General features: G+C 40.6%; 6 protein-coding genes and 1 long non-coding RNA gene across 11 annotated transcripts; 2 read left to right on the top strand and 5 right to left on the bottom strand.

Annotated features, from left to right (window-relative positions):
* Nucleotides 1-27,426: 27,426 nt before the first annotated feature.
* KATNBL1 (katanin regulatory subunit B1 like 1) lies at nucleotides 27,427-72,675 on the bottom strand. Its single transcript, XM_045815741.2, has 10 exons — nucleotides 72,528-72,675; nucleotides 46,508-46,638; nucleotides 45,538-45,578; nucleotides 43,873-44,152; nucleotides 39,504-39,622; nucleotides 38,549-38,599; nucleotides 38,370-38,459; nucleotides 37,930-38,019; nucleotides 37,032-37,125; nucleotides 27,427-35,505 (listed from the first exon to the last, which is right to left on the bottom strand). Exons 2-10 carry the CDS (start codon nucleotides 46,622-46,624, stop codon nucleotides 35,473-35,475), a joined length of 915 nt encoding a protein of 304 aa, XP_045671697.2. The 5' UTR covers nucleotides 46,625-46,638; nucleotides 72,528-72,675; the 3' UTR covers nucleotides 27,427-35,472.
* A 6,799-nt stretch (nucleotides 72,676-79,474) lies between these two features.
* Nucleotides 79,475-87,013, bottom strand: LOC123803897 (uncharacterized). The gene is made up of 4 exons (XR_015723153.1): nucleotides 86,895-87,013; nucleotides 83,963-84,114; nucleotides 82,306-82,461; nucleotides 79,475-79,787 (listed from the first exon to the last, which is right to left on the bottom strand). It is a non-coding gene; the product is annotated as an uncharacterized LOC123803897 (long non-coding RNA).
* Nucleotides 87,014-87,021: 8 nt separating this feature from the next.
* On the top strand, nucleotides 87,022-92,350 carry EMC4 (ER membrane protein complex subunit 4). The gene is made up of 5 exons (XM_045815708.2): nucleotides 87,022-87,228; nucleotides 87,565-87,679; nucleotides 90,912-91,065; nucleotides 91,359-91,519; nucleotides 91,763-92,350. The coding sequence occupies exons 1-5, from the start codon at nucleotides 87,143-87,145 to the stop codon at nucleotides 91,796-91,798; spliced, it is 552 nt and encodes a 183-aa protein (XP_045671664.1). The 5' UTR covers nucleotides 87,022-87,142; the 3' UTR covers nucleotides 91,799-92,350.
* Nucleotides 92,007-183,328, bottom strand: SLC12A6 (solute carrier family 12 member 6). Of its 5 annotated transcripts, none has more exons than XM_045815672.2 (25): nucleotides 181,691-183,320; nucleotides 136,387-136,431; nucleotides 120,925-121,019; nucleotides 119,540-119,671; nucleotides 118,128-118,274; nucleotides 116,726-116,780; nucleotides 115,307-115,437; nucleotides 114,384-114,625; nucleotides 112,193-112,407; nucleotides 111,069-111,227; nucleotides 110,812-110,910; nucleotides 110,481-110,538; nucleotides 106,381-106,555; nucleotides 105,968-106,086; nucleotides 104,657-104,755; nucleotides 102,338-102,457; nucleotides 101,461-101,565; nucleotides 100,887-101,055; nucleotides 99,382-99,577; nucleotides 98,628-98,797; nucleotides 97,594-97,725; nucleotides 96,893-97,000; nucleotides 96,514-96,698; nucleotides 95,994-96,127; nucleotides 92,007-95,089 (listed from the first exon to the last, which is right to left on the bottom strand). In XM_045815672.2, the coding sequence occupies exons 1-25, from the start codon at nucleotides 181,959-181,961 to the stop codon at nucleotides 94,998-95,000; spliced, it is 3,453 nt and encodes a 1,150-aa protein (XP_045671628.1). In that variant the 5' UTR covers nucleotides 181,962-183,320; the 3' UTR covers nucleotides 92,007-94,997. The 5 variants fall into 5 exon arrangements, 4 of the variants coding, with proteins under 4 accessions (XP_045671628.1, XP_045671647.1, XP_045671636.1 ...); XM_045815691.2 differs by lacking the exon at nucleotides 181,691-183,320 and adding an exon at nucleotides 165,399-166,239; XM_045815680.2 differs by lacking the exon at nucleotides 136,387-136,431 and having other exon boundaries at nucleotides 181,691-183,321.
* Nucleotides 183,329-187,558: 4,230 nt separating this feature from the next.
* On the bottom strand, nucleotides 187,559-188,391 carry NOP10 (NOP10 ribonucleoprotein). Its single transcript, XM_045772389.2, has 2 exons — nucleotides 188,251-188,391; nucleotides 187,559-187,938 (listed from the first exon to the last, which is right to left on the bottom strand). The coding sequence occupies exons 1-2, from the start codon at nucleotides 188,302-188,304 to the stop codon at nucleotides 187,798-187,800; spliced, it is 195 nt and encodes a 64-aa protein (XP_045628345.1). The 5' UTR covers nucleotides 188,305-188,391; the 3' UTR covers nucleotides 187,559-187,797.
* Nucleotides 188,392-190,428: 2,037 nt separating this feature from the next.
* Nucleotides 190,429-199,926, top strand: NUTM1 (NUT midline carcinoma family member 1). The gene is made up of 7 exons (XM_045772379.2): nucleotides 190,429-190,459; nucleotides 192,119-192,818; nucleotides 194,786-194,914; nucleotides 196,010-196,149; nucleotides 196,651-196,940; nucleotides 197,205-197,321; nucleotides 197,680-199,926. The coding sequence occupies exons 1-7, from the start codon at nucleotides 190,444-190,446 to the stop codon at nucleotides 199,702-199,704; spliced, it is 3,417 nt and encodes a 1,138-aa protein (XP_045628335.2). The 5' UTR covers nucleotides 190,429-190,443; the 3' UTR covers nucleotides 199,705-199,926.
* A 611-nt stretch (nucleotides 199,927-200,537) lies between these two features.
* Nucleotides 200,538-208,277, bottom strand: LPCAT4 (lysophosphatidylcholine acyltransferase 4). The gene is made up of 14 exons (XM_045815659.2): nucleotides 208,032-208,277; nucleotides 206,651-206,793; nucleotides 206,116-206,336; nucleotides 205,619-205,731; nucleotides 205,441-205,501; nucleotides 205,097-205,155; nucleotides 204,877-204,911; nucleotides 204,286-204,340; nucleotides 204,059-204,141; nucleotides 203,682-203,807; nucleotides 203,209-203,341; nucleotides 201,980-202,078; nucleotides 201,493-201,649; nucleotides 200,538-201,223 (listed from the first exon to the last, which is right to left on the bottom strand). Exons 1-14 carry the CDS (start codon nucleotides 208,143-208,145, stop codon nucleotides 201,069-201,071), a joined length of 1,554 nt encoding a protein of 517 aa, XP_045671615.2. The 5' UTR covers nucleotides 208,146-208,277; the 3' UTR covers nucleotides 200,538-201,068.
* Between the last annotated feature and the right edge of the window lie 9,254 nt (nucleotides 208,278-217,531).

Raw genomic sequence — 217,531 nt, 5'->3', positions numbered from 1 at the left:
AAACGGGTCCAGCAGAGAGCGTGTAAAAAAGTTCTAGAGGGGCGCCTGGGTAGCGCAGTCGTTAAGCGGCTGCCTGCGGCTCAGGGCGTGATCCCGGCGTTCTGGGATCGAGCCCCACATCAGGCTCCTCTGCTGGGAGCCTGCTTCTTCCTCTCCCACTCCCCCTGCTTGTGTTCCCTCTCTCGCTGGCTGTCTCTCTGTCACATAAATAAATAAAATCTTAAAAAAAAAAAAAAAAAGTTCTAGAGATTCCCCAAGACGTGCGGGATGAAGAGGCTCCAGTTTGTGTATTTAAAGGAGATCGTGTCTCTGCACAGAAAATAGCTGGGAAATCACCTGCACTGTTTACGAAGGGTTGCCTCTGGTGAAAAGGGAAAGAGTGGAGGGGCACTGATCTGGTAGGACACCGTTCGTTCCGTTTGAATGCGTCACCGTAAACACAGCGTGGGGGCTGGGGACACCTGCCAGCGTCCAGCGTGGGGACTAGGCCAAGATGTCAGACATCATCTTCGGTCTTCTCATTTTTTTTAATGATAGAAAGGGAAGTGACTTGCCTTTGTGGGCTATAATCGTTGTCCTCTCGAATACAAATCTCTAATTATCGAAGGAAATGTATGGTTTTGCTCTGTGAACGCTTAGACTTAGCCTCCCAAAGAAAAATGATAAAAATTGGGAAAAGGGATACAAGAGCCAAGTCCTCTGAGCCACTGGCAAGGGGTGGAGTCGGAGCACTTGGGGCCACCCCATACTCGATATTCTCCTGAGCATCAGCAGCTGTCAGTGAGAGGTACTTTCCCTCTGAAGGTAGCCATGTCTTCACAGTTGATCTCTGGAAGAAGCAGAGCTCCTGTAAAAAGATTAGGAAGTGCTACAACCCTACCCACTACCACCATCCATCAAAACTACACTAAACTATGAAATAAAATTTCACTTCTCTAAAACGATAGAAATTTACAACTATGCTAAAATAAAATAGTTTCATCCCTAAATTTTCTGATATTCTTTTATATATTTTTGGTGACCCTGCTTTGTTGGTGTCTTAGACGCGTGTTCCATTTGATTAGTAGGTAATCAGTGTCGGTCTGAATACCATATGTAGGAGCTAGGGAGTTCACTTTTTATAGGGAGCAGAGTGGAAGAGGACCAGCAGCAAACAGCAACTGAGCTCTGCATCCCCATTTCTGCCTTTCTCTTTGTTCCCCTACCTTATTGTCACCCTAATACCAAAGAATCTGATGATCTGAACCCTTCAAATGCCAGCTTACACCTCCACAGGCATAGATGGAGTAGATAATTCTAATTAATGTTTTCTGGTAGTGCGAAATACTATGTCTCTGGTGTTTTCCAGGAACTGCATAGGTATTCAGCTCTAAATTATGCAAGTCATTCCATAATGTATCCCTTGGACTCCTGCCTTTTAAAAGAAACTATAATTATAATGAAATATTTTAGAAAGATTGTGTACTGGACTTGCTCTATTTGCCCAGCCAGATCCACTCTCTACCCTTCACTCTGCTTTGTGCCCTAGAAGGCTGGATCTTGAAGGATTGCAAAAACTTGGTTCCTTTGACCTCTGGGTGCTTGTAATTGGGTTTGGCCAAGAGGAGGTATATGGAGGACACCTCATTCAGTTTCCCTTACTTCTGCCCATACTTGCAAGAAACTTTAATGAAGGGATAATTTACAATAACCCCTACAAGTCTTCCATCTACTTCCTGCCAAGATCTTGACCCATATAGATTTCAAGCAGACCTACTTACCTTAATTATTGAAAATACCGTTAAAGTGAGAGGTGATCAGATTATTACCCAAGCCCTTTGATTTTCTCTCTTCCTTTTTTGCTGCGTGGCTCTTGGCTTCTTCATATCATGGCCACAAGGGGGTGAACAAGGATAGGAACAGAGACAACGCTCAAAAACCACACAAGGCATTTTTTCTAAATGTTGGATTATACCAACAGAGGTTGAGTCAGGGTTTTACAGGTAGTATTTATTTTCTTTTTTTAAAAGGTATGTTTCTGATTTTTTGCAATATTTTATAATATTTTTTCAATGTAAATATATATAAATACATAAATTGCAAAAATATAAAGCTATTTTTAAAATAAAGAGAGAAGCTGACATTGCTAAAAATATATAATAGAATTTACTTTGAATTCTTATAACTTGAATAAGCCAAAAAACGGTTGTCATCCTTATCTGGATTTTTCATGATCACTTAAAGTGGCATCTTTGATGATGATTTTGGTCTTTCCTCCCTGTCAATAATTTGCTTGTCAGCATATTTCATTGTTAAGGTGCTTTTCAAACAATTCTTCTACATTGGCTGTTACGGAAGAAGTAGTAGGTTATAAGGTGTGACTACAAAGTAATGAGGTTTATACCCTTCTCTACTTCTCTTATATTTAAGTCAGTGGGTTTGTTTTTTAAAAATAGAATAATATTAACAGAATGCTTAGGAAACTTCAGCTGTGCCAATCCCCCCCAAACACCCTACTATTTACTTTAAGTGATTTTTGCCCTCTGAGTTCTCAAACCTCATTTACTTCAAGTAGGTTAGCTAATCTCTTTAACTCAAGTAAACCGGATCCAATTTCCTTAATATTTAAAAATGCCCATCATGCACTGGGACTCCAAGTTCGGGTTTCTGAAGTTCCCTGTGGAGTCCTCTGAAATGGGATATGTAACCCACAGTTCTCAGAGGAGCTGAATAAGCATCTGACTTGCCTTAATGTCCTGCAAAAATAAATTCCAATGAAAAGATTTCACTTTCCATTTTACTCTTAAGTTCTCATCCCTTCCACCAAATTCTTTGAAAATTGTAGGTAAAATGAATTGGGGTAGTGTGAAGATATGCTAAACAACTTATACACAGAAGAAGGAAACAATTCTTTTTAATATTAAGAAAAAAGGCAAAATTCTCAACAGCCAGAGAAATTTTAGAGAAAGCACTTTGTAAAACCTAAGATACAAATATTGTTAGTTATTGTGGTTGAACACTAGTGAATAAGAAACTGAAGAGTTAAAACTAAGAGTTATGTAACACTACCCTCTGTGCATTTGGGCTCTTTTGGCCAGAGGGACCCAGCTTCTCACTGGCCTGTGGCTGCAGGATAGCAACATTCAATGCACCACAGGGACCCAGGCCAAAGGATTGGCTCCAAAACCAGTCAGAGGACTTAAGAAGTACAATAGTTGAACTCCAGTTTCACACGAGACATCTCTAAGCCCTCTTTGCAACATCCCTGTTTTGTCTGTCTTATACACCATCCTTCACAAACCATTAGCCCTCTGTTTACATCTGTGCATAATAAGTGTAAAAAAAAAAAAAAACCTGGATCTTTTTCTTGATTTGTGTCTTATCATCTTTTTTAAAAATTGTGGCAAAATATACATAACCCAGAATGTACCATTAAGTGCCCAGTTAAGTAGTGTTAAGTTTATTCACATTATTGTACAACCAATCTCCAGAGCTTTTTCATCCTGCAAAGCAGAAGTCTATATTCATTAAACAAATCCCTATTTCCCTCTGCCCCACCCCTGGGAACCACCATTCTACCTTCAGTTTCTATGCATTTGACTAGATACCTCATGTATGTGCAATCTTACAGTATATGCCTTGTTGTAGCTGGCTTATTTTACTTAGTATAATGTCCTCAAGGTTCACCCCTATTGTACCATGTGTCACAATGTCGCAATTTTCTTCCTTTTTAAGACGGAATAATACCCCGTTGTATGTTTATACTACTTTTTAAATCCATTCATCCATTGATGGACATTTGGGTTGGTTATTGTAAGTACTGGTTGGTTATTGTAAGTACTGCAGCTAATAGTGCATGGGTGTACAAATATCTATTCGAATCCCTACTTTCCCTTCTTTTGAGTAGGTATCCAGAAGTGGGATTGCTGGATCATATGGTATTTCTATGTTTAATTTTTTGAGCAGTCTCCATACTGTTTTCCACAGCTGCTGCACCATTTTCCATTCCCACTAGCAATGCACAAGGGTCCTAGTTTCTCTACATCTTTACAACTTGCTCACACACAGAAGTTTACAACTTCTCCACATCCTTACAACTTTACTTGTTAATTTGTTGTTGTTGTTGTTTTATAATAGTCATCCTAATAGATGAGAAGCAGTATCTCATTGTAATTTTGATTTGCATTTCCCTAATAACTAGTGTTATGGTCAAATATTTGTGTCCCCTCAAAATTCATAGGTTGAAATTCTAACTCTTAAAGGTTGTGGTATTAAGAGGTGGGACATTTGGGAGGTGGTTAGGTCATGAGGGGAGAGCCATCATGAATGGGATTAGTGTATTTAAAAGAGACCCCACAGAGATCTCCAGCGCCTTCCCCTGTGCAAGGACACGACAAAGAGATGGCCATCTGTGAACCAGGAAGCAAGCCCACATCAGAATGAGACCGTGCCGGTGTCTTGATCTTGAACTTCCTAGTCTCCAGAATTGTAAGAGATTTCTGCTGAGTATAGGCTATCCCGTCTGTGGGATTTTGTTAATAGCAGCCCAAATGGATTAAGACAACTATTGATGTTGAGCATCTTTTCATGTGCTTATTAGCCATTTGCATTTCTTCTTTGGAGAAATGTCTATTCAGGTCTTTTGCCCATTTTTAAAGATAGTTGTTTTGTTGTTGTTGAGTTATAGGACTTTTCATATGTTCTGAATATTAACTCCTTTTTGGATATATGATTTACAAATATTTTCTCCCTCTGTGTGGGTTGTCTTTTTCACTCTGTTGATGGTGTCCTTTGATGTACAAAAGGGTTCTTTTTATTTTAATGTAGTACAGACATTTTTACATCAATGGAATAGAATTGAGAGTATGGAAGTAAACCCTCACATTTACATTCAAATTATTTTTGACAAGGGTACCAAGATAATTCAATGGGAGAAAGAATAGCCCTTTAAACAAATGGTGCTTGGACAACTGGATATCCACATGCAAAAGAATGAATTTGGACCCCTACCATATGCCATGTAGAAAAACTACCTTAAAATGGATCAAAGACTTAAAAATAAGAACTAAAGCCATTAAAAATCTTAGAAGAAAACATAGACATAAGTCTTCAAGACCTTGGGTTAGGCAATGGCTTCTTAGGTAAGACACCAAAAGCACAAATGGCCAAAGAAAAAATAGATTACTTAAATATCATAAAAATTTAAAACTTTTGTGTTTCAAAGGACACCGACAAGAAAGTAGAAAGACAATCTAAATAGCGGAAGAAATATTTTGAAATTATATATTTGATAAAGGACTTGTATCTAGAATATAAAAAGGAGTCTTACAATTAACAATAAAAAGACAAATAGTCCAACTTAAAAATGGGCAAAGGATCTAAACAGATATTTAGTCAAAGAAGAAATACATATAGTCAATAAGCGCATGAAAAGATGCTCAGTGTCAGTAGCCATCAGGGAAATGAAAATCAAAAATCACAATGTGATGTATGCAAACACTAAGACAACTGCAATCAAAAAGTCAGATAATAACAAGCATTGGTAAGAATGTCGAGAAGTTGAAACCTTTATATACTGCTGATAGGAATATAGAGTGGCCGCTTTGAAAATAGTTTGTCAGTTCCTTGAAATGTTAAACAGTTGCCATATGATCCAGCAATTCTACTCCTAAGTATGTACCCAAAAGGTTCGAGAACATATGTCTACACAAACAGCAGTACACGAGTATTCATAGAACCATAATTTATAATAGTCAAAAAGTGGAAATAACCCAAAATCCATCTATTGATGAGTGGCTAAAAAAATGTGGTATACCATACAATGAAATATTATTTAGCTATAAAACAGAATGAAGTACCGACACATGCTCCAATATGAATGAACTTTGAAAACATTATGCCAAGAGAAAGAAACCAGCCAAAAAGGACCACAGATTATATGATTTCCCTTATATAAAATGTCCACAGTAGGTAAATCCATAAAGAGAAAGCTGACTAATGCCAGGATCTGGGAGGAAGTGAGGAAATTGATTGCTAATGCATATGAGGTTTCATTTTGAGGTGGCAAAAATGTTTTGAAATTAATTGTAGTGATGGTTGCACAGCTCTGTGAATACACTAAAAGCTTTAAATGGATGAATTGTATGGAATGTGGCATATCTCAATAAAGCTGTTCAAAATTTTTGATGTAGTACAATTTGTCTATTTGTATTTTTTTTTGCCTCTGCTTTTGTTGTCATATCTAAGCAACTGTTGCCTAATCCAATGTTATGAAGCTTTTCCCCTGCGTTTTCTTCTAAGTTTTATAGTTTTCTTACTGTCTTTTTATGACCACCTCTTCCACATTGTTGGAAGATTCCTTTGCTTCTTGTGGGATCTGAACTACTCATTTTTGATGGGTAGAGGTGGTATTGACCAAGGATTTCTCTCTCTCTCTCTCTTTTTTTTTCCCCTCAATCATGTCACTTTTGGAGAATTCCTCTCTATTAGAATGCAGAATAGTTTCTAGGTATAGATTCTTCTAAAACTGACAGTGCCTCTCAATTTTCTCATGCATGCATATCACCTGAGGATTTTGTAAAAAAAAAAGTACATTCTGATTAGGAAGCTCTGGGTAGGGCCTGAAGTTCTGCCTTTCTACTTTATGCTGCTAGACCATGGACTACATTTTGAGTAGGGATGTTGTGGGGAAGAGCTGTAATCATTAAAAATGGTCCCCTATTCATGGGTAGGCTATGAATATCCTCCAGTCCAGATGCTAAAATTCAAGTGCTTTCTTCTGATCACATGACAAACAGTTCCATAGAGTTTCATATAACAGTAAATGCCATATTTTATAAGTTATTAAGAGCCATTAAAATTTGGCATCCATGGGCTATATTACCAGAGTATTAGAGTTTACTACAGGGCCTTATGATATGGTGAGTCCCTAGGCACTTTTGCCTTTGTTGACCCCTTCTTCCATAAAAAAAAAATTAAAATTTTATTTTATAACTGCACTGTATAAAGACAAATATATTTCAGGCAGATTCCTTATTATTTTGTTTATTCTCTTCTTATTTTAAAATAAACTAAGATATTTTCCTGGGCTCCCTAAAAGTCTCCTGGGCCCTAGGCATTGTGCCTACTGTGCTTAATACATAAGTTGGCGTTGCTTTGCCAAAGCTAAATCAGAATTCCATGAGGAATGCTGGCAGTCATACAATACTTGGCAGGCTGCTGAGCTCCCACAATTAATGAGCAGTCAGATAGTTAAATTCCTACAATTTTCAGACAGGATGCTGTCTGAAACACTGCATCAGCAGTGTTGTGAGTTGGTCGTAATTTTCAATTGCTGCTCTTCTTGCTTTGTAATTATAAATCGTGGCCAGTGACTTTATCTGTTAGTTTGTGTGGGAGTTAACCCTAGAAAGTTTAGTAATACAAATCAATGTATTTTTCCAAAGACCAGACTTTAAGACATACACGTATTATTGTAGTTCTAAATGTCAATCATTCAGTCCCTTTTGCTAAAGCAGATATATCATTTCCCACGGTGTAATTTCCAGCTGTCAGAGCATGTCTATACGTTCATATTACTCTCTTATAAAATAAATACAAGTGACTCATAAATAAGTTTCTGTTACTATGTTCTTTGTTTCACATCTGAAGAATCAACTTGCAGGGTGCCTGGGTGGCTCAGTCAGTTGAGTGTCCAACTCTTGATTTCAGCACAGGTCATGATGTCAGGGTCATGAGTTCGAGTCCTGTGTTGGGCTCTGCGCTGGGTGTGGAGCCTGCTTAAGATTCTCTCTCTCTCTCTCTCCCTCTGCCTCTCCTTCTCTAAAAAAAAATAATAATAATAAATAATTTTTAAAAATGAAGAATCAGCATGACTGTTGAAGAGGTCATCAATGATGGTAGGAGTCCAGATGCTAAAGAGGAGGTGGCAAAATATCTTGAATAGGTTGAGTCAGAGCAACAGAGAGATCAGAGTAATTTCAGGAAAGAATATCCATGATACAAGGACAACAGGCTGCAAGTATCAGGGGAGACAGAGGAAAATGGTGGCCTCTCATTCTGGACCCAGGTAAAGGATATTGGAAAAGGGACTGTCTCAAGTTCTGTAGAAAGGATGGTGAAAAGGAAATGTATCCTTGAAAGAATGACTGTTAGAGTCAGAAGTTCTTGGGCAGTGAAGACATAAATGGGCTTTTTATTTTGAACTTCAAAGCAGCAAATCAGTCACAGGAAGCTGCTGTGCACCATATTTCTCATTTAGAAGAGACCTACTTTTTAAAAAGATTTTATTTATTTATTCATGAGAGACAGACAGAGAGAGAGGCAGAGGGAAAAGCAGGCTCTTCGCAGAGCAGGGAGCCCGATGAGGGGCTCTATCCCAGGACCCTGGGATCACGACCTGAGCGGAAGGCAGATGCTTAACCGACTGAGCCACCCAGGTACCCTAGAAGACACCTATTACCAACCACAAGGTTTATAGAAGGTTCTGAACATCTCACAGAAAAGTAAACAACATCTTTAACCTTCAGTCTGGTGGTGACATCTAGCATAGCATGCTAATTACATTAATATAAAATGGACCACTTTGAATGCTTGGAGAAAATGTAAGATCACATTCCTTTTTCTGTCATTTGGACCTCTATATTTAAAAACCCCAAATAAATCTCTCTCTAGAGAATTGCTAAAATTAAAAAAAAAAAAAACAATATGAATCACGAATTTAGTGGAAGTGCTATAATTCTAAGTGCTTCTGTCAGAAAACAGCCTGACAGACACCCTGGCCATAGGACAAACAGCTCACATCAAACAGCATGGCACCCTGCAAACTCCCCAGAAAACAGCAGCCAGGGAATTACTTTCTTGGGCCAAGGTTTCGGCTGACTTGGGTAAGACGTTCTGATAGAGGAGTTAGAACCAAGACCAGTGTATGAAAGCTCTAGAGAAATAGGTTTCACCTTGTTAAAGGGAAGAATTTCGAAGTTGGACAGAATAGACTGTTCCCAGGCAGTGCCAGCCATCCAGCAGGGCCGGGCCACTCAGACCCCCGGTAGAGATGCCGTGAAGGAGAACCAAGGAACACATGGCTGCACGTGACGACTCTAATCTCGGGATTATGCGATTCTTTATTTGGAGTCTGAACAGTTGTTGTTTGAAACTGCTTGAGATTTTATTAATAGTGGTTACAGGGAATATAACTACCATTGCTTATACGCCTCGTAAGAAAGACTTGAACGCACACAAAACAGAGTGCTGGCTATTATCATTAACAGTCTTTCAACAGGGAAAAAGAAAAATGAGGTGACAATCAGTTCCATTAGGAGCGATCATACCACAGATGCTGCCAATTGACAGTTATTCTATAAATTTAGACAGGGTGATGGTTTGAAATTTATGCGTTGCAATTTAGCCATCCCCAGGCTTCCTGTGAGGCCCTCAGTATATCTACAAACCTGAGGATTATCATTCTCAACCTTGTATGTGTCAGAATCACCTGCGAAGCTTATTAAACACCAAATGCCCCGTCTCCACCCACAGAGATACTGACTCAGTGGGTCTGGGATGGGGCCCTGGGTATTTCCAGGTTTATAAGCTCCCCAGGTGATTCTGATGCACCCCAAATGTGAAAACTGCTGACCTACCTTAGCAGAAAGTATTTGCATTGGGGCGCCTGGGTGGCACAGCGGTTAAGCGTCTGCCTTCGGCTCAGGGCGTGATCCCGGCGTTATGGGATCGAGCCCCACATCAGGCTCCTCCGCTATGAGCCTGCTTTTTCCTCTCCCACTCCCCCTGCTTGTGTTCCCTCTCTCGCTGGCTGTCTCTGTCTCTGTCAAATAAATAAATAAAATCTTTAAAAAAAAAAAAAAGAAAGCATTTGCATTAAACAAGCTGTCTAGTAAAGCTCCTAGAAAACAAAGTATAATATAAATGCTGGCCTTTATTTTCCAGCAGAATGCTTCCTGTGTGGCTATTAATTGTGAGCAAACTCCCAGAAGCAGAAATTATTATGTCCATATATTAGTTTACTAACGAATTTCTCTTTAGCTCCAACTCAACTCTTTAAAGTGTAGGGGTTAAGTATACACACACAGGCTCTGGGGTTGAACCAGCATCCGAACCTTGGCCGTGTCAGTTACTAACAGGGAGACCTTGGCCAAGGGGCTTCACCTTGCCATGCCTCAATTTCTTCAGGTGGAAAAAAACAGGAATTAGAGTACTTATTTCACAGGGCTGTTATGAGAATGGAATGAACTAATATAAGTGGGCCATCTAGCACAGCTACAGGTATGTGGAAAGCACTCAATAAATGGAAGTACTATTATTATGATGACTAATCACTAGATAATTTCAGTGTGACCTTGCTGTGATTAATGCAGGATTAGAAACAGGATCGATTTAATGAGCTTTCTGTGACCATATATTTGTTCCAGGGGAGGGTGAAACATACATGTGTTTCCATTGTACACACTAAAATCAATGTTTTATCTATTTTAAAGTAAGTCATTTTATCTAGTCCTTTCCATTCTTCATTTGTTTATATCACTTAGAAATAAACTTTCCTATTATCACAGGGATATGATGTAACAGAAAAAAAATTATTGCCCTGAATGGGCTGCCGGTGTCATATTCCAGACCACACAGCAGAGACAAGCTATGGCAATCCGAGATTTGAAGACTGATTTTATACCCCAGACCAAAGTTCTCCCTCCAAACTGGAACGCTTTCCTAAAACACAAAAGAAATTAAGTCTTTCAGTGGTAACATTCATATGTCCTAACACCAGACAGAAAATTGATAAGAGTAATCAGCAAACATTAACCATTGCTCTTTTTGCCGAGTGCTCTGACCCATTAAATTAAAATGAATATGAACAGGGGAGCCCGGGTGGCTCAGTCGGTTAAGCACCTGCCTTCCACTCGGGTCATGATCCCAGGGTCCTGGGATCAAGCCCCAAACTGTATAGGCTCCCTGCTCAGTGGGGAGCCTGCTTCTCCATCTCCTGCTCCCACTGTTTGTGCTCTCTCGCTTTGTCAAATAAATAAAATCTTTAAAAAAATAAAATGAATATGAACAGTTTTCAGATAAATAATCTTCAACAACTGTATTTTCAGTAGAACGTTTCGATCCCCCATCCCAGATTTACCCAACTCTGGTTGTCCAAGATCAACAATCTTTTTCTATAAGAATAACTTTTCATTTCCCAGATATTATGATTTCGCACGGGGAGGGGTGAGGGGGAAGTAAGGGCAGAAAAAGGCTCAGAAGTTAACAGTGAAGTCCCTGAACAGAGACGGACAGTGCTGACCACAGAGTGGCGGAGCCCCCTGCTTACATTCCTCTCTGAACCGGTCAGAGGAGCGACCAATGTGGTGCGGGCAACGACCTTACCCACAGATCCTGACGAGCTGCTCTCAGCCGCCTGGGTTTTACCGTAATGATGATCTGCACACATCCATCGAACAATGAAACTTGAAAGGTACTGTGCTGGGTACCTTATTGAGCAAGCTCCTGACACTAAATCTGCAACAGAACTGGCAGTGTCCAATCAATGATCCATGTGTAAGGCCCCAATCCCAATGATACTCACGGAGGGTTTGCAGATGTGCGCACTGACAGCACGGTGGGGTCCTGTTACAGGAACTCCATTACTGAGTGAATCGTCCCTTGACAGAAAAACAGGTGTTAGCTGGTGGCTACAGCCAAGAATGGATGACTGATAAGTACAGGCACCTGGGTCTCCCCTGAATATTCTGGTTTAGTAAAAACACCCAGCAGCCCTTTGCTCCTCTGTTTACTCATTTATTCAACCATTTGTATCAAACATTTCCTATTTAGGACTTACCTGGCTGGGAGGGGGGACAACATGGTGAGTTAGACAGACGGATCCTGCCTGAGAAGCTGCTGACAGGTAAGCAGGTAAAAATGCAGTGACTCAATTATACTACGTCCCACGAGCGCGGAGTGCAGCGCACGCCCGGGGCACAAAGATGGAGCTTCGGACGGAAACCAAAATTAAGAGTGAAGAAGAAACCAAGACTCCCGGGTTCAAGGGAAAGTCGTTGTAAGAGAAGGTGGGGAGGTGGACAGAGGGAAGAGGCAGAGAGGGAGAGGAAGAGGTTCTTGGCAGAGGGAAGAGAAAGTCTGAAAGCTTGGAACTGAAACTGCGGGGCGTGTCAGACGTACTGGCTGAAGCACGCACTAGCTCCGGGGCGGGGGCAGGTGTGCGTGCGTGCGTGCGTGCGTGCGTACGCACGTGCGTGTGATGTCAAGATGAGATGGGGCTGGGGAGGAAAGGAAAACCAGGAACACAAAGGGTTGAGTAAGACAAGGCACTTTATCCTGAGATGATAGACAACCACTGAGGAATTTCAATCAGGAAATGAATGATGGCAAGTCGGCAAGATCCCTGTTTGTTACAAAAGAGAAGAGAGAAGTTTTAGTTATTCAACTGCTGCCTCAAAGACAACCGGCCAAATAGATTCACAAAGTTTTACCATCCAAAATAGGAGCCTGTGGTGTTCTCTAAATTTACGAAAACCATACTAAGGTTGCCAGGAAACTCCAGTTGGGTCACCAGCAGCTGTGAGGTAAAGTGATAAACTCCAAGCAGATTCTGAGCCAAATTAAAGAGAGCTCGAGTGAGGCCAAACTGTGGAAGGAGCGGAGATGCCCTTCAACAGATGAATGGATGAAGAAGATGTGGTCCATACATACAATGGAATATTACTCAGCCATCAGAAAGGATGAATACCCACCATTTGCATCGACATGGATGGAACTGGAGGGGATTCTGCTAAATGAAATAAGTCAAGCAGAGGAAGACAATTATCATATGGTTTCACTCATGTGGAACATAAGGAATAGCACGGAGGACCATAGGGGAAGGGAGGGAAAGCTGAATGGGAAGAAATCAGAGAGGGAGACAAACCATGAGAGACTCTGGACTCCAGAAAACAAACTGAGGGTTTCAGAAGGGAAGGGGTGTGGGGGATGGGTAACCAGGTGATGGGTATTAAGGAGCGCACGTGTGGTGATGAGCACCGGGTGTAATATGCAACTAATGAATCGTTGAACTCTACGTCAGAAACTAATGATGTACTACATGCTGGCTAACTGAACTTAAAGTGAAGGTGATAGACAGCAGAATTGGATCTGCCATTTAACACTGAGTCAGAGACTGGCTTATTGTAACATTAACTCATGTGATAGACATTATGCATGAATAAGTAATCATAGCTAGACATACTAAAAAATAAAAGAGGGCTCGGCTTTTTTTGTTTCTACCGTAGGTGTTGGTGCTTTCACTCCTTATCGTTCTAAAACCTATATAATTCCACCTAACCGTAAAAGTGAAGAACACATTACTTTGGTTTCTATCAGTAATAAAACCATTCCGATTAGGAGACTAAGGTGAAGAAGTTCTATCCACCATAAGCTTATAAGGTATTTGAACAAATTAGGTATTTGATATATACTGCCTGAAAGTGCTAATTTGAGCGCAGAGACCAGGTGTTCCAGATTCCCTCAGGCTAAAGTAATTGATCTCTATCCAACCACATCCACCAAAAAGGAAAATATAAGCAAAAACAATATACACAACCACACCCCTCCCTCTACATGCTTTATGCCACTTACTTCAATTTTCCTCTTGTGTATTTCCTTATAGAGCCCACAAAACCTCGTACATAGCAGGTACATGTAACAGGGTCTTTTTGCAACGATGATGCATTTTTAAAAACTTTTATTTATTCATTTGGCAAACAGAGAGACAGCTACAGAGGGAACACAAGCAGGGGAAGTGGGGGAGGGAGAGAGAAGCAGGCTCCCCGCTGAGCCCAGGACAATGGGATCATGACCTAAGCCAAAGGCAGATGCCTAAGGACTGAGCCACCCAGGTGTCCCCACAACAATGATTTGTTTTTAAATCTGTGCGTTTATGTGTGTCACAATCTGTTGGTTACAACATACCTGAAAACTTAATTCAGAGCTCATGCTCGCCCAGACTTTGATGTTGAATTGGACGGGAAAAGTAAAGTAATAGGGACTTCTAAACAGATCAACCGAAAAGATTTCTTTCCCAGCACGGGCCAGAGGGTTGCCAAAGGGACCTTAACTGTGCCGATTTCATATGTCCCTCCCATTGCAAAAACTTTACATTTAAAAATTATAATTGTTGTCCTTCAAGGGTAAATGTCAGATTTCTGGGATTCTCAGGGCGCTCTGTGGTATTCCCAACCTTTACTTTTCTGAAATAGAGGGTTGATTTGGGCTGGCTGCACCCAAGGACCCAGAGGGGTCCTGTAGGACCAGCCGAGAGGGTCCTGTAGGACCAGCCGAGAGGGTCCTGGGCTTCACACAGGATAGAAATCAAATGCAAGTGGTGAGGCAGTGACAGCAGAGTTTATTGAAGACATGGAGGGAGCGCAGATACAGATAGAGCATCTGGGAGACTTGGAAAGGAAAGGAGAGTGAGTCACACCTTTCTTGGGACCTGGGGTTTTTATTAAGGATTGTGGTCTGGTGTACATGTCTTCTCAGGCATCCAGGAACTGGTTAGTACCAAGACAAGTGTTTAGATGTCCTCCGTAAGCTCCTTATGCCCTGAAACCAGGGGGTCTTGGTGGGTCAGTGGTCTGGAAAACCTGCCTGATGATCTTCCCAGGTCACTCCTTAGATGGTATCTATTGCGTTGGGAGACTCCAAAGAAATCATTAACTTCTTGACCTTTACATGGAGGACATGCATTATCTGAACTACAGGCGTGTGGAAGGGGAAGGTGCGGGTCCCCACCAGAAGAGAGGCAGCAAGAAAAGCAGTCTTTCCTGGGCTCCCTTCCGTTTCCCTGTCTCAGAGTCACATGGTGATGGTCACACGGAAAACCCGGGACACAGGCTGCCTTACTGCAGAATGAGAATGTTCCAGTCTTCATTTTCATTCTGCCATTTTAGGGAGAGACACATGTTAACAGCTTATCCTTTATGTTAAAATTTCAGGTAAAAACAAACAACAAAGCACAAAATGATTGCCAGCTTCTTTTAGAAAGGCTTCTGTTGTCCTTCTGTTTAATTTTCTTGTGTATCTTGCCCTAGTACCAAAATCAAGAAATCTTGATTTTTAGCATTTTCCAATATCCGCAGTGTAATTATTTCCGCCGTAACCCATGACAACTATCATGTCACGCCACTGAAGGCAGAGTTGGGACGTGCGCGACTGGCTGTCCAGGAAGCTGGTGCGAACTGGCTTCAGGACATCAGCGCTTACGACCTGACTGTAGGTGAGCCACACCAGACGCCGCGAGCCAGTCAGTTCGCTCCAGCTTAGGATCCAGTCCTAGAGGAACAGATACACAAGCGGTTCCTGCTGCGCCTTGCCCAAACGCCTGACTCCCAAAATTATGAGCATAGTTTTTTTAATGCCACCAAGTATTTTTTTATTTTTTAAATTTTTTAAAATTTTATTAAAAAAAATTTTTTTTGATGTAAAGTTCGATGATGCATTAGTTGCGTATAACACCCAGTGCACCACGCAATACGTGCCCTCCTTACTACCCATCACCAGTCTATCCCATTCCCCCACCCCCCTCCCCTCTGTAGCCCTCAGTTTGTTTCTCATAGTCCATAGTCTCTCGTGGTTCATTCCCCCTTCTGATTACCCCCCTTTCTTTATCCCTTTCTTCCCCTACCGATCTTCCTAGTTCTTATGTTCCATAGATGAGAGAAACCATACGATAAATGCCACCAAGTATTTTTTAAAACAACTTTACTGAAATATAATTCGCGTGCCATATAATCCACCCATTTAAAGTGTACAATTTAATGGCTTTTCATATATTCCTACAGTTGTGTGTCCATCACCATAATCAACTTTGGAACATTTTCATTCCTGCTACCCCTCAAATCTTATCTCCCTTAGCTGTCACTTCCCAATCCTCCCACCCCTCCTCCCATCCCTAGGCAACCAATCATCTGTTTTCTGTATCTGTACATTTGCCTGTTCTGGGCATTTCCACATAGACGGGATCATACAGCACGGTCTTCTGTGACTGGCTTCCTTCACTTGGCATACTGTTTCCAAGGTTCATCCGTGTTGTAGCATACATCAAACTTCATTCGTTTTTCTTATATTTTGTTATATATATTTATATATATATGGAATATATTTAATATGTATAATGGAATATTAGAGATAATATTAGAGGAATATTAGAGATAATATTCCATTATATGGCTTTACCACATTTTATTTATCCATTTACCATTTGATGGGATTTGGATTGTTTAGTCTTTGTCTTGGTCAATTCAGGCTGCTATAACAAAAATACCATAGACTGGGTTGTTTAAACAACAAACATTTATTTCTCACAGTTTTGGAGGCTGGGAAGTCCAAGGCAATGCCCTAGCAGATTTGGTGTCTGGTGAGAGCCTGCTTCGTGATTCACAGATGGCTGTCTTTTTGCTGTGTCCTCACGTGGTGGAAGGGGCAAGAGAGCTCTCCAGGTTCTCTTTTATAAGGCCACCAATCCCATTCATGATGGCTCCCTCCTCACGCTCCAATCACCTCCTAAAGGCCTCACTCCTAATACCATTGCCTTTGGGGCTTAGGATTTCAACATATGAATTTGTGGGAGGACACAAATATTCTGTCCATAACACACTTTTTGGTTATTATGAATAATACTGCTATGAACTTTCATGTACAAGTTTTTTTATAGACATAGGTTTTCATTTCTCTCGCATATATAACTAGGAGAACAGCTATATTCTATGGTATCTCTGTTTAACTGTTTGAACAACTACCACACTGTGTCCCAAAGTGGCTGCACCACTTTACATTCCCACCAGCAGCATACAAAGGCTTCAATTTCCCTACATCCTCACCAACTCTTGCTATTATCTGTGTTTTTTATCGTAGCTGTCCTGTGGGTATGAAGTAATATTTCATTGTGAATTCAATTTGCATTCTCCTGGTGGCTAATGATTTGGGCAGCTTTTCTTGTGCTTGTTTGCCATGTATGTGTTCTTCGGAGAACTGTCTATTCAGATCCTTTGCCCATATTTTAATTGGGTAGTCTTTTTTATTATTGAGTTGTAATAGTTCTTTACATATTCTAGATATGAGTCCCTTAGCAGATATCTGATTTACAAAAAATTTCTCCCACTCGGTGGGTTGTCTTCTCACTTTTTTTGCTAGTGTTCCTTGAAGCACAAGTTCTAGTTTTGATAATTTATCTAATTTTTAAATTTTGTTGCTTGTGCTAATAGCTAAGAAACTATTTACTAATCCAAGGCCAGTGATTTATACCTATGTTTTCTTCCAAGAGGTTTATAGGGTTTGCTCTGATATTTAGGTCTTGGATCAATTTTAAGTTAATTTTTGTGGGTGATGTGAAGGGCCCGAATTCATTCCTTTGCATGTAGTACCCGATTGTCCCAGCAACATTTACTGAAAGGATTATTTTTTGCCCATTTACTTTGGCACTCTTGTGGAAAAATCAGCTGACCATAAATGTGAGGGTTTTCCTTCTCTCCATTCCATTCCATTGATCCATGTCTATTCTTCTGCCAGCACCCTGTCCTGGTTACTGTAGCGTTGTGCTAAGTTTTGAAACCACACAGTGTGAGTCCTCTAATTTTATTCTTCTCTCTCAAGATTGTTTTGGCTCTTCTAGTGTCCTTGCAATTCTATAAATTTTAGGATCAGCTTATCAATTTCTGCAAAGTCAGCTGGGATTCTGATAGTGACTGGCTTGCATCTGTAGATCCAGTTCAGGAGTATGGCTATCTTAACAATACGCACTCCAAACCTGGAACATGGGACACCTTTCCATTTCTCTGGCTCTTCTTTAATTTCTTTCCACAATGTTTCATAGTTTCCAGAGTATAAAATTTCTTAGGTTACATTTATTTCTAAGTATTTTGTTCTTCTTGTGCTATTGTAAATGGAAGAGTTTTCTTACTTTTTTTTTCAAAAAGATTTTATTTATTTATTTGACAGAGCGAGACAGCTAGCGAGAGAGGGAACACAAGCAGGGGGAGTGGGAGAGGAAGAAGCAGGCTCCCAGCAGAGGAGCCTGATGTGGGGCTCGATCCCATAACGCCGGGATCATGCCCTGAGCCGAAGGCAGACGCTTAACCGCTGTGCCACCCAGGCGCCCCAAGCTTTCTTACTTTCATTTTCTTTTTCTTAAAGCTTTTATATCTTTGAGAGAGAGAGAGAGAGTGTGTGTGTGTGAGTGGGGGGAGGGGCAGAGGAGAGAGAGAATCTCAAGCAGACTCGCCGCCGAGCATAGACCCCCGATGTGGGGCTCAATCTCGTGATCCTGAGATCATGACCTGAGCTGAAATCAAGTCACGTAACTGACTGAGCCACCCAGGCGCCCCCAGTAGGCTGCCTTTTAAAACAAACTCCTTTAGATATAATAGCTGCGTAATTGTCTCTTTTCTCTGCCATAACGTAAGGCACAGGCTTATTAGTTATTTTAGCATCAACTTTTTCTTTCTTTTCTTCTTGCTCATAAACACCATAATTTTATTTGTGGTAAAAAAAACAAAATTTACCACCTTAACCACTTTTTTTAAGTAGGTGCCACACCCAGCATGAAGCCCAACATGGGGCTTGAACTCATAACCGTGAGATCAAGACCTGAACTAAGATCAAGAGTCGAATGCTTAACCAACTGAGCCACCCAGGCGCCCCCCACCTCAACCACTTTAAAGTGTACAGTTCAGTAGTGTTAAGTATATTCACATCATTGTGCAACAAGTCTCCAGAAGGTTTTCATCTTGCAAAACTAAAAACTGAAGCTCTATACCTATTAAACAACTCCCTATTTCTCCCTCCCTACCCAGCCTCAGGAAACTGCCATTTTACTTTGTTTCTATGAATTTGACTCATCCAGAGTAGCATCTAGATAAGTAGTAGACTAACCTAGGATAGTCCGCTCATATAAGTGGGGTCATACGTCTTTTTGTGACTGGCTTACTTCACTTAGCATAATGTCCTCAAGGTCCATCCATGCTGTGGCATGTGTCAGAATTTTCTCCCTTTTTAAGACTGAATAATGCTCCATTACATGCATACCACATTTTGCTTTGTTTCCATCTCTTGGCTATGACGAATAAAGGACCTGGCCTCAGACCCGGGCAGGTGTGCCTGCCACAGGCCACATCCCTGCTGCAAGGGAAGCTGGAAGAGTGAGCATCAACCAACCTCAGCTTCAGGTACGTAAGATGAAAACTTCTCTACACAGGTGGTGAGGGGTCATTGCTGTGCAGGGAGCCAGAAGACTAATTTAGCTTTTCTTAAATAGTTTTGCTTATCTTTATTAGGGCATCAATGGATTATAATTTAGCCACAGATTAAACCTGATCTTGCCAACTTTGATGCAAAGAAGGTTTTGATATCTACTAAAATATCCACATTTAAGGAAAAATAAAAGCAGAAACACCTTGATTTCTTACTATATTTAGCAAAATAAAAATTTTTAAGTTTTTATTTAGCATATAGTATAATATTAGTTTCAGGTGTACAATATAGTGATTCAACACTTCCATACATCACCCTGTGCTCATCACAAGTGCCCTCCTTAATCCCCATCACCTGTTTATCCCATCCCCCCCACCTTCCGTCTGGTAACCATCAATTTGTTCTGTATAGTTAAGAGTCTCTCTCTTGGTTATATTTAGTAAAATAAATTTTAGACAGAACTTTTTATTTTCTTGCTCCACCTATAACTGGAAGGCACAGCACCATGGGAATATTTTGTGAGGTGCTGTGGTAGCAAAGACACATGGTTAAAAGTATGTATCTACCAGGTACAAACACACAAGATATATTCTAGACCTTATTATAGAGGAATGATTATCGAGACGATTGAGACTTAGTAGAAACGAATCAAAATATCCATTAAGATTTAGTATGTTCTCTATAATCGAGACTGTTTCTTGGTTTGCCTCTTTTTCCCCCCTTTGCTCATTTGTTTTCTTAAATTCCACATGAGTGAAATCGTATGGTATTTGTCTTTCTCTTACTTATTTCAGTTAGCATAATACTCTCTAGATCCATCCATGTCATTGCAAATGGCAAGACTTCATTCTTTTTATGGCTAAGTAATATTCCATTTCATATATATAATGTGCATATATTATATATGTATATACATACATATATAATAATATATATAGTATATATATGTGGTATATCTATATACCATATCTTCCTTATCCATTCATCAGTCGATGGACCTTGGGCTGTTTCCATAATTTAGCTATTATAGGTAGTGCTGCTATAAGCATCAGGATGCATGTATCCCTTTGAATTAGTATATTTGTGTTCTTGGGGTAAATACTCGGTAGTGCAATTGCTGGATCTTAGGGCAGTTCTACTTTTAAGTTTTTGAGGAACTCCCATACTGTTTTCCAGAGTGGCTGTACCAGTTTGCATTCCCACCAACAGTGCAAGAGGGTTTCCCTTTCTCCACATCCTCACCAACACTTGTTGTTTCTTGTGTTGTTGATTTTAGCCATTCTGACAGGTGTGAGGTGATATCTCATTGTAGTTTTGATTTACATTTTCCTGTTGGTCAACAGTGTTGAGCATCTTTTCATGTGTTAGCCATCTGCATGTCTTCTTTGGAAAAATGTGTATTCATATCTCCTGCCCATTTTTAAATTGAATTATTCATTTTTGGGATGTTGAGTTTTATATGTTCTTTATATATTATGGATAACCCTTTATCAGATATGTCATTTGCAAATATCTTCTCCCATTCCACAGGTTCCCTTTTAGTTATACTGATTATTTCTTTTCCTGTGCAGATGCTAACAAGAAAGTCTTTTTTAAAAAAATATCTTATTTATTTATTTGAGAGAGACAGCAAGAGAGAGCATGAGCAAGGGGAGGGACAGACAGAGGGGCAGAGGGAGGGAGAGAGGGGGTGGGAGAAGCAGACTCCCCGCTGAGCAGGGAGCCCAACCTGAGGCTCAATCCCAGGACCCTGGGATTATGACCTGAGCTAAAGGCAGATGCTTAACCGACTGAGCCACCCAGGCGCCCCAAGAAACAGACTCTTAAGTATAGGAAACAAACCGATGATTACCAGAGGGGAGTGGGTGAGGGGATGGGAGAAATAGGTGATGGCCATTAAGGAGGGCACTTACTGTGATGAGCACTGGATGTTGTATGAAAGTGCTGAATCACTATATTGTACACCCGGAACTAATAGTACACCGTACGTTAACTGGAATTTGAATAAAAACTTTAAATAGAAAAAAAATCTGTTGTCCTTTTTCATTTTTTGAAAAAACTCTGGCTTGCCAGAGGTGAACTTTGCATTTTTTTCTCATTTCTCATTCACTTACCTTATTCACCAACAATGCCTACTAAATGCCTTGGTAATTATCTTTGGAGTTTCTGCATTTAATATACAGTATAGGGGCGCCTGGGTAGCGCAGTCGTTAAAGCGTCTGCCTTCGGCTCAGGGCGTGATCCCGGCGTGCCGGGATCGAGTCCCACGTCGGGCTCCTCCGCTATGAGCCTGCTTCTTCCTCTCCCACTCCCCTGCTGTGTTCCCTCTCTCACTGGCTGTCTATCTCTGTCAAATAAATAAATAAAATCTTTAAAAAAAAAATATACAGTATAGAAAAAGTATTCTCTATTACTCAGCTTATGTTTAGTACTAATTTTAAATGCTTTTTAAATACATAGTTGTGACATTTTTTAGTCTTCAATACTCACTGGTAAGATGATGTTTAAATGTCATGTCAATTAACCCCCACTTAGTTTTTTCATTTACTAACACTTAGGAAAATAATTAGTATCTCACAAAAAAGGATTTAATATGTATCACACAAAAGAAAAAATATCAGACGCATATCCTGAGAGAGTAAAATATTCTTTGAAGAATCACAGAATTCACGTACTTTCATGGAGGACAGTAGTACCTATTTAACTTCATGCCGTACTCAAAGGTCGAAGTTTACTTAAACCCCCCTCCCTTCACCCTCCCTTCCCAGCTCCTTGCTGTTACTATCCTGGGAGACGACTATAGCTTAAAGGTTCAGAGCACGGACTCCAGAGTCAGGCTGCTTGCTTTGCCACTTAATGAACTGTGTATCCTTGGGCAAGTCAGTCAAATTCTTTGTACTTCCATTTCCTCATAAGAACAATTCTAGCACCTTCCATGCCACTGAGGACAAAATGAGTTAGTACATGTAAAGTGCTCAGATCACTGCTTAGTGCACAATTAGCCACCATCACGATCTTTAGAAACTTTTTCTTCTGAGGGCCTTCAAATACAGCAAGGGCTTCTAAAGAGTGAAATATTTGTGTTCTCATTATCGTTGATTTTCAGTAACACACAGATATGTTCAATGTCAACAAGAAGTCAAATGATTAGAAAAATATTTATTAGCAAAGTCAAACACTAACAACTCCTGGGAGAAAAATATAGGGAGCAGGGAGGAGAAAAAAGAATCACCTGATTTTCATAAATCTCTCACTTGGGCAAATAGTCTTGGGTAAATAGGGATAACATGTTGGAAGAACTCATGCCTGGGTATCAAGATTTGAACGTAGGAATCAAACGTGTGCTCATGGGATATGATTACAGCTTTGCTGGTGCTTCACAGGAATGTTTAGTTCCCTAAAAATACTGCAGGAATCACAAACCAAATCAAGTGACTCAGCAAATCCTGTTAGAAGGTCACGAATTCACTGAATGCTCTTCAAATAAAGTGTAATGTTTCTCTAATTACAGAAACACAAAGCTTATAACCAGCTAGCTGTTGTATGTTTATTGAGATCTTTAATATCCTCCGTATACCAAAAAAGGGGGGGGGCAGTTCAGACTATGGTGAAGGAGGTAAGCTTATTACGGATTAAGGATTTAGCTCAGCTTCTGGCCTGGCCTTTGTAAATATGAAAAGGTCTCAGATGATATACTCTATTGCCTAAATCTTTCTTTCCAAGCCAAATTTGACATAGCTTTATCATGATGCTCCTTCCCTGCGGTGTCCAAGCAGAAGCTGTATGTATGCTGAGGACTTATTATCATGGACCGGAGTTAATTATTATTTTGGGGCACTGAGCTGAAGTCAAACTCATTTCTCCTAATCCACATAAATAAAACCTGCTTCACCCAATAATCTCTCTGGTTCTAGTCCAGTGCTCTTTCCCCTGTCACTCTGCTTGTGACTCAGCGTGGGCTCTGGGAAGAACTTCCTTATGAATTCTTTTTTTTTTTTTTAAGATTTTATTTATTTATTTGACAGACAGAGAGGCAGCCAGTGAGAGAGGGAACACAAGCAGGGTGAGTGGGAGGAAGAAGCAGGCTCCCAGCAGAGGAGCCTGATGTGGGGCTTGATCCCAGAACGCCGGGATCATGCCCTGAGCCGAAGGCAGACGCTTAACGACTAAGCCACCCAGGCACCCCTTTCCTTCTGCTTTTTTTTTTTTTTTAAAGATTTTATTTATTTATTTGACAGAGATAGAGACAGTCAGCGAGAGAGGGAACACAAGCAGGGGGAGTGGGAGAGGAAGAAGCAGGCTCATAGCGGAAGAGCCTGATGTGGGGCTCGATCCCAGAATGCCGGGATCATGCCCTGAGCCGAAGGTAGACGCTTAACCGCTGTGCCACCCAGGCGCCCCTCCTTCTGAATTCTTAAAAGGAAAAACTCAGATGACCAGAACATAAGCAACTTTGGAATTAGAAGTTCAGCAATTTCATTTGAGAAAGGCTAGGGGATGTTTTTAGGTGAACCACACCCCTACGAAGGGCATGCTTTTGACGTGTGGGTTTCTCTCTGCATTAGGAATGTAATCTGCAGTCATTGCATAACCACTGTATAATGCCAGTTCCACAGGCTGTGGTATTTTAGCTAAAATGGTATCTCGGGGAGGAGGTATATTTAAAGGCTATGATTTTACATAATTTATAACTTTTTTCTATAAAAGATAATGGCATCACAAACCCAAAGGAGATCTACCATTTTGCTTTTGCACAGAATTTATAATTAAACTGAGGCTTTTCCCTGAAAAGCAAAAATAGCAATTTAGAATGTTGCTATAACAATTCAGGAAAGAAAAAGTGAAAAATGGATACTTACAATTTACCAAACAGCCATTTACTCAGTATGGTGCAGGACACAAGCACTGAGGGCACGTGTAGTCTGGCAGACTTATAATCTAAATTAAATAAAACAACTGTATACATGGCATGTAGAAGAAAATAAAGAGACATCAATTTCCCTATCAGTAAAAATTTAAATTGCTTTCTTTAGTGGAGCATTCACCTCTGCTTCCAAAGGAATTAATGGCTAAACAAGATCGTCATTAACTCTAAGCACTATGTCCTACGGCAGGTCTATAGAACTCACTCCTCTTGCACAAATGTAATTTGATATCCATTGAACCACCCCCGTTTTCCCCTCCTCAAATCCCCTGGCGACCACCATTCTATCATCTGCTTCTATAAATTTATTTGGGATACCTCATGTAAGTGGAATCATGTCGTATCTGTCCTGTGATTTATTTCACTTAACATGTCTCCCAAGTCCATCCATGTTGGCACAAATGTTATTAAGATTTCTTCCCCCTCCTCAGGCCTAATAATATTCCATTTTATAACACATTAAAAAAAAATCCATTTGTCTGTCAGTGGACATTTGGTTTGTTTTCTTGTCTTGGTTACTGTGAATAATGCTGTATTAAACTATAAATCTGATGAGTGTAGATCTCATGGTAAGTGTTCTTATCACATATACATAAAAAAGGACACAAGGAAACTTTGGAGGTGATGGTTCTGTTTATTGCTTTGATTGTGGTCATAGTATCACAGGTAAACATCTGTGTATATGTCCAAACCCATCGAACTGTATGCATTAAAGATGTGCAGTTTTTGTATATCATTTATACCTCAATAAAGCTGTAAAAGAACATTAAAGCAATCTTAAGATGATCTAGAAATGATGTAATCAGAATTCTTCTGGGTCAAGTTCTTGTAAGGAAAACTTCCCAGCAGCCACCCCTTACACAAATCATAATATGCACGGAAAGGGTGGAAAGCCAAAATGTCCTTGAAACCTTAATCCACTGATGTCACTATTCTCAAAAGACACAATAAGCTAATATATAAATAAGAATCTCATGTATCTAATTTAAAAATAAACAGGGTATACAAAACTCCCTCTTAAACTTATTACTTGAGTTTTGATTATAAAGGTTGGAGAGACTTACCAACACCGGGGCAAATAGCTTCCCTCTTCTGCAGTCAGTCATCTAGTAAATAGTAACATGCACTACATAAAGAAAAAACTTTAAAATGTTTAGTATAGTACTTTATGCATTTGAGTGTGAAATTGCTTAAATCCCAATCTTCCTAAAAGCATAAATTAAGAACTAAAGCTTTCAAAGTCTTTTGCAATAGTCTAGTTTTAGAATTGTAGTACATTTAGTATTTTAGAACAACTCTCTAAGGACAGGGACTGTACCCAACCTTTGTGCTTAAGATCAATAAGGATATAGGCAAGTAACCTATTGATTATGGACAGCTTCACTACCTCAGCCAGTTGACATCTTTTACCCACTGGGTATCTGGTAGCTTAATCCCTCTGTTTTGCAGGAAATAATGACCTGCAGTAAAAAGAGAACTTCAGACATAGCCTGAATCATACCTGTTAGCATTCATTGGGACTTAAACCACCTCCTTAATTTTCTAATAAAAGTTTTGGGAAACTTAACTGGAAATATGACTTTTAGAGAGCTGCATAATCACACTAACAGGAGAAATTTCTATTAGTCTAACTTGAAAAAGGGGAAAAAATCCATGGATTCAACTTTAATTTTGAGGCTCTGTTTTTAAATAAAACACTTGTTAATGACTTAATTGTTAAATGTTGAACCTAATGTTTCTTTGGTATCTGTAAACATTTGGCTGTACACATATATTTCTACGCTACCAGTGTTAGAATTCACTCAGATCAGTGCTCATAAATTCTACTAGGATTTTCTTGAGGAAGACTTTCCTTGTATAGAGTCAGCTGTCACTTTTTCTGAAAAGACTGAACAAGAGATCAAAGTAGCAGCCATGAAACTCGCACCACAGGGTTGTGACAAACGGGGTGGAAACTCGCACCACAGGGGTTGTGACAAACGGGAGTGGACCAGCTGCTACAAGCAGCTCACCGAGGCACTGTGTATTTTATAAATATCTTTTAATTGCAGTATTTGATTTCAAGAATATAATGCAGTTCCTCAAATATCACACTAGTCAACAGCTGATTAACATTTAAAAGCACTAAGTTTTATGTCATTTAAACACAAAACTTGTAACTGAGTCCTCCCATATCAACTTATATTTTCAAAGAATTATTAGGTCCCACTACCTAATAAAGATAACACAAAAAGAGAGTCATGCTATTTTCATTTAGTTCAAACTACAAAAGTACATCAAAAAATCTTTGTCCAAGAAAACTTTAGGAAGATAAACAATGTCATATGATTCTAAAACATCAGCTACTCTTTTGAAGACTACACCAGACTTACATCAATTATCATAACCATTATAGCTTTCATTAATTCCAAACTTACGTCAATATTTAAATAATTATAGAAAATTACTTCAGGTATTTTACCAAAGTACAGTTTCTAATTATCATCAAAAACTTTTAAAGCAAACTTTTGCTATTTCATATTTTGAAGATTTGTGGAACGAAGCCATTACATACATTAGCTACATAAATTCTGATGAAGCAGAAATGATTAAATTATTAGACTACGGTAACAAAAACATGGCCCTGGATCAATACTATCAGACATTATTAAAAGCCTCAAACATTAGGTTTATTTTGTTTCAATTGCTATATAGTTACCTTTAATTAATCTTTAAAGTTTATGAATAATAAAACAAAACAATCACAAAATACTTGAATATTTTAAAATGCTTAATTAGAAGGGTACTAGCAATTTTCTGTTGATCTGTTTTGCTGTTGTCTTAATAAGTTCAAACAAAACAAAACTATACCTGGCTAAATCACCAATGACTTTACAAATATTGCAGAGGATAAAGTTGTATTGTTCTTTAAAACAAACATTTAAACGGATGTGAAAGCAAGCCAACGTAAAGTGTGATCTTAAGTTGACAAAGACTAGGGAATTTTACCTAGTTAGTAGTACAAAAACACTAATATGCTATAGAATTCAGTAAGAGTAATCAGCGCATCCATTTGTAAGAAAATCCTCCTCCCTGGGGCACCTGGGTGGCTCAGTTGGTTGAGCTGTCCGACTCTTGGTTTCAGTTCAGGTCACGATCTCATGGAGACTGAGCCCTGGTGTTGGCCCCAAAGTCAGCCGGGAGTCCACTTGAGACTCTCCCCCCCCCTGCCCCCCCCATACGCTTGGACGCTTGCATGTTCTCTCACTTTCACAAATAAATAAATCTTTAAAAGAAAAAAGGAAAAAGAAAATCCTCCTCCCTTTATTCCATATGAAGATATAACAATCTGTATGGTTGTTTATAGCACAGGGTAATAGGTTGATTCTAGGTATAGGAGAATATTCACATTTTTAATACATATACATGAATGTGTGTGTGTATATTTATTTGCTTTACCTATCTCTGCTGCTATTATTCACCATTAATTATTTTTTCTCCATTTCTAGCATTACAAGACTTTCCTCCAGGACAGAATGCAATGATTATTTTTAAATTAAGAATACAGAATCTGGGTTGCCTGGGTGGCTCAGTTGGTTAAGCACCTGCCTTTGGCTCAGGTCATGATCTCAGGGTCCTGGAATCGAGTCCCAGGTCAGGCTCTCTGCTCAGTGGGGAGTCTGCTTGTCCAGCTCCCTCTGCCTCTCCCCACCACTTGTGCTCTCTCTCTTTCTCTCTCTCAAATAAATAACATCTTAAAAAAAAAAAAAAGACATAATCTAAGAAAAATTATTTAGGTGTTAGAGAAAATTATTCAGTTAGAAGCACTTCATTAGGTGGACTTTCTGTAGAGAATATATTGAGAGTCAGGTTACTAGGAATTGATTTATTCAGATAGGGCTGAATCTTAAAAAACAAATCTTGGTTTTATACTGACTCGCTATTCATAGTATTGCTTAATGTTATCAGTGTCAGAAATAAAGGATGACCTGATTTAGAAAATTATGTTTGATGGCTAGAATACACCAGAACATGAGTTGAAATTTTCTTCCTAATTACTTAAGATTATTTAAACACACCTTCATGTTTCCTTTTCGAAACAGAGAAATTGCTTTTCCTTATAAGCCCTCTTGCTAGCATTTTAAAAAAATTAGGTAATAATTAGCAAGGGTCAAAGAAAACAATGCTATACTAAGAATGCTTCAGAAGTAATTCTCAAATTTTTTTTTGGCTACTTCCAATTTCTCCACAGAAATTAATAACTGCTCAGAACATATAGCTTTAATAGGCAAAAAAGTTTTTCAGTTACCTTCAAGCTTGTCCAGTGTATGGAAAGTAGGAAACAATACACCCAGTATCAGTACATAGAGTTTGAATCCATTTACATTAAAGATATACATACACCCAGAAGAAAACCTGGAAAGAGATACATTGGTTCCTCTAGGTGGATGCGATTACAGATAATTTTCTTTTTATTATTCTATTTTCAAAAATAAGTATGAACTACTTTTGTAATTAAGAAACTTCCAGGGAAAAAAACCACTGTACCTTACATGATTCTCAATTATTTTAAGATAAAAGAAGAGAAACACAAAACACCTAAGAGATGTCCTAAATTACAAGCAAATGTATGTGTTTTACACATTACATGAAAATACCTTCTATTTGCATTCTATAGATGGTCCTCTCTTACATGGATCTTGTGTGAAATGTAGAAACTACACAACAGAAAAACAAATGTAACAAACTTTAAGAATCAAACACATTTTAGCTAAGGTTTTATCCTGTTGTAGCATGAACATTTATAAACCAATTTCCTAAAACAAAAAAGTGAGAGAAGAAAACTGGGTATTTTTATTCTAAAATTACACATTTTTAGTTATAACAAACAGCTTTGTATTATTCAATTACTTCCTTGATGTATGTCCAAAGATGCCACATCCCTGCATTAATTTGTAAGAATCAATGCCTACTGCCTGCCAGGCTTTGTGCTTGGTACTGGAGATGTGACAGAGAACACAGTCTCTGGCCTCGTGAAGTTACCAATCTAGCGGGGAAGACAGATAACAATTAGAAAACACTGATGTATCAGTAGTGTTAGGAGAACGGGGTTAAAATGAGGGTGTGCAGCAGATACCTCTAACAGTTTTAAGAGGTGTTTAAACTATATTTAAGCTGAGACCTGAATGGTAAGAAAATGATAAACGAGAACATGGGGAAGAACGTTCAGGCAAATAAAACATTTGCAAAGAATGTTTGCAGCATTTGCACTTTTCCCAGAAACTAAAACAAGTTCATTCTAGCTGAAGGACTGGAAGAGAGGAGGAGGTGTGGTCAACAGACTGTAAATCATACTGTTTACTCTAAGAGGCCTTAAGGAGTAAAATTTGTGCTTTATAGACTATTTGGGGGCAGCCTGTGTGGAGGATAGCATATAGAGATGCAGGACCAATGTCAGCAAGAGCAGCCGGGGGGCTGCTGGAATACTGCAGACTAAGTTAATGGCAGGAGGTGGAGAGATACAGAAAGAGGAGAGAAATTGAGGGGGTTGCACCAACAGGATTTGATGAGTGATTTGGACATGATTCAAAGTTCTGCAGCTTGATAATTGCTGATATTAGGGCTATTCAGTGAGAATGGAAACCCAGGACCTAGCCAGAATACCTTGTGTCCCTGGGGGGTGGGAGTGAGGAGTGAGTAGGGTTAGTGGAGGGGAGTGGAAGTGGAGAATGAGGTCAATTCTGGATATACTGAATTTAGTATGTCTACAAGACATCCCAATGGAAGTTCCCAGTAGGCAATTGCATATATAACTTATGAGCTAAGAGATTTAGGGCAAAATATATATTTCAGAATGATAAACATACAGTTCAATGTTTTCACGACCTTTAAACAAGTCCATGTTTGATCCACCAAAAAATGGCCTCCCGTCCACCCCCAAATGGGAACAATTAATGTTGATAGTAAAGGAAGCCATGAGAATAAACGATATTTTTCAGGGAACTGGTAGAGTGGGAAGAGACCTTAAAACAAAACCTTGAACAACGACATCTACGGGACAGGCAGAGAAGCCTTCAAAAGGAGACTGAAAAGCGAGTTGATTGTCCCCTTTACTGATTTCTAATCTATTCTAAGTAGAGGAACAGGAACCTGGGTGGCTAAGGGGAAAGACAGGCCTCTTCTAAACCTTTTCCAAGTTTTAGAATCTGCCTAAAAGTATCAACCTTCATTTTTCCTATTGTTGAGGCTAAACTACGTTGTACCGAAAGGAGCTGGGAGTGGACTGCAAGGCAAGTGAGGGGTGAATTAGGTGCTCGTTCACCTATTTAATTTTATACAAAGGGCTAATGAAGTTTTTTTTCTTTCTCTTACTTTCTTTTTAAATCAAAGTAGAAAAGTAAATGAATGCTAAAACTCTGCTCCTGACTTCTGGAAGGTGAGGTCTAATTCTAATCCAGGCTCCATGTTGCAGGTGTGGCTGATAAATGCAACACAGTTAATTCTAGAAGCAAGTAATTCTGGCAATTCAGTGTATATTAGGACTCCTATGACAACTCTTTCTTACCCTAGAAAATACTTGGATCAACTCTTCTCGGCTTTGGTGTAAATTCATAATGCACAACAGTCTTGGCCAGGTCCAGGACATTAAAAAAAAAAAAAAAATCCTGGTTTAAATCCAAATGGAAACACAGAATACTGTAAAGGATAAGAATCAATACTAGTTCAAATACTTGGATGTCCATCACCAGCAAAATGGACAAATACATGAGGGTATATTTCCACAACAGAGTATCACTCTGGAAGCAAATGAACTAGAGCCATATGTATAGACAGATATGAATCTTAAAAATATATTATTAAGCAAAATCCAGCAAGTTAGAGAAGGATGTGTAGTGTGACCCGATTTACATAAAAATTGTAAAACCCATAGGGGCATGACAAAGGCTGTATTTAGAACTGGAGGAGGGAAATAATGGGACAGGGGAAGGTACACACGGGATTTCAGTTGCATCTGTGATGCTTTATTTAAGGTGGGTCATATTTGTTATATTATAAACGATACTTTTACATTTTTTCTTTTGACCTTTATTACTTTTTTGAGGTATACCTTGTATAATAAATGGCGTATATGTGAAAAAAAATTCAATACTAGTTCAAATGTATTTGGGGGCTGAATCCTCATCTAGACTCCTGACATCTCTTACTTGAAAACTGTAGCTCAGATAATAGTAATTGTTTATCAAAGCAATAATATATAAAAGCTTTGCTATAAAAATTACTGGTAGCTCTGGGGCTGCCCTTTCATAGAACTGGTACACAGTCACTGTCTTTTTTGTGTTTTATGATTACAGTCTGTAAGAGAAAATATTGTGGTGTATAATACTATGTTTTATTTGTACTTAATTTTTACTGATGCTTGATCTTAGCAGATGCTATTAAGTCAATGATCTGACCCAGAGAATACTATACTGACTACAATATTTTAAATATTATTTTAAGTACAGCACTGGAAAATACACTTGTTATACTGGGTATATAATATGCAGTATTTGTTTTTATTGTTATACTTGATGCTGTTGCTGAATCAAGCAAGCTATCTTACAAATTAGGAGCACAGAGTGTTTACAGATGATATTTTTATTCTATATTCTTGTTACAGAATAAACAAGGAGCGGGAATAGTTGGTCACAAAGTTTTATGACAATTTTCATAGTCAGAATTAGAAATTAAGGGAGAATGACTAGGAGTAAATAAATACCTACCAACAAATGTCCAGAGATATTATTTCCATTTTAAGTAATCCAGAAAATAAAAGTTTGTATTGAAAGATGAGTAGTGCGTCCAACTGGATCACTCCAGTTAAGTCAGTTGCTTATGATTTTTTTTCTTCTTTAAATCAACGAAGGCCAACTGATATTACCATCTTGCTCTTAAATAGGAAGAAAGATAACTGGGAATGACTGCTAAAATATTAACTTAAAATTTGCTTTTTCAAGCTCCTTGATTAATTTAAGTGACTATTTAAATATGATTCCTATTATCAGCATTTAATAGCTAATAATCATTTCACAAATCTTCCATTAATGTTGTTAATTACATCAACAACTTGCCAAATACAGAAATGTTCGAAGTTGGCCTACTTCAAAGGCCAGAAATGTCTCTCTGAATCTACACGACTATTTTTTAAGATTACGGCATAACACGTATCAAGAATGTTCAAGGGCATTGAGATTTAATTTCTCAGTAGGCCTTAGAGTTTAGTGCTGATATTAATGATTCCCCAAAGTGGATACAGGATTTATATCCAAATCCTCACATCTCAGGATTCAAGTAAATTATCTGTGTCAATTACTTCTGAAATTACTGCCAAAAGATTAATTTTAAAACCCATCTGGTAATGCTTGTTTCCTTTTAATCCTTATTCTGATCATGACCACTGGTTACAAAATCCATTCACTTTATCTCCAGTAGAAGCAAATTACTTGATTATAACCCTCCATCACCTCAATAAATTTCCTGTCCCTAGACCTGCAAAGTCAGCACAGTCCAGTGCAGAGTCCCTAAGAAGGTAGAAGAGGTAAAAAGGCATAGAGACATCGGGTAGCCCCTCTGTTCTGTGCACTGCTTAGCAGCACAATAACAAATGAGCATGACAGGCAGCAAGTGTCCTAATCTGGGTCAATACAACAGCCAAATACTTGTAAACACTTTCTTTGGCTCCTTCTGGAGATCAAATCAACACTGTTCTGATTAAATAGCATGAGAGGGGCTTAATAGCAACCAAAATGTTCAACAACATTTACTTATCTAACATCTTTTATCCAAAAATCATACTAAAAATAATACTAATCGTAACTCAGTAACTGAGAAAGGTAGGTACTCATGTAAACTGCAAAGGCCAAGAACGGAAATTAGGAGTTGTGTGATACTGAACAGTACATGGGAGCTAAAGACTCTGCCGCCTTACACAGCACCGAGTACACTCTCCTTCAACAAACCCAAACTTAGACACAAGAACTCGGTGTTAACAGGATTTTTACCTTTTCTTGCTATGTTTTATTTGTATTTGTATCTAATTTTTACTGAAATTTATTGAAATTTGATTCTTAAAAGATACTATCTAGAAATGGTCTTACCCAGAGAAAATTATAGTGACACACTATTTTAGATATTACATTATGTTTAATTTAAATATTAGATTAAAAGTCCATAGTATCACATATATCAATTATTTAAGTTGTCTTTCCATTTGAAATGAAAGGTTTATGCTAAGCTATACGCATCATCTTCCTTGTGACTAAGAGCTGAATTGCGAGATACATACCCACGAGAAGTTGCAATCTGTAGCCACGAATAATTCTGTGTATGTGTACAAAGTTAATGAACTTATAAAAGCACTGAACTCCTATCCTTAGCCTCATTAGCACCATGCTCCAACTGAGTTAACTGGTTCAAAGTGTTAGATAAGACAGTGATAACTAAAGGAATAGGAACAAAGAAAGGTTCTATTTCATCATCTTAAGGTTTCACAGAGATGACGCAGGTTTACGATTCAATTTCCCACCTCCTGAAAAACAACTTCTTAAATAACTCAACTCTCAAATCACAGAGATGCAGTAATCTTAAATTATTTTAAAGACTTAAGAAACCAATTATTAAAACTGATGTTCACTGTGAGGAATACATAGCTATATGAAAATACAGCTACACAAAAAATAGAGCTCAGTGAAAGATAACATTTTTAAAGCAAGAAAGTTGCTTGGAACTGAGGGCTTCAGAGGGGAGGGGGGTGGGGGACTGGGACAGACCGGTGATGGGTAGTAAGGAGGGCACGTATTGCATGGTGCACTGGGTGTTATACGCAACTAATGAATCATCGAACTTTACATCAGAAACCAGGGATGTACTGTATGGTGACTAACATAATAAAAAAAATTAAAATAAAAAATTTAAAAAAAGTTGCTTGGGATTCACATCAGTAGTGGCTAACTGGATAAATGCTAAAGATTTACATTCAAGTGCTTGTAGGATTACTGCAGAGAAATTCAATTACTAAAAATCTTTACTCAGAGTGATGCCTCTCAGACTTATAAAGATGAGATGATACATAAACCACCAATAGTGGTAATTAAATCCCAATCACCTTCAAGATAAGATATGCAGCTGTTCAGAAGTGGGTTCACTGACACTAAAAATGGTATAAAAAAAAAAAAGACCTCATACAGTCTGCTGGCATTTCATACCAACCATTGGAGGAGGTAGTGAAGTGTTGGAATTTAGAATACCAGGTCAGCACTAACTGTAAACATTTCTAAAGCACTGTATGTAATTCTTTAAAACATTAATAGTGAAAAAGGATTAGAACTGATATAAAAGCAGAATTTAAAAAAGCAAAAAATAGAAATATTTAGTGAATTTACTCAAATGAAGAAAGCTTAAATGATACAGAACTGAAAATATTAGGAATCTATACACAATAAAAAGTGAATATAAATTAGCTAATTCCATGGACATCTCTAGTTAAGCATTCATACAAATACATATTCACCTTTTTCTTTTATATAGGAATAACACATACATACATGACACAATGATTCTGGCAAAAAAAAATCAGAGATACTAAAAATATTCTCAAGTTTTAAAAATGGTATGGAGTAAGTTTTAACAACATTCTACATGAGTGGAAACCCCTGATTTAATTCCATGATTTTATCATGCCAGAAGCATGGTTGGTTTTAATTTTTTTAAACAGGTATTGGTATCATACACATTGGCTTATCAATAATTAAGGCATTTGTATACACAGTATCTCAGTGTGGACAAACTTTTAGTATTGATTATTTGCTATGACATTTTAAACTTGCAAAGTCTTTTCAAAATAAGAAAATAGCTGCACACATTTAAGTGTTTTCTTATAAAATACAATCTTCAAAAAAGTCACGATGATTGGTCTTTGTGATTCCTACTAATAAGTCCTGTCTTCTTTTTGACATAGTATAAATTATATTCTTATGCAGGATTGCTTTAAGACCCAGTAGTTCTTAAACAATGTTACCAAATAACCATATAAATCCCAAGTGCAGCAAAGACGAAGAATCTTCAGAGTGCACTTTCACCTCATTGAAGCTGAAGCTGCTCCTTTTGGATATTTTTCCACTTCAATGTGAAGTAGATTGTCAGGGTTTCGTTAGTGGTTTCATATGTGGCTTTTTAAAGAAAAAAAAAAAAAAGGGTTTTGATTTCTTCCACAGTTCACAGTTCTCAGATGAGAGACTTTTTTTTTTTTATGGAAATCTTAGTCTGGGGACGTTCTGAATAATCAAATGCTCTTTAGCAGATGAAGTCTGTCAATGCAACTGTAATAAATAAGCATCTACATCCTTAGAAAACAAAACAAAAACACTTCATTAGCTGGTACAGGAAATACACATATGCATACCCCACTTTCTTCTCCCTTCTTGTCACTTGGTGTGCTTTAGCTTCCTTCTGTGACCTTCCGAGGGTAAAACATGTGTCCTACTGAACGGTTCTAGCTGCACGTTGTTGAGCATAGCGTCCAGCATACAGTACACGCGCGACAAATGTCTGTTAGGTGCTGAGTGAATGTCCTGGCTCTGTAATCAAACAACTCTGCTTTTATAGCTAAGCAAGGTCATTAAAACCATTCCCAGCAATCCCTTCAGTGCATATACACTCTAGGCCGGCCTGATGGCAGCCTTTCTGATTTCTACCCTTGAAAAATTACAACTGAAGGCTTAATACTGTAAAGGAGGTTTTATCACAATTTAAGGAACTTCACAGAACTTTTTAAATCACTCAATATTGTCTTCAATAATAAATACAGTATCTAAGGTCATAATCACAATAAAGCCTCTCTCTTTGTAAGAAATTGTAATTGAAAGCAAATTTCTAAGGAGACAGTATTTTTTCAGTACTACTAACAAGAATGCAAGGTGCCTCCAGAACAAGGTGACATATAATACACGCTCTCGATCAATTTTTTATCAACTTTTACTTCATTTCCCCCCGTTACTGAAAGAACAAACTAAAACAACAAAAAACTGGAAATTGGTATTTGTTTATGAGATTTTCATCATTAAGAATTCTACAGAGTAAAATTATACCCAGTGGTCACACACTTGTTTGATCCATCATTTTGCTTCTTTTCTTGAAGGTATCCAAGGAGAATTTCACAACTAAGTCCATAACATAATACCTCTTACTTAGGATACTGTATTTTTTAAACTAAAGAATGCTTGTATATTTCTGAGTAATGCCCATTTATGATAGCAGTATGCCCAGTAAAAGGGTGCAAATATTTCTTAATAGTGATTTTTTTCCTCCTGCAATTATATTTTAACTACCAATGATTTCTGGAGTTTAAATATTAAAATCCAAATTAGCAATGCACCTTTTCCCTTAAGAGATAAGAAAATAAAGAACAATGTCAAATTCACACTGTGATTTGAAAATTTACTTTCGCAAAAGCATGACATTAGAAAAAGCCAAGTAAAAAATAATACCCTGAAACCATTTGATTACATTCTTCACCCCTTGCTTCCTGAGTGTCACTGTTTTTCGGATGCCTTCCTAACCTGGGTTCTTAACCCTTTCTCTAATTGGAGTTAGTTCATTAAATTCCCTCTAGCACATCATTTCCACAGCTGCATCTGAAACACATTCAATGGCTAATTCCTGTGTTTCTTGCCAAAGTCATATTCATATTGAGAGGACCTTAAGCATATATAAATACGAAACTGACTTTAGGCCTTATTAGAATAGTACTGTATTGGATATTTGAAAGACTTCATTTATAAATGCATAATACTAATATATTATTTCTAATATTTAATTAAGTTTAAATAGAGATTTTAAGCTTAAGTTTTTAAGCTTCAGTGTAGATTACCTTGGCTATATTACCAGTATATCCTGGAACCAAAGTAAGATGGTTTTCCTGTTCCCATAAGCCACTTAATTGTTGTTTTAAAATCTGAATATTTCTATGAGAAAAGAAGAAAGAACGCAAATATAAGAATATGGACTTAGTAAATACACTTAACACAGTTTTTAAATTTTTTAAGTATTTATCAGGAGAAATTGTACCACTGGAAATCAAGCAACTCTTTAAAATAATACTTGCCAACTATGGAAGTTAAAGATTACTTATTTGTTAAAGCAGGAAAGAAAACTAGGCATTTGGAGCATTTGGACAACCTGGTCTTAGCTATGAAGTAGGAAATTTTTGAGAGCCTAGAGAGAAAATCTTTAGGAAGACTTGGGAGATATTTTTTTGCAGCTTCATGATAATCTGGTTCATCTGGTAGAATACTCACACATTTTTACATCAAGGTAATATTCAAATTATGATGATTATAGTACAGTTTTTAGAGTTATAACCATCCACATTGGATTCTCAGGTTAATGTCTAGGTAATCAAAAGACCTATAGGATGCAGGATGCTTCCATCCCTATGCCTCAATATTTAACCCACCAAAAGCCATCTCTTTTCTTTCTCCCTTATTCATTATAAGAGGTCTGAGGGTTAAATCACTATTGTGCTTTTTCCTTCTAAAATGAAGTGTAAGGTTCTGCCAGGGAGGGGGCAGTTACTGGGCTCTGGAATTCAACTTCCATGTGTAATTTCACATGTGAACACTATTCCAATTTAATATTTCTCTGAAAATGAAGAAAATACATTATTATTTAATGATGATCATGGAATAGAATTATCACCTAGTTTAATCAAACTGCTTTTCTGAAAAAAATTTTTATTAGACTGAGTTTATTTTTAAAGATATACTCACCCATCATTTATAATTTCTGTTGTGGATGATAGTTCTGACCACCACCTTTTTATGACTGCTTGAAGCCAGTTTAAACCAACTATTATATATCTGAAATGACATTTTGTTACAGAATTCAAGTGTTTTCACTCAACAAGCCTTTACAAAAAAAGATACATACTCTGCCCCCACCTCAAAAAGCACATACACACACTGATCTTTCCCCTTTAAAAATTTTATTTCACTACTTTCAAAAGCTATATTTTATGTAAGTTGTTTATAGATGCTTTTGTAATTATTCTTTAATCATTTCGTATTCTTTTCTTAATTGGGCTACAAGCTCCTTGAAAACAGAAACCATGCATGTCTCATGGAACTCAGTCTACCACTACGCACTCACAAGAAACAAAACCAAGGATGTTGAAAGAGAAAAATGAATTGAGAGTCACATTAGCACTTACTCTTCAAATTTGCTTTTAAGTAGGGACTTTACTAGAGGCAACAAATCTACACAGCAGCCAAGTGAGATGTACTGTTTTTCTTCCTGTAAACTAAAATAAATACAAAGTTGTAAAAATATGAACAGTCATTTGTCCTCCTTCAAACTTACTTTTTTTCTGAAACATATTCTTTTTTTTACCTATTGGTGAGCACAGGAAGGCAATCCACAACAACTCCAAGGTCTTCTATCCTGTGGGTACAAAACGGTTTGGAGAGCTGATTTTCTTATTTATAACCTTCACACTGCTTTTGAGAAATTTACTCATTCAGCAAATAATCTGAGTCTCTAGGATGAGCCAGGTGCTGGGGATGCAACACTAAACAGGAGATAGCACTTGTATTTCAGAGTGTGTGTGGGGGGATGGGGTGTGGAAGGAGGCAGACAGATAACAAGCAAAATATATACAGCAAGTTGATGGTAGCAAGTGGTACGGAAAAAATAAAATAGGAGAGACAGGGAGTGAAGAAATATGTATTTTTAAATAAGGTGGAAAGGGAAGGCCTCATTAAGATAATATTGGAGAAGTGGGGTGTCTGGTTGGCTCAGATGGTTAAGCACCCAACTTTTGATTTTGGCTCAGGTCATGATTTCAGGAATGTGAGATCTAGCCCCATGTGGGGCTCTGAGCACAAAGCCTGCTCAAAAAATCTCTCTCTACCTCTCTGCCCACCTGTTACCACCCCCACCTTTCCCCCCCATCCCACGCTCCCCGCCTGCCCCCACTCTGGGGTGGGGGGGGGCGGAGATAATGTTTGAGAAGAGTCTTGAATATACTGAGGAAAGCCATGCTTAAAATTTTGACTCAAAGGGGATTTTTAAAAGGTTACTTTCCCCATACTGGTATCTCCTAGTTTTATACATAAGAATCTTAAAGAAGGTAATAGCTTTGTTCAATATGATGAAACAGATGATTTTCTGTATTTTGGTTACTCTTAGACTGGTGATAAATGTAATTTAAACTATATTGTTGCTACTGAAGCTAAAGTCAAGAAGTTTACAATTTTAGCCAGTATAACATAAAAAAGAAGAGGCAAATCAAGATAAAACATGGAAATTACTTTAATTGAATAAAAGCATAAAAGGCCACACTTACCTCACCAAATAAGCTACAAGTTCACTTATACTTCTCTTTCTCCAGAATGTTAAAGCTACATTCAATCTTAAATTCCTGCTGAACAAAACCTGTGCCATTGTTTCATGGTCCTGAGAAACCTGAAAGGCAGTAATCTAATTTGTTAAAAAGCACACTGAAGAAGCGCCTGGGTGGCTCAGTCAGCCATTAAGCGTCTGCCTTCGGCTCAGGGCGTGATCCCGGAGTCCTGGGATCGAGCCCCGCATCGGGCTCCCTGTTCTGCTGGGAACCTGCTTCTCCCTCTCCCACTCCCCCTGCTTGTGTTCCCTCTCTCGCTGGCTGCCTCTCTGTCAAATAAATAAATAAAATCTTAAAAAAAAAAAAAGCACACTGAAACATGACATGAAACCATTTTTTTCCAATTAAATTATTCTGGTAGACATATTTTAAAATTATGCAGAGGTGACTCCTTTCACTGACCCCACAAAAGGAATGTTGCAGTTGAACATAGTAAACAAATGATCTGAATAAATTTAGACTTGTTTCTTTTTTATCAATACTTTTTATTTGCTACCATTTTCTTTTTAAATCTCAATAATTTGTAAAATAAATTATTTTTAACTCACCTACAAATTTAGGATTTAATTTATTATGTGGATTAAAGGAAAAGGTAAATATATGCAGGCTTGTCATTATCAACTGAATAACACGAGAAAGGAATCAAAAAATTCAGTTCCATAACCAGTATTTAAATTCATTCACTCATTTTTTTTAATAAAGGGAATATGTTCCTATTGAAACACTTCCCAGAAGTAATTACAGTTAATAGACTGGCATATATCTTTCCAAACCATTTTCTAGACATACAAATTAGATAGATATAAAATTAAAATATTAATATCTGTATTTTTGAAAACCTTGTTTTTCACTTATATATTATAAGGATTTTAATGTCAAAACATAGATCAACCTCATTTTCAAAAAACAATTATATTGTCTCCAGTTGTTATATACCATAATTTATTTAGATTGATTCTGATTTTTCCCTATTAAAACTACGCATCAGTGGAGATCCTTATGTATGCAAATATGTACACTTGTACAAATATTTCGGTAAGATTAATTTTAGAACCACTAGAACAACTAGATCCATTTTTTTAAACAACAGATTAAGATATAATTCACATACCATAAAACTTAACCACTTAAAATGTACAATTTGGTAGTTTTTAGTATATCTGTGGATTGTACAACCATCACCACAATCAATTTTAAAATCAGTATTTTCATCATCCCTAAGAGAAACCCTAAACTCCATTCTCCTTTCTTTCCAGCCCCTGGCAACCATTAATCTATTTTTTGCCTCTGTGACTTTACCTAGTCTAGGCAGTTCATATAAATTGAATTATACAATATGTGGCCTTTTTTATGTGGCTTCTTTCACACAGCATAATGTTTTCAAGGTTTATACATAGTGTAGCATATACTGGTACTTAACTCCTTTATAATGGTCAAATGATATTCCACCGTATGAATATATGACATTTTATTTATCCATACATCGGGTGAAGGACATTTGGAATGTTTCCACTTTGGGCTATTATGAACGTTATGAACATCTGTTTGTAAGTGTTTGTGTGGACATATATTTACAATTCTCTTGGGTATACACCTAGGCATAAAACTGTTGGGTCAAAAGGTTATTTGTATTTGAACTTGGACAAAATAATGTTACCACGTTTAGATTAAGGTTTTAGAGCAGGCACTAGTGAGTCAGTAAAAAAGGTTTGAAATAAGGAAAGATCAGAGGTTCCTGGGTGGCACAGTTGGTTAAACAACCAACTCTTGGTTTTGGCTCAGGTTTGATCTCAGGGTTGTGAGATCAAACCCTGCATTGGGCTCTGTGCTCAACTCAGTTTGCTTAACTCTCTCTCCCTCTGCCCCTCCCCACTGCATGCACGAATGCGCACGAATGTGCACGCACGCGCGCGCGCTCTCTCTCAAAATAAATAAATCTTAAAAAAAATAACAAAAGATCAATAAACTTATTAAGTGTCATGTTAAGGAAGGTTTGTGCAAAGTACTCAAAATGAGAGCAAATTAAAAGGGGGACCTTGAAAAAAGGACTCACCACGGCACTAATTCAAATGCACAACGGAAGCTTTCTTTTCTTTTTTTTTTTTAAAGGTATTTGCACTCAGAATGTTCATTCCCTCAATTCAACTGATGAACCAACCTAGGTCCAAATCTAGGCCAGATTTCTGGGTTATATAGTCATATATTCTTTTCCTTCAGAGTATGTAGTTTCTTTGACTATGTGACTGGTGTTGGCCCCATCACTTCTATAACTGCATGAAAGCAGGAGCACTGTCTGTTTCTCCTCTGTTGATGTAACTCCTCAGAGTCTGCAGAATGCATGCACAGCTGGGAGCCTTCAAAGGTTATTTGTGAATGAATTAGCATGACAGCGATTCTCTTTAATACTAAGTTTGGTTACCATCCTATTCTCCAGGGTCCATGATAATTCACTATTAAGTCAAATTCTCCCTTTTTTTTTTTTTAAAGATTTTATTTATTTACTTGAGAGAGTATGAGCACAGGCATAAACACATGGAGAGACAGAAGGGGAGGGAGGGGGAAAAGGGAAAGAATCCCAAGCAGACTCCACCCTGAGCACAGAGCCCTACACAGAACTCATCTTAGGACCCTGAGATCATGACCTGAGTGGAAACAAAGAGTCAGAGGCTTAAGCGACTGAGCCACCCAGTGCCCCCCTGCTTCCTTTCTTCTCACAGATACTACGTGCACTTTCTTCACTTCTCCTGGAATTACTTTCTATTACTCCAGGATCTTATTTTTACAAATAGGAAGATATTCACTGGCAAATACAATCTTTTTTTGCATCATTTCATTATGGTTTTTACTTTTTAAACATTTAAATTTCCACCTTTCTTTCATCTTATTTACTTGTAATTATTACCCTAAACGTGATGCACATTTTCATTCACCTACACACTTACGACCATTTTAATTAAAAAAAACTTTTTTCTGGGGTGCCCGGGTGGCTCAGTTGATTGAGTGTTGGACTCTTGCTTTCCGCTCAGGTCATGATCTCAGTTTGTGCCATGGAGCCCTGTGTGGGGCTCCACACTCAGCCGGGAGTCCACTTAAGATTCTCTCTCCCTCTCTCTTTGCCCTTCCCCCAACTCGTGCATGTGCACTCTCTCTCAATAAATAAATCCTTAAAAAAATATTTTAGTTTGCATGCCACAGAAAATATTTTTCAAGCTGTCATGCCAGATAGAAATAATACTAAGTGTACTAAATCATAGTAAAAGAAATTGTTATGTATCCATCAAAAAATTGTAGAATTATTTAATTACGTGGAAAAATCCAAATTTATTAAACATAAAAATCAAGTAATCAAGCAACACGTACAATATGAAGAAAAAAGATATATCAAAAATTTAATACTGTTATTTCCAAATGTTGAGATTATGAATAATTTTTTCCTTTGGGTTCATTTTTTACAACATACACAAAAAACATGTTATTAATAATTATTAAACTTTACCTAACTATTCCTTCAAATGACCTTTTTTTTTTTTTTTTAAAGATTTTATTTATTTATCTGACAGAGACAGCCAGCGAGAGAGGGAACACAGGCAGGGGGAGTGGGAGAGGAAGAAGCAGGCTCCTAGCGGAGGAGCCTGATGTGGGGCTCGGTCCCATAACGCCGGGATCACACCCTGAGCCGAAGGCAGACGCTTAACAACTGTGCCACCCAGGCACCCCTCAAATGACCATTTTTAAAAAAAAACTTTTTTTGAGGTGTTATATCATAAAACTCTCCCATTGAAAGTATATAATATGATTTTTAATAAATTTACAGAATTATACAACCATCATTACAATCCAGTTTTAGAATATTTCTATTACCGCCCTCCCCCACCTCCCCACCCCCAAATTCCCTTGAGCCTGTTCAAACAACCAATTTTACCTGAGCTAGAATAGTAGCAAACCTCTGCAGGTTTGCCTGAACAAAGCCTTCAATGGCAATTCTGATAGCCAAGCAAAACGTTTGTTCCTGGATAACTGGCTTTGGTTGTCTATTTTTTAGGCAAGATGTCTTCTTCTCCTTTCCTTTAAATCTCTGCTGGCCAACTTGCCATTTTGAATATTTATAGCAGCTTGTCAACCATTGCATTCCATCTCAGATATCACTAACTTAGTGAAATGGAGTAACTACTGATTCAAATTTGGTTAATCTAGAAAACTGTCTCAGGGAGTTAGAATCACTCAAAGAGTCTGAATTCAACAGGCAGAATATGACAAAGAAAAAAGCGAATAGTATAATAGGAATAAAGTTAAGCTCATTTAAATGACTTACCTCAGAAAAAAACCCACTATATTTTGATGATGGGCTTTCTGTCTGTGAAGAACCAGAATCACTGGAGTTAACCAAATATGTTCCACTATCATGGCGTAATTTTTCAGGCAGGTGACCTGCACAAGCCAGTTCATTTTCTTTATTTGCCATGTCACAGCCCCCACTTCTAGGGGACTGTTTTTTTCTGTAAGAAGGATTTGGAAAAGGATGATACACTTTCTTTCTGCGATAGATCACCTTATGTAGTTTATCTGGGCTTTTCACAGCTTGTCCAACTGTTCTGTAAGAAGAATTGATTTGCTTAATAAGTGAAAAAGAACTACATGAAAACCTTCACAACTTTTTAAGAAGAAAGATTTAATAGGTCACATTTTGTAATCACAAATCACAAAATTAGAAGTAAACAGAATTTTAAAAACCTTAACTCTTAAATCAAAAAGGAAAATAAAAGGGAAAAAATTCCAAACCATCTGAAAAGCAATGAAAAGGATGATACTTCATACCAAATGAAACTGAAGAAGCATAACTAGATATTTATATTTGAGTTGGGCGAATTTGAATATGCATATATATTTTAAAGATTTTTTTAATTTATTCATTTGAGAGAGACAGAGGAAGCGAAAGCAAGAGCAGGGGGAGAGTTTGAGGAAGAAGGAGAAGCAGGCTCCCCACTGAGCAGGGTGCCCAGTCCAGAGCTTGATCCCAGGATCCTGGGATCATGCCTGAGCCGAAGACAGATGCTTAAAAGACTGAGTCACCAGGCGCCCTAAGAATACTTACTTTGATTAAACTTAAGTATATTTAATTTGTTTAAGTAAGATAAAACACAATAGAGCAAATCTCACAGTTTTATATGGTGAGTCTCAAACATTTTGGCCTCAGGATACCTTGCAACTCTTAAAAATTATTGAGGTTTGAAAAGAATTTTTTTATGTGGGCAGTATCTACTGATATTTACTGTATCAGACACTGAAACTGAGAAAACTTACTGATTCGTTTAAGAAATAATAAGCTTATTACATATTAACAGAATATTTTACCAAAAAAATCCCCAAACTAACCCATTTTCCAAAACGAAATATAGTGGTAAGAATGGCACTGTTCTTTACATTTGTGCAAAATCTCTAATATTTAGTTAAAACAGCTAGATTCTCATATCTGTTTCTGCATTCAATCTACCATGGTATCAAATATCATGTAGCCCCTGGAAAATTCTATTTGTAAGAGTGAAAATGAAGAAGGTGAATTAATGTTATTGTTACGAATATAGTCTTGACCTCATAAACTAACTAATTGGGGTTCCAGGGACCCCCATTGTCCTCAGAAGCATTTTGAGAACCAGTAGTTTAGTAGAAAGTGCTTTCAGGGTTCAAAAGATCTGGGAATGAATTCCACTTTTACCACTTTCTGGCTGTATGACCCTGAACAAATCACAAATCGTTAGTTTTTCTCATCAACTGGTAGGGGCAATGATACCTTTCTAGTAGGACTGTTGTAAGGATTAGAGATAATACTGATGTGTCTTCCACAGTGACTGGCACAAAAGAGCTACCTGACAATAAGTTACTTATTATAATAAAAGAGAAGACTTTTTTTTCCCTTCTTTTTCATTCTTACCTAGCTTTCAATATTTCTGTTTCCCACAAACTTTAAAGAAGCTCTTACCTATTTATGTAAGCAGCCAACTGTTTTGGAGATTTCTTAACCTGAAAAAGAAAAGTAGATAGTTAACAGCATATTTAAGTTCTTCTGTGAAGCTGTGTAAATTCTGCAATTGATATCAACAAATCTGAAATTCCACAGTTAAGGTTTTCAGATTAAATCTGCAGTTTCAGTCTGTAGTTACAACAACACTGTGTGTAGGTATATTTGACAGAGCAACATATCTATTTCCCTATTTTCCATGCCACTAGTCATATATTTTACTTACATGGTACTTAATAAGTGCGTTGACTTTTAATATTGTTTAAAGGAAATTATATCAGCATGAATGAGCCCTGCAATGGTGGAAAAAAAAGCACCTCCGAGACTCCTCTTTAGAATCAAACTGTAATATTCACATGATATCATATCAAAACAGCATACTGTCCATAAAGTTTTTAGAGCTTTTGGAATATAAACAGTTTTCAATATTTCATTAATTCCACTTAATTCTGGGAGATTAAGCAAATTATCATCTTCCTATTGTTTAAATGATTTAACCAAAACTATCCACAGACTTATCAGTTTAAACAATCTGTGATGTACTGAATGACCATGTCTCCTCAAAATTCATGTTGAAATCCTAATGCCCAAAATGAATGATATTAGAAGGTGGGGACTCTGGGAGGTGATTAGGTCATGAGGGTGGTACCCTCATGAATGGGATTACTGCCCTTATAAAAGAGACCCCAGGGAGCTCTTTTGCCCCTTCTACCATGTGAGGACACAGCAGAGAAGATAGCCAACTATGAGCCAGGAAAGAGGCTCTAACCAGACACCAAACTGGCCAGTGCCTTTATCTCGCTCAGGCTTCTGCCCAGCCTCCAGAACTGTGGGAAATAAATTTCCGTTGTTTAGAAGTCACCCAGTCTACGATAGTAGCAAGAAAAGATTAAGATACTGTCTTACCCACTACCTAGAACCATGCACTTACCTCCTTCATGTTCTTATTAGTAAAATTAGAGATCCTTTTTCTAGGAAGATCAGTGGAATGATCCTCAATGTTATTACAAAAGGCTCGTTTTTTAACATTGTGGGCTTCAGATGCCATAATCTCTTAAATACCTAAACAATAAAACAAAAATAATGGAAAATAAAAAAAGCAAAAGAGCCTGATCATTAACAGACATATAAAAATACAACACTATGTAAAAGAGGTTTATGAGTAAAGCAGAGGACACAGTTCTAATTTATACACTTTTTAAAACCTTAAACAGAGGAAACACAAGGCAGGGCATTCCAGGAAATTAAATTAGACTCCTATTTGAAGCCAGTTAACAATAATATGGCATATATTTTTTGCCAATGCAACATGTCAATGTCCCCATTTTCTATATCACTAGCCATATATTAAATTTAAATTTACAGGTTATGAAATCAGGTCTATACAGTAAGTATCAATGACATCCAAATGTATAGAAGCCTAGTTTTTGAATCAAATCACTGGGTCAAATACAACTACAAGCAGCAGAGGAACAAAACTCAAACTATATATTATCTGACTTGTTTTATGCCTAACCCTTAAATTTTTCTTTTTTTTTTTTTTAAAGATTTTATTTATTTATTTGACAGAGAGACAGTCAGTGAGAGAGAGAACACAAGCAGGGGGAGTGGGAGAGGAAGAAGCAGGCTCCTAGCGGAGAAGCCTAATGTGGGACTTGATCCCAGAACGCTGGGATCACGCCCTGAGCAGAAGGCAGACGCTTAACGACTGCGCCACCCAGGCGCCCCAGCAATTATATTTTTAAGAAGCTCCACAGCATTTCTGATGCACACTCTTAGAAGAAAATCCGCTTTAGAGAATTTTCCAAAAATATGCACAAACACATGAAAATTTGCAAATAATTTCAGGGTATTCTAAGATTTCCTGCCATTAATCCATGGACATCCCTTCCCGCTGCACCCCCAGATTAAAAAATCTTTAGGAAGAGACTTTTTTAAAAAATAAATAATTACAGTAATACAATAAACACTGCAACAGAGGGGCAGTCATGTGAGTCAGCAAAGCTTCACTGAGCAGAGACTTAAAGGACAAATAGCACATTGAAAAAATAGCATGTGCAGAACTGAAAGGCATGAAGCAACATGGTTTGTTTGGCAATCTCTTAAGAAGATGCATGTGACTGGAGCTTAGGCTGGAGGTGCGTTGTAGCAGAGAAAAAATGAGGCTGGAAAGATAGAAGCTGGATCATAAAGGATTGTTTGCACAAGGTAAGCTTTTCTTTTTTAAAGAAAGGGGGACTTTTATTATTAAAGATAATGGACTAAACATAAGCAATTACTCCTACTCTTCCCTGAAGCCCCATTACAATGATAGTAAAAGGTTTTTAAAGGCATAAAATCCATAAGGACAAAGAAGAAAAGATGAGCTGATGGCAGTAACATTTTGGAAACTGAAGAGCGTGATAAATGACAGCAGATCTGAGAAAGCCAAATCTTAAATCGGCAATGAGGAAAGGTAAAAAGCAGAATCCCCAAAAGGTTCAGGACTTTGCGACCTTGAGGACCTCAAGAAGTGGGGATAAATGCAGGCTTAAGAATAAGTAAGGAGAATGAGGGCACCTGGGGGCTCAGTCGGTTAAGTGGCTGGGATCAAGCCCACATCACGCTCTCTATCCAGCAGGGAGTCTACTTCTCCCTCTGCCTCTCCCTCTCCCCCCACCCTTGTTCATGCGTGTGCACTCTCTCTCTCAAATAAATAAATCTTTAAAAAAAAAAAAAAGAATGAGAAAGACTGAACGTCCATTTAAGACACAATTAGTCCCTAGATCCCTTTCCCCATTCCAATAAAAGTTTTATTGTATGGAAAATTTTAAAAAGAGTCCTTGGGATAGGAAACACCAGGCACAAATGAAGGAGAGGAGTATATTCTAACAGGGGATCAAGTGAAAGTTGAGATCTAAACTTCTTTCTACCATTTGCCTCATGGAAGCTTGCGGCCAGCCTTGTACACTCCAGGAAGAGTATAGAAGATCCTCCTTTGGGAACTCTGATCAGTCCCAGAGGAAAACACACATACATTCACTCTCTCTCTCTCTCTCTCTCTCTCTCACACACACACACACACACACACACACCTAAAAATATTGACATCAGTGATGGTCAAAGCCTCCAAAGAACTGCTTTCCATCTTGATTATGGTGGTAGTTACCTGTCAAACTAATGTAACTATGCACAAAAACGGGTGAATTTTTATCATATGTAAATTATATCTCAATAAACTTGACTTTCAGAAATCCTTGAGAGATAAGAACAAATTGTATATATGAAACACAAATGAGACAAACACACACACACACACACACAAAGCAACAAAGATTTGGAAATTAAAAATAGGATATAATAAGAGAGCAAAAAAAAAAAAAATCAGTAGAAAGCTGGAAGAGAAACTTGAGGGTATCTCCTGAAATACAGAAGAAAAAAAAATAGGTAAGATTGGCTTAGAGGAACCAATATCCAAATAAATGGAATTTCAAATGAGTACAGAGAAAACAAAGAAGAAATCAAAGAAATAACTGCAAACTGTACAGGACTGAAGGACATGAATTTCCACACTGAAAAAAGGACAATGAGGGTGGACACCTGGATAGCTCAGGTCATGATCCCAGGGTTCTGAGATCCAGCCTCACATCAGGCTCCTTGCTCACGGGGAGCCTGCTTCTCCCTCTCCTCCCTGCTCTTTCTCTCTCTCTTGTTAGCTCTCTTTCTCTCAAATAAATAAACAAAATCTTAAAAAAAAAAATTTGAAAGGGCACAATGAGGGTCAGCATTGTGGATGAAAATAGACCGACAAGGCACATAATTGTCAGATTTCAGAACCAGAGAATCTGAAAACATATGAAACAAACAAACAATATCTCCTCCCAATGACTGATGGAACAAATAGACAAATTCAACAAGGCTATAAGACAATACCATCAACCAACAGGATAAAATCAACAGTGATAGAAAACTGCAACCAACAACAGAACACGGACGTGCCATGATAGTGATGCAAGTTAAAACCACAATGACGTACTATTTCACAACCACTAGAATGACTATAATAAAAATGACATATAGTAACAAATGCTGAGAAGGATGTGGAGAAACTGGAACCCTCATACATTACCGTACAGATGTAAAATGGCATAGTGACTCTGGAAAACAGTTTGGCAGTTTCTTGAAATGTTAAATATGGATTTACCATATGACCCAGAAATTCCACCCCCACATATTTACTCATGAGAAATGAAAGTTCATGTAGACACAAAGACTTGTATGCAAATGGTGATAAAAACATTTTCCAGAAGAGCCAAAAAGTAGAAACAACCCCAATGTCTATCAGTTGGTGAATGGAAAAACAAAATGTGATATATCTGCTGGGAATACTACTCAACAACAAAAATGAACAAAATATTAATACATGCAACCATACGTATGGACATCACACTAGGTGAAAGAAGCCAAACACAAAAGACAAGATATTATGTTATTTCAGTTATACGAAATGTCCATGAAAGTAAAGAGCATAGAGGGGCTCCTGGGTGGCTTAGTTGGTTAAGCCTCTGACTTCAGCTCAGGTCATGATCTTGGGGTCCTGGGATTGACCCCAAGTCAGGCTCTCCATTCAGGGAATCTGCTTGTCTCTCTCCCTCTGCCCCTTCCCCTGCTCTCTCTCTCAAATAAATAAATAAAATCTTAAAAAGAAAAAAAAGTTGGGGCGCCTGGGTGGCATAGCGGTTAAGCGTCTGCCTTCAGCTCAGGGCGTGATCCCGGCGTTGTGGGATCGAGCCCCACATCAGGCTCCTCTGCTATGAGTCTGCTTCTTTCTCTCCCACTCCCCCTGCTTGTGTTCCCTCTCTCGCTGGCTGTCTCTATCTCTGTCAAATAAATAAATAAAATCTTTAAAAAAAAAAAAAAAGTAAAGAGCATAGAGACCTAGGGCTGAGGTGGGAGTGAGAATAATTCCAAATGGACACAAGGCTTCTCTGGGGGTGATGGTGGTGATGGAATGTTCTAAAATTAGATTGTGGTTGATGATTGTACAATTCTGTATATTTTTAAAATCAGTAAACTGTACATTTAAAAAAAGTGAATTTTATGGTATGTAAATTATACTTCAATAAAGCTTTAAAAAAGTAAATTATCAAAATTGTAATTGGTAAAGTCTCATTACAAAGGATTTTTACACTACAAACTCCAATTTGCTTTATTTCTTATACATCTGGTAGCACCCTTCTTAGGCAGTAAGATAATCCTTTCCCCTCCAGAGCATCTGACAGTGGTACTAAAATAGTTTAAAGCAACTGTTGAAGCCTGTAGGTGCTTCCACAGTGCTGTTTGATAATATACAAAAAGAATAAACTGAAATGGGATAAAGAGCGGTTGAAGACAATGATTATAGAAACTAGAAAGGATAATCTTTTAATGCAAAAAGAATAAAAGGAAACAATGCCTAAAGAGAATAAAAGCAAGGGCTGGGAGATACTGAGAAAAGATCAAAATACTAACTTTACCTATAATTGTTCTGAACGTTGACTATAACACGTATTTTCTCTTAAAGATAAGACAAAAAAAAAAGATAACAGTGATTGCTTATGGATATTTTCTTGAGAAGGTAGGAAAACACTGGCACATAGAAGGAGCTGGAGGGTTGAATTCCCTTTATACAGAAGCTTTCTCTTATCGGAAAGATGAAAAGGGTTCTATTCATATAATCTACTACAATGGCTGCCAAATGAAGAGATTAAACAGCTCTAAGTGTTCACATACTCCCTATCTACTCAAAACAATGAGAAAAACTAATCATACAGGAATGAAACACATCTGGACTTTTGTCTCTAGTAACTTGTTAAGCGTAAGATCAAATTAATTTAAACTTTCTTTTCATATTAATATACTATAGTACATCAATTATTTACATTGTATTTAACTCTGCAATTTCACTAGGCAATTTCATTCCTCTTTTTAAAAGGCAAAGCATGGTTGTGCACTAAGAATTATAATAATTAATATTCCTGGTATCAAGTACTCTCCAATTACCACCACAGACTCTCTCAAAGGGCTTGAATGGTATTCCCCAAGAGTCTTGAGGTTGAAAACTGTACATAACCATTATTATATAATAATAAAATACATAAATAAGAAAGAGGTTTTAGAATTTAAGGCTTTAGCTTAACATTTTTTTAGCCCAGGAGATCAAGTAACTTGCCCAAAGATACTAGGCTAGTTAGCGGCAGAGTGTAGGGCATAGAATCCATGGATTCTACCACAACTTTGTTTTCATTAATTGAATGCAACTCATTCATAACCACAGTAGAGTCAACTTTCAATCCAGAATAGCTGAATAAGATGAGAGTACTAATTCTTCTGAGGAGACGACAGGAGAGACAAATGGACATAAACTATAAGGGAGTCCTACCTCCTATCCTTCCCTTACCCTATAAGGGTAACCTTTTCTTCTCTCTTCTAAGTCCCACTAGTGGATTTTTAAGTTTTAAAGACAGACAAATCACAGGTTTCCCACATAAGGAAGCTGCCACACAAAAAAAATGAATGGGAAAGATGAACATGGGCTTTTTCCTTCAAGTTGAGGTTTTTCTGGTATAATCTTCAGAGCCTGTGGATATGGATTCCCTTCACCTAAATTCAGGTACTAGACACTTAATAACTGCTTTGGTATCTGCAGCACTTATTTAAACGTTTAACAGTGAAATCTGGATCAGGTTAAAAAACAAGGTGATAAAAAAGGGAATTGAGAATGCTAAGGTTGATCCAAATGGGATCAGTGCTTACAATGAAATATTAAAAACACTATTTTCAAAGAATGTTTTGTGAGTGGAAGTTTCAAAAAATAATAGCATTATAAAGAGGTTAAAAAATAAATGGTTATTTAAAAGCTATCTGAACTATATGTGTGTGTATGCGTGTGTGTGCATATAAATTATCAATGCATATTCAGAACAGCTGTATCAAAATATTAACATAAATTATTTAATGCTAGTGGAATTACAGGTGATTTTTTCCTTTCATTTATAGGTTTCTCTATTTTCATAATCTGAATAAATACTTTAAAACTTAATGAGGTCACTGTCTTATAAAAAGCGGTTTAATTATACAACTCCCTTATAGTAAAAAAGTGAAAAAGGTGTAACATTTCATAGGAAGGCTCTATTTAACCTTTTCTAAAATCAGGACAGCTAATTTTCTCAGTTGTTGCTTTCTCACCTCATTTGGGACTTAGTTTCCCTCCACACACACTTCTATATCTTCGATTTCTTTTTTTCTTTTTCTTTCTTTCTTTCTTTTTTTTTTTTGGTTATCTCTTCAATTTCTCCCTTTGAACTGATTCCTCTCCTTCTGCTTTCAAACATGCTCAGGTTTCCTCTATCAACTCCTATACTCTTTCTCTACTTCTCTTTCCTGCCAAACTTCTACAATGAGTGTTTTTTAGTTTCCATTTTCTCTTTAACCCTTTATGACCTTGATTTTATTTTGTCCTCTCTTCTGAAAAAAATTCCATCTTCCAGGTCACTTGAAGCTTATATAACATTGACGATGCTCACATCAAGGTCAGCCAAGCCACCTGTAAAAACTCTGCTCATTCTTCATCACCATTTAGCTTTTTCATCATTTCACTGCACCCCAGCGTGCTCGCCTGCACGCGTGCACGTATCTATTCACAGAACATAGAACTACAGTATTTTGAGTCTCCTTGTTCCCTTACTCCCTTTCGGTACCTTTTCCTTCAACAACTCTTATCTCTACACTAAAATTGGAAAAACATGCTTTCAAGGCTTCAGCTATTTCAGTCGCTCTAACTTCTATGTATTTGGCCTGCCGATCCGGCATTGGTCGTCCAAGTCAACACATCTAAAACAAACTTCTTTCAATGTCTTCCAATGTCAAACCAACTAATGGCTCTTCCTAGCTACCACATTTTAAATTGCTGGTATCAAACTTCTCTCAACTGAAAACCTACGAGTTATTTTGACTTCTCTCACCTTCCTTCCAATTGATCACTAAATCGTCTTGAATCTTTCTTCAAAATATTTCAAAGATCCGTTCTGACCTTTTTTCCCCTCTTCACGGAATTATGCTGGGTCAGTAGGCATAACCCAGGTTGGTCCCAAGCAAATTGGGATATACGGCCACCCCACCTCGATTAAAAGATTTACCTTCCTAGACAGATTTTTTGTATTTTTTTCTATAAAAATTACCAAATACTCAGCAATAAAAAGGAAGGAGTTACCAATACACATGACAACATGAATATGTCTCAATCTCATTATATGCTAAATGAGAAATGAGACTCCCAATGCTATGTACTATACAACTTCATTTTTATGACACTCTAGAAAAGGCAAAATTATAGGGAAAGAAAAACAGCAATGGTTGCCAGAGTCTCGAGGAAGGAGAAGCTGATCATAAAGGGCCCAGAGGGAACTTTTCATAGTGAGGGACATGTTCTATTTCTTGATTGCGGTAGTGAGTATACACACACAACTCTGTGTATGTCAAAACTCATGTCAGTGATGCCTCAATAACCTAACTTTAAAAAATTGGGGTGCAGAGCACACATCATTCATGGCTTTTCATTAGGCTCCTTGGACACTCAACACTCACTTGACAGAAGTGAGAAATATGGTTCCACTGGGCCCACATCCATTCTTTTTCTTCAGGAATTGGTCCAGATTTTAGTGCCAGAGGTTCCAGAAACATTCCTCAAAGCATCTGAAATATATGTATCTGTTCTGAGCTGTGATCACTAAGGCCCACCCTTTTGGTTCTATGTTCTACTCATCTATGTGGGCTGTCTGGCCCCGAGGACGGGAAATGCCCTCAGTGCCCTCTGTGTGTAATGATGAGGGGTGAGTGCTCTCACTTGCAGGCTAGTGGGAGTTAAAATCTTAACTTGCAAAGCCTTCTCCTGCCTCTCCCAGGCGCTCTGGAAAGCTTTTTGCTCACTATGCAGTAGGTATCAAAATTCATTACCTGGGTGAAAAATTAAAGACTCATCCAACCTTAACGTCTAGTGTAGCTAAAAGATTAGGTCAAATAGTCCCATGTTCAAATCCCCAGCTTTCCTTCTTAACTAGCTATGTGACCTTGGAAACAGCTGAGCCTCATTTTCCTCACCTACAAAAGTGAAAATGTTTGTGTATTTACCCTGCCTCCAAAAGTAAAAGAAAACCTGCAGACAGTAAAATAGGGGTTGTTGTTGTTGTTGTTGTTGTTGTTGTTGTTGTTGTTTTTAATAAAGGAAGAACTAGGACAAAGAGAATGGGGGGTAAATAAGTTAATAACCTATCAAAACTGAAGAAGAGAATATTTTAACTGATTAAAGAGATTTCATAGCACTAGGCAAATTTTGGGGAGAGAAAGAGAACTAACACTGGAAGTTCACAGAAGGATCAAGAGTGTCAGTGTATGAGAAGATGGCAAAGAAATTTTTTTTTTTACAATTTTATTTATTTGTCAGAGAAAGAGAGAGAGCATGAGCACAAGCAGGAAGAGCGGCAGGCAGAGGGAGAAGCAGGCTCTCCGTTGAGCAAGGAGCCTGACGCGGGACTCAATCCCAGGACCCTGGGATCATGACCTGAGCCGAAGGCAGGCCCTTAACCACCTGAGCCTCCAGACGTCCCAGAAGATGGCAAAGATTTAAGAAATGAACCACATTAACACTTTCACAAAAAGAAACAGGGAAAAGGGTAAAAACTCACTGTAAGCATCCTTAATCAGAGAAAGCATACTTTATGATAATAAGTCTCATTTCTTTTGCTATTAATACTTCCTGCCTTTCCTGATGTTTCTTTTTTTTTTTTTTTTTTTGGAAACTAAATGTTTCTTCTTTTATGGAAACAGAACCGTACCTTTCCATTCTATCACAGCCTCTCTGACCATGACTGAGTTCAAATCTTCCTCTCTGAATCATTTGATTCCTGTCTTCATTGATCTCTTCCTTCACATTTTTTATGGTACTTAGTAAATTAACATCACATAGATTAGGACTTCAACAACAAATAACTGAGGGCCTAAATGACAACATGACTGAGCACTGACTGATCCCCGTATGTCTCCTTCTGCCAATTAGACTGCAAAACTTTTCATGAGCAGACCTTTAGATACACCTTTAGATACACACCTTTAGATACACAATCTAAAAGGTAATTCAACAACTCTTAATTTAAATATATATAAAGACACAAAAATATAAACATATATAGTGTATATCCTCCAGTGAGCAACTGCGTATCATCACAAAGTACTATGATTTTCAAGTTCATTTTTTAAATGATTAAAGGAAAGGAAGCACATGTATTCAACATGCATTTACTGAGCAACTACTGTGTATCAAGAGACTAATCAGAAGTACATGTCTTATTTCTCAAGAAGCTCGTGGCCTGGGGGGAAGAATGACAAGAAGTAAGAAAGTCAATAACTATAAAACAGCAAGTGCTATAGAAGAGGAACAGATAGCACAGGTTGCTAAAAAAGCAGCAGCAGTGAATCTAATTTGAGAGGCAGTCAAGTATCTAGAAATACATCTTCTGTCGTACCAGATCTGAATCCTGAAGACAAACAGAAATTGTAAAAATGAAATAAAGGAAAGCTCTCTAAAGCAACCACAGTAAAAACTCTTAGGTACTCAAAAATCAAAATCTACTAGAGCTTTCTTTTTTCCATATTTTCGGTTTTTCTCCAGAAATGGTTTTTCAATTTGAGCATGAATACAAAGCCAGAACAGATACAGAAGCTGACGGGAAACTGTATAATGGATATATCGGGCTGATAACATCCAAACCACTTATCAACTTGAGCATCACAAACAAGGAGACAATCAGACATTACATGTCTCCTGATGTGATACAACAGGAAATACACTTCACAACACTATTACATATTCTTGCCAAAAAATCTAGCCTGAACATAATCAAGCTTCAACTGCCTGTTACCAATTACCAGATTAAAAGAAATAGAAGTCAGAAAGGAACCTGTTAAGCACTACCATGGAGATATAATTAGAAAAATCCAGAAAACAGAAAATCTTTGGGACACAAAACTCAGTTTCCTCAACAAATATTTTGCAAGAAAGAAAAATAAAGAAGAGGAAGCTATATATTTAAACACACTGCATCAACTGAATACAATATGTGGACATTGCTTAAGATCGTATTTTTTAAAAGCTTTTAAAATGTATAATAATTAGGGAAGTTTGAATATTGATTGGATATGTGATATTAAGGAATTATTTATAACCCTGAAGTATAACAAATAAACTGTACATATTTAAAGTGTACTTATATATACATACACCCATTAAACCATTACCACAATCAATATAAGGAACCTATCCATCATCTTTTTTTAAAGATTTTATTTATTTATTTATTTGATAGAGAGAGGAGAAGCAGGGGGAGCAGCAGGCAAAGGTAGAGGGAGAAGCAGGCTCCTTGTTGAGCAGGGAGCCCAACGTGGGGCTCGATCCCAGGACCCCACAATCATGACCTGAGCCAAAGATAGACACTTAATCAACAGAGCCACCTAGGTGCCCCCCATCCACCATCTTTAAAAATTTCCTGTGTCCCTTTATAATTCCTCCCCAACCACTTGATCTGCTTTCTGTCACTACAGATTAGTTTGCATTTTCTACTACTTTATATTAAAAGAATCATATAGTATATACTCTTTTTTTGGAGGGGGGGTTATGGTTTCTTTCACTCAACATAATTATATTGGGAATCATCCATGCTGTTATATATTCAATTGTCCGTTCCTTTTTACTGCAGAGCAGTATTCTATTGTGTGAGTATATCAAAATTATGTTTATGCATTCATCTGCTGATAGACATTTGGGTTGTTTCCAGTTTTGGCTATTACTAATAAAGCTGCTATGAATAGTCCTGTACGAGTCTTAGCATGAACAGATACTTTCATTTCTCTTGGGTAAATACCTAGGAGTGAGATGGTGCTAGGTATACATTTAACTTTTTAAGAAAACTGCCAAACTTTGAAAAGTTGTACCATTTAACATTTGCATCAGCAGTGTATGACAGTAAGGAATCACCATTAATTATTTCTAGTTGAATGGTATTATTATTACATCTTTTGTTTTTTTTAAAGAGTCTTTTAGAGATACATATACATAATCATACAGATGAAAAGAGATGATGTTTAGGATTTGCAAAGTAGGGGAAAATCAATGAAACAAGAAACACTGGTAATGGCTGAAACTGGGTAACTGGGATATTCATTATGCCATCCTCTCTCTCCATATGATTAAAAATGTTCATAAAAGAGGGGCGCCTGGGTGGCACAGCGGTTAAGCGTCTGCCTTCGGCTCAGGGTGTGATCCCAGGGTTATGGGATCGAGCCCCACATCAGGCTCCTCTGCTATGAGCCTGCTTCTTCCTCTCCCACTCCCCCTGCTTGTGTTCCCTCTCTCGCTGGCTGTCTGTCGAATAAATAAATAAAATCTTAAAAAAAAAAAGATTCTCTCTTAAAAAAAATGTTCATAAAAGAAACAGATCAGATACTAAACTACTTCAATGAGCAAAGCTTCTTTGTGGGCTATATAAATATATATATATATATATATATATATATATATATATATATATATATATATATATATATATAGCAATGTTCTGCAATGACAGTTTAAATGGCAGGTCCTTGCTCTTTGGGTTAGAGGTAGTATTCCCCTTAATGACTGCAGATGCAGTCAACTTTTTCTCAACAAGAGTAATGTGAAAGTGGGCTAGGGGGGAGAAACAAAAACAGATGGTGGGCAGGAAGTCTATGGTCCTGTCCCTCCCTAACTTCATATTCTTGGATTTGGAGGCAGAAATCCTGTTGCATAAAAGGGGGAAAAATCAGAAATAAACATGGATAGGACGCCTGGGAGCTCAATCAGTTAAGGGCCTGCCTTCAGCTCAGGTCATGATCTCAAGGTCCTGAAATCGAGTCCTGCATCGGGTGCCTTGTCAGCAGGGAGCCTGCTTCTTCCTCTGCCAGCAGCTCCCCCTGTTTGTGCTCGCTCTCTCTAGCAAATAAATTAAATCTTTAAAAAATAAATAAATAAAAGAAATAAACATGGATAAAAATGATCTCTCTCATATTAGAATATCCTAACAAACACTGAATGCTTCCAGAGAGGTGAACCACACAGCTGGGAAACAGTAGAGAAACTTTCTTACTTTATGCTCCCTTTGTACAAAATTTTGCCTTTCATACAAGTATTACTTACTTTAAAAATAAGTCAAATTAAAATAAAAAATCACTAGTAATTCAACCACCAATCTATTCTGGTGCTTCTCCTCTCATGCAGTTCAGTTTGTTTTTGTTTTTTTTAAAGATTTTATATATGCATTTGACAGAAAGAGATAGAAAGCACAAGGGGGGAGCTGCAGAGGGAGAGGGAGAAGCAGGCTCCCCGCTGAGTAAGGAGGCTGATGTGGGGTTTGATCCCAGGACACTGGGATGATGACTTGAGCTGAAGGATAGATGCTTAACCAACTGAGCCACCCAGGCGCCCTATTATGCAGTTTAGTTTCTACAGGCTGCATTTTGTCATTAACATTGTGTTCTCCTACATATTAAAAAGTCTTTTTGAAAATGATTTAAATGACTATATACTATTTTATCATATGAATATTATTTTTATTTTTGCTATTTCAGAAAATACTTTGATGGACATATATATTTGTACGAAATTGATTATTTCCTCTGGATAAGCTCATGCCTGGGTCAAAAAATATGATTATAGATCTCTTCAAATATATGATAGAAGCCCTTCCATATACTGTGACTGGGAGCAGTGGTTTTTAGTCAAAAAATCATTTAAAATGAGGATTCATTTAAAACAGAGAAATGTACACATGTACCTTAAAATAATGCATATGCATCATCTATGATTTCTACTTTGGGTTTCTCTCAAGTGGCCCAAGATCTAATGCCACTCACAAAGCAGTATCAGTACAAAATTCTAAATGGTTATGGTTTTACTTCACTTATCTTTAGCTTCATAAGCTACACTCAAGTTGATATGAAGTTTTTGAGTCACTTGCCTTCATCTAGTCTATCTAAAGCATTCCAACTAGTTTTCATAGAAACAATGCTTTTATTTTTTAAGATTTTATTTATCTGACAGAGAGCAAGAGCATAAGCATGGGGAATGGCAGAGGGAGATGCAGGCTTCCTGCTGAGCAGGGAGCCCGATACACGTGGGGCTCGACCCCAGGGCCAAGTCGAAGGCAGACACTTAACTGACTGAGCCACCCAGGGGCCCTGAAACAATGCTTTTAAACTTCTATTTTAAACTGCTGCATTTACGAAACTGGGCAACTATGTAAGTCTGGCAAATGGGCAGATGGATGGACAGCTGCCCTTCAATCCACACTCCTGCCGACAGAGGTGGGCAATGACCACCATCTGCACCCTTGATGATAGAAGATTCTGTATTATGAATTTTTACCTTTGAAAATTTGACGGACGATAAATAAGATTATGTTTTAGTCTGTATCTGAAAGAAGTAATATGAAGTTGTACTTTTCTTAGGTGATTAAACTGAAAGGACGAGGCTGTATGTTGTGACAGGGTGACAGAAGTCCTAGAGTCAGATTCCCTGGGTTTCAGTCCTGCTTTAACCATTTAATAGTTATGTGATCTTACGCAAATTACTTAACCTCCTATTTGAAGAGTAGTGTTGTAAGGATTAAACAAAATAATCCACGTGCCACAATGTCTGGCACATGGTTAATCGTCATGTAAATGTTAGCTATCATTAAGTCATACATGAACATCACTGATGAAGCAAGTTGCCCTTGGTGTTAAGAAACATTCTTTGTGGTGTCAGCAAATTTCAATGCCAGTTTCCTGTTACATGTGTTATATGTTTCTGTGCATGTGTACATGTAGCACAGGAAAAAAATAAAAAAGAGACTGAAAGGACAAAAGTTCTTTCTAAAGACTGGTATCACAGTTGAATCCTTTTTTCCTGTTTATTTTTCTACAGTTTTAAGGTTGAATCATTTTCTTCGGCTTATTTTTCTGTATCAATTTCCTACATTAAAAAAAAGTTACATTTTAAATGAAAGAATTAAGTTTCTTTTTTAGCATAAGACAATACATTAATAAGAAATGATAAATTAAATGTTCTTGGGCCTTGAAACACATACATTCTCAAGTTATGTAAAGGAACACAAAAGAACTGTAAAATTATAAAACCCAGCAACCTGAATCACTTCAATGTAGAATTTTGGTGTTATATACAGCTACATCATGGCAACTGGTAGTTTCCTGCCTCGTTCCTGCTCACACCTTCAGCCTCCCAACTTTTCCTATTGCAAAATTCTCATTATACCACATTTATAGCAGGAGAAACACAGAGAAGCCATTGTAATACACTATGTTAAGTATGGTAATATTCCTGATGATTTATCAAATAGTTTAGGGGGAAAAATTGCTCTTTGAGTTAAATGATGAAATAGAAGAGAGTAGCTTAAAGCAAAGATACTTGAAGAGTCATTTTAGGGGCACCTGGGTGGCTCAGACAGTTAAGCATCTGCATTCAGCTCAGGTCATGATCCCAGGGTCCTGAGATGGAGCCCCGTATCGGGCTCCCTGCTCTGTGGGGAGTCTGCTTCTCCGTCTCCCTCTGCTGCCTGCCTCTCCCTCTGCCTGCCACACTCCCCCTGCTCGTATGCACGAGGGCTCTCTCTTCGTCGAAAAAATAAATCAGTCTTAAAAATAAAAAACCCAAAACCTCATTTTACAGAGTAACAACAGCTTCTAGACCAGTAGAACTCACCCAGTGTTCTCAACGAGGGTTTCAGTAATTTTAATCAATGTGTTCAATTTATTTTCATAACTATTACAAGGGTGATCGAAGCAAGTGTTGGGCTGAACAGATCATGTGACCTAGTGTAGAGCGGTTACGACTTATCGTAAGGACTAAAAAGCATACTTCAATATCAAGCCAGATTTTAAAAAAATGATTCTGTGATTTCCTAAAGGTGACATTCCTCTCTCAGGTATATTTGGACACAGGGGAGGCAGCTTACAAAGACTGTAAACACGGCACTCAAAACGTGACCAAGTGAATGGCATGCTAATGTGCTGTTTATAAACTACATGAAACAGTAATATTTTGGTAGAAAAATGACATATTCTGTTGACATGTTTGGAGTCTTTTAACCCCTTCTAGATTCAAATGTGATTGGGGGTTAACATTTTGAAAGAATGTCTCAGTTACATGGGGCATGGCTTGGTGGACAGATGAGTAACAATGGAGAAGGAGAAGAAAAAGAAGCCCAGAAACCAGTATAAGCAGTGCTCATCCATGCACCCTCCAGGGAAATGGCACCCCATCAAGTTCCCTGGATGTCTAATGCACTTGCTAGGTTTATTCCTCTTTGAGGAAATGGATTTACCAAGTTATCAGAGCCTGATATTATTACTCAAATCATAAAACTAAGTACCCTTACTCTGATTCCATGTTCAGAACAACTCAAAGCCCCTAGTACCTGGAATAAACCACAAGGGTTTTTTATTTGCTGATTCATCACACCATCTTCTATTAATTCAGTCCACCATCCATGGAAGACTGGTTTAAGAAATAATGTCAAGGGGCACCTGGGTGGCACAGCGGTTAAGCGTCTGCCTTTGGCTCAGGGCGTGATCCCGGCGTTCTGGGATCGAGCCCCACATCAGGCTCCTCCGCTATGAGCCTGCTTCTTCCTCTCCCACTCCCCCTGCTTGTGTTCCCTCTCTCGCTGGCTGTCTCTATCTCTGTCAAATAAATAAATAAAATCTTTAAAAAAAAAAAAAAGAAATAATGTCAAATTCAGGAAGACAGATCAAGCATGAAAATACAGATTTTTGGAGATTCAGTGGGTATAAGATGGTAATACATCATTTCAATCAATTAGACCAAACTCAATTCCAACTCTCTTATGACTAAGTTACCCTGAAATGAATATTAAAAAATTGATGCTATGTGGGAATCACCATTCCCGCCACCTCTTCCTTATTTTTAATAGTTAAGTCCACTGAGTATACTACATTAAGGAACTGGTATTAATAATGGGAAAAAGAAGTTAGCTAAATTCTGAGAACTAGGTGGCTGCCTATAAACGCCTTTACCAGTAATAGTTGACCTACAGACTTAATTTTTTCAATGCCTTACACTGAAAAGTGCACAGGGCAGGGGTAGGTGCAGAAAAGTATGTTATAACTTATGTAAAAACAAAATGTGTATGTGAGTGATTTTATATTCACTGACTATCTTTGAAAGGTTAAACAAGAAACGGGACAACAGTCACTTCTAGAGAGAGGATAAGTGTGGCTGGGGGATGAGATGAGAGGGAGACTTTTCCCTTTTGCGCTTTCTGAATTTTGTATCAAACCAAGTATTATTTTTTTAACGAAATTAAAATGTACTGATAGTGGGGTGCCTTGCTGGCTCAGTAGGTAGAGTGTGTGATTCTTGATCCTGGGGTTGTGAGTTTGAGCCCCAAGTTGAGTACAGACATTACTTTAAAATAAAATCTTTATTTTCCCCCATAACAGACTCTTAACTATAGAGAACAAGCTGAGGGTTACTGGAGGGAGGTGGGCAGGGTATGGGTTAAATGGGTGATGGGTATTAAGGAGGACACTTGTGATGAACACTGGGTGTTGTATGTAAGTGATGAATCACTAAATTCTACACCTGAAACTAATATTAAATTGTATGTTAACTGGAATTTAAATAAAAACATGAAAAAAGGAAAATATTTTTTAAAAACTAATAAAATGTATTGATAGTATAAGATCTTCTTAAATGGCTAAATACCTGAATCTTTAGGAAGACTTAGGGTTTCTAAAGCCAAGTAGGTGATTATCTTAGCATGTTTTGGTGAATATCTCTTATTCTCCCTGTTAGAATATTCCAGTATTTTTCTGGAAATAGTCATAGGGAGGAAAAATACTCTAATCCTTTCTTATTGTCTTTTTTTTTTTAAGATTTTATTTATTTATTCGACAGAGATAGAGACAGCCAGCGAGAGAGGGAACACAAGCAGGGGGAGTGGGAGAGGAAGAAGCAGGCTCATAGCGGAGGAGCCTGATGTGGGGCTCGATCCCAGAATGCCGGGATCACGCCCTGAGCCGAAGGCAGACGCTTAACCGCTGTGCCACCCAGGCGCCCCTTTCTTATTGTCTTCTTAAACTCAGAAATGTACATAAATAAACACATATATAAGACAACATCACTGCCCTTTGAGAATTAAATCAACAAATGATGATGCTAGGGTCCTTTTATAACAATACTTCTTAATCCTTCTTACACTCCAACACTTGCAAGGATTACTGCATGTCCCTATCCATTAGGATGGTTTGTTACCACTGTCCCCTGGGCTGAAATCAGAATGTAGGCTGAAATTTGAAAATGTCCCCTTCCCTAGGGAACACCGTTTTCCAGCATAGGAATCTTACACTGCCTTAATGAGGTATAATGAAATCCAGGTCTAAAACTTAACTGTAGGGGCGCCTGGGTGGCTCAGTCATTAAGCGGCTGCCTTCGGCTCAGGGTGTGATCCCAGAATCCTGGGATCGAGCCCCACACCAGGCTCCTCCGCTGGGAGCCTGCTTCTTCCTCTCCCACTCCCCCTGCCTGTGTTCCCTCTCTCGCTGGCTGTCTCTCTGTCAAATAAATAAATAAAATCTTTAAAAAATAAAATAAAATAAAACTTAACTGTAACCAAATTTAACATATTAACCTCATTTAAAAAAAAAAATCACCCCTCTCGGGGCGCCTGGGTGGCACAGCGGTTAAGCGTCTGCCTTCGGCTCAGGGCGTGATCCCGGCCTTATGGGATCGAGCCCCACATCAGGCTCCTCTGCTATGAGCCTGCTTCTTCCTCTCCCACTCCCCCTGCTTGTGTTCCCTCTCTCGCTGGCTGTCTCTATCTCTGTCAAATAAATAAATAAAATCTTTAAAAAAAAAAAATCACCCCTCTCAATTATTTCCCCTCAACCCTGAACTCATATGCCAACTGCCTGTGAGTAGCTCCATGTGGATGTCAGTTCCACAGTCAACAATTCTTGAACTCAACATATTGAAAACAGAACGCTTAGTATCCACCCTCTCAAATCTGATCTCTCAACTGTTCCTAATTCAGTAAACAGAACCATCATCCTCCCATTTGTGGAAAGCCCCAAAGGATTCATTCTTATCTTCTGTTTTCATAAATTCCCTATGTCCAATCCACTGATTCTGCCTTTTTAACATATTCCCAAACTATTCATTTCTCTCCATTTCAGTTACCAACATCCTAGCCCAAACTATCATCACTTCTCTCTTGGACTAATACCAATTCCTCTAGCCACACTGGACTTCTGTCCTTAAACACGTCAAGTTCATTTCCATTCTGTAGCCAAACCATTCCTTCTGCTTAAAACATTCCTCCCATATATTCTCAGGGCTACTACTTCTCAGCTAAAATGTTACCCACCCAAGAGCATTTCCCTGACCACCCAATCAAGAATAGCCCCAACCTCACCTCCATTCCCTATACTAGTACCTTGTATTTTTCCCCCACCATAGCAATTATCACTACCTGAAATTAGCTTGCTTATTTGCTAATTGTTCATGTCCTCCCACTACTGTGAGCTCCATGACAGCAGGAATCCTATTCATTTTATCTAGAATAGTGCTTGGCACATAGTGGGTGCTTAATAAACAGCTGAGGAAGGAAGTAACCTATCTAAAGAAGGATGATGTCAACCATGAAAGATAATGATAATGATCAGCTGGGAGGAGGAGTCACAAAATATTAAAGAACGTCAATGGAGGGGCCCCTGGGTGGCTCAGTTGGTTAAGCATCTGCCTTTGGCTCGGGTCCTGGTCCGAGCATCCTGGGATTGAGCCCTGCATCAGGCTTCTTGCTCAGTGGGGGGTCTTCTCCTTCTCCCTCTGTGCTCTCTCTCAAGTAAAAAAAAAAAAAAAAAAAAAAACTTAAAAAAAAAAAAAAAGAACATCAATGGGAGGGGCGCCTGGGTAGCTCAGTGGTTAAGCATCTGCCTGCACCTCAGGTCATGATCCCGGGGTCCTGGGATTGAGCCCTCCATCGGGCTCCCTGCTCAGCGGGGAGTCTGCTTCTCCCTCTCCCTCTGCCTGCCACCCCACCTGCTTGTGCTCTTTCTCTCTGTCAAATAAATAAATAAAATCTTAAAAAAAAAAAAAGTCAATGGAAGAATGCCTAACTGTGCCATGATATTCCAATTCTCCTTTCGGATACATGGTAAGCTTATACTTGCCCATCATCTTGAAGTTAGGTATGGTCATATGACTTGCTCTTGCCAATGAAATATAAACAGAAGCCTTTGAGAGCCACTTTGTGTGATTCGCTCCTATCACCATCCCTCTATTGTGGCAACTAGCAACAGGGCAGAGATTAAGGTTCCATCTGTCCACATTCCTTAGCAAGGATAACATAGAGCAGAGTCCCCAGATAACTCACACGTAAGATGAATCAAGGAGAAATAAGCCTTTGTTATTTGAAGCCACTGAGATTTGGGGGTTGTTACTGTAAAATAACACAGGCCATCCAGACTGATAAACCACCCAAACAATGCAGTGGGCACATAATAACGTAGTCAGTATCACTAAGTAGTCAAGTGATGCCATTAAGTATACATAAGTAATTTCCTTCTGATTATTACTCAGTTTCCAAATAGGTCTGCCAAAAAGAGGAGAAACTGTTTAGGTGGAGTTTATGAATTCTTGTCCCTGATGCTATTTTTCAGTAAATACGCCCCAAATAATGAATGCCACCCTATACAGGCATACCTACTAGCCTTTCCTTACCTGGAAACAGGTGAGAATAACTGTGCTTTTTGCTTATTATCTACACCAACTATTTAATAATTAAACAGTTACTGAGTTCAGGTCATTGTGGAGGAAATAAAAAAGTAGATTAGGGGGTGCCTGGGTAGCTCAGTCGTTAAGCGTCTGCCTTCGGCTCGGGGCGTGATCCCAGGGTCTCAGGATTGAGCCCCACATCGGGCTCCCTGCTCCGCTGAGAGCCTGCTTCTTCCTCTCCCACTTCCCCTGCTTGTGTTCCCTCTCTTGCTATCTCTCTGTCAAATAAATAAATAAAATCTTAAAAAAAAAAGTAGATTAGATAAAATGTAGAAGTCCTTGGATACCAGGTCAGGAACCTGGACTTTAATTTTATAGACAAAATACACTTACTGAGAAGCTTTGTATAGAAATCATATGATTAAAAACTATTCTTGGGGTACCTGGCTGGCTCAGTCGGTAAAGCATGAGGCTCTTGATCTCAGGGTCATGAGTTTGAGCCCCACACTGGGTGTAGAGATTACTTAAGTAAACTTTTTTTTTTTTATTTTTAAAAAAACTATTCTTGAAGATTATTTTATATGGCAGTTGTAGAAATAGGATGACTGGAACAGGAATGCCAAGGGTACTAGTTTCCAACAGCTGTGCCATGAATCCTCCATAATCAATCTATATGATTTATTTTGGCTACAACACTAAATATACTGTTAATGATGGTATTAAGTGGTATGGGAAATAAGCTAGGCCAAAACTGCTGCTGCTGTTGTTATTGTTTTTTAAAATTTTAGTTACTTACTTGAGAGAGAGAGAGAGAGAGAGAGAGACAGCATGAGCAGGAGGAGTGGCAGTGGGAGAGGGAAGGAAGCATTAGACTCCCCACTGAGCAGGGAGCCAGATGTGGGGCTGGATCCTGGGACTCTGGGATCACGACCTGAGCTGAAGGCAGATGCTTAATCAACTGAGCCAGCCAGGTGCCCCAGCAAGGCCTAAGTTTTTGCAAATTAAGAGTAAAAGGCACACTCAAAAGTCAAGGTGGCCCTAAAGACCTGGAAATGGACAAAACTGTACTCTGAGTATGAGAGGCAATCAGCGCAGTAATTACTACAGAGTTCTGAAAGGCAACCAAGTGAACAACGGATGCTTTACTATCACCTGGAGGTATTTTTATATTATAGGAATGGCTAGATTGTAATCAAGTTGGTTTGCATTCTGGGTTCCTTCAAGATACTCGGCTTCTGTGCAGTATTCCAACGAGTTTGTCTTTCCTCAGCAACAATCCATTCCTTTCATTCAACAAATATTAAGTACGTGTTACAGGCTAATTACCATTCTTGACACTGAGAAAACATGAGTGAACAAAACAATAATCCTTGCCCTCCTGGAGCTTATATGCTAGTGGCACTTAAATTTCATTCTAAAATTTCTCTCCCAATCCTATTACATGGGAGTAGCTTTTACAAATGCCTTTGGCAGATATCATCTGATTAATGCACACTACGAGAAAAACTAATAGTCTCACCAGAGATAATTACCCTTGAAAAGTAAATACTTCACAGATTCACAGGATCTTAGAGCTGGAAAGGACCTTGGAGATAATTTCAATTTACAAATGAGATTAAGGGATCTGCCCAAGAACACTCAGTCACCAGTAGGAGAGCAAAGCCTAGAACTGTGATTTCCAGTGTTAGTGCCTTTTCCATTAACACCAAGCTGCTTGTTTTAAGATCGTACTAGTGAGAAGAAGAGATGCTAGAACGAGCATTCATGATTCATACATAGGTGATATGTTACTGGATGACTGTTCAAGGCAAAAAGAATTTCAGGCAGTGTTTAAACTTAAAAGAAAGGTGGTTATAGGGGAAGCAAACTGGGGGTACCTTTCAGAAGACTCTTTCTCCCATCTCTACCCTCATCATGTCCCCAAAACAAAGACAGGAAATACAAAACTTCTCCAAAGTTAATGCATATTAGAGAAGATACTTGGACATGAGGACGAAGTAGTAAACGTAGCATTTGAATCTAGCAAAGTCAAACCGTACCTTATCTAAGCTGAAAGTGTATGTTCCCAGTAAAGGTACCATTTGTTTTAAGTTTAAAGTTTTTTGTTGTTTTTTTTTAATTACTTTCCTAAATACATTTTCCAGAAAACACCAAATTAACTGATATGGGTCATGAGTATAATGACTGATAAAATAGTAAGGTAATATTGACGAGGGTGATGTTATGAGGCACTAAGTAAGCATTTTTTTAAGGATAATTCCTCTTCCTCCAGAAAAGAGTTATACTCACCTCTTGCATATAAACTGTAACAATCTATACATTCAAAAAACCCAAACACATCCTTTAATCTCTCAAAGATTCCTGAACAACCAACCTGAGCCTTATTTAGTATTCTAAGAGAAACTGTATTTTATTTTTTTATTTTTTTATTTTTTAATATTTTTTTTAAAGATTTATTTATTTATTTATTCGACAGAGATAGAGACAGCCAGCGAGAGAGGGAACACAGGCAGGGGGAGTGGGAGAGGAAGAAGCAGGCTCATAGCGGAAGAGCCTGATGTGGGGCTCGATCCCATAACGCCGGGATCACGCCCTGAGCCGAAGGCAGACGCCCAACCGCTGTGCCACCCAGGTGCCCCAGAAACTGTATTTTAAATAACTTTTTAAGAAGAGGAAAAAGGAAGACTTGCTAAGAACTGAAAAAGAGGCTTTGTACAAAAAAAAAAAAAAAAGATAACGGAAAAAGAAAACCAAAGAAAGATTATTAATTTTAAGAGTTTTACAAAGAAAAAAAAAAAAAAAAGAGGGAATTCCTCCTGCCTGACCAAAAAAAAAAAAGTTTTAAAGGAAGAATGTAAGCTGATAGGGGCGCCTGGGTGGCTCAGTCGTTAAGCGTCTGTCTGCCTTCAGCTCAGGGCATGATCCCAGAGTCCTGGGATCGAGCCCCACATCAGGCTCCTCCGCTGGGAGCCTGCTTCTTCCTCTCCCACTCCCTCTGCTTGTGTTCCCTCTCTCACTGGCTGTCTCTCTCCCTGTCAAATAAATAAATAAAAAATCTTTAAAAAAAAAAAAAGAATGTAAGCTGACAGGCAGCAAGGGGCCTCATTAAAATCTCATTATGGGTCTCTGTGATGGCAGTTTCCATATCTAAAATGAAATATTATGAGATAACCCCCCAAAAATTATTGAGACTTCCGATTTATTTCAGTAGCTCTGCCATTCTTTTAGCTTCCGAGGTTTAAAACCTTGAAGATACCACAGACTTTTGCTCCTATTGTTTTCTATAGTTAATCAGTCACCATATTCTATTTCTTCCTTCAAAATGTCTCTTTTGAATATAAGCAAAATTCCCAATTTCAAAAGAACACACATACAACAAAGACTGTGAGCATTAAAAAGAACATTTTTCAAGCAATGGGAAATACTCATGACCTGCTGAGTCAAAAAAAAAAAAGGCAAAACAATAAAAACCCACAGGGAGAAAAATGTATAATCCCAGTTTTATAGAAAGGAAAATAATTATCAGCATAAAAAAAGAATTTGAAAAAAAACACCAGAAGAAAATAACAGTTAACAGTTGTTCTTTCTGCTTGGGGTGGGGGTGGGGGGGCTTGAGCGCTTTTAACTTTTTTTTTCACACTCTCTACATTTCCAAACTTTCCTACAATGAACATGCATTATTTTCAGGGAAGATACATTATTTTCCAACTCAGAAAACAAATGTTATCTAAATAATTGTCTCATTTGACCACTACAAGCCATTCTCACTGCCCTTATCCTGTTTCCTTACAGCCTCCCCTCCTCCCAGGACTCCAACAACAGCCTCCTCCTTGAGGTCTCTGAGCCAGCTTCCCCCAGCTTTAATATTACTTGTACTCATGCTCCTAACATTCATCATTCATATTTACATAAAGCACATGGAAGCAGAGGCTGGCCATATAAACAATTAACTCACAACAGGGTTTCTCAACCTCACTACCACTGACATTTGGGGTAATTATTTCTTATGGAGGGGCTGTCCTATTGCAAGATGTTTAACATCAGCGTCCCTGGCCTCTAATCCACTAGAGGCCGGTAGCACCTCCTCCAATTCTAATCATGACACCACCAAAGGTCTCCTGAGGGACAAAAATTGCCCCCAGTGGAGAGCCACTGATAAAAGTCTTTAAACTTCTAAAATCACCCGAGTATCTACATATATGTCAAATCTAAACTTCTTTGCCATATATGTTTTAAACAATTATACTTAGTCTTGCCCACATAATCTCATTTTTCTCAAAAGGAATTTTCCAAATAGATCAGGTTCACTGCTCCCCAGAAAAATCATTTCATTCTCACTTCCAAGTCTTTGAACACAGTATCCTCACTAAAATTCCTCATCCATGCTTCTATTCAGTGCCCTACATCCATCCTCTAGTTGTTGGTTCTTTGCAGAACCATTACCATTCAGCCCAATTCAGTTCACCATACAGCCTCTGCACACAACAGTATTTTATACTGTTGTTGTTAATCGCATATCCCAAACTAAGGTCTGTTGCCCTGGCACATTTCTTTTGTGTAAACAATTGTACCTAACACTGCTGGGCATAGAGACAATCAAAAGCTTGATAACTGATGAATGAAATTTAAATGCTCTGCTGTAAATCACTGTTAACTGCTGATTTCTTATGAAATGATTTTGCTTTGAACCTTTATTCTTGTCATGGAGCTAGAAGTATAATCATTCCAAGCACAGAGTAATCATTCAACAGGATTTCAGAACAAAAACAATATATAACGGTATATTGTAAGGAATATATAGGTTTCAAACTGTTCTCTACACTTTCAAGAAATGATACAAAGGAATTAAAATGATATACAGCACAAACATGAACTTTATGAACTCCATTTATCGTAAAATATTCAACAGAATTTTTGCTCAGTGCACAAAATTTAAGTATGGTCACAACAATTTAATAGTGTGAATGTATATATTCAAACACACTTGACATATATCATATCCCCAGTTGAGAGAAGTAAATGAAAGAGCTTTGTAAACTAAAAAGAGTCACATATAAAGGATGCAGGTAAAGCAGCACAGTTAAAAGCATGAAGCCGGCCTGCTTGGGTTCTGAATATATTCGCTGTGTACCCTTGTACAAGTTACTCAGCTTCTCTAGGTCTCAGTGTCCTCCTTGTCAAAAAGGGGATCATAACAGTATCCGTCCCAAAGTAAAGCACTCAAACAGCGCTTAGCATATAGAAGGCCCAAAATAAATATTTACCAGTTTTTCTTACATGCTAGTTATCAGCCAAGTAAAAGCCTCAATGTATAAAGTTCTGATTCAAGTCTGAAGCAGGTTCAAACACATAAAACAGAATAAACTATTTACACAAGTTTAAGCTATTAGGTGGTCTAGGTTCTCAGAATTTTTGCCAGTGCTAAACTGATTATTACACAACTCATTTTTGTTAGTATTTTTTTTCTTTTTATCTGTAAAGAAGCTGACATAGACACCTCTGTTTTCAAGGAACTTTACAAGCTACAAGAAAACAACTGAACTCTTTGTTATCTCCATATTTAAGCCAATTTAAAAGCGTGGTAAAAGCCGAGGTACTGTTACAGAACAACTTTTCAGAAAATACAATGAGGTTCTTAAAGTAGCAATCAGCAATTCTTATGCAGCTATGTCAAGTGTTTCTCCTGCTAAACAAAAGCTTATCTGTCAGGGAACCACCGACCCGTCAGAATATAAGGAAACACCGAGGCCCGGCCCCGGCGGCTCGGGAAAGCAGGTCCTCCAACAGATCGCCGCAGACGCGTCCGTCCTCCCCCCGCCCCCCCCCCCCCCCCGGCGAGCACAGCCGGCCCCACCCGCACATAAATTAAGTGACAGCTGGTCGCGTCCACGCCTCTCCCGACCCGGACCCCTGGCGCCCCGCCGCCCGGATGCCCCTCTTCGCGGCCGGGCAGGGGCTCCAGCCGGAGACCGCGGCCTCGCCGCCCCGCCCCCGCCGCCCGGCTCGGCCGAGCGGAGGCCGCCGCGGGGCCTCAGGTGGGCCCAGGGCGCGTCCGGGCGCGGGAGACGCGCCGCCTCTGCAGAGCAGCTGCGGGCGCCGGGCTCACACAGGCCCGGCCGTCACTTACCGGCGCCTCATGGTACCGCGGCGCCTCAGCCCAGCCCCGGCACTAACCAACTGCGCCCGGCAGCCCGGAACGTCCCTCGGCTCCCGAGCAGAGCCCCACTCTGAGCCATTCAAACGCGGCCGCGCGCGCAGCCCGCCGGGATAGCTTCCCCGGGGGTCTGGCCGGCTCCGCCCAACGCTGGCCCCGCCCTCCTTGGGCTGCGCAGGACCGGAGGGAGGGGGAAGAGGACGTGTGGCCATCGTGCCCCCTGGTGGCCACGGGCACGCACGGCAGTCTTGCGACGGATTGGCAAATAATGCGGCTTAGGAACTGAGGGTGGGCAAGAGCCAAAAAATGACCCTGAGCTAGTGACAGTCTGGTGATGGAGACCATGCCCTAAGTGTTGTCCCAGGAGATGAAACAATCTGCTATAAAACTATGGTGCAGGGAGAGATTTATTCATTCACCCCCATTTAAATGCACTAAGGCTAAGTAAAAGCATGGCCCCTAGAGCTATGTGACCTTGGGCAAGTCACAGAAATTCCTGTGTACTTTGGTTTGCCCGTCTGTATAATGGGGATTATAATAGTATCTGCCTCATAGTTGTGAGGATTAAACGAATTCATACATATAAAATGCTTAGAGGAATGTGTCTGGCACATAGTAAGCACTATACCATTGTTAGCTATGTTTCCGTTCCCAATATGTGTCAGACTCTGTGCTAGACTCTTAAGAACACAAGAACAATGTATGATGAAAACCCTATCCGCAGGAAGCAAGCTCAGGCTCTTTGGTATGGGAAACACTAGAATATGAGGCTAGGGTTGGGTCTGTCCCTCACCTACTTTTAATCACTAAGGAAAATTCTCTTCATCGTAGAAGAGACAGAGTGTACCCATCTTCAAAGGTAAGCCACTGGTCAGGGTTAACCAAATTGTGACAGGACCAAGACTGTCTCTGCTGGGCCTCTCACCCCTTGCAGAAGCCAATCAAGTGATGTATTTTTTTTACATTGGTATTAGTGATGTGTATATATATTTTATGGTCAGTTAGCCAACACATAGTACATCATTAGTTTTTGATGTAGTGTTCAACAATTCATTAGTTGCATATAACACCCAGTGCTCATCACAACACATGCCCTCCTTAATAACCGTCACCCGGTTAACCCATCACCCCACCCCCTCCCTTCTGTAACCCTCAGTCTGTTTACCAGAGTCCAGAGTCTCTCATGGTTTGTCTCCCTCTCTGATTTCTTCCCTTTCAGTTTTCCTTCCCGTCCCCTATGGTCCTCCATGCTATTCCTTACGTTTCACATATGAGTGAAACCATATAATTGTCTTTCTTTGCTTGATTTATTTCACTTAGCATAATCCCTTTCAGTTCCATTCATGTTGATGAAAATGGTAGGTATTCATCCTTTATGATGGCTGAGTAATATTCCATTGTATATATGAACCACATCTTCTTTATCATTCATCTGCTGAAGGACATCTCGGCTCCTTCCACAGTTTGTCTATTGTGGACATTGCTGCTATGAATGTTGGGGTACATGTGCCCCTTCTTTTCACTACATCTGTATCCTTGGGGTAAATACCTAGTAGTGCAATTGCTGGGTGGTAGGGTAGCTCTATTTTTAACGTCTTGAGGAACCTCCATACTGTTTTCCAGAGTGACTGTACCAGCTTGCACTCTCACCAACAGTGTAAGAGGGCTCCCTTGTCTCCACATCCTCGGCAACATTTATTGTTTCCTGTCTTGTTCATTTTGGCCATTCTAACTGGTATAAGGTGGTATCTCATTGTGGTGTTGATTTGTATTTCCCTGATGGCTAGTGATGTTGAATATTTTTTCATGTGTCTGTTGCCCATTTGTATGTCTTCTTTGGAGGAATGCCTGTTCATATCTTCTGCCCATTTTTTGACTGGATTATTTGTTTTTTGGGTGTTCAGTTTGAGAAGTTCTTTATAGATCTTGGATACCAGCCCTTTATCTGTAATGTCATTTATAAATATCTTCTCCCATTCCATGGGTTGCCTCTTAGTTTTGTTAACTGTTTCCTTTGCTGCACATAAGCTTTTTATCTTGATGAAATCCCAATAGTTCATTTTTGCTTTTGTTTCCCTTGCCTTTAGAGACTGTCTTGAAAGAAATTGCTGTGGCCAGTGTTGAAGAGGTTACTGTCTATCTTCTCCTCTAAGATTTTGATGGATTCCTGTCTCACATTTAGGTCTTTCACCCATTTTGAGTTTATCTGTGTGTATGGTGTAAGAGAATGGTCCAGTTTCATTCTTCTGCATGAGGCTGTCCAATTTTCCCAGCACCATTTATTGAAGAGACTGTCTTTTTTCCATTGGATATTCTTTCCTGATTTGTCGAAGGTTAGTTGACCATAGAGTTGAGGGTCCATTTCTGGGATCTCTATTCTGTTCCATTGGTCTATGTGTCTGTTTTTGTGCCAGTACAATGCCGTCTTGATGATCATAGCTTTGTAATATAGCTTCAAGTCAGGCATTGTGCCCCAGCTTTGGTTTTCTTTTCCAACATTCCCCTGGCTATTTGGGGTCTTTTCTGGTTCCATGCAAATTTTAGGATTGTTTGTTCCAGCTCTGTGAAAAATGTCAGTGGTATTTAGATAGGGGTTGCATTGAAAGTGTAGATTGCTCTGGGTAGCATAGACATTTTAACAATATTTGTTCTTCCAATCCACGAGCATGGAATATTTTTCTATCTCTTGTGTCTTCCACAAATTCTTTCGTCAGTGTTCTGTAGTTTCGAGAGTATACATCCTTTACCTCTTTGGTTGGGTTTATTCCTAGGTATCTTATGGTTTTTGGTGCAGTTGTAAATGGAATCAATTCCTTAATTCTCTTTCTTCAGTTACATTGTTAGTGTATAGAAATGCAACTGGTTTCTGTGCACTGATTTTGTATCCTGCCACATTCAAGTGGTGCATCTTTGATGAAACATTTCCTCACTGCAATTACTACACTCCTTGACTCACTTTTTTAGGCTCTTTTTTCTGAACTTTCCAGGGCTTGCCTAAGGAATGGGTTGCTTACGTTTGGTTCAGCAATATTTTTGAAGGCCTACCATGTGCCAGGCTGACATTGTACCAGCTGCCACAGATAGCCTGGAGGAGCTCATAGTGGCTTGGACAAACAGGAAGAAATCATTCCAGTACACTGTAGTGAGTGCAATCATAAAATACATATCCTAAATACTGTGGGAGTTCAGAGCAATGGGAGGCCTGGTAGACAAACTAATCAGAAATAAGACATCATTAGATGATACAAAACAATGTATTTTTCTTTCCTAGTAACTTAATGCAAAGAATTAAGTAATGATGAAAATTTGGACCACTACTTTAGGTTGGTGGGAGAAATCTTTTAAGATATATTTTGCCTAAGTAATGCCTTTGAGAGCCAAGCACAAGCAGGCACATGCCTATGCGTGGGGCCACACCTGTAACAGGCAGGACTATTGAGAGACTCCAGCAGCGTGAGTGAGGGAAGGGAGCAGGGGCCCTGGGTTCTAGGGGTGTGCAATATAGAACATTCCTTGAGTATGACTTCCACTAAGCAGGTGTGCTATATTGAAGAAAATAAAAATTCAACACACGTAGGTGAAGTCACTTTCTCTCAAGCTATTTCTTCATTACTGTCATCATAAACAGGAATTTCCTGATGACCCAAAAAAGGCATTGTGTGGGGTCCTCATCAGAAGAGGACGAAAAGAGTGTAAGACACAGTACTTTGCCTCAAGGGAGGCTGGTTGATGAGAGAAGACAAATAACGGAGTCCTAGGACTCAAGTGAATTTGCTGTATTAACATAGAAAGATCTCAGCTAAGATAAAGCCTCGGGTTGTCCGAGGCCGGAGGATAACCCTGATATTCCCATTTCTATAGGTTCTTAGGGCACAGTCTCTCAGGCAGCTTGTCTCCAGACTCAGGTTCTGAGGTTACACTGGTGATGAGCAGCCCTGACCCATAGATCTCATGTGGCTGCCATGTGTCAACATAATTTAAGGTGAAAATAAAGAAATTTGCCTTCTTATTGCTATGTTTTAAATATATACCATTTTAGTGATGAGAATGCAGATCAGTTTTCTTCATTGACACTTTTTAGTCAACCAAAGCTGAATTTTTTTCCCTTGGAGCCCAATCAAGTTTTTTTTCTTTTACAGATAAAAAAAGATTAAAAAAAAAAAAAAAGAGGGGCACCTGGCTGGTTCAGTTGGTAGAGTATGCAACTCTTGATCTCAAGTTTGTGAGTTCAAGTCCCACATTGAGTATAGAGATTACTTAAAAAAATAAATTTAAAAAAGTGCAGCCCATACATATTTTTATTATCCCTCCACTAGTCCTTGTACAGAGAAAGGTATTCACTGCTCACCCTCACCTTGAGCGGTCTCCAAGGGAATTTACTCCTCTGGCCATTCCCTCATTCCCTCCTTCTGAATACCATATATTCCTTGTATCTGAATGAACAGGCAGCTAAGTCAGCCTTTCTGTCCCCACCCCCTCTGCCTTTCTTACGGACGTCGTACAGGGGTGTATAGAGTAACCCTGACCATAAACCCCCATATGAGAAAAGAACTCTCATGCAACATCTCCTGCCTCCTTCTAACTGGACCGTTGGGGATCACTATGGGGGAAGATTTGAAACAAGCCTGAGAAGCTGGACAGGATTTTGACAAGCAGGGTGCTCTGAACATTCTGGGGGAGGGAGTGCAAAGTAAGTTCTAGCAGCACTGTCTAGGTTTGAGTGGGTGGAGGCAGCTCTGCAGAGTAGCGAGAGCAAAGACTGAGAAGGCCTGTAGTCCCTTGACAGGTTGTGAATATCTGGAGTGATCAAGCAAAGGGTTTTGGGAAAGAAAAAAAAAATCACTAAAAACCCTTAAAAGTCTATTACTCGGGGCACCTGGGTGGCTCAGTGGGTTGAGCATCTGCCTTCAGCTCAGGTCATGATCCCAGGGTCCTGGGTTTGAGCCCCTCGTTGGGCTCCCTGTTCAGCGGAAAGTCTGCTTCTCCCTCTCCCTCTGCCTGCTGCTCCCCCTGCTTGTGCGCACTCTCTCTGACAAATGAATAGATAAAATCTTAAAAAAAAAAAGTCTATTATTCATGGATAAGCACAATTTCCATTTGAATGTTTTTTTCAGATATTTTACCATGCAAATGTAAATATATGTAAGAACAGAAATGAGATTATATCCTACCTACAACTTTGTAAACTGCCTTTTTTATGAGAAATATCATATTACATAAATTAATTATTAATATATTACATAATAAAAACGGCGGTTAAATAAAAAGGCATAGGCATTGAGGGAGGAAATGATGAAGTTACAACGTTACTTTAGAAGGATTAATCTGTCACCGGGTTGCAAGATGGCTAGTGGGAGGGTGGGAGGATTGATGGCAAGAACATTAGGTATGAAGGAGCTGTAGTTCAGACCGGAGGTTCCGGGAGCCATAGCTTTTACTGTGTGTGTCATTCTCATCAATGCAGACTGATGCCAGGCCTGATAAAGGACTACGCTTGAGAAGACGTAAATAAAAGACAGCAACAGCTCATTCATTTCGTAAGTAATGCATCCACTGCTCAGCCTCAGAGCTTTTGGAAAATTCCAGGCACTTGACTTTGGCAGTCAAAGTGGGAAGTCAATCCTTTTTTTCCTGCTCCTCCCTTCCCCCCCTTCCTGTGTAGACTGTAGAAGGAAGGAATGGCATTAGGGAACGTTTCTGATAAGGCCGTAGCCATGGAAATTAGCAAATCTCACTGGTAGTTTACCAGATTCATGATTATTTCAAGCACCACCACAGACTGATGCCCTCGATGGTGCAGAAGCAGCAGGCTTTTGTGTGGGTGGGTGGGTGGGTGGGAGTGGGGGTGGGGTGTTGGGGGCGGGAGTGGTGGAGATTGTTGATTTAGGGAATCCTCCTATTAAGATAGTTTCTGATGCAGCTCTCTGTTACGCGTCTACAGATGGAAAGCAGGTGATAATATTCGCTATAGAGATTTTCAAATCTGAATCTCAAGAGACCATTTCCCTCCTTTTCCCAGTAGATTTCCTACAATTAGGGTACACTGTCGTCAGGTAGATGGTAGGGAGCAGCATGCTAGAGAGGAAAAAACAAAGCTCATCTCCATCAGAAGCCTGGATCACTGCTTTTGGGCCCTCTCGACTCCGTTTTTCCCCGAACTGCACAATGGGGATAATACTATTCTTCTCCTAGGGGTTGTTGGGAAGTAGGGGAACCTACGTCAAACACTTCAATAGTGCCTAGTGCAGTGACTGTGTCTCTCTCTGCAAAACATCCCCTACTTCCTAACTTTACCTGTTCAGTGATTTTTCCAAGAGAACACAGTATGTATGGTTGCATGCTGCCCTGGAAAGCAGAGCCCTGGACCAGCTTTACACCAGCTTTAGAAGGGGGGCAGTGGTGGGAAGACAGACTCGCTGTGGTGCTGATGACCTGGTACTCAGTACATGGCGTCTGAACCCTATGGCCATGCACAACACAAACCCAACCATGCAGGTGCTTGGGGGATTCACGGCTACTGGGGCCTCATAACAAACAGGCCTCGTGGGGAGGAGTTCAAGGGCTGGGCGGCAGGCAGGAAGGCAACGAAATGGGCAGGACAGCAATTATAAGAAGCAGGATAATGTCTATAGAAAGGAGACTTGGAAGAGCAAAGCAGACCCCCAGCCTCATGAGATGGGGCCCGTGGGAAGATTATAAGACCGAAGTCTACTTCTCAGAGCTGGACACAAAGGTGAAACCACTCTTGCAGTGACAAAACTGAATCTGAACCTGAACTGGCTCAAGTTCCTACCCCAAGTTAGCTATGTTCGTCACAATTCCAGTTCTATAAGCTGTTGATACATTGAAAAAAAAGAGGAAAAAAAAAAAAAAGAAAGGCTTCCTTGGCCACAAAGTTTGGTAACTTTAGACTAAACAAATATTAAGCAAATATTTATTTACTGTAGTACTTCTCAGTCTTTAAAACACTAACATCAATTGCAAATCTCTAAAAGAAAGATGTATACAGTGCTGCTCAAACTTACCCGAACTCTGAATCCTTTAAAGGGGAGAAAACAAATATTCTAAAGAATTACTCTAATCTAAAAAGAGTAGCAGGACTAGCGTGGGTGCTGGGGGATGCGGTGTGGCTCCAGCTGTGGGCTGGGTGGCGAGGAGTGTGGAAGTCGGGTGGGTGCCTTGTGATCAGTCAGGGCTGGAGGAGAGCCACAGAGCCTGAACATCTGGCAAGACCTATAAAAGACAAATTTTAAAAAACTGAAGTAAAGATTAAGCCATACCTTTTTCTTTGTCTTTTTAAAATATGAAAACATGGCAGGGCACCTGGGTAGCTCCGTCAGTTAAACGTCTGACTTCAGCTCAGGTCACGATCTTGGGGTCTTGGGGTGGAACCCTGCGAGGGGCTCTGTGCTCAGCAGGGAATCTGCCTGAGATTCTCTCCCTCTGCCCCTCCACCCTACTCATGCTCACGCTCTCTCTCAAATAAATAAATAAAAATCTTAAAAACAACAACAACATGGCTTTTCATGAAACAGCATGTTATAAAACAGTATGCTAAGTAAGTCTAAATATAAATCAAAAAGTCTGGAAGAGTCTAAATCAAAATGTCCATGGGGAAAAATTTTATTTTGCATGGTACTATTTGTTATCTTTTTTTACTGAACTGTATGTTCCATTTTATTTAATAAATGTCCATCTTTTGTAATTAATTTGTAAAAAATCACTTTATTAAAGGAACCAATCAAAAGCAATTGGGAAATTAAATGAGACTTTTTGTGCAAATCTTTGAAAGTTTAGAATTTAATTTGCAGCTTTGGTGATATTATTTTATTACTTGTTATTTTTTTCCACTTAAGCTAACCCTGGTTAGCTTGATTCATCTGAATGGACCTCTTTTAGAAGGAAACTTGTACCCTTTTCCTAGGGTTGCTGTAATGAAGTATTAGAATCCAGGTGGCTTAAAACAACGGAAATATAGTCATCCTCAGTTCTGGAGGCTGAAGACCAAAATCAAGGCATTGCAGGGACGCGCTCTCTCTGCTGGCTCTGGGGGGACCCCTTCCCGGCCTCTTCCCAGCCTCGGGCGGCTCTGGCAGTCATTACCTTACAGCTGCATCACTCCCACCTCTGTCTCCTTTATCACATGGACTTCTTCTTCCCTGTGCATCTGTGTGTCTTCCTCTCTTCTTATGAGGACACCAGTCATTGGATATAGGGTCCACAATCATCCAAAATGACCTCATCTCTCTAACTACATCTGCGAAGACCCTATTTCCAAATAAGGTCACATTCTGAGTTTCCATCTAGATGAATGTCAATTTTGGGGACACTATTCAATTTACTATAGAAATAATTTAGTCCACAAACCATTCAAAGTATAAATTAGCCCTTTTGGAGGGCCTCTTTGAGCCTATCAATGTTTTAACTATAACCACTGTGGTACGCAATCCTAATTACATGACTGTCCTATAGAACTGTGTTAACGAGGTCTCTAAGGGATGTTCACAGCAACATTTTTTGTAATAGTGACAAATGGGAACAACCTAAATATCCATCAACTGGGGAACCAGTTAACTAAATTATCATACACCCATGCCATGTATAGTGTATAGTCTTTAAAGGGAGGGAAAACTGAATGGGAAGAAATCAGAGAGGGAGACAAACCATGAGAGACTCTGGACTCTGGGAAACAAATTGAGGGTTGCAGTAGGGAGGGGGTGGGGGGCTGGGTTAACCGGGTGACGGGTACTAAGGAGCGCACGTGTGGTGATGAGCACCGGGTGTTATATGCAACTAATGAATCAATGAACACTACATCAGAAACTAACGATGTACTATATTGAACATAATAATAAAAAAATAAAGAAAAGGGGCGCCTGGGTAGCGCAGTCGTTAAAGCGTCTGCCTTCGGCTCAGGGCGTGATCCTGGCGATCTGGGATCGAGTCCCACATCAGGCTCCTCCGCTGGGAGCCTGCTTCTTCCTCTCCCACTCCCCCTGCTGTGTTCCCTCTCTCGCTGGCTGTCTCTCTGTCACATAAATAAATAAAATCTTTAAAAAAAATAAAAATAAAAAAAAATAAAGAAAAAAACCGAGTGACAGATATGGAAGACATCCAAGATAAAGTTAAAAAAAATTAAGTGCACATGTTCAGTGTGTTTTAATTTATACAATAGCTCCTACAAATTAAACAACTTTACATTTATTTTTATGTTTTAAGGGACGACTTTGTCTTTCAAGTACCAAAAGGTACTTATTGTTCTCCTTCAATTTTTCTGAATCCCACTTCACCCTCATATTAGTCGCTCAGGCTGCCATCACAAAATACCACAGACTCTGTTGGCTTAGACAACAGAGGTTTATTTCCTCACAGTTTTGGATGCTGCGAAGTCTGAGACCAAGGTGATTACTGATTCAATTACTGATGAGCGCTCTCTTCCGGGCTTGTGGACGGCCACGTGGTCACTGTGTCCTCACGTGGGGGTGAGAGAGTGAGCTCTACTTGTGTCTCTTCTTCTAAGGACAGTAATCCTATTATGCAAGCCCCACCTTCATGACCTCATCTAACCCTAATTACTTCCCAAGTCCAGAACTCCAAATACTATCACACTGGGGGTTAGGGCTTTAATATATAAATTTCGGGGGAAGACAATCAGTCCACAACAATCTTCCTTCCAAAAAATTCAGGCCATAAAGCAATGCTTATACCTGAACCAATTGAGGCTTTTAAAAATTAGCACATAGGGGGTCACCTGGGTGACTCAGGGTTGGGTGTCTGACTCCTGGTTTTGGCTCAGGTCATGACGTCAGTATCCTGAGGTTGAGCCCGGTGCTCCGTGTAGAGTTTGCTTGTCCCTCTTCCTCTCCCTCTGCTCCTCCGCTGCCCCACTTGCTTGCTCTTTCTCTCCCTGGAATAAATAAATAAAATATATTTTTTAAAAATTAGCACATAGGAAAAAGTACCATAAAGGACCTGGATTGGTCATTCAGATACTTGTAGAGACAGTTTAGCTCACTTCCAAGATAGCTGAAATTAATCATCAGAATGAATCCAAAGTAACCAAGCTTGAAGAAACATGCTAGGCCATCAGCAATGTATCATTATGACTCATGCTATGGTTGTCATTCTTATCCTTTAATAAGATCTGTGGGAATGGCAATCCTCCCAGTTTCCTAAGCAAGTGCTGGAGGGACCGGCTATAATGGGAACTTGTTAAAATGTGAATTGCACAACAGCTCTCCTGAAATGAAAAAAGGTAATTGCTAGGGAAGAATGGTATTACTAACCAACATTTTCCCCCAGCACTGTCTAGTTCATGTCACTGCTGACAGGGGCATTTCATGACACTGCAGAGTCATACACCAGAAATTAAAAAAAAAAAAAAAGTAATGCACATGGAAATGATGTAGAAACCCAACAATAATTAGGAAGGTAGTATCTTACCAAAAAAACAAAAAAAACAAAAACCGCGAAAAACAAAAAACAAACAAACAAAACCCCAAAGTTGTTTTTTCACTGAAGGGGTTTGAAATTTCAAACAAACAAAATGAGGGGAAAAGTTTCCTCTTGTTAAGACCCTTACTGACACAGAATAAACTGCATCTTGAATAAAGTAGTGTAAGGTGGTCCTTTTCAGAAGGCAGTGATGATATTAGAGTCAAATAACACAAATAACTGGGGATTTGCAAGGGAAACCCATTTTATGGAAGCTACCAAAAGTCTCAGAACCTTCTTTTAGAGCATACTGGAGGAACTGGTTGGACCATGGAATAGAGCTGAACGGAACTATTATAGAGACATTGTTAAACGGCATAGACCAAAATATAGGACACTATCTATAAAAGCGTTTATTTTTTTTGTTTTTTTCTTTCCTTTGGAGAGATCCATTCTTGCAAATCTGGTTGAATAGAAAGTTTCCTTTTTCGGGGCACCTGGTTGGCCTAGTCAGAACATGTGACTCTTGATCTCCAACTGGTGAATTCAAGTCCCACATTGGGTGTGGAGCCTACTTAATTTTTTTTTTAAAGTAAACAAATAAAAAGAAAATTTCCTTTTGCAAGTTTCCATCCAAATGTAACTGCTCAGAAAACAGCATGAAGTATTAGAAATAGTCAGCTTCTTTAGAATGGGAGGGGGTGAGATTCCAAAACAAATACAAAAACTGTGCAGATGGCCCACATACAAAAGTCAAACGAGGCAACTCACATGACCTATGGAATCACGGTGTGCCTTCTCAGTTTCTTTAATTAAAATCATATTCGCTCAAAGGCACAAAGGGAAGTTTAACATTTATTTTTGCAAGTTGAGTGTTTCCATTACTAATTCAAGTTTAGTCCAGTGGGAGGCACGCAAGGAGGCGGGCCCAAACTGCTGATTGTTAGCTTAGATTACGTTGTGTAAGTTCAAACCTTTTAGAGCAGCAAAATGCTCTGGGTGAGTGGTTCTTAGTTCTTGCTGCACAGGAGATGTCCACGCTCTACCTTGAGCAAATGAATTAGAATCTCTGGAGTGTGGCCCACGTATCAATCAGTGTCTTTTAAAAGCTTCCAAGGTGACTCTCCTGTGAATCCAGGATAGAGAACCATTATGCTCTGAGGTTTGGAAATACATCATCTTATACTAACATTAATATTTGTTCTAAATCCAAAAATGGTAACTGCACAATGCAGAGAACTAGGAAAAGTACAGGAAAGCACAATTTTAAAAAATCATCTGAAATCCCGTGACTCCTTTATGTGTTCATCATTTTTTTCTATGAATAGATATGAAAGAATAATATGCAAAATGTTTTTTAAAATATATTTTAGAATTAGAAGGCAACTTTAGAAGTCATTTAGTACAAGTCCCTTATTTTTATAGATGAAGAAATTAAGGCCAAGAGTTCTTAACTCAAAGTCACACAGGTAGCTCATTTGGAGTCAGGATTAGAATCTAGGTTTCCCTTGATTTTTTTTGCAAAATATACTTCATATATATATATATATTTGAATCCTCAAGTTTAATTTCAACTTGAAACTCCATTATTGTAAAGGATCCATTATTTCTCATGATATTCTAATAATCTTTAAAAAACACAACAACAACAAGCAGAGCTTTTCAAGGAGTACCTTCATCTTTCTCCTGAAAAATTCTAGCATGCTTAAAGAACATTGCCCTCATTGTATCCTATGGAACACTGACTCCATGGGAAGTTAATAGGTGTGATAAGGGGAAGAAAGGGGGAGCTTCTCATTTAGATGAATTGGAAACAGAATTAAAGAAGATTCTTTACTGAACCATTTCTCATGGTTTTAATGTTATTCTAATCCCACTGAGCATTACTAAAGTGTGTGCAGAATAGTATCTGCAGTTCTTCTCAAATGTGTTTGACCTTGGAATCCTTCTTCAGTTCAGTTCCGATTTTCACCTCAGTCTTCATGTTTTAGCAAATAATGCTATGAGGATTCCTAGGATAAAGGAATAAATAGCCTGCACTAACCTGAGGCCAAAGCAAGTTTGATTTGGGTTACAGTTGAAACATTTTTATATTAAGTGGGGGAGTACTTTAAAAGGGAAGGAATATGTGATTTGAATGACTGATGTTTTCGAAAGTGCTCCTTTACAACTTATTTAAGAAGCAGAACAATAGTTTGAGCATCAAAAAAATTGCATGAAAACCATTAATTGGATATAACATTCTAAAATGTATTCCCTTCTAGTTTTTACATTTTTTCACATAAATGTAATTATAGTACATTCAGTTCTGTATTATATTTACTTTCAATTAAATTACTCACGTTCACTAAACATAAATGTTCTAGGCAGTGGAATCAAATATAATTAACATATAGTTACTAACATCAAGGAATTTAGGGCAGAGTGCAGTGAGAGGGGGTAGATGCGTGCTCAGGGGATGTCAACAAACACAAATGCAATGCAGTGAGTGCTGACGCAGGTTTCACTGGGGCAAAGATCGCCCAATAAGGGCCAAGACCCTTGTGAAGTCTGAGATCAATCTCAAAGTTTCATCAGGGACAACAGATAAAGGCAGAAAAGTAGAAAGAAGCAGGAAAGCAATCCACAATTTCTGTCTTCCTATGATCAGGTAAATAAACATTTTAGAATGAATCGGAAGGGGAAAAGCCTTTTCCATTACTGCCTTATTCAAACAGTCTGCTATGAACACAAAATATCTTTAAAATCAGAAAACAAACCGGGGTGGAAATCTTCAGTGTCTCCAGATCACCATCATCTTCAAGGGTCCAAACTCTTTAATTGGCCCTTTCCCAACCACACTCTCACAGCACTCCTCTTCCCTCGCCCCCACCACCATATCAAATAACCTGGAGTCAAAGGAATAGGGGTACCATTTTCAAACCACCAATTTAAAACTATTATAAAGTTGGTGAAATGCAAATAGGCGCGACTTTGCTAGGGGATTTTAAAATGAAAATTCCCTTAAAATGTGCATAGTCTTTGATCCATCAACTGCGCTTTTAGGAATTTAACTTAAGGAAATAAGAAAAGACATACTGTTTATAAACACTGTTTATGAAAGGGGGAAAAACGGGAAACGAATATCCAGTAACAGGTTATATTATTATATAGGTATACAACTCAATACAAAATCTGATCACTAGTGTGCCTTTTTAAAAAAGATTTTATTTATTTACTTATTTATTTATTTGAGAGAGAGTGAGAGAGTGCGCGTTATAGACAGCACGAGCAGGGGGAGAGGCGGAGGGAGAGGAAGAAGCTGACGCCCCACTGACAGGGAGCCCCACAGGGGGTCCATCCCAGGACCCTCAGATCAAGACCTTAGGGGAAGGCAGACCCTTAACCAACTGAGCCAGGCAGGCGCCCCACTAATGTGTTTTTAATTTAAAAAAAAAAAAAAAGGCATGCATAGGTGGCGGGCACTCCAGTTAACCTCACAACGCTTGAAAATAGATAATCTAACTTCTACACATGAAGAGGTTGAAGCACTAAATATTTAACGTGTCCAAAGTCACACAATTAAGTTAAGAAGCCAGGGTTCAAAAGGAGCCATCTGAATCTCAAACCCATGAGCCTTCCCACGTCCACACTGCTTCCTAGCTTTGGGGCAGAACGGGCAAAGAACTGTTTTTACCTCGCAGGGTTAATGTGACTTAAATAATAAACACAAAGCTCCTGGGCCATGGCAGATATTCAATACTCGGAAGCTACTAAGTAACTTGCTCAAACCCGTGGTGAAACCAGGTTTAAATGGAGATTTGAATCTTGTGTTCAGGGAAACGCGCAGGAGCTTAAGAAGGTGTCCTTGGCTTCAATTCCTAACGCAGAGTCAGTATGGACTTCCCCTCGGTCCCACAAGCGCACCTCTGGGGTCAGGAACACAAGCCTCTTGCGAACGGAGGAAGCTAAGTACCGGCGACTTTCCTGTGCAGCTCCAAGCACTCTCTAGCCCATCCTCCGCCCGCCAATTTCCGGGGTGGAAGTGACGTCTATGCTACGCGCCGGAAGCGGGCTTGCGGAGTAAGACCAAGAAGTAGCGGGTGTCGGTGGCCCTGGACCTGGGCCCCGCTTTAGAGTAAGGAGCTCCGCAACTTTCGTAGGCGGCCGTTGCCATGACGGCCCAGGGGAGCCTGGTGGCCAGCCGAGGCCGGCGCTTCAAGTGGGCCATTGAGCTGAGCGGGCCTGGAGGAGGCAGCAGGTGAGGAGCCCGGGCGAAGCTCGGTAACAGAGCCTTCACCCCAGAACTGCAGCAGAGGAATAGGACCTGATTGCTCAGGTACAACTCTCTAAAAAGGATGGGTAGTACAAAGACGGCGCCCGGGGAGCCAGCGGCTTCTCTGCCGTGGAAGTTTCTAATGTTCAAAAGATGCTTATTTCATTCTTCCCTATACACAAAGGTCTGACGAACCCACGAGAGGGCTTGGTCTAATCTGGGTAGGTGTATCTGAGGATCTTTATTCTTATGATTAGAACAGGAATGTGGGATAGGAAGCGTGAGAGACTGCAGCCTTAGTTTCTTGGTTTGGTTCTCTAGGAGCCGAAGTGACCGCGGCGGTGGCCAAGGAGACTCGCTGTACCCTGTCGGTTACTTGGACAAGCAAGTGCCTGACACCAGCGTGCAAGAGACGGACAGGATCCTGGTGGAGAAGGTACAGAGGTATACATGTCACAGTAGTTCTTAGGCCAGTCCTGACCTACATATCCACCCTCCTCTCCAGGCAGCATATGAATATCCTGCTGTAGGAGTCGTATCCCTAATACTGGTAAACTGCTTGAGATTAATTTACAGTAGTAAAAGTGCTTAATAGTTGGAAAAATAAAAGATGTTTGAATATATAAGAAAGTAGGTTGAAAATTATCTATTGGTGCCAGTGCCTAAAGGTTGAAGTCATCCTTTTACCCTAGTTCCCATACAACCACACAACCAATGTGTCAGGATATTCTTTTGGCTTTATCTTCAAAACAGATTAAAATTTTTGCTACTTATCACTACTTTTTCTTATCTTACCTATCATTCTAGTCTGAGTGATTTCATCTCCTGCCACTTTCCCCTTTGTTCTTCATTCCGCTGTAGTCAGAATGGCCTCCTTCCTGCTCCTTGAAAATAGCAGGCAAGGGTTCCATCTCAGACTTTTTTGTACAAGTTCTTTCCGTCTTCCTGGAATACTCTTCCCCCAGATCCCGGTATGACTTGCTCTCTCATCTCCCTTAGGTCTCTCAGATGTTACCTTCTTAGAGAAACCTACTCATGGCACTCCCTATCCTGTTTTCCTACTTCCTGTATTTCTCTGTATCATTCATATATATGATATAGTTATTACCTGTCCTTTTACTCTTGTAAGGTCCAGGAAAGCAGATTTTTGTCTCCCAAGTCCCTAGAACAGGACCTGGCACTTTCTTTCCTCTTAGCCTTAATATTGTTCAATACCAAATGATCTTCATTTCATGAAATGCAGTGATTTTTACATGAAAATGGCAGCTGGTATCAGGGCTTTTCTTGATAAGTATATCATTTTTCATCTTGGTACATCAAATTGTAATATGAACAATAACATGAAAGTATTATTAAAATGGCCTGATTTTGAAGGTCGATTATACTTACTTTAGAACAGTTCTGTTGTATGGATGGTTTGATCTTTAAATTCCCAGATAAATGATCTTTTATGTAAGTGACACACCAGGGAACTGCTTACAAATATGACCATTTATTTTAACATGAATAAGCTCAAATGGATAGTGATATATTCTTCTAATATTGCTAGATTTACTTGGTTAATATTTTGTTTAGTAGGATTTTTGCATTTAGGTTCAGGAGTGATATCAATCTACAAACTTTACTCATAATGTCCTTGTCAGGTTTTGGTATTTATGGGGCCCCATGTAATGCGTTGTAGAATGTTTTTTTTTTTTTTTTTAAGACTTTATTTATTCGACAGAGAGACAGACAGCCAGTGAGAGAGGGAACACAAGCAGGGGGAGTGGGAGAGGAAGAAGCAGACTCCCAGCGGAGAAGCCTGATGTGGGGCTCGATCCCAGGACCCTGGGATCACACCCTGGGCTAAAGGCAGACACTTAACGACTGAGCCACCCAGGCGCCCCTAGAATGTTCATTTTTAATTTTCTGAAATAATTTGTGTAAGATTGGCTTTATTTTTTCCTTTAATGTTTAGAATTTGCCGAGAGAAACCATCTGAGCTTAATTACAGATTGTTTCTCCAGTTTCTCAGTTTTATGACCATTTAAATTTTCAATTTATTATGCCATTAGGTATTTCTTCTAGGAATTTATCCATTTCCCCAAGTTTGTAATATGATCACTTCAAGATTTTATTTATTTGAGAGTGAGTGAGCACACAAGCAAGGGGAGGGCAGAGGGAGCACAAGGCTCCCCGCTGAGCAGGGAGCCCGAGGCAGGACCCGATCCCAGGACTCTGGGATCCTGACCTGAGCCCAAGGCAGACGCTTAGCCGACTGAGCCCCCAGGCGCGCCCCTATGATCACTTTCATATGCTGCGAGAACTACAGAGTTGTCCCTCTTATTCCCAGTGCTGAATATTTCTCTTCTTTTTCCTTCAGCAGGCTCACCAGTATTGATGTTATTAATCTTTAAAAGAAAACACCTTTAACCTTGTTGATTTAAAGAAAAATTCATTAATTTCTTTTCTCGTTTTTCCTTTTCACTTCCTTGGGTTTAATGTATTTCTTTTTCTAACTTGAAATAGATGCTGAGAATGACATGGATGGAGCTAGAGGGTGTAATGCTAAGTGAAATAAGTCAGTCAGAGAAAGACAAATACCAGATGATTTCACTCATATATGAAATTTCAAGAAACAAATGAGCAAAGGGGAGAAAGAGAGAGGGGCGAACCAAGAAACAGACTCTTAACTATAGAGAACAAAACCAATGGTTACCAGACGGCAGGTGGGTAGGGGGTTGGGTGAAAAAGGCAATGGGGATTAAGGAGGGCACTTGTGATGAGCACTGAGTGTTGTATGGAAGTGTTGAGTCATTATATTGTACACCTGAAACTAATATTACACTGTGTTAACTGGCATTTAAACTTAAAAAATATTGCAAAAAAAGAAATAGATGCTTACTTTTAGTCTTCTAAATATGTATTCATTATAAATTTTCCAGTGCTCTGTGCCCCACCAGGGTTAATATGTGGCATTTTTGTTATCAGTTAACAATATTTCTGTTTTCCATTGTAATTTCTTCTCTCATTTATGGATTATTTAGAATGTATTTGTTAATTCCAATGTGTAGGGAGTCTTCAGCTTTGTTACTGATTTCTAGCTTAATTGCATCATAAGCAAAGAACATGCTTTGCATGATTTGGGTTGAGAGTTGACACTTTCTTTAAGGCTCAGCAAGTGGTCAGCTTTTGTAAATGCCCCATGTGTGTTTGAAAAGACCGTGAATCCTCCACATGTCGGGCGCAGTGTTGCGTATGTGTCAGTTGAGAGTGTCATTTAGATCGTAACATCTTGATTTGTCAGCTTGTTCTTCTAGCTACTGAGGTGTGCTGATCTCCCACCCTGCGGATTTACCGGTCTCAGCTGTAGATGGGGCAATGAGATGCAGAAGTGTAAGAACAAAAGCAGGGAAGGGTTGTGTTTTTTTAGCCAGATCATGGAGAAAAATGGCATCTGGAAGACCAGTAGGAAAAACATAACGAATGGTGAGGATGCCTTATTTTTAGTCGATGAGCAAGCTTCCTGTGGCAACACAGAGAAGGGCAGACGGAGGTGGTGGAATTGAGGAGTCAGCTCAGTCAGGAGCACAGAATTGGGAATTGTGTTCATCTGACTTTAAGATCAGGAATCCGATAAATGTGGGACTGAGTATAGAGATCACAGGTTAAAATTGTGTTTGTTTTAGCGTTGCTGGGACATCGCCTTGGGTCCCCTCAAGCAGATTCCCATGAACCTCTTCATCATGTACATGGCAGGCAATACTATCTCCATCTTCCCTACCATGATGGTGTGCATGATGGCTTGGCGGCCCATTCAGGCACTTATGGCCATTTCAGCCAGTAAGTATACTTGATACAACCACCTTTCCTTAAGCTGTAAGTTTTAAAGACAAATTTTCGTGAGACCCCTGAAAATCTTTAGTACTGCCCTTGGTTAGTTGCCAGGGGAGGGTGTGCAGGGTGGTGATAGTAGCGGTGGTGGCATGGAGGAGGGAAGTGGAGCTTATCATGGTTTTTTGTTCACTTGTAATGGTCCTATTTGCTATCTTACTTTGGGTCTCTATTATTTTAAAATATACCCTCATTTTTTTTTTTAATTGTTTTGGTTTTGACACTTTTTGTTACCCCAACAGCTTTCAAGATGCTAGAAAGCTCAAGCCAGAAGTTTCTTCAGGGTTTGGTGTATCTCATTGGAAACCTCATGGGTTTGGCATTGGCTGTTTATAAGTGCCAGTCAATGGGACTGTTGCCTACACACGCTTCAGACTGGTTAGCCTTCATTGAGCCCCCTGAGGTAAGGCAAAGGAAAAGTTAAGTTTTGGGCAGTTGTAATGTAAATAACAGACCCATTTGATGGTGGGGGATTTGAGTTTGTACCAGACCTTATTTCTTAAGAAATAAGATCCCTTGGGAGTTTGGAAGTTGTTACTTTTTTAAGGATAAAGCAAACAGAGCCTGTGATTAAATGAAGTACTTGATTCCGTAAGTTAGTTCAACACCGACTGACCGTTCACCTTTTTACCTCTTCTTGTTTCAGAGGATGGAGTTCAGTGGTGGAGGACTGCTTCTGTGAACAGGAGAAAGCAGCACCTGGTGCCTATGTATCGGGGTCTCATTTACAACCTTCTTTTTGTGCCCAGGGACTCCTTCTCAGCATATTAACTCTTAACGTCATCACTCATGCTGAAAAGAACACAAAGCTCTCTACTCCGTGGTGAGGAGACGAATCCCAGAAAGACAGTGTATGTATCACTCCAAACAAAGAGACTATACGACAACCCTTGACTGAAAATAATGTAGAAAACTTTATTTATGTTTCCGGTACAGAGCAAAACAACAAATAAAACTGTAACTCTATGTAAACAAAAGAATGGTTGCTGCTAAATCAAGAACCACAGCAGCATCTCCTTTCAATAAATTAAATGCTTGAGAACAATGCTTAAAAAAAAAAAGTTGCACAAGTTTCCCTTAAATCTATTTTCCTTAATATTTCACTTCTATTTAACACCAGCTGGGACATAAAAATTCTGTTGGAGACACTTGTGGAAGATGTGAGAAACTAATGCTGGATTCAGATTATACATGATGAAAAAAATAAACCAGACAAAAAGAGCACATAAATATGCTTACAGTGTAATTTCTACTTTAATATCCACAATGGATTTTTAACACATTTAGGGGGAGTGAGGATTGGAGGGCTAGTTGGGGCCACAGGAATCGGAGGCAAAGGAAGATACACAGTAATGATCTTTCCCCTGCCAGGAGGAACCGGGCACCTGTCAAGCAGATGCTGCAATTCAAACTTCAGCTTTTAAGATAGCTTTAGAAGGCAGGGGGCCAGCAACTGGAGAGTGTATATTGTCACAACCTGCCCCGATAAATCTTAGCTAAGACTCAAAAGCTGGATCTTATTCAAAAGTCAGGAAGAGGTCTTTCCTTTCTCTTCCTTCTTGAAACACAAAAGCCCCTTCCCCTAAGGTGCATTCTCTCTTATCAAGTTTTCAGTATTGCTTTATTTGCAGTGATTACAAGAGACAAGACACTTTGCAGACAAACAACATAAGCAACACGTGGACATGAAATGCTCTAGACAGAGATGAGTTTAACTCTGGCCTAATAATCATCTTCCCATGTAATGGTGCCTTTACGTTTTAGGGGCTGAAGCAGTGGCTGTATCCATAGCCACTAACTCCCTTATCCCTTTAAAAGATTCTTACAGAGCTCCAACGGCAAAAAGCTCTTCTAAACTAACCTTGTTTCCTGCCCATATTTTTTCTATATGGAAAAATATATATGTATCAACCACTTTGGCCAGAGGATGTGTGTAAATGTAGAGGAACTCCTGGGCAGGCTGACCTTTAGAGCATGGGGGCTTCAATATCTTGGGTCCGAGAGAACCTGGTCCACTAGTGTGGACTCAACAACAGTGTTACAGTGGAAATTGTAAACAACGCTTCTACCCTCTGCAGGAAGGAGCAGGAAAACAGACTTAAAGATTGTGTCTGTTTTGCTACCCTGACTGGGTCTTGAGGTTGAAAAAAGAGCAAAAGGAACAAAATACTCAATTTCTTAAGCCATACTGAAGGGTTTTCTCTGTCCATAAGGGTCAAATGAATCTGCTCGTACCTAGGTTTGCTTGCTCCATATCCTATTGGGTGATCAAAAAAGAGTGGCACTATTTATCATTAACAAAGTGATTCAAAAGCAGTCATGAATACAGGCAAATCAGTTTCTCTAAATACTTACCCTATAAAAGGAGCATTTCACATATTTGCAATTACCACTCAAGGTAGTTTCCCTATGCTTGAAAGCTAGGTGTTTTATGACCAGTAAACTAAAAGGACCAGTAAATGTTTTATGACCAGCAAATAAATAGCTAAGCTTGTACAAGTTACTTCCTTGACACACTGAGAGCTTTCTGAAAACAACTGGAATAGCAGAGGACTGCTGGCTTGGGATAATCTTAGTTCAGAGCCAAGCTCCTGCAGTCACAATGAAGAATAAAACTGAGAAAAGAAAAACACTCATACTCTGGGCATTTAGGTGAGTTGAGTGCCTCAAGTTTTTGCTATGGCTTTGGAAATGAGTCCACAGGTTTCTTAGTGAAAAACGTTTCTTGAATCAGGTCAATGCCAATCGTATGCCACTTTAGTGAAGCAGGTAGGGAGAGTAGCAGCAGCTCAATCTTTGGCACTATGGAAGGAGTATGGCTCTAGAACTTTGAATTCCATTGCTGGATTCCCTCTTTAAAAGACACTCCAAAGCTTTTAGGGAAGGATTTTAGCCAGTCTTCCTAGTTTATTCCTGTGATTTTGGACCTGTGCCTACTAACCGAGGGCATAAAAGAAAGGAGAGGAGAAACTACTGGTCAATGTGCACCATCGTCTACATTTCTTAGATAACAGCTTGTATGTTTTGACCATGTCACACAGGTAACCACAGACTGTTTCAGTAGATCTTAATTTAATGGGGTTACCTTAATTTGGCCATTTGAGAAGAATCTGAAATTCTTTTTATCCACCTTAAAAAAAAAAAAACAACAATTTCCAGGATAACAATGCCTGTATTATAATCTTCACCACACAATGGGTTTTGAGAACCAGCTGACATACAAACCAACACAGGGTGCGTACTTGAACCTGGAACTTTGGGGGAATCTTGTTTTGGAGGAAGAAGTAGAGGCTGTAGCCGTGTTTCGGTTTTTGTATAGAACCCTAATATAAAATAGAGCCCTGGAGGGCAAAAAAGGGTTTCATCCTGGTTTGCCACAGGTTATCTCCACAAGGATGTGAGGTCCCCACATACTTGGCCATGAATTCTTGAGTATGATGAAGCTGTGTCTCTGGCTGTTACCCCGGGTGTCATCATTGAACCATGACTTCTGAGGCTCCCCTTTAATGTTGGACATGTACTTGCTTTTTGTCTTCTTGAATTTCTAGCATCCCTTATGCCAATTCACTTTAATGGTTTAGCTTGTTAATTCTAATTTGCCTTCAACTTGTACAGACATGGCTTTTAGGACGTGGCCAGTGTTCTGATGCTGAGGAAATATCTGCTGCTTCTGTAAGGACAGCAGATTGTAGGACGGCAAAGAGCAGAACTACGTGTACTTTTTGCACAAGTACTTGAGGCTCAGCTTGTCAGGAGTTCAGTGTGACGTGTACAGAACCCAGGCCTGTACTTGAAGGGAACAGTAGTAAAGAGCTGGCACTTCCATGGAGAAGGGGAGCCTTTTAGGAAAGGTGAGGCCAAGCGTGGTCTTCAGGAGCAGATTACGAATAAATGGTGATCACTTCACTGCCACCCCCTCGGACAAGGAGGACTCGCTCTAGTCCCTCGGTGAGCACTTCTAGGAACTCCATGTCTTCCGAATTTGTCAAGGAGACAAACAGGTGGGAGAACAGCACACTTTATAACCTGACATGATAATCGGGGTTTATCTGACTACAAAGCTGCAAAATTAACATGCTTGTTTTAATTATTATATACTTAGAGTTGGAGATGTCTGAGCTCTGGATTCAATTTAATCCTGTGAAATAATCCAGGCATCTAATTCCTTTGCATATATAATACAAGACCTTCATCTGTTAGATTTTTTTCTAGATGTTATTTTACAAATGGGGGAAACTCACAAGTGATGTGTCTGTACCACAGCAAAATAAGCCAAAATAAGCTTATAAGCTACAGGGTAGCTTATAAGACAGCTAGAGAGAACCCAAGTAATTTTTAAGTGAAGCAGCTCAAGTCAGATTTTTCTGCCGGTTCTTTTCTTCTTTTCCTAAATGGTACTGACGGGAATGGGCCAGTCTATACCACTGCATTTCTGAACGGGTCCCTTTAAAAAAATCCTGCCATCCGGGTAGGAAGAAAAATCCGTATCTCTTTTTTCCCCCAGAGGAAATTTCACTTTAACTACATCCACAAGAAAGAGGCTTTGCAAAGTGGGTGGATCTGAAAAGGAGAAAGGATGTGGGTATTGCGTCTCTAGGATTGTTTCAGAGAGGGTTCTATACTCTGAATATTAGAAGTCATGCTGCAAATTTACCACCTAAAAAGTCTCTTTAGGGTTCAGAGAACATATACACCCAACTTCCCCAAAGGAGATCAATCTCACTGCCATGAAAGAATCCTTGCCTAAGACTTTGAACAGCCTACCCTCCTTGAGAGGGAAATATGGGCACACACGATGACTTTTAAGGTTACCTAGTGCTGTCCTCTAAGAAACAGGCTGAGACTTTCCCTACTGGTAGTTCTCTTGGAAAGGATACAGTTTTCATCACCTTCAGGGTTTCGGGGTGGCCCTGGCATATTCAACAAAACCAGCTTTGCTTCATGGGACTTGTTAACTATAACCTCATTGAGTTTCACTGCCGTATGCATCCGCCTCACATTGGAATGGTCCCTGGGCGGGTGGAAGGGAGAAACAGAGGTGGTTAAGGCAAAGAGAAAAACAGGCATATACTGAACTTTAAAAACCTTGACATACAGAGCTTTTTTGCTTTGACTATGAATAATGAACAAACGATTTCCTTATACTAATATCCTGGGTTTTCTCATTCTACGTTTGCTTGTTTTATGCCAGGAACACAGTATGGTGAGAAAGAAGGGTGGCTAGCTTGTGCACAATGTTCACCGGTAGCTGATATGCACAGGCAAGTAACAGAGGGATGGCTCGGTATGGGGTGAGATGAAGAAGAGACTTCATCCTGTGTATCCAGGCAAAGTCCCACGTGTGCCACTGACTAGGAGACCATGTTACGCGATAAGCTTGTGAGCTGGAAAACTTACGGACGCATGTTAAGCAGGTCCTGGAATCCTTCCATTGACTTAGCCTTTTGTCCCCGGGATGCCATGTACTTGTCTTTTGTCCAAGTCATGTGCACCTTCTCCTGATAGGTTTCTGTCTCTTCATCCTCATCAGAGCCAATGCTGGTCAAGCGCAGCATTGAGTTCCGGTCTTTCACCAACTGTGCCTGAGGAGGGCCCAACACAGCTATGACCTCTATACCCAATTTCCCCTCATGCTTCAGCTTCGATTATTTTCAAACAGTAATGTGGTTAGAGTGGAAGGACTGATCAAGGGAGAAGGGAAGAATGCGCCATTCTACAATGTAGCATCCTCCCCCTCGGTGACAGAGTGGGACTCAGAGCACACAGGAGGCCTCACCTCTCTGTCCCGCTCTGTCTTGGACAGTCGCATGTGCCGGAGCATCTGGGACCTCTGCTCCATCATCAGGGTGCGCTCGTAAGTGTAAGCAGATATGTCACTGTCATGCTGCCACGGAGCACACAGAGTGGGCAGTAAGCACAGAGCAGAATAAGGGATGAACCACACACTTTCATTTCCACTCACTAAACTAAGCCAGAGAAAGCACAGCATCAACCTAAGTTTCAGCCCTATTTTGTTTAGTTACTGAGCTATATAACATGATGGACGGTAGATCAAATCTAGAAGCCCTGAGAGTCTTTTCCATGATCTAACCATTACATATATGTTTCCTTGAAACGAAACACAAACTCTAGTCTTTTTTTTTTTTTAAGTGCTGCTAGGATATTAAAAAAAAAAGCTATGTGTGATTTTAACATGCATATATGAATTAAAACTTAATAAAACCATACTAAGCACATAAGAATCTGGGAGAAATACAAAGGCTGAGTAGCAAACAAGAGTAAAAATAAAAAAGAAACACCAAATACACACACATACATACCCTACTGACCTAGATCAATACATTGGGGCTTTGTTGGAACTAAAGGGTTAACCCACATTTGCAGCTGAACAATTTCCCAAACCAGATGAAGTTCTAGGAAGACAGGGTAGGAAATGGGGGAAGGTGGTCCGTTTGATCTTAAACTCAGCTTTCTCACCATCTCCACCACTTCCACCTCTGCCTCAATGCGCAGGTGGTAGAGAAAGGTGGCCAGGTCCTTCTTCATCTGAATACTGTTGTCTTCTAGTTGGGCCACGGTGAAGATCCGTATGCTACATTTTCGCCACACCTGAGAAAGCACCATACACACACGGGAAGTTAGAGGCAAGAAGGCGAAGAGTTATTCCTAAAACACAAGGCTTTTTTTTTTTTGCCTTGGACAACCTTGCTATAGTATCAGGGCATTTGTTCTTAGCTTCTAACTTGATATTACTGCTGTACGAGGGCAAAAACTTGACTAAGAAACACATTAAAAACAGCTTTAAGACGTTCTTAATTTCCTAAAAAGAAAACTGGCAAAAAGGATATATGACACATTAAGAAGGTGCTGTATTCAGATAGTATATTGATGGCCTCATGCAGATTCTAAAATTTATTATTTTAAAGTTCAGTTTAACTAGTCTTACCAAAGGATCAGTATACATATGTATAAAATACACACACACCCGAACATAGGTTTCCAGTATTTGAGAGACTGGTCTTTCCTTTTCTTTCTTTCTTTTTTTTTTTTTTAAGATTTTATTTATTTATTTGACAGAGATAGAGACAGCCAGCGAGAGAGGGAACACAAGCAGGGGGAGTGGGAGAGGAAGAAGCAGGCTCCCAGAGGAGGAACCTGATGTGGGGCTCGATCCCAGAACGCCGGGATCACGCCCTGAGCCGAAGGCAGACGCTTAACGACTGAGCCACCCAGGCGCCCCTTAAATGGATGTGTTCCCTCATTAATGTTTTTCCAAGAGTTCGTATGGAACTTTATTAACCTGCTGAATTACACTTGGAGATAGGTAAGTATCAACTAGAAAGAAAACTACTTCTCATACGGTTGAAACTAGGATCATGGGAAAGCTAAGAAAAATCCCCAACTCTTCTGATCCTAAGCCCCAACACTGTCATCAAAAAGGAAGGACGTGTCTAGGGAACCAGGACAGATATTAAGGGAGAAAGACTTTTTTCAAAAGGTATCTAGATTACCTTGTGCTGTTTAAGCAGGAACGGTAATAACATGAGCATCCCCCCATCGTGCACAATCCACCACACGTCGATGTTGCCCTCAGAAAACTGTTCCACGTTGCTGGGAAAGAAGGAGATGTTTTTAGCCACCAGCAGGGCCAGATGGGCAGCAGTTGTCACTCGAACTGTGCCTAGGGAGAAAACAGAATCAGGATAAACAGAGAGGACTCCTGAGGCCTGCCCTGCTTCCCACAATGTCAGGAAAGCAAGGATAATGCTTTTTCCCACATTTCTTAAAGCAACATGTTCTGTTTACATAGTGGGTTATACCCCATCAAGTGACAACAATCATTTAAGAAAAATCCGAATAACTAACAGAATTAGATTCAGAACCATTATTTACACTACTAGATATATTCTGATCACTACATTTCTAAGGGGAGATTATGTGAATTCTGGAGATTTTGATGAAAGACAATCCTTCCAATTCCCGCGAGAACGTCAATGTGGCAGATCACAAATGAAAATACGGCAATTTCAGAGATGATTCCTACCCTAATACCCGACAGAGATAAACACTTCATGAACACAATATAAAGCTGGAAGGGTGGGGAAAATAGATTATTCCGTTAGCAGTTACTTAGGTGCCCGTACAGGACTATGCTTCAGCAATGGCACAGTCTCTACTTGAGGCGGCTGCGGGGGGAGGTCAAGGCAACAGTTTAACGGTGTCCCCTACTTGGGCCCTCCGGACAAAATGAGAAGTGGTCTGTACCGATAAATGTCTTCCACGCTCGAGCATCTTCACTCTGGCGCCAACCATTGGGCCATCCCATCACCACCGTGTTGTGCTTCATGCCCCCAAGGCCACAGGACTGGATGAGGTGGGAAATGCCCTCCCTCAGCTTGGCCGCCACCACCAGCTGGCAGAACCCTTTCACCTTCTCTGCCTCCATCAGGTGCTTTATGGTCTGAAAAAGAGAACCTCAATGCTGAATTGCTTCACCCTGAATCTTCCAATCTATTACTCCTTCTCTTTGTTATATCCCCATCTCTTTTCCAAACTCTGCATAAGCCCGTATCTCCTACAGAAAAGTCCAGAAAGTAAAATTAACCCAGTGGGACTTCATTATCCTTTGCCTTCTTCACTAAGTGCTTACTACATATACTGCTGGTCGACTGCAAGAAGTTCCTCCGCCTTTTCCTCTATTCTGCTTTTCCTGCTTTGTAACACACCAAACAAATCAAAAATCTTCAAAAAACAAATATTCAATATTCTTTCTTAACTGGCCAGACCGAGTGTGCACGTGATCTGCTTCCGTCCTCAATCATCCTGATGCCCCGACTCATGTTATTATAAACTCAATCTATGCTTCAGTTTAAGAATTTTCTCAGGAATGTTTTTTTCGTTTCTCCTACTTCCATCTGTTTTGATATTTTAATGGTGATTACTGATGACCCTTATCTTTGCTTTGCTATTATTTATTCAAGCCAATTTGGAGATAATATTTCGTTTGCTCTTCCTCCACTCTCTTAGTGGAAAGACAAAGGGAATAATGGGGCAGAAAGAGGACAGGACTTTCCTAAAGGCACAGATTACTCAGTGGTGTAATAAATAAGGGTAATAAGCAAGGTTTACTGATTTACAATCCTGTGCTTTTGTTTATTTTTACCATCACTGCAGACTCATGCTTCTTCACCATTTCTAGTTTTCAGGGTTTCAGAGTACTCCAAAATGAAACCAGTAACATTTTTGAAATGTAATTGTACATTTCTATGAACAACAGGGCTGGTTTTATCATTTACAATAAGTATCAGAGTGAAAACTGCTTTCTTCTTTAGGGAGAACTTATACTTGGCAAGTTAATCAGAAGTAAAGCAAAGAACCTTGCTCATGATACCAGTGCAGACTGGTAAGGAGAAAGGAAGTTGTTCATTGCTCCTTGTCACCAGACTGAGCAGAACCATCTCCACAGTTCAAGGGACAGATTTATTTACATGACTTCTCTGAGGCCCGAGTCAATGTTTACAGTCTATCTGGAAACAGTGCCTAGCCTTGACAACAAAACTTTAGTAATGTTCTTTAAATGGAAAAAATACATTGTTACCTTCTGGTTCATCTTATTATTTGGGAGAATATGACTGTTCAAAAGTCAGCACTAAGAAGGAAACCTCCAGGATCACTCAGGAAAGGGATTAACTTAGAAATGTGACGTCTTACAGCTCAACATCACAAACCATCAGCTGAATTCCACTAAGTCAACAAGCCCTGATTCTTACCTGCTCAGCAGCTAAAGCTTCCCCGTAGTTCTCCAGGAAGTTCCCCACGATGACAGAGCCCACAATAGTGAGACCCTTTCCTGCCTTAAGTTGTGAGGCAAAGGTGAGGAGGCGAGGATGCTTGACATGTAAGTCTTCATCTAATTTCAGCAACACAAGTAACTGAGGCCTGTAAAGAGGTTGGTGGGAGGGTGGAAGGGAGAAAACACTTTGGGTTTGGGGAACAGAATGACAACTCTACCCTTTAATTCAGGAGATCTATATAAAACATGTAATTGGGCAGAAGGAAGAGATTAGAGGAAACGATAGGATGAGGGTGTAGTTTATTTGAACCTCCCAGTATTACCACAAATTGATCATTCTGCAAGAACAATAAAAATGGCAGAAGTCTAGATCAGATACCCCATGAAGAAAAGAGAATAAAGTATGAAGGATTTTGAATCATTCAAAACAGGTCCATGACACCAATTTCTTGAGCCACCTAACTCCTCATCCTGTAATCACAGAAGCACACACTTCTGTGTGCTAACCACGTGCCAAACCCCACACCACTAAGCTCTAGTGATTTCTTTACCTCCAGTTTTTAGTGTGTGGAGGTCCTTCTTCCAGCCGAAGCAAAGCAAACCGGGCTGCACTGAGGGACAGCCCACGGATTCCATCACCCCACTCTTTCTCCGCTCTGGGAGAAAAAAACAGAAAACAGCAGAGACAGATTTCAACTACAGCAAAGTACAATTTCAAAACATAAAGTTTATCTTTTCTTTATCTAAAACTAACATATGCACAAGGTAGAAAGTTAAAACTCATATTATTTATATAACACTCTTTATTAACATAATGAACCCACAAAAAGCAGATCCACGCTGCCCTTCATCAATGGACCACACTGTACAATAAACAATTCAAAGTAAAGGCTGGAAGGGTCACTCACTTGTCCTTCCATGTAATTATTCAAAAGCAACAGCAATTTGGAGAAGGAATTACGACAGACCCAAAGTTTAATTTTATTTTGAAAATAACGGGGACAAAGCAAAACCCAATGTAATCTTCAGTGTTATTTATTCCTAATTTTTGCAAGTTGTTTCTGAAGTCTTAGTTGTTTACAAAGTTACTCAGGATTAATTTCTTTTTCATTTCAGAGATAATACCTTAACTGAAGAGATAAACAAAAATACTTATATTTGTGTTATACTTTAATACTCATCATTATTATTTTGACATGTCCTTTTAGCTACTTTTTTCACCGATCTGTTCATAATTTCTCAATGGGTCCCCCTTGTTGATTCTGTATGTTTGTGTCTGTAAGATGGCTAGAAGAACTGGAGACACAAAATTTAGTTAATGAATGACGTCGTCTGGATCCGTAATGCCATTTTCATTGAGCTGGCTCTACACGAACTAGCCCGTGTTGACACCTGAAGCAGTAATCCAGGTCAAATCCACAGACTCACCCTTGGTACTCGATGTACTTGTAGATCATACCAGCTATCACCATAGCTACGATGGCATAATACCAGGACGAAATGAACATCAGAGCCAGACAGATACTCATCCCCATGAAAGAGAGGGCCCTAGAAAATTAAAAACAAAAACACAAACGAGAGTGTTTTCCTAAGCAGCTAAAAAAAGAAGCCCGTGCTAGAGGTGCTTCTCAAACTGGTGAGGGATTGCTATTATTTTTTTAATTCCAACACGGTGCACACTGAACTTTTGTAAAATACAATAAAAATGAATTGTCAGAAAAATTACTGTATGCCTGGATGCTGTGAGAATGTCAAATTGCTATAAAAGTTTCAAAATGATTTTTCTCAGTTTTTATAGTTGTCTTCTCATGGACTGCAGTGGTCGGCAGACCTGCACCAAGGCCCAAACTACCCTTTGTGCTGATGTTTCCCATTGCTGGGAAAACATATAAATGATCAGAATGTTATGAAAGTTAACTGCGGTTGTGAGGAAAATTAACACCTACTGGACAAAGCAAGGATGGGGCATGTAGTCAGAATTATTAACATTATCTTTGTAAAAAAAGTATTTCATGTATATATTGCTTAAAACCTTATGAACATTCATCAGCATACATGCAGAACCTACTGAAGGAATCTGCCAGTACTGTCCTTACTTCCCATAAGAGAAACCTGGCAGAGGGCACCTGAGTGGCTCAGGGGTTAAGTGTCTGCCTGCAGCTCAGGTCATGGTCCCAGGACCCTGGGATGGAGCCCTGCATGGGGCTCCCTGCTCAGCGGGAAGCCTGCTTCTCCCTCTTCCTCTCCCTCTCGTGTTCCCCTTACTTGCACTCTCTTGCTCTGTCAAATACATAAATAAAATCTTAAAAAAAAAAAGTTTTCCTCTCTCCCTCCTGCCCACCCCCACTTGTGTTCACTCTCTCTCTCACTCCCTCTCCGTCTCTAAAACAAAGAGAGACAGAGAGAGAGAGAGACTTGGCAGAGAATGATGAAATGCCTGTTTTGATCAAACAGATTAGGGAGACAACCATGCTTACTGAAGTTCTTCTGTGTACAGAACGAACGTCTTAGCCCTACGATGAATTTCAGAGAGTGAACAGGACAATTGTTAATATGGAGACAACTGGATCTAATAAAAACGTAGCAGAAGGATAAAGGGAAAAGGTAACAAAAGCAAAACAGTAACACAACAAAGTTCACAGTGAACATTTAATTAAGGTTAAAGCTAGAAAGAGAATTAGAGGTGATAAAATCAGTGAGGATCTAAATTTTTTTTAAGATTTTATTTATTTGTCAGAGAGAGAGGGAGAGCACAAGCAGGGGGAGCAGCAGGTAGAGGGAGAAGCAGAATCCCCACCGAGCAAGGAGCCTGATGCGGGACTCGATCCCAGGACCCTGGGATCATGACCTGAGCCGAAGGAAGATGCTTAACCAGCTGAGCCACCCAAGCTTCCCAGGATCTAAATTTTTGCCACATAAAGGTCACACTACTGCCCATCACTGGTAAGGGAAGTCAGGAAAGGGTCAAGGAGGAAGTTAGCACAGAGGAATGTAGCAAGAGGTGCAAACAGGGCATATTACAGAATCTTTAGCTAAGACAGGGAAGAAATGAGGAGGAGCCGGGCTGGTAGCTAAAAGCGTGATGACTCCCTTAGGACTGAGGAGACGTGAATGCAGCAGCAGCTGCAGCAACATTTCACTGAGAGCTCTACTACGTAGCACGCACTGTGCTACGCACCGCAGATCATCTCAAGGCAGCCCTATGACGTAGGGAATACTACCAGTCCCATTTTACAAATGAATAAAATTACACTTTATGTAGTTATGTGCTATGTTATAAAGCCACAAAGCTATGAAATAGTAAAGCTGACACTGAGCTAAGGACATCTGACTCCACAGCTCATACTCTTACCTGCTAAATGAACCTCATAAGGAAGAGAGTTTGAGACTGAACTAATGAGAACATGAGAATAAAGATAGAAAGGGGTGAAGTCCAGTGCTTAGCTAGGGGGAAAATGGGAAAACAGATGTGCAAAGGGTAGACTGGTTTAACCTGAAGAATGCTGCAGGCTGGAAATATTTACTTCAGTTTTGATCTTTATTCTCAAGTGCGTGTCATAAATGATAGAGTGACCTATGAAAAAACACGGTAAGATGGTGGAAATTCAGGTCATCGCGGAAGTTGAAACAGGCAGTGTGGGACGGCTGGCCAAGAAACATTTTAACCACCCAGAATCTCCTAGTTTTCTAGCTCAATAACAGGTTCTCTCCAAATGCGGGGAAGAAGAAGAAAAAGAGCAGACTCACCAGTGGTAGTAGCGGAACCGGGGTCTCCAGTTGGGTGTTCGAAGTAATGTTTGCAACGCACACGCCAAGTTCACAAAGAGATAACACATGAGGAAAAACCTGGCAGAATAAAACCAGGAAGAGGCCTGCTTATTACTGTGAAATGACCCTCCAGGGTCAGGGGAGACAGAGACCTCTGTTGTATTTAATCCTCTGTTCTGGCCTGCTAGCCTTCGACTGAGACTAGGGTGAAGAGAACTTCAACGTCTCCCCCCATGAACTGGCTCATTTTCCCGTGTTCTCTGTCAGGGAGACACAACCACTCTTACCCAGTTGTTCTTGGGATAATCCCAGTTTCCTCTTTGTCACTTGTTCCAAATCAATTTATCAAATCCTCTGGATTTTACCTATTTACACACTTTTAACCCTTTCCCTTCCTTTCCGTCTCTACTACTATCACCTTAGTTCAGGATCTCATTTCTTCCTTGCTGGATTAAATAAGCTCCTGGCTGGCATTCCCAGCTCAATTTTTGCCTCCTTCTCACTTGTCTTTTATACCAAATTCGTCTTTTAAAACATAAATATGATCATTCTATCCTCAAAGGATCACGCACGACCTCCGGGGTTAAAGTTCCAGGTCTCCTGTGACCTGGCTCTCCCTACTTCTCTGCTCAGCTACCCCGAACAGGCATGCTCCACTCTATCAAAGCCAAACTACTGTGGATTCGCAGATGTGCTGCACTGTTTCATTCCTCAATTCCTTTACACACATTCCGTGTCCGGGACATCTCACTCTTTTGTTGCTTAGTAAATAACCAGTCCTCCTTCAAGATGCAAGTGTCCCTTTCTCCAGAAAATCTTTCTTAAGTCTCAGTCCATTTAGGTGCCTCCCTTCAGAGTCTTAGAGCAGTGTTCACCTTTACTACAGTTCTCATCACACTACACAAGGGTCACTGGTTTTTCGCTCTCTCACTGGTTCCTTAGGGTTGTGTAATTCATCTTTGTATTCCTAGCATGCTGTCCAGTGCCAGGTAGGTATTAAGTCATCACTAAGTCGCAGGTGAAGGATCAAAGTTAACAGCAGCAGTAAAAGCTACAACCAGCTGATAATGAATAAGAAATGAAGGCAAAGAACCTTTGAAGTTATACAGGTAGGAAGAAACCATGACAATTTATAAAGTTAGCCTTACTTGAAACTTCTTAGGTATTTTAGTGAAGTTACACCTGTACTTGGCTCACTCTCCTATCACTACTCATGTATGCCCAATGGAAGTCAACATGTAATACACATCATATAAGCAAGAAAAAGTGAACAGAAGAACTGGCTCTTACATAGAAAGAATTGGGGCCACAAGATCCAGGGAGGCAATAAGAATCCCCAGCTCTGCAATGGCAGCAGTTAGAAGTAAAGCCCAGGTTGGTTCCCCGTTGGCTTTGCTGTGACCAAAAACCTGTACAGAGAAGGAAAATATCAGACACAGATGTGTGGGGAGAGTCTCCCTGATTCCTCTCTGCTACAGTTTCAGATATATGACGGATAATAGTGTTAACAACTGTGATATCTTTAAATACCTTTATCCCACTCACATATAAACTCATCCCTCACAGGGATTTAGAAGGTCTTGTACTAAAAACCCACATCTTCACATTATATGATCTAGTAATTACTAAGCCTATGCAGACCAAACACTGTTTCTCATAAAATCTGAGAAAAAGGAAATAGGGTATGGGAAAGGGTCACTCACCCTCAGAAAGGGTATGATGTTATCCTTGGCTATAGCCTGTAGCAGCCTTGGTGCACCTGTGAGACTCTGAAGTCCAGCCCCACATGTGGAGAAGAAGGAGCCAATAACAATCACCCATGGGGATGGCCAAGATAAGGTACCCACCACCAGATTACCTTTCACAGCATCCCCAAACCTGGGAAAGAAATGAGAGTGGGGAAATTTAACGACAGAATGAAAGACAAAAGAGACATTCACCTGATTTTTTTAATTTATAATTTTTAGAGAATTAAAATTGAGACTGACATAAATACTAAGAAACATAAAGGTAGGCAGATTTGATTTATATTAAGAAAGAATAACCCGTAGAGCCAGAAAATTGTAGCTTCAATTATAGCTTTTCTCCCTCAAAATATCAAAATATCTGTGCTTTTTGCAGAAAAATTGGAAAAATACAAAAAGTATAAAAAGCAGGGAGGAAATTCATAATCATAACATAACTGGTAATATTTAGCATACTTTGCACATTTTAGTCTGTTTGCTGTTTTTAAAAACAAACTGAGGGCTACAGAGGGGAGGGGGGTGGGGGAATGGGATAGACTGGTGATGGGTAGTAAGGAGGGCACGTATTGCATGGTGCACTGGGTGTTATACGCAAATAATGAATCATGGAACTTTACATCAAAAACTAGGGATGTACTGTATCGTGAATAACATAATAAAAAATTATAAAAAAATAAAATAAAAACATAGATGAAATCACATTACACCTATAATTCCATATTCTTTTTAACTTGTAAGTATTTTCCTATGTCATGAAAAACTTCATGAATAAAAATTTCAGTGGTTTTAATAATATTGCATCATAATGTACATATTCCATCCCTCTAGTGCTGGAAAATACTGTGATTAACATCTTTATGCACATATCTACATTCACACTTCAGATTTTTTTTCCCTTATGGCATATTCCTAAGAGCGAATGACTGCAATAAGAGATCAATATCTTAAAATTTCAAAATCACTACGAAGCTGCTTTCCAGAAAGGTTATAATACATTTTATTTCCACTGGAAATATATGAAGGTTTAAGGCTGATAGCACATACCTATTTCACATCAGCCTTGAGTATTAAAATTTTAAAAGTCAGTGCTAATTTGGTGGGTGTAACATGGCATTTCACTGTTTATTTTTTTTAATAATTTTTATTTTGTTATATTAGTCACCCTACAGTACATCCCCAGTTTTTGATATAAAGTTCCATGATTCATTAGTTGCGTATAACACCCAGTGCACCATGCAATACGTGCCCTCCTTACTACCCATCACCAGCCTATCCCATTCCCCCACCCCCCTCCCCTCTGAAGCCCTCAGTTTGTTTGTCTTTACCCACTTTTTATTAAGTATCACACACAAAAAGTAACATGCAAAAAATAGATGTACATTTCAATAAATTTTCACAAAACATCCATACAGCTATTATCTAGTCAAGAAACAGAACGCTGCCAGCACCCAAAAGTCTCTTTTATGTCCACTATCACTAGCCCTTTTGCCCCCCACTGTCCTTTTAATACTGTTACTTAACCTGTTTTTAAACTTTCAATAAATGAAATATGGTGTATGTGTTTTGTGTTTAGTTTCTTTCACTCAACGTTGTGAAATTCATCATGTATATGTATTTTTTTGTATGTAGCTGTGGTTCATTTATTTTCATTGCTCTACTGTTTTCCACTCCATTTCCATTATAAGTACATAATTTATCCATTCTACTACTGATGAACACTTGAACTATATCCAGATTTTGACTATTAATGATAATACTGCTGTGAGAATTCTTGTGCATGATTCTTAATGCATGTGTGCAGGCATTTCTGCTGGGTCTACCTAGCAGAGGAACTGCCGGTTATAAGGTATGTGTACGCCCAACTCTAGAAGATAATGACCGACAGTTTTCCAAAGGGATATGCCAGCTTACACTTCTTTTTTATTTTTTATTTTTTTTTTTTAAAGTCTAATTTTATTTTATTTTTTATTTTATTTTATTTTTTTTAAAGATTTTATTCATTTATTTGACAGAGAGAGACAGCCAGCGAGAGAGGGAACACAAGCAGGGGGAGTGGGAGAGGAAGAAGCAGGCTCATAGCGGAAGAGCCTGATGTGGGGCTCGATCCCATAACGCCGGGATCACGCCCTGAGCCGAAGGCAGACGCTTAACCGCTGTGCCACCCAGGCGCCCCGCCAGCTTACACTTCTAATATTTTTTATATTTTGGTTTAATTTACCAAAGCTCATAACCCATACATTTCCATGGCAACAGTGTAGTAATAGTAAACTGTGCTACTTATTCTTTTTTGTCAACAGTATGTGTCTACAGCATCCACTAGGGCTTCTGTCCTGAAAGAACCTGGTGTCAGGGAGAGTGATAGGAAGAGCTACAACGTGTATGGTACATGCAATACTGTAGTGGCTAAACAAGAAGGGGTGTGGGAAAGCTTCGCAGGACAGAAGATACGAAGTCTGGTCTTAGACGATCAATGTGTCTGCTGGTGGGAGTTATTACCCGTTCGAAGCAAAGGAAACTGTACAAACAAATGTGTGGCTGCGTATTTAACTTCAGGTTATGGCTGGGGCACAGGGAGTTTATGAGAGAATGATGGGAGAGGACATCAGAAAAAGGTACACAGGGCCAGATCGAAGTAATGGGTTTCAAGGGGCTTTGGCGGGCTGTGAAGCAGGAAGGTGTGTATGATCTAATTTTGTGTTGTAGAAAAACCGTTCTGGTGGCAGTGTGAAAGAAGGATTGGAAGGTGCTAAGACTGAAAGGGAGATAATTACAATAATCTAGGCAAAGGATCCTGAAGGCCTGGGCAAAGGGATGAGAATAAAGAATAGTGGAAAGGAGGAGACCTATTAAGATGAAAGGTGCAATTCACAGGAATTACAAACTAACTGGATGAAGGAACTGGTGGAAAAAATCTAGATGGCGCCTGTTTTGAGAAAGGTTGAATGGTGAGGCTAGTGATTCCCCCAGTTGGGGGAAAATGGGAAGAGATCTAGCAGGTTTAGGGGAAAGATTCTTGTAGGAATCTCTTACAAAAAGCATTGTCCACAATAGCTAAATCATGGAAGGAGCCAAGATGCCCTTCAACAGATGACTGGATTAAGAAGATGTGGTCCATATATACAATGGAATATTACTCAGCTATCAGAAAGAACGATTTCACAACATTTACAGCAACATGGACAGGACTGGAGGAGATAATGCTAAGTGAAATAAGTCAAGCAGAGAAAGACAATTATCATATGGTTTCACTCATTTATGGAACATAAGAAGTAGGAAGATTGGTAGGAGAAGAAAGGGAAGAAGAAAGGGGGGGTAAACAGGAGGAGGAATGAACCATGAGAGACTACGGACTCCGGGAAACAAACTAAGGGTTTCAGAGGGGTTGGGGGTGGGGGGATGGGCTAGGCCGGTGATGGGTATTAAGGAGGGTACGTATTGCACGGAGCCCTGGGTGTTATACGCAAGTAATGAATCATGGAACTTTACATCAAAAACTAAGGATGTACTGTATGGTGACTAACATAATATAATAGAAACTTATTACAAAAAACAAACAAACAAACAAACAAACATATTTTTTGTTCATAGGAGAGAAAAGGAAAAATAGCCAGTGGCCTTCATGAATGAAATGAAGAAAGTTTCAAGACTGTATCTAGAATGCTAAAAAGATACATACTTACACATCTCATAGAGGAGATGCTAGAGACATTTGAAAGTTTTTGTTTTGTTTGGTTTTTTAACTTGCTCTCCTTCACTTTTGGTTTTAATTTTCCAACAGCTCTTCACGTGCAGGGAAGCCCTTGTTATGCAGACAAATTCACTACTTTATTGAAGCGCTATATTCATTGCATCTCACATATTTGGAACAATGTAACTGGTACCTATTATTCACAAACCTTTTTGGGAACTATATACATACATTTTCTAATTGTTAGTCTTGAGTCATGATCTATACCTCAGGTTGGGTTTTGAGTTCACGACTGTTGTGGGGCAATGTGGAATGATCAGATATAATGGAAGACAGACACGTAAATGTTACAAAGAGATCAACTACTTACTTGTCTCGAAGAACAACACCTTCAATACAAGCACCAAAAAGGACAACATTGCTTAAATCTACCACACTGAGAGTCAAGGAAGCTGACCTCCAACCCTCTGAGATAGAAAGTAAACACTCGGGATATTTCTTCTATCGGTAAAATAAGGTGCTAAATTCACTAATGTTGTCAATTCTTTCTTGAATTTTAGAGATGAGGTGGGTAGATTATCTGGTGAGAAGTGAGCTGGTAGAAAGCAGGTATCTTTATTACCAGGATAAAAATAATGATCAGCCTCATTCCACAGATGTGCCTATGACTAAAACTCAGGCAGGACCCACAAAAAGGATACAGACGAAGGAGGTGGTCAGGATGGCGAGGATAGTGCCAATGGGAATAGACTTCTGAGCATCCTTTAGGTCTCCGGATCTGTTTGATCCAGCCATGATACCTTCAGATGAGGAAAAAAGAACAAGTCAACTTCTTAGTTCCTGGACACTTTGATATTCATGCCGATACCAAAGACTGGAAGCAAATCTGAGAAGCCTGAGAATGTAATTCTGTCTCCTAAGAAAAATCACTCCCTTGGGTCTCCTAACTTCTGCTTACCTGTGACAGAGGGAAAGAAGATCCCCACCAGAAGAGTAAAAGAGGTGGTGATGTCAACAAGGACATATTCGTGGTTTAAACTGCCTAAGACATCAGAAGATTTGGCTGAGGGCTTTTCAATGATCTCTCCCTTTGGTAGGTAATTACTCCAAAGATTCTCTGCAAGTGGGAAGAAAAGGGTATATAAGCAACAGAAGCACAGAAAGAAGATAACCGGGTAATTTTCTACCTAAACGCTATTCTAAATCAGATTCCTTATTTATATAGTTTTTAAAGGTATGTTTGCTTCTACACGACCACATATGTATCACACAATAAAGAACACGTAAGTAAAAACCTAATGCTCTTTCTCATCTGATTCAAATCTAATTCCACAAAATGCTCTGGTACATACAAATGCAGTTAAATTTACAAATGCAAATTAGTAAAAGTTAAGTGGACTAATGAATGCTCAGCCAACCTTATTTTTTTGAAATTAGTAATCAAAGCTATTTCTAACACCTTAGTGTAAACTTGCTTACACACGAAGACATATGAGGACCAAACATTTAAGATAGAAGTCACTTAAGGCAAGATTTGTGCTGAGTGAGGAAAACAACACATGTGGGTGTGGTGACACTAAAAGAAAGCTCTATTCTGTCACTGTGGGAAGAACACTAGCAATTGTATAGTAACACACAGGGTACTGTATTATTTTATCCTACTTCAAAAAGTGATTTGCTTAGCTCTGCTCTCAAAGGAGGGAAATTTTATATTATTTCAAAAAAGATTTTATTTACTTATTTGAGAGCGAGTGAGAGGCAGGCAGAGGGAGAGTGATAAGCAGGGAGCCTGACATGGGGCTCGATTCCAGGACCTTGAGATCATGACCTGAGCTGAAGGCAGATGCCTGACCGACTGAGCCACCCAGGCGCCCCAAAAGCAGGGGTATTTTAGCAGAAAGTGCCACAAGGAAGTCTGAAAAAGGATAAGTTCACTAACAGAAAAGCAGAAGGATGTTGAATTGAGAGCGGTGTGCTGAGCTTAAGGTGGGAAGTGATACTGTGGCAGTGAGACGTCATGGGCAACACAAGAGTCTACGATTGAAACACCTGCTTTCCTTGTTCAAAACCCTCCCGACTTACCTGTAATGACACCACTAGCCAATCCAGGAATCCCCTGAATTGAAGTGACATTATTGTGAATAAAATATTCGTCACAGGTGGCATTGAAAAACTGACTTGAGTTACAGAAGAAGCCCCATAACTTTGACGGTACTGTCATGTTGTTAATCTCCTTGGTCTTAGAGCAAACATCAATGTGTCTTGATGAAAGGGTGCGGTTACCCAGCATGCAGACCCTAAGTGAAAACAAACAAAGAGAAAGATGAAGTAAGGGTAAAAAAAAAAAAAAGAGAGAGAGAGAGAAATTTTAAAAAAAGAAGGTAAGTTAGAAATAGGTTAGTAAATAGGTAAGTAATGGGAAAAAAAAAACCCTCATTTCTAAGAAAATGTGAAAGGACCTAGTATTTATTGATTCATCCTGTAGATGGAGATTTATTTACATTTTATTTACATTTATTTACATAAATTACATTAATTTAATCCTGACAGCCATCTCACAAAATATGCACTAGTATTTCTATGTTGTGGATGGAGGAACTGAAGTTTAGGGAGATAAAGTAATCTCCCTGACTCATACTGGCAGCAGGCAGTAGTGACAGAATTCAAACAGAACTGTCTGAAGACACTGTGCGTACTCATCTTCCAAATGTTCTAGGTTATTAACCAATTGTTAGGTCTAAAAGAATCCTAGAGTCCTTTTGTTCTTTCTAAAAAAAATCCCCCCCCTTTTTGGCCTAGAAAAGCCTATATTCATAACAACCCCTTTGAAAATGTTACACTAAAGGTCAAAAAATCTGGCTACTGTTTCGAGAAAGACAGCTTGGCTGGAATAAAAAGCACATCCCACTATGGCCTAAGAGAAACTATTTTTGAACGTAAGCCTAGACCCAGTGGGAGTGAGGGTATTTAAGGACATTACAAATAATAACTGCTGATTTTAATTTTTTCTTTAACCCAGAGCTATAAATATGAACAAAAGAATAATATGCCCACAGTTAAAGTAACTCTCAAGAAGAACAAAGCAACTTTTTAAGTCTGCAAAAATGACAGCAAACGTACATAACAAACCATGTACCCACTACTCAGCTTCAACAACACAACATTGTCCAGTCTGGATTCATGCAGTCCTCTGGGGAATTTGGTCTTGTTCTACTGGGATATTTTAAAGAAAATACCACACATCATGACCTTTTACCCACCAAAAAAGAAAAGCATCAAAGGAGAACTTGAGGCAAAATGGAATTTCTCAAGTTAAGATATCCAGAACATAGCCTTCAGTACTTTTGGCTAGTCTGCAATCCCTAAACGAGCAGACTAAAAATTGATGATGGAATCAATCACTGACATCATTTAGCATAGCAGAAATACTGGACCAGGAGTTAGGAAACCAAAGGGTTCACATTCTTGCTCTGCCATTTAATGAACTTTGGGGCAAGTCATTTAATCTCTATAGATCTGTTTTTTCATCTCGGAAAAAACTATTTTTCTGTAATCAGGTTAAATCAACATAGGAGTGAGGAGTTTGATACCTGGATAATCCAGATGACTTTTTAAAGACGATCTCTGTAGCAAGATTACAAACACCACTTAGTGCTAGCTAATCCCTATGCCATTGGTCAAACAGAGAACAGGAGACCGGAGAGTCACCTATCTGTACAAATCCATCACTGCTTCAAAAACTACACTTTAATGTACCTGCACGACTTATGGTATATCATACAGTCTCTAGATATAGATATATATGCAAACAATGTGACACTTATTTCTCCTTACTTTACGACTAGAAAGTCTGCCACGGTATTAACAGCAGCTTAAAAAGTTTAATTAATTACAAATCCTCAGGTAGGAGTTTCGGTTTCTTTGATTCTCTTGATATTTTATTAATGACAGGAACCCAAAATTTAAGTACTTTACAAAGCTTGCTGGTAATAACTATACTATCTGAAATCCCTTCATGAATAGTTGTTCGAATATGCACAATCATTATAAGGAGGTTTTGAGAAAAACCTAGAATCTATATCCAAATGATGCTGGGAGCTGCCAGTTCTATGCCTGTGACACAGGTGGAGGACCAACATGAGAGGTCGGCGGGGAGGCCTCCTGCCTAGATGCTAACGGAGCGTATCCACGAGCGAAAGCTCAGGATCACATCACCAGACACTGTCAATGGCTACCCAGTAAACGATGGCTGGTCAGAGATACAGACACGTACGGGAAGTGTGGCGGGGCGAAAGAAGACTTGATGGCTCCTGCATAGATGGCCAAGATAGATACAATGACACAGGCCAGGAAAAGGGAGGCAAACTTGTTCACGTAGCGTACACCGATGAACACCACCAATACCATGAGGACCAAGAAGGCTGTGCCATAGACACGCATGTTATTTAGCATGGCTGCTGATTCCTTGAGTGCATCATCGCTACGAAAGATGGCAGCTCGGGGGACAATATACACCTGTTAAGCAAAAGAAGTAGAAAATGAGGTTATTTCAAAGTCATCAAGTAAAAGGGCTGCTGTGGTTTGCATTTGCTTTCACAAAGGAAAGCAAAGCTAAGACCGAAAATGACTGGAGACTTAACCTAATTCCTACAGAGATCGGACATCATTTATCTTTTTTTTTTTTTTAAGTCTACATGCTATTCTGAATACCTACATTTCCAAAAGGAAACAGCAAAAAAAGCATTAATAATTTATACAAAGGGCTATATAAAATAATTACAATGACTATCTTGAGTCCTACCTCATTATTCCTACTTACCTATGATATTTTAAGTAGTAAAAAAATATTCCAGTGAATAAAGAAATGAAAAGCATTTTATTTCATCGGGATGAAGATATCAAAAAAGACAAAAACTTTTACTCTTTCCCTATTAGTGCAAGTCTTGCCTCAAGACTTTAACTTCTTGGATGAACTGGTAGGGTGCTGGTGAATGGGCAGAAGGGAAGCAGTGTGCAGGCGAAGGATACTCTCAACCTTTCTGACTTATTTCCCCAGGGGAAGTCAATAACAGGTTAACAGTCAATCACTTGATTGATTCCTCAGTGGATCTCTCAGAAGTTTGGCTATCAAACAACAAAATAAATCCAAATCTCTATCTTTTCTACACTGTAGACCACAATTAAGCCATTACTCACCAGAAAAATTTCAATGGCACCAAGGATATACATGGCAGCTGCGAACGTGGTACCAAGATAAAAGCAGAGTCCAACAGCCCCACCAAACTCTGGGCCCAGTGCCCGGGAAATCATAAAGTATGAGCCCCCAGCTAAAAGACAAAACAATGTAAGCAGGATAAAGAAAGTACATCAGTAAGAAGAATGTAAACGAGTCATTAATAAGAAGAGTAAATGTTTCAAGTTTCTTAAAACTCTGTGATAAACGTAGGTTTGCTAGTGGGAAGTAAAAGATAAACCCTTCACGGTAGGATATACCGCACATCTAACACTCCAGGTAAAGGAGCGCGACTTGTCAGTACGGCCTAGACAAGCATCGAAGGGTATTTACCACAGCATGACACAGCCAGGAAAATATATTCTAACTAGAAGAAGGCGATACAAATCAAAAATTCCAGCTTAGAACATGAGGAGGTTTTTTCCTTTTTAATGAAGTATAGTTGACATAAATGGTGATATTAGTTTCAAGTGTACAACATAGCGATCTGACGATTCTGCCCATTACGCACACCGTTGACAGTGCAGCTACCATCTGTCACCACACAATGTTACCACAATATTACTGATGTATTCCCTATGCTATACTTTTCATCCCGTGACTTATTTTATAACTGCAAGTTTGTACCTCTTATTCCCTCTCACCTATTTTGCCCAACCCCCAATCCTCTCCTCTCTGACAACCACCAGTTTGTTATTTATGAGTCTTTTTGTCTGTTTATTTTTTTGGATTCCACATATAAGTAAAACCATATGGTATTTGTCTTTGTCTGACTTATTTCACTTGCATAAAGTGGATCTCTAGATCCACCTCTGTTATCACAGGTGGCAAGATTTTGTTCTTTTTTTATGGTTGAATAATATTCTGGTCAGAGGGAGAGAGAGAGAGAGAGAGAGAGAGAGAGTGTGTGTGTGTGTGTGTGTGTGTGTGTGTGTGTGTGTCTCCACATCTCCTGTATTCAGCCATCTACTGATGGGCACCTTGGTTGCTTCCATATCTTGGTTATTGTAAATAATGCAGCAAAACCAGAGGGGTGCATCTATCTTTTTGAATTACTGTTTTTGGGGTTTTTTTGGATAAATACCAAGCAGTGAAATTACTGGACTGTATGGATTTCTATCTTTAATTTTTTGAGGAACCTCCATGCTGTTTTCCAAAGTGGCTGCACAAGTTTGCATTCCCACCAACAGTGAGCAAGGGTTCCCTTGGTTTATAACATAAAGAGATTTTTAAAGAATGTATCCTAAAGCCAAATAATGTGAATGTTTATGACCAAGAGACTAAATAGTATTCTAGTCCTCAGAAGCTTGCACCTCTGACTTTATAGCATAAACATACAGTAGTCGTTGACAATCCCTGAAATCCAATCTTAGCCTACTGACCTGGCACCACTCCATTAGTGGCAATGGCACTCATGGAGATAGCAGTCAACATTGTCTGTAAAGGAAGTGAAAGGAGAAGATTGTTACTGATTTCTGTACTATTTTCCCGTCTGTGGGCCCCAGAGCACTTTCTGAAAAATTAACTCTTCCTACTTTTATGGAGGGAGTTGGCTCCCTTACCTAATAGTATTGAAATGAGATGATATGGTTCAACTCATTGCACTAGTCACATTACTGTTATTCTGAGTATTGTTAAAATGCCTCTACATCATAAGCAGGAGGTTAGGTGCTAGTGGGAGCCACTGATCTCACCCTGGTCTCCTAGTTAACTTGGAGAACAGACTGGAAACTGACTAAGCACTAGCTACAATTACAAGAACAATATTCAGTAAGGAGCAGAAACACTGCAGACTTCTGAACTAATAAAAACTGTATTTTGGAAACACTACATGGTGGCAGCACAGTATAGAATGGATGGCAGACAGGGTGCAGATGAAGGCACAGCGACTTGTCAGTAGCCTATTACAGTTCAGTGAAAAGTAAGGACTGTAGTGCTAGTAACAGGAATATAAAGGAAGGGTTGTATGTAAGAGATTTCAGAGGGAGACTGGATTGATCTTCGTAGCTGATTAGATGTGAGGGGCAATCAAGGAGCCAAACATGGCCCTGAAGTTTTAAGACTAAGAAAGAGAAAAAAAAAAAGGTGGTACTATTAATTTTACATTATTAATGATACAAACTAGGTGTTCTTACCCCGCTTTACATAGCACTCAGGCGAGCATAACGCACAAGGGGGGTATAAGAATGACAGTAATTAAAGAGGTCAGCAGTTGAATAAAAAATAATTTTTCTATAATAACCAACTTATAATAAAATTGATAGATGTGGCTGGGATATGTGGATAAGAGGAGTTTAAATTCAAGCAAGATCAGAATGTTCTCAGAATAGTGGGGAGAAGACCTGAAAAACACACCTGAATTTCTGGGGAAGGGGTAACAGATGAGACTTCAAAACAAAACAAATACCCCTCACCCCAAACAATAATCCGTTTTGGTCCTCAATACAATACTGCAGTAATACCATCATCATTTTCTAACTTTGGTGCTATCAAACTCAAATGGTTTGTATTCTGAATTCTTTGAATCAAGGACTGTATCTTCTACCTCCTCTAGAAGTCTTCCTTTGTAATTTTGAGCACATATTATGCATATAAGCAGCAAAGACTGTATGTACACTAATTAACTGAAAATCCTTCAGATTTTAATATCAAAATAATGTCTCCTGTTGAGATCATGAGTCTTTCCCTACTCGTCTTTGTGTTCGCCTCTAACAGGTCAAGTGCGTACGATCTTGAGCTCCTGCAATGTTCCAGATGATCTCTAGGGGCCAGCTGGGGACTTACACAGCAGCAGCAGATAAGGACAATTGCAAAGGCCTGAAGAACTCCAGCCGTGCCCACGACCCATGTAAGGCGTAGAAACAAGATCACTCCAAAAATATTTTGTAGGCATGGGAGGTAGACACCCATGAAAGTACCCATCTGAGGGGTCTGGAAAGAAAGATGTTGACAAAAGAAAAATTATATAGGCATCTAGAAGAGATGCTTTTATCCCTTTATTTGTATATAAAAACTTGCTCCCTAACTACCGTATTACTTATAAAAGAGATAATTAGTATAATCAATATTTTAAAAGAGGCACTTATAAAATCTCCATCTTATAAATGATCACCATACTTTTTAATATTCCTAGAATTATACATTTTTACTTTACACAGGTCCCCATATGTTTTCACATGGGAATCTGACCATAAACTTTTAAGTGTACCCCCAACAATTTAAAATGTTCTGTTCTTTGACGCTATTAGTTTTTTTTTTTTAAGATTTTATTTTTAAGTAATCTCTACAACCAACATAGGGCTTGAACTCACAACCCTGAGATCAAGAGTTGCACACTCCACCGACTGAGTCAGCCAGGTGCCCCTAGCTCTTCCTTTTCATTTAAAAATTGAATAATGATTTGACGGACTTCCTTCAGAATTTGGCGTAAACCCTTCATGGGAGCTGGTAAATGAGGTGGTAAAATGAGGATGTGAGGGTCATTTTACTCCTGCACAACCAGAGATCTAACTTCTAATATTGTTCCACATTTTCATTTTGAGAAAAACTGAAATTTAGTCTTTGAAAAACCTAATCACTTCACAACAGAGAAACGGCATCCGCAGATGGGTGTGAATCTTCTTCTGAAGGCCACTTCCTCTCCCTGGAATGCTCTTCTCCCAACCAGGGGGCTCACTTTCTCACACTGCTTAGGCCTCTGCTCAAACCTCACCCTGTCAGAAAGGGCTCTCCCTGACCAACCTCTCTGCAACAGCAACCCCCTCTCTGCCCTGGCTCTCCTGCTGGCCAATTTCAGTGTCTTTACCCTGCCTTTTTTAAAAAAAAATTACTTAATTATTGAAGTTAACAGACGATGTTACATTCGTTCCAGGTGTACAACAAAGTAATCTGACAAGTCTCTGCATATGTTATGCTACGCTCATCACAAGTGCAGCTGCCATCCGTCCCTGCTTGTATTTTTGTTAGACCATCGTCAACATGTAATACATACTTTAACAACTATCTCCTCATACTAGAATTTAGACTGCATGACAGCAGGACATTATATGTTCTGTTTTTGCTATGATCCCACTGCCCAAAACACTGCCTGGCATAGATCAAGCATTCAACAGTTACTGAGCACAGAGTGATGCCCTGGATATCTCCTTTCTTATATATGGGACTTTTTATTTATCCTTGTTATTTTAAGGCCTCACCTTGGTGGGCTTCTTTTTCCCCTCAGTGATGTTCTCTGCCTCTTCATGTTCCTTTGCTCCTTGTGTCAGATTAGTGTAATTGGCCATACGGTTGAGGAGAGAAGATACCTTTGGTCTGGTGTCCATTTCTTCCTATAAAGCCAGAAACATGGAAGAAATGAGTAAAAAAGAACACTGGAAATAAGGACCGAAGTGGCCTTCTACCAGAAAATTGCAAATTAAATGAGAAAATATTTCACAGGTAAATATTTTAAGAAAATTTATAAATGAGACTTTATTCTCCTCCCACATTAAAATATCACTTAGGAGTATACAAATCCTTATAAAATTCTTAAGTGAAAAGCTTTATCATTCTTTCTAATGGTTTAACTTTACAGTAAAAACAAACTCATGTTGGCCCCTATAGACAGCTGTAACCTTGAAAAAAACATTGATAATATTACCTTTAACTACAGTGCCCCTTTCTTTAGGCTACTAACATTCTTTTTTTTTTTTTTAAAGATTTTATTTATTTATTTATTTGACAGAGAGAGACAGCCAGCGAGAGAGGGAACACAAGCAGGGGGAGTGGGAGAGGAAGAAGCAGGCTCCTAGCGGAGGAGCCTGACGTGGGGCTCGACCCCAGGACTCTGGGATCACGCCCTGAGCTGAAGGCAGACGCTTAACAACTGTGCCACCCAGGCGCCCTAGGCTACTAACATTCTAATAACATTTATGGCTATTATTTATTGCACCAAGCACAGACAGCTCAATAAAAAAACTTCCGTGACTGAACTAAATATTCACTTCAGATCTTTTCTTGAAGGAAGCTGAAAAAAGGTATCATTTAAAAAACAGATACACAGAGAGAACTGGCACTCACATCATTGTCCAAACCTAAACACAGAGGCAGTGCTGGACTAAAGCAGGCTCCTTTCAACAACCCAACTACAGAGCCCATCAGAATCCATACGGTCTTAAGTAAGACATACGGGCCCTCTTAATCTAGCAGCCTACTTTCTACACTGATTTTTGATTGGTAGTTCTAAGGCAAATGATGTCTTCCCAAACACAGAGTTGAAAAAAGCTCTATCTTATACTTCACAGATAATTCCAATGCAAATATTTAAATCCTAGCTGAATTAGACAGCAAGTTCTTCATATGCCTGTGATGTCAACATTCTTCCTCAATTCATAGAAATCTGATTTAATGGCTACTTATTAGTTCGTGATAATTAGATTACATAGGTAAATCAACTACAATGACAAGTTATAGTATTATATTTTAACAATTAGTTCTTAAAATTATCGAGCCTGTACTGTTTTAAAACTAAATGGGATAGAAAACAGCTATCTTGAAATCTATGTTCCTGAAATTTGTGCCCTAGTTTTCTCCCAAATATTACCTCAAAGAGCGCCAAGTTTTTATCAAAATATTCGTCTCCTTCTTCATAATTGGAATTATTGAGATACGCATTTCGAGCTTTCTTATGCCCATCATCTGGGGAAAAAAAAGGAAATCAAGTTAGTTTCTCATTGGTATTAAAAAAGTATCTGCACCAAATAACTTCATGTTGCCTCTGTATTAACAGAATCCTTTTTCATATTCAAATTTTAATCTGAGAGTGGGAGAACTCAATTAGCCATCCTTAGAGAATGTGGCTCCCTTTAGAACAGGAGAAAAATAAATCTCAAAGAGGTAAACAATAGGAAGGCTTCACAGTATGAAGACCTCTGGAAACACTATTCTTTCAGGATTCTAGCCAATAGGACCCTACTCTTAAAGTCACTAAAATCTAGAATAAAATTTTTAAGAAGTACTTATTGAGTTCTTACTCAGTTTATTACTGTATACTTTATACACTATTGCTATTGATAATAGTAGTAAAAGTCCTCTACCTCCAGAGCTGTCCAACCTTTTATAAGAGACATTAGGTTAAAAAAAAAAAAAAAAGACATTCGGTCATGCAACCAAGCATTAGTTTTGTACAAACCCTTACCACGTTTTGTTTTTTATGTTAAAAGAGGCAACCCACAAGAATTTGGTGAACCAGCTATGAAAAAAATAAAAGAAAAAGAGACTGGGTTCCCTCAGACAGTACAGTTTGTGTGAGTGTTTCCTTAGCTTTGGTTCTTTCTTGTGTAAGAGTTATATATAATTATAACTGCCTTATTAGGAGAGAAAGAAAATAATATTATATAAATGTCATTAAGAACTAACATTTTAAATATTCAGGAAATTGATACCAATATAAAAGTTAAAGAAATTAATTTAAAGTCCAATAACCTTAAACACAAGTTTGAGAAACAGCCAATAAGCTATCAAAATAACTGGATCATGTCAAAGGACAAAAGAGCCAACCTGACAGAGTCCCCGCTAGCTAAAAATGGGATAATATGAACACTAAAATTAATAATGCATTGAGTTGAAATGTAAATATGTGAAATATCCAATATATTAAAAAAAATTAGTCACCTTTGCAGAGTTACTAAAGAAACAACATTCTGAAACAATAAATGGAAAGAATCAAGCAATTATCCTACCTTTCTTGTACCCACTATAATTCAGGGTAACTAAAAAGTTAAAGAAAATTTCTTCATCATAGAAACATTCCAGCTAATAAATGTGGAATTTAAGGAACAAAACAAATGAGCATAGGGAAAAAGAGACGAACCAACCAACATATTCTTTCTTGTTTCAAGTTTTTATTTAAATTCTAATGAGTTAACATATAGTGTAGTATTAGTTGCATGAGAAGTTAGTGATTCGTCACTTACATATAACACCCAGTGCTCATCACAAGTGCCCCCCCTTAATGCCCATCACCCACTTAGCCCATCCCTTCCCATCTCCCTCCAGCAACCCTCAGTTTGTTTCGTAGAGTTCACAGTCTATTTTACAGTTTGCTTCTCTTTTTTTTCTTTACCCTATGTTCATCTGTTTTGTTTCCTAAATTCTGCATGAGTGAAATCATATGGTATTTGTCTTCTCTGACTTATTTCACCCAGCATAATACATTCTAGCTCTGTCTACATTGTAGCAAATGGCAAGGTTTCTTTTTTTATGGTTGAGTAATATTCCGTTTGGTGTGTCATCAGTGGGTGGACATCCGGACTCTTTCCATAGTTTGGTTATTGTGGACAGTATTGCTATAAACATTGGGGTGCATGTGCACCTCTGAATCAGTATTTTTGTACCCTTTGGGTAAATACCTAGTAATGCAATTGCTGGGTTGTACAGTAGTTCTATTTTTAGCTTCTTGAGGCATCCCCATACTGTTTTCCAGAGTGGCTGCACCAGTTTGCATTCCCACCAACAGTGCAAGGGGGTTCCTCTTTCTCCACATCCTTGCCAACACCGGTTGTTTCCTGTGTTGTTACATTTAGCTATTCTGACAGGTGTGATATCTCACTGTAGTTTTTTTAATTTGTTTTTCATTTGCTTATTGATTCACTTAAAAAATATTTACTGAGTACCAGAGAAAACGCTGTCAAACTGCTTAAGGCAGTTTTCAAGGACTAGACCAGTTCCCTTTAACTTGACTTCTACAGAAATTTCTGGCTTAACTTTATAGATTGGTTTTTTAACAGCTTTATTAAAATATAATTTTTTTGATGTAAAGTTCGATGATTCATTAGTTGCGTATAACACCCAGTGCACCATGCAATACATGCCCTCCGTACTACCCATCACCAGCCTATCCCATTCCCCCACCCCCTCCCCTCTGAAGCCCTCAGTTTGTTTCTCAGAGTCCATAATCTCTCATGCTTCCCTCCCCCTCTGATTACCCCCCCTTTCTTTATCCCTTTCTTCCCCTACCGATCTTCCTAGTTCTTATGTTCCATAGATGAGAGAAACCATATGATAGTTGTCTTTCTCTGCTTGACTTATTTCACTTAGCATTATCTCCTCCAGTGCCGTTCATGTTGTAGCAAATGTTGAGAACTCGTTCTTTTTGATAGCTGAATAATATTCCATTGTATATATTTAGACATCGTAATTCATTGACTTTAAGCATACAATATTAGAGTTTTGGGTATATTACATTTTTAATTTTTTAAACTGTGGTAAATTTTAAAACAAAACTAGCAATTTTAACCATTTTTAAATGTGCAAAGCAGAGGCATTACATTCATAATGTTGTGCAACCATCACCACTACCTATTCCCCAAACTTTCTAACCATCCTACATAAACTGATTTTTTTTTAAGTAGGCTCCACATCCAGCATGGAGACCAGCTTGGGGCCCAAGCTCCCAACCATGAGATCAAGACCTGAGCCAAGTCCAAGAGACACTGAACCAACCGAGCCACCCAGGCATCCCTGTCCCCTACATAAACTGATTTTTAAAATATTTCTTTTAAATTGATGGAAAAGTCTTACTTTTCTAACACTGGACACAATGCCCCTATGTGTTTTAAGCATCCCAAGGTGTTCTTCCTCCTAACTTTTATTGGAACTCACATCAGTCCTAACACTTGCTATCCCTAAATAAATTCCTCAATTTCTTCAACACTCATTAACTACAACTTTTAGAAAGAGATGCACCCCCAGAGAGCTATGCTTTATCTTCTAAGCTTAACTTTGCTGACTCATTACAGTTTTGGTTTGCGTTTCCCTGATGATGAGTGATGTTGAGTATCTGTTCATGTGTCTGTTGGCATCGGGATGTCTCTTAACTATAGAGAACTGATGTTGTCAGGGGAAGGGGGCTGAAGGGATGGGTGCAACAGGTGATGGGGATGAGAGTGCACTATCAGGAGCACTGAGTCATGTACAGAATTGCTGAATCACTATACAGTACACCTGAAGCTAATATAACACTGTCTGTTAACTGGAATTTAAACAAAAAAAATTTAATGCATATGGAATAATGTAATTAGGAAAAATCACCAATTTTCAACCTCTAATGAAATAATGGATCTAGGCAATCATCATCAATAGCTGCTAAAACCATTAGACGAAAGGCTGAGACATAAGTTTACCATGGGTGGATCAGGGTGACCTGGAACTCAATGATCGAGCTCAACATCGCCAAAAACGGACAAAACGTAATACAGTGAAAAGTACACTGTGCAACCTGTGATGTATTTCTACCAAAAGAATGGAAACTGAATCTAATCAAGCCTCTAAATCTAACTATCAGTTCACAAAAAACAGGGGAGGAACATGTCAATCACCACAAAGATGGCGCAATCATCAAATTCGAAATGTGAAAAACTCTATGTGACAAATAACCTGACCTATTCAAAAAATTAATGGCATAAACTAAAACAGGTGATTTCATAAACTAAGACTTAAAACGCATCAATCAAGTGCAAGGTGTGAAACTTGTTAGAATCCTGACTCAAATCAAATTTAAAAAGACAATTCTAAAACAGATATTTAAATAAAACCTTATACACAACTAATGAATCACTGAACACTACATAAAAAACCAATCATGTACTATACGCTGGCTAACTGAACATAATAATAAAAAAAAAAAAGCGTAAATAAAATCGTGTGATGTTTGGAATTTTCTTTAAGATATTCCAGGGAAAAATTAGGTAGGGCTTGAAAACAGATTCTCGACATTGTTAAAACTGAGTGATGGCTTCATGGAGGTTCACTATGCTATTCTATCTGCTTTTCTGTGCCTTCGGAAAGGTCCCGGGGATACAGGAGTAGACAAAGCGGTTAAAGATGCTGCTTTCACTGTGTGTACACTGGAGTCACAGAAGACAGTTCAAAGCACATACACACATACAAAACTGACCTATAGTATTAGCCAATTTCCACGTTGTAAATATTCACACATGCCAGTTTTAAACTACTAACAACAAAATCCAGGCATACACTGTTTACAAGAGACATATAACGACATGCAAAGGCTGAAAGTAAAGAGGTCAGGCAAATACTGACCGAAAAAAAGCTGGTATGGTTTTATCATCACCAGACAAATTTTTCTTTAAGGGGAAAATTTTATTTTGGATGAGAGGGTAACCACATAACAAAAGGTTGAATTCACCAAGAAAACAGTGTATAATATTTTTTTTTTGAGAGAGAGAGAGAGAGAAAGAGAGAGAAGAGCGAGCGCGTGAGACAGGGAGAGGGGCAGAGGGAGAGGAAGAGGGAGAATCTTAAGCAGGACTCCATCTCGCGACGCTGAAATCATGACCTGAGCCGAAACTTCATGACCTGAGCCGAAACTAAGAGTCAGACACTTAACCAAGCCACCAGGCCCCGCAAGAAAGTATTTAAACATATATCTATGGTTTATAGTTATCTTCTGTAAAATAAATTACTCCCAAATTTAGTCACTTAAACGCACACTTTTTATCTCACAGTTTGTATGGGCTAGCAATATGGGCACGGCTTAGATGGCTTCCTCTGCTTCAGCCTCCCATGAAGCTCCAATCAAACCTCTGCCAGGACTGTGGTCTCATTTGAAGATCCACCTCCAAGCTCACCGACATAGTTGTTGGCAGGATTCACTTTCTTCCAGGTTGTTGGCCAAGGGCCTCTCTTGGTTCCCTGCCACGTGGGCCTTTCCATAGGACAGTTTACAGCATGGCAGCTGGATTCCCTCAAAGCAAGTCATCAAAGAGAGCGAGAGAGAGAGTACAAGACAGATGTCACAGCTTTTTTGTAATCTCATTTTGAAAGTGACACTGCTTTTGCCATTTTCTATTAATTAAAAGGTGTCATTAAGTCCAGCCCTCACTCAAAGGGCAGAGGCTGTGATCTTGGTCTATAACAAAAGTTGTTAGAATTGTGAAAAGATAAATTTTTAAATCCTTCCAAATTTAGAAATTAGAGAAAATCCACTGCAAAACAACACAAGGATCAAAGATTAAAATACTTCAAAAAATTAAATGACAATAAGGACATTACCTATTGAAACTTGTAGGATCCACCAAAAGTAGCACTTCAATGAAAAGTTATTGTCTTAAAGTTTTACATTAGCAAAGCAAAAAGAATAAAAATTATTTGAACTAAGTACCTATTTTAGCAAGCTAGAGGGAGAGCAGAATAAACTCTAAGACGGTAGAAAATATGACAATAACTATACAGCTGTCCTTTGGTTCAATATCCTTTTCTGTCTTTCAACTGTCCATTTTTCCTGGGTCCTTACGTTTTGGGGAGATCTCTTGTAAACAGAAGATAGCTTTATTTTTAAAAATCTGACGATCTGTCTTTTTTTTTTTTTTTTTTTTTTTAAAGATTTTATTTATTTATTTGACAGAGAGAGAGACAGCCAGCGAGAGAGGGAACACAAGCAGGGGGAGTGGGAGAGGAAGAAGCAGGCTCCCAGCAGAGGAGCCTGATGTGGGGCTCGATCCCACAACGCCGGGATCACGCCCTGAGCCGAAGGCAGACGCTTAACCGCTGTGCCACCCAGGCGCCCCGACGACGATCTGTCTTTTTAATGCCAAATTTAGTCCATCAACCATAGTAATTCATATGATTAAGACTGGATTCTACCATTTTAAAATTTCTATTTGGTCTTTTTTCTTTAGGATTCATTCTCATTTTTTCTCTCTGGATTTTTGGTTTGTTTTTCCCTTATTCCATTTGTTCTCTCTCCTCTTGGAGTTTCCACATTCTGTATCTATTCTTTCAGTAATTACTTTTGAAATTTTACCACATATTTTACTTAAAACAAACTGTAAAGGGGCACCTGCGTGGCTCAGTTAAGCATGGGCCTTCAGGTCAGGTCACGATCCCTGGGTCCTGGGGTCGAGCCCTGCATCAGGCTCCCCGCTCAGTGGGGAGGCTGCTTCTCCCTCCATCCCTCCCCCCGCTCATGATCTCTCTCCCCCCTCAAATAAATAAAATCTTAAAAAAAAACCCCAAATCTCCCAAACTGTTAAGTGAGTTTAAACAACAGTCTGTCATCCTCCTGAACAACAACAAAGACTTTCAAACACTTTAGTCTCTCTCCTTAGATTCGCATATTACTGTTCTGTCCAATATTTCTAATAGCTTATTTTATTATACAAATAAGACACTAAAAAATTTCATAGAGACAGCACTGACTTGGGTGAAGGTCCACGTTTACCATTTTATTTGTTCAATATTTTTGTTGCATTTCAGAGTACTAGTCTTCTGGGATCATTTCACTTTTACTTGCAGAACCTTCTTGAGAATTCCTTTAGAGGAGAGTTTCTCAAACTCAGCACATAATTATTTGTTGTGGGGGATGTCCAGCGCATTGTAGGCTGCTTAAGAGCATCCCCAGCTGCGAGTCACTAGATGCCAGGAGCATCTCCAGTAGTGACAATCAAAAAAAGACTCCAAACATTTCCAAATATCCCCTGGGGGACAAAGCTGTCCTCAGTTGTAAGCTGCTAGCTTAGAGCAAATCTTATGGTGAAAAATGTTCTTGGCTTTTATTTAGCAACGACTGTGTATTTTGACCTTATTACTGAGTGTCTGCCTAATAAGCACAATTCCAGGATGTATAAAAGCTTTGCAAACACTTTGAGACAAGATTTGTCATCTGTTTTGCCACTGAGAATTCTCCTGTCATTCTGCTGTCCCTTTGATGATCTGTATTTTCTCTCTGACTGATTTCAACATCTTTTCTTAGGTTTCTGCAGCTTTATGAAGATATGTCTAGGTGCAGTTTTGCTTCTGTTCTGTTCACAAACCCCTTTTTCCCTGCTTCTAATCGGTTACCTTTATATTTTATATCAATAGCTATTTTTTTCTTTTCTACAAGTTCCATTTGTCCTCTGTAAACAGTCTTTCATTCCTGAGTGGTATGTTCATCTTCCTAACTGCACCTTTATTGATTTAGACATTTAATATAGTTTTGTATCACAGACTCAGGACCACTTCATCCCTCTTGAGGGTTATATGAGTAGGAGTCCCAGATCCAACACACTACTTCCCTGATGGTTCAATAACCTTACAATATTGTTGCTATAAAAACCTGGCTTCCAGAACAATCCTGCCCCATTCTGCTGCCTGCTGATCCAGGCCATGTCCTGACAGCTCGGGCTCCCCTTGCTACAGCCCTGGCACCTTTATATTTGGGGCCCCTGGAGTCTCAAGTTTCAAATGCAACCACCTTAACTTTCTGGCACTTTGGTCCTAGATATTTCTGGCCCGACTCTGCTTGCTTGCTTAATTTTTTGGGGTGGAAGAATATCCCTGGAGACTTTGCCTACATTTATGAGACCAATGATGCCTCCAAGATAGTCTTATCAGGGTCTACATGCGGAGGTGTTGGGAATGTGAGGGTTCCACAGAGCTCCTGGTCAATCATGGAAGATCAATCCTTTCCAGGAAAAAAACAAAGTTCTCATCAGGAGTGGTTAATGGAAAGGCAAGGATCAATTCTCAATCTCAGCTTCCTGATGGGAAATCATACTGCTTCAAAAGTATAGCCTTAAAAAAAAAAAGTACAACCTTCACTTTCTCTCTTAAAAAAAGGGGGGGGGTGGCACGTGGGTGGCTCAGTTGGTTAAGTGTTTGACTCTTGATTTCGGCTCAGGTCATGATCTCAGAGTTGTGAGATTGAGCCCTGTGTTGGGCTCTGTGCTGAGCCTGGAGACTGCTTAAGATTCTCCCTCTCCCTCTGCCCCTCCGCTCACATGCTCTTTCTCTCTAAAAAAAAAATTAAAATAAATAAATAAATAGATAGATAAACAGTAGAGCCTTTCAGAAGTCTGGATCACTACTGTGACCTCAGGAAATCTCAAAAGGATGGAAGTTCTAGAGTGTCTGAATAGTAAATAAGTTTTACTTTGCAGGAACCAAGAACCAAATCCATATCCTAGGGCTGTCTTAGGATTATCCAGAATCCTAAAAGAATTCCTTTGGAGGATACCTACTGAGACTAATCCCAATACTGCTATGAATTAAACAGTCCATCAGATCATTATGCTGGTTTTTTCCCCCTCATTTTACTATCCAGATAATGCTAACATTACTGGTGTTTCACTGCACAATTCAAACAAAACCTGATAAAGTGCGATTAATTCTACTACAGATTTCAGACTTCCATCTTTTATGGCATACTTTTTTTTTGTAAACAGAAAAATGGTATATCAATTGTCTTGCTCTTTATAAAAATTTTATTGTTGTGGTGCCATTATCTCTACATTGCTCTACATTACATTTTGTAATTTGCCACTTATACTACAATTTTGGGCTAAGATAAATAAATCTCAGATCCCTCCCTTAGTCTCCTGATTTTGTCAAATGGTCTTTGCTGATCTGAGGTAGGCAGAACAAGAGCAGCAAATGTACTTAATTTCCCTTGGCACAGGTTTGGGTCTGAACTATGTGACTGTGTGAACATGAAAGGTTGTCTCAAATGTTATAAATTATGTTTCTGATTTTACAGTGTTTGAATAAGCAGTCAAGTGAGAGGCAAACATTGTAACTGACTGCTGTATCTAAGTCAATAGCTTACTCTCTTTTTTCTTTACCATTTATTTGAAGAAACCACGTCATATGTTCAGTAGAGTTTCTGATATTTTTTTAAAGATTTTATTTGAGAGAGAGAGAGAGAGAGAGAGCAAGAGTGGGGGAAAGGAGGTAGAGGGAGGGAGAAGCAGGGTGCCCGACACAGGGCTTGATCCCAGGATCCTGAAATCGTGACCTGAGCCGAAGGCAGACACTTAACTGACTGAGCCACCCAGGCGCCCCTAGAGTTTCTGATTTTGATGATGACATCCATGTGATACCGTGTAAATGCTGTTCTGTTTTTTTGTATTTCCTATATATTGCTAATTAGGTCTAGAGGCTTATCCACATTCAGTATTTTTAGGGGAGAGGCAGGAAAACTTCACAGTGGTATTTTGATCTTCTGTCAGGAGGTACATGTCATTGGATTTTCTTTCTTTTTGAGATACTAACAACTGTTGGTAATTAATGACTAAATCCATTAATTTATGAGGGATTACAAGGTGGTGATACTCTCTTCTATCATTCTTCCTTTATTTACTAGCTGAAATACTGTTTATAAAGAGGCACTCCTTCTAATATACTATTTGGTTACCCATTAGTATTGTTAAAGGACTTCATTCTTTCCTTTTATTAACCAATTCTCAGAATAATGAATTGGTTACCAATTAGTTTTTTAAAGTATCAATATGAATTGATGAATTTATATATTGGATATATTTCAAATGAAATTCTTCTCCTGTATCAGTTAAGATGATTCATTCTTTAATCTTTTTTTTTTTTAAGGGGTGGGGGGGAAAGGGCAGAGGGAGAGGGAGAGAGAATCTTAAGCGGGCTCCATGTCCAGTGCAAGCCTGATGCGGGGCTTGATCTCACAACCCTGAGATCATGACCTGAGCCAAAATCAAGAGTCAGATGCTTAACTCACTGAGTCACTCAGGTGCTCCTAATCTCCTTTGGTTAACACACTGAATTATATACATTCATTTCTTTTTTATTATGTTCATTTAGCCACTGTATAGTATCTCATTAGTTTTTGATGTAGTGTTCAATGATTCATTAGTTATGTATTAACACCCAGCGCTCATCACAACACGTGCCCTCCTTAATACCCATCACCCTGTTAGCCCTCCTCCCACCTTATACGTTGATTTTTAACAGTAAAAACAATTAAAACCATGTATTTCTAGCAGAAACCCGAAGTGCTCACAGGGGTAATTTTAAAAATATATATTGCTTGATTTAGATTGCAAACATTTCATTTAAGACATCTGTATCTGTATTCAAAAGTAAGACTGGCCTATACTTGTCTCATATTGTCATTGCTAAGTTTTGGTATCAAAGTTATGCAATCCTCAAACTGAGTTGGGGAGTGTTTGTTTTCCTATTCCCTGAGGGAAACTGTGGAAGAGGAACTATTTTTCATTCAATGTTTGGTAAAAATTGTTGTAAAAATGCTAGGGCCCACTGCTCATTTGCTTGTTTACTAAAATGTTTTAAGTTAAAAATTACACACACACACACACACACACACACACACACACACACACACACACACAGAGTTCATAAATCGTAAGTATACAGCTTAAATCTTTACCACAATAGCAGTTTCACTCTTCCATACAGCACCTCAGCCTGACCCTGAGTTTTACAAGAAATCTGATGAGTCAGTGGGAACAATAGATACATTAAAATAACTGCACCCTATTGACAGGAACAACATTTAGAAGGTCTGAAAGATGCTATTATAAATTCCATTCAGCAGGCAAGACAACTGAAGCAGTTTCTAACCTACCAAGCCAAATTATGCTAAACAAGATTTTTTTTTTTAAGATTTTATTTTTAAGCAATCTCTACATCTAAGGTGGGGGTCAAACTTGCAACCCTAGATCAAGAGTCACATGATCCACTGACTGAGCCAGCCAGGTGCTCCTAAGCAAGACTTTTATCGAGAGCTGGCAAGATTTTTTTCAAAAGATTTATTTGACAGAGAGAGAAAGAGAATGCACAAGCAGGGGGATCAGCAGAGGGAGAAGGAGAAGCAATCTCCCCACTGAGCAGGGTGCCCGTCACAGGGCTTGATCCCAGGACCCTGGGATCATGACTTGAGCCGAAGGCAGACACTTAACCGACTAAGCCACCCAAGTGCCCCAAGAGCTGGCAAAATTTTAATTCAAGCTACCAATGCCCTTTCTGTAAGATGGTTAGAAAATATAATTTAAAAATCACCTTTCCATCTTTTGCAAACTTTTTTTTTTTTTAATAACCCAGCCTTTTAAGGATTTTGAGGCTGTAGCTTAAACAAAGATACTCAGAGGGGTGCTTCTCAGTAAAGCATGCAACTCTCTGGTCGTGAGTTCAAGCCCCATGTTGGGTGTAGAGCTTACAAGGAAGGAAGGGGAAGGGAGGGAGGGAGGGAGGGAGGGAGGGAGGGAGGGAGGGAGAAAGAAAGAAAGAAAGAAAGAAAGAAAGAAAGAAAGAAAGAAAGAAAGAAAGAAAGAAAGAAAGAAAGAAAAGAAAAGAAAAAAGAAAGGGAGGGAAGGAAGGAAAGAAAGGAAAGAAAGAAAGGAAAGAAGGAAGGAGGGAGGGAAGGAAACAAGGGAGGGAGGGAGGGAGAGAGGAAAGGAAAGGAAAGAAGGAAAGGAAAGATACTCAGGATGGGACACAGATGGTAGTCATAAAGAGCATGAGAAAAAAGGAGAATATAATCTTATCTAATGAACCTCAGAGGAAGCACCCAAGGTAGCAGGATGAACTTACCTGAGAATCTAGCCAGAAGACTCTGGATAAATTCCCAGGTTAGTTTAAAATTGAATGCAAATATAGGTTGCCAAATGAGACTGATGTCTGGAGCAGTCTCTTTGCAAAATATTAGGGTTTCTAGCTAATGTCTTCTTCACAATCATATGCCATTTCTTTTTGCCCACAATTTTTTTACTATCTCTTACTACAAGTGCTTCATTGGAAACAAAATCCAGCTTACACTGGAATGGCCCCAACTCCCTTGACTGTCCATTTCATTAGCTAAGTCCTTCCCTACCTCCATTACACACATGTTCCAGGCCAGATGACAAACCACTCTCAAATTCCTCTGCTTGTTAGCATTTATCAGAGACACAGCAATTTAATAGTTTGGGGGGGGGATCTGTACTTTTCCTGGTCTGCCCTTCAATGAAATCTTAATCATTCCTCGTCCAAATATGAAATTTTTATATAGAGAAGAATTTTGAACAGTCTAAATAAGCTATCCAATATAAAAGTCTAAAAAAAGAGAACAATGACAATCACAATATCACAAGGCTAAGACCCTTATGATCAGATTTTAGCCAAATGTTTATGTCAAACCATTTACCTAACAAATATTTATTGAGTGTTTAGGATGTCAGTTACTATTCCAGCACATAAACTATCTCAAAGAAATGAGAATTAAGATCGGAAACTTATGGGGCACCTGGGTGGCTCAGTCTACACGGCTGGTTTTGGCTCAAGTCATGATCCCAGGGTCCTGGGATCAACCCCTGCCTCGGGCTCCCTGCTCAGCCGGGAATCTGCTTCTCCCTCTGCCTCTGCCTCTCCCCCCAGCTTGTACTCTCTCTTACTCTCTCAAATAAATAAAATCTTAAAAAAAAATTAGAAACTTATGTCCTTGACAGAGAGCAGAAAAGGAGTATCCCAGTTTCTTCAACTAATACTCTGAACCTGTAATAAGCAAAGAAGTCAAGTACTTTCCTTACTTTGGACTTTTTGAGAGCTTATATCTTCCACAACTGCTTTGCCCATACTCAAACAGCAAAAAGTTCACCAATGTAAAAAATCAAAAAAAGTCTCAAATCAACCCACATGCACCACTGGTGAAAATGTAAATTGGACTGACCACTGTGGAAAACAGTACGGAGGTTCCTCAAAAAATTAAAAATAGAATTACCATATGATCGAATGATTCTACTACCGGGTATTTACCCAAAGAAAGTTAATTTGAAAAGACATATGCACCTCTGTGTTTGCTGCAACATTATTTACAACAGCCGGACTGCAGGAGTAACCCAAGTGTCCGCCGACAAATGAACGAATAAAGATGCAGTATTATATGCAGAAAGGAATATTCAGCCATGTGCAACAACACGGGTGGATCTAGAAGACGTTGGACTAAGTGAAGTCAGGGCAAAGAAAGACAAATACCACATGATTTCACTTGCATGTTGTATATAAAAAGAAAACAGGGGCACCTGCACTTAATTGGTTAAGCGACCAATTATTGATTTTGGCTCAGGTCATGATCTCATGGCCGTGAGATTGAGCCCCTCGTCCCACCGTGGAGCCTGCTTAGGATTCTCTCTCTCTCAAAAAAAAAAAAAAAAAAAAAAAAACCAAACAAAACAAACACAAAAAAAGGATTCTCTCTCTGTCCCTCTGCCCCTCCCCCCCAAAAGAAAAAAAATAGAAACAAACAAAACAACCCTCAAATACAAAGAACAAACTGGTAAGTTTGCAGAGAGCAGGTGGGTGGGTGGGGTGGGCGAGATAAGGGGGGTTAACAGCATAACCTAGAGAGAAGGTGAATGACTATGTTGTATACTTGAAACTAATGTAACATTGCATATGAACTATATTTTCTTAATTTTTAATAGAAATAAAAGACACAAATACAAACTTCCAGTTATAATAAGTAAGTCATGGAGATGAAAAGCACAACACAGGAGAGATAGGCAATAATCCTGTAGTAACACTATATGGTGACAGACGGTGATTACAGTTATTATGGTGAGAGCCTGAGCAATGCACAGAATTCTCCAATCAATGTATGTACATCTGAAACTAATATAACACTGCTGTATGTTAATTCTGCTTCAATAAAAACAGAAACAAAAAACCCAACAACAAAAAATTAGCCTCAAATTAAAAGACACACACACACACACACACACACACACACACACACACACACACACACAATGGCTGTTAATATATTTAAAATCACTTAACCTCACTCATGATTAAAGAAGTACAAATAAAAACTAGAGATGCCGTCTTCATCTGTTAGGGAAAGACTGATATCTGCTCTTTATGAAACGGATGTATTTTTTTAATAGTTTTTATTTTGTTATATTAGTCACCATACAGTACATCCCTAGTTTTTGATGTAAAGTTCCATGATTCATTATTTGCGTATAACACCCAGCGCACCATGCAATACGTGCCCTCCGTACTACCCTTCACCGGCCTATCCCAATCCCCCACCCCCTTCCCCTCTGAAGCCCTCAGTTTGTTTCCCAGAGTCCATAGTCTCTCATGGTTCATTCCCCCTTCTGTTTACCCCCCCCTTCATTCTTCCCTTCCTTCTCCTACCGATCTTCCTACTTCTTATGTTCCATAAACGAGTGAAACCATATATGTATATCCTTTGACCAAGGAATTCTAATGTCAGGAATTTTTCCTTCAAATACACTGGCAATGAGAATGCAAGACTATATGTACAAGATGTTCACTGTAACACAATTTTTAACAGAAAAACACCTTGAAATAAGTAGTCGAGAATAGGGAACTGGCTGTGTAAAGTCAGAACACAGGAATACAAGGGACTACTATTCCACAACAAATAAAGGAAAAAGTAAATCTTTGTGTACTGAAACGATGTGTCTAAGATAAAATGTCAGGTGAAAGAAAGGAAGTCGCAGTCTGTAGAGTGTAACCCCGATAGAAAAACAAGATAGTCATACATAATAAGAAAATGTGTAACTAAAAATTTCTAAAAGAATTTCCAAGGAAGTGTCAATAGTAAGTCCCTCGGGGGATTGAGGTGAGGTGGTGGGGAGAAGAGATACTTCAGAGGACTTACTTTCTTTACATATACTCTTTGTAGTGTCTGAATTCCTCACCAGAGTATGTTTTATTTCTGTATTTTACATTTTATAAGTTCTGAGATGTTGTGAAATTCCTGTTAAATAACAAGCTTACTGAAATTTAAATATGTGATCCCTAGAAGAAACAAATTTATTTCCATCACTTATTAAACAGATAAAGAACTGGAACATCAACTTCTACATCTTGGTTAAGCTCATACTGTTTATGAAATACTTCCAGTAATTAAAAAATGAGGGTAATTAAAAGACCAAGAAAAATAATAAAAATGGCAAAACAGCTGCAAAGCCCAAGATATTATAGAGTATTATACTATCTTCTTGACAAAATTATCCTGGAAAAAGGAAGCTCTAATTCTTACAGACTTTATTTTTAAACATAGACTATGTAAATTACTTTTAAATGTAACTACATTGGGCCTTAATAATCAATTGTAGAAGTAGTTTCCTAAAACTTACCAAGTTGGGAATAGAAACAGGAGGAAAAAAAGTTGAGCAGTGAAAAGCAGAAAAGGAGGGGATAGAAAAAGAAGTGGGAGTAATGTCTGTTAGTATAGGCAGGAAAAGGGTGACTTTAGAGATAGTCAATCCCCACAGTAATACTATACCTAACAGCTGGCTGTGTTCCCCTGTGATGGAGTTCTGACTCGGGTCTGAAAAACAAACAATTGAAAAGAAAAGAAAAAATGAATGACCAAAACAAATAATTTCTTGAAACTCAGCAACAAAAGTCAACCAAGAAAATAAGCAAAAAAAAGTTTTCTAATGCTCAAAAGACATTAATAAAAGGATAATAAAGATAGAATAAACTATTATAAAAAATAATCACACAGCTTTTTTGAAAAGTTAAGCAACAGAATTACCATGTGGCCCAGCAATTCCACTCTTAGGCATATACTCAAAAGAACTGAAAACAGGGACTCAAAACAGACTGTATGACAATGTACACAGCAGCATTATTTACAATAGCCAAAAGGTAGAAACAACCGAAGTGTCCTTCAACAGATAAATGGATAAACAACAATGTGGTATATACATACAATGGGATATTATTCAGCCATAAAAAGGAAATGAAGTTCAGATACATGCTACAACATATATGAACCTTGAAAATATGCTAACGGAAAAAAGCCAGAAAGAGAAGGACAAATTTTGAATAATTCTGCTTAAATGAAATTTTGAGACAAAGGTAAATTAAAATTATAATCACACAAATTTAACCAAGCGATAGTAGTTCCATAAAGTAGTCTGATTTGGGGCTTACCACATGGGTTACATTTTCTCTTTAATGGCAAAGGAACAAATGGCGCAGCAGCTCAAAGTCGGGACATAAGTAAAGCACTGTTACTACTAGCAGGTATATCCTGATTCGTCGACTTCATGATAAAATGACTAAACTGGCTTTTATAAATATCTAGTTCTTCTAATCTATAATAAAATTAGTGGCACAAGTTCCTAATGCAAGAGATATTGACAATCATGATTTCACAACTAACCACCTGCTTATTTTAAAGGCTTGAAAAACATTAAGGGCTAAATATGGAAAAGACTTTGAGCTCCACTTTCCTCAAAGATTAAGTCTCTTGAGATACTGAGGTTTACATATGACTTCCCTGAATGTGTCTGGGGAATAAAAATAACTTTACACAAGGGGGTCGGTGAACAATAGGAAAAAAGTTACATCTTTTTCACTAACCTCTAATTGAAGTTTAGCGTTTTCTCCAAGTGCGATGTCAGCAACAAACTACATAAAAGTACCCATGCTTTGTCAACAATAAATATGATTTTTTATATCCCATTGTAATTGTTATATATATCTGATAATACCACTTAGGTACGATAGTACTTTGAAATCATGGTAGTAATGAAAAGGCTACTAGGTCTTGTTCAATGCAGTGATAAAAAAGCACTTATAGTATTAGATCACAAACTTAATATTTTGATAACTGTATTTTAATATAAGAGGGTTCTTTTTAATCCTATATGTATATGTATTTATATGCATGTTAATACTTTACACATTTAAAAACATTACTCTGAAAAGGAATTTGCAGACTTCAGACTGCCAAAGAGGTCCCAGACACAAAAAAGATTTAGAATACTGTTTTAAACAAAATTCAAATAATATTTTTGATGGTGTTTGTAATAAATGTTTTTTATATATAATTTAATTAAATCTAACACTTTAAGTATCCCATATAGAAAGAATCAGTAAGAGTACTAAACAAATTCTATACCTGATGTATGGTACATATCATAGTTTATGTACTCTAATCAAGGAGGAAATGAGGTAGAAACCTGGTTGATACAACTAAAGTTTTAAATGTTATGTGAATATTTTAAGATCTATTTTTAGATTTTCTTCCTTAATTTGGTTTTTAAAAAGATATTCTAAAATTTTATATTCTCAGTATTTTCCACCAAATGGATTTCTAGTTTTTAAATTTAAACTCATCTTATTTTCTATATAAACAATATGGGTTTGTGCATAAGACAAAGTAGGAATAACAGTTCTACAGTACATTAGTGTATTGGATTCACCTGTCTCTCTCTCTCTCTCTCTCTCTCTCTCTCTCTCTCTCTCTCTCTCACACACACACACACACACACACACACACACGATAATTTGGGCCCTATCATTACAGAGAAGCAGGTGTAAAGGTAGCATGGAAGGAAGAGTACACAAAGAACCACAGAATTTTAGAACCAGAACTATGGTCATCATCTATTTCTACTCTAATGATTCCAAAGGAAAAACTGGAGAAATTACCAGCATCATTTTTCCCCCTAAAATCATACCAACAACCTTTTCAGGATTCTGATTCTCAGATACTGTCATTAATAGGAATGCCTTTTATGTATGTTGGGATGGGGCAAACTTGAGGACCTCTTAATATTTATAGTTGAGGGGTCGTTGACTAAGCACCTGCCTTCAGCTAAGGTCATGATCTCGGGGGCCTGGGATTGAGCCCTGCATCAAACTCCCTGCTCAGTGGGGAGTTTGCTTCTCTCTCTCCCTCTGCTTCTCCCCCTTGCTTGTGCTCTCACTTGCTCTCTCTCTCTCTCTCTCAAATGAATAAAAAAATCACTAAAAAATATTTAATGCTGTTAATAAGTGGCCAAAGACACAGCACACTACTGTCAAAAGAGAAAGCTTAGAGAGATTGTCTTAATCTTTTGAGGGCCTATGTTCATGTTTCTTGGTACTCTGTAATTCTAACTTTTTTGTCCTAAAATGAAGAATAGCCCAAAACAAGTTATTTGGGGGTGCCTGGGTAGCGCAGTCGTTAAGCGTCTGCCTTCAGCTCAGGGCATGATCTCGGAATCCCGGGATCGAGTCCCACATCAGGCTCCTCCGCTGGGAGCCTGCTTCTTCCTCTCCCACTCCCCCTGCTTGTGTTCCCTCTCTCGCTGGCTGTCAAATAAATAAATAAAAAATCTTAAAAAAATAAAAAATAAAACAAGTTATTTGGAATTGCCAGGGAACCTATGAGTAAAAATAGAAAAACATCTCAGATAACTCAGGCAGAATACGTATGATTTTAGATGGGGAAACAACACATGATTTTTTTCTTACAACCCCCTTCTATACTATATACTCCCTTGCCTTCTAAGCTGTGCCCACATGCCATACATGCATTTTCTAGTCAAGCCAGGACGCTTTCTTCCTTTGAACACCCTCCTGTGTTTGAGATGAGTAGAAATAAGTCTTTTGTGTAGTTCCCTACAAGTTCAACTTAGATTTCTGTTTTTCATTTTTTATTAATTGAAGGAATGCAGGGCAACCTTTACTTAATTCTTATTTAGTAATTTGAAGATAAGCTCCAAGTACCTGCAAATACTTTACTGATACACATAAAACCAAAACAAGGGCAAATCTAGGAGTAGAGAGGTTCCGAACCCATGAGAATGAAATTAGGCACACCTATAAAAACCACAGTTGGTAAATGGGTTTAAGTTGAGGTTTCTGGGTATGCAATCCAAATTGTGTGATCGACATGGTAACACAGCTCTGAGACATGTCTGAAATCTCCCATTTGACGGTTTTCCCGCTTATGTCACTGGTGAGGGCACACCCAAGTTTGCCGAAGACTGGTAGTTGTCCTAAACATTACTCAAAATGACATTTATTTTAACCAAATTACTTCCTGTAATAGAAACAACTTGCCAATAATGTAACTATTTTTACCTCTGATGGCCTTCATAAACTAAGCTACTCACGGGTTATAACTCAAAAGGTTATACCAGGTTATACTCAAAAGCCTGTGATACTCTATCAGTCAAAATGGTAGTTCAAATAGAAACATGTACCTTTTCACAAGTAAATACACTCAGAAAAATGACCTGTAAGTATTTCCTTGTTACAGTAATGATATAGTTTTACAAATGGGCACTTTCTCAATATATTTCATTTATCCTGGGTAAATGGTAAAGAATGGAGATTTTATTTAGTTTCTTGCCATGTGCCTTGGAGAATAGAGAGAAAAATGATTGTGGGTGGTACCCGCTTGCAAAACTGCCTCTGTAAATAATTTTTCTGAAGGGCCTTATTATCTCCCTGAGTTTGTCCATAGCAATAGCCTTTTTCTGAATTTCCTCTAATTACTTCATCTACCATTCTTGGTAGAGAATTTGAAGCAAATAAAGGCTAGCTTGTACCTTGCATCTAAAACTCAGTGTAGCAGGCTTTAGTCTTCATTAAAGATAGTATCAGTAATTTCATTAAGTAATACAGTCAATAGTGGAAACTGTTAGGCCTAATTATCTAGAAAAAGAAGTAAGCATGACCAAGTGCATTTACATGAGGGCAATCAGCTCTTTATAGTCTATATTATCGAGACATACCTCAAAAACCTATTTCAGGATACAAAAATACCTGAAATCACCAGTCTTAACACATTCCTAATTTTCTGGACTCCAACTTTTAAAAAACCAAAGTAGCATTATCATAAGAAACCATTTTGACTCAGAATTAGGCAAAGCGGATTAAAAATGGAACCAAAGACAATTACTCTAACATTCACACTTACTAGATTTAGCATCTCTATAATGAGTACTTATTTCCAAGAAGGAAAACAAGCTGAAATAAGGTAAAATCTGAAAAAGCCTATCTTCTTTATATACATTTTGAACTTATTGCAATGAGACCAGAAAGGTCTAAAAAAATTTACATGTGATTAATTGGGTTTAAATAAATAAGTGGGTGAAAAACATAAGGCAATTGTAGGCAAAATAATTTAGCTGTAAGATGGAAATGTAAAGGAATGCATACAGAAGTTAATAAATCATTAGTTTTTTGTTTCTAGTCTACCCAACAAAGGAGAGTCAAAAGATCCTTATCTGAATTTTTATTATAATAAGAACATAATTTTAAAAAGATACTTAGAATATACTTCTGCCAAAAAACATAATTTCTGCTAGGACGTAGTCTAGTCCAAACCATCAGTCATGCAACTGGTCTGTATAGACAGATAACCACGGAGAGAATAAGCTGCCGCTGTAGTGAACCAAGGGCTGTACTTCCTGCACCATGCATATTCTTTAGTATGTTCATAGAGATTCGGTGAAAAATAATTTGGGGTAGGGGTGGTAAATACACTTGGCAAATATATTTAACACTCAAGTAGATTCCTATAATGTTTAATCTCTCAGACCCTTCAATATGCTAATGGCTGCCTTACTAATCTCCAAAAGAATATAATTTTGGCATTCTTAAATATATCAGAAGAGATAACTCATTTATCACTAAACATCTTATGTAATTAGTGTTCTATTGTATACACTCTGGGAAATGTTCAACTCATTCATTTCAAAGTATCAAGGTTAAATGATAACTCCCTGGGGCGGAGGAGTAGGGGACCCCTTTTTCAGCCGGTCCCCTGAGTCGAGCTGGATAGGTACCAGACCAGCCTAAACAACCACGGAATCAGCCTGAGACGCAGGAAGATACATCTGGATCTCTACAAATGAACATCTCCAGCACTGAGTATTGAGATAAATAAATAAATAAAATCTTAAAGAAGAAGCCCACATCCCTAAGATCCCTATAAAACAAGGGGCACGGCCTGGGAACCAGTCAATAATTTGGGCTCTGGAAAACCCCGCAACCTCTCCTCATCAGAATGACAAGAAGGAGAAGCCCCCCCCCCCAGCAAACAAAAGACAGTGAGTCTGTGGCCTCTGCCACAGAAATAATGGATATGGATGTAACCAAAGTATCAGAAATGGAATTCAGAGTAATGATGGTCAAAATGATGAGTAGAATTGAAAAAAGTATTAACGAAAATGTTACTGAGAATATAGAATCCCTAAGGACAGAAATGAGAGCGAATCTGACAGAAATTAAAAATTCTATGAGCCAAATGCAGGCAAAACTAGAGGCTCTGACAGCCAGGGTCACCGAAGCAGAGGAAAGGGTTAGTGAATTGGAGGATGGGTTAATAGAGGAAAAAACGAAGATAGAAGCTGCTCTTAAAAAAATCCACGCCCATGAATGTAGGTTACGGGAGATTACTGACTCAATGAAACGATCCAATGTTAGAATCATCAGCATCCCCGAGGGGGTGGAGAAAAACAGAGGTCTAGAAGAGATATTTGAACAAATTGTAGCTGAAAACTTCCCTAATCTAGTGAGGGAAACAAACATTCGTGTCCAAGAGGCAGAGAGGACCCCTCCCAAGCTCAACCACGACAAACCTACACCACATCACGTCATTGTGCAATTCGCAAATATTAGATACAAGGATACAGTATTGAAAGCGGCCAGGGCAAAGAAATTTCTCACGTACCAAGGCAAAGCTATCAGAATTACGTCAGACCTGTCTACACAGACCTGGAATGAGAGAAAGGGTTGGGGGAGCATTTTTAAAGCTCTTTCAGAGAAAAACATGCAGCCAAGGATCCTTTGTCCAGCAAGGCTGTCATTCAGAATTGATGGAGAAATAAAGACATTCCAGAATTGCCAGTCATTAACCAATTTCGTAACCACGAAACCAGCCCTATAGGAGATATTAAGGGGGGTTCTATAAAGGTAAAAAGGCCCCAAGAGTGATACAGAACAGAAAGTCACAACCAATACAAACAAAGACTTTACTGGCAACATGGCATCATTAAAATTCTATCTCTCAGTTCTTAGTGCTAACGTGAATGGTTTGAACCTTCCCATAAACGCCACAGGGTTGCAGATTGGATAAAAAGAAATGACCCATCCATTTGCTGTCTACAAGAGACTCATTTCGAACCCAAAGATGCATTCAGACTGAGAGTAAGGGGATGGAGTACCATCTTTCACACAAATGGACCACAAAAGAAAGCTGGGTAGCAATTCTCATATCAGATAAATTGGATTTTAAACCAGAGACTATAGTTAGAGACACAGAAGGGCACGATATTATTCTTAAAGGAAGTATTCAACAAGTGGATATGACAATTATAAATATATATGCCCCCAACAGGGGAGCAGCAAGATACACAAGCCAACTCTTAACCAGAATAAAGAGACATATGATAAAAATACATTAATAGTAGGGGATCTCAACACTCCACTATCAGAAATATACAGAACACCTGGCAAAAACTAAGCAAAGAATCAAAGGCTTTGAATGCCATACTCGACGAGTTGGACCTCATAGATATATATAGAACACTACACCCCAGAACCAAAGAATACTCATTCTATTCTAATGCCCATGGAACATTCTCAAGAATAGATCATGTTCTGGGACACAAAACAGGTCTCAACCGATACCAAAAGATTGAAATTATCCCCTGTATATTCTCAGACCACAACGCTCTGAAATTGGAACTCAACCACAAGGAAAAATTTGGAAGAAACTCAAACACTTGGAGACGAAGAACCATCCTGCTCAGGAATGACTCAATAAACCAGGAAATCAAAAATCAAATTAAACAATTTAGGGAGACCAATGAGAATGAAAATACAACGGTCCAAAACCTATGGGATACTGCAAAGGCAGTACTAAGGGGGAAATACATAGCCATCCAAGCCTCACTCAAAAGAATAGAACAATCTAATTTGCAGTTTTTATATTCTCACCTCAAGAAGCTGGAACAGCAACAGAGGGACAGGCCTAATCCACGCACGAGGAAGCAGTTGACCAAAATTAGAGCTGAAATCAATCAAGCAGAAACCAGAAGTACAGTAGAGCAGATCAACAGGACTAGAAGCTGGTTCTTTGAGAGAATCAATAAAATTGACAGACCACTGGCAACACTTATCCAAAAGAAAAGAGAAAGGATCCAGATTATTAAAATTATGAATGAAAAAGGAGAGGTCACGACGAACACCATTGAAATTGGAAGGATTATTAGAAATTTTTATCAACAGCTATATGCCAATAAACTAGGCAATCTGGAAGAGATGGAATCCTTCCTGGAAACCTATAAACTACCAAGATTGAAACAGGAAGAAACTGATTTCTTAAACAGGCCAATTAATTATGAAGAAATTGAGTCAGTGATAAACAACCTTCCAAATAACAAAACTCCAGGCCCGGATGGTTTTCCTGGGGAATTCTACCAAACATTCAAAGAAGAAATAATACCTATTCTCCTAAAGCTATTTCAAAAAATAGAAACAGAAGGAAAGCTACCAAACTCATTCTATGAGGCCAATATTACCTTGATCCCCAAACCAGGCAAAGACCCCCTCAAAAAGGAGAATTACAGACCGATCTCCCTAATGAATATGGACGCCAAAATCCTCAACAAGATACTTGCTAATAGAATCCAACAGTACATTAAAAGGATTATCCATCACGATCAAGTGGGATTCATACCTGGGATGCAAGCGTGGTTCAATATTCGCAAATCAATCAGCGTGATACATCATATCAACAAGAAAAGACTCAGGAACCATATGATCCTCTCAATTGATGCTGAAAAAGCATTTGACAAAATACAGCATCCTTTCCTGATTAAAACCCTTCAGAGTGTAGGAATAGAGGGTACCTTTCTCAATCTCATAAAAGCCATCTATGAAAAGCCTACTGCAAGTATTATTCTCAATGGGGAAAAGCTGGAAGCCTTTCCCTTAAGATCAGGAACTCGACAAGGATGCCCACTTTCACCACTATTGTTCAACATAGTACTAGAAGTCCTTGCAACAGCAATCAGGCGACAAAAAGGGATAAAAGGTATTCAAATCGGCAAAGAAGAAGTCAAAATGTTTCTCTTCGCAGATGACATGACACTCTATATGGAAAACCCAAAAGAATCCACTCCCAAACTATTAGAAGTTATAGAGCAATTCAGTAACGTGGCGGGATACAAAATCAATGCTCAGAAATCAGTTGCATTTCTATACACGAATAACGAGACTGAAGAAAGAGAGATTAGGGAATCCATCCCATTTACAATAGCACCAAAAACCATACGTTACCTTGGAATTAACTTAACCAGAGATGTAAAGGACCTATATTCTAGAAACTATAAATCACTCTTGAAAGACATTGAGGAAGACATAAAAAGATGGAAAGATATTCCATGCTCATGGATCGGAAGAATTAACATAGTTAAAATGTCCAACGTACCCAGAGCAATCTACACTTTCAATGCTATCCCGATCAAAACACCGAGGACATTTTTCAAAGAACTGGAACAAATAGTCCTTAAATTTGTATGGAAACAGAAAAGGCCCCGAATCTCCAAGGAACTGTTGAAAAGGAAAAACAAAGCTGGGGGCATCACAATGCCGGATTTCGAGCTGTACTACAAAGCTGTGATCACAAAGACAGCATGGTACTGGCACAAAAACAGACACATAGACCAGTGGAACAGAATACAGAACCCAGAAATGGATCCTTGGCTCTTTGGGCAACTAATATTTGATAAAGCAGGAAAAAACATCCGGTGGGAAAAAGACAGTCTCTTCAATAAATGGTACTAGGAAAATTGGACAGCTACATGCAAAAGAATGAAACTTGACCACTCTCTCACACCATACACAAAAATAAACTCCAAATGGATGAAAGACCTCGATGTGAGACAGGAATCCATCAAAATTCTAGAGGAGAACATAGGCAGCAACCTCTACGACATTGGCCAAAGCAACCTTTTTCAGGATACGTCCCCAAAGGCAAGAGAAACAAAAGATAAAATGAATTTATGGGACTTCAACAAGATTAAAAGTTTCTGCACAGCCAAGGAAACAGTCAGAAAAACTAAGAGGCAGCCCACGGAATGGGAGAATATATTTGCAAATGACACTGCTGGTATCCAAGATCTACAAAGAACTTCTCAAACTCAATACACGAGAAACAAATAAACAAATCAAAAAATGGGCAGAAGATATGAACAGACACTTTTCCAATGAAGACATACAAATGGCTAACAGACACATGAAAAAATGTTCAAAATCATTAGCCATCAAGGAAATTCAAATCAAAACCAAACTGAGATACCACCTTATGCCAGTTAGAATGGCAAAAATAGACAAGGCAAGAAACAACAATTGTTGGAGAGGATGTGGAGAAAGGGGATCCCTCCTACATTGTTGGTGGGAATGCAAGTTGGTACAGCCACTCTGGAAAACAGTGTGGAGGTCCCTTAAAAAGTTAAAAATTGAGCTACCCTATGATCCAGCCATTGCACTACTGGGTGTTTACCCCAAAGATACAGACGTAGTAAAGAGAAGGGCCATATGCACCCCAATGTTCATAGCAGCAATGTCCACAGTAGCTAAATCGTGGAAGGAGCCGAGATGCCCTTCAACAGATGACTGGATTAAGAAGTTGTGGTCCATATATACAATGGAATATTACTCAGCTATCAGAAAGAACGAACTCTCAACATTTGCTGCAACATGGACGGCACTGGAGGAGATAATGCTAAGTGAAATAAGTCAAGCAGAGAAAGAACTATCATATGATTTCTCTCATCTATGGAACATATGAACTAGGATGATCAGTAGGGGAAGAAAGGGATAAAGAAAGGGGGGGTAATCAGAAGGGGGAATGAAACATGAGAGACTATGGACTATGAGAAACAAACTGAGGGCCTCAGAGGGGAGGGGGGAGGGGGAATGGGATAGACCGGTGATGGGTAGTAAGGAGGGCACGTATTGCATGGTGCACTGGGTGTTAGACGCAACTTATTAATCATCGAGCCTTACATCGGAAACCGGGGATGTACTGTATGGTGACTAACATAATAAAAAATCATTAAATAAAAATAAATAAATAAATAAAATAAATGATAACTCCCTGAATCATCATTCCCATTTATTCATTCCTTTCACTTAGCAATATTACCATTAAACTAGTATTCTCCAAATTTGCCCAGTCAAAAGAATCATCCGGAGTTATTTTAAACTACAAATTCCTATATCATATAACTAGCCCTAATTGACTTGATCTCGTGGGAAAAGCCTGAGATTCTGCCGTTTATAAATTGCCCAGATAACTATTATATATCTTCATTCATTGATTCAACTAGTTGAGTGATTAAGAAGCCCCAGGCATTGTTCTACGGGCTAGGGATAGAGCAATAAATAAATAAGAAAGCCAAATTTCCTGTTCTCATGCAGATATGTGGAGATAAAGAATAAAAGAAAATTAATAATCAAGATTATTTTCTTCATAACATTTATCATAAGCCAAAGTTAAGAAAAGTGAATAGAGAGGCTATTTTGGGGGTGCCTGCGTGGCTCAGTAGTTAAGCGTCTGCCTTCGGCTCAGGGCATGATCCTGGAAACCTAGGATTGAGCCCCGCGTTGGGCTCCTCCGCTGGGACCCTGCTTCTTCCTCTCCCACTCCCCCTGCTTGTGTTCCCTCTCTCGCTGCTGGCTGTCTCTCTCTCTGTCAAATAAATAAATAAAATCTTAAAAAAAAAAGAGAGAGAGGCTATTTTGGTTTGGGTGGACAGTAAAGGCCTTTCTGAGGAGGTAACCTTTATGATGAGACTTGCATGTAAAGGAGGCAGACACGTGAGGATCTCGAAGAGGACTGATCAGGGAAGAGAAGTAGCCATGCAAAGGCCTTAAGATGGGAATAAGCTTGGCATGTTTAGGAAACATTAACGTGGCTAAAGCACAATGTGTAAGAAAGTGGCTTAAAAAAAAAAAAGTCCTCAAACTAGGTAGCAGATACATGTTGTGGTATTGCAGACCATGGTAACAAGTGTAAATTTTACTATAAAAGTGAGGTGACACAATTGGAAAGTTTTAAAAGCAGCAAGAGAGGTCTGATTAACTTTTTAGTTAATTGTTGAAGAATGCACTGTGGAGGGAGCAAGAGCAGAAACGGGGGAAGCAATTAGGAGTCTACTGCAGGAATCTTAGGAAGACATGGTAATGGCTGAAGCGAAGATGGTGAAATCCATGGTGGACAGAGTGATGATATCTTCCAGAGGAGAATTCTTGAGCTTGTCTTCAGAGGTCATGCCCATGTTACTCTAAATTTGTAGTTCTTTTCATTCACTTGTTCAATAAAATTTTTGAGTACCTTCTACATGTGAAATACTATTCTAATTACTAGAAATGAGGCAGCAAAATCCCTGCCATCAAAGAGCTTACAGGATCAAAGAGCAACATGTTAGTCAAGAGTGATGAGTTCTAAAACAACCCAAAAAGCAGAGTAAGAGAATGGAGAGGATTAGTGGGGGGGGGGGGGTTGTGTGCTCGTTATACTGAGTCTAAAAAAGGTCTCTCAGATAATGCGGTATTTGACCAGAAACTTGAAGTGAAGCATCTAGCCATACAAATACCTGCAGGAAGAACATTCCAGGCAGAGGGAATGCTGAGTGCAGAGACCCTGAAGCAGATGCATGTTGGCATGTTCAATGAACAGCAAGGAGGCCAGGTTACCAAAGGGAATAGGGTAAAAGTGATAGGACACAGGAGAAGAGATGATGTGTGGGGCCTTGTAGTACACAGTGGGGCCCTGTGAGACAGTGAAGACTCTGAGTTTTACTTTGAGCGAGCTAGGAAGTCATTGAAAGGTTTTGATTTATGCTTTAACACGATCACTCTAGCTGTTGTCTGGAGAACAGACTGCAGGAGGCAAGTGAAGAAGTAGGACACAGAAGACTTTTGCAATGGTCCAAGAAAAGGTAATGGTAGTTTGGATCAGGTCAGAAGTACCAGAGCTGCTGTGTAGTGCTCAGAGACTGTGTATGTTTTAAAGGAAGGGTTCACAAGGTTAGCACACAGACTGACTGGAGATGGTGGGGGTGGGGTGGGGAAACGAGTCAAAGTTTTTTCCAAGAGCAATTAGACGTACAGGGTTGCCGTTTCCTGAGTTGTGGGAGTCTGGGAGAAGAGTGATGATGATGAATGGAGTGGGGAGAGGAGGCACACGTGACAACTGGGCAGCTGTCCTGGTGCAAATGCGAAGCACAGTGAAAAGGGAACACAGGATCTGGAAGCAGACAAAGCTCAGGTGAGTTCTTAGGAGAATACAAAAGTAATGTGGGTGAATCCTTGGACTGATATACACATTGACTTAAAATCATATAGTCATGTGATACTAATAGTTTAAGTAACTTCTCTTATTTTGAAATTTGATACCTTGATAGTTTGGATTAAATATGCATTAGCATATGATTTGGGACTTTTTGATAAAATAATTACAATAGTAATTGTCCAGGAGTGTCTGTATTACATTCCAGTACAAGTCTGTTAATGATTCCTATTCAAATAAACAATAACTTAATTCAATAAGTTTTAAATACACCTAAAGCTGTGTTGGATACTGTAAGAAATAAAAAAAAATGAGAATAAGATACTTCCTGACATTAAGCAGCTAGTTGAAGAGTCAAATTCAACTTAAGAAACTAAAAAAGAATGGCAGTAATAATGGTATTTTACGTTTAATAACATTTTACAGTTTTAAAAGTATTTTCACATATTCATTTGATTCCCATGATAACTCTGTGATACAGGTAGGACACATATAAAGAAGTTAAAGCTAAGTTAGGTTCAATGGTTTGGCCAGGGAATACTGAGAGAAAATTTCAAAGATTGGCTTGATCCTGGATTCTGATTTTCTATTATATTACGCAAGTCATAAAATGTAGGTATGAGAATGAATATTAGTAATGTAGTCAACTCTTCATTGTCCAGGAAAATATATTAGGAAATTACAACAAGGTACTTATAAAATAAATTATAAATTAGCAAAATAATGTGTGGAACTAACTAACAGTGATCATTAAAAATGCCACTTATGGGGCGCCTGGATGGCTCAGTCGGTTAAGCATCAGCCTTTGGCTCAGGTCATGATCCCAGGGTATGGGGATCGAATCCTGCATTGGGTTCCTTGCTCAGCGGGGAGCCTGCTTCTCTCTCTGCCTGCTGCTCCCCCTGCTTGTGCTCTCTCTCTCTCAACAAATAAATAAATAAAATCTTAAAAAAAAAAATAACCACCACTTATCCCAGGAAGATGCACTGCCTCCCCTTCATCTCTTTTTTTAACAGGCTAAGAGCCTCTGCTTGGCAACAGTATCTAGCAAGATTAATAGTGTTTATATTATATCTATTTTTAGTTTATTCTCTATTTATAGAGTGGCAAGCAAGCTGGTATTTCGTTTAGTGATAAAGTTCCTTTCAGTGATTCGATTCAAGTAAAAAAATATTAAACACAAAGATGATACATTAAAAATGAAAAGATTATAAAGGCAGTCTCTAAATGACTCAATTTAGGGAACACGTCCTGCTATCATCATACCAATTCTGCACAGCAACCCTGTGACGAAGAATTACTCCCATGTTCCAGAGGAAACTAGCTCAGAGAAAGCTGAAATGATTTGTCCAAGGTAGTAGAGCCAATAACCTGTGGTACGGCCTTTAGTGCTGTTAAGGGTCCAAAGAAAGAGAGCAACATGGATCGAGGCAGTATGAGCTTTAAGTAGAACTTTTAAAAACCTGAAAAATCATAGCAAACTCAAAATCACAGGAGCAGAACAAACACGGCACATGTCTAGGATGGCTGGCTTAGAAGGGTTGGGTCATATTAGCAAAAGTCCTGAGAGTCTAAAGCCGATGGAAAACAACTGAAATTCTATACATAGAAGTCTAAAAACGAAAGCAGTGTTTAGGCAAGGAAACAAGTGCAATATGCAAAATGAAGTGAATGCCAGAATTATTAGAGACAGGCAAGCACAATCATTATTAGACCACGCTAATGCATCCATGTGCTAACAATCACCTCTAACATGGTCTCTAGGATTATTATCATTAATCCAACCAATACTCTGAATGCCTACCATATGTCAGGTACTCGCTAGGCACTACAGATGCCAAAAGAGTTACCCTTTCTACACAAGAAGTTTGGAGAGGCGGTGCCTGGGTGGCTCAGTTGGTTAAGTGTCTGCCTTCAATTCCGGTCATGATCCCAGAGTCCTGGGATTGAATCCTGCATTGGGCTCCCTGCTCAGTGGGGAGTCTGCTTCTCCCTCTACTCCTCCTCCCTGCTCATGATCTCTCACTCTCTAATAAATAAATAAAATCTAAAAAAAAAAAAAAAGAAGTTTGGAGAGGAATTATACAATTATGAAACAATAATAATTGTTACAATATAGATACAAATATTGTGGGAATCAAAAAGGAAAGGAAACAAAATAAAGCAGTCAGGAATGGTGTCAAGGAAATAACAGAGCTAAATCTTGAAGGACGGACAGTTTATCAAAAAGCATAAGGGTGAGAGAAATGGAGAATGGGAGACCTTCTAAATAGAGGAATTAACAGTCAGGACATAGCTAGTGGAGAAGTTCTAGAGATATAATAGGAATTATTATACCTAAAAATATACCTTTATAGAATATCAGGTATATATTACAACCCATATAATATGTAATGTAATATTATGTATTAGTCTATACTAGCATACAAACAAATACACTGTACCTAATATATAACATACACTTAAATTGACAGGATCAAAGAATTTGTCATTGACAAAAAACTGTGGGTAAGACCAGTCAGCATAGTGTTTTCAACTTTAGATTCTTCCCCTTCCCTCATCCACGAAACCCAGTCAATTATGGCTTCTACACCCATCTCTTCTTTCCACTGCACTGCCATCGTTTGGGTTCATGTTCTTCCCAGCGTGGGCCATTGAAATAGCTCAGTTATTCCCCCCTTCACCAATTCTCCCATCTTCAAACAATCCTGTATTTTCCTTCATATTAATAATCCTAAAATTCTGCCTTTATTAGGTTGCTTCACTGCTTAACAAACATTTTCAAAGGTCTCCTAATGACAGTGCCAGGAGTCCCCAAACATTTTGTGAAGATATGACCATTCTCACTTACTTATATCCGGACATCACATGTGGGTACTGGTTCAAGTCCCTCTAAGGAAGAGAAAGGACTGTCTCTGTAGTTCTGCCTCCATTCCTACTGTGAATTCTCAGGCTGGGCATGGAGGTACTGGTGATAGCAGAGGCTAAGGGATTAAACACCTATAGTAGACACTGGTTTACTTGTTTGGATCCAAAAACCTCATCCTGTCTTTATAATCTAGCACTAGCTTACTTCTGTCTAACCTTATCATTTGCTGGGGCTTGAACTCATGACCCTGAGATCAAGACCTGAGATCAAGGGTTGGACGCTTAACCAACTGAGCCACCCAGGCATGCCATAGACCCATGTATCTTTGATTACACCAATTTCTCATTGAAAATTTCCTTTTTTTTCTTTTCTACTTATCTGAGTTCTACGTCCTTCAAAAGGGCCAACACAAGTGCTTCTTTGCTTAGGTCCACCCTGAGGTTTAATTTTCTATCAGCTTTAACCTTCCTCTGAATCGTTGGGCATATACTGCCTTGTATTATCTTTTCATTAATCAACCTATTAATTCAAAGAATATTTACTAAGCACCTGTATGTGTCAATACGATATGCTAGGCACTTGGGATACACTAAGATCAGAGCACAGTACCTACCCTTGGGGATTTATAGCACACATGGGTAAAACAATTACATCACGGTGACTGAAGCACTATATAGTAGAGGTAGAGACAAAGAGATATAGGATTGTATAAAATACATTACATTCCCTGAAGAATGTAATGGAGAAGCCATCAAGGAAGAGGTGAAGTCTGAACTCAGTCTTTAGGAGACTGTTAAACTGGAATGTTCTAGATCATGAAGGCACATGCTAAGCAGAACAGACTTTATTCTGCAGGCAATGGAGAGACAATACAGTGTTTTAAATGGGAGAGTAAACGGATGAGATTTATATTTGAGAAAACTTCCTCTGGTAGCTACTATAAGGATAGCTTTAGGAGGCTAGACAAGAAGGAACAATGAACTACACTGAACTAACGTAGTAGCAGTGAGGATGGGGAGAAGGGGACAGATTTGAGAAATATTCAGGAGACTAAAGGGTCAACAACTGGTGAAAGAGAGGGAAAAGGGAGGAAAGAAAGGGATGGGGGGAAGTGGAGAGAGACTGAATGTTTTAATACATGGAGGGCAAAGAGCCAATATAAAAAACACAGGAGAGGGAGGGCAAGAAAAGCTCTAGAGCACAGGTGTACAGATGAGTATTACATAAGAAGGAAGACGGTAAAGGATACGTGTCAATATGGATGTTGGGAAAAGGCGTTTTGAAATTACAGTTCACTGAGAGAAGCAGAAGTTCAGTCATGTGCTGAGTATAAGAGAATGGAGGATTGGGAGCTTAACAAACATTTTAAATTTTGTGAAGAACTTAAGAGAAAGGAGGCTAACTAGGATTACTTAGAAGAATTTCTGAATAGTGTTAACAGTACAGTTGAAGTTGGAAATGAATTTTGGTGGCACAAATTTTCATAGCTGTGAGATAACCACCCATGTGTCCCTACCCCAGCAACACAGCTGCCAAGATTAAGAATGAGAGGAAAAAGTAAAGGCAAAAAAAATTTTTTTAAAAGAAAAGAGAATGAGAGGAGGCCCAGTAAAAGTCAATCCAGGGGTAGGGGAGTGGGTGGGCAGGGTCAAGGTCTTATGTGCCATTTTAAGTGCTTTGAGGGCAAACTTCGTTTTTTGTGTTGCTGTGACAATTATAGCTTTTTGTAACACAGCAGTTATCTTGTACAGGCTATAAAACACTCAATATATGCTTGTTAATTGACTGGTGATAAACTGATTTCAAAGAAAAATATCCAGAGATAGAAATTCAGGACTAGTTTCAACAAAAAGTTAATAATGGAAAGTGTAAACACAGAAGGAAACAAAGAAAAAATCATTGAAAGAACTGACTGTAATGCTGTCATGCCAATTTCCCCCAACAAAACTAGACACTAAAAGGGTAAGAAAGGTAATAAAGGTGGGAAGTAGTAAAAATGCAGAGTCAATGGAAGCAGAGAACACTACACACAAATCCTGAAAAAATTTATGAGAATTCATTTAGCAATCTTCCTTCTGATCCATCAGACTTGGTTTGCAGAAGCGGTGGCAAGACAACAGCAGCCAGCAGGGAAGTAGCTGAAGCTTGAGTAGACCAAGAACCAGCACCAGTCATGTCTTATCTAGGCCACTCAATCCTGACCCTGCAGCAGGGGCCCACTGTAGTGCAGGGAGGGGGACAGCCTGATGCTGGCAGAGGTGAAAGGATGGCACTGGGGGACAATGCGCTCTAGACAGAAGAAGTGGAAGAAGGGGCGCCTGGGTAGTGCAGTCGTTAAGCGTCTGCCTTCGGCTCAGGGCGTGATCCCGGCATTCCGGGATCGAGCCCCACATCGGACTCCTCGGCTGGGAGCCTGCTCTTCCTCTCCCTCTCCCCTGCTGTGTTCCCTCTCTCTCTGGCTGTCTCTCTGTCACATAAATAAATAAAATCTTTAAAAAAAAAAAAAAAAAGAAGAAGTGGAAGAAGACACTAGGTCATACAGGCAGATCTGCCACCAATGCTGGCTGCTCATCAAAAATACCCTTCACATTCTGCACATGCCAAGCATAAGCATTAGATTAAGAGAGACCCTCGAGGAAACCAGCGCTGTCTAGTAGAGTGTGCCAAGCAAGAGAAATGTTCTTAGAAGGCCACTTTTTTTGGGGGGGGGCTTCAGATTTGCATAAAGAAAATGACATAAATTATTCTTCTTAACTCATTTGAATAACTCAGTTGTGTTGAAACTCTTCATATAGGAGTAAATCCACCAGAAGTCGAAGAATTCATCTATGAAGAGAGTTGTGATTTTAACACACAATCAGTAAGATTTGGGAAACAGCAAGCATAATAGCAGAAAGCAGATTTGGAAAAAGCCCACAGTATGATATAAAGATGGTTTCTTGGGCCAAATCCAAGTAGAAGAGGGCAGAACTTACACAGTTAATAAAACAGAAAACTCTCACCAAGAAGTCATCCTTACTTAGATTTGGGGATTATTGCAAACATTCAGGATGACTGTTGACACCTTATGTCCTTCTTTGGCATTGTGGATGACCCAAACTATTTTTCATGAACTGTAGAAAAATATATTTCATGCTTCCTTCACTTTATATATTTTTATATTTCCCTCTCTCCCTTCCTTCCAAGAGTTGGACGCTCAACTGACTGAGCCACCCAGGTGCTCCTCAAGTTTCCTTCACTTTAAAAGATGATTCTGGAAGAAGAGACATCAACATCATATAGACTACCTCCTTAAGAAGGAGGGTAGGAAATTGACCTGAATACCCGAATTCTAAGGAGCTAAGAACTAAGGAGCTAAAGCTTTGTATTATGTGGACTAAGAGCATACAATAAACATTTCTGGTATTTTAAGAGCCTATGTTGATTTCATGTCATGGTCAAAACTGCTTAAATTAAATATTTTCTAAAGTTTCAAACATAAAGAGAAGTTAAAATGGAAACAATTGCTATAAAGGTTGTACACTGAAATTAAAAAAAAACATTGTTAGTATGTGACTGTACACATGCACACAAACAGGTTTTTATTAATAAATGTGTCACAATCTTCCATGATTTAAAAAATACAGTTATTTATTTATTTATTGGACAGAGAGAGACACAGTGAGAGAGGGAACACCAGCAGGGGGAGTGGGAGAGGGAGAAGCAGGCTCCCTGCTGACCAGGGAGCCCGATGCAGGGCTCAATCCCAGGACCCTGGGATCACGCCCCGAGCTAAAGGCAGACGCTTAACGACTAAGCCACCCAGGTGCCCCAGTATATAACCTTTTGAGACTGGCTTCTTTCACTGAGCATAAGGCCTTGGAGATTTATACAAGTTTGGCATGTATTGGTACTTAGTCCTTTTATTTAAAAACTTTTATTGAGATATGATTTACATATCATATAATTCACCCATTAAGCGTTCAATTCAATGTTTAATGTACCTGCATTGTTGTGCAACTGTCACCACAATCTAATCTCACATTTTGGTCCCCATACCCATGAGCAGTCAATCTTCATCTCACTCCCCCACCTTACCCAGTCCAAAGCAACAACTAATCTACTTTCCGTTTCCTAAATTTGCCTATTCTGGACATCTCATATAAATGGAATTATATAATATGTGGTCTTTTGTGACTGGCTCTTTCACTTCACATAATGTTTTCAAGGTTCATCCGTACTGTAGGACGTTATCAGTATTTCATCTGATTTAATTTATTTTTTTATTATGTTCAGTTAGCCACTGTATAGTAGTACATCATTCGTTTTTGATGTAGTGTTCAATGATTCATTAGAGCACTGAGTGTTATACATAACTTCATCTGATTTTTATTGCCAAATAATATTCCATTATGTGGATACACCACATTTCATTTATGTATTCATCAATTAGTGGACATTTGGGTTCTTTCTATTCCTCTTTTTGGCTATTGTGAATAATGCTGCTATGAACATTCCAAGTTTTTGTGTGCACATATATTCTCATTTCTTTTGAGTACAGATCTAGGAATAGAATCACTGGGCCATATGGTAACTCTATTTCTAACTTTTTGAAGAACTGCCCATCTATTTTCCCAAGTGGTTACACCATTTTATGTTCCCACCATGAGGATATGAGAGCTTCAATCTTCCCACACCCTTGTCAACACTTGTTATTGCCCGTGCTTTTACCAGAGCCACCCTCACGGATGTGAAGTGGTCTCCTTGTGGTTGCGATGACTAATGATGCTGAACAGCTTTGTCGGCGCTTACTGGCACTTTTTTCTCTCCTCATCTCCATTCGGAAAGCTTTTGCCTCTTTTTCCTCCCATAATTCTGAGGTTTTGCTTTGACTCATTGAGTACTTCTGCATCATCATTACCATTGAATTGTTCCCTGAAGTACGTCCCGTTGGTTAGCACTCACACAATATATTCCCAGGAGAGTCTGTCATTGTCTACTATTTCTACTTCTTTTCCCCTGTGATCTCTCTTCCACCCCATTTATTTGGTGAAAAACATTTCTCAAATATTCTCAGAATACTTAAGGGGTTAAGTGGTAACACATTCTCTAATTTTTTGCATTTATGTAACATGCATCCCCCTTGTACTGGAAATATCTTCACTAGAAATAAAGATTTGGGATAACAGTTTTTTTCCTCTTGGTAATCTGTGGATACTCTTCCACTGTCTCCTAATTTCCAGTGCTATGGATTAGAAGTATGATGCCAGTCTGACACTTGATAGATACAGCATGTTTTATCTGGAAGCCTCCAAGATGAATCTTTACAGTTCAAAAAATTTACCAGAATAACCCTAGGTTTGAGTTTTTCATCACCAATCCTCCCTGGAACTTCTTTCTGCATGTTGAAGGCTTTTAGCTCAGGACATTTTTTCTATTTGTTTAATTATTGCTTCTCCATTTGTTTCTTTTTCTGGAACTTAATTAGCCAGGTTGGGTGCCCTGAATCTACCCTCCCAGTCTCTTATCTTTTTTTCAATCTCTTTGTAATTTTGGCTCTGTGCTTTGAAATATTTCTTCCACTAGATCTGCCAGGCCAATAAATGACCACATTCACTCATTCCTTTATTCAATAACTATGCACTGCATGCTTACTATATGCCAAGACAGTGTTCCAGGCATTGGGTGTTCACAACAGATCAGCAGTGTGTACCGGAGAAAAAGGTCCTGCCCTTACAGTGCTCACATTTTAGTGGAGATGGTATATTTAAAAAAAAAGTGTTTACACATGGATTAAGAGCAGATAGTAGTATTTAGCTGGGAAAGCTTATTTTTGCTCTATAAAGTCTTTTTTTGTACTTCACTTGAAATTCCTTAAATACTCCTATTATTTATTATTTTCATATTCAAGTTACGGTCTCCTTCAGCACTGCTATTTAGCTAGTCTACCACATTGTTTATTCTAAGTGATTTTTCTCTTTCTGGTTGCCTGGCTTCCCTACATGGGTTCTTTTCCTTTATTATCTCAGAGGGGGCTTAGGTTTTGTTGTCAAAAGGACCACAAAAGTGAGAGGTAGCAGTCTCCAGAGAATGGACAGACGAAGCAGGCGCAACGCCCGTAGGCGGGCGGTCCAGCGGGCAAGCTGACCGCCTTGTGGAGGCCCACGAGGAAGCCTCCCGGCACTGGAGTCCCCTTACATCTCCCAGCCTCAGAGACAGAGAGGTATCAGCCCCCTGGCTCTTTCCCTGTCTTCTCTCCTCCAAGAGTCCACGGATCTCTACCAAGCCAAGCTCTTTCCGGGATCTGCCACTGTTATCCTCCTGCCGAGGCTCCTGTCCAGCCCCTGAGGAACAAGTCCTGTGCCATCTCTCCCTGACAGATCTCCCACAGAGCCCAGGCCTCACTTGCACCTAACTGTTCACTGGATCCAGGGGCCATTTGGCTCAAATAAGGCAGATACAGGCTGGAATCAGGAACAGAGGGATAGTGATATTTCACCGTCCCAGAACCTGCTCTGAAAAGTAAGTTCTGTTTACAGACTAATACTAAAAACATCCAAATCCTGGCAAACAGGTCAAAAATTTAAAAAGCCTCTGTGAAGTCCAAATATCTGTGGCTTTTGTGAGTTTGAAATTTTCCATAATAAAATAGAAATAATTTTCAAAAAATATTAAAACACTATCCCTAGCCCTCATGTAATTAACAATATGGTTGAAGAGATACGAATACAATTACAAAGCCATTGCAAGTTCAGGCCGTACTGCAAAGTATATGTGCTGATGGATATGGACTGATGCAATAATCAAAGTGGGGGAAGAGCATCAGGCAAGTCACCTTGGTCTTGAGATGACGTGAGTGTGTACAATTTTTTGTGGTACACAGGAAGTAGGCAGAAGAGAAAAGAGTTCAGACGAAAAATATATGAACAAAGGCAATGTGATGGGCGGGGGGAGATACAGACAGTTTTTGAAAAGGACTCTTACTATAGGCTCACCATTCTTAATACAACCATTGAAATCTCCTGTCACCAAAAGGCTAGATGTTGCAGTGGAAGGAACCCAAAGGAAAGGAAAGGAAACCTAATTCACTATGTGAAGGTATGGAATGGATCAAAATCATTTATACTATTTACGCAACCATATTCAATCTTTACCATGTCATTGTTCTACCTACATTAGTATTTCTCTAATCAGACTTGTGTTTTTACCTACCTTCACTCTAAGAATAAGATCCATAAAAAGAAACACAATTTTTTCTAATACTTTAAAATAAACACCTCTTACGTTCAGTAGTATATATATATTCTTAAAAGTTATATTAAGATTCTTTCACTTGCTCCAGATGCCCATCACTAACACTTAGTCTTTAACGAAGCCTCTATTCCTATCTCACTGTAGGTATACATCTCCCTAGAAATTTCAGGAGCAGAGGGCTAGTGGAGGATTGCCAGAGTAAACCAGGTTCATTGCTTGTTCAGACTTCTCAATTTTCAGCATCATCTGAAAGAGTATTCTACATGTGGAAATATTCAACACCAAATTTTAAAAAATCCAACACATGAAAAAGTAGAAGCAACTAACTTTCAACTAATTTTGAGAAATACACAGAGACAAATAGAATCTAAGGAGAATTAGTAACTACTGAGACAACAGAGCAATAAATAATTATGTGACTGTTTAAAGTAGAGGGACAGTGTGGTGTGGTGAAAAGAAAAAAAGCTTTCGAATCATAGAGACCCTCGTCTGAGTTCCATGTCTATCACTTAAACAGCCTGTCTAATTTCTGGGCACCTAACTTTCATCATCTCTACAATGGGGCTAATGGTTGCCTGTCCTGGTTGTTGTGAGAATTAAATAAGCCAATATTTGTAACACGCCTGGCACACTCTAGGTACTCAACAATTACGACTATAACGCTGATGATATTTTGTAATGCAAAGTCATTTCCTCTTTCAACCTGGCAAAACCAAGACACACTAAACTCTTTAAAGTTTATCAGCTTACAATCTATTTTGTAACCTATGCCAAATGTCTAAATTCAGTCTGAAATATGAAACCATTTTACCATATGCTACAACTACACTTAATATTTTTATAATCCTAAACTAAACATTGCTTTGAGTATAGAATATAAGAATATTAAACAGGATGCATGTATATATATTTTGGAGAAATTTTATCTTTATAGCATTAAATGAGTTCCAATCTGGTATTTTTTCCCCTATGGGGCAAAAATAGTAGATGGTACACAGAGGGCTGGACACCAAGCAAGGAAAACTGGGGAAAGATTTAAAAAAAAAAAAAGATTCTAAAGAGTACTGAAATTCAGGGAGGTGTTCTTCCTGACAATGATGGACTATCAGGGGCTGGGAAGGGAGGCAGAAAAACATGTCTCACTGAGTCATATTTCAGGAAAACCGTTGACCCTCGTATTTTAAAACAGCAGACCTGAAGTTTTGTTAGCTGGGTTGGTGAAAACCCCACTGAATAGTTAAAAGGGCACACATACAAAAAGCTTTAACATCTTTACTACAGAAAATATATTTTTTTAATTTTTATATTTTTAATTTTTAATTTTAAGTAGACTCCACACCCACCATGTGGCTGGAACTCACAACCCTGAGATCACGAGTCGCGTGGTCTACCGGCTGAGCCAGCCAAGCACTCTCTGAAAAGTTTTTTTTTTTAATCAATACAAAGAAACTCTGATTATCTACTTCAACCTATTTCAATGTTAGTCAGTAAGAGAAAGTAGTCATATCACCTTCTTTAGAATATAAGCTTTCATGGGTAACAAGCAGAACTAATAGCAGTCTAACAGCTTGTGGGTTCTTAACAAAATTTAAACTCTAACACAAAATCTCTCTCCTAGTATGCTCTCATGCCATTTGGATTACTTGACAGTTAATGTCTAGAGATGCCATTCAATACCAATACAGGTTCCTTTCTTTTCTATTACAGGTCTGTTTCTGAAAATTTCCTTAGACTCCCATTTCCAAGAAAGGGGAACCTTCCAATCTGCTATCTGTACCAAGTGAAGGTAAACCCAGCAGCTGAAATCTGCCTAATCCATAGACACTGTAAGAACATCTGAGGAATTAGGGAGAAGATTGGGAATAATTATTTTAGAGAAATACTTTAACAAACTCAGTAAATATTTAAATAAATGAAAGAATGAAACATTTATACCTGATTGAGTAAATGCAATAAACAGTAACATTCAGTTGCACTGTTCCTACAAAAACCATCACAGATTTGGTAACACTCACACCAAATCCTGTGGACACATGAACATCAAGATATAAAGTTAACTTACTCTTAAAAAAACTATGATTTGGCATCATGGTGTGATGGGAAGCACATAAAATTTAGAAGTCTGAACACTGGCTCCACTACTACTCACCATGTAGCCCAAGGCAAGTACTTACCACAGCCTTGGTTTATCTCTAGAAAGGCATTAACACCCACTATTCCGCAGAGTGAGGAGAAGATGAAATTGATAACCCTTCATTAAGTAGTCTCATTTCTTTTTTTTTTTTTTTTAAGATTTTATTTATTTATTCAACAGAGATAGAGACAGCCAGCGAGAGAGGGAACACAAGCAGGGGGAGTGGGAGAGGAAGAAGCAGGCTCATAGCAGAGGAGCCTGATGTGGGGCTCGAACCCAGAAAGCCGGGATCACGCCCTGAGCCGAAGGCAGACGCTTAACCGCTGTGCCACCCAGGTGCCCCAAGTAGTCTCATTTCTTAGCACTCTTCACCACATGTCCAATGTGCTAACTACCTTAAACTTTTATTTCCCACATATGCTGTACCTTCTTCTCATACCTTCTATTGTTTTACTATTACTTGTAATCTTTCCCAGACACTCCTTCAAGAATCAGTTGTATCCCAATCTCTGAGATACCTGTCTAGGGTCCCCTCTAGGCAATATTATTATTCTCTCCATCACCTGTTACCCAAAGCTGTTTCTTTTTGTTCTTATTAAACCACTAATCACAGTAAGTAAAAGGTAGCTCTTATTTTTTAATGCTGTTGTGCTTTATATTCATTTTCCAATGTAATTCACAACCACCATGTAAAGTAGGTACTGTTACTCCTTTTATCAAAGAGTAAAATAAGGTTAGAGAAGTTAAATAACTTGCCCAAAGTCACTCAAGTAATAATTAATACAAATTATCACTACTCTTAATTAGTAATAATTAGTAGGACTGGGATTCAAAGCCAGGTCCCTGGCTCCAAAGCCATTCTGCTGCCTTTGGTGGGGAACTTACACTTTCTGTGCCTTTGTAGCCTTAAGAAAAAAGTACAACACCTGGCATGGTATTTGCAAAAAGGCAGAGAAAAGGTCTATTCACTGAATAGCCTCTTATGTGCAATTCAGCTGGATTTGGGTACACACAAATGATCTGACAAGGTCTCTATCCTCAAGGACCTATAGTTAGTCGGCTGGGGGAAGAGAGACAACTGTAACAGATGATTACAATACAGATGTGTTTCATAGGATTTCTATGGACAGGCTGCTGGAAAAACATAGGATGGGGCACCTAAACTGGAGAGGAAAACAGGAAAACAGCCAAGAAAGATGTTAGGAGGGGCACCTGGGTGGCTCAGTTGCTTTAGCATCTGCCTTTGGCTCAGGTTATGATCTCAGGGTCCTGGGATGGAGCCTGGCATCAATCTTCCTGCTCAGTGGGGAGTCTGCTTCTCCCTTTGCCCCCTCCCCCTGCTTGTGTGAGCGCTCGCTCTCTCTCTCTCAAATAAAGTAAAAAAAAAAAAAAAAGATGTTAGGAAGTCTGAGTTTCTGCTTTTCCCTTCAAAACTAATTAAGCAGGGTTCTACTAGATTGTCATTCTAGTAGCTAGCATGGCAGGGATCAACGTACTTCTTAAAATTAGTTTAGATTATAGGGGCGCCTGGGTGGCACAGTGGTTAAGCGTCTGCCTTCGGCTCAGGGCGTGATCCCGGCGTTCTAGGATCGAGCCCCACATCAGGCTCCTCCGCTATGAGCCTGCTTCTTCCTCTCCCACTCCCCCTGCTTGTGTTCCCTCTCTCGCTGGCTGTCTCTATCTCTGTCAAATAAATAAATAAAATCTTTAAAAAACAAACAAACAAAAAAAAAATTAGTTTAGATTATGTCTATATTCAATTTCTATTTTATCTCAAATTACCTGTCTAGTTCAAATCTCACCTTTAAAAAAACACATTTTAAAGAAGGATTTGCTTTCTAAATATGTTCCATTTATATGACAGTATGTATTTTTCTCTCCTCACAGATACAGACAGAAAAACATGGAAAAAGGCGACTGTTTACAAAACTGGCTAGTGTTAGAAGTGCTTGCCACAAAACCACAATCAATTTAGATTTTTAACTCAGAAGAATAGGGGCCTAAAACTTATTACGTTTTAAGCAACTGCTCCCAAAACACCATCTATCCTCAAAAATGTCATAATCCTAAAAAACAAACAAAACAAAAAAAACTTTTAATTAAGTTTCCCCATATGTTTCCCTCCTTTCCCTCTAAGTTAACCCTACAATAAAGAAAATACAATTTAGATAATATATTCCCATCAGTTGTTTACTTACCAAATAGTTCATTCAAGAGGGCACTTTCGGGCTGTCATGGAAAACGCCAAAATAAAAAACCTTATTAAATTCAAGTTAGATTATATCTGTCACTTCTTCTTTGCCCAAAGCAATAACTATGGAAGAACATAAATTAAGCCTAGCATGTCACTTATTACAAAGTTGGCTACTATCAAAGAATTTTTAGAGCTTTTCTAGGTAGTTGCTAATAGGTTAAATGACATCAACCCTGTTGTAATTTGAGTAAAGCAGATTTCATCAAACATGATGGGACCAGTAAAGATGAAATAATAAAACAGAGTAGAGGTGGTAAAGAAAGGAATAAAAACCAATGAGAAGTGAAATAAGGTACAGATAGACCTCACTTGTTTGCATTTTGTGAAATTAAGACAATAGCAAAGCCAAAAGCCTAAAGGGATTAAAATCTAAGGGCAAGGGGGGCGCTTGGGTGGCTCGTTAAGCGTCTGCCTTTGGCTCAGGGCGTGATCCCAGAGTTCTGGGATGGAGCCCCGCATCGGACTCCCTGCTCTCTGCTGGGGGCCTGCTTCTTCCTCTCCCACTCCCCCTGCTTGTGTTCCCTCTCTCATGGCAGTGTCTCTCTCTCTCTGTCAAATAAATAAATAAAATCTTTTTAAAAAATTAAATAAATAAAATCTAAGGGCAGCAAACATAAGCAACCAAGAAAATACTAACTTCAAACACACACGATCAGGAAAAGAAAACCTTAACTTCTTTGAGCTAAAGTTGTGGAGAACCAGGTTCAAGTTCAAAGTAGGCTAACTACTTCAACTTATCACCCTTGACTATTCAGCAAAATGAAAATAACCTGGCAGACAAAGATTTTCCATAAAATTCTATCTTCCCCTGGTAAATTCTTTCACTAGAAGGAAAAAATAAAAGGAATTTTGTAGTCCTTGTCTGTAAGTTAACAAATTCTTAAAAATTCATAAAGACATAGTTTACAGAAAGGAATTATGATGTGTTACTTGCTATAAAGAAAAGTTAGATTCATGGAATTAAAAGGAATTTTGAGGTTATTCTTTTAGCCTTTATTCACATACTTGAGAAGTTTTTCAACAATTTATGAAATTTATAGACTTAAAAAACAAAAGGCTTCAAACTACATCTATATTTAACAATATTAACTAACATTTTAATTGCATGTTTAAAAATTCAAAACCACAATTCCCCCAGCAAGTGTAACTGTTACCATTTAGAGAAAATAATAGGGATAATCACATTCACCAAACTTACTAAACCTGATGCTATGCTAGTCACCATAATGATCTATTGTACTTCTTTCCTTAAAGAGTTCTTAGACCATTCGCTACTGAATTAATTTTTAACTGGTAAACTGAGGCAAAATACTGAATAACCTGAGAAGTCACAAGTGCAGAGTCCGCTGTACAAAACTACTGAACCACACTCTTCCCCTTAATGTACTTTTCCAGATATAAACTGTCCGAGCAAAAGGTGCAATTTAAATTCCGCGTAAATTGACTTTTACTGTGCTTTTCTTTTTGCTTGAAAACTCTTTTCATGCATTGCCACTGATTCAATTTCACCTGCAGGTAATGAACACAGAACTCATTGTGGGGAAAACAAACCAGAATGTGAAAAGAGAGAAGTTATCAGATATACAAGGGAGGGAAACAGTTGACTAACCACAATACTTCCCATCCTTCAGGAGGTATTTTTAATATTTTAGTTAGCATTTCTTTGACAAAAGACCCCACAGGTTCCAAAAACTCCTAAATTGAGGACTCACCTGGTTCATCCGAATGCTGAATCAGGGCTTTGATTTCTGCCAAGCTGGGCTCTCCCAGTTTGGAGAGCGAAGCTGCTGCCCCCTCCTCCGGGTCCTCTACCTTTGTCACCGTGAAGTGTGGCATTGTTCGAGTTAGGAATCCTTTGCTCTCGCCGTTTTTAAACTTCCTCCCAGTCTACTTTCCCTGCCTACGTCTCCCTTGCTGTGCCCCTTTCAGGCTCAAATCACTGCCTGCGGGAGACCGAGGCTGGGAATAGGGAAGTACTTTCTGCTCACGTGACCTGCAGCCCCGAGGGAGTGGACGCGGGCAGACACGCCTTCCACTGTGTTTACCATTCACTCCCAAGGATTAAGCACTCCACCCCTTGCTTACGGTCGTTAAGCTCAAGAATCCCAAGGAACTGTTTAGGCAGCTTTCCCGGACCTGCCAAAAGCTGAGAGTGGGCAGAATTCATGAACTACCGCCCACTGTGTACTCACCCACTCATTTCCTTCACTTAAGTTATTTCCAACCCTATGTGCACGTCACGATCTCAACCTCTGCCCTCATATTTCACACGAGAAGGATTAGGGAACAGTTAATTGTACAAACTTTCCTTTTAAAGAGAAACTGGTACTATATCAATTTAGAAAATGAAACAAATTGTATGTAAGCTTCTGTTGTTGCTTTATTTTAAAGCACATGAAAAACAGTAATTTCTTACTGTTCAAATGAGAACACCAATTCCTCAAGTATTCAATGAATGTCTCCATATTTTATACAAGGCATAGTTCTAGACACTAGTGTATACCACGACATCCAAGAAGAGACATTAATATTCCCAAAAGTCCAAGTTTGTTTTAAAAAAGCAAAATATTTTTAAAGAGTTCAGGCTTTTTTTTTTTTAATTGTACGGAGAGCTTAAACATTGTGTTTTAAAGAAAGAAAATTCAAGAAAATCCCTTTAAGAAGTGTATAGTTCCTTCAACACATGTAACATATTTAATTCTTGGTGTGTTTTATCAGATAACTGTACCAAGTGCTCAGCTGATAACTTTAACTATAGAGTTGGAAGCCCTATCTCTGAACTTAGATAAGGGAGTTCAGTAAATTGAGCCCTGTGTTAACTTCCATGTTGATGATGTAATATAAGGGCTTTGTTGCTGGTAACACCTGACATCTAAGACTGCACTAAATTTAACAGAGAAGGAACGATGGTTTATAATCCTCATTTATTAAAAAATAAAATAAAAAAATCCTCATTTATTCCTATACTATTTTTAAAAGAAAAGAAAGCCAATAGTTGTTGAAGACCTACTTTGTACTCTGCATTACACTAGAAACTTTTCATTATCTCATTTAATCAGCACAGAAACATTAGGCTAAGGAACTTGCTCAAAGTCACAGAGTTTATAAACAGCGAAGCCCAACCTAAAAACGTGTGGTACCCTTGCTAGTAGGTGGCAGAGAAGTTTCATAGAAAACTCATATATGCCCCCAACTTGTATTTCATGGGTTCCTGTATAGCACTGATTTGTAATCTTGGCTGCACACTGGAATCAACTGGGGAGATTTTAAAACTACTGATGTTTGGGTCCTGTCCCAGGTATTCTGATTGAATTGCTCTGGAGTAGTAAGACTTTTAAAAGCTCCCCTGCTTCACAGATGGTTCTAACAAGCAGCCGAAGTTGCAAATTACTAAGATATAGGAAAGAGAAAAGGTTATCACCTAAGAAGTCTTTGTAACTATTTTTTTAAAAGATTTTATTTATGGGGCGCCTGGGTGGCACAGCGGTTAAGCGTCTGCCTTCGGCTCAGGGCGTGATCCCAGTGTTATGGGATCGAGCCCCACATCAGGCTCCTCTGCTATGAGCCTGCTTCTTCCTCTCCCACTCCCCCTGCTTGTGTTCCCTCTCTCGCTGGCTGTTTCTCTCTCTGTCAAATAAATAAATAAAATCTTTAAAAAAAAAAAAAGATTTTATTTATTTATTTATTCGACAGAGATAGAGACAGCCAGCGAGAGAGGGAACACAAGCAGGGGGAGTGGGAGAGGAAGAAGCAGGCTCATAGCAGAGGAGCCTGATGTGGGGCTCGATCCCATAACACTGGGATCACGCCCTGAGCCGAAGGCAGACGCTTAACCGCTGTGCCACCCAGGCGCCCCAGTCTTTGTAACTATTTATACCTTTGAAAGAAACTAAGTCAGGAGTAGTGTGCCCTTAGTGATTTTTTTCCATACTTAACAACTCAGGTAGCTACCCTACTAATTTATTCAAAGGAACTTAACTACCAAATTGTCAAATATTTCAACATCATATTCTGGGTTCCAAATTCTTTAATACTTGAGTGCCACTGGATATTTCCAGTAGGATCTTGCCTTTCATATTTATTTAATAAAGAGACCTGAACTATAGCTAATCGTCTACAGTTGATGGACCCGAACAATGACTTACATTATAAATCTGTACAGCTTGTGAATATAAGCTTATGTACAAACGTTATCCTGTCACTTCTCCCCTTTAAGAAAATTCCCAAACTACAGATCTAGGAAGGTAACACATTCCTGTTAATCTGTGGCAGGAGTATTTATTTACCAACTTGATGCTTTGATACCACAGTGCTCAGCAATTTTAAAATAGTTCTCTTCTAGAGTAGACTGTAGATAAAAGTGCAGGAGCATAAAAAATTGAAGGCAAAGTTAAAGTAATACAGAAAAAGTCTGAGGGAGGACTGGTAAAGCTGAGGTGAGCGCTGTGTGGGGAGTGACTAAATAGAGAAGCTAAGCTGTAAGAAATAACTATTTAGGGGTGCCTGGGTGGCGCAGTGGGTGAGCATCCAACTCTTGGTTTCAGCTCAGGTCTGATTTCAGGATCCTGAGATGAGTCCACCCTTACCCCTCCCAACAATGTGCTTAGGTTTCTCTCCCTCTCCCTTTGCTTCCCCCCTCCCCTGAGCGCACGCGCTCTCTCAAATAAAGAAATCTTTTTTAAAAATTAGAAATAGCTATTTAAAGTACAATAAACTATCACAATGGGGGCATCTGGCTGGCTCAGTTGGTAGAGAATGGGATTCTTGATCTTGGGGTTATAAACTGGAGCCCCACATTTGGTGTAGAGATTGCTTAAAGAATAAATAAAATTGAAAAAAAAATACACTACCACAATGAAGTACCACTGCATATCCACTATGATGGCTAAAATTAATAAGACTGAAACAACAAATCTGGTGAGAATGTGAAACAAAGGGTACTTTTATACATTGTTAATGGGTGTAAATTGGTTTACCCATTTTGGAAAAAGATCTAGTATTCTCCCCTATAAGCCAGCAATTACACTCCCAGGTATTTATTCCTCCCAAATGAAAACATATTCCCACAAAAGGACTTGTCCAAGAATATTCACAGCAGTTTATTAACAACAACCCAAAACTGGAAACAACTCAGATGTATATCCATAGGAGAATGGATAAACAAAGTATGATATATTCACACAAAAGATTACTATTCATCTATAAAAAGGAATGGCTCAGTGAAACACGTAACAATATGGATGAATCTCAAAAACATTATGCTAAGTGAAAGAAGCCTTTATTAAAAGAGTACACAATATATGAATCCACCATACGAGATTTTAGAACAGGCGAACCTAATCTATGGTACAATGGTTGCCTCTGTGGGGATGGGAGCATGAGAGAACTTCCCAGAGTGATAGTAATATTCTACATCTTGTTAGAGTTTAAGATTCCATAGGCATATGCATTCATCAAAATTTAGTTGATGTCCACTTAAACTAGTGTAATTCATTGTATGAAAACTTTGCTTAAAAATAAAGCTGCAATAGGGTGCATGGGTGACTCAGTCATTAAGCATCCGCCTTCAGCTCAGTGCGTGATCCCAGGGAGCCCTGCATCGGGCTCCCTGCTCTCCGCTGGGAGCCTCCTTCTTCCTCTCCCACTCCCCCTGCTTGTGTTCCCTCTCTCGCTGGCTGTCTCTCTATGTCAAATAAATAAATAAAATCTTCAAAAAAAAAACACCTGCAAACAAATACTGAATTCTATTTAATATGTATTTTGAAGTATCTGGGGGAGGTGAACTGTTATCTGCACTTTACCTTGAAATGCAAATAAGAGAAAAATGGACAGAAACGTGTTAGAAAAAGTACAGTAAAACAGTAATCATAGACTCTGGTGGGCGTACAGATGTTCACTATAGAAGTCTTTCAATTTTCCGTATGTTTGAAAATTTTCATAAATGTTGGAAAAAAATACAACAAACTGACACCATTAAGAAAATGAACACACAACTCAGAGACTGGGGGAAAATACTCCTAAAACATGTACTTGACAAAGGGCTTATATCTTGAATATATAAAAATCATCTACAATTCAATAATAAAAAGACAAAAAAAATAAAAATGGAAAAAAATATTTAAGTAGACAATTCACAAAGGAAGTCATAAATGGCTAATAAGCACTTGAAAAAGCGCTCAACAGCACTGGCTTTCAGGGAAATGCAAATTAAAATCACCATTAAAACTGTTGCAAGGATGTAGAGCAAATGGTGGGAATATAAAATAATACAACCACTTTGGAAAAAGGTCTGGCAGTTTTTGTTTTTAAAGGTTTATTTATTTTAGAGAAGACAGCACATGCACGCTTGTGCAGGGTGGAGGGTCAGAGGGAGAAGAGAGAGAATTCCAAGCAGACTCTACTCCAAGCATCAAGCCCAACGAGGGGCTTTATCCCGGACCACAAGATCACGACCTGAGCCAAAACCAGGAGTCAGACGCTTAACTGCACCACCCATGCGCCCTGGTCTGAGTGTTTTTAATACAAATTTTGAACAAGTATGTTTATAGTAGTTTTATTCATAACAGCCCAAATAGGAAACAGACCAGTTATCCATCAATAAGATAAAGAACCTGCAGTATATTCATACAATAGACTATTAACAATAACCAGGAACAAACTACTGATAGATTCAACAACATGGATGAATCTCAGAAACATTTTAAGTTACATATTCCATATTAATCACATGCATACAGAAGTGTTTAGAGTTGAAGCATAAATGATGCCTGCAACTTACTCTGAAATGCTTCAAAAATAGATGGATCCACTGGAAGGGATAAATATGTGGTAAAACAAATACAGCAAATTGTTAACTTGGAGGATAAAGATACGAGTGTTCTTTCAATTTTTCTGTATGTTTGAAAATTTTCATAATAAAGTGTTGGAAAAAATACAGTGATGTGAAGTTCACTGAACTCTTTATAAAGATCTCTAGATCTAAGTATAAAGCAAATCACTTATGGGTCAAATTCCATTTCACATAAAATTTAGGTAGTTACATAAATGCTACTCCCGAACTTTGATTTTATAGTGTTGAATGCTGTTTGAAATCAGAGTCATCAAACAGACTTGAAATATCTACAGTTTTACATTAAGGAAAAAAAAAAAACTATGGTATTTTTAAGTAGTAAGACATAGGGCAGGCTAGGGCAAAAAGGGCACTTATAATGGCATTATTCCCATAGTGCTTTGTACATAAGGCCAAATATTATACATATTATATTTATTTTACTAATCAGTTTCAGTAAAACTTAGTGACTACACTATGTCTGTTTTTAAAAAAAAAGCACACCCGCCCATTCTTTAGAAGAATGGGTCTACTATGGGTAATATTTTAAAAGTACACTTTACCATGCTACACTACCCAATTGCTTCTTTTTACTCACAGCTAACAAATCATGACAACTAGCATTTTGTTTTATTCAACCCATTTATTAAAAAAACAAAGACAAATTAGATGTAGTGAAAAGACTTAAACAAGGAAAAGTCAGTGGGAAATTATTTTCAACTTAAGGGTTCTCTTTCAGGTGGTACTATATTGTTACACTACATCACTCAGGGTTAGAGCTGATCATACGTGTGTCTCCTCTTCATTCTCAGAACCTGAGAACTGTACTGTACAAAAACCATACACAAATAATCTAGAACCACACTATGTTCTGAAGTCATCCTTTTTTTTTTTTTTAAGGATTTTATTTATTTATTTGAGAGAGAGAGTGAGAGAGAGAGACGGAGAGGTCACGAGCAGGGGGGAAGGGTAGAGCAGGGAGCCCGATGTTGGGCTCGATCCCAGACCCCAGGATTACGACCTGAGCCAAAAGTGGATGCTTAACTGACTGAGCCACCCAGGCACCCGGCTGAAGTGATTCTTAAGAATTTAGTAATTCATGCTAAAAATGGATCCACTATGCAAGAAAACTTCTATAGTAAGTAAGCAGTAAGCAAATCCCTGGAATTAAAAAGCCACATACATTGTGAACACGAGTTTTACCAAATGTCATTCTGCTCATTCCTGACAGCATCTTGTAGATATAATGTTAAGGTTTTAGTAACATATTAAATAGTACTTTTTTTTTAAAGATTTTATTTGTTTATTTGACAGAGAGAGAGACAGCCAGCAAGAGAGGGAACACAAGCAGGGGGAGTGGGAGAGGAAGAAGCAGGCTCACAGCAGAGGAGCCTGATGTGGGGCTCGATCCCAGAATGCCGGGATCACGCCCTGAGCCGAAGGCAGACGCTTAACCGCTGTGCCACCCAGGCGCCCCAAATAGTACTTTTTTTTTTAAATAAAAAATCCAACTACAGCTTGATCAATGGTACTAGCATGCTACTAAAAAGCTGGAAAATAGGGGCGCCTGGGTGGCTCAGTCAGTTAAGGGTCTCCCTTCCGCTCAGGTCATGACCCCAGGGTCCTGACATGGAGCCCCACATCAGGCTCCCTGCTCCACTGCAAGCCTGCTTCTCCCTCTCCCACTCCCCTGCTTGTGTTCCCTCTCTCGCTGTCTCTCTCTGTCAAATAAATAAATAACATCTTAAAAAAAAAAAAGCCGAAAAACAGAGCAGACTAGCTTCCAAGACATACAAACAACATAGACTAATCTGTCTACACCTTTTCATAGAATTCTGTCTCTCTCTCATACACACACACACACACATACACACACACACAAATTTGGTGGGAGCGGTATGCAAAGAACAGTGGATTCTGATTTGGAAACAGATTCAAATCTTATGAATCTCTCCTAACTCTTGAGTTTGAAGATACCATTCAGAGTACTTTATCTACTATTAAGAACCAACCACACTTGAAAGAACCTTTAAAATTGTTGCCAATTAATAGTTTTGTGCTTACAGTATTTGGTTTATTACAAACGGTATTTTTATAAGAAATAGTAAAAAAAAAAAAAAGTGTAATCTACTTCCAAGCAGTTGCTTTTTCTATTTCTTTCCCAAGCACTTGCTTCTACTGTAGCAAGTTATTACTTCAAAATATTTAGGATAGACATTCTCATTGTATCATTGTAACTGCCAGCCAGCAACTAAATGTAAGTAGAAAACTACATTATACTTTAATTTTCTTGACCAAGGTAAATTTATGATAAACTTTGAGCAACAAAAGTTATGTTTTATTTTCAGCTGTAAACCCTTCATACTCTTTATTCTATAAATCTAACAACAAATCTGTAATAATTCATCTTATTAAGAGATGTTGTTTGACAGGAAAAAGATCTGAATTAAACAATGTCTTTAAAATGTCTGAATTATACAACTTCTAAAAAAGTACAGAACTTCCAAAATTTTTTATTTTTTTATTTTTGTTTGTTTTGTTCTTTGTTTTTTAAAGATTTTATTTATTTATTTGACAGAGAGAGACAACCAGAGAGAGAGGGAACACAAGCAGGGGGAGTGGGAGAGGAAGAAGCAGGTTCCTACCAGAGAAGACTGATGTGGGGCTCGATCCCAGAACGCTGGGATCATGCCCTGAGCCGAAAGCAGACACTTAATGACTGCGCCACCCAGGCGCCCCAGAACTTCCAAAAATTTTTAACTTCTTATCTTCAAATGTCAAGAGAGGAAAGAGGTCATGTGTTAGAGCAGGGATTCTTAAGGAAAATATCAGACTTGGCTGAAGGACTAATTCACTCCCCGACCCCCATTCAGTTACTCAGGCTTCAAAGGACCACTGGTAGGGAGACAATACCTCATGTGGTATCATTCAGAAGGTTAGGCAAACATTCAAAAGAACAGTGCTTTGCAAATTATCTCTGGTATAGGACTATTTTTCTTTATATTCACAATTCATATGAAATACTAGAAAAATGAAAAATATACAAAACACAAGTTCTAATTTTTATTATCAGATTTGACATAAAATTGCTCTATCAAACTGCTATGCAAGTTTTTAAAAACTTTCAATTTCTGAGCTTATCTCCTCACAGACAGGGTAAGTGAGCAGCTCATGGACCAGCACCATTTACATATCACACTCCAAATGGCTGTGTTGCAGAATGTTGTAAACCTTTTACTGGCAGAGAATAAGCAGTTCATTACTTAAATTTAGCGCTATAGCTGTAAAAGTATACTGACTCTCATTCTTAAGCAGAAAATCTAGATATTTTCCTTATTTAGCATATCAGCAAACCCTTTTTCTCCTTCAGACACTGGACAGTAAATAGTGGTTTAATATACCAAAATGATCACAAATTCTAAATTACGCCTTATTATGTGGATGATTATAGAGAGAAATTAATGAGTTAATCAATTACTTTGGTGAAGACCAACTATCATGGATAGTAAGAATTTAAAACTCCTAAATCTCAGAATTATAAAAAATTATCTATGAAAATTGATTTTTATAAAATGGCATCAGTGATGAATATATAACATATTTTGGGACTAACAACTGAAAGATAATATATCATAAAAGACCTTACTGTCTGATGGATTCAACATATTGTATTGCAAGGAAGACAAAGACTTCTCCAAATCAAAACATCAGGAAAATCTCATGCTTTACTGAGGCTAAGAAATCATGCATTATTCAATACATAGATGAATGCCCACTATGTGCCAGGAAACAGGAATACAATGGAGAACAAGGCACTTGTTCCTGCCCTCGAGGAGCTCACAATCATTATTATCTACTTCACTATAAAATAAAAGGCAATCTTAAACCAGGGCTGTACGCACAACATAGTGCAAGCATAGACAAATCTTTAGAGCGCAACACACTACTACCTTGCCTAGTCACTTCTTCAAGGGGCTGAAGCTGTGAGTCTTCACTAAGGGAAAGGACGCAGTAGAAGGATAGTTGATGGCTAGCTAATTTGATAGCTGTATCACCCATTTCGGCTGCTGACCCAGATATTAAAGAAGGCATTATCAAAAGCCTCTGTGCACTCAGAGTCCTCAGCTTCCACTCTTTCCTTTTCTACAACATTACAACTCCCTACATAAGGCTGCCCATCTTTTTCATTAGTCTAACGTCATTACAGCCTAGATCACCAACCAAAAACAGCACTGGCGCTATGTACACGGACTACTCAGTAACTCAGAATTTCATTTCTGATGTATGCCATTTCATTCTTTATTATGAAATACTTGCTAGATAGGCTTCTAATCAGCACTACAAACAGTGCATAGAAAATGAAACTGCAACACACGGTCAAAACCTGAGATGTATTTCTAAAAAGTAAATAAAGGAAAATGAAAACACAATTCAAAACAAGATTTTCTTGTTAATTTCACCTCAGAGAACAAGTGTTTTTGTTGTTTTAAATAAGTTATTGCTTCTTTCCTCCCTTGCCACAAAACTCCATTTTGAAATAGATCTCCTGGGGGGTGCCTGGCTGGCTCAGTCAGTATAACATGCAATTCTTGATTTCAGGATTGTGAGTTCTAGGCCCCATGTTGGGGGTAGAGATGCAGAGATTACTAAAACAGAACAAAACAAAACACCCAACAAACCCAAAACAAACAGATCTACTGAAACTTGGGTCAAAATGTGAATATTCATTAACTTTATGAGAGATGACTGTATTAAATCAATAACTGTAAAAATCAGCATTACTAAACTGCCCTGGGTATTTGCAGACCATTTATTTAAAAGACACTGAAAGAGGGGCACCTGGCTGGCTCAATCGGTGGAGCACGCATCTCTTCATCTCAGGGTTGTGGGTTCCAGCCCCACGCTGGGGGCAGAGATTACTTAAAAATAAAAACTTTAAAAGAAAGACACTGAAATACATATTTTTAGGCCAGATTTCCTTTCAGGAACATAGAACCTTAAAATTATTCAGGAAACATGTCATTTTACTACCTTTTTTTGAAAAACGAAAACAATAAACTGTTTCCTTTCATTCCCCCAATGCCAGGCAAAAAGCTGCAAAAATGTACACTGAACATAAAAATTTCTTTTATGCTTCTTCTACTCTACCTTTGCTTCTTACTAAATGCTTCAACAGAGCCAACCAATGTTAATATAATAGAGGAAGTGTAATAACAGGAATACCAATATTAAAATCATACACACCTGGGTTTAAATCACTATTTTTCAGTTTATTACTTGTATGACCTTGAGTAGGTTACTTAACCTTATCAGTTTCAATTTTCTCCTGGATGAGAAATCCCATCACAGCTCCTAAGAAAATGATTTTTTTTTAAATGAAAAAATATCTGGAACCTGTAGGTGGCTCAGTCAGTTAAGCACCTGCCTTGGGCTCAGGTCACGACCCCAGGGTCCTGGGACTGAGTCCCTCATTGGGCTCCTTGCTCAGTGGGGAGCCTGCTTCTCCCTCTGCCTGCTTGTGTGTGTGCTCTCCCTCTCCCCGACAAATAAATAAAATCTTTAAAATGAAAAAATATCAAAATATGATTTTTCAGGAAAGGAAAGAATTAACCTTTCAAGGGAAGAATGTTTTCTATATCCTAATAATTCTTAGAATCTTATTTGGAAATTAGCACACTGCTAAACTATAAAAAAATAAATCAACTAAGTAAATTTTTTACATCTATCTTAGATATAAATTACCCAGTTGTGAAAATAAGTATTATTTCTGTATATTAAAAAAAAAGCTTGATGGGTGCCTGGGTGGCTCTGTCGGTTAAGCATCTGCCTTTCGGCTCAGGTCATAATTCCGGGGTCCTGGAATGGAACCGAAGGCAGATGTTTAATGGATGGAGACACCCAGGCACGGCTCTTATGATTTCTCAATAACATTTTCTTTTCTCTAGCTTTCTTTATCATAAGAACACAGTATATAATACATACAAAAATGTTAATTGACTTTATATTATTGGTAGGGCTTCCAGTCAACAAGCTTCCAAGCCTTCCCGTAGGCTACTAGCAGTTAAGGTTTGGGGGAGTAAAAAACAACATTCAAATGTTCTATTGTATGGGGGCTGGCACCCTTAATCCCTGTGTTGTTCAAGGGTTAACTATAATATGAAAGATACAGTTAAAAGAAGGGTAATAGTCACCTTCGATTGGCAAAACAATGTAATTCACTTATTTTTGTTTGGGGCAAAAATTTAGAAGTTTTTTGGAGAAGTATAGATAAGTACTTGGTACTTTGAAACATGCTCTTATGAAAAAAAACTAGATAGCTTTCCAAGTTGCTTAATCATCATTCTGATTTAACCCTAGCATAAGAGGCATTTATGAGACCTACCAGTAACACAGAATTGGTAGATCAGCCAAATAAGCTAAACACAAGTGTAATGTAATGGCTCCAAGGGCAGATAACTATTCTATTCCATTAGACCTACTAACATTTAAGGAAAGCCTGATGTGCCTACCCACTCGGTGAAATCCCAATCAGGTGGGAAAGTTCTTCCCATACGTACAGCATTAATCACTCTTTCCTTTGAGGCTATGGTCTTCAACTCTGGCTTTCAGTTTAGAATAAGCTGAAAAGCTTTTTAAAACTACTGATGCAATTAAATCAGAATCCCTGGATAAGGGGCAGAGGTATTTTCTAAAAAGATCTCTAGATCATTCCAAAATGAAGCTAGATGGGGGCGCCTGGGTAGCGCAGTCGTTAAGCGTCTGCCTTCGGCTCAGGGCGTGATCCTGGTGTACCGGGATCGAGTCCCACATCGGGTTCCTCGGCTGGGAGCCTGCTTCTTCCTCTCCCTCTCCCCCTGCTTGTGTTCCCTCTCTCGCTGTCTGTCTCTCTGTCACATAAATAAATAAAATCTTTAAAAAAAAATGCAGCTAGATGAAGCATCACTGCTCTACTGGGTATATTTCATTTGCCTTTGTCTAAGAATGCTTTTAATTTTTGTTTATATTTCCATCTCTTTTAGTCTAGATCTTCAACTCAATATGTATTTCGTTGAGTGCAAATATTATGTAGCATCACACACTATCCTAGGTGCTGATGATACAAAGACAACTTTGTGTACCTGTCCCTGAGAATCTTATTGCCTAATTGAGAAAGATAACATATAAAACAACAAAATTCAGTGAAATAGGTGCTACAGTAATAGTCTGTATAAGGGATATAGGGCTATAAAGAACTGATCTATTTTCTGGGTGCGGGGTTGAATCAGAAAAAGTTTCAGAGAGAAGGTGACTCTTTGAAGGAGGGACTTAGATCTAAGTTATTTTTTCATCTCTACCACCTAACACCCCCCAATAAAAACTTGGTAACAGCCACCCTCGACGTTGGTCTATTTAGAGCTCCTTGACTTAAAGCTTCTACTTTTACTCTACTTCAAAAACCCACTCCCAAGGCTGCATACTAGATGTTAACACTGGAACGGCCCCACCTCTAAAACCATTAATTCCAACATCCAACTATCTGACCACAATCTTTAAACCTTCTACATCCCCACCAAGTCCTCCCGTCTCTAAGCGTCTCCATTTTTACCTCAGTTCATCATTTTCCTTTGCTGTATCTTTCTATCATATTATTCTACAATGTGCTGTATTTTCCTTTTTTTGTATTTTGCTGTATCTTTATTGTTGCATTTATCATACAGCATTGTAATTTATAGGAACATTTGTTTGTTTTCTCTATTAGATCATAATTTTCTGTAGAATAGTCATTGGATTCTTTTTCTTGGTCCTGCATCCTTAACACCCAGAACAGGGCCTGACCCCTAATAAGTGTTTAGTAAATGTTTGGCGAAGGAATGGATGAAGTATTCTTGTCATTTTCACCACCAGACCACAAGCTCTCCAAAGGCAGAGACTACCTCATCTACAGATTTCCTGTAATTCCTGCTGGAGTGCCTCACACATATCAGAGCCTCAGGGAGCATGTATTTGAGCATGTAAATTGTAAAAGGATGAAATGTATCAGACACTGTGTAAAACATATAAAAATATGTTCCCTGCTCTTTTTCCGGAATTATTATTTCAATAATCATTTAAGATAACCTGATGGTTATGAGGCAAATGTAAAAAATGCTATTATGGCAGAGACAAAATGATATAATGGAAAGCACTGGATGTAAGTCAGGAGGCCTGTACTTCAGTCTTGGCTTTGCCACTCTGTAACCATCACTATGAGCCTTAGTTTCCTCATTTTTTAAAAGGGAGTTTCACCAGAAGTCAATTTCTTTTTTCTTTTCAGAATTCAATTCTTGATCATCTGAGGTTCCCTAACATACTATGCCTCTTAAAATCTGTATTATAAAAGTGATATACCCTCAATATAAAAAATTGTACATGGCCTTCTGAAATGTTTAGGTAAAGGGATTTTCATAACTCCCCAAAGGTACCCACTCTCAACTGTTTCTGGTATCTTTAACGCACTGTTCATGGATAAGCAAATACAGACTAAGATTGTATTTATTTACCAACTGCACAGTCCCATCAATTCTAAGGGAACCTTGACGAAATGAAAGGACAATTATAAATACTTTGATAACGGGGCACTTGGCGGCTCAGTCAGTTAAGCGTCTGCCTTCAGCTCAGGCCATGATCCCAGGGTCCTGGGATGGAGCCCCGCATCCAGCTCCTTGCTCAGCAGGGAGTCTGCTTCTCTCCCTCTGCCTCCGCCTGCTGCTCTCCCTGCTTGTGTGCGCTCTCTCTCTCTCTCTCTAATAAATAAATTTTTCAAAAAAATACTTTGATAACAGAAAGATAATTATCTACTCAAAAGGCCAACAGTAGAAAAAATTAAAACAGATAGAAATGAGTATTTAAAACTTCCTGTTTCACAGCCCCCCCACCCCAGTTGTGCAATGTAATATGAGTAAAAAGCGTATGACAAGAAAAGAAATTTAAGGTGGGAAGCTTCAATGTGGAAGAAATGTGGGAGGCATGGGAACTGTGGAGAAAGGAGAGATAATCATACCAATGTCACAACCACAGAAGGATGTATAAAAGGCCAAAAAATCACAGAATTCTAAATATTAAAACAGCAAACACAATTTTGAAATACAGTATGAGCTTAAGGACAGAATCAATTGCAGAAAACGCAGTGTTGTTTTCCTATAATAACGCTAGCCCAGAGACAAATGTAGATCACTATGTCCTTGATTTTCTTGACAACAGCATTCTGTAAAGATCTATACCCAAGTCTAACAAGGGTATCCACAGCTTATGAAGCCAAGGATGAAATAATTGTATTTTTGACCAGTCCCTCTGATAGTGGGGAAAATACATCATAAGATTATAGTTATCATAAGGATTTTTTTTAAGAAAATGGAAAGAGAAAAAAATAGGTCATTAGTAAAATAGGGAACTAGTTTCCTGAGAATACAGTGGAAATTGCAATCTAATGGGTGGACTATTGATTTCTCTTTCATTTGGTACCAGAATATTTAAACATTAAGGAGTATGTTAGATAGAAAGAGAGCCAAGCTTTAACTTCTATATCCACCTAGACAACATAGATTTCACCTAGACGTGTCCCAGTTTTACCCCTATCATGTAAAATGGCACCACTCTACTGTAAAGAATGCTTGTAAATAGGATAAGGACAGCAGCCCGGATCAGGATCCTGTTCCACAAGCCTAACACATTACTCAAGTACATTTTTTAAACAGAATAAAAGTACAGTTCCATAACATGTAAGTCACAAGTCTAACAACATTTAGCTATAAATTGTCTAATGACCATTACAGCAATAGAAAAAAATTAACACTGTTAGAGTCTTTACTTGGTATTTTTACAACTAAATATAGTACAATGGATATAAACTAAAACTACAATTTAGAATTTAGAGGAAGAGAAAATGATAAATTATTTTTATTCCATAATGTAACTTTAATACCATGGTACATGGTATAAAGTTTGTCAAGAAGTTGTAAATAGTTAAAAAAAAAAAAAAAGAAGTTGTAAATAGTTAAGTCCATATCTCCATAAAATAAATTAGTCAAGGATAAGTGAATTTGAGGACTACAAACTTTACCAAATCTACCTTGTTTCCAAACATTCAAAAACACAAACCAAAATAAGGAACTAAAATCATTCTGGTTTCCTGCACCCTTTAGGTTAAGAGGAACAATATTTCCTGACACCGGAAAATGTTGAATCAGTAGCTGAAGCTATGGTTTTCAAATTTGGGTAGAATACCATTTTAAGAGTCTTTAAGATTCTTAAGAGAAATTTTCATTACTTGACATATCTATGTCAGAATTTAGCACAAAACTAAACATATAAAGCAGTACAGCAATTCTCAAACTTTTCTACCCCGTAGTCTGAAAAACGTTATGACCTTTCCATTTTATCTCACTTCTCTCTTCCATCCACCTCTTCCCACTAAATGCAGTAAAAACCTCCAAATCAGCTAACACAAATTAGTTTGGGCAGCTAAAGGCCCACAGTGGTGAAGTAAGTCAGAAGTGGCTTGTGTACTACTACTTCCTGAGTACAGAGACTCAATACATCCCATCTAAAGTTCAAAGTGAAAAAATTTTGTAGAAATTAGGCCCTAAAAGCCTCTTTACAAAATTATATGGGAATCAGGCCCTAAAAGCCTCTTTAGAATTTCTCCATTCGACAGTATAGCACAATAGATCCACCAGCCTCACCCTGAGCCCAGCTTCTTGAACCACTGTCTCTGTAAAATATACAATTCTACAAAGAATTTTGTGATACAATATCTGAAGTCTTTGTAGGAAAGCCAGTAACTAAGATACGACCAATAACTACTGCTGGTAAGGAGCCTTAAAAGCAGACTGTAATAGAGCCCCAAAACTAGCTCTCCACTAAATTTCACAATTTAGGATTCTCTGTGCTGAAAAACTATTAAATTCTTTGATATTCATCCTTAACCAAAACCACTCATTTCAATTCCAAGGAGGCAAAAATGAAGAAGTCAAAATATAAATCTACTTTCCTTCCCACATGCCAAAGTATTACTGCAGTCATTGTGCTAACCATTATTCCAAAGGGCTCCTCGGTTCCTGATGATTACCCTATAATGGAAAAGTGATTTCCCAGTAGACAATCAACCAGATAAATAAGCCAGTATGAATGCATCCTGTCATCTGTGTTTCCACTTACCCTCAGTAACGTCCTGGGGGTTAGAAGTCCGGTCACTAGCTGCATCCAGTGCAACAGTCGCTAGCGAAGTGGTGGCTCCAGACATCTCACTCATAGGCTCACTACGGCTTGTTTCAGGCACACTTTCCCGTGAGCTAAACCTTACTCGGGAACTGGATCGGGAGCTGAGGTCCGGGCTGGTATCTGACAAACCTGGAATGTCATCGATCTTCGTTGGTGTCACCATGAACCGGACTGAAGCCATCTTGGTGGTGGTTTCTGGAGGATGCATTATTCTCTTTTCCTTTATAAGAACAAAGAAAAAAGGAAAACCCCACAAAATCCTTCCTCCTACGCTAGCTACTTTTGATTGCAAAAATAGAAAAGATAACTTTTAAAAAAAACCTTCAATAACCTTGATTTACACCACACAAAAAGTCCCAAATGAGAGTCCTACTCAGAATTCACACTATCCCAGAAAGTGCACTACCAGTAACTATTTAAGAAAAAGAAAAAAGACAAAACGATGCCAATCTCGTGTAACTTCGTTCCTTCAGAAAGAAGAGTTATCTAGCTGCCTCCCCTGGTCCAGGGCTGCGGGCTCAGTGCCATGGTCTCAGAGAAGCAGGTGAAGCCTTTCTCCCCTCGACCCCCAGGTTTCCGCCGAGGTAGTTAAGCCTTTTATCTGGTAAATGTCCCACGGTTCTAGTTCAGCAAAGTGCGCGCAGGCCCACCCTTATCGGGAAAATATAGCACAGATCAGATTGCGAAACGGTGTACACCCGGCCACCTGTTGTGTATCAGGTGAATACCCCACAGGTCTGGCTGGGAGGTGTGTGTAGAGCCACCCGATGTTTTGGAGGCCAATAATCCACTTGGGTCTGGTGGGAGAGATGCGCATGCATAACGGGAAAAATACCCCACGCTACTGGATAGAGGAGAATGAAAAGGGTGAGCAGAGGATGCAGGGGCAGAGCGGATTCGCGTCTCCAAGGGGTCTGCGGGGGTGGCCCACCAGCTCTTCTGGCAGAACGGTCCCTAGGATCTGGGAGGCGCCGGCTAGCGAGCGGATCAAGACCCCTCGGACTGCAGCTCAGTCAGGGTCGTGGCAGGTCGTTGCTAGTCCGTCGAGCCCACGGTCGGCTCGCTGGGTTGCTCCTGCGTGTGACAGGACGGGCCACCCCTTTGCCGGAGGACGCTTTCTCCCCCACCAGGGCCGCGGCGCAGGTCAGCCCCTCGCCGTTCTTCCTTCGGGTCCTAGCAAGAGAGGAGATGGCCTGGCAGGCTGGCACGGGCTGAGCAGGAGGGGGCGCCGGGGATGAGGAGAGGAGGAGGTCGCAGGTGCGGGATCCCGGCGCCAGCTGATGCGGGTGCGCGCGCAGCTGTTGTTTACGAGCCGGTAACTGTTTCGGAGCCGCGGCGCGCGCAGGAGGGCTCCGGCTGCCGGGGAGGGCGCCCCCTCCCCGGGCAGACGCCAGAGCAGCGGTTACGTGACCTCGCCGCCCCCGGCCCCGGGCCCGGCGGGCTGTGCCAGCGCCGCCGCAGCCCCTCCCTTCCCTCTCAGCTCGTTCCTCATTCGAGGTTAACGGTCCGAAGAGAAGCCTGGGGGAGCGGTCGGAGGGCGGTACCGTCCCGCGAGCGCCAAGGAGCCCCGCCCAGCCTCTGCAGTCTGCAAGGTGACGGAAACGGCTGCGCGCATGCGCTGCCGGGGTCGCCGCGGGCCTGAGGAGCCAAATGTGGGAGGCCCGGAGGAAGATGGGAGTTGTAGTTGAGTGTTGGGGCCTGAGCTGCGCGCACTGGGGAAAACAAACCCTTTTCCTTCTGGGTCCCGCGCAGACTCACTCTGGAGGCATTCGGGGAGCAGACGATGCCTTTTGCCCTCAGAACCTCAAAAACCATCTCTCTTTAATAAAAGCGTCTCTGAAAATACCGTTCATAATTTCTTTAAAAATCACAAACCTCCCATACGATATACCGAGGTATGACCCTTACTGAAATTTCTAAGCAGATGTCTGTTTTTAAAGCACCATATTCTCAAATTATATACATGTTGTGCTAAGTTTTTCTTTTTCCTGTTCTTAAAATGTCTTTTACCACGTATGCATTTATCAGCTCGTCATGCTGTACACCTTAAATATATACAATTTGGTCAATGATACCTCAATGAGGCTGGAGAAAAATGCTATTTTCACTTTCTAGTTAGACTGGAGGTTCTATTAAAGAAAATGTCTTTTATTTTAGACCTGGAGAAAACAATGAGGTACTTTTTTACTCTATTGCCAGTGTTTTTCCTACTACTGCCACCATTATATTTTTTTAGCATGTTTATTTAATATACGAACAGAAGCGTTCAATAAATTTCGACTTATCAATGTTTTGTTTGAAAGTTATTTCCTATAGCTATCCTATAGTTTTCCAGGCTCTGCCTGGGTCCTTCCACCTCACAAGCGGAAATGTTTATACATCACCCTTAGCGATAGATCAGAACTGTATTGAAAACCTGAGCCAGGAAATTCTCTTTTATCAAATGACACATAAAATCCAAAGTCTGGTTAAAAAGATCCAGTAATAAAAATTTTAAAATATAAAAAAACTTTTTTTAATAAAATAAAAAAATAAAAAAACTTTTTTGAGATATATAGTATGTAAATAAGGACTGAAATGTATAAAAAACAAAAACAAAACAAAAACACAAAACAAGAAAGATCCAGGTAACAAAATGAGAAATAAATTCCCATTTAAAATGTGAACTTCCTGGGGCACCTGGGTGGCTCAGTCCGTTAAGCGCCTGTCTTCAGCTCAGGTCATGATGGGGGGGCAGTGCTGGGATAGAGCCCTATGTCCTCTCAGCGGGGAGCCTACTTCTCCCAGCTTGTGCTCTCTCTCGCTGTTTATCTGTCTGTCACAAATAAATAAATAAAATCTTTTTAAAAAATAAGATAAAATGTAAACCTCCTTAAAGTTTGATTCTTTCTCTTTAAAGCCTACGATTAACAACTCTGGCTCATAGCTTTCTGAGGAGGCAAGAAATTCACTTCCTGTGGTATTAATGTTTTTCTCAGGCAGGCTGGCTGGTCATTCAAATCTCAGACTTTTTTTTTTTTTTTTAATGAGGTATATGTCTGTAATTTATTTTTCAGATTTCTCCACGGGATTAAAAATTCTTTTTTGCATTACATTGTCATGCTCCCTGCTTTTGGTCCTTTTCCATGTACTCATTCTTCGAGCATTTTCTCATCACCCAACTGAGGTCACTGCAATGACCAAAAAATTTCAGAATGCAGGGGAACCTGGGTAGCTCAGTCAGTTAAACATCTTGCCTTCAGGGGCGCCTGGGTGGCGCAGTCGTTAAGCGTCTGCATTCAGCTCAGGGCGTGATCCCAGCGTTCTGGGATCGAGCCCCACATCAGGCTCTTCCACCACTGGGAGCCTGCTTCTTCCTCTCCCACTCCCCCTGCTGTGTTCCCTCTCTGCTGGCTGTCTCTGTCAAATAAATAAAATCTTAAAAAAACAAAACAAAACACATCTTGCCTTCACCTCAGGTCACGATCCCAGGGTCCAGGGATTGAGCCCCTTGCTCAGCAGGGAGCCTACTTCTCCCTCTCCCTCTGTCTGCCGCTCCCCCTGCTTGTGGTCTGTCAAATAAATAAATAAATAAATAAATAAATAAATAAATAAATAAAATCTTTTTTAAAAATTTTGCAGAATGCTGTAGTGTTTGTGACATTCCTGAAGCAAGTTTATCAAGACTTTGCATTCTTCAGTGTGCAAGTGTGGAGATAAGTCAGGATGCATGTTTCAGAGGTGATGGCGCACAGCAGAGCCACCCAACTTGCGGCCACACAGGCGCCAGGCCAGCTCCAGGTGGCAAAGGCTCCTGCACTCCCCACAGCTGACCCTGCTGGGCTCAGCCAGCCCCCGCTGCTCTCACAGACTTTCTCATATTTATAGGGAAATGGTGGATTTCTACAACATTCAATTCTGTTTCATATCACAGTGTATTTTCATTCACTTACATATATTACCTAACACCAATATCCTACACCTCTTAAAACTCTTCTTCCATTTCTGAGCGTATCTCAGAAAATGTTAATATCCAGAGAACCTTTTAAGGAAAAAGTCCTTGATATATTTTAAAGCAGTCTACCTTTTCTCCTCTATTTCAATTAGGAATAGTTTTAGATCAAAGTCTTTTCATTTCTGTTTACACAGCAGGTAAGTAGCATGGAACAACAGTAATCCTTTTTGGCGAGGGGCAGGGGCAGGTAGTGGGTTACTTATAAAGACAAAATTACAGTCAACATTACAAAACATTGCTAGCAGAGTTCATTTACTGACTTTGGTGTTTAAGAAGCTTCCAAAGCAGATCCTTTTTCTAGTTATTGCAGAATTAAAATTTCTTCCATCATGACCCCCTTAATAAGATTGGGTAACACTTTAAAATCCCTGTAAGTGAACAGGCTAAGAAATTAAAAATTGCTTGCCAGGAAACAACTATTTCATTTTAATATGGCCGTAAGTTAAGTGATTCAAAGATCATCTGTCTTCTATTAATTATCACCCAGGATGAGAGATTTTTTTTTTTTTAGCAGTCAGCAACTATCCTCAGCTTTTCTGCTGAGACAGTCAGAGTCCAAGAGAAACATTATCTATCCCTTTCCAGGACCGTGCTGATAAATTAAACTTATGCTGATTTAAGTTACATCTGCTTCTAGAGTCTAGAGTCTTGATGCAGTCAAAAAAGTTTGTATAAGGCACCTGGGTGGCTCAGTTGTTGAGTGTCTGCCTTCGGCTCAGGTCATGATCACGGGGTCCTGGGATCGATCCCTGCATCGGGCTCCCTGCTCAGTGGAGGGCCTGCTTCTCCCTCTCCTGCTCCCCCTGTTTGTGTTCCCTGTTTCTCTGTCAAATAAATAAATAAAATCTTAAAAAAAGAAAAGGTTGTATAATTAGAACACAATCTCCATAAAGCAATTTTTAAATCAGTGGCATGAGGCAAACATTCAAATCCAGTGTCAAAAGCCACAAACGGGAAGATTGGAAAATAATGAGTTGATTAACTTTGCAAAGAGAGGAAGCAAGCTAGCATTTCTTGAAAGCTTATATACAGTATTTTGCCTCATCATCCCTCTACTATGAACTGTCCTAAGAAATTTCCCAGGGTTTTTTTGTTGTTGTTTTTTAATTAACCCCAACAATAGCTTAAAAAACAGCAAAATCCGTGCTTGAATCTCTCATACCTCATCTTCTAAATTAAGATTTGTGTAGAGTTCCACAAAGCAGCTGGCTGCCAAGGAGAATATAAAGTTAGGTGTATGTGAGAAGACAATTCCTTGATGGAGAGAACTAAAAACCTGGGAATATTTTCAGGGGGGAGTATATAGGTATCAAGGCATTTGTAATCACAACAGTTCTCTTTGCAACACAGTGTAGATATATTGACATCCACCACTGAACCCTACCAAATTTCAAGTTGGAAGAAGGCTTAGAAATGATGAGAAAAATGAGACAAAACTGGGTAAGTGACTTTCTCAAAGTTATGCGGAGGGGAAAATCCTGCTTTCCTGACTTCCAAGTCATTGCACTCCCTCTACAATATAGCTGCCATTTTTCAAGCAACTCCTCCATTTTGAGTCAAAACGTCATTTCAAGGGGCAAATTACTTAAATGAGAACAAGGGTATTTTTCAGTGAATGGCGGCAGTTGTGGAAGAATCTCAACCATTCTTCCCGTTCCCCAACACCCTATCGCGCATAGCATTACTGCTACAGCACTGACTTAAGTTTTTCTTCCAAGTACTCTTTGTTGTACCGCTGGGGTGCTCTTCCTTCTCATCTCCCTCTTTTTTGTTTTTAAACCCCTCCTTTTCCCCCACAACATACAACAGGAGCTTTTTCAAATCATTTTAATCACCCAGCAGTGATTCAAAACATGGAAAGAAGATTCAAACTTGTTCCGCTAAGACGGATGCTACCATGACTGCTTCACACAAGCATGATCGAGGGTAACGATGAAATCGGATTCCAAAGAGCAAGGGTGGTAAGAGGGCTTCAAGGCTCACAGTCTGAAGAGCTGGGTTTCGGAAAGTCTCTGAGGGGCAGCAGAAGAGACATGACGTTAAGGGACCCTCAGAGGACAGGGCGCGGCTGCTGGGTCATGAGCACCTTGAAACGTTTCTTGACGGTGATTCGGTGTCGAGAGTATTTGTCATCTGGGGAGAACCGAGCGGGATGCGCCGAGCAGGTCTGCTGGCCCATAGGGTCAAGCTTCTGCTCGAGGAAGAGAGAGAGACATAATTTCAGTACAGGAGCGGTGGGAAAACTCAGTCACTGGCGTCATCAGGGAGACACAGGCTGGGATGGGGAGGGGGCTGCGCGAAAAAAGGTGAACAGGAAGACAGGACACGCGACGTTCAGATCAACTAGTCCTACACTCCTTCCACACTCGTGGCTTCTGGGCTTTCGAGTTCCCCTCACCCACCTAGGGAATTCGGTGGCGGGTCTCAACCGCTTCTCCCACCTATGCTTCTCACCATGACCATTTACAACCCGTTGTTTTTTGTTTTTGTTTTCTTTCCTCACCTTCAGCGTATAGACCCGGTCTCCCTGCTCGTTGAGGTAATACTGGAGAAACATGACCACACCGAAGCCAGAAGTTCCAATTTCGTCTGCAGCTCTAACTATTGGTCTCACGTGTTTGTCAATTTCCTTCCGGTAAAGCCGGAAGTCTCTCCCAAGGCCTGCCGGGAAATGTAGTCCATTTAGGCCTCTCTCTCTAGCTGGCCAGAAGGGGGCGAACTAGTGCAGGATTTGGCCCAGTTGCAACCCAGTTGCAACCTTGCAGGCGTTGGCTTCCAGTTGCAACTTTGCAGGCGTTGGGAGACACGTGGAGTGTGCCCACTGTGTGCAAGACACTGCTAGGAGTTAGAGGGGGGTAGGAATGGATACGAGTTGAACATTGGTGAATAGAATCCTATCTTTATCTCGAGATGCACACCCATTTCACGGGCAGTGGGTTTCTAGTGCCTGGAGAAACAAAGTCTCCAGGATTCAGAGCCCCTTTACCTTAGCGTATAAAGAAGAAAGTTTTCCTCCCTCCCCTCTTTCACATCCGGTTCCCCCGTCCTATTTCAAAGTATTGGCGGTAAAGAGTGCATGATGGGTATTCAATATTAGGTACAGCGAAGACAGCGTGAAGTTATTTTATGAAACTGGTGAAGTATATTTTAGGGGTCGAACCAAGATTTAAACTCAGGTCTCTTTACCACAAATCCAGCGCTCTTTCTTATAGTGGTGAGTAGCTAATAATAGCATGATACGATGCACCTCCTAGGGTTATTTCGAAATTTTAAAGGAACGTAGAAATTCTCTTTATAGAACTCTGGGCTTTAAAAAACGACAATTGGAACTCAGATATTACAAAGACGATCGTTACAGTATTATTTACAATGGCAAAAACGTTGGAACATACGTTAATTTTATAACCAAGAAAAGCCTGAAAGCATTTTTCTTTTTTAAAAGTATATAGTCTGTGTTTGCTTGTAGCTGCATAAAATATCTCTGCAAGGATTCACAAGAAACATACTATTGGTTTCCTCTGGGATAAAGAAATTGGTTCCAAAAAGAAAGAAAAGAGAGAGAGAGAGAGGAAGAGAGAGAGAGATATCAGCTCCAGAGGAAAGGAGTTGGGAAGGACACTTGGTGTATATTCCATTTTGCAAAGTTTTACTTTTGGACCATGCTAATGTATTTGTCATTTCAAAAACTAAAATTATTTAACAAAATTTTTAAACAACAAAATAATTTAACAAAAAGAATGACTTTTTTAGTTTTGGGATTTTAGGCTGAATGGCAGTTTTTGATAAAGTGGTGCTTTTCAGCCATCGGTAAACCGAACCTTCTGTGGACTGCAGAGCTGATGGTACTGGACTATTTGGTACTGCAGGACAGCTTTATTTATTTATTTTTCTAAGATTTTATTTATTTATTTGAGAGAAAGAGAGTGAGAGAGCACAGCAGGGGGAGCAGCAGGCAGAGGGAGAGAGAGAAGCAGGGCCACCCTGCTGAGCAGGGAGCCTGCCGCTGGTCTGGATCCTGAGATCATGACCTCAGCTGAAGGCAGCCGCTTAACCGCTTAACCGACTGAGCCATCCAGGCGCCCCTGCAGGACGGCTTTCTAAGGAAATGATATACATGCACCCAATCATACACCTGATTTTCTGAGACAATCCTAGGTTCAAATATTCTGTTTCTTTGCTCCTTAAGTGCACAGACTTTATGCTATGAATTTGGTTTGGAAAATATAGCCGACATTGAATTAAGCCAAGGGGCTGTCACAACCTGCTATAAATAGGAAGTCATTACAGAACTGGGTGGGATTGCAGGACATAAAACTATATATATATTGGTGAAGAAATGTATAGGTAACCAAGATGTAAAACTGTAATGCTGGGATCAGAAAGAATTTACAAACTGCCCTAAAAAGACACACAACAATTGTGTTGCCATACTCTGATTTGGAGGGAATTCCTGGTGACTGCTTACTTACCAGGGCCCTTTGGCGTCTTTCTCTACCTCTGCCCCTGCTTCCCTCCCCTCCCCCAATGCAGAATGCTTTGAATCCTAGATTCTAGTTCTGTTTTGATCTGATCTTTATCTTCCCTTCCTTGGATCCCTGTGTATCTACTGGGGCCAGGTTGCTCTCTGGGTCCTGGACCTGACTGTCTCATTCTGGAGGCGTCCAGACAGCCACTGTTAGTGCCCAAACCTGAGAGGATGGCTTCGGATGGAGGTAAGTCTGCAAGTTGTGGGGAAGTTCCTCGCTACCTGTGTACTCCTTGCGGATTCAAATTTGACATCTTACCCGGGACCAGGTTTTGGGGCTGACCTAGAGGGATGTAAGAGCACTAGACCCCAGCAAAGTCATCAGTCTTGGGGAGGCTGGGGAAGGAGATTGTGCCATTAGCACCGGGGTTAGGGGATGAAGAGGGCCTCCTGGGAGACAGATCAAAGCCCCTCAGAGGAATACGCTGAGTATAGAAAAGGGATGGCAGTTAGCAACTTGCTTCCCTGGAAGAGGGATCCCTTCAACATGTGTCTGTGTGGCACGGAGGGGCGTGTGCGGTACGAGCAGCACAGAGAGGGTTCAAGGGGAAGGTCCAAATTCCTGGTCTTCTTTAGGCAACTGGAGCCTGCTCTTGAATTATGCCCTGAGAGACTGGAGCCGGAGCCACACTCCGTTGGATCGAGTGGGGTGGGTGGAGACCTTAGCTGGAAAACTATTCCTCTGGGTTATCTGTTGCCGAGTCTGTAGAGAAATGTCCTCCCAAACGCTAGCCTGGAAGGTACTGTAATTGCCTCTGCTCAGAGTCTGATGCCTCCTTTTTGCCCCAGAGATGGCTTCTCTTCCAGTTCCGGGAGCAGTTTTCCTTGATTTCCCACGGCCAGGGGAGGTGGGCAACCAGAATGAGAGCTGGGCCTTCCCTGAGATGCTCTCAGTCTTTCTACCTTTTGTGGAGCTCAGGCCCTCAGACCCATTTCACTTCACAGAATCCTCCTGGCCCTCTGCTTTGTGGTTGAGATGATGAGGTTGCTCATATTCCGTGTGTCTTTCATGGTCAGGAAGCGGAAGCTGAGTGTTGTTAGTTTGCCAGCGGAATATTCTTTATTAGAGGCGGAGGAGACTTGTGTGAAATTAGGCAAATGATCTTCTATTATTATAATTAAAAATCCTGTGACACCTATCTGATTGATTAAGTGCACATTTTAGGTATTTATCCTTGGGTTCTTGGCCTGGAGTCCACATAGCTCCTTCTCAGCACGTACTGTGTTTCAGACTTCATTGTGCCTTTTTCATAGTGGACCCTAAATTTCTGCTATTGGAACTTCCAAACAGAAGGACCACAGATAGCCTACACCAAATTTTAACATGTCCAGCAGCTACTTAGAGCTCTGGAAACCTCCCTTCTTAGCCACCCCTCCCTTCACCCATTTCCTGGTCCTTATCTCTTAGTCATTCCTGGCTGTTATGTAACACAATTTCTGGAAACCAAACACCTAATCCACACACGCTCTGCAGGGAACAGCTCTTGTGTGAGTCATGGCAGGGACCACAGGGTAGCTGGGGGCAGGGTTCAGGTGGTTTGAACGTGTTTGGAGTGGGTGGGAATAAGAGGTACTGTGTGCTGGCTGCCATGTGTTAGGAAGTATGAGCTCATGGGCCCAAGGGTCACTGCAAGTTCTCTAGTGCAATAATTCTCACCTAGGAGTAAGGGACGTCAAAGTCACTTGGGGGACGCTTGCAAACTATGCAGTTTCCCCTGCCCCAATCCCTCCCTCACCTGTTGAGAATCAGCGCTCTGATTGTTCAGGGACTAGATGGAACTCTGACAGCCTAACCTCTGACCTCCTTTTCTCCTACTTCATTCCCTCTTTTTCCTCATCTCAACAGCATCTTCACTGTCGGGACCGGATATGACCATGAAACCTGGTGCCGCCCTGTCTCCTTTCACTGCACTTCCCTTTCCCCAGCCTGCTGCTGGCCTACCAGACCAGCCACCCTGGGAGCCGCCTCCACAGCCTCCCATGCCTTCAGCATTCTCTCCAGGCAACCCTCTGGTGCTCTCTGCTCTCCCCAGCCCGTTGTTGGTGACAGGGGATGGGGGCCCTGGCCCCACTGGGGCTGGAGTCATCGTCAAAGTCAAGACAGAAGGGGGGCCAGCTGAGCCCTCTCAGACTCAGAACTTCATCCTTACTCAGCCAGCCCTTGGTTGGATTGCCTCAGGCACTTCCTGCGGGGCCCCTGAGGGTCCTCCCCCTCGATTCATGACAGCTTCTAACATGAAGACCCTTCTGCCCACTAAGGCTGTTGGGGTGAGCCAGGAGGGCCTCCCAGGCCTTCCTGCTCAGGCTTTACCACCAGCTGCCCAACTGGCCCCCATTGTGCCCCCGGAAAAGGCTTGGCCAGGGCCACACGGGGCAACTGGAGAAGGAGGTCCGTTGGCCGCCCAGTCTAAGCCCTCACTGGGTGACCTCTCCTATACCTCCAAAGGTGTTTATGAGAACTTCCGACGCTGGCAGCGCTACAAAGCCTTGGCTCGGAGGCACTTGTCTCAAAGTCCTGATGCAGAAGCCCTTGCCTGCTTTCTTATGTAAGTGGGGAGATCTGAGATTAATTATCCTAGCGCTTTTAAACAAGGAGGACTTTGGGCTGGACAGGAGGTTAGGCTATTTAGGAATGCTTGAGGAATACATGAGGGTGATAGCGAGGCTATGAGAACAAAAAAGCATAACAACGATGATGATGATGATGATGAGCCTCTTCACCCTCTTCCCAGATTGTAATGAGCTTTCAGGTGTCTTTTCTCAAATGACCCTCACAACCCTGTGAGTTCAGGCAAGCACGCTAACGTAACCCTCATGTATAGATGAGAAGACTGAAGCCCAGAGGTTTTCTATGATGAAGCGAAGGGCCATGGGTGGAGCTTAGGCCTCTGACACCAATACATGGGCCTACCATTCTATTTTATTATTATTTTACTACTGTCCGACATCAGGTTGAGCCATCCAAACAGCTGGGCCCTGACCCTTTGTGTAGGAGTGGAGGGTGGTGGGAGGCCAGGCAAAGCATGTGCCGCCCCTCCCCACCACCCCCTATTTTATTCTGAGTTCAAGCCGAAATAGGGAGGTGGGAGAGCTCGCTCACATAGTGACCAATGGCCTAGGTTCCTCTGCTTGCTACATTGGTGACCCCGGGCCCCACATTTACTACCTTGCCCTCAGTCTTCTCATCTAGAAAAGAGATGGTTATCCCGACTTCAGAGGGTTGCTGAGGTGAAATGAGTTCTTATCTGTGAAGTGCTTAGCAGAGTGCCTGGCACAGAGAGTGCCTCATTAAGTGGCAGCTGCTATTACTATTGCTATTATTACAGAAAAGGCAATCGAGAAGAGGAAAAGAACTGACAAAATGCCAGAATGTCTATGTGAGTGTATGCTTAGCCAAGGACCCCAGGGGTCAGGGGCTGTCTGTCGTGTCTATAAAGTTGAGCCATTAGCCAACCATCTGGGGAATTTTCTCTTCCTCCCACAAGGATCCACTGCTTCCCTCAGCGGCACTGCCCTCTCGACATTCTGTGTAAACCACTATGTAACACGTACCACATTTTACTGGACTTAAAAAACAGGTCCATTGTGTTCCCAGTCTCTGAGCTCCTAAAGGAATCTCCCTTTCCACTCTGACTCTGGAGTGAATAAATCAAAAGGCTCCCCCAGAGTCCCTGGTGTAGATCACCTTACCAGCTCCCTGCTTTCTCCAGATGGCTCTGAGTTCTCTCGGAGCCTAGCAGGCTGAATTTCTAACGGCTAGCCTCTTCCTGCTCTCCATGCTCAGGGGCTCCACGCAGGGTCTTCTCCAAAATGCGGTCCACACTCTCTCCAACAGTTGTCCAGGAAACTGGTAAAATACTCAGTCCAGAGATCCTGGGGTGCTGGACTCCTGAATTATAACAAGCCTCAGCAGGTGATTCTAGGCACAGTGCTTGAGGTCTCTGGCTCGTCAGAAAGGCAAAAATGAATCGTAAAGAACTTAAAGAGTATTGATATTTGACTGTCTGTGAAGGGCATCCCAGAGGCAAAACAAACAAACAAACAAACAAAAACCACTTAAAAACCAACAAATAAAAACACCACACAACCTTTAATTAGAGATTCATTTGGGTTAGGTAGTGCCTTTTTTTTTGAAAAGCAAGAGCCTTTGGGCAGGGTTAAGCCTACTTTATAATGAATCCATGAATTTTATAACATGAATGCTTTCTTCCTCGTGTTTAGTTGAGGATAGCACTGTGAGAATTAAGGGTGATTGATTTGAAAAGGTGGAGAGCAGAGGCAATCTTCTGATTTTGTGTGAGATTTGAAAATTTCAGCAGGAAGAGTCTAGTATGGTAGATGGGTGGGTGGGAGGTTGGGGGTCTGGAAGTCTAACCAGAGGTGGGGCGTGACAAGGATTGGGGGGCATGTTAGCTCTGCTGAGGGACAAGGGGGTGTGTGTTGAGGTGTTTGTTGGGACAGGTGGACTGGGGGGGCACACTGTAGAACATGACTGACCCAATGGGGGTTTTAGCCCAGTGCTTCGCTCCCTGGCCCGGCTGAAGCCCACTATGACCCTGGAGGAGGGACTGCCAAGGGCTGTGCAGGAGTGGGAGCACACCAGCAACTTCGACAGGCTGATCTTTTATGAGATGGCAGAAAAGTGAGTCTGAACAACCCTCATTCTCCTGAGGGGTGCTGTGAGGCGGAGGGATGGATGGGGGCAGGTAAGAGGCTTGAATCTGGGCATGTGGGTGATCATTAAAAGGGATGCTAGGAGGAGCGGTGTAGACTAGAATGGGGTCTCCTGGAATCTCACTGTTTCCACCACCTTGACTCTTGGGTTTTTCTGTCCTGTCACCTTGGAAGCTCTCCCTCCTCCAGATCCTGAATTATATAGGTCCTTGATACTGAAGCTCTTAGAATAGGATTGGAGCCCAATTGGTGTAAAAATTCCTTGCTGAAGGGACCTACACTGGGGAGGTAAGCCCTACTACGCAGGTTCTTTCCTATCTCGCTGGCCAGGTAACAAGTGGCTATCGATGCAGACCTTGAGACCACTCCTCCTGTAGAAAGAGTGACACGGAAATCGTTTACCCTGTTATCTCAGGGAGGGCTCCGTGCTTGCAGAGGTTGGTCAGGGGAAGGTCCTGGATGGCGGGAGTGGTCTCCTGGCTCATATCCCTCCCTTCTCCGTGATCGTCTCCTTGGTTAAAGAAGTAACTCTGGGGAAAATGACCCTTTCCTCCAAAACTTAGTTTCCATTTCCTCCCTTCTGGACCCATACCTCCTAGAATTAATCTTCCTGGCCCCCAGTCCCAGCCTCAGGACTTGGGTCTCAGCACTGCCTCCTGGTGGGAACTGCCTTGAACTGCAACCCCAGGCCCTGCTTTAGGATTTCAGTCCCCTTTTACGGTTCTAGGTAGGGGCAGATGAGGCCTTGCGGGGCCGGCTGGTGGGATCCTGCCAGCTTTGGCATAGGCCTGACTGGCTTCAGCAAGGCTGTATTAATTGCTGCTGTACACCCTCCATAATGCTGGGTGAGATCCAGGATGAGATAGAAGTGAAAGGGATGGTTCTGTCCTGGAGAAGCTCGACATTCATTTTCTCTGCAAGTTTCCTAACCAATGACTGTGCGTAAGGGACTCTGTGGTGACCTTGTGAGGTTCCCCAGAACTGTTATTGGGCCGTCTGTGAGCAGCTCCCTGCTGGTGTCCGGCCTTCTTGGCACTGTCCAGGCCTCCCTCACCCTCTGCAGGTTCATGGAATTTGAGGCCGAGGAGGAGATGCAGATTCAGAACACACAGGTGGCGAATGGGTCCCAGGGCCTGCCTCCTGCAGCCCCCCTGAAACTCGACCCTCCAGGGCTCCCAGCCCCCGACGTTAGCCAGCAGCCAGGTAAGACTACCGCATTCCAGCAGGAGCCTGGGGCCCGAGGCCCAAAGGGAGGCGCGCACAGAGCAGTCGTGGATAGGGAAGGCGTTGGCCTTGCTTCTGTCACTGTCCCTCCGGGGGTGGCACTAATGTTCTAAACGGGGCATACATACATAGGAGGCTGGCTTCTCAGGTTCCCTTTGTCCCACACTGTAACCTTGGCCAAGTGAACCAACTACTCTCTGAGACTGTACGTGAGGCACACAGCACCTCATCTTCCTAAGAAATGGGGGCTGGATCAGAGGACTTCTTGGAATTGCAGGGGTTTCCAGATGCCTCACACACTGATTCTCTTAGACCCTTCAGCTCCACAGTCTTCTCCCATGGCTGGCTGTGTCTCAGGCCTGATCCAGCCTGCAGCCCTTCCACACAACCGGATCGCTGCCATGACAAACCCAAGGTTGGTAGGCGGAAGCCACAGTCCCTGTGGCACCCCCCATTCCTCCTTTTCCATCTTTCCCTTAGTGTACATTCCCAAAAAGGCGACTTCCAAGGCACGGGCCCCCCGCCGGCGGCAGCGCAAAACACAGAGGCCTCTGGTCCCTGAGGCCCCCAAGGAGATCCCACCAGAAGCTGTGAAGGAGTATGCTGACATCATGGAAGGGCTGGTGGGGAGTCAGCTGGCCATCCGGGAGGCAGATGGAAAACAGGAAGAGGAAGAAGAGCAGCAGCAGGAGGAGGAAGGGATGTATCCGGATCCAGGCCTCCTAAGCTACATTGATGAGCTTTGTTCTCAGGAGGTCTTTGTCTCCAAGGTGGGCTGGACCTCGGTGTCTGGTTTCTAGTAGAACCTGGGGTGGAAACTCCAGGGGACTAAAGAGCTAGGGCTTTGCCTGAGGCAGTTAGGAACTAGGCTGCCTTCCTACTGAGAAATGTGTGTGCATGCACGCACGTGAATGTGTTCAGCTGGTGGCGGGGAGGGTTGGGGGAGGGGGACACATGGCTTCTTCTCTAGAGCCTCTTGGTTCACAGGTTACTTCCTGTCAAGGACTCAGATCACTGTTTCTTCTGTTCCCCAGGTGGAGGCTGTCATTCATCCTCAGTTTCTGGCAGATCTGCTGTCCCCAGAACAGCAGAGGGACCCATTGGCCTTACTTGAGGAGCTGGAGCAAGAGGAAGGACTCAGCCTTGCCCAGGTAAACCTGGGAGGTAGGAAATATCAGGATAAGAAGCTTGTGTGATTTAATCTAACCCTACGCTGTCTTGGCTGGTATGGCTTCTGGAGACAGACAGCTTCAGAATTGGGATTCAGGTGCAGAACAAGTAGGCAAGAGACTGAAACACAGGAAAAGGGGAGAGAGCGTAAGTGGTCAAAGCATGGGAATAAGACCCAAGAAGGCGGAAGAGAAGAGCTATGGTATCTGTTTTTGATACCGTGACTTATGCCACTTGCTTGCATTCCCTGCCTTGTCCAAGTACCATCTCCTCACCAGCCCCTCAGCCCCCACTTCTCACAGCCATGTATAGAACGGTGTCTGTCCATTCTCCTTCCAGCTGGTCCAGAAGAGACTCCTGGCCTTGGAAGAGGAGGACGCAGAGGCACCTCCTAGCTGCAGTGGACCTCAATCGGACTCCAGTCCTTCTGTTTCTGACGAGGATGACGATGGGGGTGGGCGGCTTCGGCCCTCACCTGGGCCTCGGGTGGCTGGGGGCACCATTCGCCTTGGAAAGGCTGCTTCTCCAGGAAAACGGGTGAGAGAAGTGCAGGGTGGGCAGGAGCGGGCCCTAGATGGCCTGAGGGGGATGCGCAGAGACGGGAACCCCGTGCCATCCCCCAGCAGCTGGGACCTGCAGCTAGAACCTAGAGCTCCACAGGGAACTCGAGGGTCCTTAAATACGGAGAAAAGAGGGCCCGCGAAGGTTACAAATCAAATACTTCCACATCAGGACGACCACCTGGGAGGTGCTAGGTCTCCTGGGCACCCCCTGGTGGCTGACAGAACTTCTGAGACTCTGCCCCTTTGTTGGCAGGAAGGCTCCCAGCCTGAGATAGTTCCCAGTTTGGATGTGGGCCTCGAAGAGCTGTCTCCTCTGCAAGGACAGGGGTTAGAAAAGCAGGTCCTGGGGTTGCAGACAGGACAGCAGCTAGGGGGGCTTGGAATGCTTCCTCAAGGGAAGGAGCTACTAGCAGTGCCCCAGGAAGGCTCTCTGGGAGCCATGTGGGGAGATGACAAAAGTCCTCCCGTGGTTCAGAGTTACGATCAGAACCTTTCCCCTAGAGCAGCTGGTGACAGGGATGGGGACGGAGCCTCTCTCAGTCCAGGACTTTGGCTGAGCAGTGAGCTAGACGCCGTAGGCTTGGAGTTGCCCCTACACATTGAGGAGGTCATAGAGAACTTCCGCGACGGGGAATGTGTCACTGAGCCTCAGGGCAGCTGTCAGGCACTGGGCTCCAGAAGCCACATTTCTCTGGGTCCTGGAGAAGCCACAGCACCTGGGGATGGGGGGGGCAGTGCCATTCCCTGTGGAGGCACAGATGGCATGGCTGTCCTGCAAAAGACGAGCTGCCACAGCCTGCCGGGACCTCTGAGGGCCAACAGCCCAGCCTTAAGGCCTAAAGAAAATAGAGAGCAGAGCCCCAAGGCTACAGGGGATCCCAGCGATCTGTGGGCTGAAGGTTGCCCCCCTTTGCTGGAAGGTAGTAACCGTGCCCCCACACCGGAGGTTCCCAAAGAAACCCCTCAGCCTGCATGTCAAGGCAATACCCAGGGCATTTCCTCCTTCCCCGAGGCCAGCCTGGAGGCGGGGAGCAGAGGCCATTCCATCGCTCCTCTGTTGGAAACCACAGAACATGTCAACATACTAGATATTAGAGATGCCTGTGGCCTCCAGCTAGGGGTCAGCGAGGATACTGACCGGCCAAATTTGAATCCTTATGACCCCCAAGGAGAGGGCAGGGAGGATACTACCGATTTATCCAAGCCCGAAGACCTTGCTCCCTTACCAGGGAATCAAGAGTCTTATGCACATGGAACCCCCAAATCAACATCTCCTCACCAGGGCCTTGGAAGCACTTCCTCTAGATGGGGGGCCAGGGATGCCTTAGTTCTGAGAGAAACCTCTCCTGTCAGTGAAACATGCAGCTCAACAGACGGGGCCAAAGGGAAGGAGGAGCAGCAGGAAGAGGAGGAGGAGGGGGAGGATGAGGAACTCTCCAGCTTTGCCTACCTCTTGGCTTCTAAACTTAGCCTGTCGCCACCAAGGGCGCCTCCCTTCAGTCTTCACCCTGCTTCAGGCCTGCCCTCAACGGGAGGGCGGGGGGTCCAAAGAGCATCCCACTCCCTCTCTGCTAAGGCGAGAGGCCTTGGCCAGTCTCCACGTCCTGTTGCCAAGTCTGGGAAGAGAACTCTCAGTGGAGGTCCAGCCCCTGCCGAAAAGAGGCCCCACCAGGGAGCTGACCTTGACACCTCTGGGGAGAAACCCCTGGCTCTGGGAGCAGTTCGAGCCTCACAGCCTCGTAAAAGGCGGCGTGACACTTTTGTTACCGGCCGAAGGAAGAAACGTCGGCGTAGTCAGTAGGGGACAGCAGGACCCACCTACCCCACCTGCTGATCCCTAAAGGTGGGGGCCCCAGCATAGATCTCACCCTAGCAGACTGGTTCTCAACCCCGTGTTATTTTGTTGTTCTGCAAGAGTGGCGAGTGTGGGGAGGGAGGTCACACTGGCTAGGTTGGAGGCGGTCCCCTTGGTGGGAGGTGGAGTACCTTTGGAAGTTGTACGGCGAAAAGAAAAATAAAAGATTTTCTGGTTGTTGGAAAAAGCTTGCATTGTGCCCTTTCATGTTCATGTCTTCGCTGCTAGACGGGGTGAGGTGCTGAAAGGGAGGTGGTGGAGGGGGCTCCAGATTCACTGGATTGAGATATCCGTCTAGCCGCCAGCCTTACCCACGCTCCCTGACCAGGTCCTGTCCTGAGAAGTTCCCAGTGATCACTCTAGCCTCCCCTCAGGAAGAGCCTGGACTTGATGCTGGGGAGTGTTTCTCGGAGCAGGCCATCATTATCTGTCTCCCTTTAAAAGTCTGTAAGATGGAAAGATGCTTTTTTTTTTTTTAAACCCATCAGATCTCTGGGTTAGATATCTAATTTCCTAAATCTAATTAATTTTCTATAACTCTATCTAGACAATACCTTTTTTAGGGGGCGGCCTTGTTTTTTTCCCCTTCCTTGAAGAGGCTGGACAGAGGGACTTAAATGTCCTCTATTCATCCATCCCCAGGCAAAACACAGCTTCCTAAGGTTGGTCTGAGCTGCAGGGCAGATGCTTGGCTGCCACGGACACAGCTCTCTGCTCCCACCATGGGAGGTGGAGTCATTCTCAGTGGGATTATTAAATATAAAATGGTAGTTAGCTATTTTTTAATCTCTAGTGAGGACAGAACAAGAGGGAATAGGCTGGAAAGAGGTTCATGAGGAAGCCTGTTAAAATGTGCATATATATACACACATATATATACATATATAAAAGTACATATATAGGGTATGACAACAGAAGGGGAGGATGTGACATCGGCATGATTTCTGTGCAGGGAAGAGCCCCATCTAGTCCAGCTGGAAGTGAGGATTCATCCAGCAATGGTAAGAGGACTGACCCTTGGAACTTCTGGGATCTTCCAATGGGCAGCCTGCAACCATTAATCTCTTTTGTTCCCAGCTGATACTATGAATATAACAACCTAATTTTTTTTAAATAGATATAGATATATATTTATATTTATATATAAAATAGTTTTTTACAAAAAAAAATACCCAAACAAACAAAAAACGAAAATCAACTTAAAAAAAAAAAAACCAAAACAGAACAACAATAACAAAAAAATCAAGCAGGAGCAGAAATGGGCTTGAGGCACAGGGCAGGCCGGAGGTGAGCTGGGGAGGTCGAGGGGCTCAGTCGCCCTTCTGCTTGGGCAATGGCAGAGTCCCGTTGGCCAGAGCCGCGGGGCCGCCTGGGGCTGAGGCCTGTGGTTTCGGGGAGGGGCGCAGGTAGGTGCTGAACAGCTTCCCGTGGAGCGGGTCGTGGAGGGAGAAGGCCTGGAACTGACCTGGACAGGCAAAGTGAGGAGAGAAAAAGTCAAACGACCTAAGGAGGAGGGGAAGAGGGCCGCCCTGTACTTTTTCGGAATTGGTATGTCCCGTCCCTCTCATCCATGCTTCAACTTCTCAAATCCAGGCTTCCGTCTTCTCTGCCTTCCTGGCCTCACCTCTCCGAGGATGAACCCTCCACCCCTCCACTGGTCACCAGCCCTTGTTCCCTCCCAGCCCGGTGCTGATGGTAGACCAGGCCCTCCTGGCAGAGAAGGCTGTGACTCACAGAGGGAGAGGCCTTGGTGGGGACCCGCCTGGCACAGCTCAGCATGCAGAGTGGCAGCAGCAGGGCGGGGTGACCCCAGCAGCAGGTGCAGGATGGTGCTGAAGCCGTCTCTGTACAGCAGGCGGACGGGCCCCTCTACTTGCTCCTCGGCAAACAGCTGGCACAGAAAGGGACCTAAGTCAAGCCCTCTCCTCAAGCCATGGCCCCACACTGCCCTGCAGATCTGCCTGACAGGTTCCTCCTCTTCGGAGAGTGTGCAGTACAGGCCCTCCCTGTCTCCCCTGCCACCCCCACCCCAGCCCTTTGTGCAGAATTAAGAACTCACAGCTGCTGCCCTCGCCCCGTTCTCAGTCAGGTCTCAACACTGGGGCACCGGGGTGGATACTGAGCACCTACTATCTGGAAGCTACTGGGAGCAGCACCCCACAGAGGCCTCTGGGTGGGGTAGGCATGGCCACCACATGTTCCCCCCGCCCCCAACTGATACCTCAAAGGCCAGGCGAGTCAGCTCGTCCAGGCTCCTGCCCCCATCCAGAGCTGCCAGTGCCAAGGCCACATCTCGGAAGTCCACCAAACCCTGGGCATCCTGGAAGGAGAAACCAGGGCAGTATGAGGACCAACACTGCATCCTCCCTCCTGCCCTGGATTTTGGTTCCTCTCTTTTCTCAGCAAGCACAGGGATGACCCTTGTGTCTGCCTCCCTCAGGACTGTGAGCCCTAAACTCTCCAGGTTTCCTGGGATTTCTTGCAGGTCAAGGGTTCGCTTGAGCTATCTCCACGTCACCTGACGAAGCTCCCCTGAAAGGGATCTCCTGTGAATGTTAGGGAATCCCTCAGGAATGCTGAAGTTATTACCATCAAGTTTCTGACATACCCCAAGCTGGAAAAACTGGTTCTCTGCTGACTCAGCCTATGATGGAGAACTGGTCCAACAGACTAAAAGGGGGCCACTGGCATAATTTCTTACCAAAAAACCCCAAGGAGGATGCCTGCCATGGTGAAACTATGCTATTCCAGTTTTGGCTCTGCTCTGCTATATAGCTAAGTGGAGAAACTCCTTTCAGACACAGTCGGCCCCAATCTAAGGAATCAACACTCAGGATGTTGAGAGCCATGGTGTGCATCTTAGACCAAGGAGAGCTCTTTGGAACCCGTGGTGATTGTTTGCAAACATTAAGAATCTTTTGGGATTATTGTAATTCAACAGGAAAACTTGGTTAAGTTCCAGAAAATCTATGGAGTGCCAAAATTCTTGAGATAGTTCAGGAATCCCCTAGGGAAGCTATGGGTTATTTTTAAAAAGTGTTGCAAAGATCTGAGTCTCAAACTCGTCACCATCTAACCTGTCCCATGTTCTCCTCCATATATCATCTTCCCACCACTCAGAGGTGCCCCACGAGGTTGTATGGTCCCCCATCTTTGCCAATCTCTAAAGTGGCTTTGGACACTTATGGACCTCACTGACTGATTATTTCTCCATTGTTCCTTCCCACTACAATGAAAACATTGTTTTCTCCAATGCACTGGATACTCTATAAGAAACGAATCCTCCAGTGGACCTCAGGAGATGACCATCCAACAACGGCTGTCAGAACATCCAGGGCAGGTTCCAAGCTGGCCACCCATGTGGCCCATTGGATAGCGTCCTTAAAACCTGAGCATGTCAGCCTGGAGGGCAGGGCCTGGGCTCTGGCCTCTGCGTCCCAGCTGCTTTACCTGCTGGAAGTAGCTAAAGGCTCCAGTCACCGTCTGGGGGTCAGAGAGCTGTAGCTGTCTGGCAAACTCTTCCTGGCTGATCATTCGACTCCGGCCTGGCTCGGCTCCCATGTCCACATGGCCAGGGGACAGCCTACAGTGGAATCGTTGAAGGCAGAGAGCTTACGCAGCTTCTTCCTGGACCTCGACCCCAGCCCCAAGAGTCCCCCCAGCAGAGCTATAGTGGTGTTTTTCTAAGATGGGCCCTACCTCACAGTCCTTTGAGAGCCATTCCTCCTTTTCTCACTGGGCTTATTATATATCTTTCCCTTTCTTTTTACCTCCTTCCTTTTACTCCATTATCTTAAAAAAAAATCCTCTACCTTCCCACTTATTTCTTTTTTAAGACTTTCCTTCCATCTTCCCATTTCTCTCTTCTTTTTTTTCTATCCATCCGTGACACCGCCCATACCCTTACATTCAAGGTCACATACCCAGCCTTCCGAAGCACCTTTCCCAGTTCCCAGAGCTGTGGCTCCAGTGCGACCTTCAGCCGGCCCACCACAATCACGGGCAAGTTCCCTACAAACTCACACTCGGTGGCTGGAATGCCCAGGGCCCTACAGGATGAAGAGCGATGGAATGGCGGGGGGGGGGGGGGGGACGGACAAGGAAGAAGAGTTTTCTGAGGCTTCATTACCAAGTCTGGGCCGCTGAACAGGGAGGAGACCAGGTCCCTTTAACCACCCCCAGTCTCAGCTGTGCAGAGCCCATCCCCCATCCCCCATCTTTGCCTTGGAACCTCAGCCCTCCACCACCCGCCTATGCTTCCTATGTCCCTGCTCCAGGAAATATTCTGTGGGATACTCACTGTGCCATTACCCTCTGGACATTGTTGGCATAGAGGGTGGGGTTTCTGCTCTCCTCCGGGCTGGGGTGGTACACAGGGAGGAACTGAAACATACACACACACACTTCTCATCAGGACCTCAAAGCTGTGGGTGAGCACTCCCACCGTCTTTTCCCTTCAAGAGTCAGCCGATGCCCATTCCCCTCCCCACCCATGGTGGTGTTGGAGAGCGTGGGGAGGTGTCTTACCTCCACGTCCACGATGCTGCAGGGCTGAGAGGCTGTGAGCCAGAGGACTTTCAGTCTAAGAAAAGAGAGACCTCAGATGCTCACCAATCTCTAACTATGGGGCCTCCCACCCTGAGGAGGGGAGTGGAAAAGTTCTGCCCATTCATATAAAAATGGACCTCTAACCACACAAGTGAACTGGGTAAACACGCAGTTGGGAGACAGAGGGAAGGGCCAGAAGAGGGTACGGAGAAAGGATGGTGGGGACAGGCGTGAGGAGGACCTGCCAGAGAAGAGGTGTGAGTAAAGGTGAGGTGCAGAAAAGGTGAGGCAACCGTGCCGGCTCTCAAGGAGACGACTGAGGGAGATGGCTCAGAAACACTGGACGGTAAGTTCAAAGGAGCTACAATCACAGCAGGAATGATTAGGTGGGATGGCTGAAAGCACTTCCAGATTGTATCAGCAGATGAGAACAAAACAGGGAAACAGGCACCCTCTTCTCTAGAGTTCTCTCAATCTGAGAGATTGCCTTGTCTGGAGATTGGAAGATGGGCCAGGAATTCTCTGATGGGCCCTGCTCCCCACCCTCATCCCAGGAACACCAAGACTCACACTCCAGGGCCCCTCCATGCCCAGCTGGTGGTGTCCTAGGGGAGAAGCAGAGATGAGGGGAGAAAGGCATTACTTTTCTTCCCTGGAGCTAGCCAAACCTCTTTGGGCAGAGGCCCTGACCCCACCCCCACCCCACATGCACATCCCATGACACTAAAAGTTTTCACTGATTTAGGGTGGATTTGGGCTCCCCTGTCTTCTCTCTTGGACTCAGACTTACCAGACTGTTGGGGTATCGGATGAGGACAGGTTGCACAGGAACCCCGGCGATGAAGGCTCCTGAATCCCATTTCCACCCCCCACCCCCCAGGGAGAGGTTAGTTCATGGAGGTAGCTAGAAGGCATGAAGTGTCAGGGTCTGGGACAGTTCTGAAATGATACCTGGCCTGGCTCTATTTCGTTTGTAATTTTCTTTCTGACTCCTACAGACTTTTCAGGGTCAGCTAGGAAGTACCCTGTCTCTCTTCCCTACGATCCCCACTTCACTTCTTGGGTTATTCCAGAGTCCCCCTCCAAATGTGGGGCTCTTTTTCCTACAGCCCTACCCACAATCATTTTATTCACCTGGTTTGAATTTAAGTAAAGCCTTCTTGTTGGAACAGGTGCCCTCAGGAAAGAATAGTACCTGGGGGAGGAAAAAACCGGAGGGACCGGAATGAGGTGGGGTAGCCTGAAGGGGAGAGAGGAAAGAGAAGCCTCTTTGGGAGCACATAAAAGGTGAGATCTTGAGACCCTTACCCACCTGGGGCCACTTGCCTCCTGAGGTAGCCCGCCTTCGGACCTCCTCCACCACTCTGCGACGGGAAGCCGGGTCATGCCGGGATACTAGGATGGCTTGGTTGAAGCGAAGAAGGGCTGGGGTCCAAGGAGGATACAAGGAGTCACTCGGTTCCTACCCAGGGGCATGAATACCTGCAGCCTCCCCTTTCTCAACAAGAGATGCTTCAGTGTCTCTCTGCCCTCGGGACCCTTTTTTTATTGTGTGTTGTCCTTTTAGGCAAGTGATCTGAGGTCCTTCCAACACCTCTAAGCACCAGCCCTCAGAATCTAAGGGGTTGGTTCACAAAAGGGATCCATTTGCATCTCATTTGCCAGCAACAGCCAATTTCCCTTCTAACCTCTCCCTTCCCCCTTGAGGCCAGTTCTTCTCTCCAGAGCGTCTCTGATTCCTGCCTTGATTCCTGCCTTTTTTGCTCGGAGCTGTCATCTCTCCCCTTCATCCCTCTTATGCTCTCTCACCTCCAATGACAGGCACGGAAAGGTTCTCAGCTCGGGACACAACCTTGGGCAGGTCACAGGGCAGCAGAACGATGGGGTCAAAGAAAGTAGAGTGGGGAGCGGCAACAAGGACAGGGGCTTGAAGGCGAGAGGCCCGCTGGCCCCGAACACGAATTCGAAGGAAGCCCAGCAGGAAAAAGAGCAGGCGGCTGAGGCCCAGCACCCCGTTGTGGCACACAGTCCTGCAGGACAAGGCTGGGCATCAGCAGAGGCGGTGATTCTGTCCCGCACTCACCCTCAGGCTTAGGCACCCAGAAAAGCAGCTGCCCTTCTCTTGTCCTCTGTTCCTCTGCCCAGGGGCTGGAGTCTGCCGACTTTGGGATATATCTGGGCACATCACTTAGAGCTGAGGTCCTGGGTACCGGGTCTGAGCCTGGCTGACTCATCTCACCTACCTAGGCTGGGGAGGTGAGCTTCAGAACCCTCCCTCAGCTTCTTCTCAAAGAGCGGGAAGAGAAGTGAGAAGTAGGGTCTCTGGGGGCTGACCCCCACTTACTTCCTCCATCCTGTAATTGGCTCTTGAAGCTGCTTCTCCGTAAGACCCGCTACTTGCAGCCAGGCAAAGGGCCAGAGGAGAAAGAGGACGATAAAGGCCAGAAGCACTCGGATGGGGGCCAACAGTGCCCCCAGGAGGCAGAACTGCAGAGGGTGGGAGAAAATGCCACTTCAGGACTGGGAGACACTCTCTCCATTGCTTCCCTTCTCCCACAAGGATGAAGCAGAGAGCCATCACCCCCTGTGGATCAGGAGACAGGTGGTGTGGGAACAGAAGATGGGGCCGGAATCCAAGGTGAGATGAAGATACCAATAAAGGCGAGAGGATAAAGGCTTAATAGGATCAAGGGCCTCATTATTAGGATCGGACCTGATTTTTTTTAATCATAAAACGCATCTATCACTTGGTAGGCTGTTAAAAGCATTTAATGACAACCCCTGTGGAGGCGCCCAGCACAGTGCTTGACGGAGAGGAGGCTGGAGATAGTTCCTCCCCCACCTCGCATTCCATAAATAGCTCCTATGTCCAAGAGAAACCAGGTGCACAGTTCTTTCTACTTTGGCCCTGGGAGGTGGTAGAGAGTTGGAACACACAGAGGTCCACTTTTTAGGCCCGGGCCGGTCTAGTTTCACTCAACAACACTCCCCTAGGATTGGGAGTGGGGGGAGAGCGTGGCCTACTCCGCAGGGTAGGGGTTGCCAGGAGCCAGGGTGACTCCTAGGGCTGCCCTGGGGAGAGTGCAGGTAAACAAACTGAGCCCCAGGAGCCAGCCTCAGGGGCGTTGAGGGCAGCAGAAACCTTGGACACTCCCTTTCCACACCCTTCCCCAGTTCCCCTAGTGCGGCTTTCCACTTCCTGTAGCCAGCCCCCTTCTCAGCCTCCCTGCCCCCCACCAGGAGGTGCTGCAGTGCGGGGAGGGGGGAGTGGAAAGAGGGGGTGTTCGATCGACACAGGGCGCAGGCTACGGGTCTAGAGATGTCTTCCCTCTCATTCAGAGCCTCGAAGAAGCACTCAGCACGCCCCTGCCCCCACCCCCGGCTTTCCGTAGCCTCCACCTCCATCCTAGTTCATTGGCCTCCGCAGGATGTAAACCGCATTCCCCAGTATCTTCCATCTCCCCATACGCCGGGTCTCCTGCAGTCCTCCATCCTCACCTAGTCAATTCTTCCACACCTTTGAGCTATCCATCTTCCGAGCCTGCGCCCTGTCCAAGGACTTCTCGCCCACCCCCGCCGCCCCCACGTGTGCTCCCCCGGACACCCTCCCCGCAAGCCTGTCACCCACCTCTTTTCCGGATCCCCATCCCCATCTTTGCCTGGGCTCTAAACGGCCTCCTTTTCTCACCCCACGAGTCCTCCCGACGCCCCCTCTCACACTTTACCTTAACCCTCTGGAGGCGGGAGAGATGTAACTCATGCACGAAGGGGTTGGGGGGCGCTGAGGGTCCGGGGCTGGGGTCGAGGGGGGCCCAGTCCCCCGGACTTCCCTGGCTCATAGCGGCGGGAGAAGGTGGGAGCGAGGGCGCCCCGGCCCCGACCCCGGGTCCCGCTCTGCAGAGCGGCGGCTGCGGCTGCAGAGCTCCGTCCGGGGCCCCGCCTGGTGCCGGGCGCCGAGGGGCGGGGAGCAGGCGGTGCGGCCCGGCCCGCGTTGTCAGGGCGCCGGGCGAGGGGCGGGGCTTCCAGCGCCCGGGTGCCGCGGCTCCTCCGCGCCTGCCTTGCCCGCCGCAGCCCCTCCGGCCATTGTTCCGCGGCGGCCGGATGCCCGGGCGCGCTGACCCGGGGCCGGGCCCTCCCGGGTTCTTCTCGGAACACCGGGCCGCGGCCTCCCCGCAGGCCTCCGGCTCGCGGCGGGCTTGGGGCCGCGAGGTGGGCGCAAAGCTGAGAGCGTCCTTCGCCCCCGCCCGGGAGTCGAGGTCACCCTGCGAGCGCCGATCGGGGCCCTCGGGCGGCTGGAAATGGAGGAGCGGTGCGCGGTGCGCCGAGGCCCGCAACTCGGGGGCCAGTAGGGCCCCGCTGTCCCCGCCGGCTCGCGGGCCCCAGCCACCCCACCTCGCGGCCGACCGCCTGCGCTTGGCGGTCTCGGCGACGTCATCGCGGAGGCCCTGGGGCGCTCGTGCCCTCTGGCGGCCGTGTTGTGCCTCACACCCCTCCCCTGGGCGTCCTGCCGGTGCCGGGCAGGGTCTCCGGTTCTGCGGCGCGCACCTGGCGTCCGCCCGGCCCCAGCGGCCCTTGAGACGCTGGCCCGTGTGCTTCCCGGAGCAGGCGAGGCCTGGCTGGCGAGGGGCGGTGAAAATCGGAAAGACCGCGGAGGCAGCTTTCTTTTCACTCCTCTCTTTTTCTCTGTCTGCCTCTCTTCTGTCTCTGCCCTTCGCGCCCAGGCTCTCAACCATCCTGGAAAACTTGTGGTCAGCACCTGCTTGTCATGCGGTGGCGAGATCAGAGAATTGGGTGGACTTTGAGGTCCACAGCTAGTAACACAATCAGAAAGATAATACCCAGGACAAAAAGGGGATGAGAGCCTCCCTGCTTGAGGAAAGAAGCTGCCTTCAGTTCACCTCTTTTTCTGTCTTAAGCATTCCTGTCAGTCACTATTTCCTGAGGACAGTGGGGACAGATCAATGGGTTGCTGGATCATTGCGCACCATTAATCTTTCATTGGAAGGGGGATCAGGCAAAAGACAGAAGTCACTCTGCTTCTATCTAGATCCCTCCTCTCCGTCCCTGCCCCATAATTAATTCACTTAATTCCTACCTGTATTCTTTTTTTTTTTAATATTTTTTATTTATTTATTCGACAGAGATAGAGACAGCCAGCGAGAGAGGGAACACAAGCAGGGGGAGTGGGAGAGGAAGAAGCAGGCTCACAGCGGAGGAGCCTGATGTGGGACTGGATCCCACAACACTGGGATCAGGCTCTGAGCAGAAGGCAGATGCTTAACAGCTGTGCCACCCAGGTGCCCCCCTACCTGTATTCTTGGGAGCATCAGCATTCTCAGAGAAACAAAGGGATATCCTAGTCGATTTGTTTATTTTTAAATGTTCTTAGAAGAGATTCAGTAGCTCAGTTACCTATTAAAAAATTTAAAAACCATTTCCAGCTTTACTGAGTAATTCCAGCTTTAATCACATACGTGTGCGTCTCTACCACCTATTTGAGGGAGAGCAGGTTTGTATCTATCTATCTTTCCAAGGTAGTTAAAATACTTTTATAATTTCATTTTCCTCAATTAAGGCAATCCATTAAATTCATAGTTACATATTTGCTTTTTATGCCTAATATTTTAACATAAATTATCTATAACCATACCAGGAGGAGTTATTAAGCTTAGAACTCAAACCCATAGAGTAATAATAATTATATGCAAATTACTATGTAATTAAATTAAGCATAACCACATATTAACAATGATGTACAGAGAAAGCTTTGATACTAGTTTCCGATTCTGTGTAATTGATGAAAACCCTTAAGCAATGTGTCTGGTGTGGATATCTATTCTTCTATCATTCGTTCCATTCACCTGCTATGTCTCTTGCAACGTTCCTGCTCCTTGCTGTTCTCTGACATGCTGTTACTTCATTGTTTCAGATTTCTTATCACTGATTGCACAGTAAACTCAGTATTTGTGGCAGTTTTTAACATTTTAAGTAAATCTTCATTAACTTTTTGCAAAAATGTTCTGCTTGCTATTAGCTGCTAATTGCCAAGGTACTGTTCCTTTGTTTTTGCCCCTCTGCTCTCTGCCTTATTCTAATTTACATGCACTAGTATAATTCATTCTGCCAGTGCTGCTGGACTGATGGGCTAGAGATTTCATACTTTCTTTTTTGTAAACTCTTTGTTTGGTCCTTTCTCCCTGTTTCTCCTTAACAGAACCCTGATTTGGTTCAAGTACCTAGCTACCTCACACACCCATTTGCCTCAAGGGCAGCCAGGTTGGGTGGAACCTATCTGAGGTAGTCCTTTTCTCCTGGTCAGTAACTGATTTAGAATGGGTGTGTGACTCTGACAATGAGACATGAATGGAGATCTGAGGAACTTCCGGGAACTTTCCTTACTCTTCCAGAAAGTGCCTTACAAATGAACCCTCTCTTTTTATGCTCTGGGTGTTTCTGCATGTGACACCCAGGACTACTGGAGCCATCTTACAACTGAAGATCAAGCATCACTTAGGATAGAGCACTGAGACCAAAGAATCTGGGTCTTTGATGATGGATTTGAGCCCCTGCGCAAACCAAATTGAAGTCTGAAGTACTTCTGGCCTTCCTGTTATCTGAGAAAATAAATTTCTTTGCTCATTAAGCCAGTTTAAGTCAGAGATTCTGCTATGTGCAAAAAACCACTTTGGTTTTTTGTTGCTGTATAACATTTGCCTTAAAAATAGCAGCTTGTAACAGCCTCTATTTATGATCACAGTTTCTCCAGGACAGAAGTCCAGCTTAGCTAGGTCCTCTGCTTAGGGTCTCACAAGGCTGAAGTCAAGGAGTTGTGAGAGCCATGTTCTCTTCTGGTGGGAGGATCTGCTTCCAAGCCTCCTTGGTTGTTGGCAGAATTCATTTCCTCGAGGCTGGAGAATTTATGGTAGCTTGATTTTACTGCCAGCACCAGAGACAGTCTAACCTCCAGACTGTCTTTTATAGGGCTCACCTGATTAGGTCAGGCCCACCCAGGATAATATCACTTTTGATCAACTCAAAGTCAACTAATTAGGGACCAGGCATGTGGCTACATATGAGTTCTATTATTTATTCAGCTTGCAGATAATATTTGGTATTTATATTGATTACTAGCCCCCTTGGAATTACTCCATGCAGTAGTGTACTTGGCATATTTGACCCTTAGGTGGGGACCTCATGCCAAAGAGCTTGTGTTCTCTCTCTGACATGTGAGGACACAGTGAGAAGGCTGACATCTGCAAGCTAGGAAGAAAGCCCTCACTATAAACAGACCATGATCTCAGACTTCCGGCCTCCAAAGCTGTGAGAAAATAAATTTGTTTCTCAAGCCACCCATGGTATTTTGTCAGCTGACTGAGACACTATCACTATGCTATCATTGTTTATGTCAAATTTGTTTAAATGTAGGAATACAGAGTACCACAGAGGCTGGAGACTTGAAGGATGCCTGAAGTAGTCTGGAATGATTCTGGACCTTCGCAGACTTTCTAAGTGAGGGGAATAGCTACTGAATCTGCTTGTGTCTGGGGGCAGTTGTACAACTGAGAGAGCTTTGAGTTAAATTCCATGCAGATTACAATGTTTATTAAAGGGCCAGTAATAAAAATGTCCAACTTGAAGCTTAAATAAATATTATTAAAACTCAAAAGTAACCACAGCAATTGTTTAAAACTTGGATTCATAAGATATTTTGTTTGGAGGAGCATTTGATCACTGTCATTGTTCAGAATTGCTGATGCATAGTGATAATAAAATGCTGACTGATTTCTAGCCCATTTTATTATTGTTTTTATATTCCTTATGGAACACACACTTCTATTGCCTTGTACCTGGGGCTGACCCCTTCATCAACCTGCCCTGGTAACCCTGCTGACTCCAGGATCTCTTAGGTGCTTGCTTCATAGTTGGAGCCTAGGTCTAGCTTGGGAGCCTAGGAAGATTTGGGGTTGACATGATTTACACATATTCGCTGGGAGGCACCAGCCAGATCCAGGTGGCATTGTCTAGGAGGCTTTTAAAAATGTGGATCTGGAGCTTGGGGTTGGAGATAAAGATTCTGGAGAAGTCTGTGCATGTGGTAGAAAAATCAAAATCAGGAGTGTGTTTCCCACATGTTTTTGGGATTAAATGTATTTCTATTCATTTTAGAGGTGCCTTAAAGCAGGAGGGAATTCTGACAAACAATCTTGTCTGTTTTCAATTTAATGAAAAAATGTTTATTGAGCAATCCCTATGTAGCAGACACCACACTGGGAATCTATCTATATCTATATCTATATCTATATCTATATCTATATCTATATCTATCTATAAATATCTATATCCACATATACACATACAAGGTGAGTTGGACACAGTCTCTATTGTGGTTGTGGGACTTGAATTCCAGCTTCTTCATTCCATCTTATTCTTGAGCCACGATTAATATTGGACCATTTTATGAAATCTCAATAAGCAAGAAGCTCATTTAATACTAAACCAGATTATTTTTGGGGAGCTAAGAGGCTGGACTTCTCTTTGGTAGAGATAGGCACGGATTTTATGCCTTCATTCTAGGTTTACCAAGGATGTCCTTGGGGGAGTTAGAGATTAGGGGGAAAAAATCACAGTTAAATTTCACCATATTCAATAATACTCAAGATAGGTTTGAGACGAGGAAAAAAATTTTAAAAGGGGAGTTTACAGCTTAAGGACACATGTGAGCAAGGAAGGAGGGGCAATTCCATCTCTGTGGCCCTGAGTGTACCATATGCTGAATGTACCTGTGTTTAATAAATGTTTTCTGGTGTTTGAGAGTCTCAGATTTACAAAACAAAAACAAAAACCAAAAAAACCAACCCTCTAAAAAACACGAACACACACACACACCCCAATAGCTGATGTAGGTCTCAGACATCCCCTGTTCCTCTGTGAGTTCCTCGAGGCCGGGGGCCTGGAATAATGGCTATTAATCACGGTACCCGAGTCACTGCTCTGAGATCTGCATTCTCAGTGTTCTTTACAGAATACTAGGCCACTAAACAAAGAACGTCTTTGGTATTTACGAAGACACCACTACCTTCCGAGTTGTTTCTTCCAGCTTTGGTATTAGATCTGCACTAATCCTTCCCCGGAATAACGGTATGAATTTGAGTTGTCAGAGTGAGGTCAGTACAGAATAAAGGGAACAGCTTTGAACTTGGCACCAACACATAGCTCATGGGACTGTTGTTCAGGAACTGCTTTGCTTGGGGCACACACAGACCCAGCCTCCCCATGTGCCCTGCCTAATGTTAGCTGTTCTGCAGCCATTTCCTCCTCCGTCTTTATCCTGAGCTTTCCCCTTTTTGGAGGCAACCGAAGAGTTCTGTTTCCTGCCGTTTTCTTTTCTCAGAAATACCATTTAAGTTTTCATGAAAAATCCAAGAACAAGCAATGAAGTGTGGGAGAGAACTAGGTCAGGGACTGTGTGTGGAGGTGGGGAGGAGTGGAGGTGGTGGTGGTGGGATGTGCAAAGACGCAAAGCAGAGCATGTGTTCAGGTATTAGTCATTTGCATTGGGTCTAGCATGGTGCCATGATGGCTATTACCAATAAAGCTGTGATGAACATTCACGCACAGGTTTTTGAGTAGAAGTCAATTTTCACTTCTCTGGGATAAATGCCTGGAGTGTGATTGCTGGATTGTATGGTAACTGCATGTTTAGTTTTACAAGAAACTGCCAAACTACAGTCCTCCGTTTTAAGTTGTACCAGCAAGGTGTGAGAGGTCCAGATGCCCCACATTCTCAACAGCATTTGGTGTTGTCACTACTTTCAAAATTTTAGCTGTTTTAATAGGTGTGTGGTTATATCTCATTTTGGTCTTAATTTGCATTCCTGTAATGGCGAGTGATGTTGAACATCTTTTTCATCATTGGTTTTTAATCTTTCTTCAAAGACTTCTTCCTCTTAACCATGATACCAACTGAGACCACACGTTAGTGTTCATGCTTGATCCTAATTAGTATCCTTCCTCCCTTTACTCTCCGTGGGAGGGTGCTTACTTTTTGTAAAAATCTCTGTGTTCCCCTGTGCTCTAGCACTGCCTGGGGTGAACACTAATAAGGCTGCTTATGACAGAGTATTTTTTGAATAGAAGCCCTGTGTTTGGAGACATTGCCTACAGGTGACAAAATGCTGCAGTAAAGTCATTTATTCGTGTTCTGAATATATTATCTCTAGAACCTTTTATTCTGTAGTTGGATTTTATTTATTTGTTTGTTTATTTCTAAGATTTTATTATTTTTAAAGATTTTATTTATTTACTTGAGAAGGAGAGAGAGAGCACGAGCGGGGGGAGGGGCAGGGGAAGAGGGTCAAGCAGACTTCCCGCTGAGCAGGGAGCCTGATGTGGGTCTTGATCCCAGGACTCTGGGATCATGATCTGAGTCGAAGGCAGACACTTAACTGACTGAGCCACCCAGGCGCCCCTTAAGATTTTATTTTTAAGTAATCTCCACACCCAATGTGGGGCTTGAACTCACAACCCTAAGACCAAGAGTTGCATGCTTTACCAACTGAGCCAGCCGGGTGCCTCTCTCACTGAATTTTAGAGTTTATTTTATATCTTGGGGTACAAATTGGCCTGGCTCAGAAGCTTTGTAATGTAATACTCAGGAGTTAGGCTCTAGTTTCAAACCAATATAAATTTTAGTTCCTGGTTTTGCCATTTCTGAACTTTGTAATCTTGGACGAGTTATTTAAACAACCTAAGCATTAGTTTTCTCTTATGCAGGATGAGGATAATAATGGCAGTTAACTTATAGGGTTTTTATGAAGACTATCTGTGTGATTCAGTTATCTATTGTTGTGTTAAATGTCATCCCAAAGCTTAGTGGCTTCCAACGAGAATTATTTAATATTTCTCATGATTCTGTGGGTTGACTGGTGCTGTAGACTGAATGTTTGTGTCCCTCCGAAAATTCATATGTTGAAGCCCTAAACCCCAGTATGATGGTTTAGGGGGTGGGGCCTTTGAGAGGTGATGGGTCATGAGGGTGGAGCCCTCATGAATGGTATCAGTGAGAAGACGGTTATGATCTCGCAAGCAGGTTCTTTCTTATCAGACACTGAATCTGCCAGTGACTTGATCTTGGACTTCCCAGCCTGCAGATCTGTTAGATCTCTTAAGATTTTCTTTTTAATGACACATTTTCCTTTCCTTTTTAATGACACATTTTTCCTTCCTAAAAAGTCCAGGCGAACTATCTTGTAAAATTTCTGGATGCTTAATTTGTTTATTTCTTCATGCTGCCATATCACTTGTTTTTCTCTCCCTGTATTTCCTGTATACAGGACTGGAGGTTTAGAGACTTGATTAGATTCAGTTTAAACGACTTTGGCGAGAATACATCATACTGAATGCTGTACATTTGCTATTGCATTACCTAAGGAAACACAATGCCAGGTTGTTCCACCACAAGTGAAGGTTAAGGTGGTGAATACAAGATCACTCCACTGAATGGCGCATATTTTCACCCTTAGTGATGAGTAACGAATGTATGTGGTTTTAGATTATTTAGCTATTGCTGCATAACAAACCATCCCAAAACTGAGTGTTTTAAAATAATGATTTATTTAGCTCAGAATTCTGAGGGTTGGCAATTTAAGTTGAGTTATTTTATTTTATTTTAAGATTTTATTTATGAGAGAGAAAAAACACAAGCAGGGGGTGGGGCAGGGGGAGAGTGAGGAGCCAGGACTATGGGTTCACAAGCGGAGCCAAAGGCAGACGCTTAACCGACTGAGCCACCCAGGCACCCCTTAAGTTGAGTTTAGAGGGCAGTTCTGGTTTTAGCTGGACTTCCTCATGCATCTACGATCAGCTGTGGATTGGCTAGATGGCTTTGCTCCTGGATGTTGACTCACTGTAGCCTGTGGCACCTCGAATCTCCTCTTCAGGCTAACCTGGGCCTATTCTCACACCAATGGTAGGGTTGTAAGGGAGTAAGTGGAAGTGCGTGAGGTCTAGGTTAGGAACTGACACTGTCATTTCTTCCATATTCCATAGGTCAAAGCAAATCATGAAGCCAGTTGAGATTCACGGGGTAGAGAAAAATAGGCCCCATCTCTTGATAGGGGAGCTACAAAGTCACATTGCAAGTGACATGGCTAGAGAGGGGAGAAGTGAGACCATTCTTCACAATTAGTCTACAACAGGCATCATGTTTCCGACCAATCTCTCCTGATGATTTTGGCATCCATTGATGATTCCCACCTCAGTCAATTATCACATTGTGGTGACAAAAGGGTAATTTCTTTTTCTGCTCTCTCTTTTTTTTATTGAAGTGTAGCTGAGACACAATGCTACAAAAAGGGTGATTTCTTAATTCAACCATTTCCCTATATTTTCTAGGTAACATTCATCTGTAAAAAGAGCCTTCCTCAACATAAAAAAAAAAAAAAACACAACCCGAACAATGGGTAGAGGGCCTGAATAGACATATTTCCAAAAAAGACACATGAAGAGGTGTTCAACATCACTAACATAAGGGAAATGCAAATCGAAGCCACAATGAGGTATATCACCTTATGCTTGTCAGAATGCCTAGTATCTAAAGGACAAGAAATAACAAGTTTTGGTGAGGATGTGGAGAAAAAGGAACCCTTGTGCACAGTTGGTGGGAACATATATTGGTACAGCCACTGTGGAAAACAGTATGGAGTTTTCTCAAAAAACTAAAAATAGGAATACCATACAATCCAGTAATTCCACTACTGGGTATTTACCCAAAGAAAAAGAGAACACTAATCGGAAAAGATATCTGCATCCCTATGTCTATTGCAGCATTATTTACAATAGCCAAGATATGGAAACAACCCAAGTGTCCATTGATAGCTGAATGAATAAAGAAGATATTGTATATATGTGTGTACACACACACACACACACACACACACCCCACACTGGAATATTATGCAGCCATAAAAAGGGCTGAGATTGTCCCATTTGCAACAACATGGATGGACCTAGAGAACATTATGCTAAGTAAAATAAACCAGACTGAGAAAGACAAATACCATATGATTTCACTTATATGTGGAGTCTAAAAAAATAATAATAACCCAAAAAAATGAACAAAGGAAAAAAATGAGGGGCACCTGGGTGGCTCAGTCGTTAAGTGTCTGCCTTCAGCTCAGGGCGTGATCCCAGAGTCCTGGGATCGAGCCCCACATCAGGATCCTCT

The sequence above is a fragment of the Ursus americanus genome, chromosome 36, assembly GCF_024610735.1.
Source record: "Ursus americanus isolate L20-20 chromosome 36, mUrsAme1.1.p, whole genome shotgun sequence".
In the NCBI taxonomy this organism is placed as follows: domain Eukaryota; kingdom Metazoa; phylum Chordata; class Mammalia; order Carnivora; family Ursidae; genus Ursus; species Ursus americanus.
Note: the sequence above shows the minus strand (reverse complement) of the source record. Positions and strands in the feature narration are given on the sequence as shown.

Bases quoted from the DNA above. Each gene is read 5' to 3' on its own strand.
- KATNBL1 (XM_045815741.2), bottom strand. From the start codon at position 46,624: ATGGCATCTGAAGCCCACAATGTTAAAAAACGAGCCTTTTGTAATAAC. The intron at 38,460-38,548 runs GTAAAAAAAAGA...TATTTATTTTAG, and splicing joins CTTCCTGTGCTCACCAATAG to TTTACAGGAAGAAAAACAGT. The intron at 37,126-37,929 runs GTGAGTATATCT...CTTTTCTCATAG, and splicing joins ACAGAAATTATAAATGATGG to AAATATTCAGATTTTAAAAC.
- EMC4 (XM_045815708.2), top strand. From the start codon at position 87,143: ATGACGGCCCAGGGGAGCCTGGTGGCCAGCCGAGGCCGGCGCTTCAAG. The intron at 87,680-90,911 runs GTACAGAGGTAT...TGTTTGTTTTAG, and splicing joins ACAGGATCCTGGTGGAGAAG to CGTTGCTGGGACATCGCCTT. The intron at 91,066-91,358 runs GTAAGTATACTT...TTACCCCAACAG, and splicing joins ACTTATGGCCATTTCAGCCA to CTTTCAAGATGCTAGAAAGC.
- SLC12A6 (XM_045815672.2), bottom strand. From the start codon at position 181,961: ATGCATCCTCCAGAAACCACCACCAAGATGGCTTCAGTCCGGTTCATG. The intron at 116,781-118,127 runs GTAAGTCCCCAG...CTTCCTTTACAG, and splicing joins TCCTTATCTGCTGCTGCTGT to ACAATGTTGACTGCTATCTC. The intron at 102,458-104,656 runs GTGAGTCTGCTC...TTAATTTTCTAG, and splicing joins CGGTTCCGCTACTACCACTG to GGCCCTCTCTTTCATGGGGA.
- NOP10 (XM_045772389.2), bottom strand. From the start codon at position 188,304: ATGTTTCTCCAGTATTACCTCAACGAGCAGGGAGACCGGGTCTATACG. The intron at 187,939-188,250 runs GTGAGGAAAGAA...TTCCTCGAGCAG, and splicing joins ACCGGGTCTATACGCTGAAG to AAGCTTGACCCTATGGGCCA.
- NUTM1 (XM_045772379.2), top strand. The intron at 194,915-196,009 runs GTGAGTCTGAAC...CACCCTCTGCAG, and splicing joins TTTTATGAGATGGCAGAAAA to GTTCATGGAATTTGAGGCCG. The intron at 196,150-196,650 runs GTAAGACTACCG...TCTTTCCCTTAG, and splicing joins CGACGTTAGCCAGCAGCCAG to TGTACATTCCCAAAAAGGCG.
- LPCAT4 (XM_045815659.2), bottom strand. From the start codon at position 208,145: ATGAGCCAGGGAAGTCCGGGGGACTGGGCCCCCCTCGACCCCAGCCCC. The intron at 206,794-208,031 runs GTAAAGTGTGAG...CACCCTCTGCAG, and splicing joins CCCGCCTCCAGAGGGTTAAG to TTCTGCCTCCTGGGGGCACT. The intron at 201,224-201,492 runs GTGAGTCACAGC...TTGCCTGTCCAG, and splicing joins CCACCAAGGCCTCTCCCTCT to GTCAGTTCCAGGCCTTCTCC.